The 288358-nt window shown below is 39.7% G+C and overlaps 6 protein-coding genes across 6 annotated transcripts in view; 4 read left to right on the forward strand and 2 right to left on the reverse strand.

Annotated features, from left to right (window-relative positions):
• Positions 1–637: 637 nt before the first annotated feature.
• LOC139732501 (inositol 1,4,5-trisphosphate receptor-like) lies at positions 638–117604 on the reverse strand (the record flags this gene model as incomplete). The annotated part of the gene is made up of 15 exons (XM_071643362.1): positions 117100–117604; positions 97632–97702; positions 75862–75977; positions 70384–70470; positions 56842–57000; positions 54804–54902; positions 34514–34597; positions 22323–22469; positions 14365–14460; positions 13556–13716; positions 9199–9298; positions 3753–3913; positions 2439–2580; positions 1849–2001; positions 638–810 (listed from the first exon to the last, which is right to left on the reverse strand). Coding segments are annotated over exons 1-15 (1841 nt in total), but the record flags the coding sequence as incomplete, so codon positions are not given.
• Positions 117605–120708: 3104 nt separating this feature from the next.
• On the forward strand, positions 120709–135235 carry LOC139732506 (uncharacterized). The gene is made up of 14 exons (XM_071643365.1): positions 120709–120744; positions 121292–121360; positions 121864–121950; positions 124138–124173; positions 124643–124688; positions 124950–125086; positions 126507–126647; positions 127738–127875; positions 129296–129391; positions 129753–129829; positions 130688–130876; positions 132106–132292; positions 132726–132849; positions 135195–135235. The coding sequence occupies exons 1-14, from the start codon at positions 120709–120711 to the stop codon at positions 135233–135235; spliced, it is 1404 nt and encodes a 467-aa protein (XP_071499466.1).
• Positions 135236–143460: 8225 nt separating this feature from the next.
• Positions 143461–163940, forward strand: LOC139732507 (uncharacterized protein MT2135-like). The gene is made up of 12 exons (XM_071643366.1): positions 143461–143505; positions 144238–144324; positions 146166–146201; positions 146580–146625; positions 149874–150010; positions 151052–151192; positions 154350–154487; positions 161122–161217; positions 161850–161929; positions 162314–162502; positions 162857–163043; positions 163743–163940. Exons 1-12 carry the CDS (start codon positions 143461–143463, stop codon positions 163938–163940), a joined length of 1380 nt encoding a protein of 459 aa, XP_071499467.1.
• Positions 163941–170037: 6097 nt separating this feature from the next.
• LOC139732508 (uncharacterized protein MT2135-like) lies at positions 170038–181795 on the forward strand. Its single transcript, XM_071643367.1, has 13 exons — positions 170038–170049; positions 171245–171307; positions 172055–172141; positions 173261–173296; positions 173762–173807; positions 174130–174266; positions 174946–175086; positions 176627–176764; positions 177198–177293; positions 177778–177854; positions 178772–178960; positions 180716–180902; positions 181580–181795. The coding sequence occupies exons 1-13, from the start codon at positions 170038–170040 to the stop codon at positions 181793–181795; spliced, it is 1425 nt and encodes a 474-aa protein (XP_071499468.1).
• A 5417-nt stretch (positions 181796–187212) lies between these two features.
• LOC139732509 (dynein light chain Tctex-type protein 2B-like) lies at positions 187213–188001 on the forward strand. Its single transcript, XM_071643368.1, has one exon. It carries the CDS (start codon positions 187213–187215, stop codon positions 187999–188001), a length of 789 nt encoding a protein of 262 aa, XP_071499469.1.
• Positions 188002–203106: 15105 nt separating this feature from the next.
• LOC139732502 (uncharacterized) overlaps positions 203107–288358 on the reverse strand; it is a 92241-nt gene continuing 6989 nt past the window's right edge. The window contains exons 2-18 of the mRNA XM_071643363.1: positions 284856–284927; positions 260400–260471; positions 254568–254642; positions 237189–237326; positions 233405–233548; positions 213707–214231; positions 213176–213328; positions 212461–212532; positions 211515–211678; positions 208927–209060; positions 208520–208700; positions 207471–208028; positions 206886–207017; positions 206307–206411; positions 205526–205711; positions 204211–204687; positions 203107–203747 (exon numbers count right to left, since the gene is read on the reverse strand). Coding sequence (XP_071499464.1) covers positions 203131–203747; positions 204211–204687; positions 205526–205711; positions 206307–206411; positions 206886–207017; positions 207471–208028; positions 208520–208700; positions 208927–209060; positions 211515–211678; positions 212461–212532; positions 213176–213328; positions 213707–214231; positions 233405–233548; positions 237189–237326; positions 254568–254642; positions 260400–260471; positions 284856–284927 — 3805 coding nt within the window. The 3' untranslated portion in view covers positions 203107–203130. The remainder of the gene's footprint in view (positions 203748–204210; positions 204688–205525; positions 205712–206306; positions 206412–206885; positions 207018–207470; positions 208029–208519; positions 208701–208926; positions 209061–211514; positions 211679–212460; positions 212533–213175; positions 213329–213706; positions 214232–233404; positions 233549–237188; positions 237327–254567; positions 254643–260399; positions 260472–284855; positions 284928–288358) is intronic.

The raw sequence follows: 288358 nt of genomic DNA on the forward strand, positions 1-288358 counted from the left end.
CCTTCTCGCGTTACAGAATTATAGCGCGAAACGTCGAGGAGGGGGGCGGATTCTGCCCCCCGCCCCTTTTAGGGTTAAGGGTAGGGGGTAGATGGGGAGAGAGGGGGGAGAGGAGAGGGATGTGAAGGGGAGGGGGAGATAGAGGGGAGTGAAGAGAGAAAGGGAGAAGAGAGGGGAAGGGGACGGGACAGGAGGGGGAGAGAAAGATTAAAGGGGAAGAGGAGAACGTGGAGAGAGAGAAGGGGAGGAAAGAGGGAGGAGGAGGGGAATGAGGAGAGAGAAAAGGAGGAAGGGGAATAGGAGTAGACCGAGAAAAAAATGGGAAGGGGAAAGCAGAGAGAGAGGGAGGATAGAGAGAATGAGAAAAGAAGAGGAGAGGGAGGTGAAGGGGTAAATGGAGAGAGAAAAAGAGGGATGGGAAATAGAGACAGAAAAGAGGGGAAAGAGGGAAAGGGGGGAAAGAGGGAAAGGGGGAAAAGAGAAGAAGGGAGGGGAGAGAGGAGGTGAGAGATAAAGAGAAAGGGAGAGGAGATAGAGGAAGAAGGGAAGGGGGAAGGGGAGGGTAGATGGGAGAGATGATGTGTAGAGGATAAAGAGAGAGGGGAGGGTGGGGCAGGGTGTGGACAGGATATCCCACCTGCACTCCTTGTTCTTGCGAACCAAGTTGACGAACGTCTCGATCTCGGCGGCCGTGATGTGCTTCTCAAGCAGCTTGCGGTTGTTGTGGAGGAGTGCGGTGATGGTATCCTCCGCTAGCACATCATAGCCGATCTGCTCCTGCATGAAGCTGAAATGCTTTGCAATGTACTCCTGTCACAATATTAAAAACAAAAACAATAATTTTTTTAATACATGTAGGTGAAGCGGAGTACCCTTCCTTTGTGAAAATAAACAAAGTATAGGAAAAGTAGCACTCCAAAGCTTTCTGTAAGAAAGATGAGTTGAATTGGGTCTTCCTTTGGTTTTGTTTCAGTGATTTCTTACAAACAAAATTAATAGGATTTCAAAGAAAAGGATATTTTCTGCAAGTTTAAGGTAATCTAAGCTGTCCTCAACAATCCTGATGAGATAAAGTGTAACACGATAAGATTTTTACAGTTCTATACATGTCTGTGTTGGTAAGAACAAACTATAGATTACATGTACACAGAATGGGAAATCATTCTGTGTCATTCAATCCATCAAACCTCTTCAACAACTGCTTACATGACAAAACTTATCACACACATCTCACTGATGTCCTAGCCATACTCGAACTTTGCTTTCTCTGCATCCATATGTATCATTTTCTCTTGTATTGATGGATATGAATACAATTTGGTGTTGCTTCCAATTCCGTCTGGTGTGCCTGTACCAATGTACAAAATTGTATGTGCTTTACAGACCCAGTAGCGTGAGCATACTATCGAGTGGGAGGGCTGTCCGGCTCAGATGTATTTGAGAATCCCTGTAACAAACTGTGTATAGCTTCATCACTGATCTCTGTGTAAGTCAACACATGGCCAAAGAATCTTGACTGGGGTTCACCGTTACCGATGAGCGTACATTTCGATACACATACCTGCTGACAGTAATACTATCTGAGGTTTTTGAATGTACCCTAGTGGGCTGCAAATGAATCAGGCCACCCTTGAATCCCAAAACTACCGGCTCTTTAATAGTAACCAAAACACTCGACACACTTCTCAAGAGCTCTATAATTCTACTGCTCTTTCCTATGTACAAGTAGCTTTGCTCTGTTTGTATTCCATGAAACCCTTCACGAGATGATTTTTGAGCATGTGAAATCAGCTAAAGAATTATTTGGTACAGTAACTCTCCCAAGACCAGCACCATTTTTCCACTTGCCTGGTTTTTCCTGTATGCCTGCTGGGACAACCTCAGGATCCTGTAGCACAGCCGGCAGATGTGTCGGTAGGGGGCGTGCCTGGGGTCGGCTAGCTCCTCGTATTTCAGCATGGCGTGCTCCCCCTTGAAGGGTGCCCGCAGGATCTTGAAGATCTGTGCAGTGGAGGATTAAGGTCCAGGGGAGAGGGAAATTGGGTGGGAGAAGGGGGTAAGGGTGGTAGGAATGGTGGTCAACAATGGTTATCATATCCTTTTGTGAATCTCAGTTATAGGTGGTTAAAATCGCTGAAACAGATCTACTCCAGTAGAAATGAATAGTGAGCTCAAAGATCAAATCATATCATTGAATTCACTAATGAGGTAACTTGTGCTCTTACAAGCAGTTTAAATGCCTCCTAAATCTGAACAGGATGCTTGACAAACTATTGATCCGTTGCACAATATGTAGGGAAGATTACATACCATGAATACCATTTTCCTACTTTTTGCTTTTGAATGTCTTATCAGCTAATATAATACATATATGTATACAATACAAACCAAAGAGACACATCACTAAAATGAATTCAGCCAATCCCTTAGTCCCATACCTGCTTGAGGATGTCCTGCTCCCTCATCAGTTTTTGTTTGTCTCGGTCTGGATTGGTGATGATCACAGAGAGGGCGTCTCCCCCGTTGTTCTCTTGTAAGGCCACAAAGTACACTAGATCAGTCAGCAGCTGCGTCACTGTCCTGTGGGAGACACAGAGTAGTATTCCATCCTCTTTAAATTCTATGGCACGTTTTCTTGCATTTCTCAACTCTTCCAACTGAATGCATCAATTATCTGGAGCATTATCAACGCATCAGAAAAACTCAATCAAAATTACACAGTGACATAAGAAATTAGTAATCATAGATTACACAGAGAATTCACGTAAGAAGTCTTGATTGATTGGTTCCTTCTGCCATCTAATATCTTGCAGAACGCAGAGAATGCATTTGTCATTTTGACATGATTTGTTTTCTACCAAGTGCCAGGGGAATATCATGACCTGATACAGCACATACAGGTGTATCCTGTGATAAGTTCACTTAAAGGGGATGGCTAGTAACTGATCAGTGGGAATCAGTGGGAATCAGTGGGAATGCTGGAGGATGATTGTTCCAATCCTTGTGGGATTCATTTAAGAGTACACTATATATCTATTCTTGTGTGAAAATTATTTGCTTCAGAATGGTCTCATATTCAAGTAATGTGCAGTTTAATGTTTCCAGGTAAGCGTCCCTGGTCAGTGACGGGGCATTAATCTGCACATTACTTGAATATGAGACCGTTCTGAAGTAAATAATTTTCACACAACAGTAGATATATAATGTACTCTTAAATAAATCCCACAAGGATTGGAACAATCATCCCTCAGCATTCCCACTGATTCCCTCTGATCGGTTACTAGCCATCCCCTTTAAACATGGTTCTTGAAAGGTAGGGGGGGCAAATTACTGTTATCTCCACTATTAAAGTCAATCAGCCACTGCATAGTGCACTGTGTTTAAATATACTGTCCAATTCATGAGCAGACATGAGAAGGAACCTATCTCTACTGGAGCAAAGCCTCCCCAACAAAGGGCTCTGTTCCACTCCCTAGATAACATGCTCAGATGAAAAAAGAAAAGAAAAAAAAAACTTGCTAAGATAGTAATCATTGTTTGGATTGCAATATGACTAATGCTCTTTCACATGATTTTTGGTGTCACAATGGAAAATGGTGCAATAGTTTTCAGCACACTCAAAATCATTGCATCATTTTGGGCAGAGTAAAACCACCACCTACATGTACAGTCTGATAGAGGAAAGTGGCTCAATGGCCATCTTTGACCAACAGAACGTCACTTTTGAAAGCTTTGCACTCATGTCTTCTCACCTTCTCTCGTTCTGTGTGATGGCGCCCTTCTCCAGCTTGGCTGAGATGGTGGAGAGCACCTTGTTGGCGTCATTGGCGAAGTCGAGGTCGCGCACCTCAGCCGGCGGGACGGGGATGATGGCGAAGGCCTCCTTGTCTTCCCGTATCTGGGCTGTGCCAACCTGGTATGGTGGAAGAGTAGATAGTCAGTAACAAGCCTCACACACAGGAGAACACATTCAAGCATCATGTACTCCATATTAATGAATAACTTCATTCTGTTATGCCCCTATTGTCTGTTCAAGAAACATCACTTTAAACTCTCCCTATGGCACAGCCACTGAAATTATCCTCTAGAGCACTTGTCAAATTTCATCCTGCACTCTTTTACACAGCAGCCATAACAACTGTAATGATACTATTGCCATTGTGTTGCTATATCCTTCAATGTATTGCTATATCCTTCAATGTATTCCTTTGTTGTTTGATAAACTTCAATAACGTAATGGTGTACATACTTGTACATTAGTGTCAGTCTTCTCTTTCTTTGAATACGTACGGCACACTTTCATTTGCCTTTATTTCTCCCTTACATACACTGTGTCGAGGAGTGTAGTCTATGAAGTTTCAGCAATATGAGCTTACACATGTGTATGTCTTCTTCATTGCCCTACTTATGCTGCAAAATATTTAACTACACCTGAAGCCCGATATCATTCCCAAGATGACATGAGCACTTCATTTACAGCGTAAAACACTTTACCCATGGTGTACACACTTGTAAGGTCACTGTAATGCAAGTGTTAGTGACCCTCAGGATGCTTTATCATGTGACAATGAATCAACAGGTTCCACAGCACTTACAATATTCAAAGAGGAACTGAGAAACTCATATTGATTTAGTTATTGACTTGGGAATGCCTCCAAAAAAGGGCTGGATTGATTACAAAGTCATAATGATGTCAAGTGGGAGGAGGGAAACATTCAAATATAACTTACAACCTTCTCACATAAAGACTGTTCATGACAACCATGGAGCTTGCCAAAGGTTTCCTCAATGTAATAACAAATAATTGATGCAAACCTACACCAGTACTTCATAGTAAATAATTGGAATTAATGTGTACAGGTGGATTACACAGCCTCCTTATAGGTGCTCAGCAGAAATATCTCCAGAGTAAATTTTCTCATTCAGCAACAGTTTGTAAACCAAGGACAAAACTTCATTTATGAAAGACGACAATAGACAATATAAATCAAGGATGATCAAAGAATATTTATGCTAAAGCACTGATATGATATACATATTGGTTTGAACAAATCAAATTGCCTTATTTACTGAATAAATACTGAAGGTTAAAACATGGACAAAATCTTTGCATTTCCTCTGACGACGAAACAGTGCAGCTGCAGGCGGAAAAGGAATCTTTCACTGAAAGCACCGGGCCATGGAGGTAAAAAGCTGCACAAAAAAAAACACAGAAGAAGGATTGTCACCAAGGATCTGCCAAATATAACCCAGTTATCTGTCACCACATGGAAGAGGTTGCCTTGAAAAACAATTTCCAGAACTCGCTGGATGGCAATCGCATGAAAATGGTGTCACCCAGTACCTGATGAATGGGTGATCCGACATCCTGAGTACCATTTCATAGAACTCTTCATGACAAATTACTAAACTTTCAACGATTACAAAATGAAACTACAAATTGCAGCATGACAGCTGTCAGACTACAAATCAGTTGGTAGTGCGTATAAGTTGTCGCTGCAACAACAGCAATGAATTGCTGGGTTCACACTGAAAAATCTGAAGTTGTAAATTTCAATGATTAGCGATCATTAAGATTAGTCCCAGATGAAAACTAGAAGATTTGTTGAATGCTTTATGCTCCATTTGCCTCCATTATGAACATACTTAATGTAGTGAAAAATTGCATACCTCTCCATGAAATGGGTTCCTGGAATTCACCAGACAAGTAGGATTTGCATCAACTGGGATTACCCACTCTGAGTTGAAGTTTTTTCAGTCGCTCTCACAACATAATTTGTGTTTTGACACATGACAAGGAACACCAGTCCTCCAAAACTAGCTAAACCATGTATGATTCGGATGGCACATTCGCAGGACTCAGGCTGATTCATGTTGAAAACCTGAATCTTCCCCGACAGCTAGCCTGAAAAACAATTGACCTCTCCTTCAAAGGTCATAGATGGCACAAGGAAGTTTATAATTCTTGCACATCAATGAATGAGATATTGATGGGTACAGCACATTCATAAAATAATAATAAGCTCATTAATTACTCGGCACATACAGACACAATAATAAAACAAAACAAAAAAATCCTATGCCTATTCAAAGCATGACTAAGCCAACACCTACATATCATAGTAAGGACTACATGCATCTTACATCTGTGTATACTAGATTAGACTGACGCTCTAAACCCACTGATTTTTTTATATGTATCAAATCTGGGACTCCTGAAACTGTACCAACATCTTTGTCTGTTTTGTTTTGCTTTGTTGTTGTTGGTTTGTATTGTTTTGTTTCATTTTGTTTTTAGATGGGTAAGATGCTATTAACGCTTGTATCAACATTTTGGCCACAAATACGGTGTACATGAATACATCAACATATTATGTGATGACACTCATTTGCACAAAAATATTTCAGGCAGATACTGCGCCTTTAGAATTTCAACAAGCCCTCATGCATAGAATTAATTTTGTTTGAGTCACAAAAATGACACACATATTAAAGCACACGAAGAGCAACCTACAGGAGATAGTCCTGAGGTAGTCCTTTCTATAAATCAACACCCCAAGTTTGATTGAAGTTTGTGAGTGATATTTTCAAGTCATATTAAGAATGGAACTAGTAGGCCTATATTGTATCTTTCCGTGGTTCATTTTGTAGATGTTTCTGAACTCTCTCACTTTCATCGCCTGAGCCCCCCCCCCCTCCTTCCCCTCCCCCTCCCCCCATCCGCAATCCTTTCATCTGTGATCAGTGCCAACGGGCATTTTCAGTCACCGCTGTAGCATTTTTGGGGACACGGTCAAGTAAAACACGTCTTGGAATCAGCAGTCAGTCAGGGGCAAGACCATTGACACTTTGAAAATTGATCCATCAAAAGAGACGCAAATTTCCCCAGGAGATCAGGGTCGGGCTTCAACCAGGAAGGTTATTTTAAGACCATCATATTTTCCTCTTACTCTTCTTCTCTCCATATTTCTCTTTTTTTCTCTCTCTCTCCTTCCTTCTGTCTCGCATACTCAAACTCTCTCTTTAACTATCTATCTATTTATCAATCTTTGGGTCTGACGGGTACCGTGGAATTCCCTCTCAGAGACAGGGGTGGGCTAACGAGCTAAAAATCTGATAGCTCGAATCCCATGCATGGAGATGGCTGGAGATACGGTCGGTCGCCGGGAGTGTGACACATTACGGCTCTTTCACGATGCCGCGGGGGTGCCCGCTTCAATTACGAGCACGGAGTCGTGGGTTATTTCCCCCAGATTTCGGAGAGATACATTACTTTGGCTTTTAATGAAGTTATCAGCCGTGTCACCGGCTGATAAGATGGCTCAAATTTTGTCGATGGTGCCACTCTTGTGTGATGTTGAAGACTAGCCACTACAGGAAGATTGAAGACTGCACATTGCTGGGGGCCAGACTACTAAATTTTGTGATGGATTCACTCGTAAAGGGTCTGCCGAAAAGGGGGTCACTTTTGCTTCCCACATCAAAATAGAATAATTATCGAGATCGAAGAGATATGGCAAGCACCAACACCAAGCACATCCAATGTTGCATCAATATTGAATGGATAGATGATAGGTTTAGCATACAACAATCTTTTATTTGCAAATCATGGGGGGGGGGGAGGGGCTGCATGGGCTGTGAAAACTGGTCTCCACGCAGCTGAGAATGACAACTCACATCACAAAGGAAATGAACTCAGCCTTCGGTTGGTCCGTATGCTTGTTTTACATCTTGGTGATGGTACTATGAACATTCACCTCCTACAGCGGAAGTGAAGTACATCATGCGAGCTGGCATTTACACATGCAATAGACCAGTTTATTAACACATTTCAATTTGATGCAAATGGAGTTTATCCCCAACAACCAGGAAACTTGCCTTCGAAAGGTTTCAACTATTTATACATAAACGATAAAAGCATGACACTTTTAAATAACATGCAGCTGTCTTCCTACTTCCTGTAAGACAATATCTATAAACTGACATACACACAATACTTTGAATTCCAGAGTGATATGATTTATATTTCCTTTCGTTGAATTATGCGTCATCCTTACGCATGAGTGTAATGTTGCCAGCTGCTGCGTTTCGCAATTTCTATAAATTGTTGAGAGGTGACTCTGTGGTAATTTACGGAGAAAAACATTACCAAAATCTGAACCAGGAGAGATTAGCTTATGCAGTACCATCTCAGTAGAGGAATGAGTCAAACACGGCCAAATCAATGCCTGAGTTTCACAACTAATACCGATCACCATGCACATACGGACAATAATACTGGACAAGTGAGCTGATTCAAATTGACAAAATTCTTGTGTTGAGTTATTTCTATTGCAACTGACTGACAAATTGACCTACATGGACACAAACATGCAGCAAAGTAATCAGTGTTTTAGTAGAAGCCATGGAAAAAAAAATCATAGGCATACATACTCAGGCAGGATTTGAACCTACAACCTCCTAATAATCAACAGACAAGCATCTTATCCACTAGGTAGACCACTGAGATTTTGTCCGACATCCAGCGCTGGTTCTAATCCTTAGAGCATGCAGCGGGGAAGATCATGAATAAAGATGCAATAGTGATGACGAGGTTTCTACGGCAGGTATCTATGGGTGCATTTGAGCGCTCTCCTAAAGCGAACTGTACCGGACCGTACCCGCGCCAGAGGAGCGCTCGAACGCTCCTAAAATGTACCGTACCGTACTGTACCGAGCCAAAAATGGACCACTTCCCAATGTGCTCCAAAAGCATACCAAAAGCGTACCAAAAGTTCGCTGTAAAGCGTGCGCGTATCATGCGCATATGTCACAATGCAAAAACATCATTCTCTTTGTTTGGGACAGCTGTAAGTGGTTCATGCGCCAGGTGGATGACATTCTTCCTAAAAAATGTGTGACCTTTTCTAAAAATAACTCGTGAGGTACACTTTCTCGACAGAGTGCTCGAAAGCTTCAAATCTGGCACAGTTCGGTACGGTACGCTTTGGTTCAGTTCACTTTGGTTCGCTTTAGAGCGCTCGAACCCACCCAAAGACAGAGATTACACTTTTGAATTGGGTACCACCTTCTCCCTCCCCCTCCCCCTCCCCCCCCCCAAAAAAAAACAAAAACAAAAACAAAACAAAACAAAAACAAAAACAAGCATGTAGGTTGTACTGATGCTAATGAAGTACAGGAAATCAATGATGTGCATACCTTCAGCATGACTGGCTTCTCCTCCCCTTTATCCAGGGGAATCCCCGTGCTATGGACCCAGGTGTTGGTGCACAGGTGGCGCAGGCGCACGTAGGAATTCCTGCCAGGTGGAAAACAATGGAAAGTACAGTGTATACATGCAAACTGCATAACTCAAACTAATCACAACAGACAGTGGTCTGTTTACTCAATTATCTAAATTTTATGCATACCTTCAAAATAACAGCTGCTCTTGTTTACCAGAAAGCTAGCCAAGGCTTTCATGTGACTTACCTGACATAGCACCAACTACAGTATGAAGAGAGCACTCCAAGTATTGAAGTACATTGAGTATGTACAGGTGGATTGAAAGGCTTGGGGAAAAGTCCTTGGGGGAATTAAAATCTACAAATCTGCAGTCTTTAATAAACTGGCCTATTGCAATGATCTTTCAATAAACACCACTAATTTATTGGGAATCTATCAACTAAACACATGCTAGCAGATACAGTGTTTGAAGTCAGATTTTACCACCATGTAATTCACTGTCACAATCATCAAACTCTATCACATACTATCATACAATGTACATATACATCATACACAGAACTACTACTAGCTGATTTTCTCTGAACATGTAAGCATTCTTCTGATTAGGTTCAACAATGATCACTCCCTGTTTAAAGCATAATCGAAAGTAGAAGTACAAGTATACTCCAATGAGTGTCTCATCTCCACTCAATGAAAAGGAACATTGTAGCAAACTCAGTAGCGCCCTGAAGAAAGCTTGCATCTTTTTGAACGTGACGTAATGCCCTAGAAATACCAAGTGAGATTGGATATGGTTGGCTTGTATTTTGTTTTCATGCAATACATTTGAGAGGAAGAGTATCAATCCATTACTGTTTTAATTTATTTGAGGTTACTAGTATCAGATGCTCTTAATAAACACCTTATCAATCATTACTTGTGACAAAGAGTATTTATTTTTAGAATGAACTGCGAGGAAAGAAACCCTCAAATCAACTGAGTGATATAATCCTACACAGAAATACAGACAGACATAGATTGATACATACACTGTAGATATGATAGATAGACTGATTGATTGATTGATTGATTGATTGATTGATCCATTGATTGATTGATTGATTGATTGATTGATTGATTGATTGATTGATTGATTGATTGATTGATTGATTGATTGATTGATTGATTGATTGATTGATTGATTGATTGATTGATTGATTGATTGATTGATTGATTGATTGATTGATTGGTTGATTGATTGATCGCTCGATACATGTAGCCAGCTAAATAGATATGCCATCTCATTTCTGTTATTGTTTGGCCACATAGTACTGCAAACAAAATATACCGGTACAACATCCCAGCCCAAATTTTGTCAGTTATTGGGTTCTCATTCTGGTGGCTTAGAATATCGACTGGAACCACCGTGAGCTGAGGAAGTTGGAAATAAGACATCTAGCGAAGGTGACAACATGTCACATTGAAGTCACAGGACAGCACGCGTGACGATCCAAGACGACGATTGCCGTGACATTGCGTCACCGACAGAAAGCCAAACCCATCAATAGCAGCATTCAAGGTGTCTTGTGAGCTCTTAAAAGCCATGTTTAGTGCCAAAAGGATGTAGATGGTTAGTGAAGTCTTATGCAGTACCAAGGAAAGCAACGGGGAGGCTTCCGACTGACTTCATCTCTTTTATGCTTTTATCTCTTGATCAACATCACAAGACAAGTTCTGATGGATTGCCTCGTTCCCCGATTGGCACGCTGAAGCCTGTTTTGCTGTTTTGTGTGATTCGCATTTAAAGGGAGTGTACAGTTCTGGTCGAGGTGAGGATTTAGCTTTTAATGTTTTGCGAGATATTCAGAAACCACTCTATGAGATGTCAAAGAGCATGCAAATACTAAGGGGTATCAAAAGTTTATTTGATGAAATCAGTTTTGAAATGGCCGAGATATCCAAAAACAAGGTGAAATAAAGAGATCCTAATAAAAGGTGTGGCCTGTCGCCTTTTATTATTATCACTTTTTTTGATATCTCAGCCATTTGAAAACCAATTATTTTCATCAAATAAACACTGAATCCTTCTTGGAATTACATGCTCTTTCATATTTCAGAGGTTTTTCATTATCTCACTTAGGAATGTTCAAAACATGAATCCCTACCTCAACCAGTACTGTACAGTTCCTTTAACAACCCCTGTGGTATACACCTGGGATTCGTGTGAAAGCATATGGAGGAATGGATCTACCAGTGGCAGATTTTGATTAATTTAGGATGAAAAAAGATCTTGGTGAGACAGTTGCCGCATTGAATAATTTCCTGTAACCAATGACTGCATGGGTATGACTCATGAACATTTGCCAAGGGAATACAGAGTACAAAGGGAGAAATAAACAGAATAAGAGTGACTGAACAATTGAGTATTTAAAGAGAAAAAACACACAAACACACACACACACACACACACACACACACACAAATTTATCAAATATCCACAAATTAATATCTTTAGTGGAGATTTATGAGGAGGTCAGTGAGAGCCTTGTGAGGTCAGGAAACCATCCCTTCAATAAATTTGCATAAACAGCATCTATAAATATCACTTCAGAAATAGCACAACTTTAGATTATGCAATATCTTTAACTTACAACATCAAGCATTGCGATAAAACATATCTATTCCACTCTGCTGGTTTGATTCTTACTCTACTAATCGAAGTAAACTTGAATATTATACGAGAATTGCACTTCTGTCATAACTAATTTGCATAAGCAGAAGATATAATGACTTTTATTTTCAAAGCAGCCTTCCTTCCAATCCAAGTCTGGCTGTTGTACCGGACATCAGATCTTTAAAAATTACAGCTACGGTCATGGAGAGTCATTACGCCCGCTGTGTTTGGACTACCTCTGCTGTGATTGACAGCGTGTTTTTTCTGAGGCTATATCTGCTAGGTACATCTGTAGCCTCACAGCCTCCACCAAAGCCTTTTACTACTTTACAATGGCTGGCTGACGTCAATGTGGATAGCTTTTTTTTCCTTTTTCTTCTTTTCTTTGCGATAATATTCCATTTATGTCACGCCTACATTCCCTCCTACTCTTTCCCGTTGGCAAACTGATATCGCTGGAACAGACTCCTCACTCGTTTCTGATAACCTTTTGTCTCGGTATCGAACTTCATTACACTTTTTTTCAATCACCTCTTTTAAGTGAAATTTAACATTCTATCAGCTCCCTTTCCACGACTGCGAGTGAACTTTTCATGGATAAGCTGCTGGTATGAGCTGTGATAAATGCAAGGAACTGATTCCATTCATTCAGTCTCATGTCCTTTGAAGATTTGCATGGTGATGCAAATGAAGGCAGAGAGGTTTGCAGTTACACCTGACCAGTGGCATTACTGCAAACCACTCTTCCTCGTTAAGCCCATCAGAAATATCGCATAGGATAGATGTCAATCACATGTTAATATTACGATACTGAGAGGGGTAATACCTGTCTACAGAAAGTATTCATTAATTCATTCACAGCAAGGTGAAGGCAAACATTTCCCCTCTCTTCTATCTTTCAGCATGAATTCATCCAATCCCTCAATTTTTCGATCATTTAATCTGTGAATTGAAATCAATGCCTCTTTATACAGACTTTTGTTTTCATTACTAGTTTCTGTGATGTGCCCAATATACACTGTAATTCTGATTTGAATGCCTAGTATGTTTTCTTGGATAGCATGTGCGTAAAGAGACACCATGGTGTGATTGCAATATCCATTTTGTAAATGCAGCATTACTATACACTTGTATTTGTTGCTACACTGTATTTTCACAATCATTATCACCACTATCATGATTATGATTATCATAACTACCATGTACTACCACTACTACTACCACCACCACCACTATCCCTACAACTTCTACCAATGCTACCACTACCACTACCACCACCTCTATCCCTACCACTACCACTCCACCTCCACTACCCCTACAACTACCACCACCACTCCCACTACCACTACCTACCCCTACCACCACTAATACCACCACCATCACTACCACTACCACCACCACTACCACCATCACTACCACTATCACAACCACTACCACTACCACAACCACTACCAAAACTACTACCACTACCATCACCACTACCACTACTACGACTACTACTACCAATACCACTACTTCTACTACTACTAATACCACTACCACTACTTCTACTTCTACTACTGCTACCACTACCACTACCACTACTTCTACTACTACTACAACTAAATGTATTACTACTACTATATCTACTGTTATTGTTACCATCACCATCACAGATCATATTTTCTTGCTTACCGTGGCACCAATGAATCCCCCCGTTGGAGAGTGGTCGGGTCCAGCTCGAAGATGGAAGCAATGTCATTCCCATGATGCATTGGCACGAGGTGGTAAGTGGTCCCGCCATGCGGGCCGCGCAGCTTCTCACGTGTGGGATCCTTGGTCGGGTCATTGTCGGCCTGGGAAGGGTCGGACAAAGGCAAAGTCACAGGATTCAGGGCCTAGGGTTTGGCCATGTGACATCTCTGGATCATGCTTTATCGTGCAAAGCTGTGAGTTATTGCAAAATTAACGTAACCCTTTAATACTGTATTTGCCATTTCAACAGCTAAAAATGCTTTTTGCTGATTGGTTGTCAACCTGCATGAATATATATCAGCTGTAATATTTGTTGCATTTATGGATGTCATGTGATGATTATTGGAAAGGAGTCCATTTCTGACATAACCGTTCAAGCTCATACTGTGAACCAGGAACTTCATCCAGTCACCATGCTATTAAGCTCATTCACACCCTGAAAAATCTATGTGCTCAAAAATCTACACTCCGAAAAATCTCTACTCTTAAAAATCTCTACTCTTAAAAATCTATACTCTTAAAAATCTATACTCTGAAAAATGTGTGCTCTGAAATTACCTACTTTTACACTATTGCGTGTTGTAGTAACAGCTCAGCATTTATGATGTAAGAATGCATCTTATGGTAAAGGTTATTAAAGAGTAAGGTTATAAAAATATGATGCTGAATCCTGTAGATAGATGCTTTGGAGGGTTGTCCACACTCCTCTGAAAAACATGAGGGAGGGTGGATCATGGACAGTATCTCACCTCAGCTGCTAGGTACTGTCCGGTGGCAAGATGCTTGAAGCGAAAGAGGCTGTTCCAATGACCGGCTCCGCCTCTGCAGGGATCGTGTTGCACGACCTGGGCAGGTCAAGGTAGGCAAATAGATGAGAAATATTGGAATAAAGTTTCTACTTGTATATCAATAGAAAAAGAAAACTGTCTTGTCCACTCTGAAATGACAGGTATGTGAGACATAAACTTTATCATTCTTTTTATGTGACAGATACATGTGTATGTCTTAATGGTAATAATGAATTCCTACAGTGATTCATAAACACAGAGTATTCTCTGACATACATTGTAACAACCACATCTGGGTAATTTTTACACTGTGAGCTTCAGCTACAGAAATTGGTCATCTCAACTTTCCTTGGTTACTGATCAAGAGGCTTATTCATACTTGGTAAAGGAAGATGGAAAGAAATAAAAAAACAAAAACAAATATAAATCATATCTAGCAAATGTCCTATTAAACTGTCCACATGCTTCATACTATACAGGTAGTGAGAGTTCTTTGAAAAGTACTTGAGTATGAGATTAAAAAAAGATGACATCCCAATATAGTACGTATGTTTAATCAAATGTTTCTGATGAATGAAACAGGACCTCATTGAATAGCTCAATATATCAAATTGATCACATGATTGATTGTCTTCATATTTCAATGCTATCTGTGCTACCTGTCTCATTAGACTTTTTTCTCAACCATTCCAATTAGATGAGATGAAATGGCTTCTTCCTGGAATAACTTTCCATGGGGTTCATGAAAGGAAAAAAATGGTTTACACCATGACAGCCTTTTCCATTTACTTCCCCTGTTCCACATTCCACAATATACGGGCCTGTCTGAGTCACAATTTGCTAGGTATACAACTGTTGCACATCACAAACCTTCCATGCAGAAATTTTCATTGACATCAGGATATGAGGAAGAGTTCAAGCTCCCCCTCTTTCATACATGTACATCTTTCCTATTTGTTTCTTTTTATTTAATTTTCTACAAACCATATCTGATGTAGTAGGGACACACAATCATCCACTGCATTTTCCTTCTTTGTCTTTTAAGGTTACATTATCAAAACAATGATCATCATAATTCGCATATACTGTGCATAAAAATCTAAAAGCCTCTCCATGCACTTTAAAGAAAAAAAAAACTTTTTAAAGATTTTGCAACTTGATTAGTGTCTGTCTCAGCTCTAAGATAATCTGGTGACCTACTCCACAAAATCAGTGCTGCAGTAGCAGTTATCAGATACTTCATTGCATTCACATGTACCCTTGACAAGTCATTCATCAATTACTTTGTTTCATCTTAATGTGTTCTTCGAACGTGATGCGTCCTAATCACATGCTTGCAGTCACGATTCTCAAGTTGTACAGTTTGTCTTATCTCCCAACACCGTCTGCTGGTCAACAGAATGGTAAAAGATGCTCAGCTTGCGAGTCACATATTTTGTTTAAGCGCTTCGAATGATCATGTGAGACAGGCTATCCCTCCCCCCCCCCCCCCAACACATTGTTACCTTTATCATTCTACATTAATATTATTATCAAGTGTAAAACAAAAGCCTCTAACATCACACACTCCCACTAGCTTGTCTTTAACATCACAGTAAACTTCCAACCACATCAGCCAGTGCCTGCAACCACAAAAGGAATGATGCCAAATGCCAAGCTCATATCTGTGACTATCTTATTTTTTTTCCTGAGAATAAGGATGTTTTCACCAATAATTTCCATGAGCTGGGAGCAGAGGGTGATCCAGTGTTGTGTCACCAAACAGAAACCTTGTATCATTTTCACTTCCATACTCTTCAACCTTTTCCAATGCTTAAAGGGTTCCTTTTACATATTTTAAAGTGTATCAAACTCTCACTCAATCAAAGCAGCAAATTTCATCGAATTCAGCATAAATCTAGATAAATCATGTATTTTATGGTGATTAGATTGCAGAGCAGGATGGTACAGAGATCAAATATAATCCAGGCAAAGAAATTCACACAATTTCACCCAAACATGAATGACAACCCACTTTGATACACAGGCAAACACACACACCACAAAGGCAATGATGTAACATTTTTATACGAAAATCATTTCTTGCCTTATAGACATTACTTTTTTCAATATAAGCAATATGTATTTACACAAGGTACTGAAACTGTCCCTGACAACTGAGAAATGTCTGATTCATATAATACAACAAAGGGACACAAAGGAAATATTTCGACTTCTTGCAGGTAAAAAAAAAAGGAAAGGGGTAATTGGTCTACAGTTCAGCACATGCTGTTCTAATATGAATTGCATTCTGCAACTAATATTTCATCATTAATCTATTTATTCATTTATTTGTCTACATATACCTTTTATTCACATATCTTTACATATATCACTTATCAACTTATTAATCTATAAAAACCTACATGCATAGATTATCTCATTAATTTTATTTTTATTTGTTCATTTATTACTTTATTTACTAAGAACACACACCTGTCTGAAAAATAACTCCCGTAGTTATGGGTAAACTCGGCCGACTTCACCCGCTAGGCCGAGTTTACCTATAACTACGGTATAACAAAATTTACATATTCCCAGACAGTTGGCTGTCTGGCACAGAGAAAAGATGATGTTTAAATTAAATTATCTAAAATTGCCATATCACAGGATTCTTCCTGGAAACCATATTCTCTACTCCACTGGCCTAAATATGAATATATGCAGAACGACTGTAGCATCTAGCAACAGCAGAGAAAATCAATAGGGTCATTTCACATGGAATATAATATACCGCCGGTATGCAAAGAAGACATTGCTTTGATAAGAAGGTGATTTTGAGGTCTGCGCAGATGATACTCATTGAGTGAGGGTATAATGAAGTTCTATCAAAGGAGATATTGATGCTAATAAAGATGCTATCACTATGCTCCAAGCTACGGGTCATCAAAAGGAGATGGCGGTATTCTCTCTTCTGTGTTTATAGTTTGGGAATTTTTTCTTAACAAGGTTTTTTTTTCCACCCTGGGGCAGGTGATTAGCAACATGTCCTTGAGGAATCGATCAAGTTCCAACCAGGTATTTGATATATGCAGACATTGCCAGGGGAATAAGATATGGTAGAAAATGAAATCTTCTCTAGGGTTCTTATACACCTTGCAATGATCAGTGGCTAGAGATTGGCATTCTCTTTTGTGAGGAGATATTTCCTCTCTAAAAGCATTTACCATAAAATTTTCTTCACATTAAGAGGTAAATCTAAAAGGTAAATATTGCCTTACAGACACAAAGGATCTTACTTGTAATGGTAAATCAAATCAAATTTTCAAAGACAAAAAGTATCATCGATCTCCATTCTAAAAATGCCTCAAGTATGATAGGATAATCCTCTCAACACAGAGAAATTTTATGAATTCTCATCATGGGAGACTATGCATGTTGTCTACAAATTTTTGTTCTTTCTTTTCCTTTTTGTTTTAATAACAAGGAATAATTTATTACAATGCTAACCTTGATGACATTAGAAATTAATCATTTCATTTTCAGCATCTAAATGGGTATATGATGTACGTGTATACATCCCAAAAGTTTTAAAAGTGACTTGGAAATATAATGAATTTCTTCTCATGACCAATTCACAATATCAAGGTTAAGCACTTGGTACCTACTGATGATAACGCAAAGTTCTGCACTATGCATCATTCTTCTGATAAACCCTTTCATCACCACAACCTCACAAAGCAGGGGCAGATCCAGGAATTCCATAAAGGGGAGGCGCTTCTTATTTCTTTTTATTTCTTTTGTTTAACAAAAAATAAAGAGGGGGTGCGCGCCTGGTGCACTCCCCTCTAAATCCCCCACTGCAAAGTACCATAAACATTGTACACAGCAATATGTCTGCAATGGTATTACTCAGTCATAGAGCAGTGAAGACCAAGTAGGTTTAAAGATACAGGTCAAAACTGTCAGTCCAATTCACCAAAGACAAATGCATACAAATACACACAAACAAGCATCTAAATTGCTCAAGACAAGCTATGATTCAACAGTGATTATGGAGCATAACACTCCGCAGTTTGGTGCCTTGGGCTGCGCAACGTCAATTAACTTTTGACTCATCAACCGCCCGCACACACACACACACACACACACAAACACAAACACATAAACACACAAACACACAGCTCCATCGAACAGGAGTCCACAACAGCAGTCGAGCACACGCTCAGAACTCGGCCAAGGCCATGGGCAGAGGATGCAATGGAGATATCAAATTAAAAGCTGCCAATTTGATGACATACTTTTGAATGACCAAAATAAATTCATTTGCTATATTGATGGCAACCTATCTCGCCCAGATCGATGAATACAGATTTTGTGGACATACACTGGACATAATCGCAATATATTGAGGTTACCACTCAAAATAATTTCATTATGAAGAAGTACATGCAGATGTGTAAATCACTTTTAGCAAACACCAGTATTGATTTTTGCTGGTAATGCTCATTGTCATTCATAATGCATTTCGATACCAGGTAATAGCTCTTACTGCAATTGTTTTTCCTAACACTGTGCCATTAAACTACTTGTACATGTAGCTGTTTATACACAATAACGACTCGTAAAGGCCCCACCACTCATGGACTGATATTCAAGGAAAAACAATTTTAGCAACTTCTCATGCATTAAAATTTTATCATATCGTAGACGGCCTATGCTACTGGTTTTGCATGCCCTGCCAGCATATTTCTGCTGTGAAATTTCCATCTAAGCTGCCCTTTCACCTACATACCACACTCACAGTTGTTGCTATATAAATATTGAATATCATGTCTATTCCAAACAAAAGATAATGCAGTTCTTGAAGCTACTAGAACTATGATTACAATACATACTCTGCTTTTGATACACATTTAAAAAGATATAATTTGAATCTTCCACGAAGAGACATTGCATCCTTGTTACATGGCCTTCAATAATCACCTTAAAAACATCAACAATGATGTGATGTCAAATCAACAAGAGTCTATGTCCAGTCAAGAGCAGACCAAATCTTACACAGAGAGGGCAATGGGTGTATAATATATTTGTTATCATTTTTTTAAAGAGAGGGTTTCCTTGTATTTTTCTCTACATCCTCAAGCTAGGAGCTTGAAAAATGAGCTGGCCAGACTTGCTCTCTACCACTGCAAGAGTAAAGCGCAGTATCAATAGTCCCATCCATGCTTCCTCAGGTAGGGTTAATTCTCCATCTGATCACACGTTTCCAGCCAAACAAACTCCCTCTTCACATTCTCATTTTTCTGGTTGTTTTGCTCTTTTCCTTAATTTCTTTGAATTTCGACATTTGTTTGTCTGTTTCTTTTGGTATACAGTTGAGTGCAAGCCCAGTGCTCCATTATGACGTGGCTTATCAAATGCAACATATTCTCACTATTAAACATTCAGCAGGCCTCGAATTAACCGACGGCCACCGACGGCCATGGCCGTCGGTGCCCCTCTCGTTGGCCGCAATGCCTTTTGTTTTTTGATCAAAGTTACTGCCAAAAAAAATGTGCCCTTTTTCTTGGGGCCGTGGTGCCCTTTTAGAATGAAAGTTATTATTTATGACGTATGATATGCCCTTTCTCAAAGTCTCTTTAATAAGCTTGAACAACTTTCCTGATCTCAAATATCATACCTTCAGTTCACTCGCGTCCCGATATATCTGATTCAAACTCAAAGTATCTTTCCGAGATACGAGACGACATGTGTACGTGTACGTATATGTACGCCCGACCGGCTTTTACCATCCCGACTGCCTCCGCAGCGCAGCGGCCGCGAGTATGTACTAGCTAGGCAGCGCATATTCAGATAAAGAGTGAACTCCAGTAGAAGTTCACCAAGAAAAAAGAAAAATCCCACGATGCCAAGGTGTGCCAGACTGGGGAATGGGGAGGGGTGGAGAGAGAGAGACCAATCAACAGAAGAAACAGCGCGTACTGGCGCATTCTTGGAGGTCATGAACTGTCTGTCACAGACTAATCATAGCAATCTACACACGCGCGCAAATTCCTTTGCCTTGTGGTTTTGCCAGCCAGCTGTCGGAATGTGCTTTGACGTTTCATGGCAGCCTGGCCTGGCTGGCCTGAGTTTCAATCAATACCTACTGTTGTTTTATTCCTGTTTTAAAAAATGTCGTTTCACCTGATAGAAACGCGGAGATCGGGAATGTGTTACAGCTGTAGGGAAGAGGTTTTTGTTGTGTGTTGCACTTTGTGTGTGTGTGTGTGTGTATGTTTGTTTGTTTGTTTTTCTCGGTTTGTTTTTCTTCTTTCTTTTTTCATAAACACCAAACATGCCCTTTCCAATGTGGCCTTGGTGCCCCTCTGACTGACTTAAGTGCCCTGGCGTCTTGGAAAAAGTGCCCTTTTCTAAATGGCCTTGCCCCTCCAAAATCCTATTTCGAGGCCTGATTCAGTATTCATTTTCAGTATATAATTTAATGAGCTGCAGTAGACCAGTTTGATATCACAATTTACTTATGACATCTCTACCAAGATACTGCTGCTGGCTATGTAACTGGTAATAATTGCCTGGTATACAATACCCTAAAAAGGTATTTCCTCTAAAAATATTTTTTTAAAAACCAGCTACACTTTTGTAGATGTCATCACACCAATGTAAATGCTGAGATATGTTCTGTCTCCCACATATTTTCCATTTCAAAACCTTCCAGGTGTTTGCAGATGAGAGCTGCTCCCTCTTTCCATTAAAATCAAGTAAGTTTAAAAGTGCTAACAATGAGATAACTCTTGTTCTTCCTGTAGTAGTTTGCTCATAAGCACTTCGATGGCCCTACAGTGGTCACATTAAATAAATCCACACAAAGAGAGACTGATATGATTAAACTGCAACTCCAATGTCATGTTAATGTGCAGCAAATACTTTTGTGCAAATTTTAATTCATGGTCTGAAGAAAACCTCCCCCATCCCCCCCCCCTCCCCCCCCCCCCCCGGAATTTTTCCTGTCCTAGCCCATGCACTTCCACCAACCCACCCCTCCCATATCCCTTTCGCCCTGGGGCATTAAAGGGATGGTACAGTATTGGTGGAGATGAGAATTGGGCTTTTAACTTTTTGCGAGATACCAAGAAAACACTTATTATATAGTACAGAACATACCATTTTAAGAGGAATTTAAAGCTTATTTGATGAAAATCGGGTTTGGAATGACTGAAACATCCAAAAACAAAGTAAAACAAAGCGATCGTAATAAAGTGAGGGTCCCACACTTTATTAGAATCGCTCTTTTTTGGATATCTCAGCCATTTCAAAACCAATTTTCATCTAATAAACGTTGAATTCCTCATAGAATTACATGCTCTTTCATATTTCATAGAGGTTTCTCATTATCTCACAAAAAAAATGTTAGAAACCTGAAATTAGGTCTCGACCAAAACTATATCATCCCTTTAAAGACAAAATGCCTGAAATAGCATTTTCATCCACGATGGTGCACTGTGGGTCATGAGGTCATCCGTCATCGTACAGTCTGTTGCACGTGTTGCTAGCTAAAATCACCCTTGGGCGGAGATGTGGCCAAGTTGAAAAAATAATTCATTGTCGGTAATGCCCGACATACAGAACAAGCCATGCATTCAGGGCAGCTTTAAAAACTCTCATTGACCCTAGCTTTAAAGGGAAAGACTCCCTGACACACAAATGTGGATTCAGCTAGAGCAGAAAGATATGGGGGGCAGGGAACACTCAGATTGAGTTTATCCCCCCCCCCCCCATTTGAATATAAAACCAATACCTGCATAATTCATGTGTATGCATACACTGTATAGCAGCTTACGATAACAGTGATCTGTCACCGATTATCATATCTTGTAAAAAAAAAAATGAATCACATGAAAAAAATGGAAACATATCAAAGATGGCGAAAACTTTACCTCAACTTCCCACAGTGCCTTGGAGCTGGTAGCGGCCGCAGCTGATGCCCTCCCAGTGGTTCGCAGAAAGACGTAACTCTTCTTGCGGTACTCGTCGCACGTCAAAAACTTCTCCTGTTCTGCGTGAAATAACCTTGTTACATCACCCTACAGAAGAAACAAAAACAGAATAGCAAAAACAATACAAATGTGATATACTGTACATTTTTGTTACTAATAGCCATCAGGTATTTCATTCCCAAATTGTTACAAACACAGATAATTTCATAAAATAAGGCATTGGAACAGATGAAAAAAAAATTGATATAAAGAATAGGTTTGTTAGCCATCTTCTCTGTTTTATTCTTTTTAACACCTTGTAAAGTATTAAAGGAATATTTGCAAGTAGTTAACTGTATATAAGCCATTTATCACCATATAATGGGAAATTGTACCAAAAATTCTATGAGAGAGGAATGATCTAAAGACATGGCTTTACAGAGCTTAGCTGTAATGCTTTGGAGCTTCTATTACACTGCATACAGCTACATTATCAACTGCAATCTGTTGCATCCTGTAGCAAATAGCTGTAATTTTTCCATTTAAAAAACGAATCAACTTTTCAACAGTTCATTTTGATAGGATATGGCACTAAAGCCATGGTTCGATATGAAGGATTACTCGCAGGAAATCTGTACCTTGTACTACATCCTACCATCCTAACTCCTATTGATGCACAACTCTGATCATCAAATCCCCAAATCCAGAATCAATGCATACAAATGATTCAAAATGCTGTTTGTTCAGGAAAGGTATCTAAATCTCAAGACCAACGATTACGTCGTTTTGAAACATTTCTACACACACTGACAACAACACAAGATAAAGTCCAAGGCTATTCTAAAACACCTCTGCCCATTTTTAGAAAGGGACAAGTGTTAATAACTTGAAATTACTGTTTTTTTATAATGGTTTTCATGCTAAAAAGAAATGAAAACAATCAGATGATAATTGTTGTTTTGACCTTTGTGGTTGTTACTTTAATGTTAATGCAAAATAACATCAACACAAAATTAGGAGAAAACTTAAAATTTTTTATTTTCTAAATGTTGACAATTTCTTAAATAATCAGTCATAGATTGAGGTATCAAGAGGTTTGTTTTTCTTTTAATTTTGGAACTTTATAACAATTACACATATATACATGACTGAAATGAAAGAGGATTTTGTAATCTACTGAATGAAAACACCTAATAGCCACATGGACAGCTGATATTGCTATGGCTGAGTGGCTGTGGCGAAGCTGTTAACCAGTATGACACCAACTACTACAAAAGGTGTGGAACTGTAGCAGATTAAAAACGATTCAAGCAAGAGGACACGAGTAAGATGGAACGGAACACATTCATGATACCCGTAACCTCGAACATGTCTACAGCACTTCCTACTCAAAGGCAAGGTATAGGGACAGGGACTTTTGATTCTTTCTACCAGATATAGCGTGCCGCCAAAGAAATTGATACCATCCACAAGATATTAACTGACCCTACAGGACATAAATACAACCTTGGTTCTTTATACAGTGTCATCATAATGTGCATGTTGTTTAAAGTCACAGATATCGTTACCTGACATGTACTGTGAACTCTACAAAGGGTCATTTTGTGGATCAAAGGAATGAAGGTTTGTTTCGATGATGCATTTGCCAAAATTATGAGACTGCTGTGTCTTTTTTAATCGCCGTTTTATGTCTGTGTGTCGTAACATGTGCACTTGTTGCTGTGGTTATTAGTGGGTGTAATACAATAACTGTGTATAATACCCACATACTGAGCTTCATGTTGTGTGGTTTGCATGGGCCAATACCAGCCACTGCTTAAACAGGAGAAAAACTTGTCTCCCGACCCCTCCCAACGAAGCGGTGACCACTGTAATTTAATGTTTTAGTTTATTGTTGTTGTTTTTTTCCCAAAAAGAAGTGAAGCAATGTCATGTAAGACAATGACTGCACAAGCCACAAGGCTTGTGTCTGCTCTGGTAAGCTATGGAAAAATCTATTCAAGGAACTGTACTGTGATTGTGAGAGACAGTGACATAAAGTTATGCTAAAACTGCATGCGTGTGTAACTACATTATGTGTGTGTATCGTATTACATGTTGCGAGAATTCAAAGGGCAAAGTGTTTTCAGGATACAATGACAACAGGGTAATCAAGGGTATGTTCACAATTACATATATGCTAACTGAGCATACCTAGAATTTGGTACGCAATATAGCAACTGACATTTCATTGACCTGGGGATTAGAAAAAAATCACCTTTAATGCACACAATTTTGTTTCTTTTGCACATGAAAGCATTCACTGCATCATTACGTATTTTGTTCAGTTCATTGGAGATTTTCATCAATGACTCAAAGCAATTCAAAATTGCTCTCTTACCATGCCTTTAAAGGGATAATTCTACACATATGCAATTAAAAATCCTGCCTCCCCCCCCCAAAAAAAAAAGAACCTGATTTTCTGTAATTTACAGAGAAGTACTGACTTTCTTTGTTTTGACCAGCATAGTAACCAACCCATGACAAACGATAAGCAAGACTAAACTAAAAAGAGATACTCTTCTGTAAAATGTGTAGTCATTAACCTTTCACAGGACAACTTAAAACTATGCCATGATTTTTGTGATTTTGTGTCCAGAAAAGCCTACTTTAATTGAAATACCAGTATCAAAATGCAATGTTAGAGGACTTTGCATTCCTACCATTCAACTGGTATATTGACTTTCACGATTCCTCTGAAATTCTTTCTAAGTGATATTGCTTGAACTCACTACTTCTCACTCTTCTTGTAATTGGTTCATTCGACTTAAAGGGGATGGCTAGTAACTGATCAGTGGGAATCAGTGTGAATCAGTGGGAATGCTGAGGGATGATTGTTCCAATCCTTGTGGGATTCATTTAAGAGTACATTATATATCTACTGTTATGTGAAAATTATTTGCTGCAGAACCGTCTCATATTCAAGTAATGTGCAGATTAATGCCCCGTCACTGACCAGGCACGCTAACCTGGAAACATTAAACTGCACATTACTTGAATATGAGACCACTCTGAAGCAAATCATTTTCACACAACAATAGATGTATAATGTACTGTTGAACCTCTCGTATCCGGACAAGTCGGGACCGGGGCTCATCCGGATAAGGGATTTGGCCGGATAAGGGAGACTCAATGCTTTATACATGTACATATACATACACATGTACTGATGTAGCCCATTGTAGTACCACATGTAGTAATGTGTATACTGCAACCTTTTCATTGTTACATTTGGGGATGTTTCGGGATGTTGAAATGTCTGAAGGTAAGCAATTTGGAAGGAAATTTGATGCAATGTATGTTAATCATATTGGAAGTAATATGTAATTCATGTGTGTTTGGGTAGGAGTTCTCAAGGAGTTGGGAATCCCCCTTTCTTCCCGTAATTATTAAAAAAAATCACGGCGAGATTGCGTCCGGATAATAGAGAGATCCGGATAAAGGGAGGCCGGATAATAGAGGTTCAACTGTACTCTTAAATGAATCCCACAAGAACCGGAACAATCATCCTCCAGCATTCCCACTGATTCCCACTGATCAGTTACTAGCCATCCCCTTTAAGATGCTCACTTGCTTTCTAGATATTAGAAAGAAGACTTAGAAATGCATGGAAGGCATATTTGAGAAATATTAGACTTCTTGTGGTTCATTCGGTAGTTGCCCAATATTAAGGTGCTGCCAAGGAAATATTGCAACATTGGAAAAATCAGATAATCATTTGGGTGAAAGTTGCTGGGCAACTGAAGTACAGGTATGTCGAACAACTGGTTCCAAAAAGACACCTTCAACATCACCAGAAAAATCACGGACAGGAGTGCAAATTTTCTAACTTTGCGTGAAGTGATACCTTTTTTTTTTTTTTTAATGAGAACAGTTTAATACCACACACACACATACACTCACACACAAAAAAAAACAACCCCAAATCAACATTTGTCACATGAGTTCTGTATTCTTCCTTAAAAATCACACACACACAATGTACAGCAGGCAGACCAAGCTACTGTAATACACCATAGCAACAGTCATCTTTTACTACCTCGCTAACTGCGCATGCAAATTACAGCGGTAAAAACTTGCGATGTCGCTACACAGTTTTTCATTGCAATGTGAATGGAAAGTGCACAAACATCACAATTTTTTTTAATGAGAATGCACCACATAATTGCACATTGAAATCTAGAGAAGTAAATATATTTTCCAGTGCATCCAATCCTCCTATGCTGGAAGAATGTGGTTGAGTCAGACTGCTGCTTTCAAAATGGAGAATACAAGTCGTATCGCACTGAAGGTCATCAACATCTTTTGCATACCCATCTCCCTATTTTCAACCAGCTACACATGCACGTCTTTTCAGTGTGGCAGATGCCATCAGAAACGCCAAGATATCAAAACTTACGGTGAGACTACATGGGTAGCAGATAGCAAGCATACACAACATGCTCCTATGATTTTCCATCATATCCTTTAACTGTTTAAAGCCACTACTTACCATTTGCAGGTGAAAAAAAAACCTATTGTTCACATTTTAGTGCTTCAAAATAGTTCTAAAATGTGAGTTATGGATGAAAGAACAATGTGCAAATGTTTATCAGTATGTAATAATCAATACTAAATATCAATAGATATAAATAAAAATGTGAAAAACAATTTGATCAAAATTGTTTCTAGAATAAATCGTCCTCAGTTATGGTTAATGTAGAAAATTAGTGATGTCTCCTCACATTTGTGGCTTGATTGCAAAATTGTTATATAGTGGGGTGTTTTGTGATACAACTAAACTATACATATGCATCAAATGTGATAACTCACACATTTATTCAACCACTGCTCCCAATGGTAAACAGTAGCTTGAAGCTACAACATTGTCCATCTGTGCAGCAAATTCCAGCCATTTCAACATGAAAAGCTTACTTTCTCAGATATCATAAATTATGTTACATGGATACTGCAAAGTAAGTATTGTAAGATTGTACAGCCTAAAGGGTTTCACAGCAACGTCAGGCTGTAACATGCTAGTGTTGATAGAAACCAGGCTCCCCCATCCCCACCTACATATATACACACGATGCTTCCTACAAATGAGTTCTTTTAATATCTTAGACAACTTCCCCAGGGTTGCGTAGAACAGTCCTAACCTAAACAGGATACCTGTCTCTCATCATAGCTACTTCACTTCAGACGAATACACACAGATCTTTCCTGCTCAGCTCTGCCCTTCCAAACCTGTCAGCCATTACACGCACTATACAATTTTATACTGGCAAAATCTAACCCTGATGGTGTTTTTACATCAACCCTTCACATTCAAAAGTTTCAACATTTTACATCATTACATCATAATGACAGGTCTTTATACACCTTTTGCTGCAAAAACAACAGCAACAATCTTATATTGGCTGAAATACAGAAAAGTTCATTCACATGACAAAAGGAACTTAAAGGCTGCGTTTATCATCTTTCCCATGTTTGAAACATGTTTCAATACCCAATATCACAATGCATTTATAAAGGCCTTTCGGATCGCGTTTCTTGACTTGTTTAGTTTATCATCTCTATCGTCAGTCAAGAGGGAGGCCTTGTCACTGCACAGTTCCATTGCGCAGTTCGACGCGAGGAGCGGAGATGTGTGACAGTGTAGTTGGCAGTGGTTGGTGTGAGCAGGCCTGAACTATTAATGCATTTTAAAACATCTAGTTGCAAAAAATTTTATCATCTCTACAGAAATGCATTTCTGGCTCAAAAGTTTTTGTGGTCCCACTTTTGTTGGCGCTTCAGAATGATGTTTCTAACCTGATAATCAAAAAATCTTTGCATTTATCAACTGCCTGAAATTCCCTGAAAGTTATTTAGTAACCTTAATTCTGTACCATAAGCGAGATGATGACACCCACAAGTGACACCCAATGATGCACCTGGGATATTCTGGCACCGGAAGGAGGTTTTGTTCATTTAAAATTCAAACCAGAAAACACATAAAGGAGCATAAACTTGATCAAATCTATACATATATTATATGAAGTAAAATATCTCAAAATTACCAATGAAACTAATGAGACAAAAATAAATACAATAGTGGCTGGAACTCAGACTAGTTAAAGAGACTTGGTGGTGTAACTCCAAAAGGCCTGGAATCAGTAGATGGCTCATGTTGTAGGAAATGGGAATTATTTCTGGCCAGCCCCCTTAGGCCATGTGTCATGCGGTCTACCTTGAACTTCAAGAGTCCCACCGACACACACATGTATACAATTGTATGGATACAATTCAAACCTCTTGAACACCTTTACATCAAAAGTGGTCAAAACAAGCGAAGGAAAACAAACAAGTATGTGACAAGCTTCGCCTGGAGAGTGAGAGGTGTGCCTTGAGTTCAAACACAAGGTGCTACACATAAGCACTTGCCTAATGGCCCCGGGCAAGTGAAAATCAAAGTCGGGCAAGTGTTTTGGAAAAATGAGAAAAAGATGCATGCCCAAATTTGGAAAAACAACAAGTTCTGAAGCCGCCTTTTTTCACTTTTTTCCCCTTATACCCATGAAGTCAACCATACAAAAAGCCCATAGATAATGACTGTTTAGTGAGGCACTGTACTTTAATTTCATTTCAGCAATTTTCCAACACTTCCATGAAGAAGCCCCAATGCAATGTAACACCAACACTCCACCAAACCAAGTTTGTTACTCCAATGTGTTTAAGTGTGTGAATCAACGTGTGCTGTTTATTCATATGACTTTGTTTTATTAAGTCCTTGACTTACACGTGATTTTCTATATGATTTATCATATTTTGGGACTTTCTTTACAGGCAACTAATATTCATGTACAGGCAAGTGATCTGCAATAATTTGAAATCTGCTCGCCCAACTGGGCAAGTGGAAAAAAAAAAGTCTTGCAAGCACCCTGAAACATTGCAAATCTTGAAGAGGAAGGAGTAGGCAGTTTGTATCTGCTGTTACTCTCATTCATCTGCACTGATTCACCCCCTTGCTAGCCTTTAGCCCTCTTTGTTCAAGAATGGGGGAGGCATACTGATGGATTTAATTGCATGGTACAAAGTAGATACTATTTTTTGGTAGCCTCTCAAATTCTCTCCCCCCCCCCCCCAAAAAAAAAAAAACAAAACAAAACAAAACAAAACAAAACAAAACAAAACAAAAACAAAAACAAATAAACAAATATTTTGTTAAGTATTATGCAAAATTGATAAGAATATTGAAAATAGAAAAGAAGCTCCAGCCTTATTGGCCGATGCCAAACTTAAAAATAAACTATTAAAAAGTTACATATCTCTAATAAATGTCAATTCTTGACATTTCATCAATTGTGATGCTTATTTCAGGCCATGATTGGTGCATACAGACAGTCACATGATTACGCATTTGTATTTGATACTGTAAATTAATCATATACTTGCAAAGTTTGCTTCTAAAATTAGAATGGCATTAATGATTTTAGAAAAATAGTAATGATAAGAATAATAATCAATCCTCATCATAATTACACAGCTGAAAAGTAACCTAAATGTAAAGTAATAATGGAAGAAGTAGTAATGTCACTATAATTTCCATCATCATTATGTACCTGCAGCCCCTATAACAAGATATTGAATGGGACTATGTTCAGACAACAAATACACTATATGAAACTGTATACATGTAATCATCTGTGTGCAGGGTGACTATTAGACATCTGGGCTAGCAAAAAAAAAGTATGAAGAAGTTCAAAAAGTAATCATTAATTAGAAATTAAAATGAAAGCATTATTACAAATACCCTCTTCACACTGTATTTTTTACTTCATACTAAAGAATACTATGAGTAATACCGCAAACAGCAAGTTATTCCTTCACATCAGTGATTTTTGTATAGCCACCTAAAAAAACCCAACAACAACAAAGAAAGGGGAAACAAAAATCACACCTTCATACAAACTATCCTGCGCTAATCAAAAAATGTCCTTGGATACCTGGTTATGAAATGAAATTCATCCCAAGTCACCTGCTCCTAAATCACATCTCAGCTATCCAGAAGGACTTCCTAGACATCTGACAGGAATTTCACTGACGTCAACATTTGTCTCCAGTCTGGTAAAATTGTCTCTGCAATGTCTTGATATTTAACATATGAAAAAAATGTGTAAGTGTCATACCTCTCAACTTGAATGATGGCGTGGTCATTAAAGTGTGATTAAAATGATGCAAATTGCAAGGGAAGCAAACTCTGTGAGTTAATGGTTGTACACTGACATAAATCATGAAATTTCCATTCCTTTATGACATCACAGAACTGTCATAATGGAAAACAAAAACAGAGATGAGTAAAAAAAAAATGAATAAAAATAATCAGGCCTTTGAGAAAGAGTATATTATGCATGATTGTGTGTGTTTGGAAGTGGAAAAAAAATATGTTATAATCTATATTTGTTCGACTTTATCAAAACATCAAAGCTTGCAACATGGCAATATCATCTACGCATGGCATCTAGTTTGAAACACAGACTGAAATGACATAGATACAAAATGTCACACTCTCTAGTTATGTATTCAATGTAAGCGGCTTGATGAGTTCATGAAAATATGTTTTCAGATAGTGGATAACCACAACACTTGCAGAATTTGGCTAACTCACAAGAGATATCTTGATGTGGGTTTTCACTCTTGAAGACCAATGGCAAGTTAAGAGAAAATTTGGTATAAAGTAGAAAGGACAATATGTTTCCCTGACATCAACAAACTATGTTTTCTGTTCCTATTTATGTTACTAACTTAAAAGTCACATGGCATGATTTTGGAGTGAAGTGTTGCAATACAAATCTCTCCATCAAACACCAATCGGAAGTGCTCAGTTTGTGATTGGCCAATAGAGTCGGGAAGCTCTCTGATCCGAAAGTCTACCAGAGTCACATGATGAGTCCCAGCGGGCAATCCAACAATGAGGGCAGTGCACTCATTTCCAGATTCTCCTCTGTTCCCAATAAAGGAATGAGGTAAGCCGCAAACTTGGCACGATCAGTAACCACAAACTGGGGGAAATCTTGTGGAGTATCTAGTGCACTCCAAAAAACAAGCCAGTATTTACGAGCAATAAAACTCAAAAGAAAAATGTCCCAAATGATAAAAATCATCTATAGATGCCCTAAGGGAATGACACTTATCTGGCAAGATCTGTCTAGTAACAGCTGAAATACATAGAAATTCACATTTTATCACAAAAACTGGTGAAAGGGCATCAAATCTCAACTGGCCTCTAATCCATCAGATCATTGCCAATGTTCTTGGAATTGTAACAAAGCAGCAAGATATGAAAGATGACACCATTACGTGAACATAGGGACAAAAAACAGAAACAAGACCACACGATGCATATTTCAGGCAGGCAGAAATTATGAAATGTAATTCTGAACAACTGGAGAGGGGAAAAAAAGAGGAAAATAGCAGCCATATTGATACCAACTTTCTGCACAGTGATTAGCCCTCCCAGCATCACTCCTCTAAAATACCATTCATAGCAATGCGCAGTATAGTTGTCTATGGAAGTGAAGGAGGTAACCTACAATTTGTAACTCAGGCCCTGGGACATATTGATCATTGTACTGTCATCTACCAAATAATCTACATTCCTGTTAACATGCACGATGTGAATCATTTACCGAGTACTCCGACAGGAAAGGGGAAGATTCAAGAGATACATGGGAATTGTCAGTTACACTGCAGTCATCGACATGATTGGATATGTTTTATTTGTGAACATGGGTGTGTGTGCGTGTGTGTGTGTGTGTTTGCATGTATGCGTATCTATATGTAAATCTGATAGTGTAGATGTGGATTTCTTGGGTCTACAACAAATGAATAGATACAAGAAAGAAAAAAAAATAAGAGATTATGTGTTTCCCATTGTGTACAGCATATTTTTTTCTCTGTACACAAGGAGTAGCACAGAGTAATATGATCACTATTCCTCTTAATTTGATCTCTGGATCCATATCTGTTTACAGTAATTTGATTAAGTTCCTCGTAATTTTTCTTCCATGTATACAAGCTCTCTTCAGGCTGCAAGAGCTGCCTTAAAGAGGAAATCCAGTCCAAATATTAGTTCGTCTGATAAAAGAGAGTAAAAGTTTACGAGTTCAATGTTAAAAATTTGACTGAAATTGGATGAAAAATAGGGAAGTTATGAAATTTTGAAGATTTGATAATTTCTCCCAAACAGTTCTTGTACAGAGGGTATGAATGTGCAAATGAGTGAGCTAACCATGTCATACCCACACAATCTTCCATTGATCGTGTACACAAAAATGACGAAAATTCAATGTTTCTGTCATTGAAGTCTGAAACATGACGTTATTCCTAGTTGAATAACTTCAGAACAGTGATCAGTTAGATATACCAGGATTTGAGCCTTGGGCATAATTGCGTTTGAATGAAAAACTGGAAATTTCAAATTGTATGTACAAACTATATGGTAAGTTGTGAGGGAATGACATGCTCACTTTGCCATTTGCATATTCATATTGACTGTTCAAGGATTGTTTCCCAAAAAAATAGCAAAACTTCGAAATGTCATTACTTCCTTATTTTTCATCCGATTTCGAATGAATTTATGCTGTTGAACTCGTAACATTTTACTTGTTCTTATCAAATTAACTTAGATTTGGACTGGATTTCCCCTTTAATACTACATTCAACGATCAAGAAGAGACTCAGCAGCAGAGGAAAGAGAAAAGAAATGTTCAATATTACAACGAAAAATATCACCAACATTACAGTTTAGGAGGCTAAAACCACCTCTGATATTACTTCCCCATGGTTAGCGAATCTATTCAAAAGCTCCATCAGTCAATTAGGGGCCCAACTTTCGTAATGAAAAGTCATGCACTTTACATATAGTTACATCTCTCAGGGTAAGACTGGTCAAAGAAGCCCAGCCTCAACCAATACATTTTGGGCTGGTAGATAAGGCAAGGGAGGGGTTTTAACCCATCCTTTACTGTGCATTGAATTTCCTGGATTGCCAAATTGATATCAATGACATCAAATTTGAGTGGTGCATTGCAGACCAAAGAATTGTGATAATTACATATCTATTTTGCTTGTTTCTGTTCTCCTCACAGATGTATGTTAAGAAGTGAGTCTCAAGCAATAAATCTCTGTTTTTAAGTGATAAACATTTCATGAATACTTTATCAATGTTAAAGTACTTTTGTTTCATGCCAACTTTCATTTTTTAATGCATTTCGATAGCAAATTTACAGCTTTATCAGAATACAGGTTTTAAATGTCTGCATCATCTATGACTATCTGCTGGTCATTATGAGATCTAACAAAACACTTAGCTGCAGAGGTACTATAAGAATATGGATAAAATATATGCAAGCTAAGTACCATACTTTGAAAGAAAAAAGGGGGGATTTAGTGGGTGACACATCTAAGCCCTGAACAGGAGTGTTGACAATTCAGATTCTTTTTAACGCACTATCAAAGACATACAGGGAAGCTCAGATTATCAATCATGCGTCTGTTTTAATGCATCTGGGCACAATACAATCGATGACAGAACTGAAATATGAATTGTGCTTGTGATTGTGCCAACATCACCATTGGCCAGCATGCAGCTAAGCCAAATAAGGAAGTATTTGGTGAGAAATTGTTTGTTATTGATGGCAGACGAGTGAAGATCTGGGCAATTTCTGCCAACTCTATAAAAAAAAAACCAATTTATAACAAATAGAAAAATAAACACAAAGTAACAGAAATTAACAAAAATTACAAATTGGAGGTTATAAATTTGTAATATGATATAATGTGTTTGCTTTGAGTGATTACTATCCAGGTATTGGTCAGGTATAGAGGGTAAATTCTTTTTAATCCTGAATTTTTTCATTGGAGCTAGTTGGACTGGTATACTACGCACTATAGGTGTACAGGGTAGTTTGCTCAGGAACAAAGAGTGTTTCCAAAGAGAGTTGAATCTCACACCTTTCAGTATGTAGTCAAACTATTTGACCACTGGGCCACATGCTCACACAAAAGCAACCTACAATCACACGAATAGAAGCAAACTATGGTTACGACACAAATTAAAGAGCAGTACTTATATTTGACGGAGAACTCACCCCTTTTAGAACCTCTTCGATGTTCTCCTTGTGTTCCATGAAAAGGGAAACTTTCCAACATGTGTTGCAGTTGACTGCGTTGACCTGGGACAGAATGAAAACATTTAAAAATGCCATGAAAACAATATCACACTGAAACAGGATAATCCACTTAGATGGTGCCATAAAACTATAAATCAAAACCACTAAAAATTTTCAGGAAATTACAGTGATAGGGAATAACGATTTCCTCATAAATTGAACATTAAATGTTCTAGCCACTTTTCTCTAGACCTACATACCCATTATTACAAAGTCGGCAATTTTAACAAATGTCTATGAGTCATGTTAAATCAGTTAATTATCATTTGTGTTGTCATACTGTTTGTTTGTTTGTTGGTGGGTTGGTTGGTTGGTTGGTTGTTTTTGTTGCTGCTTATTTATGGGGGGGGGGCTCACAAGAACACAGCTAAATTGTAGAAGCAGTCACAGATCATGCAGAGACCTGTTGCATAAAACAATGGCAACTTTGCAACTAAAATGGTAACTCTGCAATCGATGGTAACCATCGGTGATTTTTTGGTTTGTTTGGTTGTTTTTTAATTGGCTAAGGGATAGTGTTGCTATGGTAGTTATCACTGATTCCAAGATTACCATTACTGCAGAGTTACCATAGTTTCACACAATGGGACCCAGGAACTAGCGGTGAGATTCTTTACAACACGTGTGTTTAAGACTGTACTAATGCAGTGACATATGAGAGGAATGTATTTTCTGCATTGATATCAACAAAAGTGTCCACAGCAACATCGACATAAACACCAACTTTAAACCAACATGACGTATCAGTTCAAGTGTCAACATTAGTGGTGATATCATCACACATATTGAATGCAGTTTGAATCTTTTGATATTGACACTGACATCTTTATGAATTCGTAACTTTTCTGCTAATTCTTCCTATATTTTTACAGATTGCTCACAGGTTGCTTTCTCATTATTCTTGATGTTCAAATTATACAGGGTGTTGAGACGCAAAATATTTATACTAGAACGGTAAAGCTATACCAAAACGTGCGAGCACGAAAGGTGACCTTGTACCTGTCACTCAATACCATAACAACATGTGCAGTGAGAAACTGCACATCTACACTACGTTTTTCCAGAATGGTCAAAATTAGCATCTGAACGGTCTGTCGGCTATACGATAATTCTTTTTATCTTTTAGTGATGGTGAATTCTGTAATCTCATTGGTCAATCAACCACTGAATATATCCCGTATTACGTGATATGACGTCATGATACTGTATTACACAGCCAGCTGCGCGTGTACCAAAGACGCTTATAGGAAAGTGCGCGCTAATCCTGTACAAAACAAATGGACAGCGCGCGGTCCTCAAGCGTATTGCGCACATAACCTGAGACCACTAGACACTTGATAAACAACAGCAACTTCTATCTATCTGGCTACTGCACTGCAGTATCTTATGGCGTGTACGTGTACGTATTTGTATGCGCGCATACAGTAATCAGCTCGCGAGACGTAGGCCTAAGTCAACATGGTCATGGCTGATAGCCGGCGATTTCAACATCATTCACGAGGGGAAATCAGCGAGAAGAAGGTTAGCACTTACACTTAAAAAGATAAAATCGTTACCCCCTGCTTGTTCTTACGAAATACGGGAAATATCTACGGTCTGGTGCCATATGGCACCAGACCGTAGATATTTGCCCGTATTTCGTGAACAAGCAGGGGGTAACTAATAATACGTTGTTTCTTTATCGAGTTTTGGTATAAACTGGTTTGCATCTGAACAGGGGGACAGTCTTGTTTTCTGGGTCAACTTGCTGCCAAAAAAGACTGTCGCCCCTTCATCTACTGGGTAATTAAAGGACAAGTCCACCTTCGTATACATAAGGATTGAGAGAATGCAGCAATATTAGTAGAACACATCAGTGAAAGTTTGAGGAAAATTGGACAATCCGTTCAAAAGTTACGAATATTTTAAGTATCTGCGCGGTCACTGCTGGAAAAGAAGACTACTACAGTATATGATGTCACATGCGTACAACTATATAAGGAAAATAAAAAGAGAATTTCACAAAACTTTACTTTTTGAATAAAGTGCACAGTTCTTCGACTTGCTACTGACGTATGTTAAGGGTAAAATTATTCCCCCTGCCTTCTGAAAGAGAGAAGTCGAGTATTCTTTTGTTATGCGAGGAAAATGGAAATATGTTGAATTTTCTTTATTCTTTCTTTATATCGTTGTACTCATGTGACATCACAAGCTATAGTAGTCTTTTCATCCAGCAGTGACTGAGCAGAAACTTCAAAAATTCATAACTTTTTAACGGATTGTCCGATTTTGCTCAAACTCTCACTATTGTGTTCCACTAATATTGCTGCATTCACTCAACCCACATGTCTATGAAGGTGAACTTGTCCTTTAACGATGGCCCCTGCCAACAGTGGACAAGCAGTGGGAAATCAGGGAAAGTAGTATAAAGGGATGGACTTGATCACAACCCTGCCCTTTTTCCTCCGACAGGAACAATCAATTGCAAGAGGCAGAGAGGAGTATGACAGAGTGCCGAAAGCAACGCGGCAGCCACAGACATCAAGCCTGGGTATCCATCAAGTGCACGGACAAACATGGTGCACTATGAAATGTGGTTTGGGTCCATGCGATTGGTCAATGTTCCTGTCACATGGTAGTCCAACATAGCATCAGGTGACCTCGCGCTGCAAATAGGTAATGTGCATGTTCCCCACCAGGTAGGTCTATTGAAAAGGGACCACTTACATACAAACATATTGTTATCACAATTGGTCTTTTTAGATTTGATATTCATTGATTGTAGTGTAAAAGAATGAAATATGCCTGGAAAATAATGCTTCATGCACATAAAGGACTAGAAAGGTTGCTTAGGGGTCAGTACGACTTCTGAGAAATGTAGCATTGTCACATCAATCCAAAACTGGAATCCTGAGACAATGTGTGCACTGGGCTGGTTGAAGTGATTTTAATGGGCAAGACTACATTGTAGGTAAGATGACGAGGAGGAGGAGGAGGAGGAAGAAAGAGGCAGAAGGGTCCTTTGGAAATTAGTGTGTGTGTGTGTGTGTGTGTGTGTGTGTGTGTGTGTGTGTGTGTGTGTGTGTGTGTGTGTGTGTGTGTGTGTGTGTGTGTGTGTGTGTGTGTGTGTGGCCTGTGTGTGTCTGTGTGTGTCTGGTGAGAATGAGTGTGTATGGGGTGTATGGGCATAGGGCATGGGACATGGGTGTAAGGAACTATGGGGTGTATTAGGGTACAGGGTATGGGGTGTATGCAATATTGGGTGTATGGGGTACAACCAGTACCATGTATGGGGGTATGGGTAATGGGGTGTATATGGGGGTTTGGGTATGAGGTACAAATTTGTGTATATGGGAGTATGGAGCATAAGGTGTATGGGATATGGAGTATGGGGCCATCAGAGATTATGAGGTGTATAAGAAGATGTGTTAAGTTCAGTTCAGTTCAGTTCAGTTCAGTTTTTATTTCTGCATTTCAAAATCAATACAAATCAACAAATCAACAAAATACTTACATAGTCATTTACACAGCTAATATTCGTAACGTTTGGATCTTACATACATTTTCTTTTTTTTCAAGAACGAATATCATATATGAAAGGAAGCAATAGGAAATGATAAAAATGAAATGCAGGGGACCATCATCATAAGCTAAGCTTGACGAGGAAGATGGCCCCAGGTAAAGAGATACATAAAGAAAATCTTGCCACTCACTGAGTGGGGGGTAATTGTGCAAAAGGCACAACGAAGAGATACATAAAGAAAATCTTGCCACTCACTGAGTGGGAAGTAATTGTGCGAAGGATGGGTCAAGGGATGTACACATTATCAAATTAACAACAAAACATCACCCACAATAAAACAAAAAGCTATAAAAATATAAAAAAATGGCAACTGGATGTTAGTGCCATCCTAATGCTACACTGTTCCGTATGTGTCTGCTTTTCACTCTTTATAGCACTATCTCACTGCACAAACTCTGTGGTAACAATGGTCTTGGTCTTTGAGTTTTACAATCATCATGTTACACCACTTCCAGTTTCATTTCTTCACTGCTACTTCATATCACAAGTATCCAATCATTCTTAGATGACCCGAATGCCTAGCTTCAAATTTGTTTCATTACATCTGTATAAATGTGATGTACAGTCTAAGAGCCATGACTTGTATCATATTGTGGGGTCTGTTCAAGTGTTCTAAAATGGATACTCATGTTCTGACATCACATTTTGGATATAAAGTGTGCCACATGGAGAAGAAAATGTCATTAACTGTCCTATAGTCCCAGACATAGTAATTCTTTGTACATGCTCTTCATGGCATGATTGACTGTTCAGAAGAAACGCAAGACTCTGGACATTATAAATCGGTCTTCAAAACTCCATTCAAAATTAGAGCTCTGAAAAGTCATAAACAACCCCAAATACTATGGATTTGTTGCATCAAGTATTTTACACTCACACACATTACACACATACAGACTCACACACAAACACTGCACATTTAGTGTCTCTTCTATTACTACATTCACCATCTATTTAGCGAGTCTATTTTTTCATGAATCGGGACTTCCCGACAATTTCACAAATGGTTCAATTCAAGATCATGTGGTACACTTACTGTAAGAACAGAGACATGTGCACGCCATATTCATATCTAGATCAGTTAGTAATTTTGTGCATTGCTAAATTTCTGAATAGAACCCAAAATTTGCGAAGATAAAAACCTTGTGAAACACACAACATATAGAGAACATACATGTAAGTACCTGACAACGCACTTAAGCTATCAAATGTCCTTTTTACCAAACAATAAAAGACATACTTGGGTTGAGCACCTTTTTTTCGCATCACATTTCATATATGTATTTGTACACTGTACTGAATGTAGAATATGAGCAACAACAGATAAATGTCAAATGTGGTTGCACAGCAATGATATCACTGGAAAAAAAAAATCTTGATATAAATGTTTACACTCCTGGACTTAACCCTTTCTGCACCAAGCACTTTGGATACTGTGTATGACGCTATGGGGCTTTCTGTGCCAGTCAACATTCAAAAGGACACAAAGGGTTATTTTAAGGATGTACATCGCCAAGAAGAGAAAGATGCTTCAGAATATGCTGAATACATCAGCCGCAACAACACTTCCACTCAGAGGCGGACTGACGTCAGACGCAAGCACTAATCTCTTAACATTTCTCCTCGATGCTTTCAGCCCACGATACCCTCCTTTCAACAGCCCTCCTTGATTTCATTTTTTTTTCCGACCACTTTTGTGTCTGCAGTTGCTTCTTTCTCAATTTCTATCTCTCTTCTCTTAACTCTCTCTTTCCCCTTACTTCCCTTTCTCCCAAAAGACAGCAGTTCTATAAACATCTCGGAGTTAAGTGACCAGAGATTTCATGAAAGAATATTCCCTGCTCTTTGAGTAACAGGAGAAAAAAAAATGGCGACAGTCTATAAAAAGGTGTGTCTCGGAAGAAATTGCATAGCATGCCCACAAATAACTGATATAAAGGGACTCTGGGATCTGAGACACTTTAGTAAACAAACAGTGGCACGCAAACACGAATGTACATTTAGTTCTTGCAATATTGCTTTGAGTGCTATTTTAGATCAAATTTCCATATGACATCGTTCAGGGGTACCCAAGGGAACAACATCATACCAGCATCACACACTGAAATGATGAACATGTTTTGACAAGACTGAGCTGTTTGAATTATATACAATACATGTATAATATATAAAATCTTTTCTGTCCCAGGGACTTTGGACTGTGTGTACAATGCTATGGGATTTTCTGTGCAAATCAGCGCTCAAATTATACAAAGGGTTAAGGCCCTAGTTCATATACTTAATACACTCATGTACGACACTGCTCCATACACTTTAGAATAAAAAGATTGCATATTAAAAGAGATAACACTCTCCCCTGGTTAAAGGGTGTGTACAGTTCTGGTCGAGGTGAGGATTTAGTTTTTAACGTTTTGCGAGATATTCAGAAACCACTCTATGAGATGTCAAAGAGCACGCAATTGTAAGGGGTATCAAAAGTTTATTTGATGAAAATCGGTTTTGAAATGGCTGAGATATCCAAAAACAAGGTGGAACAAAGAGATCCTAATAAAAGGCGTGGCCTGTCGCCTTTTATTATTATCACTTTTTTGGATATCTCAGCCATTTGAAAACCAATGTTCATCAAATAACTGTTGAATCCTTCCTAAAATTACATGCTCTTTCATATTTCATAAGAGGTTTCTCATTATCTCACTTAGGAATGTTCAAAACATGAATCCACACCTCAACCAGTACGGTACAGTCCCTTTAATGTATGTACAATCTTTTAACAAAATGGTGGTATATAATGATTTTTTTTTCTCTCTCTCTCCTGGTTACAGAAAAAATGAATTTTTTTAGATTTAAAGCTTGATCTCGACTTGTGAATATTTCTATATGTTTCTTTCTTTCTTCTGCATCACATGTACCAAAATGAATACAGATAATATATACCCATGCAGTTTTGACTTGCTACATGTATTTATCCTAGACTAGGTAAAAAGGAACTATCTGAAGTTACATTTGAAGGGAAAAAATATACATGTAGTCTGTTCTACAGACAGAAAAGGACAGAGAACAACAAGGGAGGGAACTAAAACTCTACACTAAACTAACATTGATTACTGGTGAAAACCAATGAGGTAAAGTTGTCTCTGAATATTTGGTACGCATATCAGAATCATAACATCTGTGTTTACGTCATTCCTATAATCCCTTTCACAGTATTGCAGATTTCACTCACTCAGTATTTACATGGCCCCAATCTTCCTCACAGATTACCCCACTCATACGGCGTAACGACAAAACAAGAAATTTTGCTGTTGTTTTTTTTTTTTTTTCTAGGGAAGACTTGAACTAATTAGGTCACCTTACATTACATTCATGTGGGAAATATTGTAAACACAATCTTTGACCGAGTCGGCAGCTTTCAACAGAGAGTAGCGCCCTCGGCACAGGGCATCTCCTGGGTGCGAAAAGTTGCGATAACTCTCCCCGCCATGCACTCGGGGACACAAATACCACTCCAAATGCAAAACTCTGAATTCTATCTGGTCTTCAGGAAGCAAATGACATGGCATTTTCCCTGCATCTCCACATCCGCGATGCTACCCACTCGGCAAAGAACGATCCTTTGTCCATCTCCCCTTGCTCCGCTGTGTTTCTCACCTGGCGGAGAATGTCAGCGATATATCTGGCTGATACATATCAAATTACATCTGCTGGGAGATAGCCACATGCCCACAGGGTAACCATTATACTCAAATCATTTCATCAGTCCCTCCAGCCACGCAGTGTATTTATATTTTGTAACACAGGCTTCCCTTAAAGCAAGCAATAGATAAAATCTTGACAACGATACATTTTGATTGCTAATCTCTTCTTCATGTTTGGTGAACATCACTCTCAGCAAATTCATCAAACTCATCATAATCCTTGAATCATGCCATCATCCAAATGCCCATGATCATGACATAAAACAGCCTGCAAAGGAGGTTGTGTAGAATTAAATTGAGTGTTTTAATGACGTAAATCCCTCCACTCTCAGTTTCATATAGGCCTATTTACGATGCTCGAGATTTATCTGAAACATTCTGCATATTTTGTCTTTTCAAAGGATGAAACACAACATACCAAGATAGTACAGTATCAGTCTTGGCTATCAAGAGGCCACGGGTATATTTTACGACCAGTTTTGGTTAATTGAAAAGAAAAAATGCCAAGGAATATCATAAAAGAGAATCATTTACAGAAAATTGCCCCCCTCCCAAAGAAAAAAAAAATCTTGTAGCAGAACTGTGACAACAAACCTTGATAAATTGAGCAAAATCCATGCATTCAAACTGATCCAATGATCAACAGAGTAAGTCTACAAAATCCCAGCAGTGTATTTTTGTGTTTGTCAGTGTTTTACTTAATGTTCAAGGCTTAAATAACAGCACAATGGACCACAGCACTTTTTTTTGTCAAGATTAGAGAATCAAGTACACACATATGTTGTGAAATGTGTTACTTCCTTAAAGGGGATGGCTAGTAACTAACTGATCAGTGGGAATCAGTGGGAATGCTGAGGGATGATTGTTCCAATCCTTGTGGGATTCATTTAAGAGTACATTATATATCTATTCTTGTGTGAAAATTATTTGCTTCAGAATGGTCTCATATTCAAGTAATGTGCAGTATAATGTTTCCAGGTAAGCGTCCCTGGTCAGTGACGGGGCATTAATCTGCACATTACTTAAATATGAGACCGTTCTGAAGCAAATAATTTTCACACAACAGCAGATATATAATGTACTCTTAAATGAATCCCACAAGGATTGGAGCAATCATCCCTCAGCATTCCCACTGATTCCCACTGATCAGTTACTAGCCATCCCCTTTAACATTTCCTGCATCAACCATCAAAACCAGATCAAGGAAAAGACCTCCAAAGAGCAATCCCAAATAGTGTTCAGCAGAGAACTTTATCAAATGGAGCAAATTTAGATGGACTAGATGGTAGAAATGTTACCACAATAACACTTCAAATAAGAAGGCACTGGCAATTAAAGTTTCACACATTTTCAACAACTGTATAGTGACATCGGTTGCAACCATATATTAGTTAATTATGTCACCAGCTGTTGATAATCTAAAACCTAATTCCATTCCCCTTAATGTTATTGCTGCTAATTTACCACAACCAAACAAGCCTTTGAAGTTTTTAGTTTTGAATATGTATCAAAAAAGGGCTGCTTAGTGAAGACTACTGGGTAAACCATTCTACCACATCACCCAATTGAATCTGCATATGTTTTGCTACCAATATCAATCCCCTAAGAAAACAAATGAAATCTATAAAATCCATCACTTATTTAATATTAGAAATTAATATTAATTGTGCTGAAACCTCCACCTTTAATCTATTTAAGCCAACTTTAACATGATGTACTGAATCTCACTTGAAATATTCCTTTAAAGAAAAAAAAAAAGGTAAGGTACATTGTACCTAGGCCCATGACAGAAAATATGCCTGCGATTACCGTCACACATTCTTCGGGCATATCAATCACTTTCACTGCCCTTCTCTGACTGGTTGACATGATCTAGCACTGCCCGCCTCTGCCACGGGGCAGGTCCTGGCACAAATGAGATACCTCTCGTCACGTTGGAAAGCTGACAATATATCATCAACATTGTTTCTCATCAGACGAGATGACGCAAATGTGAGTAAGGCCAGCCCCACAACTCATGGTTGCAAACACAAATCTTCTCCTTTTTCTTCTCCAACTATTTGTTTCCTCTTTTTTTTTTTGTTCTTTATCACCAAAGCAAAACACAAGAAGAAAATTGATGTCACCCAACAGAATGCACTCTCTCATTCCCTTACATATCATGTCTCCCTTACATATCACGCCTCCTATTGCCATGGCAACGCAATAATCAAACATCTCTTCGGCAACTGCAGGGCTTTCCTTCAAACTGAATCATCTAATGTACTGCCCTTTATAATGTAGGCATACTGTACTACAATCCCAGGGGTGTAGATTTTCATCCCGGAATCTCTGCCAAAAGGGATTCAAGGCAAATAGAGTGACCTGTATCACATTCTTTCCAAAGTCAAAGTTCCCCTGAGTGTAAGAAGAATGTCGCTTATGTTTCTTCAGAGCAACTCTAGTCGCGAGTCCATACCATTCCCATTAACCCTGTACACAGCTCAAAAGCCATAGGTCACCTCTGACAATCCATATTGTCTTTGGTACCAGTTATAGATATTAATGTGAGTAATGAGATTCAATGACGATCCTACTGAAATTGGCAGCAGATTTTAAAGGACAAGTTCACCTTCATAGACATGTGGGTTGAGTGAATGCAGCAATAATTAGTAGAACACATCATTGAGAGTTTGAGGAAAATCGGACAATCGGTTCAAAAGTTATGAATTCTTGAAGTTTCAGCTCAGTCACAGCTGGATGAGAAGACTTCTATAGCTTGTGATGTCACATGTGTACAACGATACAAAGAAAGAATAAAGAAAAATCAACATATTTTCACTTTTCTTGCATAACAAAAGAATACTCGACTGCTCTCTTTCAGAAGGCAGGGGAAATAATATTACCCTTAACATACGTCAGTAACAAGTTAAAGAAATGTGCACTTTATTCAAAAAGTGAAGTTTTGTGAAGTTCTCTTTTTATTTTCCTTGTATCGTTGTACGCATGTGACATCATACACTGCAGTAGTCTTCTCATCCAGCAGTGACTGCGCAGATACTTTAAAAATTAATAACTTTTGAACGGATTGTCAGATTTTCCCCAAATTTTTACTGATGTGTTATACTAATATTGTTGCATTCACTCAATCCACATGTATATGAAGGTGAACTTGTCCTTTAAATACAATGCTGTCTCTCGACTAGAATTGCTCTGATTTCTAATCTGTCCACATCTACCGAAGATGTTGACTACACATGACCCACATGATTGTTATTGAACTCATCATCAAAGCTTTTAGGAGTTGAGTTTTCAGCTCTACAATTTTGTATATCATGCAATGTATGTCTATTGCAAACTTTCAAGTCCATTTGCAGAGCCTCAAATTAGATCTCAGTGTGAGTTAACAGGCCTACAGCTGAAACTGCCACTATAGCATTTCATTTAAATGTCTTGTAGTTGAATGGCAAGTACTGGTTGAGAAAGCATCAAGATTCAAGGGGAGGGGGAAGGGGATGGGAGGGGTGGGAGAGAGGGGAGAGGAGAGGGAGAGGAAAATGGGAAGAGAGGGGGAGGGGGAGGAGAGGGGAGGAGTAGAGATGCACGGAAGAAGATACTTGCAAGTATCTATCACAAGAAAAAGAACTCTGAAAGGAAGTAGGGCTGGATAACTATGACTGCCTGTGCACAGCACTATAAATCCAGTTGCCCATGGCAACAAAAACTCAATGCAGTAATGCAAGTAATATGGCAGGACACCTGCCTACTTATTTAAATACAAGCATTGGATGGGAGGAAAATCGTTTGTAATCCATGTTGCATTGTTCAAGAGATGAAAGAGAAATGGAGAGACTCCCACTCTGCATATATGTTTTGCTCATTTCCGGAGTGGGCGTGGACAGCAGTCACAAGGTAACCAGGAATTGTCACGCATACCTAGCATGAATGTAATTCCGAGCTCTAATTTGATTAAAATTTTGTCCCTAGCTGGTGCTTGCAACATGACATTGTTCAGGAAAAAAAGTCACTGCCAGTCATTCTGCCAATAAGGAAATGACATGCTGCTCTACCGCTTTTAGCTTTGACCTCAAACATGACATACATGAGGGTACTGAGGGCTCCTTCCCTCTGTATCAAACTCTGTAATGTTGTCAAACTCTTCATCATTTCCGCATCACAGAATTACAGTGTATTTCTCTCCTTGAACACATCACACCACACACACGTACTTCCTAACTATGACTTGTATTTGATTACTGTGTTGAATGTAGAAAATTGGTATACAGCCCCTAGAAATGTTTATTTCCCCTGATGGCTATATGGCTTGCCACATCAAGGGCAAAAAAACTGGAAATGTACTCTCTAAAAAAAAATCGAGTGAAAATATTCACTCCTGAAGGAGTGAATACAAACAAGAGTGAATTTAGAGTGAAATTGGAGTGAATTTTGAGTGAAAATGTTCATTTGGGAGTGACCTCAAGGATCACTCGAAGATTTTGGAGTGATCCCTCAAATTCACTCCAATTTCACTCTAAATTCACTCTTTTTTGTATTCACTCCTTTAAGAGTGAGTTTTTGAGAGAGAGCACTTTAACAATGCGCTTGTCTTGTTTGAAATTATTCATTTTCCTGAAAACAGCTTTTTGATTCTTAAAACATGAAAAAATACACAGAATATATTTTTCTACATCAACTTATCAATTTCTCAGATCATTTTGTGACCTTCAACTTTAGCAAACTTGCATTGTACATCCCTACAGGAACTGGCACTACACGAACATAAACAGAGACCTCTTTCCTTCCGTACTGTTCAGGACGAGAACAATTTTGGAGGAGATCTTTTTCCTTCCATACTATTTAGGACAAGAACAATTTTGGAGGTACATGCTTCATGGTATTTGCACAAAATTGCACAAAAAGTTCACAACATATTACGAATGCAGACACACATTTGCCATGAGGTCATCATGCATGATGTCCTTTTTCGAAAGTGGAAAAGACTATTATGGACTCAGGTCCTTTTACGACTGACTACACAACCTACTACAGTGTACATATGACCTCTCCACAAATGAGAAAACAGTATAATACACATATTGATAGTTTGATCAATAGATAGATAGATAGATAGATAGATAGATAGATAGATAGATAGATGGATAAACAGATAGACAGATAGATAGATACTGTAAGAGCTGAAATTTTTGCAGTGGTTTTATTTTTGCAAATTTCGCAAATTGCCTTTGAACCGCGAAAATAACAACACGTGAAAATAACAACGCACGAATAACTAAGTTCAGTTAGACCCTCGCAACCTCGAAATTAACAACATGCGAAAATGTCATCCAAGTAGCAATTCGCGAAAATATCTGTTCGCGAAAATTTCAGCTCGTACAGTAGATAGATAGACATAATTTGTAGATAGATCAGTATAGATAGATAGATAGATTGATAGATAGATACATACATACATAGATACATAGATACATAGACATAATTTGTAGATAGATAGATAAATAGATAGATAGATAAATAGATAGATAGATAGATAGATAGATAGATAGATATTTTTAATCTCCATGTTTGAGGTTTGGCAGGGTTGGCAATGAACACTTTTCCATCCTCTTGCACACCCAATGTGCATCAGACAAGCATACAAGCAAGTCATTGGGAGTGGGGCGGGGAGGGGGAGGGGGAGAGACTGTTGTGGTTGTGGCCTTGCTCCCTTCTTCTTTCGCTCTCAAGGGTCACAATATTCCTTGATGTTCTATCCCTTCATGGCCCTATCAAAGCTCCCACCCCTCCTTCCTGAAAATTACTTGGGTAGACATCACACTTCTAGCCTTGGTTGCTTGCCAAAAGTACAAACCCACACCTTCCTTTTCCTCCATCTATCTGAGAATTTCCTTCTGAACGAGTTGAAGGGGGCAGGATAAACATACAACAGCAACAACAAGACAACAACAGCAATCACAAAAACAAAGGTTGAGGCTGTGACTGTTGCCATAGCAACTAACACTGTAGGTGAAGATGGGATCATATCAACCAGGGGTGCTGTTAACTCCGGTGTGTGGGTGCTGTACCCACACACTTCCAAGAGTTCACACACTGAGAGAAGGCATTCAGAGGAATCCTTTTTCTTTTTCTATTTGAATGTTCCTTTTTGGGGGGTGGGGGGTAAGCATGATGTATGCTTTTTGATCTTTTTAGGATGTTTTACTCCAAAACTTCTTTCAATGAACTAGGCCATCACTTTCCAAATTCAAGAAGCAGAATATTTCTTCTACAATCCCTCCTTGAAGGGCATTGCTTTTGCTCAAAACCTGCAGTTGATGGACAATCATTGCATCAAATCTTGGCTATGAACATGAGCTTATGGTTGAGTATTTTGCAATAACAGCTAGTATTCCCTGACTTTCTTCTGTCTTTAACAAACAAACAAACAAACAAATACACACACACACATACTCCTATACATAACAGATTTTCAAGCTTATACATGTTCAGCATTTTTTTTTCTTTCTAAAGAGAGCAAACCTACAACCTTCAGACAGTATCATGTGTTGTCTATGTATAATGAAGCTTGCCTTTAATAATCATGGGTTGTGCAGGGGTAGATATACACATGCATACTAAATCCAAACAATTCACTGAGGAAATTTCCAAGAGTCAGTTTTCTTTTTGTATTTACGTCAAAGAGGAATAATTACTTTTACGGGAGATAGCAGAACAGTTCACCTTTGACATTTTGAGAATTCTTGGAGCCCATGATAAGAGTAAAATATGCTGAATTAAGGCAAGAGCCAATCAAAGAGACATTTGCCAACACATTGTATAAGACAGTGTCGATAGATTACTACCCATACTAGGAAGCCATAGCGACAGGTAATGATAAATACAGTGGCTCCCAGCAAAGACGTATCAATGTATTTTTCACTGACACATCCACGGAGACTTTACCCTGATGAGACTCAAGTGATACAATATGAATAAATCGTGGGAATTTGAGGGGGATAAAAAAAGACTAACAGCAGGAATGTATTCATGACTTTATATGTCCAGGACTGATTCAACCTACAGCTCCTAAAACACGGTGCCTCAAAACAACCACCTTTGATAAAATGCATTAAAAATAACTTAGGCATTGTAGGCATCTCCATCTTCAGTTCTTTGTACACAAAATGTCATGAAGTTCAAATCTTCTCCTTTTTTCAAATAAATTATGTTAACCCTTTGTGTGTTTTGAGCATCATGTGAGCGTCATGTGGTGTCCAGTTATTTGCCTGATTTTTCTCAAATCTACGTGTATGATGATTTGTTGCCTTTTTGCTTGCAATTATGAATTCAAATCAATCAAACACTTTAGGGATGAGGGCTATGTCTAGGTAGGAGTGCAAGAGGTGTAAATGTACTTCCAGAGACTCCAACTCTCCCATTTTCGACGGGAGATCTCCCGCCGAAAACCCATTTTTGCAAAATCTCCCGTTCTCCCGCTTATGATTTGATTTCTCCCGCCCTGGCTCTGAGTCTCCCGTCAGAAAGGATTTCTTACTTTTCTTACAATTGCTATCGTATGTTGAAAAAAAAATAAGCCTTAGATAGCACCAGAGAGCATCTAGAACCCTGGGAATTTCGCGCTTCGCACACATCAACTTGGAATCTCCCGTTTGCTAGGGGTTTCAGGCGGGAGAATCTCCAGATCAGAAGGTGCTTTGGGTTGGAGTCTCTGTACTTCATAGGTAACAAAACTTCCATTCATAGCACATCTTGTCATCTATGTGAAGTCAAAATGAACCTTAATATGAGGTTAAAAGTTGTTGGAGTGAGCTATTGTGAAGAACTTTTAATGCTGCATTTTCCATTTTACGCAGGAAAAGGCATACAATTCTTTAGCCTACTATACAGACTGTACTGTTAACTACAGCTATCTACAATTTAATTTCTCCTTCCCATCAATTGGATTGGAAAGTCAGTGTATTATTTGGTGAGAAAAATTATTGAAATAATTGAGGATTTATTTGTCAATCGTTGCTGGAATCAATAAAGACAGGTCACTATTAAAACCACACAGACATTGTGATTCGCTGCACGTATGTGAATGAATGAACAAATGGAAGGGGAAGACGCGAAAATGGAGTATGCAGCTGAGAAGTGTGATTAGAAAAGTAGCACGTAACTAAGCCTGGGTACTACACGTACTTGCAGCATACAGTAGGTATATTCAGCATCTACTTTTAAACAGCTTTGCCGTAGTATGTATAGAAGAGGCCTATACAGTATACGCCACATATTGTAATAGTGAGTCTACATTTTTACGAATCGTGACTTCCTGACGATCTTGTGAGTGGTTAAATTTATGATCGTGGAGAAGAGTACTGAATGGAGAAATGTAAATGTGCACATCACATTCATATCGCAATCAGAGTCAATATTTTCGCGTTTTTAGATTTGCGAATAGCACCTGACTCTCGAAAAAATAAAAGCCTCTCAAAATATTCAGCATATACAGTATTATATTATTCACAGGCCTTTACTTCCCCTATGCAAAGGGACTCAATGTGCCAAGTACATAAGGAGAGTAGAACCTATACACAATGTTTGTACACGTATATGAACCATGATAAGCAATGAAACTACAAACTCATTGTGTACACCAATTATCCTCTTTCTTCCCATAAAAATGGTGATGTTTGCACTTAGGCACGCTTGCACTGATTGCACCTAGGTGGAAAAAAGTTACAGTTTCTATCATGGGGAAAAATGCATTTAACATCAACCATGCAAATTGACTGGCTAAGTACTAAGAGAGACCCATTCACACGTATGAGTTGCAACTAGCCCATAAATGTGGATAGCAAGATGAGGTGTGTGGTTATTTTCTGCAGTGGCTATTGCAACGGATTATAAACCATTATTCATACTTGATATGGAAGTGGCTCAGCCACATGGAAACTGGTTATGTTTTACCCATTTTATTTTTCATGGAAACACTTGGTATCTTCAAAAAATACCTTCCAAAGTTTGGTGAATTTGTATGGACTTTCAAGATTTGCCGATCACACCCAAATATGGGAAAATACTGAATAGGATCAATTTGGACACACACAGGTTGTTTCCATTTTCTCTTCTTTTTAAGCATTCATTGTTTATTTTCAATCCTATTTTTTACAGGCCTTCATATTCACACAATACTGTAAAAGTGGATATTTTCACGTTTTAAGTAATTTTTCGCACTCATTTGGGTAAGATGAGTTTCGCATGTTTTTGATTCCGCAGAATCAAGACATCAACTAGAGAAATATATGCCATGCAAAAATATTTGCCTGCTTTTACTTTCGCGCTAGTTTTTCATTGCACGGAATGCGCAGAAATTTCAGCACCTCAAAAAATTTCCACTTTTACAGTATCAGAGAATCTGGTAGCATGTATGACAATGCACCTCTGATTTTCAAAGTGGAAAGATTGTTAAACAGTGCCTTTAACATCAACACATGCGATATTTACAAGCCTTCCTTCATTCCCTAGAGTTAGGTTGGATAATATTTTGGTAATCATTTCCACAAATAATATATGGGCACAATTTTTTTTTTTCTTTTACCATGCGGAAAACTATTATGTTACAGGGCAGGAATTAGCAACTCCAGACGGTCAGTCAACGTATGCAAGGTCTAAGATCTGGTGTACAGCTCCAAACTGCATGTCGGAGGCGACCGATGAATCTTTCATAAGCTACACCTACAGCGGTAAACATGATTTCGAAAACCCTGGACGATCTGGGCGAAGGTGGAAATGTGTCGGGTGGCATCAGGTTTGATTTACGGGGCTTAGCATTCCCAACCCCAACTCCACCTCCTCGACTGCAAATAAGCAACTCATATGAATGTCAGATACAAGTATAGCCTTCCAGCCTTGCTGTGTATCACCTTTGGAATAATCAAAGCCAACCTGGCAGTCAGTGTTGTGCATCTCTCAAAGGCCCTGTCCAGACTTGTAATGATGTAATCATGTATTTCAGGTTGCACTGCTGTCTTTAAATACAATTTTGTTCTGAATGAGTGTTATTTCAGGTGGATAAGATTGTCACAAAGTATTGGCTTTGTTGGAAGAGATGAAAGTGGACAGACCTCTACAATTGACCTCATCATGATGGATTTCATTAATACATAACTAGATTTTTCAACATGGCTATTTTGGGGGCTATATTATGCATTATATAGGCTGGAACAGTGTATCAAAAGCAGTGCCCCCCCCCCCCCCCCCTTCCACAGCTTTCTTGCTACATATGTCTTTTCTTAACCCATTGAAGATGAGTCCCGAGAGTACTTGGGAAGGTGTCTATGGGAAATGTGTGTTACAGCAAAATCAGTCTGTCATCAATGGATTAATCTTGAACTGAAGTTGGATGAATGGATGTAACTGTTATAACATCATAATCCTTACTGTACTTTTTTTTTCGTACACTGACACAGATACCTGGAAACGACTTGTCAATGCATAAAGATTACCTAATCTCGCAATTTGCGACACCATGGCCTTCTTAACTTTACAAATCAGTCAAGTTTGGAGGAATTCCTGACTGCTGATGAAAAATCTTGGCAAAGTTCAGCTAGATGCCTGGGCACAAAAAGAATTTAATAATTCATCTCGCAATACATCAATCATATTAATGCTCCACAGTGTCCCCTGTTCTAACACAGTCAGTCATCTCATTCTTTGTTACTACAACTGTATGTGAAGTCATCATCATTACTTATTAACACATGGCTTCAATCACATACTGCGCATACAAAATGATTAATACATCCACTACTCCAGGGAGAGACAAGTTTTAGATGACAGCTAGTGTCATAGATGTCTCCGGAGAAACAGTCAAATCAAAATAATACTAACAGCGATGGCAATTTTTCTTATTGGCTCCTCTGAACCATCAATTAGGCCACGGGAATATCTACACGTATCATAGTGCATTCCTCCCTCAGCTTCTTTTTGTCCTTTTTCAATCCTTGTGTCCTATTGTTCACTTTTGCCTTTCAAGGAAAAATAAATAAATAAATAAAATCACATCCACACTCCCATTTTATGATCAACATCACACCAGGCACTCCACAGAGCTCACTGAGTAATTAACAAACATGGATGATTTCATCTGTCCTTGTATATATGCTGTCTTTTCTTTTATCTTTTTTTTTCCTTTTCCCCTCTCTTTCAATTGCTTGACTGATGTAATTCTGCTCTGCCATCTCTCAAAAGCTATTTCTGTTGTCTAGTGTTTGACAGTCTTCGTCAATGTCATGTAATCGTGTCCATCTCTGTGTTTGCTGTATCTTCCCTCGATGTCGAAACAAGCCTTCAAGTTAAAGGGCTTCTACACTTATTACTTCAACCTTCACACAGACCATCTTGGCACAAGCTCTTTAACACTCTCATCCCCAACTTCAGCCTTTTGCATACAATGTCCATGCCAATTTATGATGGTGGTGTTACCAGGGTTAAAGTCTCAATTTTTCATTAATTCATTCATTCCTTGTGCATTAGTAGATTTCCTTGCTCCCATTCGAGTTTCAGAGTCAATATTGTGAACACAGGGTCCTCAGTGTCACCAACTGTATTCTTTTTTTTTTCCTCCTGTGAGCAATTCATTTCACTGTGGTCGAGTCATACTGAATATGCTTATTAGTATTAATAGCCTTTTACAGCAAACACAATTGTATGATGTAACAAAAACTACAAACAAAGCAGTAGGGTTATTGCAGCACTTGTTCATTCCTGAGCTGCAAGCACTCAGGAGCACTTGATTACTTTCTATATTAACATATGTACAGGGGACATGTACACAGTGGTATGTGATGTGTATTAGCTGTTGATAAAATCAATTTGGCCACCATCTTGTCAATGGTGACTGCTGGTATCAGTCCATCTAGGCCACATTTTGTGTTTCTCTAATGAGTAGTTGCTACACACAAGTTAGACTGAACAAGTGTTCTGTTTCAGGTACACTTTATCTGTATACGCCCACTCGCATAATGTACTCAGATTAGATCCAGGCATCAGGTAGTCATCATGTTTTTCTTTTGATGCAACATTAATTCAAGCTTTTATTTAACGTGCAGGATTGTCAACCCAAAAAGGGGATATTATACTTTCTGTATTCACCATATATTTTGCAAATTTGGGACAAGTGTAGGATAATATCATGATAAGTTGCACTGATTATCAAGAATCATACTGACTGTATGAGAAACATGATCCTTTTTAAGAGAAAATTCAGTGATTCAAAGCTTTGGAGACAATATACAGGGCACTTGTGTCATATTAGCAGCAATATTTTGTGAGGATTTATTCATTTGGCAACATTTCAGTCAACTCGCAAAACTTGCAAACATATGAATAGTAGGAAATACACCATGTACAAAGTACACTTCTGTTCTCTATGGGTTATGGGAAGAATTAGGAGAAAGGATGGCCTGCTAGCACAAAGACCATTGCAAAACGGCAAAAAATATACCCCCTTACACGCTATGTGTGGGCGGGAGTATAATAATGCAGGATTCTCACATAATATACACCACAAGACATAACTTCCTCTTCTCTGGCTCAGATTTCCTCTGATTTCCTTTTATTTGGATTCTTTTTTTTTTCTGTGACCCCACAAGTCGCACTCGAGGAATCACAATGCTGCTGCTGTCAATGACTTAGACAAACCTCCAAGACTCCGTGCCGTCACTATTTGAATAAGTATGATGGTTCTGTTGGCTGAAGTGGTGCAGCGTGACAAGAAATGGCTTTTCGTTGACAATCAAATCTAACTCAGCCTCTTCTGGAACAAGTATTGTGGCCATAATAACGATAACATTGGACGATATGGTCGTATTTACCAACAAAAACCTTTTCATCATAAGTACTCTCCTTGAAGATAGCTCTAGCCTTATCAGAAGACAAGCATGGTCATTTTATATCGGTCAGGGCTACTCACCTCTTTGCATCCGGCGTTGTCCACCAGTTCATAGTTGCTGGCGTGGAGAGGCTGACCAGCATTGACTGGATTCAGGACCACTTTATCCCCGACCACAACCTGTTCAGGAAATATAAAGATAGTTTTCAAGGGAGTATTCTATATTAAAGTTTGTGAGAATTTTGGATGAAAACAATTGACTGGGAAAGAAATTATTGATGAGTTGTTCTGAATTTAAGCTGATCACATTAATATTCTGATTCCATTCTGGGTTTTTTTTTTCTCTCTCTCTTGGATATACACTTTGGATCTGAATGCTGCTTAAAGGATGTGTACAGTTCTGGTCGAGGTGAGGATTTAGCTTTTAATGTTTTGCAAGATATTCAGAAACCACTCTATGAGATGTCAAAGTGCATGCAATTCCAAGGGGGATCAAAAGTTTATTTGATGAAAATCGGTGTTGAAATGGCTGAGATATCCAAAAACAAGGTGAAACAAAGAGATCCTAATAAAAGGCGTGGCCTGTAGTCTTTTATTATTATCACATTTTTGGATATCTCAGCCATTTGATAACCAATTTTCATCAAATAAATGTTGAATCTTTCTTAAAATTACATGCTCTTTCATATTTTATAAGAGGTTTCTCAGTATCTCACTTAGGAATGTTCAAAACATGAATCCCCACCTAAACCAGTACAATACAGTCCCTTTAAGAAGAAGGATGGAACAGGGAGAAGGAGAAGATGAAGGAGATGGAGAAAAAAGGAGAAGAAAAAGAAAAAGAAGAAAAGAAAGAGAAGAGGGAAAGAAAAGAGGCATTGTCGAAATACAAGAGAAAAGAAAGAAGACAAAGAGAGGAAATAAAAGGAGAAGAAAGAAAGAAAGAAGATAAAGAATTGAAAGAGGATATACTGTATAAGTACAAACTGTATATGCCATGATTACAGGTGTATGTGTCACTAATTAAGAGTTATAAGTCAATTTCACAAGTGGTTAAACTTGCTATCAAGATCCACATTAACGGAATAAGAAATAATTACAATATACCATCCCTTATTTGGGAAGAAAAGTCACTGATTCTCACACTTCGAGACAACACACTGTGCATTTGTCTTGCGGGAGACAATATTTTAGCAAATGGATACAATATCAGTCTAGTTTTCTTCAATTTGTCTCCCTCTAGAAACGAACTGAAATCTGCTTGATAATCTCTTGCTTTAGCATCAGTCTACTCACAAAATTTGTGATAAAAACAATGTGAAATATACCAAATGCACGGTACATCAAACATTACAGGTTTTAAAGGGGTGGAATAGTATAGGTGGATGTGAGGTTTGGGCTTATAACTTTTTGCTGGATACCAAAAAATCACTTATGAAATAATACAGAGCATACCATTCCAAGAAGAATTCAACGTTTATCCGATGAAAATCGGTTTTGGAATGGCTGAGACATCCCAAAACAAAGGAAAACAAAGCGATCCTAATAAAAGGTGGGTCCCACCCTTTTATCATGATCGCTCTATTTTGGATATCTCAGCCATATCAAAACCAATTTTCATCAAATAAACATTGAATCCCTCTAGGAATTACATGTTCTTTCATATTTCATGTTAAAGAGGTTTCTCATTATTTCACCATAAAATGTTAGAAACCTGAAGTTAGGGTTCAACCAGAATTATAAAATGGGCTTTAGAATCTCTGCAATCTGATTGGTCAATCATCATGCATTGATTTGTACTGATCCACGTTGAGCCATGCATCCCGTAAAATCTGAACGCATGGCTCAAGTCTTGTATATAGTGTTGTAGGCGTACCGGATGCATGATGGGGAAAATGGTTGTATTTCATGAATTTTATATCAACACAAATGATGCACAGGCCAATTTCGTGGATCAGGGAGAATTGGATGCTCTCGTTTAACTTTGGAACAGTCTAAAACCCACTCACTGCGCTCGTGGGTTTAAACAGTTCCAAAATTAAACTCACCCATCCAATTCTCACCGATCCACTCTGTCCTGTGCATCATTTGTATACCATACGATCCCTTTGATACTCACATTGTCACCCTGGGACCTGAGTTTGTAGAAAGGCACAATGTAGAGCCACGACCCCTCATTGCCATTGGCATCCAGCGTCACCCTCATGGCATTCTTCTCCAGCAGGGCGGGCAGTCGCTTGTTGACCGTCAGGAACTTGTTACTCTTGAGGTGGAGCAGCTGGTCGGAGCGGACAAGAGAAAACGAGAGAGAGAGTGAATGAGGGTAGTGGTAGCGATAGTAAGAATCAAGGAGAAGGAAAAGAAAACTTTCAAGTTTGACACAACAGTTTGACCAGTGGTTGGGCACATATTAGTTTTTAGGTTCAGTGTCACACTATGGAGGTACTAGGCGAGCAGTACCTCCTTGGTCGAATACAAAGTGCTACATATTCACTTAATCTGCTGCTTTGTCTTTCCAAGTCCATCTAATGCCTGTGATTGAGTGTTCTCTCCATGTACAAGATACAATGTACTGCATTGACTAGCTTTGTTTTCCCCTATTTCTCTGCATCTTTGGTCTTTGCTCCACATCTGTAAAACTCCCTTCAAGTCTAAGTTTGAAATTACTAACAACCTTTTGACAACTTCCAATCTGAACCAAAGGCCTACAACTCTTGGATCTTTTCCAGCAACTCTGTAAATACCACACTGTTTGTGACATATTGTGGGAGCCGAGCACCTTTCAATGTTCTTTTAATAGATATAATGCTGGTGTAAATGCTGTTGGTCGTCATCATCATCATCATCGTCATCATCATCACCATCATCATTGTTGTCATCATCATCATCATCGTCATCATCATCACCACCATCATCATCATCACCATCACCACCATCACCACCATCACCACCATCATCATCACCATCATCACCATCACCATCATCAACTCCATCACCACCATCATCATCAACATCATCATCATCGTCATCATCCTACAGAGAGAATCCCTTAAATTAGAGTTAGAACTCTCTCCCACATATATCACACTGAAAGTGAAAGAAGGACACGTTAAAACACAACAAAACAAACTCCAACCAAAATGTATGTAGAGCACAAAACATGGTATCAAGAAATTCCATGACCACGATTCATCACAACATCCCAATGTGCACATTGTCATTAGAATCATGATCAACATGGTCTTCAGTTAGCTTTTGAAATCATTCCCTGCTGTAGTGGTCTTCATAATCTAGGATATCGAGGGGATGTGCATAATCCATCATTCAGAATCAAATATTGCCACTCTCACCACTGATATATTTTTATATCAAGTGATATATCTTTGTCATTTTAAAGTGGCAATATTCTAGAAGCTCAGATAGACATGAACCCAGGTTAGATGGAGGAAGAACACTTGTAGGTAATTTTCACTGCACTGACAGCAGACGTCCATTTACCATTAATTAGCATTAATTGTTTAATATGTTACTAATTGCACACATTGCATGTGAGGCACTCCATACTTTAATTAGAGATGGGCTGACAATATCTCAACTGATGGCTGCTCCATCAGTATATCTAAGGCATCTCATAAAATAAGCAGCATGCCTCAGATTTGCACTATACACTCACTTCTTGATAATCAAACTCACAGTCAACCACTGAAGAACTGGCATTTTTGGCCATACACTGTAAATGAATTTTCTATAGAAAAAGGCTCTACTGAATAAACCCCTAGATTTTTGCAAACCTTACTAATTTTCTGGTGTGTGTGGGCTGTTTTTTTTTTCATTTATTTTGTGAGGAACAAACATTGAAAACAACCTGGTTAATTGATTATTCATTCAGATAATTAACAACACTTGGCAACTAGATATGATTTGATCCACAGAGTCCTGGGGATATTTTGTTGTCAAAAGTGTCTTATTCTGTCATTCAATTGGCAATTCTGAATTCACTGCATACTGGTCCATTATTTCAAGAAGAGTGGACTGCTAAAATGCATTAAAAGTCTTCAGAAAAACAGAAACAGAAAAAACAACACAATATATGCCAATTTGAGAGAAAAATAGGACAATGATCTTTAAAATGTGTTACCAATTCAAAACTCAGTCATAATATTAGGAATTACAGGCTTTTGACAATTCTACAACCAACATGAAAAATCATATATTGTATAAGGAACTTGAATTGGAGAATGATTTTACTACTTTATGTAACACTATCAAGGAATAGTATACAATAATACTATGCCCTGCTTAAGAGTTTCTGGTTAAAATTACTGGTAGAGGTGTCGAAAAAATTGTACCATTCACTGAGGGGTACAGCCCAGAAAAGAACAGTACTTTTCTAGGCATCGAGGCCCATAGTTTAACTAAACCAAAACCTTACCATGGAGTGTCAAACAGGCCAACACTCTTAAAAAGTTTGAAATATAGTATATTCCAGTGAAGCTCCTTCAACCAATCACTACAGTAAAGTTTTGAATCAAACATAATATTAAAAAAATTATAGGATATAGCATAAAAACACAGAAATGCTGTTTTCAGGACATGGCGGATGAACTTGACGTGTAGCTATTTGAGATTGCAAACAATGGACAGTCTCTGTCTAGCCGAGTTGAAGGACATCTTGTCAACTAATGTTATTCATACGACAGTGGTATTACTTTCCCAGGAAGTACATGTAATGCGGATCTCAGTGTACCAAAGCGAACATGTTTTGCAAGTTGAACATTGTGCCAGCATATATACCGAAGGGTTTGCTACAACAGAAACGGAAGTAGACCCTGGCAAAATATTATTATTATCTGAAAATGCCCTGAACAAATGGTCTACAGTACCATGGCTGGCAGAACCGGGGGTGCCAGGGGCTGCCCCCCCCCCCTTTTTGTGCACCATACAAAGGAATACATAAGGTGTCATCACTTTGGCCCCCCCCCCCACTTTTTTTAACGCGGAAGTACGGAAGGGGAGAGATGAGCTAATTACCTTTTTTTTTCTTCTTTTTTGCTTGTCAGCTGAAGAAACCCGGAAGTGAAAGGGGAGAGATGAGCCGATGACCTTTTTTTTTTTTTTTTTTTTGTTAGTTCATGAAACCTGGAAGTGCCCCCCCCCCCCCCCCCCACACACACACACACACACTTTTGAAAATGCTCCGCCGGCCCTGATTATGACTTTGAGATAACAGGCTGTCACAATGTCACAGAAACATCACAATGTTCTGTGCGTGGTGACCATGATACCTTCATGTTCGGGTGTATCCTTTTCATTTATATTTACATTGAGGATTTCCTCAGGTGTTTGAAGAAAAATGTGACATAATTCTGAGAACTCATTCATTCCACCAAGCTTTTTGTATTTTCAAGGGCAGCTTGAGGTAAAACAATGCTATATAGTAGGCCAGCCAAGACGATTTTTTCTACTTTGGACGGCAAAATTTGTTAATGCTAAGTTTTCCAGCTGAAAGTCTTGCAAAAATACTCAAGTTTAGCGTACGGCCGGATGTCAAGCGCGTTTTTGCCGAAAAATGCCTTTTTTAGCACAAAATTTGAAAGAATGTCAAAAATCACGATTTTTATTTTTTTACCGAAATAAGTAATGGTTGATAAGTACCTTTCAAACTAGAAATGTGTTATCTTCCATTTCAAGTTTAGAACCTGACTAATATGCATTTGAATGTAGAATTTTTACACGCACATATATGGCGCAATGAAACATATAAACTTCATTTACTCAAAATTGTACTTTGTAAAATCTACCAATATTTCAAAGTTTTTTTAAACTACCTAAATCAATCTATTCAAAAGTTTTTATTTTTCCGAAATATAATATATATTCTGATATCTTATGCAGCAAAGAAATTACAAGATAAGGCGAAAGATAACTCGTTTTATGTTATCCTAAATGGGACGATGTATTTTTACCGGACGCGCATTTTGAATGAAAAATCGAATGTATAGCATAAGCCCATATATATTGTACATAGTATAGTGCGTGTAGGTATTTATCTTACATAATTGGCGAAGTCAATGGACAGGTTGGATATCTGACTGCAAAACCCTTTGTGGCACCTTGATATGACTGAAATGTGCTTCTTCCCCCCCCCCCCCCCCCGCAAAAAAAAATAAAATCAGCAGTGTTGTTACCATGGCAACTGATCATCATTAGGTCACTCCCTGAAAATTTCAAATATTCATGATTGTAAAACGTACGAAATTGTTGAAACATTTTTTTTTGTGAAAAATGTATCAATCTAACTAATCTATGTTTAACAATGAAACCTAAGAGTTATATATAAATTGCTTACTATGCTCGGAAATGGTTGTCATGGAAACCGTAATAACAAATCACGTGTTACTGGGAATAATTACGATACCAAATCTCCCATCCTGCATACTCACCCCTTCCACCGAGAATGCTTTGGAATTCATAATGCTATATAGTTTGCATTCTCAGGCCCTGAAACGGAGCCCTGCAAGGGATAGGCACGAAATCACTTTTACTTTTGTAATGTTCTAAGGCGAGGTGTTTGCATTTTATTTTGATTTATTCTCCCGCAGAAGACTTATACTAAATGTTTCTTTTATGATGGTTGATTGTTTACATGAACGTTGTTTGGAACGCACACTTATTTGGCGACATAAGAATATTATATATGTATCCCGGATTTGTGTGAAAAAGTAAGGCAAATATCACCCTCAAAAGAGAAAACAAGAAGTAGAAAGGAAGTAGAAGTGAAATGCGTACAATGCAGTAACAGCCTCATTTCCCCTTCCCATCATTAAGTCGGTTATATCATCGAGTCTATATTGCAGATTATATTAATCCTTGGCCAAGTTCTATGTCCTTGGAGCAGACATGTAACAACTTGTTGGTTTGCAATTCGATTTTTTTTTCTACATTATCACAAATTTGTGAAAAAAAAATCATTTCAGTTATCACCAACACTCTAAATTCCCAGTCAACCAACAAAACGTACTACACAATGTGCACACGCCCGCAACCACCGTCTCAAACAGCGTTCACGAATGAAATACAGTAAACAGTATATCTAAAACGAGGCAATTTCTCTTTTTTAAAACAATGATTTGCCATTAGCGTACATTTACTAGAATAGCAGCACTTGACATCTATGTTGCTGGTTACCAAAATGCTGATTAGAATACCATACACAGTAAGAACATGCTTAAATCCTGCAAAAAATTATTTCTCTTCAACAGTATTTCGTTTTGAAAGGTAAAGAACCTCAGTCTCCATTTGTGGACATCTAAAAACAAACAAAAAAATCCATCTGAAAGCAATCTTTTTAAATGACTAAAAGCATCAGAAAAGAATGAGTCCTCAGTAAAAATGTCTTTCATGAACAAATCTGTGACATACATCCAAAGAGTTTGAAAAACAATACAAATTGCGTTGACTACATTAACTGCATTGATAGCCTCAATTTTTTTTTTAATGTGACATATACTATAATGTGTCCAGCATCACAAACGTTAGACCAGTTAGAAAAACAAAATTTTCTCTTTAAGCAGTATTTCAATATCTCTATCTTTTTAACAATTTGTGGTAACATATCCTAGCTAATTATGACTGTACGCTGTTGCATTGAACTTTCGTCAATGTACAACTAAATTAGAATGGTGACTGCCAAATTTTTAAAAATCTACTTTTAGTCTGATATTATTTTTGTGTTCTGCAGACCAGTGTGATAAGATATCTGTACTGAATACTCGTCTCTCAGTGAAGAAAAAAAAATCACCTCTCCAAAATGCATGGGTAGTGTTTCCCTCTAATACTTTCCCTTATTCCAAGTACCAGAATACATTGCTGGGGCCCTGAATAGCTAACATATATTACAGTATTACCAACATCATGACAATTATGGCACATGTGAAAGAAACCTGGCAAAACATACATCTTGAACAGTACATTTTCTTTTCACTACTTCTTGTACTTGGCGTTTGGATTGAAACCTTTTACTTATGTTCATTCCTTTAAGCTACATACTATTCTTTTATATCTTAAACTTGAAAAGAAAAAACATGCTCTATGCTATTTCCCTTCAGATTCACCAACTGTTACTTTGTGAAATTTTTCTTTTTAAGCACTTCAACGTGCAGTTTTCTTTTTTTTTCTGACTAACATGTCAAATATTTTCCTCCATCTGATGAAGAAAGGCAAAGTTCACTTCCCTTTTGTTGCCCCCCCCCCCCATAAAAACAAAAACAAAAGACATTCCTATCTGACAGGATTAAAATGTTGGCGTTTGGGCTTCAAAGGAAATAACAGGATCAATTTCCATGAACTACTAGTATGCGGCTTGTAACTGAGTCTCAAAGGCATGGTATAGTTTTGGTTGAGATGGAGATTCAGACTTTAACTTTTTGCAAGCAAATGAAAACAACTTATGAAATATGAAAGGGCATCAAATTCTTAGAGTAATTTGAAGTATGTTTGATTAAAGTTCTTGGTTTTGAAACGGCCGAGAAATGTTTTAAAAAGTGACACAGAATGATAATAATTAGAAGTGGGTGCCACCTTTTATTAGGACCTCTTTGTTTTTGTACATCTCAGCCTTTTCAAAACCAATTTTTAACGAATAGATTTGGAATTCCTCTTGGTATTGTTTACTCTTTAATATTTCATAACAGGGTTCCCATTATTTTACAAAATCTCCATCTCAGCCCCCCATCTCAACCAAAAGTAGACCATCCCTCATCCCTTTAATGCTGCCGTCAAAATTGGAAGTAAATCTATATCAAATCATATTGTAAATGCTCTTTGCCAAGTAGTGTTGTGCCCTTTTTGATATCAGGCCTTGTTTTACTTCATCACTAAGGAGGAAAAAAAAATTAAAAAAAAGCTTAGAAAAGAAGCATTTAATCTGGATTAGTAGAAATTTCTAATATATACACATGTCTTTTATATATTCAACTTCTATAATAGTTCTGAAAGCACATTGTGATTATATTTGAGAAGTTTAAATGGATGCATTCCACATGTAAGTTCAGGTTCTGATGACATCCTTCATACGGAATCTGGATGCGGACCGGATAGCCTGGCAGGGTTGTTTCTGGAGAGAGACAGAGAGAGAGAGAGAGAAAGAATGGTGTATCTGTCTGTACTTGATGAGGAATGTGACATGGGCGTTTTAATCTTTGGTGAAGACACAGTGACATAATACGCTAATAAAGACATACGGTTACTTGATTTCCTCTATATGTAGTGTTTCCTTGAAACTGTAAAGTATATTATTTTATAGAGTAGACCCTAATTGTAGCAATTTAACCGTGAGTACACGACGAAATATAAAATGTAGGAAACTTTCATGATCCAAATATCCAATTCTTTCCATTAAGCTTTTTATTCCATTCAGAAGAATTTCAAGGTAGTGCTTGCCTGATACAGTGCACTCCCGTTATAACGAAATGCTCGGGACCGACAGTTTTCTTTCGTTATAACGAAATTTCGTTATAACCGAACAAATACAATATATACAGTAAACCTCGCATGAGTCGAAGCTCTCGGGACTGACAAAAATGCGTCGACTTAAGTGAACTTCGACTCTCGCGAGAGTCGATTTTTTTTCGACTCACAGTTATGTACATGTATTATAGTACATTTGCATGCATGTGTGTGTGTGTGTGTGCGTGCGTGTGTGTGTGTTTACATTCAAATTTGTCTGTTCTTGAAGATAATGTTCTTATTTTGTTCTAAATTGAACATGGAATTTGTATCAATACTAGTGTAGTTAAACGTAGTTCTGAGAATGTCTGCGCTAACGTGGCAATGTGCATGTGCTATGTCTATGGTGCAACATAGGTAGCCATCTCTGTCAACCTACCATGAGACAAACACTCTCCCAGGCCCATCCCATCTCCATTGAACAAAACTATACAGCCAGCCGGGCACGCACAAACAAGCTCCGCCCACTTGGCCTGTCACTAAAATATTAAAGCAGCGATTGGTTGACCAAGGAGTTCTGGCTTGACATGGATAAAGTATGGATGTGCTGTGTGTATGGATAAAGTATGGATCGATGTGCTGTGTGTATACATGTATACATGACATGTGTATGTATTCGACATGCGTGCGGAGCGGTACGGTGAGTGTGCATGCTTACCTGCAGCAGGTCAGGGACGGGGTTCTGCGACATGCCGATTTTTTATTCTCCTCTAAATGTAATGAGAATACCAGAGAAATCTTCTTCGGCTCAAGTGATGTAAACTACGTGTATTTTGTACAAAAGGGACTGAATGTTTGACTTCGACACAGCCGAAATTCGACTCTCGTACTTCGGCTTATCCAAATAATTCTTAGAGAAAATACATAGGGAAAAACTGGGACTTTTTATTTTGCTTCGAGTTAAGTGATTTTCGACTCACTCGACGTCGACTTATCCGAGGTTTACTGTATAACGAAAACAAGGAAGCCACGGATATATTATATTCTGTTTGTTGAATACTCATCATACACTGGAAAGCTTTGTGAACAATAAAACAAATAGTTATTCAATTTCAGATTATTGTATTATAATAACGCAAGTTCCCCTCGGAAACTGCGTTACACACGGAGCAAACACAAAGTGATGGGACGCGTTCGCCCATGCAGAGACGCTATAAATGCTTGTTCCGCTACGTATTTTCGGAAGCCATCCACATTTCGTTATAACGAAGCACATTTCTTTTGTTTTTCTTTGTCAGTGGTGCTTGGAAAAGACTTCGTTATAACGAAAATTTCGTTATAACCGTGTTCGTTATAACCGAATTTTTTACCATAGACTTTAATGGCAATAATTTTGGGACCAGAAGTTTTACTTCGTTATAACGAAATTTCGTTATAACCGTGTTCGTTGTAACGGGAGTGCACTGTACTGCAACTGGATACATTCAACACTTTTGTGCATATAATGTCCCCGTGACCTTTCACATCAATACCCTCATAACTAATCAAAGTCAAATTGCTTAGAGGTTATGGTAACTTTGCCATCCGAAGGTAAATACACTGTCATGGTAGCAATGCTCTACAGTCAATAAAAATCAGGGTTTCCCTGTAATTTACAATCAGCAGCAAAATCACAATGACTAAAATGCTACTTGTACAAGGCTCAGCAGGTAATCATCTCTTCTGTATAAAACCAAAGTTGAAGATGATCTGCTGAGTAAATGTTAAGTTATTGCAAGATGAGAATAGGACAGATGTGCGTGTGAATGGATGACTGCAACAACATAAAAACTCCTGCAACCATTTTTGACAGAGGCTAAAAAAAAATAATCAGCGTTAATTCATGTAAATCTTCGTTGTTGGAGTGATTGACTACATGCATATGCTTTACTGCATTCATTTAGCAAAACGTGCGTTAATTTTCTGCCCAATGAACGATCGACAGTCAAAAATTTGGTCAAGATGTCAAAGGCTTGACAAATATTCCAACATATTTGGGGTTTACATTTTACATGTATTATTGCTTACCTCCCATATTTCCTTTCGAAATAGAGTACAGGATGCACAGATTAGAAGTTGGTAGTCAGGACATCTGTCTCTTTCTTTTTTTCTCTCTCTTGTCCGTAGTTGGCTGCGGTTTGCAGGGTACATTTTGTCCACTTTGTGCTAATTCTGGTCGGAAATACAATTAACAAAAACTTAAATAAGTTATCATTTTTATGAGTGAAACAGGATAATCATACTGCAACAAAAACAAACACATTCATCATAAATTAGAATTAATCATCACGATCTCATGAATCCCTTAGTATGAGATTTTGGATCTTCAGATCACTGTCAACATAAAGTTGTCTTACATGTATACTTTAATCATGTCATTGTTATTATCATCTTTGATGCTCTAAAGCCATATCTTACTGAAAATGAATTATATAGGATGGAAGTCATCTTGACACCTGTAATTCCTGTACACAAATATTTGATTGTATCATGCTCTCATTTGTATGTGGATTAGGATATGATTTCCTTGCATAAATCGGTTTGTATTCATGAGATGATATTCCTGATTTTAAATCGTTGACACTTACTTGTGAGCTGGAAAGGGCATTCACGTCGCAGTCAAGACATCTTTCTATCTCCCCCTCACTCTAGTCGATGTGATCTCAAACTCAGCATGTCCATTTGTTGCTGATACCTTGATAAAAATAAAGAACAATACATCACAGCATATCACCCTTACGTCATACTTAACGCAACATAATAACAATGGAAAGTTAATTGATTTGAGACTACAGACGTATTTTCATCTGTGGACACATTAAACACTTCTGCCAATTGACATGATTGAGAAATATTTCATTACATATAATATCTTACTTGATTACATTTATGTTTGATTTTTATATGATCTCATCTTCAGTAGATAGAATACCATTCTTTCATATGATCCTCTACAATAGAACATGCAATGAATTTACAAGAAAACAAGAATACACATTTGATCATAGATTTGCTCCCCTTCTTATATAAATGGAGATACAGTGTATAAGATTATTCTCCTCTCTTTGTTTGCAAAGTACTTGTACACTGCATTGTAATGCAACTGTCAAAGTGAAAACATGCTTGTTACAATTTATTCAAATGGAATAGGAATATTTGATACTCAATGTATTTAGATTTGGCATTATTTTCAACTGGGCGCTAAAGTGATACATTTGATAAACAAACACTTAGTAAGTTAGTATTTAAAAGATATTTCAAATGAGACCGCTATTTAAGACATTTACCGTTTCTTCCCTTCTGGTTGTTCTGCACTTTGTTGCAGGTAGAAAGAGCTCAGTCTTTACAATTAGATTTTGGCAAGTCAGGATAGGCCTATGTCTCTCTCTCTCTCTGGTGAAGTTTGAAGACAAGACTCAGTCTGTCCACTTGTTGGTACATCTAGCTGAAAACAGAAATCAACATGACTCAAATAATTTTTTCATCTTTAAAGCAGAGCATTATAAGCTAACAGTGAACAAAAAATAAAATCAATTTGAAATTTGATTGTTTTGAAAAGGCATCTTGACATTGACATAATTTTCTTTGTTCCCCATGCAAATCAATTATTACTAAAAACATATCTCTTTTATTAAGATGATATTTTTTTTTAGCTTTTTAGAAAGTTAAAAAAGAAGAAGGAAGATATTTAGGTTTCAGTGAGTCGGTATAAATGATCCATTAAAAATGTAATATTTACATTTTTTTCAAATGAACCTTTATTCTTTGAGACATTAACATAAGAACTTGGTACTTATGAGTAAAGACATTTCTAAATACATTGTAGTTCCTCTTTGACTAGATCTATTTGTAAACTAGAAGAGTACATGTAAATGATTCACAGATTAGGAGATGTTGGCAGTCAGGACTGAACACTTTCTCTCTCTGAACTCACAGGTCTACAAATACCAGAAAGAGTGGAATCAACCTTAGATCTCTGCTCTAGAGACTAATATTAGTCTAGCTAATTTACGTTAGAGCTAATGTTCGGATCTTCTAATGTTAGTTCTAACATGAACTTTTTGATCAAAGTTAGCCTACATATATAGTATAATTATTATGGATAGATTTTAGAACCTCTAGATGTCTAAACTTAGGTCTAGCTGGGCCTAGTAAGCTGGGTCTTTACAACAAAACTGCCTAGATATGAGTAGTAGGTTACTAGAAACCTCTAACGTTAGGTAGAATCAGTGGCCCAGATCTTGACTAAGGTTAGACCTAGTATCGATCCTAATTCCAGACGCCAGCTATTTATGCTTCAGACCCCCGGCCCTAGACTTTATATTGTAGGTCTAGTATATTAGACTCTAAACGTTGGTAGATCTACATCTACACCTTCTGTATAGACTACAGCCCCTTGCCCTGGACCTGGCTCTAGCCCTACAAATACATCTAACCAGCGCAGTAACGTTAGTAGTACTGGGCCTGTACTGTCCACGTCATACAACTGCTAATGTGCTAACGTTAGGTGTTAAGTTCATTGTGATTATACTATCATAGGGCCTAGCCCGATTGAATTGTTTTGGCATAATAACAGGCGTAGCCGTACATTCTAACACTAACACTAACGTTAGAGTAACACTACCCCTACTAGCTAGTAATGTCCAACACTAACATTAGTATTAACAGTTAGAGAGAGTGTAACCGTTAGATAGATTAGACCTAACAGTAGACGAGGATTCAGTCCAACTGCATGTGATGAGGCCATAGATTACAAACCTAGATCGACCGAACAAGACACCTAAATCTAGACGTAGACCTAATGTTTGTTAGGCCTCTTTTCGCACCGTGTCAAGACGTGCTTTACGGAATAATCGGTGTTCCACTAACAAGCACCGCCGGCACGGTCGGGTGGCGGCCCGGGGGTTGGTATGGTAGGCATGCCCGCGCCCACGGGATCGGTGCGAAATACATTAATTACAGACATCGGCCTAACGTAGTACTAGCGCTTGAACCTTGATATTAACCAAGTCTCAGATCAAAGTTGTATATCTAACTGTTAGATCAAAACAGTTTTTTAAGTTCCGTTATGCAGTGCAATAAAGAACTATGTATTTATTTACTAAGTTACTTACATTCGAAGGAAATAGTCCCTTTTTCAGTCACCACGTTTCCAACTCAACGACCGAAACATGCAGCTCTCGCGCGAGAGATTTTACCTGTAGCTAGCTCGTAGGTCGTAGGGGTAGACGTACGCACACGTATTAAGTATTCGCACGCACACAAGCTGCGCGGGGCTACTGGAAAATGCTCGAAAATGCATTTTCTGAGTTCCTGCAAGTTCAGAGTTTTGATCAAAAGTAAAGATTTCTTCAAGAAAACTAGAAATAATATTGACACATTCAATTAAAGAAGCACTTGTAGTTTTATAAAACATTAAATTACTTTTGGAAGATCATCTAATTAGCTTGGAAAAACAAACTTTGCAGAACGTTAATTAATCTGTGAATATTATTTCGAGAAAACAACACCCAAACATTTGAGAGCCCCATATATGGCTGTACAAAATGACTTTTTAAATTGCTAAGGAAACACATTTAAATTGCAATTTCATTAAAAGGGACAATTGAAACTCATGATCTTTCAAATATCAATTGAATGCAAGCAAAAAATAAAAATCGTGATTTTTGACATGCTTCTGAATTTTGTGCTAAAAATGACATTTTTCGGCAAAAATGCGCGTGACATCCGGCCGTACGCTATTCCTTAGTATTTTTGCATGACTTTCAGTATGAGAACGGAGCATTAACAAAAAATGCCGTCGAATCCTTATCTAGAGCCTTTTTTGAGGTTTGGCTGGTCTACTAATAAGGAAATATTTAGAACAAAGAGACCGGAGAGACAGAAAATTTTCTTCACTACATTATTCATTTTGGTATATCATTAAATACAAGCAATTAAAAACAGAATGGAAAGAAATCTGTTTCTCTACAACCAGAGGACAGAGTATGCTATGCCTCAGACCCCTTTAAACAAAGTTTCCGCTACACCTAATGTCCTCTTCTCACAAATATTGGAGGAAATTGAGAAGGCCTGCCAAAGATCGCTGCTCGCTTTCAATGCGTGTCAAAGCCTGCGCTTACCACAACAAGCCTGAAAATGCAAATCCTCGATCCAGAGGCTCAAATGCACTCACCTGAATAACACTGCCATATTGGATGACGCTACCCAGGAGCTTCTTGTTCTCGGACTCGTTCTGCTTCTTTTCCAACTCTGCTGCATGCTGGAAGGCGTAAAAAGGGATTAAAAAAACAACCACCACAAGTGTTTTGTCAAAGAGGTTTCTCGAACTCCATACTGTCAAACAAGTTTCTTGAAACTACATTACTTCACAGATTTCATAACTCTGAAAGACTATGATACTCCACATCCCCACAGACAGGAAGAATAATACAGCAAGAAATAGTATAAATACGCAATTAGTCATAATGGAAGTAATTACACTCCAGCCTCAATGTTTTTCTTGGCAATTCTTAAATTAATGATGTACACATCCTCAACGCATGACAGAAAAGAAGATGAAGCACTGTCACAACTGCAGGGTGCTACATACACTAGTAACTTTATTTTACCACTTGCCCGGTCAGGCAAGCAGATTTTCAACTTTGCTGCAAAACACTTGCCCAGAAATTAATTTTACTTGCCCGAAAAGAAAGTCCAGAACAAAAGGAAATAACATAGAAAAGAAAATCAGGCGTTAGTCAAGGGCTTTACAAATCACAATCATTTGAATAAACAGTACACATTGATTCGCATGCCTAAACACGATGAAATTACAAACTTGATTCGATCAAGTGTAGCCGTTGCATTGCATTGGGGCTTCTTCACGTAAATGTCGGAAAGTTGCTGAAATAAACTATAAAGCGCATTATCTTTGGGCTTTTGTATGGTTGACTTTGTAGGCTTGTTGGGAGAATAAGTGAAAAAGGTGGCCTCAAAACTTTTTGCTTGCCCAATTCCGTCAAGCATTTGTTCTCATTTTTCAAAAACACTTGCCTGAATATGATTTTCACTTGCCCTGGCCAATCGGGCAAGTGCTGATGTAGCACCTTGCACAGTTTGTCTTTGCTGTCAATCTACCATGACAGCAAATGTTCTTGATTCAAACAAAAGTTTGATTCATGTACATACTATGTGTAGTAGCAGCCACTTGTCAATCAGTATGCTCTCTTGCATTACAAATGAAAATTATTTGAAATTTGGGTTCATCTAATATTTATTATCTTATTGTTCATGTATTCTTATAGATATATTGCATTAGGGGTCACATTCATTGACCAATTATTTGAAAATATGTTACCAATTATACTAATACCCCCAAAAAAAAACAGTTGTTAATTTTGAATAAAACAGATCTACACACCCCCAACAAAATACCAAGAACAATTTTGTTATTAGAATTATCTACTGTATTCTGTGCATTTTTCAAACTCTGTACCTTTCCAAACCTTTTCGGTCATCAATACTAACTTCTCCTCCCTCATGCCTACAGCCACGTGACTGATCATGAACATGTCAATCAGTGATATCCAATACTACCCTATAGATTACCGCAGCACACAACCAATGCTCAGTTGGTTAAACAAACTGCCATAACCCATCCACTTCAAACAGGGCATGGGACGATGATCAACGCGCTTCGGCGCGACGAGGGGCTGTGCCGTATATTTTCGATTTGTTCAGTTGCAATATCTGACCTGTTGCCCCTTAACACTACAACAATGATGAATGCGTGGGCACGGGCAATTATTTGCTCATTTTCGAGACCAATTCGGTAGCATAACAACCTGCAGATTACAAACAGAGAAGTATTGACACAAACAGTGTGGGGACATCGATTACAAAGCCTGGGATAAAAAGTGAATTGAAGTGGGATGAGCAGAGAGCAATCGCATGACACTTTGTGCACAGTTAAAGGTCTCACACGTTCAAATGTGATGAAACCTTCCCAGCCCCGTCATTGTCACTTAGAACCGATGCGTACAACCACTGTTGTATATGGGTACCTTTATGCAAAAGAATCAAGCAGCAATCGATTACATCCACTGTCATTCACACATGGCCAAAACAACCCATTCCACAGCAAGTGATGTATTCTATAAATGTACATGAATATCTCTGAACTGCCCATGCTTTAACGATGACCGAAGCATGATCCCAGGAAACCTTACCACAAGCACATACAGTATAAATGGATTTGGGGATTAAAATGTTTGCTATTTCATTCATTACACACAATAGGCAAGGAGAAGACAATTATCCCAAGAGTTTACACACAAAACAAAAATATAGATGGACCGACTTTTGCACAGTTATGCAGATCCCTTCAATTGGTAATGTTTTGTGTGTTTTTTTTGTGACACACACAAGAATTATTGTTCTTTGCATTGCTTTCAAAAATCATTTGTTGAAAACTGCTATGGTACTTCAGATGTGTTTGAAAGGGCCTCATGATATCAGCTGGGAATGATATTCTTCAAAACATGGAATGCCATCTTAAAGGAACCAGTCAACTGTCTTTTATGAATACAAATTTGTTTTCAAATTCAACCACAAGGGGTCTGGGCATGCTTTTCTTTAGTACTTACTTGAGGGACTACCATTTATTTTGGCATTTGTAAGATACTCTACACCTGTTATTTCTTCAGGGCTAAAAACCATAATCAACTTTTAAAAACATCTTTAGAAGCAGGGATTGAGCTAAAACCTAAAAATCTCAGGGGTGCAGTATACATGTAACATGTTGTTTCATGTGGTTGAGAAGTATGAAACATATTAAATCTATGTACCATCAGCTTTGCAAACAAAAACAAACTTATAAAACACACATGCCTACCAGAAAACACTTACAGATGTGAAACCTTAAAGGGTAGGATCACAACCATCACTCTGGATTGCATTTACAGCTGTATTTATTTTCATTTTATTTTTTTGTCATGCTAATTACACTTCTGTGCCAACTTGAGACTTGACCTCGAACTATGAAAAGTAAACATATACACGTTGTAGCCCTTATAGGCGAGACTGACATGGGTTTTAGTATTGGTAGGTTACAATACATTTCATATTTGTCATATCAATCTCATCTAGCTCTCTGTGGTATAGATATAATATATTATGATAAGTTTAGTTTACTTTGATTAAAGACTGTCCAGAAACTCCTTTGACTCAGATAATGTTACACATACAATAATGCACTTTTCTTGACGACATGTGATCCCATGGCAAATCTTGCAGCTTTAAGCCGGTGTGTCCTGTTTTTTTAATATGTCAGGATTTTACCATTAGAAACATAAAATGTTACAGAATATTTGGAACAAATATAATTATGTGTGAAAATGTGATTTTCATTCTCATACGTGGTGAGAATTGGACATAGAAAAAAAATATATATTTCCCTAACAACCCCTCCCTCGTCCCAATTAAGAAGTTAATGTATCAGCCTTTACCTCAACTTGTAATTACACTGTATTTCTGTATCACCATCTGCACATATATATACAAAATTTTGCTTCAATCCGCTAGTCCATACAATCCACTGACAGAGAACAGGCATTTGCTTGAGCCTACCACTCAGCTTTACAAACGACACAAAATAAGAAATAAATACACCGTTGCCGTAAAATGACATTTCATTCTGTCAAATGCTTGCAGTACTCTACAACGTCTCATTCATCCTTTTTCCCCAGTATGTATCGTTCATGCCCCTTTTCATTCTCTCCCTCTCTCTCTCCTCAACAAGCCAAGAGAGACTCCAGTTTACTATCTTGTTTACACCACAACCACAGAATTTCAGCCATTTAACTTTCAATCATTTCAATGCTTTTTCCTTTCTTCTCTGTTTTCTTGGACTTTCTTCATCCCCCCCCCCCACATGGAATTGAAAGCACAGTAGACATCGTCATCCTTACACATAATATGTTGGTGTGTTCCTTCCCCCTCCCCCCTTCTTACCTGCCTAACTCTTTGAGGCTAAAAGGGATATTTATGAGGAGAGAGAAAAAATGACAGTAACCAATCTGACTTTTTATTGCCTACCAATTCAAGGATGATACCAATTTCACTGATTGTTATAGTATGGCTCACAGAAGCTGGACATTCAGGGAAATAGAATCAATGGGAGGAGATGGAAGTATATTCTGGACTATGAAAAGACAGAATTTAATATCCTCTAGTTGGCTGGTACCTATTCAGAGGGTCCACACTTCTTTCCATTGATTCTCCAGCTTCCAGATAGCGTCTTTCAGAAATGACATATATATAAGTTCTTCAATTACATATATATAAGTTCTTCAATTACATACTGAGACTTATACAGATAAGATAGAGACTGTGTGTTTGTGTGTGTACATGTACAGTATGTGTGTGGCAGCAATAAAGAAAGCGAGAAAGATAACCATCAATCCAGGCATGGGGGAGGGGGGGAGACAGAAATACTATTACTGTAAAAGTGGATATTTTCGCGCGACTAATTTTTCGCGCTTGGCCGTGTCAGAAGACTTTTGCGTGTTTTTAATTCCGCGGAATCAAGACATCAAGTACTGGAACATACGGCATGCAAAAATATTCGCGTGCTTTTATTTTCGCGCTAGCTTCTCGTTGCGCGAAATGCGCGAAAATTTCTACTTTTACAGTAAAATGCAGTCAGAAATCTATGCAAAGGGGATTGAGGCTGAACTGTTTGAGGATGAGCTCTTAAGTACAATTGCTGCTTCAGTCAATTTTAGTGCCACTGCATCAAAAGTATGGCTGTCTCTGAATGGCAATGCATTAATGACTATTTGAGGTGACAGGGAAATGTAGTTACTGAATTACTGAAAAAATACCCAATTTCTACATGCTGTGCATTTGCCAAGAGTTTTGATGTCATGCCATCATTCACTCATTGAATTCCATGTGATTGCACCAAATATTAATGCTTGGACAGAAAAGCAAGTGATATTCAAGGCCCAAAGTCATAAAGGTAGCTTAAATTTAGCCCATGAATTGTGCAATTTTTTTTTTCTGCATAAACGTGCATGAGAGAGATTGCATGTGCCAACAGACATCCAATACTGTGAATCGAGAAATGTTCGCATACGACATTTTAATTTCGCTAATTTCGCGAGAGCCAAGATTCACAAAATTAAAACGCACGGGAAAGTTCTTGTCTACACCATATGCATTGAATGCCAGTGGCAATTCGTGAAAATTTCATGCCGCGAAAAGGCCTTCGGATCCAATTCACGAAAATTTCATGACTCGAATATATCATGTTTTACAGTATTAGCCACAGGTTGATATATGTGCAGTGAAAGGTACACCTATTCTGTGCTTGCTTTAGTCAATGGACTAAACCTGAACAATGGATGTGACTGAAAGTATGTTTGAGATTTCGGTCCCATCAGTCCAGAATTCTCTCAAGTTAGTTCAAGCTTATAATATGAACAACTATCATTCCGTTTCTTTGAGTTCAATACAGGTAACTCCGGTTATAACAAGGTTCTGGGGATCATGTTCGATATGACGAAAGTGCACTGTATATCTTTACAGTCAACTTGAACATGGAAAAGATTTCAGTTCAAGAACAAATGGATGTCATCTTTCCCCTCCCAAGTTTCTTGAGGTTGCGTACCTGTAATTTCTTGAGCAAGAAGGCATCCGTGGCACTCGAGATGTTTGGCTTGGCGGACTTCCAGAACTGCTTTTGCGCCGTGTACCGGTTCATAGGACAGATCTTGAAGAGGCAGTCTGTTTACCAAATACCATAAATTAGACAGAATGAAAAACAAACACCAATGAATACTTCATAGACAGTTTTCTCTTTTTTTAAACCCCTTGAGGACAGACTAATTTTGCTACAACACGCATTTCCAATAGACACTTGCCCGAGTATGCTTGGGACTCGTCCTCAATGGGTTAAAGGGAATATTTCCCAAAACATGTTAGAAGTGAATCAAATAAGTGCAGAAAGCATACTAAATCACACAGTAGGAGCTATGAAGAAAATGGGACAGCTCATTCATATGATATGAATTTTGAGAGTTTTTTATTCCATGTGTTGCCCTGTCTAAATGGGAATTGCTGTCTATTTGACATCTACGGGAGGACTTGACCAAGCTCTTTCTGAGAGCATGGTAAACGATACTTGTCTGTACATGTCTTGGTAAGAAGTGCAGGCAATGTGTACTTCCATAACAAAAGAAAAGTTTTACAAATTCCTTTTAAACCTCCTTAACCCATTCCATACTAAATTTTGAAACCCCCACTGATTTACTACAGATGCCACCATGTTCCCACATGGAACGGGTTAATATTGTAGTACTATTCTGACACAATAGCTTGCTGCAGAGTTCAAATCTACAGGGGATGGCACATGGAAAATTTACAAATCGCATCTTTCAAAATTTGTAGATTTTGAATGGATTGTCCCAACATTCCATGCATTTCTGTGATGTGTTTTTCTAACATTCTACATTTCATAAATCAACATCATGTATGAGGAAACTTTCCCTTCTAACTGTCCAAATTAGCATGCCTCTGCCAGAATGTTCACAATACTACCCATGCCTCTAGCCTATGTCTTTGCACCATCTCCTCTTTCGCTATTAAAGATCAACACACAATCTTTGAAATCAAGAGAAGATTTCATTTTCTTTCATCAAACTTTAACTGACACCGATGAATCTCTTGATCTTTTCAATTATGTACAGCATCACATTATTGTACTAATGACAGAAGAAAAATACAAAGGACTTAGGCACCACAGAAAAACCTGATAGAGAGATATCTTCGTCGCGACGATGTCGCATTGTGCATGTTTGATGATTTGCATATGAACAGGCGTCACGTGCATATGAATAAGCAACCGTGCATATGAATACACGTACTTTCTATTCATACCTTTGTTTATTCGTCCCGACGATAAGCGACGATAGAGAAAGGATTCCCTTTCACTAATCGTCGCTCTTCGTCCCGACTTACTAGCTATTTTCAAAGTTCGGCTTCTATTGTGCCTTGCGTTTCTTTTTGTTAAAAACGTCGCATATCGTTCCCGACGAATCATTGTTCAACCGTCGGGAAACGTCCTGACTATATGGCTTCGTTTCAATGCCGTTCGTGTTCAAGTTTATGTTTTGTTCAGCTTTACTTGTCACAGCATAAAGCCCGTTATCCGTGTGATCTAAAACGTCGCATATCGTCCCGACGAATTACCATTACTGGCATAACAGGCTGACATTCCGTCTTTTGTGCAAATGGTAGTTACGGCGATGTGAAAGGAGACTTGACCGCAGTCGATAGACATTGAATTTGTATTATCTTGTCTTTACGCGTAGGAAACACGGCGGAGAGATTTTGTCCGGTTTACAAACGAAAACTGACCATCGTTGCAAAACTTATTTGATGGTCGCCGTTCGTTGTCAAACTCCGACAACTTCTGTCATATTTTTTGCTGTAGAATACATTGATTTTTTTTTTGGTATTTGACACAACATTGAATCAAATATTTGTATTTTAACAACGTGTTTACCTATTTATTCTGTTGCGGCATTTACTTCCACTGGTCGTTGGCCTTCGCGTGGTTGTAATCATTGTTAACATTAATATGTCGTCTTGTAAAATTTTAGAGCGGGCGGAGAGATTCTGTCCAGCGTTCAAACGGGAATTCGACTGCAGAACTTGTTTCAGCTGTCAATCCCTGCTGACTGTTCTCATTGTTTGTTATGCTAAAAAAGGGATATTGATTTCATGTTGTCAACATACCAAAAAATGTCAGCTGCATTCGCCTTTTAACCTTACTGTAAAGGCGGATTTTTTTTTTTTCACCCACTTTGCGCAACCAGAAACTAGCGCAAAAAGAAAATTATGCGAATGTTTTCACTTGCCATTATGTTTCAGGAGATGATGTCTTGGTTTCGGTAAAATACGAAACTCTCTTTCTCGGCCGAGTGCGAAGAATTGGTCACTAAGATGGTTGATGGTAGCTACGACGACTTGTAAGGAAACTTGACTGTTATCGAATTAATTGTTAAGCTTCAGGTGGAGAGATTTTGTCCGACTTCCAAACGGGAACTAGACTAACATTCTTATACTTATTTCAGCTGGTTGTCTTTCTTTGATAAACTCCGTTGACTTCTGTCATGTTTGTAGCTGCATAGAATACATTGATTTCTGTGTTCTTTGACACATCATTGAATGAAATCTGTGTATTTTAATACCAGGTTTACCTTTTTACTTTGTTGCGGCATTTACTTCAACTGGTCGTCGGCCTTCGTCATGGTTGCAATATAATTGTTAAAATTTATGTCGTCCTGTAAAATTTTAGAGCGGGAAGAGAGATTCCGTCCAGCTTTCGAACGGGAATTCGACTGAAGAACTTGTTTCAGCTGTCCATCCCGCTTTTGTCGATCCCTGTTAACTGTTCTTATTGTTTGTTATTCTTAGAAAAAGAAACAAAACAAAGAAAAAATTTGATTTCATGTTGTCAACATACCATAGAATGTCATCTGCGTTCGCCTTTTAACTTTACTGTAAAGGCGGATTTTTTTTTTCGCCCACTTTCCGCAACCAGAAACTAGCACCAAAGGAAAATTATGCAAATGTTTTCACTTGCCATTATGTTTCGGGAGATGATGTCTTAATTTCGGGAACACACACACACACATACAAAATAAACCACACACATACACACACACACACACACACACACACACACACACACACACACACACACACGGAACTCTTTTTTTCACGGCCGAGTGCGAAGAATTGGTCGCTATAAGCCCCTTTTACACTTTCACGGATTGCATCACGGATGACCACGGATCGTCGGTCCGAGGTCATCCGTACTATTTCCGGCATGACCGTGTTGACTTCGTGAAGTCATCCGACATCATCCTTGATCATCCGGCATGTCCGCCGAAAAAAAAATGAGCTTGCTTAATTTTTCATCCCGGACATCACGGATGGAAATCAATACAAACTCTTCCTTGTCGGCACCGGCTACTCCGTGTTGCCTCCGTGAAGACATCGGAAAGTCCGTATTAGCATCGGCTCCATCCGGGATGAGAAATTCGTGTATATTTTGCGAATACAAGCTCAGAAAGTCAATGAAATTTGCTCACATCTTCACCCATCAGTACAGCCAATCGACTCCCCTAGTAGGTTTATATCGCATGAGAATCTTCAGTGACCCACACACATCTTCTTGCTGTTTTTTTTTTTGGGGGGGGGGGTTGATTTGTCTTAGTTTGTTTTGCTTTGTTTATGTTGTTATGTTCCCGCAAAATGAGATTTAGCAACAAAGAGATATGCCTTTATGATGTCGACAAGCAGATGCGTATGTAATCTGCTGTAGATTTTCTGGTGTGCTTGTTACATATTACTTAGCTCTGGAAGCATGTCGCCCAAGAATGATAAAGTATCAAAAGAAAAAGCAAATGTAATGTGTCAACTTTTTGGGGATATCCGCGTAAACACCGCGAAGGGACCCAGTTGCATCCGTGCTCTTCCTTGATATCCGTGTTAGCTCCGTATCGTTTTCGCTGTGGTCCGCGTTCATTCCTTGTCTGTCCGTGTAGGCACCGTACTTGTCCTTGTAGCTTCCGTACTTGTCCGTGTAGACAACCAGTTGGGACCGCATTCACACCGGCATTGAAAGGAAAATCGATATTTTGCATGCCGGAACACCACGGATGACGATCCGTGGTCATCCGTGAAGCAATCCGTGAAAGTGTAAAAAGGGGCTTGTGATGATATTAAAAGATGGTAGCTACGAGTTGTAAGGAAACTTGACTGTTATTGATATAATATTGTTTGGCATCAGGTGGTGAGATTTTGTCCGACTTCCAAACGGGAACTAGACTAACATTCTAATACTTATTTCAGCTGGTCGTCGTTCTTTGTCAAACTCCGTTAACTTCTGTCATTTTTGTTGCTGTAGAATACATTGATATTTGTGTTCTTTGACACACCATTGAATCAAATCTTTGTATTTTAACACCGGGTTTACCTTTTTATTCTGTTGCGGCATTTACTTCAACTGGTCGTCGGCCTTCGTGATGGTTGTAATATAATTGCTAAAATCTATGTCGTCCTGTAATACTTAAGAGCTGGAGGAGAGATTCTGTCCAGCTTTCAAACGGGAATTCGACTGCAGAACTTGTTTCAGCTGTCCTTTTCCGGCTGAGTGCGAAGAAATGGTCGCCAAGAAGGTTGATGGTAGCTATGACGAGTTGTAAAGAAACTTGACTGTTATTGATATAACAATACATTGTTAAGCTTCAGGTGGAGAGATTTCTCCGATTTCCAATGGTTTGTTTCATTTAACATATTAAAGATATTTTCTTTCAGTTATTGCATTCTTTCAAATGTTGGGGTAAGTTTACAATTATGAATGAGTATCTTATGCTTTGAATTGCACCATGTGCCCATTTCTATGCAAGAGCCAAATTTTCCTTTTCTTGAACTTGTTGGACACCTCAGTGTCTATATAGAATAGTTATTTCAGGCTAGAGAGGCGCATCAATTTTGAACTTTGTGTTTGATAGGCTATTGTCATCTTAAAGACGACTTATAATGTCGCTCAAATCGACTGAATGGAGCAAGCCCTCTTACGATGCATGCTCGGATCTACAAAGACTTTATGGTCTAGTGCTCCGACATACCCAACAAAGAGACGGGACGAAAAGCATCGGTGTCTGTTTTCTCTGTTCTGTCCTCACCCTTTCCTCTATTCTTCTATCATCCCTCCTCTTCCATGATGTCCTCGCCTATCATATTATAGGCTAACACTAGAGGCGCCTGCCCCCGGGAAAGGCCGAGACCTCACCGGCGTCGGCGGGCGGGTCCTCTACCTGCTTGCCGACGGGAACGGCGTAACCCTGCATGTCGGTGCAGGAGTATAGGCAGGCGATATCTTTTCTTAAAACGTGTATTTCTTTCTCTGTAAATATCTCGTTTGTAAATATTGATACATACATATATATATATATATATAATTATAATAATAATAATAATTATTATTATTATTTTTATTATTATTATTATATTTTGTAAATAATTAGAAGTAGTGTAGGTTTTTATAATTGAATTTAAGTGTATATTTAAATTGAATATATTTTTTGGAGTAAATTGCCCACCCGGCACACCCGGCAGAGAGCTCCACAAAACTAAAAGAACAACAACAACTACATCGGTGGTACACAGGATGTGGTTGCTTAGGCGACGCTTTCTATTGTCGGGATGGGGATGATGATGTAGGCGACGCTTTCTATTGTCCGGATGGGGAAGAAGAAGGTTCTTTTATGACGTGAAACGTTCAGCGTAGCAAACTTAATCTCCTGAAAGTAGATAGCGGCAGTCCATTCAAAAAGAAACTGCCGCGTACTGTTGACGTGCTTGTACATTATACGAAAAAGCTATTCTTGCTTGTTGTGATGACTACACGCTGGCACAGCGGTATTCACACTGTTGCTGATCACTTGATGATCTGACAATTAACCTACATGTTGCATAATATTTCAAATGGGCCATTGGAAGTTTGACGGAAATTTGTATACATTGCTAACCATTCTCCTTTCGTCCGTGTATATGAATTCGTCAACATAGAATGAAATTTGAAGATTTGGCGCCTAATATATTTGAACCGAATTTTGGAATATGCTTCAGGTTCTCTTCCTGCAGATGTTAATCACACAATGTCGATCAAATTATAAGACAGTTAATCTTTCTGAAGCGGTGGACACACAAAATTGTCATGTCAGTGATCATCCTAAGAATGATGTGTAAAGAAGACGAAGTTTAACCTTGCCTTTGGTTTTGTATTGTTTTACCGCTTAAGTTGCAACATGCGAACACAAGGTTTTACTGTAAAACGAGGAATAATTGCTTGCATGATAATTTTGCAAATTTCCCGAGAACCAAGAGATTAGCATGCGAGTGGAAGTTCTTGCCTACACTATATGCATTGAATGCCAGCGACAATAAGCATAATTTATTATTCCACGGATACTTTAATGATATTAAGAATCGCAAATCTTCAGTATTGCAGGGATGAGCCATAAAAATCAAGCATAATCATGACTGTTTTATGCCAAATAACATTGGTTTTTTTTTTTTTTGTTTTTGTTTTTGTTTTTGTTGTTGTTGTTGTTTTTTTTTTTTTGGGGGGGGGGGCGAGGGCGCCGTGGCACGGTGGATATTTAAGCTTCACGACTCCCAGTCGAAGGACCCGAGTTCAATTCCCTCCCCGCAGCGATTACGTCCTATTCCGTCCTATAGCAACTCTATATAGGGCAATAATGTCAGGCGGGCCCTCTGATAGCTAGAGCACTGATAGCATTGAAGAGGCTACTCTAAATAGAGAATACTTTTTTGCAATTATCATCATTATTATCGTTACTGTTATTGTTATGATTATTGCGTGTTTTTTTTTTTTTTTTTTGTGGGGGGGGGGGGGCTACTATTGCTACAATATCATTAGTCTTGCATGAATGCGGTTAGGATATGTTCTACCTCCTATCTCTTTGTAACATTCATCTATCATCTTCACAACAAATTTCAAGACATCATTATGTTTCTGTCATGTACTACTGTAAAAGTTGATATTTTCGCACGACTAATACTTTCGCGTTTGGCCGGGTAAGAAGAGATTCGCGTGTTTTTAATTCCGCGGAATAAAGACATCACGCACAGGAACATACAGCAAGCAAAAAATATTCACGTGCTTTTATTTTCACGCTAGTTTCTGGTTGCGCGAAATTCGCGGAAATTTCAACACAGCGAAAATTTCCACTTTTACAGGTAGTAACTAATTAGTAGGGATATTCATTTCACTTTGAAATACTGCGATAGTAATTGACATAATCAGACAATTATTTTTTTTTTTAGTATGACAGGAAGGGCTCATCGTGAATCCAAAACCCAAAGAGAAGTGCGATTTGAAATGGCTGAGATATAGGTGCCCGCCTTTTACAAGGATCGCTATGTTTCACTTTGTTTCTGGATATCTCTACCATTTCAGAACCGATCTTCACCAAATGAAATTTGATTTCCTGTCAGAATTGTATGCTCTTTAATATTTCTTTCTTTTCAAAGAACGTTGTATCTGTAAAAAGGCTAATAGCTGAATCCTCATCTCAACCAATTATACTATTTCATGCTTAACACCAGTCCTTGAATATACTTCTCTGCCCCTTGAAAAAAAAAATGCGGACAGTTTATCAGCATGTAGCACATTGATTTGATGAAACTGCAATACTGAGGCTGTACTTTTTTACATGTTTAGATTAGTTTCTTTTTGATAGCAGCGGAATAGTGTGCGATGAAAGCCGACTTATGGATGTTATCATAATACGTTATCGAGTCTTATACGATACACTGTTACCTGTAATCTTTAATTATAATTTTGCGATTTTCGTCTTTTACGTTAACTTTCAGTATATATATTATGTATCAAAATGGACATGCGCCATTTTAGATGTTAAATAGAGTTATTCTTGACTTTAGATATTAAATAGAGTTATTCTTGACAACGGTTTGTTACATTAAACATATTCAAAGTGCTTTTTTTTCAGTACCATGCATTCTATCAAATGTCTAGTAAGTTTACAACTAAGAATTAGTATGCTTAGAATTGCACCATTTGCCCATTTTTATGCAAGAGCCAAATTTCCCTCTTTTTTGTACGCGGTGGACACCTCAGTGTCTATATAGAATATGAGAATGATAGTTATTTCAGGCTAGAGGGGCGCATCAATTTTGAACTTTGTGTTTGAAAGGCTATTGTCATCTTAAAGACGACTAATGATGTCGCTCAAATCGACTGGAGCAAGCCCTCTTATGATTCATGCTCGGATCTATAAAGACTTTATGGTCTAGACATTTCCAGTACTATACGCGAAAGAGACGGGACGAAAAGCATCGGTGGTACACAGGATGTGGTTGCTTAGGCGACGCTTTCTATTGTCGGGATGGGGATGAAGAAGGTTCTTTTATTATGTGAAACGTTAAGCGCGTGGCCATCTTAATCTCCTGAAAGTAGCTAGTATTATAATAGGAGTCCATTCAAAAAGAAACTACCGCGTACCATTGAATTGTATATCAGAGAAGCTTACAACCTGTTTCTTTTCTCGGACGAAACGCTATAGCAGTCCTGCTTAGCGACGGCGTTCACGCTCCATCTCACGCACTACCATGAGAAGGAATAGCGATACCACGCATGATACATGAAAACATGTTTAAAAGGCGAGAAAACTAATGAAGTTTAAAGTTGACTTCTCCTTCCTCTTTCAATGAAAACAGAATAATTGAATAGATCTATTGAAGCGGATTGTCACTGCTGCGAACGATCGCCATAGCATCGTTAGTCTTGCGAGCAAATCAAAATCCTAATACTTTTATTTTTGCCTGATAATATGAGTAGTAACCCTTTAAAGGACTCGCAAATTCGACGTTTCAAACAGTATAGTAAAACAATAATATGTATTTCAAAAACATTTGGATGCGTTGGGTGTTAGCATTTAATAGCATCCATCTGCATTTTATTTTCCATCCGTATTGCACACAGAAACGCAAGCAAACATTATACTGTGAATACGCTGTAAAGCATCGTATCATGATTAAAAGTGTATTCATTCTTCTTTTATTTTCAGCCTGCTTGAAGTAGTAGTCAAACCATGTGATCAGTCAGGCAGCCAATGTATAAAGATAGTCGTTACTCAATATTCGTTTGATTTGTTACTGTGTGGTTACGATTACGAACGTTGGTTATGAGTCCGAAACACTCGTTCATATTGAACTACATGTATAAAGGTCAAAGCTGTTTCGATAGTATAGCTCGGTACGAGTTCAAAACGCAATCGAAATCATCAGAATGCTATCATAGGCGGAAATTATAGCTGTGGAAAACTTGTATTAAATATAGGTCAATAAAGATTGCCATATCCAATCTCCGTAAAAAGTTTTGATTCATGCCATCTTCTGAGCATTTTGAGATATTTTGCTTGTGTTTTGATTATGTTACGATTTAGGTTTGAACTATGAAAATTGAAAGGTGTGGTTACCTCAACGATGTCGCAGTTCCATTAACCATGATGGGTAAAGGGAACTCATGACTTTATAAGACTAATCCTTGCTAAATTGAAGATCAATTCTTTAAACCATCACTTATGTCTTGTAAATATATACGTCTGTAATCATAACCAAAATGCCTTAGGAGACAAAAATCATCAAACGTTTATAAGCGTCATCCGACAAATTTACAATTGACAATGCGAATGTATGATTGCCCCATTTGCATGTAGCTGTAAGCCATCTTTAAGTTGAAGTTAACTTCCCACCTTGAGAAAAAGAAAAAAAAAAGTCGGGTTTTCGCTAGAGGTACTTATTAGGAAACGGTATAAAAACAATTGTCTACTATACATCAAGAGATAACCTATACAAACATGAAACACACGCATATTCTGTTCGTTATATGCATGGATCTGTTTATTGGTTTGTTTGGTCATTATTTTAATGCCATTGATCTTGTTTTTCTTAATGGCATCGGTCTTGGTCGGGGGAAAAGATAACAAAAAAAAACACACAAACGTATCACTCTGTTATCAGATCAGGATGATTGCGAGAAGGGTGTACATGTATTCCCGCCATTTTTTATACAGGCAAACAATAAAAGCTTTGTATGCTATTATAAAAGCCTGGAGGCAAAAGGCAGTTTCAACGTTCAACTTATAGTAACCATAGTTTATCCAGGGCTCGACACTAACGGTGGCCCGGTGGCCCGGGGCCACCAAAAACGCACATCGGGCCACCAAAATTTCAGAAATGAAGACTTTGGTGGCGTGATCGGGCCACCAAAAAAGGACGGATGTTTGCCTTTGGGCCACCAAAAATAAAAGTTAGTGTGGAGCCCTGGTTTATAGGACATAAAGTAAGTTAGCGTCTCACTGACTGTGGTTCTTTTGTTTTGGCAAAACATGAACACAAAGGGGGTCTGAAATTTTTTTGTACATAGTACTTGTAGCAGACATTTATGCCGATTCTCCAACAGCATCGCTCCATTACGTCACTTCCTGCTATCAATGGCGAAGAAAGGATGATGGCTGCTTGATTATCCATTCCTTGAGATTGCAGGAAGCTCACCTTTCTTGCGTGTGTGTTTCGTTGTGTGTGGTTCTGTGGTACTCAGTTACAAGGAGTGAAGGTCCGAGTCTTTTCATTCTGATCACACATTTCAATACAGGCAACTGATTCGAGTTTCGCAAAGCTGTTGAGGCAAATTCTTTGCACACTTGATCTCTGAACTGTCAGGTACACGTATATACTACACGAAAAACATTCTTATTGAACAAACACATTTTGTGTAGCGACAAAGCTTTCTGTCATTTTCTCAAATAGGCCCTATACTTCTAAAAGTGCTCAGATGAAGAGATTTCACAAAGAGAACACGAGTTAAAAATGGGCATCAGTTATTGTTCCGATTTCTCTCCCTGCCGGCAATAATTTATTCAATAAGTCTTTGGACTGGGAAAAGTACACATATTCATTTGGCGAATCAGCGAATGAATTATTACACGAATTGTCTTTGCGAAAAGGAAATTAACCTTGTATATCTCCAAAGATAAACTTTGAACAGCCTGTCACATAGTAGGGAACAGCTGATTATTATCATTATTTGAATGAATTATCTATTGATGAAGCCAATAACCTTTGTAAATGTACACACGGAGAGTTGTCGTAAGTTCGCTATTTTGTGTTTTAGCTGTTATAAAATATCTCACATTATATGTATATAAAGTACGATATATATATACTGAGTATATATATATATATATATATATATATATATATATATAATTATATATATATACATATCGTACTTTGTGTCTACACTTTTCGAACGCCATTGTGCGTCATGCCAATCACCACTTCATGAAATGTGGTGCGTGTATATCGCCGATCAGAGTCTTGCTCAGCTCATCAGTATTGCGCAATTCTAAAGCCCTCGCCGCCGCACGCTCTATGCCTTTTGTCTTCAATGGGGTCAAGAGCAATGCTCATTAGCATCTTATGCTCTACAACGGAAGCGGAGCCTCGATCGGGCTAACCTTTTGTCAAGGCCCTCTCGCTGTATGGTGAAGAAAGCCCAAATGTAGCTGAGTGGGGTTGCGCGCTGGCGCGGTCGGCTGGGCTCGCTTCGCTTGCCCATTACAGCTAGAGGGCCTTGACAAAAGGCTACGATCGGGCAAGAACAATAGGTGCAAAGCGCACCGTAAAGTCGATGGTTGGAAAAAAAAAATTGTAACGGAAAAAAAAAAAAAAAAAAAAATGTCTCAAAGCAACCGTGATTTGGGACACTTTTACTAATTTTTTCACACTGAAATTTTCCGAACAGATAAATAAAACACCAAGGAATCATTATCCGTCATAAAATAACTTCCCTATTATTTTGACCCCCCCCCCTTCATTTGGCTCATTACAGGAAAACTCCACGTGCGACATAGTACTCATTTTGAGAGAGCGCCATGTGCACCGCATAGACGTCACCTACTAGGTTGCAGCGTGAAAAGCTTAAACTTCTTTAGACGAGTATGGGATCATTTTCTTTCTTTCTTTCGTTCTTTCTCTACATATGTAAAATAACAGAGAATATGTGCGGAATCAAACACAAAATCCTTACGTTTTGTTTTCCCGTTACCCGACTATTACAATAATGTCGAAAGATAACTTTTCAACGAGAAATGACAGTGTTTGAGACAGAAAAAACAACAACAATAAACGGGAAATAAAGATTTGTTGGATTTTTTTTTTCATCACTGGGTACTGTTCCGCAGAATCTTTGGTTAGAGGGATTTAGCATTGCGTGCTGGCCAACGCGGCTCTAGCTGAAAGTCAGGGGATCGCGGTGATCGAACAGCAATTACTCGTTTACCTTCCTGTATATCAAACCATCCTTTGAACTACTGCGTATTGAAAGTAACTTGTAAAGGATGGAGAAAAAGACAGTTTGTTTTGAACAAAACAAGCACAAGTGTGATGATGGCACAATACCAATATACACACTGCATGTCTCGAATAAAGAGAATCAGGCGCTAGTGTGGGGCCTATCTTTCATACCCATGGGGACTTATCAAATTAAACAATGTACCAACTTGCACCAAAATAACGAGAACGCTAAATATAGAATTTCCGATCACCTTCGTAAATTTGAACCGAACCCGTTATCGCGAATTACGGCAATTTGCATGGAATCGATCAAAACAACTCGTGACTAGCTGTTCGATCTGAAATTGAAATTAGCCTCCTACACTCTTAAAAAGAAAAGGGTAAATCAACATTTAAAAGGGCTGAGGAGTGACAGCGTTTTTAAGGTAATGTTGCATTCACCCTATCTATCCAGCTGAATCCAACGTTAGATGTGCTAGATACAGCTAGAAAAAGGGTGAATACAACATTTTGAAAACGCTGTCACTCCTCGCCCCTTTTAAAACGCTGTTTTATACCCTTTTCTTTTTAAGAGCGTAATGCTACGTATTTTGGTTGAGCAACCGCCTCGACAGACCAACGGACATTATGCGCAATATGTAATCATACAGCCAACTTCACTTTCAGATTGTGTACGTGGCGGTCGTCGCAAAGCGAATAACTTTGGAGCTGTATTTGTTTATTTATTTATCTATCTTTTTATGGCATTCAGTTACATATATAAACCATCCATTCAATCCTAGATTGGAACTACTTTCTCGATGTTTTCCTCTCTATCTGTCTTTCGGTATATGCAATGCTGAATTTCGTGTAGGATATTATTTTCTGCTATTACTTTTCGAACAAGAATCCGCCTTAGGGCTGGGTTCCACTGCCGATCAAATCTGCTTGTTATGATCTATAGTCCGACAGAGTGTTAAAAAATATCGTGTATAGGAGGAAGCCAAAACCAATGTCGATCAAGGGAGATCGATCACATCCAGATCGATTCCGATCGCGTCCTTGTCGAGAGAGATTTGATTGGCAGTGGAAATCCATCGTTTCCATACTTGACTTCATGTATAGTGGCTATTACAGGGCCTACAGTTCGGGACCTGGAGTCAAACTTTCGTTTTATAGGCCTATACTGATGGTGTTACGCGTGCATTGATACATAATAAAAGCATTTCCTTCCTTTGTACGTTAGCGTGGGGACGATTAGTGAAGTTCACCACGATAATAATGAAAGGCTTGACCGTCAAAAGAAAGATGACCCTTTCCCAGGAACAATGAAAGCAGTGACCAGCTGTCTTGAAAGACACCATCCTGGCGGAACAATACAAGAAGAATCGAATAAGACACGCTGATTCAACACCACACACAACGAGACATGTTTTAGACACAGCTCGCAGAGGGTGCGCTCGCTTGTGAGTTGGGGTATCCCTCTTGCCAACTAGCTAAGAAATCATGTAAGCCATTTTAATAGTGTAAAATTTGTATGAATTTTACATACTAATTTTGGTGCAAACACCACACATCACGGACAGCTTCTTAGTGTAACTGATTAGGCCTATGATAACACAAGCAGTTGTATGGGCATAGTATTCGCGCCGTTACGTCACTGATAGGTAATCACGGGACGGAGACACTGATTTGGTCTATCAACAAACATCAATAAGAAAAGCTATCTTTTTCGATTCTCTGATTAGATAGAATGATGTGGAATCGGGTTCTTTAGTGTGATCACTGTAAAGGTAACATGCCTAACTAAGACTTGACTCTTTTCAAAAGAGCGCGTACCCTATTATGTGATCCCCAAAATTCATAAAGAAAGGGGGAATGGAGTAGGGGATATAATAGGCTTTACCAAACATGCCAAATGGAGCAGCATCGCGCTGTCGACGATGCTTTTAACACATGTCCGAAATCATTGATTTTCCTTCAAAATATATGCAGCTGAGAGTGATCAATTTCACTAACATAAAAGTCTTAATCTCATTTCGTTCTGTCCCTTCTTTTTCATTAATAGAAACCATAATGATGAACGAGGATTCAAATCCTTAGGTTGTGGCATTTCTATTGCGTTTGACGGTTAAATTGCGGTATTGTGAAGGTTTCCAATTGGTGGGACATATAATTCGCTGTAATTTAGATCAGCTGTAGAACGCGGGCATCCAATATTGATCATTATTTTAAGAAATATTTGTGAAAGATCGTGAAGATATCTTACGATACTCAAATTTACATAATCATACTACCAAATACCCAACGTCGAAGAGCTCTGCAAACTTCATAGTTGTGTTGATGATATTAAGCGATGGTCTCGCGATAATCATTTGAAATTGAAATTGAATTCTGTTAAATCAGAATTGTCAGGCGGGCTAGTTTTCTCACAAAAATTTATCTCCCAGTCCGTCAGAGATCTAGGAGTTATGGTAGATAAGCATCTGAACTAAAAAAAAAAAATAAAAAAAACCGAACAAATAGAATAACACACACATTAAGAACTCATGTCGTTCTGCTGCTTCAGGGGTATTTGTAAAAAATAAATTATTAATATCCGTAAGTTATCGGAGCAGTCTTCCACCGAACGTCTAATTCACGCATTTGTTACTTCTCATCTTGACTACTGCAATTTCCTTCTTGTTGGTCTCCCTGCTTCGAGTATTGCACCAAATTCAAAATTCAAAATACAGCTGCAAGGCTTGTAACCCTGACAAAAACATCTGACCAAATCACTCCAGTTATCCAATCCCTCCACTGGCTCCCCATACATCAACTATCACCTTTAAAATCGTCCTTATTGTTTACAATATAAATATTATGGATTAATCCTACCTCCCTTCCGCTCCTCCACTTCAGCCTGTTCTCTCTCTTCTCTCCAATTATCACGTGGTCCCGCACATACCCGCTATGGTGATATAGGACCTTTTCTGTATTTCCCCACCCCTTTGGAATAAACTCCCTCTCTATATTCGTATAGCTGAAAGTGTTGATAAATTATGTTCAAATCATTGTTGAAAACTTGTCTGCTTACTCAATCCTAATTTTGTTGTTGTTGTTGTTGTTGCTGTTATGTACATAATGCTGTATCTTAATTATACCTCAATATTTTTAATGTATATATCGGGCATCCTTTCTCTTTATAAGATTATTGGTGCTGTTCGTTATTCCCAGGTTCGCTATTCCGAAGGGTCATTAATCTGAAACACACAAATTTCCTATACCGAGGTTCGTTAATCCGAAAATGAAAAAGGGTTCGTTAATCCAAACATTGTGGCGTTATTCCGACGGTTCGTTATTCCGGAGATTCGTTAATTCGAAAATGAAATTCGGAATAACGAAGCTTCGGAAAAACGAATCTTCGGACTAAAGAGTCTTGTGAATAACGAACCTTCGGAATAACGAGCTGTTACCAAGATTATTGGACATTGGCAGGCTATTATGTGCGATGCGTTGTAATGTGCTGGATTGTAAGCAAGAGTAAATATGTTAATTTTTCTTAATTGAACAACTTCACGTACATTAAAGTGTAGAGAGTTATATATGCCTACGCATGATCATCTTGATCTCAGTGGCCTCAAAATATAATTTAGAAGACATCCCAGTGCATCTGTACCAAATCTGTTAATCCAAAAATTACAAGAAGGTTCGTCATTCAAAAAGGCGAATTATCTATTTATGCCGAAAAATAAACGTATGGCTCATCCTGCATGATTTAGAAAATGAAATAAAGTCTCATCCACAGTTACAAAATAAGGAGATGTAGTTGAAAAATAAACAAAATGACCGGATTTTACAGCACACTCACCCGAAAGAGGAATACGTATCACACACGAAACGCTTTCATCAATATTGGAGCATTGTACTATACATGCGTGAATGTATGCTTTGCGTGAATCCAGTTTCCGAACACAAAAGCTATACTCTTGATAGCTTAGTCAGGGGAGCACAATTGACTGAAAAAAAAAAAATCATATCAATGAGATACTTCAACAGACTAAATAGAGAAATCACAGGCCTGCTTCTTAAAGAGTTAGTATTGATACTATACGCTCGATTTATTTAGTGCTCCACTGTGAATCGAGCGTAAAATACAGTTTTGGTTATTGCTGAAAGCAAAACAGAAGAACACTTCGAATCGCAGCGTTTATTATTATATCATTATGCTTTACTTTAATGTAGCTTGTAGATACATGCATAGTACTTCCCGTGTCCGAGGCACTCGGATAGAGGTCATGAACTTCATGTCCAGTGTTATCATTTTTAGTATGTCGGTGTAGATCATTCTTTTAATGCTAGATTTCATCAGCCCCCCCCCCCCCATGCTGAGTCTGATATATCAATACCCGCCTTCACATGTGCAAAATAGCGCGTTATTGAACATGCTCCAATACTCGAGGTTTTTTTCCAACTTCTCAGACAAAAGAGCGTAAACGCGAGGATTGTACACTTTTTGGTTCAGACGCTCCAGCCACCCTCGGAAACTTGAGTTTTGTTTTGTGTTGGTTTTTTTTTGCAACCGTTCACACGTACAGAAAATAACCCGCTAATTGTCAATCGATGAAACTATTGTTCTTGTGCCTCACAGTGGTGTGGAGAGCACGCTGTTGTTAATGATGGGAATAAAGAAAGAACTCAATCAAGTTTCTAAACCCGACCGTTCAAGTACTGCCGGGGCAAATACCGCGCTCATTCAGAAATATCAGCAAGATTTCTGAGGTTATGCATCGCGCTACTGGTTCGCACTAATTTTCTGTTGTGTGTGTGTGTGTGTGTGTGTGTGTGTGTGTGTGTGTGTGTGTGTGTCCACATGTGCAAAAGACTGGAGTTTGCTAAAGGGTAACAAAAATTGAGTTCTGTAACATGCTAATTTGTGTACGTGTGAACCCCCTATTACAGGTATGTTGTAAGACTTTTGTTGGACTTTCCTACAAAAGGAGGTTTGATTCTAGCCTGCTCGCTTGCTGTGTTCTATCATTTATTTTGCAGTAACGTGTCTGTTTGTATTGCTGGTATGCCATACGGAATATTGTACCATGAATCCACCTTCCTGGGGACCGTTTCATGAAACTTTATGTCAGTGATTTACACTGACAACTGTTAAAAGCTACTGAAATCCTTGCGTCTGATTGGCTGATATCAAATTTGTCGGTGAAAACCTCCGACGAACTCGTTATGAAACGCCCCCCCCCCCCCGGTTGATCTACTTTGCGATTCGTTTGCTTTGTATACGCCCTTGAACGGGTGGCGTTTTTTTTCCTCTCTCTCTCTCTCTCTCTCTCTCTCTCTCTCTCTCATGTCATGATGATGATAGTCGTGTATTGAATGTTATAGGATATGACTAAAACTGATCTGAATAGCAATGGTGATGACAATTACTACTGCTGGCATAAGTGACAGCTAAATGAACAGATGTTTCCTTGTTCTGATTTCACCTCTCCCTCATTTCTCACTCTTGTTTGCCCCCTCCTATGAATGATAAAAAAAAACAACAACAACAGACTTAACCGCACAACAAGTCAGATAAATGCGTGCTAGCAACCAATAGACCTACGTGACACGTATCTTTTAGGTTGAAACTAGGCCACGACAAATCATATCAGAGGAAATAATGGCAGAAGAAAAAAAGCTGACAACCTTTCTAGTGTAAATTTCTGCGAAAACAGGTGGCAAAAAAAAAAAAAAATGCGCGCACTGCAACTATTTCAGGTTATAAGCAGTCTGTAAACCGACCGAACGGCATAATTCTATCAAAATGTCGCCTTATCTTGGCTTCTTTAACAGTAAAAAAAAACCCACACGTTGAACAGTATTGGTGTATTACACTTTAATGTTAACACTAAAACAAAACAAAGGGGTTATTCGTCGCTTCATACTTACAATCGAATCACGTGTCAAAAAAAAAATAATGATAATATAAAAAAGGTCCCGAATGCCGAAGAAAATATCGCTTTCCTAGATGCCGCTGCAACAAGCCGAAGTTTATAGTGTAAGAGCTATACCTACCCAATTACACAACAGTAGGCTTACATAATATCATGGCAACATTATTGAAACTTCTTTCGATCTCACACTCATAAAATCTGCGTACCACTGCGTGTGAAAATTAGAATGAACATAACGGACATATCAACTGAGAAGTTCCTCTAGATACTTCTTCCCGACTTGGCGATCATCATACAGTAAAAGACGTGACTATTAAATTTATTTGTATCGAATGTAAACTGTTTACTGTAAACGAAAACACTATACGGAGTGCCTCCTCCGTTTATTGTCTTTGCCGTAACCAGGGAGGTGTCTTCCACCTCCCTGCCGTAACCATGGAGCTACTACGAAACCAAACAAGAAGCACGCATGGACGGCGCGTTTCATTGAACTTGATAACCACGTGTTTCGCACTTCGGCACATATTGCACTGCGCGAAACGTAGCGATTACCGTACTTGTGGCGGACTTACTGACTTTGGTCAAGGAATGAAAATGGAATACATTAAGAAAAATATTATGATATTGAAATACCGACATCATGAAAATGTTTGGAAACAACGAATGATTATGGAGTATAGAAATGAAAATGCCAAACAAAGATTTTCATTCGCTCATAGGGAAGCTCTCTAGAAGAGATGAAAGCATCTCCCCTCGTATGGCAGTATAAGTTTCCCCAACAAGCTGAGGTTAGTGAGGTATACACCAGGGCTCGACACTAACGGTGGCTCGGTGGACCGGGGCCACCAAAAACGCACGTCGGGCCACCAAAAAAAGTCGGATGTTTGCCTTTACTTTTGGAAATGGACAGCGGTAACAGTCGACTCCGTATAAGATGCTAAAATAAATGTCAGATGTTGTTTTTATTTTTGGAAATGAATAACGGTAATATTCGACTCCGTACGGTACTAAAATAAATGTCGGATGTTTGCTTATACCAAGGATGCTTATACTTTTGGATTTGAATAACGGTAAGATTCAGCTCCATACGGTGCTAAAATTAATGTCAGAAATTCGATTTTGCGTTCGGAAATGAATAACAGTAATATTCGACTCCGTACGGTGATTAAATAAATATCGCATGTTTGCTTTGACGTTCGAAAATGACTACTAATGATATACAACTCCGTACGATGATCTAAATGCCGGATATTTGCTTATGCGTTCGAAAGTAAATAGCAATAACATTCAGCTCTGAAAGATGTTAATAATTATAAGTGTCAGAAATTTGCTTTGACGTTCGGAAATGAATAACAATGATATTCAACTCCGTACGATGATGAAATAAATGCCGGATGTTTTCTTTCAAGCTCTGGACTTGTAAAAAGATAATAATGTACGTTCATCACTTTTTTTTTCATGATTCATTCAAGAATTTCGGGAGTCTGACAGCCATCGGATCTCGTTACGATGTTTTTGTATTGTCTACAGACAAGTATGGCAAACATAAGAGCAAGGCTTCATAGAAGATGAATTACCCTGGTGGCAATCATTGAACGACAATTTCAATTCAATGGGCAATCGTCGGGACCACTCGCGATGTTAGAAAAAATAAACACCTCAGCATCGAGCAATTTCTATTATTGAATGAGCAATCGTCGGGACGATGTGCGACGTTTCAAACTCATACCAAACGGTGATTTAAGTTCAATGGGCAAGCCTAGGGACGATGCGCGACGCTTTAACAATTACTAAACGCGTCTCTGACCAGTGATTCAAGTTGAATGGACAATCGTCGGGACGATAAGTGCGACGTTTGAACAATTATGGATTAACAAACTCGCCACGGAACGGTGATTTAAATTCAATGGTCAATCGTCGGGACGATGAGCGACGCGAAACCATCACCAAAACCTTTACAAAACGGTTAGTCAAGTTGAATACGCAGTCGTCGGGGACGATGTGCGACGTTTGAACAATCACTGAAACGCTTCGCCGATCGACAAAAGACCTCCTTAATTGATTAGTCGCGACGAAAAGAGACGACTTCGTTCCGACTCGTCGGAACCATCTTTTGTTGATATTTATAATGAGCCAAAAATAGCGCAGTAATGAGCACATGAGGCCCAAAATTTGGATCGTCGGGGACGATTGGCGACGATCTTTTGTCTCATATCGTCGCGACGAAGATATCTCCCTAACACAGTTTTTCTCTTGTGCCTTAGAGAGAAGCTTTCAAAAGCTTGATCTTCAACAGCATTGTAAGTAGGTTTCCCCTATTGTATGTATAATTTGGGAAACTGGACAAATGAGACCCAAACTGCTAACTACAACTCATCCGCTACCGTGTTGCAGCATCTATTGCCTGAGAATTTAACATACATTCAAACATTGTCACGATGCTGGCCTCACAAATATCATCAATGTGCAACACATTAAGCAATCATCAATGGTCCATGTAAAATGAGTGTGTGTGCACAGCTGGTGTTTACTCAGGAACTCACGAGATCCGCTGTCGCATCCAACACTTGCCTGCCCACAAACTTCCCATCTGTGATATATACCCTCAACATTACACTACAAAGTTTACTCTCAGCAAAGTGAGCTATCCATCCATTTGTCTTCTTTTAACACACCGATACCAAGATACACTGCCCCCCTCCCCCCCCCCCCCCCCCCCGTAAACTGTAGAGTTAATTACATAATGATTCCAGTTCGTAAGGCTGAGTTGAATTTTGTAGTTTTTCTTCACCTCGTACTATGAGGGGCAAAGTTTGGCGGTATACATCCTCAGCTCATTTAGATACAACAGTGTAGATATAGATAGAGGTAAATGGACAAACGGACAGGCAAAAAAATAGATAAATAAATACACAATAAAAAGACAGGCAAGTAGGTAGATACACTTTGAACATGTAAACTGTACATTGCATTTACCTTGTAGATATACAAAAATACAGTTAGATAGCAGGTAGATAGAAAGATAAACATACATATAGATAGATAGATAGATAGATAGATAGATGGATGGAGAGGTAGGTGGATTGATAGATAGAAAGATAGACAGATGGATGGATAGATGGAGAGATAGATAGACAGATAGACAGATATATAAATAGATGGATAAACAGATATATTATAGATAGATAGACAGATAGGTAGACAGATAGTTGAGATAGATAGACAGATAGATAGATAGACAGATAGATAGAAAGATAGACAGACAGATAAATACATAGATAGATAGATAGATAGATAGACAGATAAAAAGATAGATAGATAGATAGATAGATAGATGGATAGATAGATAGATAGATAGACAGACAGACAGATAGATAGATAGACAGACAGATAGATAGATGGATAGATAGATAAATAGAAAGATAGACAGATAGATAGATAGACAGGCAGTTATAGATAGACAGTAGATATCTAATAGATAGATGGATGGAAAGATGGAGAGAAGATGACCATAATCAAGTTTAACAACCAGTTTATGATGTTAACAGCTTACCTCGGAATTTTTTAGGAGGGTTTGACAAGTCCCCTGCTTCTGGCTGCACCACGCACCGGTCATCAACCAAGCTGGAATGTGAAAAGGAAAAGACGCAGTTCATTAGAACCTTAAGTTCATAATGTGTACGTAAATTTTAAATTTTTGAAGTCATTCTACTTGTGTGTACTTGTATGTGGTGGGGAGAAACCACACACAATGCAAACACTCTTACGTCTTATCACATTATCAAAATATTACTCAAATAAATAAGTATCTATCAATATAGCAAGATAACATTGTGCTCACATGGATGTATGGGCTCAATGTACGCAAGTCATTGTGTTGTATTCAAGAAGGAATTGAACTATCAACATCTCCAGTATTGAACATTGCCCTAAATTGATACAATCCATTTTAATTAACACATGAATAGACCAAGCTCATTTTCTACAGTCATTTCACAGCAGAACTGTATGTATATCATTTCCCCTCAGCTATTTCAGTTGTCATGACAAACATCTGAAACAAATAAAAGTCCAATATGCATTCTCATGTACGCAATGAAGAACGAAAGTATCAATTTTACAGACACAGAATCAAGATTACTTGGAGAAATCAATAGCCAATGTGTTATCTCCAACTACTCCATAACAGAAAAAAAAGGAAACATTTATTTCGGAATATCTGCAGGAGTTCAATCAAAGTTTGTCACCTGCAATTCCTTGATTTCACAAGTTTAATTCAATACCACTTTCTCAGTAAACTCTCTTCAGGTACTAACAGCTGATCAAAGCTGATCTGACAAGTCACCTTAGAGCAGCTGTCATACGTGCACTTTGAGAAATGATCAATATTAACAGGTATTGGGAGCATCAAATTCGTAATCATGATCGCTTTCAAATGGAAAATATTTGTAAAACTAATTGCTGCAATTCTGTTCCAACCTGGATACAATATACTGTTTACAATTTACATATGTAGGCAAGACATGATGGCTACCATATTCCTGAAAAGATATCGCTAGCTATCAGCAAGATTCACGCTGAAGCAAATTGGCAGGATACAAATCTCCAAATTAGCATGGCAATCTAAATCTTGAGATATTTACCTGTGTGGGCATACAGTAAGAATCCCAATGAACAGCGCAATCAGCATGGGAATCCAAATCCCAAGAAATCTTGCATTTTTTTTCAGTATTATCGCTATTATTTGAAGAATTGTGCAATGCAATGTAGTTTGCACCATGGTGAGTACACTGTACATGCATGTGCATACTCAAGGCAAAAAATCTCAAGATTTTTTATCTAAATTTGTGTTTGGAAGAAAAATAACAGACAAACATGTCAAAACAAATGCTTCATTTATATTCTACACACAACAGTTATCACTTAATTTAGAACCATGATTTTATCAGTTTGGTCTCCGATTAAACAAAACTTTTAATTTCTTGGTTCATCAACGAATATAATTAAGGGTTAAGATGTCAATTGGTGTCATTAATAAGGTTTATGTTCCCTTCAATAGAACCATTTACTATAATTCTGAAATTGACTTGAAGAATTAAAGCCATGGATTAAACATATACTATAATGATATCCATTAAACACTACTGTAAGAATTCCAAAGGCATAATATGCTACAATATGTATACATTCCACACAGTTACAGGAGCTTAAATCCCCAAGCAGTACTTTGGGTTTAGACTTGGTTTCAGTTGATAATACATGTAAGCAGGTTTTAATACACAGGTGCCACAATTTATCCTGTTACACTGTATGTTGTAGGCTATAAAGTTACTACAGGTCAAGAGCTCACATGGGTACAGTTGGGGGGGGGGTGTATGCCTGCAATAAACAGAAAACAAAAAATATTGCCAAAAGCAAGTAATGATAGTGAATAGCTATAGTACAGGGCACAAATCAACTGCATTTTTGTTTCTCCCAATCATACTCAGTATATCTAATTTAATGCAAATTGCCAGTGATTTTGTATACTGAATACTGAAAGAGACTGAAACATGCACATGTATGTGGATTGAGTGAAAGCAGAAATCTTATTAGAATACATATCAGCGAAGTTAGATGAAAATCACACAATCCATTCAAAAGTAATGGAAGTTTAAGAGTTTCAGTAGCACCATTAATGGATAAGAAGACTAATGGCAATTTGTGATGTCATACTTGGGCATAAAGAACGTCTGAAAATTTTGAGTAGTTACTAAAAATGTGGAGGGTCAAACAAAGTGGTTGCGTTGCCATGGTGACGGTGACGACTTTTCCCCGCAACTTCTAATTTCATAATGACATAACACCCCTGGGGGAGGGGTGTACTAATTACAGTTTTTAAATATGATATGCATCATAGTCCCATACAGTGGTCTAAAAAGAGTGGCTGATATTTACTCATGATGCTATATAAAGAGATTCATTGGTATTCATCAGAGCAGATTTAACAGTTGACGTAAACCAGACAAATCACGGTTTCTACACCGAACTCATCCATGCCTTGCTGGTCATGGCAAGATCATGCATCCTAAGTGTTGGAAGTAGATTAAAGTCAATGAGAATTTCTTGCAAATTTGCTGAACAATAACAAATTTGCAAGAAGGCAACTTTTTTTTTTCTTTCATGCTACCATTAAAAAAAAAAAAATTAAAGAGGAAATAAAAGAGGGAAAATATACAATATGGTATAATGTGCATCGCAGCTACAAAATGTGCATCAAAAATTATGTTTTCCATTCTTTTATTTTATAGCAAATGGCATTTACAATTGTACCTTAATTTCTCTTTACTCTACTTTACACCTGACCGACTTTGTCTTTGTACAAATAGGTTCACTATGTTAATGGTTTTGCATCATGCTCTAGTTCATTTTCTGTGTATCATCTATGTACCTGCAGAATATTAAAAGGAATGCACAACGTACACAGCGTAGCTATAATGATTGGTTGTACACTTGTACATGCTACTAGTATGTGCTACTGATAGTAAGTTTCTATTTGGTCACATAATGTGATTTCATTGATAAACTACTAATCAGGAACATTTATCAATATGCATGTCCTGTATCTCTATCACCTCACATACATTGTACACATACATTTCCTGTTGATAAGTGTCATTCATTCTTATCATGTGTCAGTACTGGCTTCCGCATGAGAAAAATGAAGCATTAGTTGTATCAATTTACAACAATAGTCAGCACAGGGGCATGGAACATGATATACAGGCTGTAAAACGTACATCCCTGACAAAGGAAAAGGCTACATGTGACCCGTTTGACTGTGGACTAGCTCTAACAGCCCCAGAGGTTTTTGATTTCACACACACACTCTTTCCATAAGTTCAGCTTAATTTCATTGGCTTGGCATTCTTCTACAAAACCTGTAGGGTACAGCACAAACAACAAGACTGTGTGTGTTGATTTTGAGGCTACAGATATCAAATTTGGAGCCTTTCCAAATGATCCAACCCCACCCCCCCCCCAAAAAAAAAAACACACACACAAACAAAACAAAACAAAACAAAACACCAAAACAAGAACATATGTGTGAGATAAAACAAAGAAATGAGTGCAATGACCCTTATGAAGGTAGAGTTTGCATCTGAAGGCAAAGGAGTTTCCATAGCCGCTTTTTTCGCATCATCAGAACTGTCTCCACAAAGAGTTATTGCTCAATTTTTGGTACATGCGCAAAGTAAATGGTGGTACTCCGGAGGTAGCTCGACTTTGGAACTGGTTTGCTGATGACACAGAACCCACCAGCTTTGCTCTGCTGATGTGTAATTGCATTTTTAAAGGAAAAGTTCACCTTCCTATAAATGTGGATTGAAGAAATGCAACAATATTAGTAGAACGCATCAGTGAAAGTTTGGGGAAAATCTGACAATCCGTTCAAAGGTTATGAATTTTTAAAGTACAGTGTATCTGCGTAATCACTGCTGGATGAGGAAACTACTACAGTGTATGATGTCACATGCGTACAACGATATAAGGAAAATAACAAGAGAATTTCACAAAACTTGACTTTTTGAATAAAGCGCACATTTCTTCGACTTGTTACTGACGTATGTTAGGGGTAATATTATTCCCCCTGACTTCTGAAAGAGAGAAGTCGAGTGTTCTTTTATTATGTGAGAAAAGTGAGAATATCTTGAATTTTCTTTATACTTTCTTTATATCGTTGTGACACACATATGACATCACAGGCTATAGTAGCGTTCTTATCCAGCCGTGACTGAGCAGAAACTTCAAAAATTCATAACTTAAATACAAGATGTACACCTTAACATGCAGACGTACATCATCCATTGTGTCTGCATTGCATATAATGGATGTACAAGCATATTTTGTGCATGAACGCATGTTGAGAAGTGCTGGATTGATGGACAGTTCACGGAGTTCGTGGCACGCTGTTACTAGGCAACGTCATTTGCAGTTTTTGCACTCTGCATGGGGAGTCTTTCCTTTGTCAATACGACTCCTCGCAGCACATGTGATTTTGGAACGTGTTTCACAAACGAGATTATAATCGAGATGTTTTTCGCATCCAGCAGACTTAAGGGATGATGGGATTCGTGAGGGGAATTGCATCGTTGTATTTACTTTCTTTCTTTCTTTCTATAAATACCAAATCAAGCTGTTCAGAAGAAGTGGAGTCAGTCACAGAAATGGTTCGTTTCAAGATATCTTACAGCCCCAAATATGTTATGTGGAATGAAAAATATTAGTAAAACACATGAGTAAAGTTAACTGAAAAGTGAACAATCAGTTCAAAAGTTATGAATTTTTGAAGATATTAAAAGATGGCATGATCAACTATCCGCACAATTTCTTATCCTACAACCATTGTTATCATCACGGTATAATCACACTTGTGTGTACATCATTACATCTTTTCTGAAACATTCATATTGCATCACATTTCTACCATCATTAGCATATAGTCAACATCATTGACAAGATATAATTTCAAGTACAATATCTCTATGTGAATGTTACCATTAACCACTATAATCATCACTATCAAAATCATCAACATCATCAATACCTTAGTCATCATCATCTTCACTCTGACTGTTGTTTAAATCAAGATCACTTCTTTAGAGCTCAAATACCTCACTCTTACTTTTCATTAAATGCTTGTCCCTGATTTCCCCTCCCATTCCCCCCCCCCCAAAAAAAAAAAAACTTCTCTTCTCCCCTTTTCCCCATTCTCTGGCAATATGAAGTGCACCATTACAACACCGCGGCGACGAGATTTTGGCACGTTTATCTAAAGATTTTCTGAGGTAGAATCATGATTATAAACATGTTTGAGGCATTTTCAGGGGTTAGATAAAAGCAACGTGTTTTCAAACGCGTTTAGAAATGCCGTTTGAAACGTGATTTTAGACCACGATCGCCTTTCTGCAAGTAGATAAACGCAATGCCGTTTTGAAGCACGTTTATATCTTAAGGTCGACTCCCAGCTGTTTCTGGTTGTGTTTTCTAACCATTATTTGTGTGTGACTGATGAGGCCCATATGGTGGCATGCAGTTGTCCTTTACTTCCTGGGTCGAACTGCGCAAAGCAGCTGCACAAAGACTACACCGAAACGTGATTTTATGATGGATAGATACAACTTGTAAATGCTGCACCCCAAGAATTGAGTTTCAAACCACGTTTGCAAACACCATTCCAAACATGTTACGAAACGTGATTCCCTTTCTCAAGTTAGATACTGTAAAACACAATATTTTTGCAGCATTAAATTTTCACTTATTGGAGGCGACGGCTATTTTTGCGGCATGAAATTTTTGAGCGTTGTCTCTAACATTCAATGCATAGTGTAGACAAGAACTTTCATATGCATTTTAATGTCACAAATCTTGGCTCTTGTGAAATTCACAAAATGAAAATGCACGCGAACATTCCTCGTTTTACAGTAAATGCAGCTACAGACACCATGGCGACGAGATTTAATAGCAAAGGCAGGGAGAGGGATGCCTGTCACATCACGGGAGCAGAGCAGCTCTCTCAAGAGGACTCCTCGGAGGACACCCGCACTCTCACAGGTACAGCACAGATTTCCTGCAAGGTACAGTTGTAAATCTCTGTGTGTCATCAGTCATGATTGCCTTCGACTGATATTGTCACCCTGCCATGCCATGACAACATGCCACTTATACTACTGCCACAGTCATAAAAGGATAGGAGGTGGGGGGGGGAGCAATCTATGACTTATTGGGACTGTAGCCTCTTTAGAACAAGAAGGGCACAAGTGCAAGGCACAATTTTATGACTCAGACTGCACCAGACATTGATGACTTTTGTTCACACTTGCAATCCATTGGCATCCATCTCACCCTACACAGCTGTTTTGGTAAATTAAACTTTGCTGAACTCATGACAACAAGAAGAAAGAAAACCTCTTGAGACGATCCTTGGCTTTTATGTCACTACTTCAAAGTACTGACAACCTCTCCCAACAGTCCATGAACCTTGCCCTGGATCACCTGTCAATAACTATTGACCTTTAACCCTTTACCTTGCTTTTCTCCTTTTCTTTTCTTTTTTTTGACCTGGCTCAAATCATTTTCACACTGATAGAGAAATGTAATTATAATGCTAAATTACAAATATGACTGCAATTAGGATTCGAATAATCGTCTGTTCACATGGGTGAGGAAGGCTTAACAGATTCTGGTGTTTTGAATTTCAGAGCATGGAGGAAAGGTGTGACTTCTTTCTGAGTTTCCATCAATCATTCTAGAGCAGTATTAGTAGCGTACACTTTGACTGCTTTGCTGTTCGACCAATCATCAAATTCGCTTGACTCTCCTGTAGTGTACTTCAGTGGGACATGTGATCACACAGGTATTTTTAGTAGCTTAGTGAGCATTTGAGCAGCACAGTTTTTCTGCAGAAGTGGTTAAAAGTTCACTGTATAAGCTCAGCCCCTAAAAACATGACTGGAGGTTGATCCATACACACAATCAGTTTGTTTCGTAATTCTGGCGAATCGTGATTTGAAAACACAATCAGACCGTCACTGAAACACAACTGGAATTACAATGCAAATCGTCCTCCACGATTCCAGTTTGCATTCGCACGGCAAAAAATGCGTAATTTGAATCATGACTGTAAGTGATGCGTCATTATAATCGTATTTCAACGTGCTGTACGTACTCTCAATGCATGCGAATGCAGTCTCAAATGTCTAGAAACGAACTGGTCAAAGAATAGGGATTACCTACATGTACATGTACATGACAAAGTAATCTTCTAATAACTATTGAGTCACTGTGACCTTCCTGTTGGACTTTAGGCACATTACTACAGTACCTCTTAGTGGGCTAATCTCCAACTTGTAGGTCAAGAAGGTATTATAGATCAGTTGCTGGATGCTGATGAGTAAGTTTGGCAGGTTGAAAAGCTAAGGGCCAGTCAGATAATGGGTCTATATGTAAATTGGGATGCTACCCTTATTCACAAATGAAGCTCTATCATTGAAACTCTACCATACAATGTATATTTGTTTCATGTGCACTCATCAATCATAGAGAAAATGCTCTGTTATAACCTTCAGGGCGAAATCATGGCAATGAATACAGTGCCTGGTTTTTGCTGAAACACGCAACAGCTGGAGCTGTAAAATATGCATTTCTACTGGTATGAATTTATGCACAATACCACGGATGGCACTGGGAACTACAAATTGTGAAATGAGAACTACAAGCACCATTTAAACACATGAAGTGAAGATGTATTTTCTAGCTTTAGTGAGCACTTTGTTCTTCCATCTTTGACAATGAGGCATATGTCAATAGTACTCATGATTATGCATCCCATAAACCAATCTATTACCCCTTTCATAAACTCAATAATGCGGATAATATCCGCATCATTTGGTCATAAAATCGGAGCGGGGGGGGGGGGGGGGGAGAATAATCCGCTTTTTTTCGACCCTTCTATTATCCGCATATATGTAATAGCAGCATCGGTACCAGATTTGGAGTTTATGAACGCAAACCCAAATAATGCGGATAATTGCTGGGGTGCGGTCAAACATCACCTGTCTTTCCCGCAGGAGGGACGTGTGCAGTCACCATGACGATTATCCGCCTTTTTCAGGACAGGCGCTCATAAAAATAATGCGGATAATTTTCAGAGTTTGTGAACGCATTTTTTATTGAAATGTCCGCATTATTCTTAGGCGGATAATTGGAGGGTGAGTTTACGAAAGGGGTATATGATATGAATAGGCTAATTAAAATCTCTGCACACATCAAGATGGGGAGTATACACTACACGTACTGTACATCTACAATGAATTATCTCTTAATCCTACTAAGAGATGGTAGCCTACATTGTATATTTGTTCGTTTTTTACATGATCCTTATTAATTCTTAAAAACTGATTAGTTTCTCCAGCTACATGTACATGAATAACTGCAAAATACTCTATCTCTCAATCCTTCTGAACTATTTTCTACAAATGTAGTTCCACTGTACACAAATGTCCAGAATCAAGCTATAAAAGTTATGCCCTTGGCGTATATTGGTGCATTGTAGTATACTACTTGCTGTCAGTATTAGCAATTCATCAAAGGTATTAATCAACCAATACAATTGCATTAACAACTAGGGAAAGTATTGGCAGCCATACAGCATAACTACATAATCATGCAATTCATATTATCATAATGGTACATTGTACCTTAGACATTGTGTTATGATATTCAATCGGAAAACTGTTTATATTTCTCTTTAAAAGTGATGATACATGTAACTTCTTTCTCATTCCATCAATATGGTTCTAGATCACAAATTCAAGCACTCTTGTTAAAGATTACAGTTGGTAGTGCAAGTTCAAATTTGTATAATCTGAAATGCCAGAATACAGTCAAACCCGTCTATAGCAGCCTACCAAGGGAGGCAAAAAAAGGGGTCATTACAGACAGGTGTCCGCTATAGACAGGTTCTTTACCCATTGAGGATGGACTAATTTTGCTATCACACACATTTTGCATAGACACCTGCCCAAGTATTCTCGGGATTTGTCTTCAACGGCTTAACATACTTTTTCTCTCAGAGGGAATTGTTTCTAGTGTCCATATGCAGCAGGTGGCCACTATAGACAGGTGGTCGCTAAGACAGGTTAGATTGTGACAATTTGTTTGCACTTGGACAAAATAGATAAAACAGAAGGTAATCAGTCTATGGGATGTTTTATGTGGAGGCACTTGTTTCTTTCAACTTGTACATTTTATCAATATCACAGAGATTGAAGAACAGAGAAATTATCAAAATCACATACATGTACAGTAGATCAAAGAATAGAAAAAAAAACTTTTGGGGGACATCATTCACATATTACAACAAATTTCAAAATCCGGTTTGTTTCAACTATACTGTACTTTGAATATACAGAAGGCCCTGTACATTTATACAATTAATGCATTGTAGTATTATGTGTGTTTAATATCTTTGGATTCCTTTATGGTTTACTCAGTCACAATGGATCATTGAAGGGAACAAAGTTATAATTCTCAAGAGGATTAGGAACTTGGATTAGCAAACAGACATCCATGTAGGATTATAATAGGCCTTGTAGTTGATGTTTGTTGTGTACTATCATCATTATCATCATCACCACCACTGACTATAAACTTCAAACAATTTCTGGCAACAAGGAACCTGCCTCCCTTTGTTCACCTTTAACCTTGATCTTTTCATGGAATAAAGACCTTAGGGAAAACACACCTACCACCAGAAAAATATTTCCAAGAACTTTGAGACAGATAACTCAGCTATTGTACATTTAGTACAATGTAGACATCAATATCACACAACAGTGTACAGACAAACTTGTACATGTTAATACGGTGATTTCAATATACATTTCTGTACAATGCTATGGCAAGTAATGGATGATAAATGTACATGATGTCATAGCACTACATATGTTACATTAAATCCACTTTCCACATGAATGACACCAGTAGGCCTATTAAAGGTCCTGTTTACCTTTTGGAACAGTGATTTAGAAAATTTTCAAGATATGACATTTAATGCATAGTATACAACATGTAGATGTGTAGGTCTTTTGTACCACAAAACACCCCATCATACACAATTTTCGCGATAAAGCCTAAAATATTAAATGGATAAGGAGATATCAGTATTTTTCTCAATAAATCTTAACTGTACATGGTTTAGTATGGAAACAATTTCATTAATTATTGTTCACATTTTACTGATTCAAATCTTTACAGTGGTTGTTTTATCCCTATATGTAACTCACATTTTAGAACTATTTTAAAGCACTAATGCAGGGTTCTTGTTTCATCTGCAAATAGTAAATTACAGTACGCCTTTAAATCCTAATATACAAACTGTATAACCTTACAAGCAGGAAAGGACTGCCCAAACCTGAATGATACAACACAGGGTTTGCATATTAGTCAGCAGGAATACACTGTGTGCATGTGATGTACAACTGTGATAGTGTGCTAAAACTAAGAAAAATTAAATGCATATATTATACCTTGATTTTTTAAATTTGCTAATAATATTGTAAATCAGTGAAAATCAAAACAATTCATATCATATGCATGTAATTTTTACCTAATATCATAAATATAAAATTTAAAATTCCAAAAAGCTTAATACTCATATTTAATTTTTTTCTTACAAATATTTGTCATATTTCAATAAATGCTATCATTATTGTGATCATTTAAAAATCCACATCACTCAATCTAAAAGCTTGAGCTTGAATGAAAGTGAGATGACATGAAAGAAAACTCCTCTCAAGCACTGTAGAACAGTTTCCTAAAGTTTCTTTGCAGTTCTGCAGAAATCAATTCAACCTCTGGAACAGCAAAGAGACCAATCCAGACGCTAACTAGGATCACTATGTTGACATCCTGTAACTGAGGGGAGACACGAGGCGGAAATTCCCTGAAGCTGGGGGCATCAGCTAATGGGGCTGGGGCGCAACGTGCACCGCTTGCTGCCTAGCAACCAGAGAAAACAACCCTCCCACACAGTAAATCTTCATCCAAAGACAGACAAAAGGTCTTGGATATGAATACTCTTCACTATGCATTAATTGGGATGTCCAGCTGTTTGATCACACCAGGGTCATACTATAGAGTGTAGTGATATCATTCAGCGAGATGACCAATTTTCCATGTGCTTGTTTCTTACATAAACTTGACCCTTTCTGTGCCAGGCACTTTGGAAAGTGTGCACGTACAATGCTACGGAGTTTTCAATGTCAATTACATGTGTATAACTGTGTAGTACTCAAAACATGCAAAGAAGAAAGTTCCTATAACATAAAAGAACCATAAATGTTCATTGGTACAGGACCTGATACAATGTACATGTAGGCCTGTTCATAAAATGGATTTATACTGCAAATGTTGTCATTGAAGTAGAAGAAATATTTGCAGCAATACATTGTGTATCTGAAGAATGTGACATAATTCACCTATTCTGTATGATGCATGAATTTTACACAATGTTATACAGAATACATTCAAGTTGACACTAATGGTACATATAATGCATACTGTAATTTCTTGAATAATGGATGCAGAGACAATAACTGTAGTTCAAGCAGAAGTTTCTTCTTTTTTTTTTTCAAAATGTTCCCCTGGAAAGTTACTTCTACATTTCACTTTTTTTTCCTTCTTCATGTAAAACATTATTTCGCTTTTTTTTTCTATTACATTTGTACACCTGTTCAGGGACCATGAAAATGACAAAATTCAACACTTTAAAAGAAGAAGTGAAAGGACACAGCGCTTGCTCAACAAAAAATGTACAAACTACACTGTACCTACATGTACAATGTATCTACAAGTACAATGTACACTGCACAGCAGATAATACAATGATAAAATGTGCTAATTCTAAACTGAAGCGTTTGAGTTACACTTTTTTTAGGTAAAGAAAAATAGAATACCACATGAGTAAACTTGTCGGAAATAAATAATGCTTGTATTCCTAATGGTGATCATGGTGTCATACACCGAGAATCATTCAGATACATTGTAGATATGATTTTTGCAATATCTGGCTTTCATTTGGCTTTATGCCCTTTCATATACCGGTACTGAACTTGTCATTGTACAGCACTTTATGCATGTTCAGCACAGCTTGCAAAGTACGTTGTACCCCATGCTCCCTTTAAAGCACAAAGGGAGGCAGGCCAATGGTATCCTCATTGCTCTACTTTCCTTTAACCCTAATCAGGCTGGGGGGGGGGGGGGGGCGGAATCCGCCCCCCTCGACGTTTCGCGCAATATCTTCGCAGCGCGATAAGCTCCCGCCGCGATGATTCATGACTTTTTTCTTTCAAGTGTCGCGCAACTTTTGAGACCAAAATTGTTGTGCCCGCACGTACCGTTTTGACGCGATGCCCGTTCAAAAAAAATTTGTCAACCCCAAAATTGTTCCAAAACGTGATTTTGTGTACAAATCCAATGCAAATTGTGTTTTTTTCAATTAATTCACATAAAAATTCATATCTTGACTTAGAATGGACGAAATTAATTTATTTTAGCGTAATAAAGCTTCGAAAAATGTCTGTGACAAATTTTGGCCAAAAAACAAACAAAAACAAAAGGTCGAAAAACAAAGAAATACATAAGAAATTCAAAAAACAATCAAATATATAAGAAATTAATTTCGATACAGATTTTTTTTTATCCTATGTCTCAGGAGAATGATACAAGAAACATTTTAAAAAAGAAACTAGAGATTGTAATTTGTCATCACTGACAAATTAAGGTGATCCGATTTTTTTTATCAATGATTCGAGTCCTGATACTGCAAAGTCTCAGCTACAACATATCAAAATCTGAGAGAAATTCACCGAAGCATAAGTAAGATAGTGCTCGATAAAGAGAGTCATGTCAATTTTCACATCTAAAAAATTCCCTCCCATAGAGATAACACGTCATAGCGAACATAGAAAAAGAAGTACATATGACCTTTGACCCCACTTTGCACAGACAAGATGGCATCTGAGCAAAAAGTGGTTATTTTATGAAATGATCCCTGTAACATGGATTTTACGTGTGCAAAATATGGGAAAGATAGGTCATGTATTCACCAAGATACAGGATGAAACATTTATGACCTTTGACCCTAATTTACATACCCAAGATGGCGTCTGATCAAGTAGTTGTTATTTTATGAAATAATGTTCGTGACATGAACTAAACATGTGCAAAATATGGTGGTGATAGGGTATGTTTTTCTTGAGTTATTGCACATAAAGTTGCAAAAAGAAAGGAATATCTCAATACATCGAAGATAAACTTTAATTTCAACCAAGTTTTTTCACGTGATCCCGACAACGTATGAAAAAACAAAGGGCACACTTACGATAGCCCTACGTCTCAGCTACAACATATTAAAACCTTAGAGAAATTCACTAAAGCATAAGTGAGCTAGTGCTCGATAAAGATAGTCATGTCAATTTTCATTTCCATAAAAATTGCACTCCCATAGAGATTACACGTAAACTGGTCAAATTTGACAAGGTTACCTTCAATCCATTTTTTCGAGGTGATGTCGTCATCTAATGAAAATCAAGTATTTAATTTATGAAAGAGCATTTCATAAGCTACAACATATTGAAATTTGGGTGAAAATTGGCAAAGGATAAGTGAGATACGCTCGAGTAAACTTGAAATTTGATGACGTCATTTTGAAAATTTACTTTTTTTACTTTATTAAGAAATTTGATATCTTTTAATCATTTTTTCAGCATCGCCAACCCATGAAATGACATATACAACTCATCAGCTTTCAGAATATGTAAAGGAAATGGGGGGTCACCGTCCATCCTGACGAGTAAAATCGGATTTAAGATTTGCGGTTTTTTGGCATAGTTGCACTGTCTATCGCCATTGACGCGCGCGCGGAATTTCAACTTTGACGGGCCCGTATGACGTCATATTGAGTCGGATTGACTTGAAACTTGGTAGAAATATTCCTTCACATTTCAGACATCTGATCACAGTGAAAAAAATGGGAAATTTCTATTGCATATGAGCTGTGCGTGCGTATATGCGCGCGCGCGTACGCGTCCGTCCGATTTTTTCATTTTTTCAAAAAATGCTCTAAATGGTCTGAAACGTGTGCAAAAAAATTTTGGGCTTGATTGGAGCATACAAATATTTCAACGCGCGCGTACGCGCACGTTTTAAGAGAAAATATAAATTTTGACAATATGAATAGAATTCGCTTGACTTGAAATATATGTGACGTAAATTTCATTTAAAAATTCCATCCCATTAATGAGATATGATTGAGAATGTGTTTTCATATAATGACGTCATAGTGACGTCACGGTCAACTGATCACAATGATTTTACTTGATCTGTCGTCTTTGGGACACGATACATACATGGTATAAGTTTGAACTTGATAGGCATAGCACTTTCTGAGCTAACCTCTGCACAACTTTTGAGGAGAAATAAAGAAAGAAACAAAGAAAGAAGAATAAAGAATCAGTACAGATACAGAAGGTGATCCGAGAGGATACTCGGATCACCTAATTAGCTTAATTAGAGCATTAATAAGTGATTTAGAGCCCCAAACTGATTTTATGCATAAATTACAATAATTAATTAATATAAAATATAAGAAAAATTTTTCGGAGAAAGCAACCATACATTTTGATAGTATACGTCGCGGGCGTCGCGTGTGATGATTTTCGGCGCGATCACGCGTTCCATAGGCGAGATCTGAAGGGGGGGCGGAATCCCCCCCCCGATATAGCATAGCCAAAAAAGCCCAGCCTGATTAGGGTTAAATGATTTATAATCAACCCATTGAAGACTTATCCTAAATATACTCGGCAGGTGTCTATGGAAAATGCATGCTATAGCACAATCAGCTAGTCCTCAACAGGTTTAATAGTCCATGGGCCAGGCCAGATATTGGTACCATCTGAGGTGGCAAAACCTTTTTGGTGTCATTTTGTTTGTCGGGCATAGATATGCTTATCAAGCTATGATAGCATTTCCAAATGAGTAGCTTAGTCATAGTAAATGAATTTTTAACCAATTTGGTCTCGTTGTTATATCCCTTTACTTCTGAATCGAAACTAACCGCCATACAAAGAAGAGCACTGTCTTCTGTATGTTCCATAGAGCTGTAAAATGCAGCTCTATGGTATGTTCACAGGTGTTCTGTTGTAAACGCGGTGCGCTTAGTCTTTATTCAAGGCAGTGAAGGGAATATCCAAAGGTTATGATGTCCACAGCGCTTAGTCTTTATTCTAGACGGTGAAGGGAATATCCAAAGCGTATGATACAGTGTATATCCTTTTATCTAAAAACAACAACAACAACAAAAGCAATTCCTAGTGAATTTTACCGTATTTTTCAATCATTTATCATTTTCCGGTGAAAACGCTACGGTGAAAATGCTGATACCACGCCAATGTCGCTTTATTTCCCTCCAACAATATAAGATAATGCAAAAACAATGTAACGGTACACTACGATACATTATAATGAATGATATTGTAAATGAACAGAGTGATTTTTGTTTTAAACTGATGTATTTGTTGATAGGATAGTATAAAAACAGTATGGATAATCCCTTTTATGAGGAACTTTAGATATGATAACGGTACATTGGTCTAGATAAAGAACTAAGCACACCGCGTGACAGCTGTGGACATCATAACCCTTTGGATATTCCCTTCGCTGCCTTGAATAAAGACTAAGCGCACCGCGTTTACAACAGAACACCTGTGGACATACAGTAGCCAGTGCTCTTCTTTGTATAGCAGTTTAGTTTCGATTCAGAAGTATAGGGATATAAATACGAGACCAAATTGGTTAAAAATTCATTTATTAAGGTATGCTATCATAGCTTGATAAGCATATGTTATATCTATGCCCGACAAACAAACTGACACCAAAAAGGTTGTGCCACCTCAGATGGTACCAACAATCCATTTTTCGGGTCTTGGCCCATGGACTATAAAGTTCCCTGGCAAGAGGCTGCCCTGTGTGTACAAACACGATCTACATTATACCAGCTGGCCAGCCAGCTAAATCTGCAAGGGCTATCATTCCACAGGTGCATGCATTGTATTTATTACATGAGTAGAGTTCAGTAGCCAAAATTGAAATTTCATGCCTGGAGGAGGGAAGTAAGTTGGCTCTATTTCCTGTGTGCCTTCCAAATGTTTCAGTCAAGTTAAAAGGCACACGCTGAAGTAACACTAACTACCATTCAAGTCTACTCTCTGATTGTTGTTGTTGTTGTTGTTAATGTTATAATTTTCCACATTTATAATGAATACAATTGTAAAAATTAACTTCTTATGTTTTAAAGATAATAAAAAGTTTTGGTACCTCAAAAGTTTCCCTGAATTTGCTTGTCTTGGTTTGTGTTTCACGTTAAAGTACGTTGTCTGTGAGAATTACTCGCCCCAAAGTGCTCTCATGTCTTAGTAATCATGCAATAATGGTTTCGTACCAGAGCAGTCGCCGTACAGTGTCGATAAATATTGTACGAAACCACTGACTGCGACCAGCAGCGTGCAGCCCATTGTACGCATAGCTAACTGCGACCAGCAGCCCCATACGCATAGCGTAATGGGGCTTCGCATTGTAGCATTCAGGATCATGACAGAATTAGTATCGCGGGTAAATGTCAACTTAAAATCCAAAAATTTCTTCGATTTGAAGACTTACCAATTAAGTTGAAGTATTGAAAACAGGCTTCGAACAACGTTTGGTTCTGCCAATAGTCGAATTTTTCGAATTGATGACTGAATGTGACTCGGTCGAGAGGACCTTGGGAGAGCTACATACACTGACTACTACGGCCAGCGCATGCGCACAGAAACATCTTATCCGTTGATGGATTTGAAATTTGTGCGCATGTGATGTGTTCGCATGCACTGGCTGTAGTATTCAGTGTATGTAGCTCTCCCAAGGTCCTCTCGACCGAGTCACATTCAGTCATCAATTCGAACAGAAAGGGACTATAGGCAGAACCAAACGTTGCCCCGAAGCCTGTTTTCAATACTTCACCTTAATTGGTAAGTCTTCAAATTGAAGAATTTTTGGGATTTTAAGTTGACATTTATCCTGCGATACTAAATCTGTCATGATCCTGAATGCTACAATGCGAAGCCCGATTACGCTATGCGTATGGGACTGCTGGTCGCTATGCGTATGGGGCTGCTGGCCGCAGTTAACTGCATGATTACTAAGACATGAGAGCATTTTGGGGCGAGTAATTCTCACAGTGTTAGTTACATGAAAGGTACTTTAACCTGAAACACAAACTAAGACAAGGAAATTCAAGGAAACTTTTGAGGTACCGGTACCAAAACTTTTTATTGTCTTTAAAATACAGTGTAAGCCAGCAATTAAAGGCTGAGAAGTGTCCTCAAACTACATACACGTAGGTAAGATAAATGTGTGCTCTTTACAAATGGTGTCAATTTTAAATGAGCACAACTGTCAAGGATTTTTTTTTTATAGATATGATTTTGATTTCATTGAAAAGCTAATATTCACTACATTGTCAATTCAATGTGATCTACTAAAAAATAGCTCATTATGTAGAGAACAAGAACCCCTGTCTAGGAAAAATGGAGGGTCTGTTTATCAGACATCCAATAAATTCCATTTTGTTTCACCCTGGAATACCCCAGTACCAATGTTTGGGTAGCATGTGTACTTAATGTAGGCCTATTTATTGACATTGCTGTATGAGACCGGGCATTTTCCTTGAGTATTACCTGCGTAGCATCAATAATCAAACTATTTGATCACAATTACCATTACGTACCTCTGCCAAAGAAGGAGGAGGAGATTCCTGACAATCACTGTTGGTTTGTTTGGTTTGTTTGTTTGCAAAATAACTGCTCAAAGAGTTGTGAACGAATTTGAATGAAACTTGCAGGAAAAGTTAAAAATGACACAAGCAACACTTCAGTTTTGGCAATGATCTTGGAATTTTCATGGACTTTTATAGGATTTTTTTCATCTCTTGGCAGATAGGGTCAATGAACTTGGGAGTTCAAGCTGCATGAATTCGAGGTTTGCATGTAATACACGCTCTAAATTAGTAAAATGCATTGTTCTGTTCAGGCAAGGTGCCACATGCCGCATAGCTGGAAGCTGATGATGTAAACAAAAGGCTTCTATGTGGAAGTTGGGCAATTTTCAGCATGCATAGTATGATGGGAGATGAGCTGCATGGCAGAGGTCTGCCCTCTGCAAGTGCTTTTCTAGTTTCAGAGGCAAATATTTCTGATTTCAACAAACACAAATATTTTCTATTCGTGCACACTGGTTTCACATGCTATCACCTGACATGCAACTTGCGATACATGTACAATGTATGATTTAGACTGTTTCTACACTGTTTTCAAAAGTCCCTTTTCTGCATGTAAGCCACCTATCAAGAGTAAGACAGACAGCAGTCTCACACAAAATAATGCTACTCTAGGATGGTCAGGTACAATTGTACCAGTGTCGTACCAGTCCACTTTCCATTAACCCCCCCCCCCCCTTACAAAACATTCCACAGTCTAGTGCACATTTTCAAAGTACTACAATGTACTGTATGTACTGGTGCATTTAGTGACTGACATCATGACAGGCACTTATTTGTTTGAGGCATTCAGCAATTGTCCAAAGCCTGAAGTTGCTTGAATATAGTTTTAAATGTCTAGCAACATTGCAACAACAAAAGTAAATTGGGCACATGCCTACATAAAATATGCTAATTTTTTAACTGTAATTTTATAGTTTGTACAGACTTTTGTCTAGTTAGTTCAGACGGTATGCAACTACATGTCCTTATAACTAGGCAGAAGACTCATTCATCTTTTAACATAGTCACACTTTAGGTTCTCTAGACATCTACATTCAAATAGATCTATTTGAAGCAAAAAAAATCATGCCTCGATTATTTATTATTTGTGTGATCATGTCGTCATCAGCTCAGTTGGCATATTGACTATTGTGCGGTGTGTTATGTAGTTAGTAGTAGTACAAGTTATCTTAATAAATTACTCATTAGTCTGTATCAAGAGAGGAGTGCCAATTCATAAAGTGGAGAAATTGTAAGTGTAGTTGTAGAGAGCAAAATCCGTCTGTCCGGAGCGGAGGAGTCTTTTATTTTTTTTACTTTATCAGCTCTCCTCTGTAGCCTATACAGGAGCAGATCCAAGGGAGGCGCCTTTAAAATTACAAAATTTAAGGGGGTGCACACGCCCCCATTTTTTTTTTCTTTTGTTTAAACAAAAGAATAAAGAGGGGGTGTGCGCCTGGTGTGCCCTCGGGCCCCCCTCTGGATCCGCCACTGGTATAGGAGGGGATTCCGTGAAGCCAGACGCAGTCTCCACGGAACATATCCCCGACGACTAGATACAGACCGATCTTTCGGTCAAGTTGTATTGAAGGTGTATGTGTAGTCAAGTGCAGACTCTACCTACCCGAGGGTGCTGATGAATCCGTTCACACTTCCCTCGGCGAAGAGAGACACGATGTCGCCATATTGCAGGAAACTGGCCGCCATCTCTCCCATTTTTGTCGTGATATCGAAATCCAACCTCTCCCTCCCTGGCCCTGTTGGTCCTCCTGTCACACAACACAACAAACCCAACAACGCCTCGCCAGGCTGCCTTCGCACGGGAACGACGTGCTCAGTCCACTAACGTCACTCCCACTCTACGGGGGCTTGGCGGGGCAGCAACATGTAGCACAATCCGGAAGCAAGCCGCAGACCCGCGGCGATGTCTTTCAGTTTCACCACCAATATCAGACCACCTGTTGGAAAGTGCTCAATAGGTGCCGTCTTCGCTAACAATGCACTTCACATTAAGTCCACAATGTAAGGTTGAGCCTACAAAACGATCAAATGGATAGAACCTGCAACCCACTGTCCTGGGTGTAAGTATTAGCCTTAGAGGTCCGTATTTCGCAAGAAGTTATCCTCCATTTTCCTGTCTGATTATATTCGCTTTATGTCGTGTGTGGAACTACACCTGCATAACACACGTACACACACACACAAATACATAGACACATTCGTAGAATTCTCGTAACGTCCGCATACAGCCCTTGCTCGAACTCTCAAGCCGCTACCACATATGCATACACCACAGTGCCTGGTACGTTGTGCACTCGAGCACACCGTGGACGAAACCTGTTGATTCACTACCAAGTGATGGCGTACTTGATGATACTGTTATGCATCCTACAACAGTACCAGTATGTTGAAAGCACAGAAATAAATGAACATCAGGATTCTGTGCTATGGTTGAATTAATATTGCCGGTATGCTATCCAAAATGTGGTACTAAAACGCTATGGTAAAATTACTAGTAACTGAAATGAATAAAGAGTAAACACATTAAAAGAAATTATGATTCAAGTTCTATTTCTACCCAAGAACGCTAAGGGTCGGAGCAACTTGCTTAGCTCACTGCCTCTCTTCATCAAAGTGATGCAGCGACCTGCAGGCTCCCATATGACTACGAAATTATGATTTAGATACATTGGATTGGGTTTTACCCAATTTGCAATTACTGTAGGCCTACGTATAACATTACATTGCTATGTTCGCCTATCACCACTTTTATTTTTTGCATGTTGTGACACTCGTTCCGATGGCTCACTTCACGTATCCTCCCAATCTTATTCTCTGTGTGAGCTGCCAAAAGAATGACTTCATCAAAACCAAAGTATCAAGGTATCTGTTAGTGTCACATGTTCAACCCCCCTCCCCAAAAAAAGAGATATGTAGGTCACAATCGTATTTCATTCAACGTTACTATGGCATCAATTCCAAACAGGCTAAGCTTATCTCCAATTTTGGTATGTGAGGACATTGTGTCATTAAAATCAGTTCAACCCATTGGACCTGACATTCATCAGTTCGGATTATCCAAACACAGTTGATTGTTTGATTGATTGTTTGATTGATTGATTGATTGATTGATTGATTGGTTGATTGATTGATTGATTGATTGATTGATTGATTGATTGATTGATTGATTGATTGATTGATTGATTGATTGATTGATTTTATTTTACTTCTTAATTTCTTTTTCATACATTAATGAAATACAAAGTCAATTGAACGAACTAATATAATGAGCGCAGTATAATTTTAATCTGACATTTAAAACAGATATATGATTAATTCAAATATTCAAATAGTCAAATCTATATAACCACAAAAAGAGGAAAGTAGGCCTGAAGAGAAAAATCGATGCAACGGCTTAGATTTTTTGTTTTTGTTTCTCAAGAGTTCTGATGTAGAGAGGGCAACAGATGGAATAAACCACAAAAACTTTAGACAACCTAGCAGATATCGATTTTCACATCATCGGCTTGTATATCAAACTATTCAATTTAAAAAGTGCCGTTCAAGAGAGATATAAAAAAAGGTATAAAGTAAAGTAAACCAATTGTAAATATAAAAATAAGGTTTTAATTGAAAAAGTCGCCAAATTCAATTGGGTTAATTGGTGTGTCTCCACTAGAATATTATCCTTAAATATGATGCGCTAACATCATCAGACATAATTATCATATCAGGTAAAAAGAATTATGCTACAACTTTGCCTGATTTCTGGCTTTGTAATCTATTTAATTAATTATGAGATGGCGTTGGCATAACCGAACGAAAAAAAAAAAAACCCACATTTTGTGAAATAACGTGAATGACGGTGATTACCATGCTTGATAGGTCACGAGTAACTTTATCGTGAATCTATCAACAGCGCCATCATTAGTTGAGAGCCACAAGTCCGCATTATTCTGGTATAATAAACGCTCTCTTTGCTTTTGATATTCTTTCGAGTTCATTTGACAACCAAGAAAATACACTGTTATTATTGACAACGTATTAGTCTTCAACGTTCCATACATCACCAGTGCCGAAGTAGGGCCTACCGTAATTATTGATGATGGTGGTGATGTTGGTGATGATGATGATGATAATGATAAAAGAGCATTGATTAAGCGATTTCACAAAATTCCTTCGACATATCCCGAAAGGGGATTTCGCAAATATAATCTTCGTTATGAACGTATAACCCCTTTCAGTGTTTGCCCCACGTTGGTGAACGTTAATGAAGTTGCATTTATATCACATAGGTGTAATTTCATCACGAGTTACAATGAACAAATTTCTCATTTTAATGACAATGGGAATGTACACAGTTTATTGTTATCTTGCTGTAGTCATGGTAACCACAATATCCATGGTTGCAGCTGCTACAATGTTTTCTCTTCTTCTTCTTCTTCTTCTTCTTCTTCTTCTTCTTCTTCTTTAGTTAAACAAGAGTCCGATTTCGATATTTGTGACTTTGATTAAAGACGTAATTTTGTCAAATCATTTGATATTATTTTACTCTGTGAACATCACAAACATGATAGAAAAAGAAATAAAAAATCAGGGGAGAAAGGAATAACATGCAATCGCTGTGTATCTTCCAAATACAATGCACTACAATAAAGGAAGAGTCGACTACGATTTCCTGTTATGCTTTGAGTATGTTCGTAATGTAATCACGCAATGACACGAGATTGAAAGACACAACGCAACGCTTTGAATGATTTCTCACATTGATAATGTCAAAACTAAAACTCTACTTGGTCTGAAACGTCCAATCAAGAAACTGGCTCACGTACAAGAGGGCGCTCTGCACAAATTACAATCAGTGCCGTATATCTATACGACACTGATTACAATAATACACACAACTCGTAGATAAGTTATCCTTATAGATCTTATAGCTACATACCCGATGCTACGCAATAATCTACTAATTTGCCTAACGAGCTGCGTAATTATTGCTGCTTATCAATTTATATACTCGCATGAGTCATGAATGGGATCAGGGCTGGGTCAAAGAACATTTCGGCGAAGATAAATTATTCGACAAATATGCTAGGTCGAAGACAAATACAGATATCTTCTCAATTCGTCTCGTGAACAGAAAACAAGCGTCAAAATTGAAGTAGCAATTCAGGAGTACAGTAACGTCTGTGTCTCGGTCTCCCCACATTGGGCTATTGATTCCATTGTCAACATGCGTCTACTGTTTGTTGTATATGCCGCAGTCCAAGTAAGACAATACAATTATTATTCCTGTAGGGGGTTTATCGGCCAAAATGACATTCACAAACGTTGAAATTGATGTGTGTTGGATCTACTTCGAGGTCATTTCTGATTCCAATCATTACATGCTAAACTGGTGTATACGGGTTCATATTATCCTCCCGATTACACATTCCTTTAAATTAAGTCAAAATGTTTGCTCCATCAATGTTTCACACTTCATAATTTCCATCAACCATTCGTTAATTGTCACACGTTTTCCCCGTCTCATGGCTTCATATCAATAATATTATCGAAAACCATATTTTTGGGATCTTATTATCGTGATTATCTTGTGTACTTTGTGTTTGAATAGAGACTGAGAATTTCATTATCTGCATTGTTTGAGTTGTTATGATACTTTACTGATTTCAGCAGGCTATAACGTCATTGTTAATATTTCTGTGATTGTCAATCAATATTTCTCCCCTTTAAACACACCCACACCCACCCACACACACACACACATTCCCTCTCTCTGTATGTCATTTCTGTCTCTCCTTGTATATTTTAAGATCATTTCAGCGGTGACTGGATCTCTAGCAAACGAATGTCGTGGACTGAGTACAGAGGTGCCATGCCAGGTTAGTGTCAGGAAGTATAATACCTCGCCATTGCTGAACCTTATAGAAATTCACCATTGCTTCAATTGATTTCTTGGTGCATCTTTAAAATATAGTAGGCCTACCTATCATTAGGCTCTGCTGCGTCAAGAGGCTGGAATTAAAGGCATGTGTTATATACACACTCTTTAGCAGAGACTCAGCATAATTGTGTTGAAGGGATACACCACTACAGGAAAAGCAACAACAAACGAACAACAGAAAATTCCCTCTCTGAAAAGTCGAAATTAGCTTAACCTGACAGTGGTTCAAGAGATACAAAGCTTATAAAACCTGGGGTAGGCTTTTACGGTCATAACTAAAAATCATACTGTTCTCAACCAAAGTTTGCCAGACGTGCACAAAATCCTTATACACTGTACTTGATGTCTGATAAATGAATCAGACCAAACATTCGTCGATATATAGATTTTTTTTTTTCACACTAAATAAGTATAGTTGAATATCGTGTTCCGTTCCTCTAGTGTGACGACAAGGGGCGGTGCAGGAAAGGGACTGTCGAAGTCCAGCCATGGTTACAGTTCGCCCTCAAAACACAACGGGAATTGCAGGTAAGACACCAAACGAAATCACAAACAGCATGTTTAGATACAGCCGTCCTCGTTCCCCGCCGGGCCCGTCGCCAGAGAGAAACCAAAGAGCACCAACCTCGATAATGGTTGGCTGTGACTTTTCCAACTTTTCGCGTGATCTGCAGAATGATAAAATCCTTTAAAATACCACAGAGCATTTTTTTTTCCTCGTAAAGAAGAGCATTTTCAATGTGCTTATTTCCACTTGCAAGTAAAGGGCTGAAAGCAACTATATTTGGCCCCATTCCTTTCGAGTTTTCATGAAATTCTTTGGTGCCATAGATTACTATACATACGAAAACGTGACAAAACACGTTGTCAAACTGTGTCTGGTGTTGCACATACAAAATGTTTAGATCACTTTGATTTCGTCCTTACATACATCATATCAACATAAGCCATGAAGCCTTGGCCTTATGCTGACTCTAAGTCCGGCCGCCAAGTTTTGACAACACTGTCCAAGTTTATTAATAGAACTAATTTCTAAACCCTGTTGCAGAGTATCGAAAATGAAATTAATCTGAGTGAATTAATCTTTGATTCTAGTGCTATAGTACCTTGATCGTGAATTCATCTAGCTCCTTCGTATTTAGACACCTTAAAGGTTCAGGTTTTAACTTTTTGCGAGATAATTAGAAACCACTTATATGAAGTATTGAAAAACATCATTCTTACAGGAGATAAAAGTTTATTTGATGCAAAATTAGTTTTGAAATGACTGAGATAACCAAAAACGAAGTAAAACAAAGTGGTCATTATAAAAGGTGGGACCCACCTTTTATCATATGACCACTTTGCCTTGGGATATCTCAGCCATTTCAAAACCGATTTTCATCAACAAAAAACTTTTATCCCCTCTTAGAATTTTAATAATGGTATACGATTTTCAATATTTCATATAAGTAGTTTCTAATTATCTCGCAAAAAGTTAAACCTGAATATCCATTTCAACCAGAACTATATCAACCCTTTAAAACAGATCCAATCTCAACAGAGACAATCCGTCAATGAGCGTGAAGAAGAAATCATGTTTGTAATAAGTGGGATGAAAATGAAAGTGTGTGCATGCACTCACTTGTCGCTGTATTGTTTCCTGAGTAGTAAAATGTTTCCTTAGTCTCATATGTACCGTACGTGAGCGAGGTGTCCGTGTCATCGGATATTTCCTGTCACACAGGTTTCACATCTGTAATACTGAATGACTATACTGTACTCACTGCTATTATTATTATTATTATTATTATTATTATCATTATTATTATTATTACTATTACTATTATTATTATTATTATTATTATTATTATTATTATCATTATTATTATTATTATTTGGTTACTTTTTGCTGTAGTCGGTAGTTAGATGAACGAGTAACTAATTGTCCTCTCATCTAAGCCTATACAGCGTGAAGCTTTGATCAGGGAAGAAATAGAGGTAATCTTCTAAATTTTATTCTGTAACTTGGCCTATCATTATTGTGTTATTTTCATTATTATTATTATCATTATTATTATCATTATTATTATTATTATCATTATCAATATTGTTGTTGTTGTTGTTGTTGTCATTATTATTATTATGCCTTTGACAATTCAACATAAAAAAAAAAATCACATTACATGACACAAAGACTGTGGTGATTCCAGGTGCATGCCGCTGGTTGCCAGGGGAGGAAAAGGCAAACTTAATCACGAACAGTGCATGCACACAGAATCAGCTATATCAGTGTAATACAATGTTATGATATGATCATGTTCTCTTATGACAAATCATTGACAAACTGAAAGTTTGCGACGAATACATAACTATATAGACAGACACTTAGACAAGCAAACAGTAACTTCCTACGAAACTTGCACTCTGAAAGCTGTCAACAACATTGTATCTTTGAGGATTGCCGGTGAGGCACTAGAAAAACAACATTTAATTCCCATGAATTCAGTTCAGTTCATTTTTTTTTAAAATGAAATAATATATAACAATAAATCTCACTTTCTTCAGTAAAAAAAAATGAAGTATGTAAATTTATAAACGAAAACAATAATTAAAAACTTACAGTAAGGATACATTACAATGGTTGGTAAAGTAACGAAAGAAGTTGTCAATATGATTGTGTGAAATAAAAATCTTTTAGCGGACCTTTTTTTTCTGTGCTGAAATTCTCTACAGATAAATTTTCGTGTTGATCAGATGCAAGTATTCGACGTGAGTATACCAAACTTTCTTATAATTACGCTTGCAACATCTGTCTATATGATATATGCAGTCTATGTTCAACATTAATATCGGCATCAATTCTGACAGATACAAAGTTCATCATAAGGATAGCTGCTTGAAGTTTGAATAGGATGGTTACCGTTATGCTTGTGTTTTACATGTATATACATTTTCGTGGTTTTACCGTATATTTGCAAAAGAAGACGGGTGAATACTTCACGTTTCTTTTGTTTTCAGAAATACAATAAAAGCAACTTCAATGACTTACTAAGTTATGCATACTTTTTTCTTTCGTAATAGTAATTCAATATTCATCACAATAACACACCTGTAAAATTGATTCTTGTGTTGTCAAACCATGCAAAGAGGTAATAGTGCCTCCTTGCAAGGTAAAACCAGGCTTTAGCTAACATTCTTCGAATTATGACTGAAATTTAACCTTCATTTTCGTACGCAGGCTCACAATGCATTCAATAACAGAGCGTATGGACTCGCATATGGAGGTAAGCTTCTGCAAAGTTTGATTTTTCTTTTTCAGGAGGAGATACAAAAAATAAAGAAATAAAAATAACGACTCGAATCGCGATGGAAACCCATTCTCTTTGCTAAAAGTTTTCACTATTTATCATTCGTTTCTGGTCAGTTTTCCCTTTGTTTATTTTCATTACGTTTATATATATATATATATATATATATATATATATATATATATAATGTTTTACTGGATATTGTTTCCCTATGACTTCATAATTTACATCTCCTAGCCAACGATACATGTCAATGGCCCCCTCCCTATGACAACGTTTGCATCGGTATCGCCAACCACGAGTTCAGCATCGTCGACATGCTGAACATGGGCATCCGCAGCGTCGAACTCGACATCTGGTGGTGCTTCGATGCCGTGAGATTTTTGTTCTCAGTTTGTTGTTGTTGCTGTTGTTTTGTCGTTTTTTAAATCATTAATATTGTACATGAATAACAACTCATTCTTCATCTCTTACATGATAATGAAATTAGGAAATTGCAAAGATAATAACAAAATACTTAGATGAAAATGAACAAATTTAAGGGGTATGGAAACATTTGTGTTGATTAAGAATAATAGTATAACGAGAAGATGAATGACCCAACAAGGAAAAAAGGAATAGCAATAATGATCATAGCCATAATCAAAGCGCTGATTGCTTGTGTTTCATCCCGGTGCCCCATTCTTTCTTCTATACTTCATTTTCGGAAGGAGTCATATTTGCTTCTAACAAAAATGTGCTTGCGAGGAGAAAGAAGGCAAATTACGATGAATAACGCTGGTGAGATCAGATAGCTTTCAAAATATTGAAATATTTATTGCCGAAGATGAATTGAACAACTCGAAAAACCTTTAAGGCCCCGTCACACTACCGCGAATGCCCAACGAATGCCAAGCGAAAGTCCAACGAATTTGAAAATGTGAAGACAGTTTGCATGCCCGACGTTCTTTGAATTCATTATCTATTCTTAGGGATTCGGAGAGATACGCTGGAGATTTTGGACATGTTTAAAAAATAAAATCTGCTTCAGCGTATCTCTGCGTATCCCGACGAATAGCTAATGAATACAAAGAACGCCAAGCATGTTACGAACTATTCTAGTATTACCAATGGACGTTAGCTATCTTCAAATTTTCAAATTTATTGGACATACGTTGGGCATTCGTTGGGCATTCGCTGTAATGTGACGGGGCCTTTAAAGGTGATGGCTATCAGTAACTGATCAGTGGGAATCAGTGGGAATGCTGGAGGATGATTGTTCCAATCCTTGTGGGATTCATTTAAGAGTACATAATACATCTATTGTTGTGTGAAAATTATTTGCTTCAGAATGGTCTCATATTCAAGTAATGTGCAGTTTAATGTTTCCAGGTTAGCGTGCCTGGTCAGTGACGGGGCATTAATCTGCTCATGACCGTTCTGAAGCAAATAATTTTCACACAACAGTAGATATATAATGTACTCTTACATGAATCCCACAAGGATTGGAACAATCATCCCTAAGCATTCCCACTGATTCCCACTGATCGGTTACTAGTCTTCCCCTTTAAAATTCATGACAGCTCTGCATCCTTATGACATCTCATTCTTCCATCCTCTTATTTCTATGTGCCTTCTCTCTGTGTTTGAACGAAAACTGAAAAAAAAAATGATGAAGTGGTCTACACAAGTGACCGTCGCTTGATGATCGAACTGCCCTCTTTTAAATTGATGTACATCTGATTATACATCTGATCTACTACACATACGGATAAGAGTTACGTTACGAATCAGATGTGATCGTATTCTCGTCAGATGCGCGTGGCACACCTCGGCACCCGCTTCGCTCTCGGCTGTGGAGAGTTCAACGTGCCGCTGGCCGACGTCATCGCTGACATCGGAGATTGGCTAGACCAAACCGAGAACGAGGACGAGTTCGTGAGGATTTACTTCAATGTAAGATAACAAAGAAGTAGCTAATGTATTTTATTGTGTGTAGTCTTAAAATTCATTCGTTCGAAAGAAGTTCCCAACATGCTATGAGGAATACATGTAGTTGAAACTTCTACCTCCTCCAGGGTGGGCATCAGGGTGATTTTTTTTTTCTACCTGCACTGCTCCTAATTCTCTGTGGAAGCATTTTTTTTTCTTCCTGTCAATCTCTTTTTAGTGGACTTGAAAAAAAAAGAAATGATAAAACCAATAGCTTCATATTGTGTTGGAAATGCACTTCTCTGTAAAAAAAAAAAAATCAAAATGTATATCATACACAATAGTGCGTTCTTATAGATACTTCCGCTTGTGACACTTTTCTGCATTTATCATTGTTTGTTTATTTGTTTGTTTGTTGGTTCATTTTCCCTCTGAGAAGATGGCTGGATAGCCCATATTCAGCTATGCTAAGCTGATCTTCCATGGGGTCCAGTTGGATGTGAGGCTGGGCCACTTCACCGGGTTAAACGCCCTGCTCTTTGCGATGAATGAATGAAGCGGGATCTTTTGCGTGCATGAATTGTGACTCTCTCTCACACTGGGACCTCCATTTTATAAATTTAATGTCCTATCCGAGGGACAGAGTGTTTTGCCTCTTGCTAGAGGGGGCGGTATGATTACACATAACATTGCTCAGTGACAATCGGGTATCAAACCCGCGTCGCTCGGGTCGAAGACAGATGCGCAACCGACTGAGCCAACTCACCACCCTGAGCCAATGTAATTCTTTCCATTTTCCATGTGATCCTATAATGAAAGATGTCGTGGTTGGAGAGTACATTTTTTCTAGGAGTTGTGTAGACGTTTTCTCAGGTGATTTATTTCATTTTATTTCATTTTTTTTTGGGGGGGGGGGGTGGGTGGGTTCGCAAATAGGACTATTGAAGGCAAATATTTATATTGTCAATTGAAAGGAGAAAATAATTTGCTTAGCACAATGTCTTTAGAGATATACCAAAATATTTGCATGTCATCTCATAAAGATGATTTTTAATAGTTATTCACAGAGCCAGATATCATTCAAACTCCCCCTTTTTATGCTGTGAAATGCAAGGAAGGATATGATCAGGGTCACGACGCCGATGTGAACGGTCCTCTGGAGAGATACCTGGGTCATGATCGCATCTTGAGTCCCGCAGATCTCCGGGATACTTACGGAGGAGTCTGGCCGACGCTACGGAGGATGAGAGAGGTACATCTACTCATTTGTTTATATATCCATTTGTATAATCCATTGTCTCGTAATATATGGTCCTCAAACGTTTAATTGACCTCAACAATAATGCCCCTCCATCACAATGCAACTACATTTATATACACCGACCTAATCATCATCACAATCGCTTCATCAACATCAAAGTGGTTGTCGGTGATGTTGCTATCTTCACCTGCATCACCCACATCCATGACTATGTTGCCTCCATTACCAACATCACCACTTCCACCAGTAGCACCTCTAGCGTCATTAAAGAGGAAATCCACTCCAAATATAAGTCAATCTGATAAAAAAGAGTAAAATCTTACGAGTTCAACGGTAAAAATTTGACTGAAATCGGCTGAAAAATGAGGAAGTTATTTTGAAAGTTTGCTACCTTCTGCAAAACAGTTCTTGTACAGTGGATATGAATATGTTTTTAATGAGTGAGCTAACCATGTCATACCCTCGCAATTTTGCACTGATCGTGTAGAAAAAAAGATAACGAAAATTCAATGTCTCTTCCATTGAAGTCTGAAACATGATGTTATTCCTTGTTGAATAACTTCAGAATAGTTATCAGTTAGATATACAAGGATATGAGCCTTTGGCATAATTACGGTTGAATGAAAAACTGGAAATTTCATTTTTATTTTGTATAGACTATTATGGTAAGTTGTGAGGGAATGACATGCTCCCTTTGCCATTTGGATATTCATATTGACTGTTCCCCCCTCCATAGCAAAATATTTTTCGTCTGATTTCGATCAGAATTATACCACTGAACTGGAAATATTTTACTCTATCTTATTAGACTTACTTATTATTGAACTTGATTTTCCCCTCTAATAAAAACTGGCTCCAAACCAACGACCATCAGAACATCAGTAACCTGCCCCATCGAGCATCAACTCTTCCCGTACACATTATTCTAAATCTTACAGCTTGTTCTATAATAGAGATATTGATTTCATGGAATGAATGAATGAATGAATGAATGAATGAATAGATAAATGAATACATAAATAAATAAATAAATAAATAAATAAATAAATAAATAAATAAATAAATAAATAAATGAATGAATAAATAAATAAATAAATAAATAAATAAATAAATAAATAAATAAGTAAATGAGGGGAATAGCCGCGAACCAGGTGAACACCACATCATGATGTATGAAGCTATACAGGCTTGCCGTTTTCAGGTAAGCTCTTTCACTCTTTCTCTCAAAATTATCATTCTATCGATCTATCTATCTACCTATCAATCTACTTATGTATGTATGTATGTATGTATGTATGTATGTATGTATGTATGTATTTATCTATCTATCTATCTATCTATCTATTTATTTATCTAGTTATCTTTCCATTTATTTCTCTATTTCCTTGTTCCCTATAATGTATCGCCGTAGGACGGGAAGCGTGTGGTGGTCGTAGCGGATGGTGACAATGTTCATCAAGGAAAGTACCTCCACACAACACGGTATCAAGGCTTTCACGCGGATGAGGTAAGTACACATGCTGATTTGTAAGACCTCTGCAGAATCCCATCCACTTGTTTTCTTTTGTTAACACTATAGATTGACAAGAAAGAGAGAAGATGTTAGAAAGTCAGGTAAGGAGAAGAAGACGCCTATTCTACAGTTTTATTATTGATAACGAGCCACATGACTCCCAGTTCAGGTCACTTAAACTTTCGCCATATAGATCCTCTATCTTTTTTTTTTTTTTATTCATCTATTACTTCTTTAGCTTTAAACAATATGGTGAAATAAAACTAAAACATAATGATGCATTATAGTCACGACAGGCAAAGAAGGTTTACTTATATGTTTACGTATGTTTATATCTCCTCCAACCTCTATCCAGTTCACGAATTATCCTCAGTGCGGAGGTAAGAACGATACCAACCGCTTGAGGTTTTACGGTGACTCTACACACTATGGGTACGTTGTCATGAATATAATATATACTTGTGAGCATTTAGTAATATATATTTCATTTGACCTCAAGGGTTATAACAAGCTCAATTAAGACATCATATCCTTGCAAACCTTATGGTATCAGGTTTACCATTCCAATATCATACTAACTTGCTTTCTAGAAAAGGAGAGGAAGAGTAGAAAAGAGGAAAGTCGACCAGTGTTTTCATTGAAGAAAAAAGAAATAAATGTGATGAAAGAAAAGGATTTCTTTTTTACGTTGCATCATAAAGTGATGCGTTGTTTATTTTACATCGCTCTTCCAAAAAAAAAAAAGTACTGTCGGTTGACTTTTTCTATGCTATGCTATACGTAGCTACCTGCATGTAATAACTGTGTAGGCCTAATTGTATTCAAGAGAACTTTGGATCTCGACGTCCGTTACACAGCATATGCATGATATATATCACAGCATCATTATCGCTCATTATTATGTAATTTTAAAGTCATATCCGTTTTACGATTCTAAGTTGTAGAAATGTTGTTCCGGCATACTTAACTAAAGACACTATTGTAAATGATACAATTAAAATGTTAATGTTACAATTGAATGTTAAAATAAACTCTTCATACCCATGTAATTATTATTCTTCTTCGGGTTAATGGCCTTACTATAAGAATCGAATTTATCTCTCACATGTGAATTAGAGGGATGATTGCACATAAGTATCTGATTTTGTTTACTAACGCAAATAGTTCACCTTTGGAGAATTTTAATCCTTTGAGTATCAGCTTGCTTGTTTGACGAAGTGGACATTGTTTGAAGAAATCAAACATATTCAGCTCGGTTTTACCGGACATATTTGTATCATTCTATGAAAGATTCAACATCATTTACGATGGGCCGTCTGTGGCTGGAGTGACCACTGACCTCTCCGAGATGGTCAAGTGTCGCATCACCTACCCTGCAGTGGACATGGTCACACCGCAGCTGATGGCCACGGCTGTTTTCACATGGGCGCCCGGAGAACCCTCCCTAGACCTGGACGAGACGACATGCGTCCTGCTGAAGTAAGATAGTATATTTTGCAGGAATTATCGGCCTCGAGTTCTGACCAGTTTGTACTTGATACATTAACAAGTATCAAAGAATTTGACAGGATATATATTAGGCATAGAATAAGATTAACGTTTAACCGATTTTTGTAGTTGTTGTTGTTGTTGTTGTTGTTGTGATGACAGGGATGTGATGGGGATATAATTCGATATGATAAAATGTATGGTCAATATCAAGCAAGGTAATATCTATGATTTCCTGTGCACTTGACGTTTTTGGTGCATGGCTCAAAAATGAACATGTCTTAAACAACATTTGAATTCTTATATTCTGAATTATGGAATTTTTTTTTTGGAACCTACTTTCGCTTCTACTTTATTTTTAATAGTTTATACCTGGCTTTATCTTATTTTATTTCCATAAGTTTTTTATTCAACAAAGGAAAAGGACTTTCATTCAAATCATTCATTTCATTCTTCTCTTTTCTTCCAAGAGAACATAACACAGTACAAGTTAGGAAATATATAACAAACGTACACATACAACTTTGCAAATGATATCAAATGACACAAATAAAGTTACATATATGCATGTATAATACTTGCAGAAATAATACAAGGTTATGTTTCAGTTGAGAGAAAAAAAGAATTGAGAGGTCAAGAATTGAGAGGTCCTCTAAGAAGCAAGCTTGTAGATTGTGAACCACTCATTGAGGACTTTATGGTCCTCATTTCAAAGTACCCTTATCTGATCTGAGTAGTTCAGTTTCGGTGCTAGGTAAGCATCTGTTGAGGGTATGAAAAGTAAATATGTTTTTCATGTCATTACCGTTCTCTTCCTGAGTGCAATGGTGGATGAGTAGTCTGTCAAAGCATGACTGATATTCCTATTAATACATTTTGAACATACCTATCACATTCCTCATCATTTTAATCCGCATTAGTACTTATTTGTATACTGAATTTAATCCAACCCTAGAGCAATAAAGAAATGCAAGAAAATATCAAAAATACATAGTGGGCTCGTGTGCACACGTACAGTACAAACCGATGTGAAATTTTATGCAACTTTTACTTTAACACTTGTGAGGTTTGCATTCTGTAATCTCACTTTCGCCGTTACATCTAGGACAATGCGACTCGCTCTTAAGAATGTTGAGAATATGTTCAGACTTTGGTCAATCTTGATGAGCTCCATTTTCTGCGTTGTAATAAGAATGTTCTGAAATTTTCATCTTTTGTAGTAATGAGGACAGCCGTTGGTATACACCACGTGACTGTGGACAGTCGCTCAGCTACGCCTGTCAGAGTGCGTCAAACCCAGAAGACTGGAAGATCAGCGAGACAACGGGGTCATATGACGTCACAACTAACCTGTGCCCTATTGGTTACAAGTTTAGTGTGCCGCACAATGGCTACCGACAGCAGAAGGTAAGTGTTGTAGCCTATGTAAAAAGAAACTACTAAAAGTAAACCCCCACCCCCTTCCACCCTCCCCCCCCCCAAAAAAAAAAAAAGGAAAGGGAAACAAGGGGGGGGGGGGGTCGAGTGGATCCAATAGCTGGAACCATTTATCAATAGTATTTTGAAAGAGGATTTGATATCAAAAACCGTAACAAGAGAACGCCTTTGTTTTGTTAGAAGATACCGAATATGATGTGTTACATGTGTGTTTTCTTACTGTTTTTAAAATTGAATTAATTCCAGCAAATGACAGCATGAAAGAAGTTTGGAATTGAAATAACATTTCTCCCCTCTTCCCTCTTAGCCCCAAATAATTATATATGTATATATATATATATATATATATATATATATATATATATTCATTCATTTATTATCTATTAATATAATTATTATGCAGTTAATCGAAGCCATGCGAGGAGCACCTGTGTGGCTCAACTTCTCCCCCTGGCTCACCGGGAGCTTCCCGACTACAATCACGCCATCGACTACCACAGCTTCCACAGAAGGTCTCCACGCCTCGGGTGCACTGACCGCCGTTGCAATTTTATTTAGTGTATACTCGTTAAAAGTTTCGCATCTTTTTTATGATTTTGACATGTTACTATACTCAATGTAAGGTCTACACTCTAACATGACGGCATGAAATAAAAGGGGGAAGTGTGATATTATGTGTAATGAAAAGAACGATTGTTTCTGATACTAAGCAAATGAAACCATAGAGTATAAACTGGTCTATCATATCATTTCTTTGCTGTTCTATCTAACTAGACCATTATCATAATATGCTACCGAGTTAGTCATGAAAATTGGGTTTCAAAACTTTCAAAACTATGGTACGGTCATTGTTTGTGTTTTTGTTGTGTTTTGTCTTTCGTATAATACGGTACGTATACAGTACTTCCGATACATTCCCAAAGACAAATTAATTGTAATTTTAAAACTTTATTTATCTATTTATTTTTTACAGAGAGTGATGACTCCATATTATGTTGAATTAAATTTATCAGCTTCCCTTCCTAAAGCGGATTCGAGCACCCGATGCATATCATATAACAATGCAATGCAAGCTGAACGGTGTGAGGCTATCTAAGTTCGTATCTATTAATAGCCAATAGTACGTTGTCGATGTTACTCGATAATATTTTCTTGCAAGTAATAAATTGTTGTCCACAATGACAAGTTCTGCTTTTTAGTGAACTACTCATTTTTTTTCTTTTCTTTTCTAAGAGCATGGGTAATGTAACATGTAACAAGGTTGATTTATAACTATGTATACATGCTTTTTCAATTCATTATTACCTCTATATTAGTCAACTCTAATGTACTCAGTATCATTTGTGATTTTTTTTTTTGCGTATATCATATTATGTTCTGTGGAAGAAGGAATTAAGTTAATTGAAATAAATTAAAGTCACTAAATTTGAAAGTCCCCATGTTTTCATGAGACTGTGATAGAAGTGTAGTTTGGGACAAATTCCTCTACGAAATTTATTTTTTAAAGGCTGTACACGCTGTCTTTTAAATCCAGGTGAACTATAATTGTTTTGGCACAGAGTTCAGAGAACACGTGTAATTTATGACAAGTAAAACAGTTTGGTCTTCCTTCAGGGCCCTCTGAGCGGAGTTTGAAGTGAAAACTTCACCTTGCATATTTCAGAAGTAAAGGGAAACAAGTTGGTTTAGCAGATGTGATGCACGCGAAAGACATCGATTCTTTTGTGTATTGTATATCTTATTTGCTATTTTTTAAACGAAGTACCCGTACCAGATAATTATTTACAAGTATGAGTCCTACAGTAACAGTTAAAGGGGGGCAAGCCCCGATGACGTAATTCGTGTAACGTAAGAGATAGGAATGCAATAGCTACAAACACAGAGAGGAAGTCAATCCACGTACTATTGAGAGACAAGCACTCAGCGAGAGATGCCTTGAAAGAGGCTAAGGCTGATGAGTTGGACACAAAATTAAAAACGTACCCGCGCTGATTGACTTTTTAAATCAAAATAACAACAACAAAATTTGATATGCTACAGAAAACAGTACTGTCCCGAGTGACCGCAATTATTGTCTGGTTTCCAGTCCCTTTGCCAACTGTACTCCCGTCCTCTATATTAAAGGACAAGTTCACCTTCATAGACATGTGGGTTGAGTGAATGCAGCAATATTAGTAAAACACATCAGTGAGAGTTTGAGCAAAATCGGACAATCCGTTAAAAAGTAATGAATTTTTTAAGTTTCTGCTCAGTCACGGCTGGATGAAAAGACTACTATAGCTTGTGATGTCACATGAGTGCAACGATATAAAGAAAGAATAAAGAAAATTCAACATATTTCCATTTTTCTCGCACAACAAAAGAACACTCGACTTCTCTCTTTCAGAAGGCAGGGGGAATAATATCACCTTTAACATACGTCAGTAGCAAGTCGAAGAACTGTGCACTTTATTCAAAAAGTAAAGTTTTGTGAAATTCTCTTTTTATTTTCCTTATATAGTTGTACGCATGTGACATCATACACTGTAGTAGTCTTCTCTTCCAGCAGTGACTGCGCAGATACTTAAAATATTCGTATATAACTTTTGAACGGATTGTCCAATTTTCCTCAAACTTTCACTGATGTGTTCTATTGATATTGCTGCACTCTCTCAATCCTTATGTATATGAAGGTGGACTTGTCCTTTAATTACACCTCTGCCGACAAATAAAAGTCAAAGTCGTTAGTATTATGGAAAGGAAAAGTGGTACAATCAGAGGGTTATGGAAGCCAGACTATGTAATCAATGAGGTAACCCTTTTGTTCTATAGTTGTACCTCTTAGGCAGTGTTGATATTTTCGTTTCTTGTGGATTTTTCCCTTTCGCAATAGGGCGATATACGATTCGTGCATCCAGTGGTTTGATAGAGTGATCCCAAGAACCTGTATTTGTCGGGAAAATTTTTCGGGATCCCGCCATCACACCTCTTAAAACATGTAGTGTGTCTCGCGCTGTTATACCAAGGAGGTACTAGGCGAGCTCGCCTAGTACCTCCTTGGTTATACGGAGGGGAATCTAGTCCGGAATCTAGACTATGACTACGATTCAAGGCTCAAGGTTCAAGGTTCAAATCTATTTCCATTATATAAACAGCGAAAATTAGATACAATGCTTAAGCAGAACATATTAGTATTTGTAATAATTTCAAAAATGTAAATTAACTAAATACATGTGATGAGTAACAACATAATTGTATTTTAACGTATATATGCATAGTACACATTAAAGGGGGGTATCTCACCGGGCTTGAAACTAGTTCGCGACTCCAGATTTTGCTAGTTGCAGAGACGTCTCCGCGACGTCTCCGAGACATCTTCAGAAAATTAAAGAGTCTCCAAGAAATTTAAACATGTTAGACTTTTTCCAGTTTCCGCGAAGTCTCCGCGACGTCTCCGAGACGTCTCTATCAGTTGCTGAGACGTCGCGGAGACTAATTATATCCGCGACTGCTACGTGATGTCTCAGCGATGTCTCCGAGACGTCTCCGAGACGTCTCCGCGACCTCTCACCAGTTTTTTTCTGGTTTCCATCAGGTCTCGGCGACGTCTCGGAGACATCGCGGAGACGTCTTAGCAGTCGCGGATATTAGTCTCCACGACGTCTCCTTCCTTCTCGATAAGAAAATATGTTTGAAGGGCAGCCCCTACCTATACATGTGAGTTTATAGTTGAATTCCATACACATTCATTTGCGTTACAATAAATAATTTGAGTGAAATACAGTATCCTTTAAAGAAAAGTATAGTTATATGCATTCAATTTTATGTGTTACTGTATATTTCAATAAAATGTATAAATTCAACAAAATCCATTTATGTAATAGGGTCAATAAATGTGAGCGTGCATCTCAAAACCAACCAAAAAGCGCCAGACATGATTTTTAGTTAATATCAAATTCCAAGAGGAGATTTTTAGCTTTAAAATGGTTAGGTTCAGCGAACACGGGAAGAGACCCAAGCTTTCTATTCGTTCAAAGAACTTCCTGCTTGAGACGTCTAGAGACTCTTGGTGAGACCGCAAGCCTTTTTCATTTTGGAGACGTCTCCGCTACTGCTGCGACTGATAAGATGGAGACGTCGCGGAGACGTCTCCGTTGGTGAGATGCGTGGGAATGGAAATGGAGAAGCAAAGCTTGTACGGTATTTGACCCTCAGAACACTAGAGAACAAAATAATTTTGTCACGGCGATATTTGGGAGGAAAATTACGAAACCAAAAGACGAGCAAGACAATAGGCCGTGCCAAATTAAAATTTTCACGAACAGGTGTCCCCTGGTGCCATGATTTACTGCATCAGGAAACGCGGTACAACTTTGCGTCCTTTCTAAGTTGTCGACATGTGATACTCGTAAAATACGCTCTGCGACTCGAATTCGAATTGGATGCATGTTTCGTTGCCTTTGTGATTACCGAAGTATTGTACACAAAGCATGTCCTAGCTTGGCGTGCTCGTGGAAAGTACAGACACGTGCACTAGCTCAAACCTTGTCTGACTCTCTCAGGAGTGGAGGTCTGAAACGAAAGGCTTTTCGACAATAACGACTTAATGAAACTACAGCAGATATACTTCGAATTCTTGAAATTCTTCCGCCGAGGTGTTTTTATTGCAACTGATTGACAAATTGCCCCCAAATTGACGTAAATAAGCACTGAATTGATCAGTGTTTTAGTAGTAGCCATGATAAAAAAAAATCATGGGCGTACGTACTCGAGCAGGTTTCGAACCTACGACCTCCTGATCTCCGGACAGGCGTCATCTCCACTATAGACCACCGCGCTACCTCGCGACAGCAAGTGTTGGTTCTAATCCTTATACTAAGTATCATAGCCTGCAGCGAGTACTGCGTATTCAAATTCTTTGATCGATGTAGGGCAATTTGTTAATCAGCAGATATACTCTCTTTAAAAAAAAATCGAGTGAAAATATTCACTCTTGAAGGAGCGAATAACAAAAAAAGAGTGAATATAGAGTGAAATTGGAGTGAATTTTCAGCTGAAATGTTAATTTTCACTCATTTTGGAGTGACCTCAGGGATCACTCGAAGATTTTGGAGTGATCTCTGAGGTCACTCCAAAATGAGTGAAAATGAATATTTTCACTCAAAATTCACTCCAATTTCACTCTGAAATCACTCTTTTCTGTTATTTATACTCCTTCAAGAGTGAACATTTTTCACTCGATTTTTGTTTAGAGAGTAAATAATAGTGACTTAATGAAACTACAGCAGATATACTTCAAATTCTTGAATATAAAGCAAAATGAAAGTAACCAATGTCAACTGACATAAAATCAAATTAGGAAGGAAAGAGAGAGAGAGAAAAAAAAGAAAAGAATGAAACTACAACCCGCGCCATGATTTCCATGATGTAAGAGTAATGATAAGACGCACCCTGGATAGAAGAATTGTGTACACGGATATACAAGTAAGAATGCAGAAGATCGGACAAAAAAGGAGTGAGGAATGGTAGCTCCATACAAACAACATTGTTTCGAAATACAGTGTACTATGAATATTAGAAACATGCGCTCATGCAAAGATAAAATTAATGCTTCATTGTGGTTGCCGAGTGCAAAATTGTAAACCATAGCCATCTCGCGACGATCATAAACAGTCGCTAACGGCGGGGGGGGGGGGGGGGGGGGGGCAAGCCCCGATGATGTATGCAAGTTAGTTTGCAGGCACAAACCCTTGTTGGTCGTAAAGGAGTCTGCGCCAAGACTACTATATGCACCACTTCGGCAATATAGGCCCTGTGTTGTATATCTTCTCCCAACAAGGCTTGTCAAAGTTGTTGGGGGAGGCTGCAGTGGTGCCAGAGTGTGCTCTGAGTGGTGCGTGTATTAGTCTTGGCACATGCAGACTCCTAATGCGACCAACAAGGGTTTGTGCCTGCAAACTATATACGTGAAGGCAGACAACGTAAAATCAGGAGACTCTGCACAGTTGGTCTAGTCGTAGCCCCTAGACAGTTTTGATATTAAACATTTCGCTTATTGTTGGATTCCCCCACCATTATTGCAATAGGGCGATACACGCTCCGTGCGTATAGTGCAGTATGATAGAGCAATTACAAAACCTTTGTTTGTCGGGGAAAATTGTCGGGATCATGCCATAACACCTCTTGACACATGTAGGGCGTGTTGCCCTATAATAGGGAGGAGAAGACAGTCCGAAATCTAGACTATTGCGAATGCACCGGTGCATTTACGCACAGGCGTTGCATTTGACCACTGAGTAAAATTTCTCGGGTGGCATTCTGGTTGTTTTCGCGCGGCCACTGCTTGCACTTCCCTGCTTCCAGCACTTCCTGAGACCAGGGAGATTGGAAGAGACAGAAGTATTTCTACTCCATTGTATTAAAGACACTCAGTCGTGGCGAGTGGTTTGTGCGGCACGGAGACGAACGCAACACGCTGCCTCCCCCATTCTGTATCAAATGTAGTGACCCCCGAATGAGAATAGCGCTGGCTCAATGGGTCAGCGAAAATACGGTAGGCTACAAGAGAGCTCCCTGTGCTTATCTCCTAATAACCCAAAATGGCTGTCCCGAGAGCTTCCGAATGGACGCACACTCTCAGTGCGCATGCGCATGAAGAGAGGCCAAAAGAGCCACGCGTCTTCTGGCCTCTCTCCTCCAATCACCGCAGCTCGCGGTGACAATATTTGTGTATGATGCGTACACACACACGCACACACACACACACACACACACACACGCCGCAGCGTCTTCTGGCCTCTCTCCTCCAATCACCGCAGCTCGCGGTGACAATGTTTGTGTATGATGCGTACACACACACGCACACACACACACTTGTCTCAGTGGTAGCATTGTCCCACACGTTTATGGATATAGCACCGAGTCTGCCATTGCGCAATTGCACGCACAAACTTCGGTCGTTCGGAGTTTACGTACCATTAGGGATGGCGATCGGCTGCCTTTAAATGTCACTCTCCAAGAGGCAAAATCTATCATTCATGCTAACCATCTTGCAACGATGTACTGCCGTGCCACTCTGATTTTTTTGATCCTGGTGAGTAAACTGATAATTAAATCCACGTTGTGTTGTTTACTAAGGGAGTAAACGGTGATTACAAATCAATGGCCAGAGAAGGTCGATGACCTTGTAATGATACATACGTTCATACCTACTCACATATCAAACGAACATTATAATACAATTTTTGTATGTTCGTTTGATATGTACAGTATATCATACTATAGTACCTGACTGTTATTAATCTCTTGTGTGTGTGCGTTTGTGTGTTCCACTACAATGTATTATGATCCTTTATGGTTCTATTGAGTTAGCACTAAACAGCAGAAAAATGTGGAGGTATGCATGGTGCAAAAGGCACATTTACTGTACTGTGACCGGAAGATATAGAAGTCTCTGTAAGTCGTACTAGTTACATTCAAACCTTTATTTTTTGGCATATTCATTCATTCATTCATTCATTCATTTTTCTGTCCCCAACAGAATCATGCAAATGTAATGATCTTTACAGATAAATAAGTACAGAATACTTTTCATTCTTTCATGAGCGTAGATGTTAATGGGTCGAAACAGGGAGGTGAGCACCTCCCTTGTAGTAAGGAACTCACGATTCCATTTCCTTGCATGTGATAGCATCTGTTGAATAATCTCACACCTGTTAATAAAATGAGCCAGTCCATTCACAGACACGAGAAGAAAAAAAAAAATCTTCGTAAATTTCGCATCAAATAAGCCATGCCATCAGCTTGACAATAACTAATTAGATATGATAGATTCGGGCAAATTCCTCTTCGAGACAGCACCATATAGAGCGTTGTCACGAACATGATTCATTTTGGCTTTTGGGAGTTGAAAGCGTAGTCTTCCTTTACGGACTAAAGTGACAGTAACATTTAGCATTATAGAGGGGTCAGCCCAATGACAATTCTCGAAACGAGTGGAGTCCCCTCCACCATAGCGTCTGTATAAGGTCAGCCTAGTAGCTCAACCTAGTGTTCGTCCTCTCGTTATAGAAGGCGTGATGGAAAGGAACGCTGGCAAGGAGGTACGGAGATCACGTGAACACATAGTCTAGTTTCTAGCCGTTTTTGTTTCGTCTTTATTTCTCCGAGTTGTAGTCGATTGTGTACGTGCTGTACCCACAGAACTCTTACACACGCTGTATTGCGCTAGGCCGAGTGAGGGCGCATACCCAGTGATTGCGACGCCCGAAAAAAACAAACAAACAAAAACGTCTAGTCGGTTTGTTGAGCGGGGTCAAAGTTCACGTGCAAATTGTGGCAGAACCCTATGAATATTCGCGTCGCACCGAGCTCATCGACGTGTGTATGCAAATACACCGTAATCACGACTGTACATGTTTACAGCGACACGTGCAGCACATGGATTGTGCTGTGAATTTTCAGTGTCAGTGCAGTGTGCGGCGATGGCATGATCAGCTGGTTAACATTTAGCCCGACCAGACGCTGTTACGCTATGCGAACGACGTACCATATACAGCGACTGGGCTGTGTATAGTTAGTTAACATTGTACTTTTGTAGTGTATGGTTACTGTTGTGTTATGATGCACGCAGTTGTTTGCCGATCATGGCGAGCGTGGAGAGAAGTCAGCAAGGAGGAAGATGGTGCATGATATGCAATGTCCAGCTATTAACATGCAAATCGTACAAAAGACTAAACTCCAGTAAATTCATCAGGTTAGGACTGAAAAAGTACATGGTGCGAAAAAGTACATATTGATACACTACGTTTATACATACTGTACATACCGAACGAACACTGAACTATAACTGATCGTCATGCCTCTGTGCATGGTAAATCCTACACGGTGCCAGCACATTTACTGTACTGTGATATCTATGTAAATCGCATTTGTTACTTTTAAAACTCTATTTTGCTTCGGTACAGTCATTCATTCACTCACCCATTTTTATCTTTTCTCCAACAAAAACAGAAAGTATTATGATCTTTGCAGAAAATAAATACGTAATACTATGCTCATTCTTTATGAGCTGATTACAATTTGAAAATACGATGGTCAATCGGAGTTACATGAATGGTCGGGATTCATGAAGACTCATATCATACTTGCATGAAGTATGACTATAATAACTCTTCTCCTTCTCGATGTTCATTCATTCATTCATTCATTCATTCATTCATTAATAGATTGATATATATTCGAATAATACTTTGTTTTAACAAAGAGAGAATTTTGTAAGATTGTTGTAAGATCATTCAAAACTGCAAAGAGAAACACTGCGTCAGAGATCCTCAGACAATGAGTTCCAAACATCTGGTCCAGTATGTCCTTTGTTTGTTGTTGTGTTTTGTGCTGTAATACTTTTTGGATTTTTCAGATGATAGCTGCATTACGGGTAGGAAATTGAATGCTGGAGTTTGAGATAAATGTATCTTTAAAACACTGCAGGGAGGTGGCCATAGGTGTATTTTAGATATATATATATATATATATATATATATATATATATATAATTATATATATATACATGTATATGTATATATATACATGTATATATATATATATATATATATATATATATATAGCAGTTTGCCATTATTATGTGTAACTCGGTGATTTTGAGAGTCTTCAAATCATGGAACAGTGAATCAGTGTGTGCTAAATAGTGAGAACCAGTGATAATTCGTACTGCATGCACACGTTTCTGTAAAAGCAAAAGGGTATTGATTTTGGTAGAACCACAGTCTCCCAAAACAGTATCACAATGTGAGTAAATAGCAAAGCGTCATAAAGAATTAACAGTGTGTTCTTGGTAAGATATTCTCTGAGTTTCCGGAGAATCCCGATATTTCTTGATATTGTTGAGTGGATGTTTCGTATGTGATAGGACCGTTGTAAGTGAGCATCAATGGTTATTCACAAAAACTTCAAAGATTTTTGTTCCAGTTTTTGTCCGTCTATTTATTATCAATGACAATATTAGTAGGCTCTACTGGTGTATAATCAGTTTAGACACAATAATTTGCCTTATCAATATTAAGAGACAGTTTATCGACCCTGAATCATGTTGATACTTTAAATGATTCTAAATTATTGATTAACATAATCAATGTATGTAAACAAGAAAATGCTCGCATCATCTGCAAACATAATGAAATGGAGCAACGGCAATGAATATTCAATATTATTTACATATATCAAAAGCAATAGAGGTCCTAAAGTCGATCCTTGCAGGGCTTCACAAAGGATGTTTTGTGTATAGTGGATTCTTAGTTATTGAATGATAAAATACTCACTTTTTCTGTTGTGCAGATAATTTTTAAACCTCCTTATTTAGAGCTTGGCTTCGAATGCCATATTTTTCCATCTTATATAGTAAAGTAAAGTGATCAATGGTATCCAACGCCTTACTCAGGTCCATGAAAGTGTCAATGCAATTTTCCGTGATGGTAAAAGACTCGGTATTATTGTCTTGTCTTATATACTGTGCTGTACAATAGCATAATCGGTCGAATGCCTTTTCTTAAACCAATTGCTTAGAAACGAAAATTGTATCATACTTTAAAAATCCACAAAGTCTTTTGTAAACAGTCTTTTTGCAATGAATAAGCAAGAACATACAAATATGATTTTCTTTTACAGAAAATAATTGCATTAGAATGTAGGCCTACAATTAAAGAAATTTAAAAGTATATGCAGTTAATACAGAAGGAGGAAATTCTCGTATAGCATATCATACATACGATTAAACCTCTTTACATCATAATGCACTTACGATTTTGAAGCTGATTACTTTTTGAAGATACGATGGTCAATCGGAGTTATTTATCAGTGGCGGATCCAGGGGGAGCGCACCGGGCGGCGCCCCTTTTATTTTTGTTAAGACAAAAGAAATAAAATGGAAAAAAATGGGGGGGGGGGGGCGTGCGCCCCTCCCCCCTTTAATTTCGTATAGAGGTGCCCCCTCTGTTCGGAGTTCCAGGATCCGTCCCTGTTTATGACCTGTCGAAATTCACCAAGACTCATATCTAACTCGCATGAAGCATGATTATTTTCATTTTTTAAAGTAATGGCAGCACTTTGCATTACTCTTTCAAAAGACGTCGATCCAGCGATGTATGGGAGCCGTATGTCGTGGATTGAGTGCAGATGTCGATTGCGAGGTGAGCCCCTCCCCCTCTTTCATTTCTTCTTTTTTACCACGCAATTGCCTTCGATCTGTTCAGGTGAAAAGGATTATTATATCATACCTTTTTATATCTGCCGAGATGGACCTTGTCATTGTTGTTGTCATTTTATGTTGCTGATTGATAGCAAGAATGCAGTCATGTTTTTCACGAAGGTAAGTTTCGCAGTAGAAGTAGTAGTAGTAGGAGGCGGAGGTGGAGTAAAAGTATATATAATATGTATGCTCGATAGCATCAATGATGATAATGAGTGATAATGGTGGCAATAACAAACTTGGTAAATATACGATAGTAACGGTAATAGGAAAAGGCGTCGTTTTCATTATCGACATCTCCATCGTAGTAGATAATAGAAAGTTAGATTGTTATCATAATCATTATACCAATATTGGTTAAAAAAGTCATAAACTAGCATGTGTTATTAGGTTTTCGAACTAATATGCTTGTGTAAAAACGAGGAGAAATTATTTATTTGTTTGTTTGTTTTTAGCGCCATTGTATGCATATTCTTCTAAATCGCAAGCGTCTTGTGGAAAAGAAACAAAGAACATGGTTTTTGTTATCATGAAGAAAAATAAGCAAGATAGTAACTCTATCGGCTCATAATTATATTCGTTTTCGAACTCTTAAATATTTTTGAAAGGTAACTTCACCTTTTATCAATAACTGCGTAGGCCCTACTTCTTTATTTAAACCTCCCAAACATAGTGTGACGACTACCGGCGATGCGTGAGAGGTACACTTCAGATTGACACTTGGCTGCAGTTCGCTTTGAAAACACAACGAGAACTGCAGGTGGGTATACTCCCCCCCCCCCCCTCCTCCATAACAGGGGGGAGAGGGGAGTCGTGATGGTGCGTCAATGGAGGATTCCGCATGTCTTCAAACTTGGTGTTACAGCATGGTTTTAACCCTATTAAGCCTAAGCTATTTTGACCCCTCGCAGGCCCAAGGGGGGCACATTGTGCCCCCCCCTATATAACTTTTTTATTATTTGATGTATCATCGTCATATTTGGCACGTGGGTAGAGTAACTCATACTCTCCATGACCGTACATTCTAATTTTCACAAGGTCACCCATGGAGGGCGCTATTTACAAAAATATAAAGAAATACATAGGAAATATGCTAAAAACATGATTTTTCGGTATAATTTCTTTATCCCCATTATATATGTCTTATTATAGACCAATTATTTTCATATTTGTCACAAATGATAAGCAAGTACAATCTTATTATTTGTTACGTTTGAAATTTCTCAAGGTCACCACATGGGGGTGCTATTCATATCAACATAGTGATACATTATGAGACCTGAGATGAAATGTTTGGGATGTGTACATGTATAGTTATGACATTTCATATTTGCATAATCCTGGAATTTTGAGATTGCAAATTGATAATATGATAAACTGATGATATTAGAGGCATAACTTGGGTGAAGAAATCAAAATAACTCAAAATATAAAGGCAATTTGTAGAAAATTGTTTTCAATTATCTCTATTATATCTATTGTTTTATGCCTTTGTCACATAAAAACAAAGGAAATAAAAAGAAAAACTTTCCAGGACCATAATTACTTCAAATTTTGCTTCTTCAACAAATTTCAGCCAAGAAACATCCATTTCATACACTGTAATGCTGTTAAATGAAATGGGAACAGAAAAAAAGATGCAAAATCTGACTGACATGATTGTCAGTTTATGGTTGCCATGGCAACCAGCAACATCAAATATAGCTAAATCATATACCAAAATGTTCGCAATAAGATTTTAGGAAAAGTCACCGAATTTGGTTGAAATCGGATTAAGGACGGAGGAGTGGCAAACGAAAATCTGGTAGGGGGGGGGGAACATTGTGCCCCCCCCCCCCCTTCTTGGGCTTTATAGGGTTAAAGGTCTGGCCTTGGACCTACTAAATGGTGTGGCATGCGATGACACTGGTACTTGGTACTGACGTACTATCATGAGATTCGCGCCATCAATTGGCAGGTAGTCAAAGAATGAAATACAACAATGGCAAAATTACTGCTGGAGTGCACATTGCGTCGTGCAATGTTGAAGAAGAATAATTATTTGAAAACTGAAGAAGAACGCCCCAAAGTTGAATTATGAAATACGGTAGTACCACTGTCGTGAAGTAGATACTGTGGACTGGTGGTGTATCAGACTTTTGTTGTGTGTATACAAAGTGTCTAATTGAGGGGACTGAACACGATGAGATGATGTCTTTCTTAAAACATTACGGTAGACACTGATGGTGGTATACTTTTCATTGTTGGCTATTCGGAGTTACGAGGATATCGGTGATAGCACCTGGGTCCCTTGGAGAAAATTCAACGTGTGTGTATTTGTGTGCGTTTGTGAGTATGTGTGTGTGTGTGTGTGTGTGTGTGTGTGTGATATTTTCCGAGGGTTATCCGTTTGTGGGGGAATAATTCTGATTTCACATTCTGTTATCCCTCAGTAATCTATATTTTTGTCTCAATCCTTCAAAATTGCCTCACTTGACTCTCATCTCCAGTCCAAAGTATTTGTTGTGCTTTGTGATCAGCACGATTATGCTCTCATTGTCTAATGAAATGCACAAGGTTAAATGCACCTTTCTGTCTTTTATTTCTATTTTATTACTACAGGTCGATATGTCGATCGCAAACATACAAATATTTGAGGTAAGTGATGTACATTACAATTGATATTCACTCAAGTATTACATGGATAGTGTTGGGAGAAACGACTCTAAAGATGGTAATTAAGGCTAAAAAATAGTATCACAACAATGACGTCATGTCGCGTAATATCAATTTAATGAAAGAGTTCTTACTTCCTCTGCGTATTTTTTCTTCACGCCACCATGAACGTCCACTGTGTTGGTGTTGAAGTGGCTGAATGCCTTTTAATGACCTTTAGCCATTTACGATGCAGTATACGATGGTTTGTTTTTTTTTTTCACGTCATTCTCTCTCTCTCTCTCTCTCTCTTATCTGGTTGTAGATGAATAACACATGTCCCATTTGACTTTCGATTTTCTGTTTTTCTTCTTTGTTAAGGCGCACAACGCCTTCAACAACAGGGCGTATGGGTCAGTGTACGGAGGTAAGAAAAGAGTATTGTTTAACCCTATAAAGCCCAAGCTATTTTGACCCCTTCCGGGCCCAAAGGGAGGGGGGGGGGGGGGACACATTGTGCCCCCCCCCCTACATAATTTCTTTATCATAATATGATGTATGACCGTCATATTTGGCACATGGGTAGAGCAACTCATACTCTACATGGCCCAACATTTGAAATTTCTCAAGGTCATCCACTGAGGGCTCTATTTACCAAAATATAAAGAAATACATAGGAAATACGCTAGAATTATGTGTTTTCTTTTTACTTCTTTATCCCCAGTATATATATATTTTTTCTCATATTAATCATTTTTTTTATATTTACCCCAAAGGAAAAGCAAATCAACCTCCACTATTTGTTAAGGTTGAAATTCCACAAGGTCAACATATGGGGGTGCTATTCATTACATTATAAAGAAATATATAAAACCTATGATGTATTGCTCGGAATGTATACATATATTGGTATCGCATTTCATATTTCCAAATATTGAAATTTTGAGTTTTCAGATTGATGATATGATAAACAAATGATATTACAGGAAAAGCTTGTGTGAAGATAGCACAAAATGAAAGGGTAGTCTTTGGAAAATGCTGTATTTTCGATTATCTCTATAGGTTTTCCCATTCATTTTCAAACTTTTTTCATTCAATTTCACAAATTTTTACTTCAATTTCGTCGCAAGATGTCGGGAATAGGCTAATCTTACTTTCAAATTCGTCTTTCGTCGTTCATTTTCAAATAAAGTCCATTCAATTTAGTCATTTGGCATACATTTTCGTCATTTACAGTTCAAATTCGTCAGTCTCACTTGCAGTACTCAAAACAGCAGGATCGATTTCGTCTTTTGTTAATCATTTTCATTAAATTTTCATTCATATTCGTCTCATATCTCTATCCGGTGTGATTTTCCAGTCATTCATGTATTTTTTTTTCTGTAACCGTTCATATTTTACATTCAGGAGTTAACATATATACACATGCCCCCCCCCCCCACACGCACACACACACAGAACCACAGATACAGACACACGTCTCGCAAACGAAAACACTGACAAACGATTTCTAGGCAAACATTATTAAAGACAAAATTTAAGTGTAGAATCGTCGCCTATTTAATGTCAAAGAATGGATAACATAATTATGTTTGCTGATTTCCAGGGTACAAAATTTAAAGTTTGCTTCATGCATTATGATGCAAAAACCTGAACATAACGAGTTAAAGTTCAAAATGTGACACTGACATACTGTCCTGGGTTATGACTTTTGACTGTCGTTATATCCTTCAATCAATTTTGGTTGGCAGTCATGTTTTTCGTGTGTATTGTCTAAGCAAATTGTGTAGGGAATAATGTGTAACGATGCAATTTACCAGAGAAAGTAAAAAACATGTCAGCTTAAAGCTGGTTCACCATCAAAATAAAAAATCGACAACATCTGACTAATTTGAATGAAAAATTCATGAAATTGTGTGAACAAAGACGAATTTGATCTTCACATTCTGCGATCCGTCAGCGGGAGGGACGAATTTGAATGACAATTGACGATTCTGAATGCTTTGTCTTCGAAAATGTTTGACGAAAAACGAATTACAATGACAATTGACGAAATTGAAGTTAGATTTGCGTTCCACGTGCTTCTCGGGACGAAATTGAATAATAATTCTTTGAAATTGAATGACAAAAGTGCGAAAATGGATGGGAAAACCTATATTATATCTTTTGTTTGATGCGTATGACATATAGAAAATGAAGGAAATAATAAGAAGACCATTTCAGGGTAGTTCACAACCATAATTACTTCACCCTTTGGTCCTTCAGCAAATTACAGCCAAGAACACTCCCATTTCATCCATTATTATATTGTTAACTGAAATTGGAACAGAAAATCATGTAAAATCTGATGAACATGGTTGTCAGTTCATGGTTGCCATGGCAGCCAGCAATATCGAACATAGCTGAATTATACATCAAAATGTGCGCAATAAGATTTTAGGGAAAGTCACCAAATTTGTTTGGAATCGAGTAAAGGATGTAGGAGTGGCAAACGAAAATAGGGTGGGGGGCACAATGTGCTCACCTTGGGCTTTATAGGGTTAAGACACTTGTACATGTATGTATCAGTGAAATAATTCATCATTTCAGCTGTCAAACAAATCACTACAACTTAATCATGACAGCAAAGCTTTCAAAAGTAGTTTGCAACTGAAAACAGCTTCTAAAAGAGAAGACTTCGTCGGGAGTTTTCGTTCAGTCCATTTGACATCTAAATGAGGAATTAAGTTGTACACTGATAAATTGGGAGATGTTTTCACTATCACGGGTATGCTAATATTAAAATGAGGCAAGATGATAATGTCAGCACGTCATAAGTCTCCGAGTGATGTGCATGCATGTCTTCACTGAGTTGACTTATACAATTATATAGGTAGATTTAAGAAGAAAGTGACTTTCCTAGAGTTATCCTAAATTTTTGATGGTATGCTCTGGTGACTTCTGTCGACAAAGGAGGACCTATACCTCCTAGTTTATAGACCCAAAATAGTTTTTAGAATAAATGTACAAACCAAGCAAAAGTTGTGAGGCGATGATGTCATTACCATGTCTCATTTGCATATATGACTGTGTTTGCCAAATGTCTTAAAGATACATGAGGAACTCTTAATTACTAAACTTTTGTATCACTGTATTTCTTTGTTTTAATCCGACTGTATGAAACTTTCACTGTTCTTTGTATTTAGATTTACTTCTTTTGATCAATTATGATTTTTTGGTCATCTTGAATATTAAAGGGATGGTGCAGTATTGGTGCAGATGTGAATTAAGCTCTTAAAGTTTTGCGAGATACCAAGAAAACACTTATAAAATAGTACAGAGCATACCATTTTAAGAGGAATTCAAAGTTTATTTGATGAAAATCGGGTTTTGAATGACTGAAACATCCAAAAAAGTAAAGCAAAGCGATCGTAATAAACTGTGGGTCCCACACTTATTAGAATCACTCTGTTTTGGATATCTTAGTCATTTCAAAACCAATTTTCATCAAGTAAAATGTTGAATTCCTCATGGAATTACATGCTCTTCCATATTTCATAAAAGGCTTCTCATTATCTCACCAAAAAATGCTGGAAACTTGAAATTAGGTCTCAACCAAAACTATACGATCCCTTCAACGATTGTTAGGGAAGTTTTTCTTTAATCTTAATTGCATTGTGTCGTGAAAATCTACAGCAGAGGACACATGTCACTGGCCCCCGCCTTACAACGATCAGTGCCTGGGGTTAGCTAATCACGAATTCAGTATCATCGACATGTTGAACATGGGCGTGAGGGCGGTATCCATCGATATTTGGTGGTGCGCAGACGCTGTAAGTATGAACACTTTCCATGTGCCCCTTCGTATTGCATGTCATAACCCTTCGGTTTACACGATTTGGAAATCTTGACTCATTGTATATATTAAAATGATTTACACTCTCTACATATGTTGCACATTACACTTTCTGGGATAGGGTTTGTGTATGAGTATTTTAGTGGGGCTATCAGGAGCATACAGTTGTATATTCATAAATGCACATTAGATCTATTAATAGCGTCGTGCACATTCTACGCAGAATACACATTACCCGCATTTTCACTTACAAGTATTCATTTTACACCAGTGCCCATGTATACACATATTGGTGTTTATCTCTCTTGTGATTAACCTGCAATTCGATTCGACGATATATTGCATTGAAGAAACATAATTAGTCCGTCATATTTTTTTTTCCTGTATAATATGTATCCTTCAATGTAATTATCTGTTATATTTGTTTGTTTGTTTGCTTTTATTTCTGCATTCAATCAGATGCAATTTGAATGCAAACTTCAAAAAGTACAAAGACAAAGAATAACAAGTGCAGTGAAATAAATTGATAACAGTACATAAATAGATACACATAGGTAATTGCATTGAGCAATGTAGATACACAGAAACATAAAATAAGATATACAGTATTTTTCAGTAAACAACAGAGATCATTGAATGCAGGAGACCACCATCATAAGCGATTAAGCTTGAAATGGATGGAGGCCTCATAAAATGACTATCCAACGACATAACTCTCTTGGAGGAAGGTGATCAGGTGAGTGCAGTGCAGTTGCAGGTGAGAGTGCAATTATCTGTTACATCAAATGCATAACAACTATACAGGGTACAAGCTTTAGCACGATGTATCAGGTGATTCGTATATTAAATTTGAAAATCACAAACATTCCTGACAGTTACATGATGTGATTTTTGAAGTTTATATACCCACATGTTATACGCTTCTGGTGAAATTTCTAAAAATGTAATTTTAGCTGGTTATGGTATACATCGCATGCGGAATTGCATATCATGTCATTGTTTGGGGTAATTCCTGTAGATGAGGGCCGCTTATCTGGTTACCCAGTTCTCTATTGGCTGCGGACAGACCAACGTCCTCTTCTCTGACGTCATAGCTGAGATCGGGCAGTGGCTGGACCAACCCGGGCATGGAGGAGAGTTGGTCAAGATTCAAGTGGACGTAAGTGGAAATACACAAAAAGAACTAAATCAAATGAAAATTAAGTTTACAGGTTTTTGGCTACAAACCGAGACAAAATGTGATTATCTGGAAGTTGGATGATTTAGAATTTTTCATCGGTGATGCGAGAAAACGATTATCTTCGTAGAAACCATTGATTGGATTTGAATTTGTCGTACAAATGTAAACTTATGTTGTTTTGTCATGAAATGTGATTATCAGACAGTTGCCTTCTTAAGCTGCCTCGCAGATGGCATTCTACCTTCGAAAGTGTTGATGCAAAGTCTAAAAGTGACTGTGGTTGATGCATAGGCGCCGGAAGCGGGGGGGGGGGCAAAACGCATTTTTGCCCCCCCCCCCAAAAAGCCCCCCCCCCCCGAAAAAATAAAAAATAAATAAATAAATAGATAAAAATAAATAGAATTATATATATATATATATATATATATATATGTATATGTATATATATATATATATATACATATATATACATATACATATATATATAGATATATATATATATATGTATATATATATATATATATATATATACATATGAAATACAAATAGGGAAATTTATTAGCTAAGACTAGTAATTCTAACTCTCATAAATGTTTAGACATTCATTTTTCGTTGCGCGTGAGCAGATTATCCTAACCGCATTCAACGGTAACCGTTGCAGTTTTTAGAGGCCTTTGGCTATGGAAAAATCGTATAAATATCAAAATGTTAGCTTTAAGCACTGGCGGATTTAGAGGCGGGCACAACTGGCCCATGCCAACCCTCCTTTTGAAGCAACTTTTTTTACAAATTCTTCTTTGTTTTGAAATTTTATACGTGTGCCCCTCCCCCCCCCCCCCCCATCCTCTTGAGAAAAAAAAATCTTCCATACGTCCCTCTTCCACCGCTAGTTGTTACTAACGTGACACCTGACGTAGGTAGCGCTCCCGGAAAATAGTTTTAACCCCCGCCCGCACCGCCCACCCCCCCCCCCCTTCTTAATTTCCAAAGCGAAAAAATATAGCTACAAACGGCAGTTTTGGGACTGTAAAATGTCAAAATTTTCAAGCTCGTTCGCTGCGCTCGCTCGCATTCAATCGCTGTGCCATTCTCCTGATGTTGCTGCCAGTAATTGCCAGCAGTTGCGCCCGGTGCGTCCCCCCCCCCCCCTTAATTTCCACAGCGAAAAAAAGTATAGCTACAAACGGCAGTTTTTATACTGTAAAATGTCAAAATTTTCAAGCTCGCTCGCATTTAATCGTTATGCCATTGTAAAAGAGAATGTTACTGCCAGTAATTGCCAGCAGTTGCGCCTGGGCCGCCCCCCTCCCCGCCCCCCCCCACCCTTAATTTCCAAAGCAAAAAAAAAAAAAAAATAGCTACAAACGGCAGTTTGGGGACTGTAAAATGTCAAAATTTTCAAGCTCGCTCGCATTAATCGTTATGCCATTCTCCTAACGTTGCTGCCAGTAATTGCCAGCAGTTGAGCCCGGTGCGCCTCCCCCTTAATTTCCAAAGCGAAAAACATAGCTACAAACGGCAGTTTTTGGACTGTAGAATGTCAAAATTTTCAAGCTCGCTCACTTCGCTCGCTCGCATTGAATTGTTATGCCATTCTCCTAATGTTGCTGCCAGTAATTGCCAGCAGTTGCGCCCGGTGCGCCCCCCTTAATTTCCAAAGCGAAAGATATAGCTACAAACGGCAGTTTTTGGACTGTAGAATGTCAAAATTTTCAAGCTCGCTCACTTCGCTCGCTCGCATTGAATTGTTATGCAATTCTCCTGATGTTGCTGACAGTGCTTGTCGTTTCACACCGTCATTCCATAATCCATGTAAGGAAAACTTACAATGTTGCTCAATGACTGCGTTGTTGAATGTATCACATTCCGTAATGTATTGTAGTCCCATTAAGTTTGCAGACTGACAGCGCACGCACACACGCACAAGCATACACACCCTCAAAATTGCTCTTCCACAAGGTGCCCCCCCCCCTGTCTCGACCCACGGTACGCCATTGTACACACACATATATATATATATATATATATATATATATATATATATATATGTGTGTGTGTGTGTACAATGGCGTATATATATATATATATATATATGTGTGTGTGTGTGTGTGTGTGTGTGTGTATGTGTATATTGTGTAACATATGTATGGTCTATCGTGAGCCCCCTCCAATATCCCCCCCCCCCCCCCCCCAATCCAAAACTGCTTCCGGCGCGCCTGGGTTGATGTAAGTAGTTTTAAATGTTGCGTACGTTCATTATATTGCCCGTGATTACTGCGCCTCAAGACTGCAACGATAAGCAAATTAGGTGCATTATTTTGATGAGCATAATAACCATATACTTTCAATGATCATAATATTATTGAAAATGTTAGATCAATCACATTGGGTTGACAATTAGACTGGTATATAATCATGTGAAATCCATTCTATAAAGTACAATGCTTTCAGTATAAACTTTTTGAAGAGATGCCAGCACTCAAATGTATATTACAAGTTGATGGCTATAGACAAATAAAAAAAAAATACAGATTGGCCTATCAGCACACATGTGATCATGATAATTATCATATACATGTCAGCTGTCATGCACAACAGTCCTCAACAGCGTTGCGTGTTGTGTGTTTGTCTGATGGGTGTTTCATAGGGGGGGGGGGGGCATGTTACGAGTCCGACATCCACAAGTCATGCAGCCCACGAGTCATACATTCCATGAGGCCGACACTATATACCATAGGCAGAGAAGACCCACGAGTCCCACACTAGGAAAAAAAAACCCACCCAAACAAACCACGAGCTATATTGTCCACCAGCTCGACACTAAGCAAAAATGGCCATTAGTCCGACAGTGTCGGTCTCGTGGGCCTTAATTTTGCGTAGTGTAGAGCTCACGTCGGGCTGTATGACTCGTGGGCTGCAAGACTCATGGACCTTTTTTCAATGTCGAGCTCGTTGACCGTATGACTCGTGGGTGTCGGGCTCGTGGGATGACATTTTTTTTTCATGTGATTGTGTGTGTGTGTATGTTCCTGTATTGTGTTTTGTGTATTGTGTTTGCGTACTGCCGTTTGCTTTCATAGCTTAAATACGTAACTAAAGCCAAAGTTATGTCCTTCTCACCGCTCCATGTACGCAGGAGAAGTACGATCAGGGTCACGACGCTGAGGTGAACGGTCCTTTGGAGACATATCTTGGTTATGATCGTATCTTGAGTCCCGCAGATCTCCGGGAACTCTACGGAGGTGTCTGGCCGACACTACGGAGGATGAGAGAGGTACATCTGCTCGATCGTATTAAACCAACAAACAAATAAACGTGTATAGGCCTGATACGAAAAACGAGTGTATCAGACGATCTTCTTTCTAACTAGCAGCACCCGTGGAAATCCACGGGTCTGAGGGGTTTAATTTTTTTTTCTCATAATACGATTTTGCACATTTTTATTGAAGAAATAAAAAGAAAAGTCTTCTCATTCTTTCGTTAATTGTGCTGTCTTCTAAATGACTACCCTTCCCAGAAATTTTATAATACATTTTTGTAGTATATGCCAGGCGATCCGGTCCATTGGTAGGGATCATTCCCGCCACTACTTGCTTTTATTATAGAACTTGAGTTTCGAGGGGTTATTTGCACCCGTTGAAGTCCAACAGTTGTCTTGTTGCCCCTCACCCCTCCCCCCCCCCCCCCCTCACGCACACACACATTTCCACCTCCGCAGGGCAAAAAACAAAAACATTCAGGGAAAAATTACCAAAAACGCAAATGAGATTCCCCGAAAGTTCTGCCCACAGGTTGTTCCCGTCGAAACGGGAAGATATTAACACTATGACTTTGATTACCCCCTGCTCTTGCATCCACGCGGGCACCCGCGGGAATCCACGGCTGGTCTCAAGGCCTCGGATTGTTTTGTGGTTTTTTTTTTTCATGTTTCTTTTCCCCACGTTATGAGAGAAAAATAAGATATATCTTCATAATTTTGCTCCCTCCTTTTTGTTTTTAATCACCAAAACTTGGCTTGATATATCATATTAATATAGAACTACATCTGCTTCAGATTGTACATTATCATAATTAATATTAGGCCTACAATTATTGCTCCTATTATTGTTATTATTATATCATTATTATCATTATCCTTATCATTATTATTATTATTATTATTATCATCATTGTTATTATTTGGGGAGGGGGAGATCATAGTCATCAGGTTTAATAGGCACCCGTGTGAGTAGGTTCTCACGACCTCGTATTTTTTTTCTTTAATATTTTTCCCATGTTATGGAAGAAAGAAGAATATATACATCACTGCATTCGTCTTCATTTGCTCCCTCTTTTTTTGTCACCAAAACTTGGTTTGATAGACCATAGAACCACACATTCTATTTCCACTTGCAATTTTAAAAATAGGCGGTCGGCAAAGCGAGGTTTTCCTCTACGTCCGCTCATCTTATGAATATGTATGATTACGGCAGCTCTGCAGTAAACGAATGGACACACAGCTGCGCGTGTAATCTGATATGTAAGGGTACGATCGGCAAATATATTTAGCCGCGTCCTAAACAGTCTGCGTACAATGACATCGGACTTGAGAGCAAACGGCGAGCAAACTAAATGACGTACCTGAGCTGCATATAGTATTCTGCAGTTGTGCAAAATACAATTACATAACCAACGTTCGTTGTTTTCATTTGGGGACGCCAATAATGGCGAACTGTACGTAAATGCCCTTGTAGTCCATATCACGCACACACAGATTCGTGTAACCATCGTCAATACATTCAGTACACGTAACAGGCGGAGGCAAAGGTACATCACAGAACTATATACACACAGTGTAGAGTGTGTATAGAGTTCTGCGAGGTACATTGTGTGTGTGCGTGCGCGTCCGCCGGAAGATGTCAGAGATTTCGCTGCACCATCATCTAGTATCCCCCAGTGTCTCTGCAAGCTAAAAGATGGAAGATCGAGAAAGCAGGAGGCCAGCGCAGGTTCCGTGAATATTGAAACGCTCGGCTCTTTCGTCACGCACAAAAATGCATTATGCATGTAGCTAATTAATTTTTCTTTTTCGTCCTCGACGTCGACACGGAGGCGGAGAGGGGACGAAACCCACACCATTCGATGTAGGATACTCTCCTGCGGCCGACGGCACCGGTCGCAACTGCCCGGAGCCGACGGCTCGGGAGGAGATAGAGAAACCAGCAACGCCGAAATAAAACAGGAAATACATAAGGCCGCGACAACAACAACAACTTCGAGTATTCTAGTATAGGACTAGCAGCACCCGTGGAAATCCACGGGTCTGAGGGGTTTTATTTTTTTTTCTCATAATACGATTTTGCACATTTTTATTGAAGAAATAAAAAGAAAAGTCTTCTCATTCTTTCGTTAATTGTGCTGTCTTCTCAATGACCACCCTTCCCAGAAATTTTATAATGCATTTTTGTAGTATATGCCCGGCGATACGGTCCATTGGTAGGGATCATTCCCGCCACTACTTGCTTTTATTATAGAACTTGAGTTTCGAGGGGTTATTTGCACCCGTTGAAGTCCAACAGTTGTCTTGTTGCCCCTCACCCATCCCCCCCCCCCCACGCACACACACATTTCCACCTCCGCAGGGCAAAAAACAAAAACATTCAGGGAAAAATTACCAAAAACGCAAATGAGATTCCCCGAAAGTTCTGCCCACAGGTTGTTCCCGTCGAAACGGGAAGATATTAACACTATGACTTTGATTACCCCCTGCTCTTGCATCCACGCGGGCACCCGCGGGAATCCACGGCTGGTCTCAAGGCCTCGGTTTGTTTTGTGTTTTTTTTTATGTTTCTTATCCCCACGTTATGAGAGAAAAATAAGATATTTTCGTCTTCATAATTTTGCTCCCTCCTTTTTGTTTTTAATCAGCAAAACTTGGCTTGATATATCATATAGAACTACATCTGCTTCAGACTGTACATTATCATAATCAATATTAGGCCTACAATTATTGCTCCTATTACAGTTACTATTATATTATTATTATCATTATCATTATTATTATTATTATTATTATTATTATTATTATTATTATTGTTATTATTTGGGGAGGGGGAGATCATAGTCATCAGGTCTAATAGCCACCCGTGGGAGTAGGGTCTCACGACCTCGTATTTTTTTTCTTTAATATTTTTCCCATGTTATGGAAGAAAGAAGAATATATACATCACTGCATTCGTCTTCATTTGCTCCCTCTTTTTTTTTGTCACCAAAACTTGGTTTGATAGACCATAGAACCACACATTCTATTTCCACTTGCAATTTTAAAAATAGGCGGTCGGCAAAGCGAGGTTTTCCTCTACGTCCGCTCATCTTATGAATATGTATGATTACAGCAGCTCTGCAGTAAACGAATGGACACAGCTGCGAGTGTAATCTGATAAGGAAGGGTACGATCAGCAAATATATTTAGCCGCGTCCTAAACAGTCTGCGTACAATGACATCGGACTTGAGAGCAAACGGCGAGCAAACTAAATGACGTACCTGAGCTGCATATAGTATTCTGCAGTTGTGCAAAATACAATTACATAACAACGTTCGTTGTTTTCATTTGGGGACGCCAATAATGGTGAACTGTACGTAAATGCCCTTGTAGTCCATATCATCACGCACACACAGATTCGTGTAACCATCGTCAATACATTCAGTACACGTAACAGGCGGAGGCAAAGGTACATCACAGAACTATACACACAGTGTAGAGTGTGTAGAGTTCTGCGAGGTACATTGTGTGTGTGCGTGCGCGTCCGCCGGAAGATGTCAGCGATTTCGCTGCACCATCATCTTTAGTATCTCCCAGTGTCTCTGCAAGCTAAAAGATGGAAGATCGAGAAAGCAGGAGGCCAGCGCAGGTACCGTGAATATTGAAACGCTCGGCTCTTTCGTCACGCACAAAAATGCATTATGCATATTGCTAATTAATTTTTCTTTTTCGTCCTCGACGTCGACACGGAGGCGGAGAGGGGACGAAACCCGCGCCATTCGATGTAGGATACTCTCCTGCGGCCGACGGCACCGGTCGCAGCTGCCCGGAGCCCACGGCTCGGGAGGAGATAGACAAACCAGCAACGCCGAAATAAAACAGGAAATACATAAGGCCGCGACAACAACAACAACTTCGAGTATTATAGTATAGGACTAGCAGCACCCGTGGAAATCCACGGGTCTGAGGGGTTTTATTTTTTTTTCTCATAATACGATTTTGCACATTTTTATTGAAGAAATAAAAAGAAAAGTCTACTCATTCTTTCGTTAATTGTGCTGTCTTCTAAATGACCACCCTTCCCAGAAATTTTATAATACATTTTTGTAGTATATGCCAGGCGATCCGGTCCATTGGTAGGGATCATTCCCGCCACTACTTGCTTTTATTATAGAACTTGAGTTTCGAGGGGTTATTTGCACCCGTTGAAGTCCAACAGTTGTCTTGTTGCCCCTCATCCCTCCCCCCCCCTCACGCACACACACATTTCCACCTCCGCAGGGCAAAAAACAAAAACATTCAGGGAAAAATTACCAAAAACGCAAATGAGATTCCCCGAAAGTTCTGCCCACAGGTTGTTCCCGTTGAAACGGGAAGATATTAACACTATGACTTTGATTACCCCCTGCTCTTGCATCCACGCGGGCACCCGCGGGAATCCACGGCTGGTCTCAAGGCCTCGGTTTGTTTTGTGTTTTTTTTTTTTCATGTTTCTTTTCCCCACGTTATGAGAGAAAAATAAGATATTTTCGTCTTCATAATTTTGCTCCCTCCTTGTTGTTTTTAATCACCAAAACTTGGCTTGATATATCATATTAATATAGAACTACATCTGCTTCAGATTGTACATTATCATAATTAATATTAGGCCTACAATTATTGCTCCTATTATTGTTATTATTATATCATTATTATCATTATCCTAAATCATTATTATTATTATTATTATTATTATTATTATTATCATTGTTATTATTTGTGGAGAGGGTGATCATAGTCATCAGGTTTAATAGGCACCCGTGGGAGTAGGTTCTCACGACCTCGTATTTTTTTTCTTTAATATTTTTCCCATGTTATGGAAGAAAGAAGAATATATACATCACTGCATTCGTCTTCATTTGCTCCCTCTTTTTTTTGTCACCAAAACTTGGTTTGATAGACCATAGAACCACACATTCTATTTCCACTTGCAATTTTAAAAATAGGCGGTCGGCAAAGCGAGGTTTTCCTCTACGTCCGCTCATCTTATGAATATGTATGATTACAGCAGCTCTGCAGTAAACGAATGGACACAGCTGCGCGTGTAATCTGATATGTAAGGGTACGATCGGCAAATATATTTAGCCGCGTCCTAAACAGTCTGCGTACAATGACACCGGACTTGAGAGCAAACGGCGAGCAAACTAAATGACGTACCTGAGCTGCATATAGTATTCTGCAGTTGTGCAAAATACAATTACATAACCAACGTTCGTTGTTTTCATTTGGGGACGCCAATAATGGCGAACTGTACGTAAATGCCCTTGTAGTCCATATCACGTGTACGCACACACAGATTCGTGTAACCATCGTCAACACATTCAGTACACGCAACAGGCGGAGGCAAAGGTACATCACAGAACTATACACACAGTGTAGAGTGTGTATAGAGTTCTGCGAGGTACATTGTGTGTGTGCGTGCGCGTCCGCCGGAAGATGTCAGAGATTTCGCTGCATCATCATCTTTAGTATCCCCCAGTGTCTCTGCAAGCTAAAAGATGGAAGATCGAGAAAGCAGGAGGCCAGCGCAGGTACCGTGAATATTGAAAAGCTCGGCTCTTTCGTCACGCACAAAAATGCATTATGCATGTAGCTAATTAATTTTTCTTTTTCGTCCTCGACGTCGACACGGAGGCGGAGAGGGGACGAAACCCACGTCATTCGATGTAGGATACTCTCCTGCGGCCGACGGCACCGGTCGCAACTGCCCGGAGCCGACGGCTCGGGAGGAGATAGAGAAACCAGCAACGCCGAAATAAAACAGGAAATACATAAGGCCGCGACAACAACAACAACTTCGAGTATTATAGTATAGGATAATGATGGAAATGTATGAACACAGTCCAAAGCACGATAGAATATGCAACTGATGGTGTGGACCACGACAACGAATCCTCGTTTCTTCAAATTTTGTTCACTTTGATGACGTCACTCTTTCGAATAGATTTATTGTCCGCATTTACAATTTCCATTCGAACGGTAAATGATTATGTGCTGAAGGACATTTAATGAATGATTGCGCTTCTCTCAGGATTAGTCATGACCTGGCGCTATACTTCCATCCAGGACGGTCAAGTTTTGTATTGAAATTGTGTTGTCTTGCATTATAGTATACATTTCAAGTGCATGTCTACTCTATATATCTCACAAAGAAAGGCAGAAACTTAAAATGAAAACAGGAAATTTAGGTCCTTCACAGTTCGGCAGCATTTCGTTATCCAATAATTTAACCCGGGGGGGGGGGGGGGGGGGGAGTGCTAACCTGAAAACCTAACTGGAGTATAAAATGATAAGAAATTTCACCCTTATTTGTCTATGGGAAACATGTGTTGTACAAATAGAAAAAAAAAAACCTCGCAGTCGATACATGCAAGAAAAAAAGAGGCAATGTAACCCATCACTTTATGTGGCGTTGAATACACACGTGGATGGTGATGTATATAGTTATACTTATAGGTGGCAGCACAAATTGATTCTTTTTTTTTTCGTTTATTTGTTTGTTTGACCTATATCATGTGAGACCGAGATACATGTAAATAAAATCACGCTTTAACGGTTTGGAATATCAGTAAGAAAACCACTTTGTCGAGGTGACTTGGATTTACCGTATTGATTTAATTTCAACAGGATGGAAAACAGGTAGTAGTTGTCGGGAATCCTCACAGGACTCACCAGGGAAAATACATCCACGTTAGTCGATGTCAGTCGGCCGGTGTGAATAAGGTAAAGCATTGCCACTTTTCTTTTTTATGAGAAATTAGTTTGAAATAAAGAAGGATTGACAATTTCTTCAAAATGCAAGCTTTTGCAATGCTGGAGATAGGAGAGATTTAGGTAGACTTAGCGTGAAAACCGATACAGAATAAGCATCATGTACCGTTCAGTGTTCAGCACGAAATGACAGCATAAAAAAAGAAGAAATATTAACTGGCCTTGAAGTGGAGCCGGATATTTGTTGCCCAAGCAATAATCAAAGACAGGGTGATAGCAACTCATCTTTTGAACTGGTCGTCAGATTTTATTTTTTTCCAAACTTCACTGCTGTGTTGCACGAATAGGTCTATTTCTGCCTTCCGTAAATTCATATGACTTGGGATAAATTCTTCTTCCAGAGTGAATGAATTTCAAATTTTCAGGATAAATATATATATATATATATATATATATATATATATATACATACATATATATATATATATACATGTATATATACATGTATATATCAATTTGTTCAAGAAAATTCAGACTTTAATGAAATGACTGAAGACTTTACAGTTTGCGTAACCGATAAATGGGTAATTAAACAATTTTATATTCAAAATGTCTTCTCACAAACACTGTCTGCTCGTTTGCAGTTTACCTCGTACCCACATTGTGGCGGGAAGAACAGCACAAACTGCCGCCGCTTTCTCAGCGACGCCACGCACTTTAACATGTAAGTTTCGTTGATGAAAAAGAAACAATAATCATATTAAAGAATTGCGATATTAAGGTAGCGGTGATGGAGACGATAATGGATTTTGTTTCACAGAAACAAAATTATAAAACAAAAAATTGGAGTTAAGTTGTGTGCAGCTAATAAGGAGGTTTTTGAGAGGAGGAAACCTTATGTGCATATTGATGGGTCAGTGTTGGGTGAAAACTTAGAAAACTTTAATACCTCGAAACGTTGTCATGTTGTGTCTTGTTTTGATTGAAATTCTACCAGTCTTCGTCTGCTTCTCCTCTTAGGGTAACGATTGCTTTGAATCACAATTTTATTGTATATTTTAAAGGGAATTTTCCGTAAAAAAAGAGAGACCTTTACCTCATTGTTTAGATTCTATGCCTACTACGACGGACCCACGAGAGTTGGAGTGATCAAGGATCTTTCGGAGATGGTGAAATGTCGCATCAACCTGCCGGCTATTGACATGGTCAGCCCACAACTCATGGAGACCGCTGTCTTCACCTGGGCCAAGGGGGAACCGAGACTGGAGCTAGATGGAGACTCCTGTATCATGCTCAGGTAAATGTTACCCATCAAAAAATATCATCATGTTGTATGAATCGGCATGTAATCACAGAAAGAGAGAGAGACGTTACAAAGCATGAAGAATATCAGCGCCACTAATGAAGCGTTTATCTTTTCAACACCCTTGTCTTTAACATAAGGGTCACCGACTACATACAGTCATGTACGTCAGATATGTGTTTAGATTCGTATGCGTGATGAACAACTAAAACAAAATGATCATATCAATTTACACATACACTATTCATCTATACCACTATGTAAAAAATAGCAACGAATATCACACGTTGGTGTTTATTTTTCTATCCCACACTGATAACTTTATAACGTTCAAACATGATTTTGCAGCCACGCCGACCATCGTTGGTATATTTCGCCAGACTGCACTCGCTCGCTCAACTACGCTTGCGAGAGTTTGTCAAACCCAGAGGAATGGACGGTCAGCGAGAGAACGGGCCCATATGACGTAACGCAGGACCTCTGTCCCATTGGCTACAAGTTCAGCGTGCCGCATAACGGATACCAACAACAAAAGGTGCCTCCGTGATCAGTTTAGCGATACAAATATATCTTTGATGCCTTTTTCCATCAACATGTACTATAAGCTACAGTTATAATGCCTATAGGGATTTAGAAAATATTGTTAGCATTGTTACAATAGAGAATAGAGAATATTTGTGTTATTGACAACTACTCTAAAAAAATCGAGTGAAAATATTCACTCTTAAAAGAGTGAATACATAAAAGAGTGATTTTAGAGTGAAAATAATTGTATTCACTCGTTTTGGAGTGACCTCAGGGATCACTCCCAAATCTTCGAGTGATCCTTGAGGTCACTCTAAAATGAGTGAAAATGAACATTTCCACTCATAATTCACTCCAATTTCACTCTAAATTCACTCTTTTTCGTATTCACTCTTTTAAGAGTGAATATTTTCACTCGATTTTTTTTAGAGAGTACGCTTTGCAGCACTGAATTAAATGAGCTTACTACTAGTATACAGATTATAATGTGATATACGAGGGTTTTATCAACTGAATACCAGACAAATGGAATGAATAATCTAATTCTTTTCTTTAAGAAGTAATGAGAGAGACATGAAACTTACAATTCCATCACTTTGAATCGGGATAGCATGAATCGAAAGCATCTTTGAATTTTCTATCTTTGTCAGATGGAATAATTTTCGGCAATGTTTACTCATGATATCGTGTTTTCTTTGTATCCACGCAGTTGATCGAAGCAATGGCTGCGACTGGCTCAGTGTGGTTGAACTATTCGCCTTGGCTCCCCGCTCGACTCCCCACCGAGGCCGCTACTCCTCTGCTCACCAACAGTTCAGCACGCACCCTGGCCGCTCCTCACTCAGTGATGTTGCTGGTGATAACGGTGATGACGACGACGATGATGATGACGTCAGGCAGTTTTTGATTTACAGTCACTCCCACATGTCGTCGTGACGAGTGACTTGTGCCATTCCAGCTTATGCACACACTTGCTGCTTGAAGGGAACTCCGATCTATGATTCATTTCAAATATATGATACTTGGCGAAGCGGATATGGTGGGAACCAAATACTCAGAGCTTTCTATTTAGTTTAGTTTTTCAGGCGAAATTTAGATGATTTTTTTTTCGTATGTTTGTTTCCCTGGGCACTGTTTATCAAAGTCAACTTGGCCAGGCGACTGTCTCGCGTGGGTCTGTGCCTGCACTGTCGTGGGTACTCTAAGAGCGCCACCAGCGTCAAAAAGGTGGCAATCTAACTTACCTCACTACCTGTAGATGATACGGACCAGCCAGAGCCCCAACACTTCGTCTTTTCAAAGACACAACATGATAATGATAAGAATGACAATACCAAAAAACAAAAATAAAAATCGCTAAAAACATTTTATTCAAAAAAATACCACCTTGGTCAGAACAAATAAGCTGCTGTTGATAAGGGTGCATCTTTTTACAAAATAATATTATGTTCATTTCCAGTCTGATTACTTTTTAAACTAATTGGAATGACTACATTCAGAAAAAAAATAAAATCTGCAACTTTTGAGTGAGAAACGGTATAGCCTTCTTTATAGGACCTCTGAATGGGAAAAATGCAAATTTCAAGACTGAGATGAAGCATGTAAGTATACTTAAGTGCGAAATACGAATAACAAGGAATTCTTCATGCCCTACATAATAATATCTTTATGAAATGTTTAGTTGTGTCCGTAGAGAGTTGTTTAAAGTTTACAGATGTGAGACCTTCATGCATGGTCTATAACAATCATATCAGCGCCAGTTATTCTTGAGATCAGAGATCTCTTATATCATTTGCAACAGCAAGTCATTAAAGGCCTTGTGAAATGAAAAGAAAATGCCAAATAAATACATCGTCCTGATTTCAACCGAGGAAGAAACACAAGAGCCGTATCTGTATATTATATTTTCATTTTAACAGACCTTAGATTGAGAGTCATTTCGTCGCTGTCGACGCCCTTTGAGTTGTAATACGTTGAGTGTATGCATTCATACCATAGCCTATTTTCAACGATAAATGCTGAGTTTTTAGAAGGGTCGTGTGCATACTTATGAAGGCAGTATGGAATGGCGTACGTACAAGCTGAAATGAATAAGTTACGAGAACAATATTGGAAAAAATAAGAAGGTGTTAATAATTTGCAACTTCGCAGTTGACAAATGATGTCAAAAGAAATGCAAGTGAGAGTGAAACAAGAGATACTAAGAGGAATGCCAGCATGAAATAGTACACGTTGTATTATAATCTCAGCAATACATGTATGTAATTCTGAATGAAATAAGAACCTGAAATATTTAAGTGACAGATGAAGATGAATGTGGATGTGCATTTCGGAAGTTGTGAATTTCTTATGTATATAATTGCTTGATATGAATACGATGAATCGATTCATTGGTCTTTCTTTTAAGGACAGTACTCACGTTTGTATAATGTATGTGAATGTATGTCGGGCAAGGAAACTTTCTGACGTATAAATGAATATCATGCAGTCTCCTTTATGAGAGACGTAACAAGCTTCTCCGGTTTTTTGACATAAGTCTGCACAGGGCTTTGTCTGTTTGCATTTTCTCGGTACTCTGTAGTGATCGTGGATAATTTTCTTCTGTTCATTTGTATACTTCTACAGCAATGATTGATTGCATAAAGCCTAAACTAACTTAGTATGGGTTTGTTTTCGTGTGTGTGTGCTTTTATATTGTTTATATAATGTTATTGTGTAAGGGATAGGCAGGCTTTAGTAATCTACGACTACGCAAATGACAAATGTAAAAAAAAAATGCATGGTGAAGTGTCGAAAATAACAGGAATATCATGAGGAAAGACAGATTGAATTGACATGTAATTATGTATGAAATTGCTTACATGAAGAAGGTTAATTACAATGAGAATTTCTATATTATTTTGCGAATATACATGTATGGGTAGTGTCATGTATGGGTTGATGCTGAGATGATGAATCGATTAATTTCTGTTTCTTTCAAAGGTGATATTCCTATATGTTACATAATCCTAATGTATAAGCCTTGTCAGAGCAAGGAAACTTTTTGACGTAATGACTGGTTAATATTGCTACATCTCTTTGTTCTAGTTCTCCATTGAAACGATGACATAGTTCTGTATCATCCGTCAAGACGAATCAAGAATTCTTACGTCATTTCTTATTTCTGTAAAAATACGAATTGTTTGTGTGTTACCATGCAATCTCCTCTGTGAGAGGCAAACAGCTTCTCCCTTGGTTTTGTGCCTACTAATATTTGTCTTTTCTAAGCACTTTGCAATAATGTTGGGTCAATTTTTTCACTACATTCGTATACTTTTCTATAAACAGCTAATTTCATGAAGCCTATATACAGACTTGTTATGGAATTGTTTCGTTATTTGTTTGTTTGTTCGTTGTTGTTGTTTTTTGCCCTTTTTTAGTTGTTGATACAATGTTAATGAATTCTAACGTTGATGGACAGTAAATTAAGAAAAAGCAGCCTTATCATAACAACTTCAAAAGCACAGCGGAAAACGATGATCTCAATACATCTTTCACACGTTTGTTTAAGTTATACTCATCCCAATCCAAAGGAACATAAATCGTATTCAACAGTGCATGACAAGAGAGAGAGAGGGAGAGAGGGACAAGAATTGCTCATACACAAAACAGAGAATATTCTGAGCTCTGTTAACAATTCTCAGTTTATACTTAGATAAATATTTAAGTATAAAACGAGGATTAAAAAAACAAACTTTGAAATACCCTCTCAACGAGGTTGAATTAACTTTCCGTTTACAGTATGTGCCAAAAAAAAATAATTAGACTGTCTAAATGCTACTTCAGCCTCTAAAAATATAACATCTCACCTATATTTTGCAGAAAACCATGTTCAATTTGGTTAAGTGGTAACAGAGTAATGTGAGTCGTTGTGAAGTATGTCATAGGCCTGTTTCTTCCAAGTTTAGCACTTGGATGCTCTTGGACCTGCAAATTAACAACAGTTGATTAATATGTGAACACAATGGACAGAACTTGGAGGAAAGATATTCGTGACATGCTTTACAAAGATCCTCATTAAGTCTGTTGAGAATGAGAAGGGCGTTGAGTGGTCTTGAACACTGGGTTTAGTGGCAACTTAACACCCTTTATCATTCTCAACCGTTACTCTCTTTGACCACCGAAGCAAATGGGATGAGGTTTGCGGAATATAGGATGTGGGTAATAAGTTATAGTTTCATATACCACCCTGAAACAATTTGGATTGATTCAATAATTTTAAAGTTATCGTTGTGGAGGGTCCCGTTATATTTTATCCTCTTTTTTTTTTTTTGGGGGGGGGGGGGGGGGGTATACGGTATAACAGGCCAGAGGGACCCTTTCCATTCCTGGAGCGTCAGATCTTCGAATAGAAAAAAAGAGTAATATAGAAAAAACACAAAAGAAACCAAACGGCGTTTCAATGCAACATATCACACTATTTTTTTAACGATCTATATTCATTATTCAACCTATACAAATATGATGTTATAAGTCGATGGCACTGTACAAAGTAGCAAAATGGTCGCACATTTTTGACACAAATAACGAGAGTGTTTAAATCTATCCTGCCTGGGTATAGTGCTTATTCGTCATAGAAAATGGAAATTAAAACTTGATATCAAACACCTAGCATTCAAGTCATTAAAAGAAATGATTGAAATTAAAGATTGAAAAGAAACAAACCCTAATTGTACAGCGAACAATGGCACACACACTCACATACATACAGACCCACATACACTTACAGAAAAAGGGCAAGAAAGGGATGGGATGAGAGGGAGAAATAGATAAGAATGTTTGGATCAAATGCGAGATATACAGTAATATCAGGGAGATGGGAAGAGATACTATCTGATAAACTTCAAACGTTATACACATAATCTACAAGAATCATACTCTAAATAATGAAATGTTTGGAGATTAGGAAATCAACTGTTTAAAGCACGCAGTAGAAATAAAAGCCATTCATATGCAACACAAACTATCAAGAGGTATAATGATCTATTGGTCGAGAGAGTTAGATTGCATGAGTTAAAGCACAGGGGATAAAAAGAAACGAGTGATGAAGGAGCGAGGGTGAAGGTACGGGTGAGGACGGTAACGGATACATTAGAGATATTGAGAAACTCAAGAAAGATAGAAAGAAGAAGATGGTTTTAACATAATTATGTTTGGATAAGGTGTTTGTTTGTTTGTTTGTTTGCTTTTATTTCTGCATTCAATCAGATGCAATTTGAATGCAAACTTCAAAAAGTACAAAGACAAAGAATAACAAGTGCAGTGAAATAAATCGATAACAGTACATAAATAGATTCACATAGGTGATTGCATTGAGCAATGTAGATACACAGAAACATAAAATAAAATATACAGTATTTTTCAGTAAACAACAGAGATAATTGAATGCAGGAGACCACCATCATAAGCAATTAAGCTTGAAATGGATGGAGGCCTCATAAAATGACTATCCAACGACATAACTCTCTTGGAGGAAGGTGATCAGGTGAGTGCAGTGCAGTTGCAGGTGAGAGTGCAAGATGCAGTTGAAGGAAGAAAATTGAGATTGACAATAAGATGACAATCTATACTATAAATATTTGTTAGCTCAATTGGTTTGGAGAATATAATTGTATCAAATATCGTTTAAGTGAAGCTTTCAAAGAATAAATACTTGAACAAGACTTTATATTATCCGGGAGATTATTCCAAATATCCGGACCCGAATGTCTTATAGATTTATGTGTCACTAATAATTTGGGATTCAAAAGGTGGAAATTTCTACATATACGAGTAGGGTACGAATGGACAGAAGTATTGAACCTAAACATGTTATCAAACGATGATGGAAGTTGATGATGTATATATTTGAACATAATTACTGCTACTTGAATAATATTCAAATCAAAAACCTTCAATGTTTTAAGCTCATGAAATAAAGAATCAGTATGAGCCAGAAAATGCGATCCTGTACAAATACGTATAACTTTCTTTTGTAATTTAAATATAGAATTTATTTTGGTAGAGCCGCAAGTACCCCATACAACATTGCAATATAACTTATATATGGAAGAATTAAGGAATTATATAATAGAAATAAAGTTGAACGAGGAAGAAAGAACTTCAGCTTGGAAATTATCCCTATATTTCTAGAAATACACGTTGTAACATGATGTAAATGCTCATTCCAAGTCAAACTTTCATCTATATATACTCCTAGAAATTTTGAATTCATTTTCTTTTCTAATGGGATATCATCAATGTTAATTGATGATATTGTTTGAGGGGTAGCTGTAAGCAAAAGTAAAGAAATTCAAAACAGCCTTGTGTGTTTTGTAGTTTTGCGCATGAAAGAATTAATGATGAATGAATATGATTGTATTTTTTTTTTCATACGACGTTGCAGTCAACATGCGCTGTTCTTTACCACATAGGAACTTGGGAGGGGGTTACAATAAGAATGCATGCGAGAGACATGTACAGACAGACAAAGACTGACAGACAGACAGACAGACACACACACACACACACACACTCTCTCTCTCTCTCTCTCTCTCTCTCTCTCTCTCTCTCTCACTCAAGGGGAAATACAAACAATACACACAGAACAAAGTACAAAGAATACTTCTGCTGAACTGTATATACTGAAGCCACTATAGAAGAGGTAGATAAAGCTTTTTGGAGATAATGACCGGTTAAGTCGCGCACTTCCACACTGCACGCCGTTGTAACTAATCTATCACTGATTACATCCAAATACAAATCTGGCCATCATTTGACTGGATAACTATTTACAAAAAGCCGTGTGTCAAAAATTAGCGCCTAGTCCCTGCCGTTTAGGCGAGTATCGCATTTCCCTCGAAATAATTCGTCTCGTCAAAATCCTTGCAACGATGTACTGGCGGTCGACCCTAATATCGACATTTCTAATGCTGGTGAGTGTTCCGACTATCAACTTTTGTAGAGCACATGCTGTGGTTTCAGCCATGGGGCTGGAAGTGAGGAATAATGATGATATAATGTATAAGGTCTGAATTAGTGACAAATATATGACTTCATGACTTCGTGTTTTGGCAAAAAGGTGTATGTCTGCCGTTTTACAGCAACTACAAAGCCGAGAAAATCGACTTAAAAGTTTTGGCAGTTTCCTTGATCGTAGAAGCCATCTAAACTGTGCAGCGCTCGGATTTGATTCCAGGATTTAGTATACACTTCTAATTTCATTTCCTGATAATTTTCTTGCATCAAACTTTAAAAAATACTTCAGAAATTAGCACTTTTAGAGACATACACCTTTTTTTTGCCAAACCACGTTTTCGGGGACTGCAACCCACGCTATTTTGGCAAAAAGGTGTATTTTCACATACACCGTGAGAAATCGTGCATTTAAGTTGGCAAAAAGGTGTATGTATAGAGATACACCTTTTTGCCAAATCAAAAGCAGGAAAACTGATAAAATGATACAGAGATAGTCCCAAATATCTCGGAAACAAAGGCTCGATGACTTACGAAAGTTTGTCACATGAAAATTTCGGCATCGAAAACCCCCCAAATGGTAAAAACCCAAAACATGATATTTTTCTGACATGCACCTTTTTGCCAAATTACGACCAAGTGACCAACTCCTCTTTATAAAAGAGCTGCAAAAGCTTTGATATTTTGACGCGAAACTTTTACGCTGCGTAGATAATACAATGCCTGACGTCAGATGTAACGCATTATACAGCACTCAAAGATCTCCACTAGACAAGGTGTCTGAATAAGTGACTGTGAGCTAACAAAAAATAATTCCAAACCGCTTTGTGTATTATATATTTTATGCATGAATGAATGATGATGACTTAATATAAGTGTCTTTTATAATACCGATTTTGCAGTGAACACATTATTTTCTCATCCTATATCTGGCCTTACTATAATGGAGTTGAAGTATACATAAATGGGGTTATAAACACAAAGAACTTCAGGGTATACTGATATTATACTGATATTATATATTATATTATACTGATACTGAATTATGATACTCTCATGATAATATAAAGGTTATAGTAATGTCAGTTTGAAGATGTAATGATCAATGTAAATTAGACGACCGGCTGAGGCTCACCAAGAGATATTTAGTTCCATGAAGCATGATTATTCTTTATTCCTACAAGAAGTCCCAGCAATTTTCACATTTTTTTTTTAAAGACGTCGATCCAACGATGCACGGGAGCTGGTTGTCGTGGATTGAGTGCAGATGTCGACTGTGAGGTGAGACTTTTTTTGCGTGTGATTCGTAACATTAACCTTTGAGCTGTTAAGGTGAACAGGATTATTCATTAAATCCCCGTCTTGTATATGCCTAGGTTGACCCTGTCCTTGTCATTGTCATTTTCTCTTATCGATCCGCACTCATGCTTTTCATGAAGGAAGGTTTCTTTAAGAATAATGCTAATGGTGGCAATGTTAATGATGAGCATCTTCTTATCTATCAATCATTACCACCATCTCTTATGATTACCATCATCTTATCTTATCTAATCTTCGTTACCTATCGTAAATATCTTCTTTGATTATTGACATGATAATGGAACCGATATTGGTAGGCCAAAGTCGTGAACTTACTTTAGATAATGTTCTTTAGCAGTACTAGTGAATAATTATGATAGTAAGGGTTATGTAAAGGTGAAAGTTAAACACTCACATTTTGCTTACATGCGCCGGTGTATATACACTATAATATGATCTTATACGTAATGTTTCAGTGTCTGGTGTAAAAGAGATGAAGATCAGTTTTGGAAATCCAGACAGAATAATGGGCAAGATAGTTTAATACTCTAACGCCTCATCGGGCTTTCTGATTATTTGCTCACAATCAACTAAGACGTCATAAATATTTACTTTATTTTTGTTGTTTGTTTGGCTTGAGAATACAATAAAGTTCTGGTTGAGAGGTAGCTTCACGTTTGATTACAGGACTGATTAATACATATTGCTTTGTTTTCACCTCCCAAATAGTGTGATGACTACGGGAGATGCGGAAAAGGCACACTAAAGATTGACACATGGCTGCAATTCGCTTTGAAAACACAGCGAGAATTACAGGTAAGCGTGTTTCATAATACTCTCCCTTTACATTTTTTTTTTTTGGGGGGGGGGTGGTGCTTTGTTGTGTGTGTCTGCCGGTCTGTTTGTTTGTTTTTTGTGTATGTTTTTATCAACTTCTAAGGTTTAATTGCCTGCTCCCATCGGGCACATAGGCGTTGTTGTTGTTGTTGTTGTTGTTGTTGTTGTTGTTGGTTGAAATTTACGGCGTTTATCATTAACAGTTGGAGGACAATGGCACCAAAATCAAATACTCTGTGTACTTGATGTTCACACATCTTTCACGTCGAGAATTCTTCTGTTTGTTATCACTTTAAATTTTGTGTGATCCATAGTGTACCAAATTCTTTGCCAAAGCACCTGCCACCGTAGTGGTTTCAAGACGAGCAAGAAGATGTAGGTCGAATACGAGGCTCTGCATGTTTCCGACTGCCAGGGTTGACAACAAAACTATATGCATGAGGGTCTTGTCTTTGATATAGGCCTAAACAATGTATAGTAACTATTTACTTTGGCTCTGGAAGTGGTCGGTCTTGTTTTTGTGAGTGTGTGTGTGTGTGTGTGTGTGTGTGTGTATGTGTGTGTGAAACTCAGGGAATTTCAGTATAGATTATTACATGGAGTTGTTTATACAAAGGAAAATCTTTTTGAGTTTGGTTTCGTTGCAAATAGCCGGTGTTCTTTTTGTGAGCAATCGGTAGAAACATAAAAACATTTATTTTGGGATTATGTGTATGTTAAGAATTTGTGGCAGAAAGTGATAGATAGGTTTGAGATGGCAGATCTTGGAAATCTAGAGTGGAGAGATGTACATTTCGGTGTTATGGGAGGGGATCCAAAAATGAAATTTTATAAAAAAAGTGTGTGTGTGTGTGTGTGTGTGTGTGTGTGATCCTGAGGAGAATATCATATGTTTGTATACACACACAAAAAAAGTGACTTTAATTTATTATGCATTTTTGTTTTCTTTCTGATTTACATTTTGTTTTAATGCTTCAAAATCCCTTCACTTGTCTTCCTGTCAGTCCCAGTGTGTTTGTGAACTGGAGGATGTATGGTCAATAATGCGAGTCCACCGAGGTACAATAGACTAGTGCTTTTTTTCTTTCATTTCAATAGGTGGATATGCCGATTCCCGACATGCAAATATTTGATGTAAGTGATTTACGTTACATTTGAATTTTTACTCGAACATCACTATCATCATGATCATGCTGGGATGGGCCGTGTTGGTGTAAAGGACTCTAAATACGGGTTCGGACGGGGGATAGCAGTTCATTCCAAGTACATTGTATCGTGATTCTACTCAGTGTGACATAGTTACGCAGGTATTTAATGGCAAAGAATATGTTAAATTCATTATGCCAACAAATATCTGTATGATACTTCCTGTAAGTGCATAATATATCGTATAATACTAGCACTGTGTGTATATTAAGGTGGCTAAACGTTTTTCGTGACCAAACAGCAGTGCTTTTAGCTAAAATTTACGATCCACTAAATGGTGATTCGAGTGAGCATCTTTATTCAATTCATTCTCTTTCACATCTTACTGTAGATAAAATAAACATGACTTTAAGATGTGATATTTAGTGTTTTGTTTGTCTTCTTTTTCTTTAGTCGCACAACGCTTTCAACAACAGGGCGTATGGGCCTGCTTACGGAGGTAATAGGAAATATTGCCCAAGTGGACCATGTACAATATCTTAACTTGCTGGTTAATATGCCAGAAAGATTACAGAACTTAAACCTTTACAAACTAATTACAGTGTATTTATGAGGCAATGATATTATCACTATATTTGCGTAGGCCCTGCGTGATCTGAATGTTATCTGTTTTAAAGAATATACGAAAATGATTTCTTAACTTTGTAGATCAGATCATAATGAAACTTTGTTTTCACTGTTCCATTTTGAGCAAGGTCAAAGTTAACATTTATTGGAATATTTATCAAATCGTACTTGCGTCTTGTTTTAAAAATCTACAGCGCTCGACACGTGTCACTGGCCCCCGCCTTACGACGAGCTGTGTCTTGGGTTAGCCAATCACGAGTTCAGTATCGTCGACATATTGAATATGGGCGTGAGGGCGGTATCCATCGATATATGGTGGTGCGCAGACGCAGTAAGTGACAACTTTTTTTTTTCCAGCATGTTATGTACCTTTGAATCATTCACCATTACCCTTTGATGTGGATAGAAGCTTGCCACGTTTCAACACTAGAAAATATGAGTAAATGAAGGGAAGACACAAATCGTACATGCTCTGTACGGTGCACATGAATACATTTTGCACATTATAATGCATAACTATTTCACACTTCGGTATTCAAAGGTTGATTTCAAACTGGGTAATATAGGACTTACTGAGATTAATCACAAACATCATTTACATCGTTCCAATTTAACACAATGTCATGTTAATTCCCTTTCAGTCATACTAACTCAACACGTTTTAATTTTATTGGTGTTGGAGATTCTGCTCCATCCTTTCGAATAAAAAGGAAATCCAGAATTTTTGTGGTTTTTTTTCCCTCACGGTAGTCAACTTGAGTGACAGGAGTTAAACTGTCTAGCATTAGTTTGTTTTTTGTTTTTGTTTTATCTCATGTAACGCTTCATTCGGCCTTTACGCTCGGGATGCAAGCGAAGAAAAAATCAACAACTTCTCATTCAATGCAGACAAAATAAAAAAAATAAAAAAAAACATCCATTGTGATTTCAAGCGTCTAGCGAGCGTCGCAATCACTGGCAATATTGTCCATTGTGTGACATGCCGTCATTTTGGGGGAATTCCCGTATAGATGCGGATCGCTCATCTGGGTACACCGTTGGCCATTGGGTGCGGAGAGTTCAATGTTCTCTTCTCTGACGTCATAGCTGACATCGGGCAATGGCTCGACCAGCCAGGGAATGAAGAAGAATTCGTCAAGATTCGATTAGACGTAAGAGAAATCAAGTAACAAAAAAAAAAACCAACAACAACAAATAAAACAAAACAAAACAATAAACGAGAGAGAGAAAAAAAAAAGACCCGAAACGATGTGTAGAGGTGATAGACTATTATGTAGAATGAATATATAAGGACATTGGATTTTTTTTTTTTCATGTTGCAGTTTTTATGTGAAAAAGTAATGAAATTCATTTCCTTACTCTCTAAAAACAATCGAGTGAAAATATTCACTCTTAAAGGAGTGAATACAAAAAAGAGTGAATTTAGAGTGAAATTGGAGTGAATTTTGAGTGAAAATTTTCATTTTCACTCATTTTGGAGTGACCTCAAGGATCACTCGAAGATTTTGGAGTGATCCCTGAGGTCACTCTAAAACGAGTGAAAATGAACATTTTCAATCGAAATTCACTTTAATTTCACTCTAAATTCACTTTTTTGTGTATTCACTTCTTTAAGAGTGAATATTTTCACTCGACATTTTTTAGAGAGTACTGTAGATGTCTAGTTTAGAGAATTACCGACTTATTTTTCAGGCTTACTGTTATTCAGTAGTCTTTTTACCTGCTATGAAGTATTATATAGGTGACACGCATATTCAAACATGTTTATACATAACATAACTGTGCAATAGGCATCTAAAATGATTATGGGTCATTAAACTTTTTACCTGCTTTGGGAAATTAATTCTTTGTATGTATAGTATATATTCTATGGGAGTATAATCCGTGATCACTGAACCTATACAAGACTACACTTTTCTGTAACTATAACAGTATGATAAGCAAGTGTGGTTCAGAACTTTAATGAATGAAATAAAGGAATTTTCGAAGATCGTATTACTGAATTCAGTCATAAATCTGCGCCTCATTATTGTAGAATGGCTTTTGACACGGGGGGGGGGGGAGGACTGTGGCAATATCTAACATTCGCCCCCCCCCCCCCTATTAAAAAAAAGTAGGTCTATCACTTTGGCTGTACAGTGACACTAACAACATTCAAACGAAAGCCATTCTATTATCCAAAACAACGCTTTCAATAAAATTCTTCGAAGAGGTGGAAGAGGTTCCAGCAGTTAAAGTACAGCAGAAGTTTGTGGCTTTAAACTTGTTATAAGGCCTATGGGTAAACTCTAAAAATCCAAGTATCAACACTTCAATGCAAACTCTACCAGTTTGCACGTCAACATATTAAAACTGTCGACTTTTATGCGTGACAACCCGCAGTCACACGAGTTTGGTTACATAAATTTAGATTTTAGTGCGTGTGTGTGTGTGTAGGTGTGTGTGTGCGCGCGTGCATCAAAGTCTCTTCTTACGTGAGTGTTCAGTGTAACGTGTGCCTATTTTTTTTTCTGAGTGTGTACACGTGACAACTCTTCAGTATGAAGAAGTGTCCAATTCATGTGGAACTATACATTATTAGGCAATATTAATATTGTTATGCCAAGGCTGTCGTGTGATTAAATAACTTATTAGGGCTTATGCCTAAGATGAAGCCAAATGTGTTTTCTTGTCATCGCTCCCGATACGCAGGAGAAGTTCGATCAGGGTCATGACGCCGAGGTGAACGGTCCTCTGGAGAGATATCTGGGTCATGATCGTATCTTGAGTCCCGCCGATCTCCGGGATACTTATGGAGGAGTCTGGCCGACACTACGGAGGATGAGAGAGGTAAAACAAACCAGGGAGGTGAGCCTCCCTGAACAAACAGACCAAACAACAAAGAAACACGTATGCGTGGCAATCTGTCTTCTAAAATGCTGAATATGATACACTGAACACTGTCCAACATTACAACATGAGTGTGCCGCTTAAAGTGTTGGTTGCAATGTGAAGTTTTGGATTCGTAGGCCCCTTTTTATGATGACGTCATCGACTATAAAAGTAATGAAGGAAAGTTTGAATATAGTTGCGGGTAAAATTCATGGCAGTTGATACGATCACCAAAAAGATGATCAATGTGATTCTTTCGGGACCATCTTCTACTACCTTAATATTTTACATTGAACTGAGCGCCATTGCAGATTTTATTACTGACAAATTGAACTTTCATCACATGCTGCATGGTATACTTTGATTGACCTCATTGATTTCTTTTCTCCAGGATGGAAAAAGGGTGGTTGTTGTCGGGAATCCCGATATGACCCACCAGGGAAAATACCTGCACGTCAAAGGCTGCCAGTCGGCCGGGGCGAAAGAAGTAAGTAGATTAAGCCAACTCATATATTTATCTTTTAATTACAATAGTTTTTCCATTTCTATTGGGTCTTCTTTTCTTTAAAAGAAGTCAGGTGTAAAGCATTTGTCATAAAGCAGGGATGAAATTTCGATAAACGTGACACTGACGCTTTCAAAGTTATTAAGAAAATGCATAAAATATATAATGCCCTTGATCAAAGATTTCTAACAGCACTTCGAAACCAATACAAAATGATAAACATGGTATGTAAAATTAGTCACACGGAGACAGCATAATCATGAAATAGTGGCTGGCTTCAGAGGGAGGGGGATAACTTGATGATATTCCGTCTGCCAGTTACAAAAAGAGAGAAAATAGAGAGGTTGGGTTATTAAGAATTCGGTAGGAATTAAAAAAAAAAGAATTCGGTAGGACACGAATTTCATAATCGAAATGTTGCTACTAGATATATGTTTGTTCATAAACACTGTCTGCTCGTTTGCAGTTTACGTCGTACCCACAGTGTGGCGGGAAGAACAGCACAAACTGCCGCCGCTTTCGCAGCGACGCCACGCACTACGTGTAAGTTTTGAGGGGGAAACCCCCAGAAGATAGAAATCATGATAAGATTGTAACAATGATGATCATGATGATAACAGATAAAGACGTAACATTCAAGACTGATGATCATATTGACAGTGATAATAACAATGATAATCATGAGTATTCATCATCTTCTTTATCTTATTCTCCTCCTTCTTATCATTATCAAGTATTGTTATCGTTATCATCATTATTATTATCAAAATCATCATCATCATCATTATTATCATTACCATCATAAACAACGTTAATAGCATAATAATCATCGCTTTCACCTTGATCGTAGGTGGTCATCGTTTTGTAGTATAATAAGGAGTAAGAGTTCGTTGATAATGACCAATGACAAACAGGAAAGCGTAAGTAGATTTGGCTTTTTTGGAAGAGACAGAGATTCTCCTTTCACAGATATGCGTTAAGTCAAGAATTCTGCAATTTTAAATTCATTTCTTGTTGTAGACATCATTGTCAGGTTGGAGCAACACAACATTAATAATCGATGTGAAAAATGTCTCTAAACATTTTCATGTTTGAAAACAAAAACATAGAGTGAAGGTTTTTGTGCAGGTCATTTGGGAAACTTATAAAGCGATGATGACAGCACCTTGTCTAATTTGGAAATCATGTGATTATGACATACAGTATTTAATATCGGATCCAGGAATTCTGTGAAGGGAAGACGCCTTATCAAAATTAAAGGGGGCACACGCGCCCCCTTGTTTTTTATTCATTTTGTTTCAACAAAAAATAAAGAGGGGCACGCAGCCGGCCCGCCCCCCGGCCCGCCCCCCCCCCCCCCCCCACTCCTCGATCCGCCACTGCACTGAAAATTGTATTTTAAGGTTATTTAAAGATATAATAGACTGCAAACTTTTACTTTACTACCTTCCTACTTTTAGACTGGATGCCATCTACGACGGACCTACGAGAGTCGGAGTGATCACGGATCTTTCGGAGATGGTGAAATGTCGAATCAACCTGCCGGCCACTGACATGGTCAGCCCACAACTCATGGAGACCGCTGTCTTCACCTGGGCCAAGGGGGAACCAAGTCTGGAGCTCGATGAAGACTCCTGTATCATGCTCAGGTGAATATAATGCAGGAAATGAGATCATGCTGTATGAATTGAAAAGTGTGTGTGTATATGTGTATGGGTGGGTGGGTATGTATGTGGATGTGTGTTCTTCTTTGTGCTTCTGTTAATATTATAGTTGTTTAACGCAGTAGATGTAATGTCAGTGTCGATAGTAATATGAATAGTAATATCATTAGTAGTAGCAGTTGTATAGTAGTTGTAGTAGTAGTATACAAATGATGCACAGGATAGAGCACGAAATAATCCTGTGCATCATTTGTTTTATAAAATGGGTCGAAAATTCGAAAACTAACATCATTTTGAGCGTTTTTGACGTACCTTTGTGGGTCAAGACGTCCGAAGATGTTCGTCCCAAACTTTTACGCACGTCGCACTCGCGGAAGTCCCGCACATACAGTATAAGTATAATGGGGGGTTGGGTTTCCGGACACCCGCATGAAAACTTACTTATTTTACATAGAATATGCACCCTTTACCTTAAAGACTTGATATAGACTCCTCATATAGGCCTACTAGACAACATACTCTGAAAACGGCGTGAGAATTAACCTGCTAAATCGTTGGATTTGCTCTTCAAAGTGACTCCATGTACGCGTCCGGTCCCATAACGCTTGGTCTACTGTACTGTACAAAGTGTACGTATAGTACAGTATACGTACGTACGCCACATACAGTATGTTATGCACAAGGGAAGACAGGCCGGCCGGCCGGCAGCCCGAACTAGAAGTTGTTTACAGGATTGACAGCGCGTACGCGTATGCATGCAATTCATCAAAGGAGCCGCCGCGCGCACAGACGATCGGCAATCTACCATAGGATTACAGGCAGTGCAGTTGTACTGAAGTAAAGGAAGGAGGTGTGTCTCATTTCAGCGCTTCCTATTGGCTACATTCTTGAACCCATTTTATAATATATAGTAGTAGTAATAGTTGTAGTAGTAGTAGTAGTAGTAGTAGTAGAAAGAGTAGGAGTAGTAGAAGTAGTGGTAAAAGTAGTTGTACATAATAGTAGTTGCAAAGCGGAACACAGCAATTATAATGCAGTTAATAATTTGCCCCACGCAGCAGAAAAGTGCCACTGGTATCGCACTTTTCCCACACCTTTATAGCTGTTGTTCGAAACTAAGGATCACTCGCTACATCCACGTACGTTGTCAGATATGATGTTCAATTATTATTTACATAGAAATATGATTATATCACTTTACACATATCACATATCATACAAATAATGAATGTTTATGAGTGCAATGGACAGAATATTTCATGAGGTGAAAGATGAAATGATCCATTCAACTCGGCTGCGCCTCGTTGAATGGATCAAACATTTCATCTTTCACCGAATGAAATATTCTGTCCATTACACGAATGAAAAACATTTATTATTTGTTTTACATAACGCCTATAATAGATCCTCGTCATTTGATGTTTTATTAATTTAGAAACAGGAGAAAATCTGAGATCGCGAGAGTGCTCAATGAGCGTTTTACGCTATAGCGCGCTGTCGCATACACACACTGCAAACGCAAGCGCGTAACCCGCGTAGTGTCCCCGGGCTCTCAACTAGCGAGCATGCAATGGAGCAAAAATCGTATCGATCCAAAATTGCACGGATGATGACGTCATAGTGAAATGGGCCGAATGATCAATGTCAAACAACCGATCAAATGACAAGGATCTCTTCTGGCGTGACATAATCCTATATATTGGTGTTGAACTTAAACTGTCATAAAATGTCATCATGCAGCCACGTCGACCATCGATGGTATACCTCGCCAGACTGCGTACGCTCGCTCAGCTACGCCTGCGAAAGTTCGTCGAACCCGGAGGAATGGACGGTCAGCGAGAGAACGTGGCCGTATGACGTCAGACAGCCCTTGTGTCCGATTGGCTACAAGTTCAGCGTGCCGCATAACGGATACCAACAGCAAAAGGTGGCTCCTTGACACATATAGGTTGATGTTCATGCTTTTTCTGTCTACTATGTCAATTTTAAAGGGAATTATCAGAAAATATTGATAGTGATACTTTTAAGTAAAAGGATGGTGATGGTGATGGTAATATTAATAATGAAGATGATGCTAAAGATGATAGTAATAATGTTAATAATGATAATGTTTATAATGATAGTAATAGTAACTGAAAAAGAAAAAAGTTGATGATGATGATAACAAAGATTCATTCATTCATTCATTCATTCATTCATTTTTCATTTCCAACAAAAACATAGATAATGAAAAGGAGAAACGATGCGAAATGAGATTAGAGAAATAGAGTGATAACAGGGAATAATTTCTAACAATAATCATGGAGTACAGATTTTAAGTGAACATATTTATACAGGCTATAATGTTATGTGTTTGTGTTTCCTTTCCGTGAAACCAGACATAGAATAAATATTCCGATAATTTGAAGGGAAGAAAGAGAGAGAAAGTAATGTAACATAGTAGAAGTAATATACCTTAAAATATTCAATACGAAAGGCCCATGAAACTAATTAATAACGCTCTGCATCTTCGAAATTGTATTTATCTCTGTGTTTTGTCTGTGAATGTTATTATATTATGACAGTTTTGACTAGTGATGTCGCGGTTTCTTTCCATCCACGCAGTTGATCGAAGCCATGAGTACGACTGGCTCAGTATGGTTGAACTACTCGCCTTGGCTCACCGGTCGATTCCCCACCGAGGCCGCTCCTCCTCCGCTCCCCACCGGGTCAGCACGTATCCTGGTAGCTCCTCACACAGTGATGCTGCTGATGATAACGGTGATGGTGATAATGATGATTATGACGTCATCAGTCTTTGACCCTTTCTTTCTCACGTGACGTCGTGACGAGTGAAGTGTATCATGCCCACCGAACTGTGTTTTTAGTTCGGTGGTCATGCCTTGTTATAAAAATTGCTTTAGAATCTCTGCAATCTGATTGGTCAATCGTCATGCATTGATTTTTAACTGATCCACATTGAGTCATGCGCCCGGTAAAATCCGAACGCATGGCTGAAGTCTTGTATAGTGTTGTAGGTGTACCGGAAGCATGATGGAGAAAATGGTTGTATTTCATGAATTTACGGGGCCATTTTATAACACAAATGACGCACAGGCCCATTTCGTAGATCAGTGAGAATCGGATGCTCTCAATTAACTTTGGAAGCTGTCTAGAACCCACTCGCTGCGCTCGTGGGTTTAAACAGCTCCAAAGTTTGAATATACTCGCGCATGCAATAATAATTTCACTGATCCACTCTGTCCAGTGCATCATTAAATTGTGCGCACACTTATAGCTGCAGGTAGGTGCCATATCCCCGCTTATAGGGGTGACCGATTCGGGTTCGTTGAGGGCAGCAGACATTTTACGGCACAGGGCGCAGCCATGGTGTGTATCAGTCGACCCCCCCCCCCCCCCCCCCCCCTGCTCTCCCCCACCCCGGGGCAACATGTTTATCACGCACTTGTAACAAAGGTTCGCGCACTAAGCAAGCATTCGCGCACTCAGTACGAGACGCCCATTGGCTAAAGCAGTTTTTCATTCTGCGCGCGTGCTAATGTAGGGAGAGGGGTGGGGGAGTGCGGAGGGGGGGGGGGGTCTGCTGATACACCCAGTATGGCTGCGCCTATGCTAAAAATACACATAGCGCGTCACAGAATCGGTCAATAGGGGACTCCGCTCTATCATCCAGTTTGACTTCTTTTTTTTTACACACACACACACAAAATAGAAAGGTGAAAGTTCCACTATGGATGGATAAATATCAAGAATGTCATGAAATAAGATGCCCAACACACCAAAATATTAGTATCTGTTGAGATTATACTATGCGGGGGAAAAAATGAAGAAATGTGCCATTACTCTACATTTGGCTTGTACGTAGTGAGATACACATCTTTACATTTGAACTAGTGGTATCAACTGCAAGTCCAAAGTTACGAATCATCATTGCTAAATCATGATGTCTGTATAACAAGTTGATGCACAGGTTAAAATATATCATGCTGGAATTCCTTTAAAACAAAGAACAACAACAACAACAACAAAACTTGGTGAAGATGTGGTTGGCAGGCCACAGTTTGTGAGCTTTCCGTTTTCTTTTGTTTTCCTGACCCAATCTTCAGGAAAGCGTTTTCATCGTTTTTTTTTTTCATAATTTTTGTTTGTTTTCCTTGACACTGATTATCAGAGTCAACTTCCCTTTGAAGTGGAGGTGATCTAGTGTGAAGTGGATATTTAAAGAGCGCCACCAGCGACAAAAAGGTGGCAATCTTATTAACTGTCCTCAAACCACTGAAAAGTGCCTCGAAAAGTCTTGTAGATAAATGGACAAGCCCGATCCCGAGCCTGAGTCCCGTAACTTTTCGTTTGAATGATGTATCTATCGGGGGAAATTTCTTGAAAATAAGCCATACAAGTTTGTATTCATGTTTTTTTGCAATATTACAAATATGTTTTGCTTATATATTGTATATAATTTCTCTGTTGATGGAAATGAAAATAAATTTGAATCTTGAATCTTGAATGTATTTACACAATGTATACATAACGGGTTGATACACTGTAAAAACATCGGTGTTAGATTTAACACCACGGGTGTTAAATCTAACACCGCTCAAACTTCAATAAAGGACCACACCCACAGGTGTTAAAAATGCACTGTGATGGTGTTGAAAAGTGTTCACCTGACACTTCGTGGTGTTAATTTGACACTGTACCTGGTGTTATTTTGACACTGTACTGGTGTTAATTCAAAAATGACACCACATGGTGTTGATTTGATATTTGTTGGTGTTAATATCAATGGTTTAACACCCGTCCAGCTTCAATAAGGGACCACACCAGCTGGTGTTACTTTGGTGTAAATTTATTTTCACATTTTTTCAAAAATCTAGTATTTTAATGTAAAATTCTTGATCGTCTTGTTTAAATTAAAAATCAACAAGAAGTGCAGTTACTAAGAAACTCTTAAAAAAAAACAGTTTAAAATTTGGAAATGACACCCGGAGGTGTTAATTTAACACCATAAATGAGCACCGAAAATTTAACACCAGATCGGTGTTCACTATTTAACACCGGACTTTTTGCAGTGTATGAGCATGTGTAGGTCCATTATATGAGCATGTTATTGATAACTGATTTCTGTTTCTATTAAAGTCAGTACTCTTTCTGTCCATTCGTGTATGTTAGTCCGGCGATGGAAACTTTCAGAAATAAGAACTATACTTGAATATTGCTGCATCTCTTAGTTTGAACTGTCCATTTGAACGATGAGTCGGTTCTGTATCATGCGTCAAGACAAATAAAGAATTCTTACATCATATCTTATTTCTGGCCAATTACTCATTGTTTGTGGTCATTATGCAGTCTCCTTTATATAAGAGGCAAACTAGCTTGTCCCTTGGTTGGGACATGAACCCATAGAGTGTGTTTATTCGACCTGTCTAAATACTATGTTCAGTTCACTTCAGTTCAGTTCAGCTTAGTTCCAATCCAATCATAAGCATAATAGTTACATTACAAACTATGACAATCAATGGTAATCAACAAACTTATAAAGATATGCACACATTCTGGAATTTCAAAGTTATGTACTTCACATAATCTATAATACTTTTTTCTTAGTTTTATTCATCCTAATCAAAAGAAACATAAACCATATTCACTTAATATGTACGATACAAAAATTAATCTATACCCAAAATACAGAAATCTTAACTAAAAACATATCAACATTTCTCAGTTTACACTTAAAAGTATATCATGAGGATGAAAAACGATTTGATGAAACCATTTCCATTTCTTGAGCTTTAGATTTTTGGATTAAAAAAGAAGAAACTAAGAAATCACTAAAAGAATTAACCCTAATCAGGCTGGGGGGCGGAATCCGCCCCCCCCCCCCCCCCCCCCCGACGTTTCGCGCAATATCTTCGCAACGCGATAAGCTCCCACCGCGATGTTTCATGACTTTTTTCTTTCAAGTATCGCGCAACTTTTGAGACCCAAATTGTTGCGCCCGCACGTACCGTTTTGACGCGACGCCCGTTCGAAAAAAATTTGTCAACCCCAAAATTGCTCCAAAACGTGATTTTGTGTACAAATCCAATGCAAATTGTGTTTTTTCAATTAATTCACATAAATATTCATATCTTCACTTAGAATGGCCGAAATTAATTTATTTTAGCATAATAATGCTTCGAAAAATGTCTGTGACAAATTTTGGCCAAAAAACTAACAAAAACAAAAGGTCAAAAAACAAAGAAATACATAAGAAATTAAAAAAACAATATAATACATAAGAAATTTATTTCGATACAGATTTTTTTTATCCTATGTCTCAGAAGAATGATACAAGAAACATTTTTAAAAAGAAATTAGCTTAATTGGAGCATTAATAAGTGATTTAGAGCCCAAAACTGATTTTATGCATAAATTACAATAATTAATTAATATAAAATATAAGAAAATATTTTCGGAGAAAGCAACCATACATTTTGATAGAATACGTCGCGGGCGTCGCGTGTGCCTATTTTCGGCGCGATCGCGCGTTCCATAGGCGAGATCTGAAGGGGGGGGGGGGGCGGAATCCGCCCCCCCCCCCCCCAGATATAGCATAGCCAAAAAAGCCCAGCCTGATTAGGGTTAAACAGTGACTCAATGCAACAGCTAGCACACACATACACGTTTACAGAAAAGAGCCAGAAAGGGAGATAGAGAGAAGTAGATAAGAATGTTAATTATAAATCAAATGAAAGAGATAGAGAGAGAAATACTAAAATAAACTTGGGATGAAAGATTTGATACGCTGAACAACATATTTATTTTCCAAACTTTCCGCATGATAGTCTGCGAGGACATCGACGGAGGCACGTGCTTATACACTGAAATTGTCGAATTTTTTTTAACATTTAAAAAGCTTAGTTACTTGAAAAGGTGATACTTGAGATGCGACTAATTCATAATTCCTGTGAAATGTTCTTTATCACTTATGACTTTTTGCTGACACCTGCGAAAGTTTTGTTGCGCGTTAATTCATTACTCATATACAGTTGTGCTTAGGTTGTTGCATAAAATCTGAATAATATAACGGGACTCCTCTACTGCCAGTTTTCACCTATTCCTTCCTGAACAATAGAGGGAGCACTGTCTGTAGGTACCACTTGTCTGGTAAGTACGCACAAATTCGAATGCCTCGTAAAAGACCCACGTTTGTTAATAATTACCCTGTCAGCCTGTCGTGCATGCCGTAGGTTTGTCGAAAGTCGTTTGGTCAAATGAAAACTGAACCGGGATCCAATGGGTAACGGAGTTCAAACGTGGGTCGTATTCTTTGGTTGATCAGAAGTAAATTAATTGTTTTCCCTTTAACGAATGCCTCCAAGAATGCAACAAAATTGTAAAATCCCTGTAGAATGCAGAAACATATGAATGATGTGACACCAAAAATACCTGCAACTATGCACAAAGTCAATATTGACCTAATGAGCAGACGACATCAATGGACAGTGCATACAAAACCGTTCAAATTTCATTTATTAATGGAGGGCCTCGACGCTGGACCAACTTCCTTTCTGACATGTAGACTAACCGGATCGGTGTCGTATCGCGATCGCAAACACTTCAAAGAGAAGAACGCTGCCTGCTTTGCTTACGTGTGTATAAAAGGGTTTCCCAATTCGTGTTTGGACTTACAAAAGATAATCACCGTGAATTCATGCGCGGAAACGTAACGAATCGGTTTCCAGGTCGTACGCGAAGTGGCTCATTAAGCATTCCGCTCGCTACAGTCAATCAAAGATTTATTTATTTTTCCCCCTCGAACATGTTAGTGTTGACACAGAACTCCCCTGCATACATGCAACACTGGTGGCTAGTCGAAGAGGTTCTTTGTTCCCGCATTCTTCTCCTGTTGATGGACAGAGCCAAGTAGCACTACGTTCTGATATTGTAATGCAGCAAACTTGAAACCTTCTTAACTAAGAATTTTCCTCTCAGACATGAATGTTACACCTGCGTTTTCCTGAATTCATACGGATTTTACTGCAGAGATATTATGTGCTTGTTTATTCTGAACAGACCACGAAATGTATGCTATTTTGTGTTTTGGATGTGAATGATTTCCCCCTCTAATTCGGAGTGCTTCTCTCGCTGTACTCATTAGTCTTAACACCTTCTTCTCCAAATGGCAAACGGAAAATCGCTGAAGAAAAGGTAACCAAGGCGACCTGTTTAAGAGTTGAAGTTTTTTGAGAAGCATGGATGGATTTCAACATCGTTTGGACGCAATAGCCAGTGAAAGCCAACGCAAAATACCTTTGTTGCGTGCAAGGCAAAGCATCCCCACCGGCCAGGAATCTCGAGAGGGGAGGATCAGTCTCGACAATCGACGTCAGATGGATCGTCTTCTGAAGCCAGCCGCATCGACGTCGAAGGGGCGCTCGGTCACGTTCAGTGATGTGGCCAGCGAGAGCGACGCTAATTCGGTCGCGACATCGACAAATCGGCGGGCACCGGCGGCGCAGGCGGGGCTCGTTCGGGAACGCGCTGGGAGTCAGCTGAACATGAAACGTGGTTCGACGCTGTACTTCGGAAAGGACATCACCACGTCCATGTGGTGGAAATGTCGACAAATCTACGATGGTGTCGGCGCTTTGCGCGGGAAACCGGAGACCTGCGGAGAGACTGAAAATTCCTATCGTCTGGAGCCGAGATTTGGCCACAAGTTTGCGCCTGGAAAGGTGGAGGAATGCATACGACAAGTGTTGGATTCCCTCTTCGTGAAAGAGACCTACAATCCAAAGACCGCAGCAGTGCTGGCAGAGGCCATCTCCGACACCGTCAAACAGAGGGTGAAATCGCTGTCGACCTTCGAGCGATATCGCTTCGTCGTCAACGTGGACATCGGATCGCGGATGCCTGGTCAGGAGATCGTCTTCGCCAGCCGCTATTTGTGGAATACCGACACGGACGGGTTCGCTACGGTCACTGATCAAAACAAAACAATGTACGTGATCGTGACTGTCTATGGAATATATCTAGACTGAAGACCAGATTAACGTGTCAGTCACTGTCATCAAATCTGTGATTATGTTGTATTGGTGTGTTAAAGAAAGAGTTGTTGAAGAAAGGAAATGATGCATACATGCAAAATGGACACACTTTTATCCGAAGTGACTCCAAGCCGTCAATTGATTGCAATACAGTCAGTTGAAGATGACTGCCTATGCATGTCACCTGCCTAAAAACTTTTGTAGTTCCCATTATACCAATATCATGAGGGACGTTATTCATTTCATTTACACCGGGGAAACAATTGCCATGTGAACTGACACCACTTACCTCCGTGAAGATGGCATTGTTGTCAACGAAAGTATGTTCGTGTGAGGGCCAATTTTAGTGATCCATCAATGCTAACTCCCTTACGCTATTTTATGTATTTCGATGTTTTATAGAAATAAAAGGCTAGGTCACTATTGTATTAACAAACCTTTAGGCCTTCACAGTTTCCCTAAGGACTTAATAATGAACTTTTCAATTCTCTCGTTATTCTTCTATTAATTTCAGTACGTGGAATCCAGTTTGCATCCTCTAGTTGTCGCTATGTCGGGCAATCCTCAGGCAAGTGTGCCGTGACTCTCAGGACCAACATTTGTTATACCAGGCATTCATGAAATCTGAATGTTTTATAAAAACGGTTTATTTGCCCGCGTGAGTCCAGTCAACAAAGTTACAAATAGCACCAGTGTATGGATGCACTTTTGAAATCTAAAACTTTTTTTTTCATGCTCCCCCCCCCCCCCATTGTCAATCGCACAACTTATCACGTTGCGTGAGCTAACCTCAAAGACATTGAGTTTGAGGAGAATGCAGTGTTGCCATAGAAATTTACTCTTTCTCAGGACTTCAATTTAAAAGCAAAGAAAAAAGACAAAGGCAAATATAATAGTAATTACTAATGAAAGGTGGGATCTCAAACTATTTGTACACCCGTTAACGTTTAGTCGTAAAATTTCCTAAATATAAATTCAACTCAGTTAAACCAACCGTTTCCAAGCTCTGGCTACCTTATGTCTTTCCGAGGAACAAAGCCATAATGACCAGCTGCTTCTTTAACACACACAAACATTCCCACGCTTGAAATTCAGTTTTCACGCATTACTTGTAGCTGTTTCGGGCAAGAACTCCAGTCAACTTTCTTATTATCTGTTCTTCTGTTCCACTCTTTGTCATAAACGTATCCATTAAACTTAAGGGATTGGTATAGTATCAGTTGAGGTAAGAATTCAGCTTTCAACTTTTTGCGAGACGTAATAAGCCACTGTATGAAATGGCAAAGAGCACACACTTATTAGAGGAATTTAAAGTTTATTTGATGAAAATCAGTTTCGAAATAGCTGAAATATCCAAAAACAAAGAAAAAGAGGCAATTCTACTAAAAGATGGGTCCCACCTTTTATTAGGATCGTTTAGATTTGGATATCTCAGCCATTTCAAAACTATTTTTTTTTTCAACTAGACTTTGATGAATTCTCTGAAATTACATGCTCTTTCAAAATTTTTAGAGGGTATCATTATATAAAAAAATTATCATAAAAAGCGAAGGAAATCTGAAGCCACATCTCATAAACTGTACCATCCCTTTAATAAATTCGTTGCTTTTTTGTGGTATTGACGCAATGTCGAAGTGTATAGTAACTCTTTTGTTCTCCTCTCCCTGTTTCTTGGTAATGTATACATTATCAACTCTGCGCTACTGAGATAATGAAGCTGTGTAATATCAAATGAACGTGAGCTCCCTCGTCTTGTGAATGTTAATGGATTAGACAAACATCTCTTTAAGTGGAGCGCATCGTTGTTACAAAAGGGTGGTTAATAACGGTTTTGATATTACGTAACGGAACTTGGTATCCATGGCTGCGTAGTCATGGTAACGTGATTAAACGCTACAACCTATCTGTGTCGCAGTATAATGCCTCAGTTCTTTGGTCACACCACCGCATGTATACGCCCATCATATTATACACCTGATAATAACTCCACTACACATAGAAGTCAAATGGTATAAAAGTGTTAAGTGGAGTTGCACACATTGGCATGATATGAAGTCTGACATGAGGGTTATCGTGGCATTGCGACATGGTGGTAACACATTGTTCCTTTCTATTCCTGTAGTAGTCACAATTATGTTATGACGTAATTACATTGGTATAGAATAGACCAAATGACCTCACAACAGATGACTGAAATGCAGTGTGCCACATTGATTACTTATTAATAGGTTTGTGTGCAAAATTTGTGCACATCAGTTGACACATTGGCCCAGAATGGGTTAAAGAATTCGAAATGTTATCCATATGCAATATCAATTATTGATTAGTTTGAAGCGTTTGGTAAACCTTTACATATTCTTCTAATACAGACTTCAGATTAAACCTGGAAGAATACACACGCAGAGTAGACAACTGTAAATGTGAAAAGAATATCCACAGTGTCAGTGTGGTGTAAGCAGCAGCATGATAATTCTCCCTTTATAATTCAATCAATGATAATGATATCTTTTAAAATGAATTGTTATCAGTATGGATTTTTTTTAACTTTTGTAAATTGCACGTTCATTTCTTGAATATGATGTAGATGACGAAAATGGTGTATCATTGGTACTGTAGTAAAAGTGATAAGATTTTCAAAAATATATAGCACTGTAGTAGATAGTAAAGTGTCTGATAAAATGATGATTAGTGATTCATAATGAAAAACTGACGATTATCATATGCTGCTAGATTACCCATGCCTAACTAACAAGTAATCAAGATGAAAGAAACATATTATTTAGAGGGGTGAAGGTTCAGGTGCGAGTTTTCTTCACTTTGTCTCCCTCTATTTTATTTATTTACAGATCAGCAATTGCGATCTTAACAAATTCAATTTGTAGAGGGAGACAAAGTGAAGGAAACTCGCACCTGAGGTAATCAAGATGTTACTTATAATGAAAGATTTTGATATTATGAATATGCTTTCTGTTTTCTTTGTCTGTAAGATGTTTCATTGCCATCCGTCCCTCTAGAACTGTAACGGTAAAACTGTTTGTTTTGAAATAGTGAAATTTCTACAACGACATCATAAGTGAGTACCCACATTCCAGCGTATTCTTAATTGACCTACAAAGTAGTTATTCTATGTGATATGGAAATAATTTGACACATGAGTATGTGTAAATAAGTATTCCGTGCTCTCAGCGTACTCCCGCAGACGTGAATGTACTGGCAAGGGGCGATTTCTCTTCAAGAAAATAGAGTTCTGTTACAGAAATTGCAGTTGAAAACATTTATGTCATTTACAGCAGCTTTTCCAGCAATATTTCGATTTAAATTGTGCTTGCATACATTAATGGTGTTTGTATACGTCTCCTTTCATAACATGTGAATGACTACATAGAAGTAGCATATTTCTGGCGGTTCCAAAACATTCATATTTGGGCTGAGGGAGAATAAAATGATTGCTAAATAAACAAATTGTTTGAAGATTATGATATTTTCAGAGGAGAAAACTTCCACCAAGTTTCACCAAGAACTATCGAAGTAAGTGTATACAATATTTCAACAATGATAATAACGTACAAACCTATACGCGTTTCGTCGTTAAAAGGATGTCACGTATGTAGTCTTTGCAACCGATGTGTGAAAAACGGGTGTCAAAATACACACATTAAAATGATATTGAGCTATCAAAACAACGCGTGCGATAATTTTCCTATTCATTAACTGTGATTAATGATTATTCACACGCCGTGATATGACTTTGGAACTTGAATGGACGTTATCAAAGCGCACTTATACATGCAAGAAAATACGTTGTTTAATGGCAGCAGAGACGTGAGTTCGTTCAAAATTTCCGAGCACGTAATTCTTGTTGACTTAGATATGAAAGGAAGATGAAGAACAGGAAAAGACCTAGCCTGTGACAAAAAGTTGTATGTATACATGCAAGTAGATTACACTTTTTTACGATTTTGCCTTTGCTTAAAAAAACAAACAAACAGAGAACCTTTCCGATGGTTCTTCTTACTGACCCGACCATCATGTGAGAAAACATAAAGATGTCATTCTTACAGTAACAGTGTACATTATAGATTTGGAAAGGTACAAAATATCACGAGTTCCACCCCCTTGCCCAGTGCTGATTATCTCTTGTTGAGGGTTTGGTCAAGTCAAATTTATCATAATACACACAGTAGTTTACAAGGATCACAACATAAACAAACCAGTGTGTGGAGATGATAATGATAGATTAGGACGGAGGATCATGTCTGTAATTATTTATCTACTGTACTGTCCTTTGTCTTTGCCTTGTGTCTCCTATTAATCCAGGAGGCCACCTAGGCTTTTCATGTCACATTGTTTATTCATATGATAAAGAATGTTGAGCAACAAAATTTTAATGAACGAAAATTGCACGTTTTATAGCGAAATAGTCACGCTAGTGCACCCGTACACCAACACAAAATTATACTTGTATGTACCACCGACAACACTGTCACAAACCCCTATATACACTACCAGCGACGCCACCACAAACTAAATCACCATGAACACCTCAACCTACACCATTACCATCAGAAGTATCCTTGCCCAAATCTCAACTATAAGCACGATTACGTAGCCTGCAAACCACTTATATCTCTCTATTGTGAGAAATGTTACCACAACCACCTTCAACAACAACCATTGCCAGTGACAACCATCTTATACTGCCACTTCCATTTCATGACCACAAATTCCTTTGACACGCTGTCAGTTCAGTTAGTGTCATCAATGGACCTACGTTGTAGGTCCATGATGTCTTTTAAGTATAATGTGGTGGAACGACATTTGCTCCTGCGACAATATATTATTGCTCCGATGTTATTTTCTCCAGGTCCTGTTACCTTTGGGAACAGTAATTATTTTTTTTTCTCGAGATATAACATTTAATGCACATGTGTAGGTCTGTTGTACCACAAAACATACTTTCATACAAAATTTTAGTGATAAAGCCTAAGATATAAGGAGATATCTGTATTTTGCTCAATAAAACGTAACTGTAGACAGTTTAGTCTGGAAACATTCTTATTCTAAATATTGTTCACATGTTGTATTTTTAACTATACTTAATATCGATTTTACTGATTCAAATTTTTACAGTGGTTGTATTTATCTCTAACTCATAATCAAGAACTATTTTAAAGCACTAATGATGGGTTTTTGTTTCATCTGCAAATGGTAAATTATGCCTTTGAAGGGTTAGGGTTGTAAAGGGTTTTAGCTTTAGTTTGATGTGAGGATTAGGATTAGGGTTAGGGTAATGTTTGTAGGTAGAATGTATACTAAGTATTTGGCAGATATTTCATAGTATAGGGCAATTGTCGCGGGAGCAAATGTCATGGAACCGTATGCATGATCATCTTCCTTCGCTTCATTTCATTATTTCTCCTCCTCCTCCTCCTCCTCCTACTCCTCAAATCCTTCATCACCATTTTCTGTCATCATCATCATCATCATCATCATCATCATATCTGTCATTCCCACCCATGTGTAGCATAGTCTCATGATACTCCTTGCGCACAATCACATGCTGACTACGGTAGATCTCGGTCAGATGGCGGACGTTGGAACATCGCTTATCGGGCAGCAACGCAAGGGTGCAGGGGTCTTGCTATCTCCACAGCGAGTCGCCATGGCGAGCTACCGCTAATCAAAAAATATTTGCCTGCATGACGGGGGAACAAGCACACAATCTGCCAAACCTTGGAAACGTTGTAAATCTAATCTAAATGACCCTTGTCTTCAGATACGCGCCGATGTTTCTATCGGCGTCTAGCCCCTTTAATGTCACAGATAAACGAACCAGAAAATAAATACACCAACAAATATAGCGGGGATTCATTCATGACAAGAATTTAAATTGTACTTAAATAGTCCATCATGATTCAAATCGTCATTTATTTCCTATCAATGTTCTGGGAGTGCGATTACATGATTGCGTGTTGTATTGCAGTATCCCTTATTTAAATACAATTATGTGGAGTGGAGACTGCACCAAAAAAAAAAAAAAACAATTTTGAATTAAAGAACTTCACATTTCACACACACACACACACACGCACACATAAAGACGAGGAAGATCTTAAAAAGTAAAGCAAAAGGTGCACGTCACAAGCTCGATACCCACGAGTCACACAGCCCACGAGCTAGGCACTAAGTGAACCAGGCCCCCGAGCTATACGGTCTACGAGCTACACGCTATAAAACAAATAAGGCCCACGAGCTCGAAATTACATATCGGTTCCTATCGTGTTGTATGTAGTATCGAGCTTGTGGGCCTCATTTGTATAATGTCGAGCTCAGGGGCCATATTTGCATAGTGCCTATCTCAGGAGCCTGTTTTACTTATTGTCTAGCAAGTGGGCTGTATGACTCGTGGACCTTTTTTTTCAACGTCATAGCTCGTAAATCGTATGACTCGTAGTTGGAGAGCTCGTTGGATGATCCGTCGAAAAAAAGAAAAAAGAACAGCATCTCCAAACGCAACGTGGTTTATCACCGGCACAATGAAGATTGTTTGTGGTGGCATCCGATTGTAATTCAGTGATCAAGAAACACTAATGAATGATTAACCAAGGACAGATCCTCGACTATTAAGGAAATAGTCACTGCATGGTAGATTTTATGCTTTTTCCGGCGAAGCAAAGGGGACAAATGAATAAATAAAACCACTAGCCAGATTTTTCCCTTCACGCAATGTCTTCCCGTCCAGCCGAAACGCCACTGGTCACACAAAAGCTGAGGTTATAAATGAGGACTCGGCGTATTTCGTCATGTGATCGTAATCGTTTCGTCGGCGCCCAAAAGGGGTGCTGCGATCTTAAAAAGACAATCAATGGTCGAAGACGTAGTAAAAGATCTAGCGATTTATATTCTCAATGTAATGATTTACGTCTCTTAAAAAATCCATCATCGTTATGTTTATTGCATATGAGTACGAGATAACGGATTGCGCATTATGCGTTGTTTGGGCTACTGTAGTTTGCTTGTGACAACGAACGAATTGGCCATTTACAGCCGATACGGCCGATGCCGACCCAAATTGCTGGTCAAATTTATTGCTGCCCCATTGTAGTACAGGACACGGGTAGTTTAACGGGTCATGGAAAAAACTGTGGCACGTACTCCTTGCTTCAGTGACGTGGGAAAGCGAGAACGAACTCAATGACTGCTGTTATTGGTATGTGTTAGTGCTTCTTTAAAGGACAAGTTCACCTTCATAAACAGTCATATGTGTACAACAGTATAAAGAAAATGTAAAAGAAAATTCAACATATTTTCACTTTTTTTCGCATAATAAAAGAGCACTTGACTTGCCTCTTTCTAAAGGCAGGGGGAATAATATTACCCATAACATTTGTCGGTAACGAGTCAGGGGAATGTGTACTTTTTTAAAAAGATGGAATTTTGTGAAATTCTCTTTATATTTTCCTTATATTGTTGTACGCATGTAACATCTAAGTTATTCATACACTGCAGTAGTCTTCTCATCCAGCGGGTACTGAACAAAAACTTCAAAAATTCATAACTTTCGAACGGATTGTCTGATTTTCCTCAAACTTTCAATGATGTGTTCTACTAATATTGCTACATTCTCTCAATCCTTATGTTTATGAAGGTGAACTTGTCCTTTAACGTGATTACCTATTTTCCTCAACCCTTTAACAAGAATATATATATATATATATATATATATATATATATATATATATACAGGGCGTATCAAAAAAAAGTTAAACTTTTGAAGAAAAAAATTGTCTAAATTACATTTCAAAATATATGGAAGATTTTTTCATATTTATGGATGCCCAATAGTCTCATCTATCAAGTGCAATCAACAAAACAAATTTTTGTTCACGCTTGACTGAACACTGACGCTCATTGTCCAGAGTCTGAAAAATGACTTGCGCCAAATTGAAAGAAGATGGAAAATTCAGCCAGCAGTCCAAATAAGTGCTCCCATTCAAACTAATAGCGTACATAAATTTGGATCCCGTGCTCTGTGTGAAGGTGTTTTGGAGACAGATTTAAACACCTGTGGTATACTGATGCAACAAGGTACTCCTTTGTTCATTTTCGTTTTAACATCCCCCCCCCCCCCCCACACACACACACCCAATGCGCTTTGGAACAGATCATAATGTACCCATTCTTGTATGTTTCTTTTTAACCAGACATTGCCAGGTACGGTACAAGGGGCACCTGTCAATACTGGGGTATAGTTGCTACACAATGATAATTATCGCCACAGTAACAATCACAACGCCAACAACTTCACCCTCACAAACTCACATAAAACAACTTCTCTCTCACAAACTTACATCAACCTTCTCCCTCACAAACTCACATCATGGACCGTACAGGATTTTGTGGTAGGGTCAGTGCTCACATCAACCAACGTTTCTCTCACAAACTCATACTAACCAACAACTTATCCCTCACAAACTCGCATCAACCCAACAACTTGACCTGCAGAGCTATGAATTAACGGATCATTCTCAGACTGAGTTCTGCTGGCAACACTTTGAGGAATAACAACCAATGGAACGCACATTCCACTACAAGGCCACACTATTTACTCCTCACACTTTCAAGCACAGATCGAGACAAAACGCTTATCGATAACACCAGGTTCACGCAGAGCAAAGGTTCAATTTACTCTTTTCTTGCATTTAATAATGATAGCATCTTTTCCATATACACAAAACTGTACAAATAATATCTAGCAAGAACAGGATTTAAATGTATCTTAGTATGTTCATCTTTTGTCTTCACCTCCACTTCATTCAAACAATAACAATAACAATGACAAAACGACATGTTTTAAAAAAATTGACATGACTGTGATCGAGAAGACGAGGGGAGGTAAATAGAGTTCTGCCAACAAACAGAATGACTGCGACAAACAGCAACAACCAACGGAGACCTTGCAAAAAAAAGGAAAAAAAAGACTGTCTTTATGACCATTTCACAGAAATGAACACATGAGCGAGTCTGTCGCATGTTTGGGATTAACAGGAGTGGAAAATATTAGACAGATGGAAGCAAAAAATAGAGGAGGAGAGCATATAGCAATACCCTTCCCCACTACAAGCTGCTTTCAAATGAAATAATGCCTTGGTTTTGAAAGGGTGCAGTATATCCTCCATTTTTTTTTTTCACTTCCCCTTGCTTGCCACAAAGTATATTTTGCAGCCATCTTTCTTTGATTCTACTTTTGTTGTTGTTGTTGTTCTGTTTGTTCTGTTGATCTCTGCTTAATGGCATATCAGGTAGGAGGGGAGGGCAGAAAGGGGGAAGGGGGAAGGGGGAAAGGGGCAGGGGGCGGGTTTCAGGCAAGGCACAGTGGCTGCTGCAGCAACAGTGACGTACCCTTCCACTTCATTACTAAGAGGGGGCACAACACAAACAGCAACCGCCAACTCTATCTCCACATTCTCCGTCCCGTACAGCTGTCGAAATATATTAAATAAATACTAGAAACCAACCTATTTCTTACCATATACCATATCTGATTGTCATGCACAAATGAAATCTACTTTTAACAGAACGTACAGTGCTCCTGAAAGTAGTCCCTACTCATACAAGTTTGAAACGGAAGAATAAAATCAAACAAGTTTTTGTGACACTAATGCAGTTACTTGTCTCATACCTACACTTGCATGGAGATGACCAGAGAAATAAACGGAAGTAGAAGCAGGCACCAATTTTGTTTTGTTTTCGTGTATGTTTCCTATAACACTTTGAACATACATGGGGGAAAAAAAGCATGCAAAGAAATAAACAGCATGTATGGTTTGCGCCTGCGGAAACTGGACCAGGAATAGAGGTTCACATAGACAGGTTCTACTCTTGTTCGTAACCATTTTTTGTTCATAACCACACAACTGGCACAGTTCTCGATTAGAGCACACATTAATTTGTGATGGCCAATACTCCAAAAATTGTGACAATGCAAAAAAACAACAACAACAAACTCCAACTCTCGCCAACAGGCAAAAAATATTGTTATCCCAATTGCATAATAACCGAAGCAGAAGCAGGCTTCAAAGAACCATTAATCACCCTGCGTTTTTGAAAGATCAACCCTTCCTTTAAAAAAAAAGTCAAAGTTTATGCAATATTTGTTCATAAAAACCATATTATATCCATTACATTTCGTCAAACTTTAGCTGGGAGGAATGGGGATATTTAGCAACGACATATGAGGGTACTTTTGAATTTCCTTTACTCAAGGAATTTTCTTAGAATACAAGCTACATCTTGAACATGCTACAAGAAAAAAAAATCATTTCCATGACCACATATGGAATATTGTGACATTATGATTTCCACAGTCTTTCAGTTAAAATTACATTTGAGTGATGTCTGCATAACAGTATAAGCACTGTTTTTGTTTCCATCTTTCTATTTTTTCAAACAGGGACTGCTGGTGTTCAACAGGGAAAAACATATCATTTCTGTTTGAAGGAAATCTTAAAGACATTGAGGTGCAAATTCACAAAGGTATTTTCAATCAAATGCGTGCTTTGGATATCGTCCACGGACTAGAATAAGCAAGAAATATGCATACCTTGTGCAGGCATGTCTTCCCATGCATACAGCATTTAGTATAGGATGTTTGTTGGCGCGACGTGTGACACACATTTGCACATTCAAAATTTATACAACCACACACAAAAATCAAACTATTTTTGTGAATTCTGGCATAAAGACATCCCTTTGCAGTGTCTGAAAAGCAAAAAGATGTCCATTCGTGGGAGACTATTTTGTCGAAAGTAGAGAAATACCTCAACATAATTTTGGTGGCAGGAAAACTGGGCTGGCTACGTTTCTCATCGTGCACTTGCAACCCACAATATAGATCTCTGGGACTAATGTGAAATGCACACAACCTTGTATGTCTGGGCATCGTACCTTAAAATACGTATCCGGGCAATTACCCCCAGAGGGCAATTACCCCCCGGCTAAATACTGGTTAGTGGTAAGCTTAGAGTAAAGATTAGGGTTAGGGTTAGGGTTAGGGTTAGGAGTTTGAGTTAGGGATAGGATTAGGTTCAGGATTAGGATTATGATTAGGGCCAGGGGAAGGGTGCGGGGTAATTGCCCAGGGGGTAATTGCCCTAGACCCCTTAAAATATGCCATAAAATGCTCCTAAACCAGCTTAACACCAGAAAGAAAATACCGTGCTTCCATCATTTGATCTTCAACTTTAGGCAAACTCCGAGGACTAGCATTAAGGCAAAGGACTGTGAGTAAAACAACCAAATCAGCTCTTTTGATCAAAAAACATGTTCACAACATTTACACTTTTGGGGGATATATTAAAGGCAAGTTTGCAATCTACCAATGCAATCTTGACAAAGGTTAAACAGGCGCTAGGCTCTGTTACTTTACTCTGGAGATTTTATTTTCATTCCCTCCTACAAAGGCTGAATTAGTTAATCCACCGGACAGCTTGGAATTTCTAGTGACAAACTTTTAAAACAACAGTCAAGTTACACATACGAGTTAGCAATTCACACGGGGGTTGGCACTTATATTATTTGGCAGAAGAATCAAATGAGCAAATTAACAATTTTCTATTTTGTGTTTTTGGCAAAACATCTTGCGATTTCTGACAAAAATTCATACATTACCGCCACGGGACAGTTCGAGACAATTACGATAAAGCGGCACTTTTACAAAACAGGAACAACGACGTGACAAGACCTCCACATTAAATCAAGCTTGAGACTTTGCAGACTTACATGTATTTTCTTTTCGAGTGTTTTCGATGGATAATGGTGGGATTTCTCAGAGCTTTTGCAAAATAATATGCAGAACAAAATACTCTCTTTGCTCTGCAATGCAATGGTTTAGTTAGCACAAGAAGACAGCATATGGTGTGTGTGAACAGAAGACAAAAAATTCTCTGCAGAAAAAAATTTAAAAAAAGAATAAAATGGCCCTGAAATGTACATTCAATAACAACAAAAAAATCCAGCAAGAATAAATAATGAATAAAACAGTACATTATCTCCCGTCATAATTCACTATCTTATTTCACACAATGCTTTGGTAATAGTAGCCATACATTACTTTTTGTAAATTTCTTCTCCTTTCCTATTCTACACATATTGACATTGAGACATAAGCTTGTTTTTCAGTGCCTGGTTGACATGGCAACCCATCGCGCCACACACAGCAGCACGCGGATACACGCTTTCAAAACTTACACGTACAGAGGTAGAATAATGATAACACGAAAAAACGGCGATAGACTCTCCACTGACCCAATGCGAATCGTCATGAACTTATGTACGACCAGACGGCATCGGATTGTAGCTACACAATACTCTTTCCACATCATTCACTTTTCACTTTCTTTCTTTCTTGGACTCTCCATTCTTTCAAAGAAGACAAGATGACAAGAAGAAGAAGAAGAAGAAGAAAAACAATCTCTCTATGTACATATTACATGCAAACACTACCATGGCTGTCAACAGTTGCTTTGGAACATTCTGGGCTCACAACCTTTGGTGAGGATGGCTTGAGGACCCAATCTGACGTGCTGACTACAGTTTGGACTGTAGCGGTAAAATCTATGGAACAAAAATGGCACTTGTAGGTCAATTGACCACATTACAACCCAAGCATCCTTCTATCTTTGTCGCAATCCGTCCATTTTTCTCACTTCTGTCATCCAAAGAGTTATAAACTTTCCAAATAATATGGGCAAGTGCAATGCTACATGTACTTGACACAAAGGCCATAGAAACACTGATGCACATCCCCCCCCCCCCAATAAAATCCTACCCCAAACCAAAAATGTGGTTACTTGACTCAGATTGGCAATCTTCAGACGGAAAATTTAAATGCCAAGAGCTTGAGCCCTGTATGAAGATCTGCCATTATATCCTGAATAGCCCGTTTATTCCAAATGCAGATCCAAACCCAACAGGGGAGCCCAGAATGCTATAAGCCGTTTCATTTCTGCAAGAAAGGCGTGGCATGAAAAGGAAGTCAAACTGCCCGCGACGCACGTCTTTTTGCCACCATGCCATCAAATCCTGACACATCATTAAAAATTTCACTTTATTTCACGTTTTTTTTTCTGTAAAACCCGTCTACTCTTCCACTCCCTGCTCAGTCACTTCTTCCCGAAAAACTACGAAAAAAAAAATCCATGCAATAAACGCTCTTACGTTTCAACCAAAAAAAAAGGAAGAAAGAATAATAACGATAATCACAGACTTTGATAACCTTAGGAAGTCGGCAGCAGTTTTCACACAGAATGGCAACATGCATGCAAATAAAACATTTTTCGTCAACCTTTCAAAAATAGAAATCAGAACACAAAATACGGTGGGAAGAACAAGAACTGCACCACTTTGCATAAATATCGTTTCTCTCTCAAATCAAATAGCGTCTCTGCCTCAAACAAACCAACCAACCGACAAAAAAAAAAAAAAAAAAATGAAATAGATTAGATCGAGAAGAGCACTCTCAAACACACATCTACTGATCAGCACAGTGAAATTACAACAACAAAAAATGAAAAAAAAAAAGTTACAGAAAAAATATGACTTTTTTGGTCATCATTGCACTTCAGATAAAACACGTTTTCAAAACAAATGACAACATTCAAAGTTTTAAAGCTTTCGTTCACATCACCTGACAAAGAACATGACAACATCTTTGCAAAACCCGAAGAGAACAGACAGAAAAAAAAAGAAGCAATGTGAGACATGCTAGCTTCGTAACACTAATCGTACACATATTAGGAGCAATCCTTTGGTGGTGTGAGTGGGGTTTCAGTCCAGACACTGTGTTCCACCCAATCGATTGTTCTACATGAATTAAACTGTTACACTTTCCCTCCCCTGTAAGTTCCCTCTTGGTTACTCTCTACAAGACTTAGTTTTCAAGAATGCTTCCCCCCTCCCACTGAAGGAGTTGTGGGAAAGGAAAGACCTTGGACAGGATTCAACTGACGAGCAGTCATGACACATAATCGGTTTATGATTAATGCATTTACGTTGTCACGGCAGATTGAATTCCTGGTCTCAAGAATCTGACTCGACAAGATTTTCATTTTCGGATAAAGTCCCAAACGAAATATTCTCTTTGTAGAAAAAATGTAAGTGTGTGTTGTCAGAATCAAACTGTGGGGGGTGGGGTTAAGATTGAATGAATCACTCTCTCTTTCGACTTTGAGCTAAATGCGCACCAGTATGTAGAAAATGTTTTATAGGTACAAGATGAGCCTTGTATGGCATGTGCTTAAGATGATTCCAAAAACCAAACATTTTTGCTATCATAGGCCCCTTATGTTTACATCACAATGTCAAGGGCTAGTATCACAAAGGAATCCCTTAACAAAAAGACGGGGCGAACAGATCACTTACACACAAGGACAGCACAAGATGCCACCGCAATAATTGGCCTTGCAAACGAGGGAAGATCAGTAACGGTATAACGTACAGACAGACATACTTATAGCACTTACGAGATATTTCAGATCCTATACAGATGTGACAGTATATCAAACTTAGCGTTAAAATGAAAAAGGAACAACGCAGAAAAGCTCAACTTGTGACAGTTCTCTCATTGCCCAGCACTCAATCCTTCCTCTTTTTAATAGTTTCACTGATATCCTCTAAATGGCAATTGCATCACGTTAAGGTGGATATCCATTGCGATAAGGTAAGACGAAGTTGCGTGAGGACGTTGTTAAGCGCTAAAATCCTGTGCTCCTACAACAGGCACAGGAAGCAATATTCGGTGGTGCTGCAAAGATCTGGCGCCGAAGCGGTGTAACCGACAAAAGAACGAAAAAATTGTGCTGCTCTCTCTCGAAGCATGGGGATCTTTCACAAGTGAGAAGGAAGAATAAATCCACTATTTCCTTTTTTTTTCTTGTTTGCATCCATAGTGTTGAAAATAATGAGTATAATAGCAACCATGTTCACATCATATATTTAGCTTTAGACATCTCTGGTTGTTGCACACACACACAAAAAGCATTTGGCTGTCATTTCAGAATTTGCAGGGGGCCACATCTCCACATTTGGAATTTGGAAAAAAAAAGAAGAAAAAAAAAGGTCTCGTCAGACCTCCGCTGGGGATGTTAATGTTGGCGACGTCACACGATTTGAGGCATGTGCCGGATGCGCCTTCGACGCCGGCAGGTACGAAGTTCGTGGGATCGATTGGCCCCCTTTCTTCTCGGAGCGGTGCCGCTCGTGGCGCGAGTGTCGCTGGTTCTGGCGGGGATACTTGCCGTTGCAGTGATGTTGCTGCTGCTGCGGCGGCTGGTTGCGGTGGGGGAAGTGGTGGAGATGTTGGTGGCCGCCCAGCGTGGGCGACAGGTGGGCTGTGGGCGACAGCGGGGCCACGATGCCCGGCGACATGTCGCCACCGGTGGAAGCTATTGCAGAGGGAATGCTGTGCGACTGTCTGACAGTCGGGCTGGCGGGTGCCACGTGGCAGTGGTTGTTGTTGCTGTTGTTGTTGATATTCACCCCGCCGCCACTCACATTGCTTGCACTATTTACATGATTGTGGCTCCGGCACAGATGGTGGCCGGAGATCAAGTCTCTATCTTGATTGTGGACGCCTGTCGTCGGGTTCTCGTACAGGTGCATGGTAGGGATCCTCCCGTTGCACGGCAACGATGAAGATGACATGGTCATCGCTGGGCAGAGGTCTCTGCTCTGTTCATGTTCTGCCAGGATAGAGGACAAAGAGATCCAAACAGCTCCATCAGTCAGACTCACAATCTCATATCATCCACTCACAATGCAACAGGTTGCTTACTCGATATCAACAGCATAACTGATAATAGCTAATTTTCTATACCGAATTTGGGAGGTCACTAACACTTTGCTGCATATCAACAGACAAAAATTGTCAATATAAATTCATGAGGGCATTATTAACACTTTGTAAAGTTCATAGAAACACTTTGTGCTCTCAACCAAGTGACCTTGGCTTTAGGTCAGCGGGAGTACTCTCCAGGTCTTGCTATATCATTGCTTAAGAACACTGCTGCACAGACTACGTCAAAGCAAGTACGTCTTGTAACTGACCTTTAGTGTCAAATCTGCACTAAATCATATTTTTGCATTTTTGGTTAGACTGAGCAGATGAAATCAAATAGGACCTGCAGAAACCTGGTCCGTACTCACCATGAGGTATTTTAAAGCTGCTTGGTGAGGTGCACCGACCGTTGGGCGACGACACTGAGGTATAGGAATGACAGCACTGCGGCGAAGGGTGGTGGCGGTGGTGGTTCTGCCGGTTGACCGGCGAGGCGGTCTGGCTGCCCAGCCCCTCATCCGAGTTGGTCAGCAGCCGCTCCCGCTGCAACCGGTCCCTGGTCGCCTCGTCCTGGAAAACATCTTCATCGTCCTCCTCCTCCTCCTCGATCTCCGCATCCTCCCCGTCGCTGCGGGCGCGGTCCGGGTGAGTCATCCGCCCCCCGCGGCCCCCCACCCCATGGTGGAGGTACGGGTGCTTGTTGATTGCACTGTCCAGCGAGCGCCCGGCAAGGCCGCAGCAGGGTGGGGCGATGAGCTGACCCCGCCTTTCCAAAGTGTTGTGGTCTGCCTCGCTTACGGAGTCTGTCAGGCAGTATCGGTCTAAGCTGCTGCGGTGGGTGTTATCTGATAAAGAAAAATTCCTGGGTCATCAAATCTGTTCTAAAAAATCACGACTATAACCCAAGAAATTTTTGTTGATCTCAACAAAAACATAATGATTTACTACATAACAAACCATCATTGAATACCACACTTTTCTCTGTGTCATTATAACCTCACTCCTATTTAATCTTTTTTAACACTCTGCATGGCACATTATATTACCCGCTCATGGGTTTTTGTGCGAAATTTGTGCACATATTGCCAAGAAATGATTAGGGACATCAACTTCAACACAAACTCGTTAAAACATAGACATGGCAGCATTCACTCTATGACAAAACAACATGTTACATCTGCTTCAGTGGAATATATCTGATAAATACAAAAAGCATTCTACATATTTTGCTTTGAGATGCTTTACTTAAGGAAATGCATTCAAATCTAGGACAAGCTCTGATATTGTTCCATGTATGCACAATTTCATATACTAATTAGTTGTGCCATAATGATGATAACTTTTGTAACTTACACATTACACTAGAATTACCGCACAGTTCAAAAACTTTGACTAGTGCAATTTGCTAACAGACAAAAACAAAAACAAAACAAAACAAAACAAAGACAAAAAAACTGCTGAAAACAAATGCTGCATGCATTTTATGTTCATTGCGTGTATTCTATGGCAGAATCTGTTACTGCAGACATAATATGGGGCTGTCTGAAAGCAAATTAACAGCTACACACTGTGTATGCTATGGGGCTTTAGCACACTGGTGTCTGCTGCCCTCTGTTGGCAAGAGATTGCACAGGGACCCCATGTGGGTAATGATCTGTGCTGAATGTGGCTAGTCTGCCTCACCGGTCATGCTACAGCGGTGCTTGGGTCCGCACATGTCCAGCTCCGGTGGGTCCTGCATCTGAGTCTCGCTGGGGAAAATGGCCGCCATGCGCACCCGGCTGGGAAACTTGAAGGTGCTGAGCTTGCCCAGCGGTCCGTCCAGGGAGTCGCAGTCGCTGACGTTGTCCCCTTGGTACTTGTCGGTTGCTGTGAGATGGCGGGGGGGAAAAAAAAATCAATCAAGGTTGGGGGATACGATTCAAAAGGGAAAAATAAAAGCAGCAAATTTCTGCAGGACTTTCCATGGCTGGCATACACCTGCGTTACAAAGGAAGTCTGTCTATTGCAAATCCCAAATGGCAGTACATGTCAAAAATGAGATGTTTAACTCACACTGCACACCAACCACAAAAAAAAATTCATCGATGCAAGCATTGGCCATCGCATACTGCAAATCACCCTTGGATCTCCTAGAAACAAGACATATCCCATCAGCCAGCACTAAAAAGCATTGTGGTCCCCTGAGTATTTTCATGTTAGCAGGTCCCACTCTAGTATTTTCATGTTTGGGATGTCTATGAAACATGTCACTTGCCGCACATTTGGGCCTGTATGCATGACGACCGCATGTTTCTGCCCGAGGAACACTATGTATGCGAGGATAATACCAAGGCCTCCATGGTCTTACTTAGGGTTATTTTGTGAATGTACTGAGAAATAAGGTTTAATGCAATGATTTGGGTGTTATCACATTTGCTCCTATAGCGCAATTTTATTCGGTGGCGGGACAAGAGGGACTCACCTGCGCTGGATACACCACTGCTTGTTTCTTGGTGAATGGTGCCCTCCGACGAGCCATTCAGAGTGGAGCTGGGGATCTCTGCCGGAACAACATGGGTCTCTGCAACTAGAGAAGGCAGACGGGGGAGGAAAACCAGCACATAGAATGCACATTAATACCTGATGGTATTGTTATCATAACTGGATTGCTACATACACATCACAAACAGATCTTGGCAAACACTAACTACCATGCTTGCCACAGAGAGGTTTTCAATCTGAGTTTGGATTCAGGACTCTCGATTTTCTTCCAATCACTTTTGAATGCTCATATGTGTTTTCATATCACATCGAGCATTGTGGAGGGACCCAAAGCCACGCTCACTGTCAATCAGAAGTGGAAGAAACTGCTTTGCTCCATTAGGCTTCACTTTGCCTCTTGAAGAGGGACGATTCTCAGTTCTCATTCTGTTCTTGTGGGTTCCTGAACATGTAAAATGACAAAGATTCACACTTGATCTTGGTGGGCCTCAAAAAAATTAGGAGCCACAGTTGTGATTTATCGAGAGCAAAAGGGAGATTGATTCCTCGCCCCGCTCACCTCGAAATCTCTTGGGCCGCCTTCGGGTCTGGTAGATGATGACCACCCAGATGAGCGAAGTCCCCATCACACAGCAGATGACTACCACAATGATGATAGTGGTGGTGGTCATGTTCCAGATCGTCTGAGTGTCTACGTTGGAGAGAAGGAGCGATATAGTGACTGCATCTCAACATTGACCTTAAATAGCAAGTGTTTTGCTACGGTATACTGACTAGAAGCTGTATTAGAATATACCTGATAAGGTCAGTTAGCTGCAAGAAAACTCTGTGATGAAATTAAGCTAAACACAGTCAACTCATGAAAAGAAATGCAATGATTCTATTTACAATTATTAAATACAAAAAGCAATATTCAGAATGGATGCCATAGGTTGGATTCATTAAGGTCTTAGTCTCACAAACTACTATGGATTCTTTTTAGTAATTTTAGTGCCTCTATAAAATGGCTAAAATGGTGACTGTTGAATGCAGTTGGTGAAACGCAAAAACAAAACAAAACAAAACACCATTTCTCAAGAGTCACCGAGCAGAAATTAAATGACTACGTCAAGAAGTGTATGATTGCAGCTCCTTGTAGACTTACTCTTTCTGACGGTCAGTTTAGCACCATCGGTCTGAATTCCAAGCATGTTGGATGCCTCGCAGACATAGCTGCCACTGTCGGAACTCTCGGCGTTCATGATGATCAGGTACCGGTCAAAGTCAGTCAGGTGCGTCCCCTCGCCCGGCACAAACGCAACCCCATCTTTGAACCACCGAATGTTGGGGCGCGGACTTCCCTCTGCGTTGCACTCCAGCACCGCTGGCTCACCAACAGTGACGCTCAAATCCTTCATCTGCCGGGTGAAGAATGGCTGCTCCAGCACCGTCAGGCTGGCGTTGGTGCTGATGGTGCCAGCGGCGTTGTGGGCGGTGCAGGTGTAGACGCCGGTGTCGATCATCTGCACGTCGTCGATGTAGAACCGCTCCAGCTTCTCGTTGAGCTTGAAGCGGCGCTGCCGGGCGGCGGGGAAGTTGATGCCGCCGTCCTTCTGCCAGGCGATCTTTGGAGTCGGGTGACCCACTGCGGCACACGGGAGATTGGCAACGCCCCCCACTTGGACATTGATGTTAATCGGTGTGCTGGTGAATGATGGGAAGACTAGACAGGAAGCAAAGGCAAAGAGAAACAGATTAATCAAATAGTACATTATAAAAATCACATGATACTTTCAAGACCGCTCTCTGATTTCAATAAAAACTTTCCAAGCAAACATTGTTTAAAATAAGAGATTTTGTGCATCTATCCGTTTCATGACCTCATAAAGCTCCCAATTACCCCATGCTCTATTTTTCCCCCCAATGCCAACATTAACAAATATCTAAAAAAATCAAGGTCTTGAACATACAAAAAGCTAGACAAAAGCAAAATCAAGGTCTTGAAAATAAAAAATGCTCCACAAAAACGATGTTATACTTCCCGGCACATGTAAAATTCTGACAAACTGCAATGAGCAAATGATATTAGGATAAAGAATGAATCAAGAGGCAGAGAGGGAGATGGGAGTCACTGAGGTAGAGGCAAGGGGTAGGGGCGGGGGAGAGGATTGCCCCCCTCCCCCCCCCCCCCCCCCCACACATGCAAAAACTCACTGTGCACGGTGACCTTGGCCTTCTTGGAGTAGGTGGAGCCAAACTCATTGGAGATGATGCACTGGTAGCGCCCCTCCTCCTCCTCTCGGATGTGGGGAAGGCTCAGCACCGACGTGTACTCATTGACGCGGTTCGGGTTCAGCCGCTCGTAGTAGATGGTGTTGGCAGCCTCCAGGATGGTCTGGATTTTGGGGGTGGGTCAAGATCAGCAACAATAATAATTGAGGATGAAATCCTTGTTGTGTGCACATTGGTGCTTCTGACAACAATATTTATCCTTGACTATCTCTAATCAAACCATAGCACGGTTTATTGTTACACATCACCATTGAAAAAAAAAATATTGGTAAATATTGTTTCCGAATGAAGCTGGTGAATGACAGTAAATCTTCACAAAAACCACCCACCCTGTCTTTCTTCCACACAAACTTGACTGGCGTGTCACTCGTGCTTCCAGCGGTACAGATCAAGGAAACGTTGTCCCCTCTCAGTGACGTCACCACATCTGGCTCTCGGATGATAAATGGTTTCAGACGATCATCTGCAACACGAACAAAAGATGGAATGAGTCAGAAACAAAAATCATTCAAACACACAAAAAAAATAATCAGGGATAATGAGAGACTGTCCTAAAAAGATTCTGGAGAAAAGTCAGAAGCCTGAGACAAAACAGAGATTTAGATGGACAATGAGAGCTAAGGAAGAATTGTATCTGAATAGCTGTTGATGCTTAACAAAGGAGAGTGCAATCTAAAAAATGAGGTACTGAGATAAATAACACCGCCAAGATGACAATTTCCAATCTTCAAACACTCAAAGTGAGCATATCAAATATCCAACCACAACAGTGAATCTTGTCAGGAGTGATTACCAACAAAAGACTGTCTAGCGAGTCTAAGGATGCAGAAAACATCCAAAGTATTGAAGATGGAATGGATGAAAAAACAAACAAACAAACACATGATAAATCTTGAGGAGCAGAGGGATGACTATGTACTTGGATGACAACATGTTTCAAGCTCACTAGCAATAAAAAAAGAGACAGAGGAGGAGGGGACATTATTAAAGATGATAAAGACAAAGATTAAAGAATTAGGAAAGTTTGACCCAAGTGCTGAGGGGTGAATTCACACATCATTTCTTGTCTGTTATTGACATAAATAGAGGTCATAAAAACAGGTCTGATTTAACTACGTCCCAAAACATCTTGAATACATGGTACATAATCTCATCATATTCTTATTTAACTACCTCCTAGAACATCTTGACTACAAAGTCTTGCACAATGACGCATAGTCTTGAAACTATCCCTCAATTTGGTTACTCTTTCAATGAGAATGACCCTTTCATTTCATGCAATTATTCTCGAAGAATCCCAAGCATGTCCACTTCAATAATCACTTTCTAATCGACAATGGTGAGCAAAACTAACCAAGTGCTCAAGTGACCACTCTACTTCATGCAGGCAACAAAGAAAGAAATAATGAATCCTCAGCTCCAGCCCTCCCTTTTTTGTTGTTGACATTTTTCTCTTTTTTTGTGGATGTGTTTTCAACACAAAACTCAAGCACACTCAAAGACGTTGTTCCTTTGCCATTTAGGCGCGACAATTTTGATTTCGACTTGGGCGAGGAAAAGCAGTAAACACTCAATAAGCAAGCATCATCTGGTGCTTCAAGGATCATCCTCGGCATCAGCATTACTTCAACTTTATCCCCCCACTTCTTTTTCTCCTCAAATGACAATTCCCTGAGACAACAGCTTCACTGGGAACCATGGAAGCACAGGAAAAGGAGAGAAGAGAGAGAGGGGGAAAAAATGAGGGAAAGGGGGGGGGGGGGCAAGAGAAAAAGGAAGTAGCAGAAAGACATGGGACAAGGCTGTGAAAAGATGAACACAGAGATAGGCGAGAAAAAAGCGATATAAAGATCTGAATTGCAAGTGACGCACAAGAAGAAAACAGAAGAAGACGACGAGTATAGCGTTTGAAAACCAAGAGCAAGAAGGAGACAGCAGAGTTGCTGAAATTTGCGCAGCCTGTCAATTTTCGCTGATCTTTTTTTCCCCCCTTTTTATTTCTCGGAGACTGAGCCGGAAAATGAGGTTAAGTGGACAGAACAAGGACAGGCTGCGGAGAGGAAAAGCAGACAGATATAGGACACATGCCATGTGAGATAGAGCTCGGGTCAGTAGAGGGATAGAAGGGTTGGGAGGGGTGGGGGGGGGGGGGCAGGGGGAGGGGAAGATGATCCACCCTTCAGTCGGGAGCCAAAAATGTGTTCTACCTTTAGCAGTGATTGGATCATCGTCGGATCAACCCTCCTCACCGCTTGGTGGGATGGGGTGGGGGAGGGGAAGGGTTTGGGGAGAGAGACCAAGAGTGCTACTCCATTCTGGAATTCTTTCTTGATTCTTTGTGAACAAAAAAATGGCGATATCTCCACCCCCCCCCCCCCCCCCCCCACCCCACAGGGCTTTTGCACATGTGGTGTCATGACCAATTTTGTCACCACCATCCAAGGTATACGACATCTACATCTGCATGACATCTACATACATCCACATGACCAATGTCCACATGTGACGGTTAATAGAAGTCTACCTTTACCACACAATTCTTTATCAAAAGCAAACCAAAATGATTCAGCAGCATTTCCAAAGTTTGACTAACTTCAGAAAATGACAACTTGGTGTAACAGGTATTTTGAAAATGCCAGCACAGCTGTGCATGGCAAGCAGATCCTAGCCTCTTTTCATTTCTTCCTTTTACAAGCCTATCACATCAAAATTACACGCGCCTCATTGGATAGTAAAACACCAAAATGGCATAGTAGTCCATACAATAGGTCCCTCACTGCTCGAAAAATGTTGCATGAAACTGGCAAAGTTGTTGGCAACATTTCTGACAAAATAGGGAGCCTTGATACAACAGAAAACAAAATCTCCCCCCTCCCCCCCCCCCCAAAAAAAGCTGCAGCTTGGGATGACAGCTCACCACAAGTGAAGTCCTCTGCGGCGACGCTGAAGATGTTGGAACCGTGCAGGACGGCCGGATGGTCGCATCGACCGTCCACGCCCGCCTCCAGATTCTGCGCCTGCAGCCAGGTGGGGAACCATGAGATCTGACAGTCACACACCATGCTGGAACTGTTCACCAGTCTGTGAAAAGAAGAAAGACAGATGAAGAAATAATTAAAGATAAATTAATTCTCTATTGTTGTTGCTTTTGTTCTGTTTTTGTTTTTCCAGAATTGGGCTCCCACGGGGGCATTTCACGAAGCGTTTTGTCGGACATTTTTTTCTCACAAACTGTTTTAAGCTACTGAAATCCTTGATCCTGATTGACTGAGAGCAAATTTGTCAGAAGAAAAAAATCTGAGAAAACGCTTGATGAAATGCCTCCCAGATGACATGCAAGGGTCATGGAACTATTACAATAAATGCTCAATTCTGGTGAACCAATGTTTAAACATTCCAAAGAGACATTCATTGCGGCAGAATACAGTAAGTGTAACACCAGAAATTTCCTTAGCATGAAACTTTCGCAAATTGGAGCCGACAACCTTTTTCGTGGCACGAAACTTTTGCTGATTGCCGATCATGATGGTGTATAGCATTGTACTGGTATTAACTGCATTACTTTGACAAAAACTTTCTCATGTATTTTACTCTTGTGAATCCTGGCTCCTTGCAAAATTCATGAAAGTTTCATGCAAGCAAAAATTTCTGGTTTACAGTAACCAGATTTTGTCATACTCCAAGGCAAGTAATGATGAAGCCATTGGTAGTCAAAACAACCCTTCATCAAATTATACATACATCAAGGTGAAAGTTACCGTTTGTAAGGCAACAAAACAAAATAGTGTGAGAGGTCAATATCTGTCCCACACTACAATGCAACAGTCCCATTCATTCAATTCTATGTGAGCAAAACTACTTACAGCTGACTCAGCTCTGGCATGCCCTCAAAGACGTTATTCTCCACGGTGGTAATTGGATTTCCAGCCAGATCCCTGGAAGACAAATACAACAAGAGGAAAAAGAGCATGCTGTGAACAAAAAACATTACAACTCAACATGCTCCTCCATTTCTTACACTACATATATCACTACTACAATACGACAGTGCCAATATGCAATCTCTATTCTTGCTCGAATAAAGGAGGTCAGCAGAAACAACTTCTAGGACTAACAACACTATCATTCTTGGCACTTATTTCAACATGCTTACAGTTTGTTGACATGTTGCCATGGCAATATCACAGTCACTTGTGGATGATTAACACACAAATTTACTGGGATCTAAACTCTTTCTCTCACATCAACTCATCACTACCATCCTCCTGATATTCATCATCATCATCATCATCATCATCATCATCACCATCACCATTATCATCATCATCATCGTCGTCGTCGTCGTCGTCAGATTTATCATCACCATGGTCCAATCCATTATTATCCTCTTGGTCATTACCATTACCATGACTACCATATCATCCTCAATTTCATCATCACCATCCTCAATGTCATCCTAATTCACACCACCACCACCACCACACCAACCATCATGATGGATTCATCATCACTTTCCACATCATCAGTCAACCCCATCCTTGGAGCTAGCGACACTCCTGACAGTGACCGAGTACTCACAGCGACTGGAGGTTGGCCAGTCCATTGAAGGCTCTCCTGGCAATGGAGTTGATCTGGTTGTTGGCCAGCCCCAGTCTCTGCAGGGATTCCAGGCCGTCAAAGGCACCCGTCATGTCCTCCACGGTCCAGGCAATGTCATTGTCACTCAGATCACTGTGGGAAGAGGAAAGAAAAACACAACACAATGAGATCCCAGTGTTTTCCTCCCTGTTCATCTAATGTGTGCTTGCAATTACACCTAACACTAACACTCACAGCAATGCCTTACACTAACACTTACGACAATGCCTTACACTAACACTTACGACGATGCCTTACACTTATATCTACAGCATCACAAGAGCCATGCACACAAATAACCAAAACTCATGTTTCAATGAACACAGATTTTATTCTACACACAACACAAGAGAAAGAGGGAGGGGAAGAGAGCAAGGAAGAGAGGTTTATTGAAGGGAATTTATGGATATCACCTGTCAAGTCACAAGATAACAAACTACCAAGTTATCAAGTCCTACGATAACCACTTACAGGACTTGCAGCATATTGAGCTGGACAAAGGCTCTGTCGGCCACCTGGGTGATGCGGTTGTGGTTGATGTACAGCTCCCGTAGCAGGGGTGGCCAGGGAGCCACCCCCGACGTCTCCCCCATCCTGTTGCCGGCGTTGGGACCACCGGCCCCGGTCCCGCCCTCCAGGCCCCGCTCTCCGCCCTCCTCCTCCTCTTCTTCTGCCTCCAGACTGGTCAGCCTGTTGTAGGCCAGGTTCAGGTACTCCAGCTGGGGGCAGAAGTCCCAGCCCAGGGCCTTGGTCTCGTTGATGCGGTTGTGGGCCACGGAGAGGTGGAGCAGGGACTCGAGACCGAAGAGCCAGCGACGGCTGATGGATGTCAGCTCGTTGCCGTCCAGGTCCAGTTGCTGGATGGAGTTGAGGCCGTAGAAGGCACCGTCCATCAGCTCGGCCAGGTGGTTGCGTTCAAGGTTCAGCTCCTCCAGAGAGTCCAGGCCACTGAAGACCAGACTGTCCACTGTGGTCAGCTCATTGCGACTCAGCTCTCTGTATAGAAAGCAAAACAGAGAAAGGATGAGTCGTTTGATCTCTGCTGCTTGTGATGTCATATTATAATTTGCATATAATCATTTTGATATGCTGGACATCAGTTTGTCAGTCCTGTTTCACATCACCAGAAATATTTAAGATTCTAAACAGTTTTTGTGTTTTGCTTTATCTGGAGAATCAATGCAGATCACAAGAAAGAATACCAGAGGTGGGGGGGGGGGGGGGCCAAAAATGAAAAAGGCACAAAAGATATTTGAGTCATGCCATAAGAGAGAAAACTGTCCTCTATCACTGGAAGTTCCAACCCTTCTGACCTGTCTTTTATACAACGAAAAATTAAAAAGGTGGGCTGCTGAATAGCTAAAATCATGATGGGTCACTGCCTAAATCTGTGGACAGGATGAGGGGTGCTCTGAAGAAGATCACTGCTAGCTTGCCAGCTGCCCAGCGGAGCTACCTTAACCTTGGGAGGAGGAGAGGGAGAGGAAACATGCCAGGCGATGACAGACAAAAATTGAGAGGCTGAAATTGTACAGGTATGGATGAAAATTGCAGATTCCACGCCTTGTGACACCAACATCTGGCGAGGAAGGTGGTTCGTTCCGCATCATCAGCATCCAAGGATTATCGCCAAAGTCCGGGGATCAGCCCCCAACCGAGGGATCCAGAAACTCCGAAGCAACAACATCCACAACCGAGTTCAAAAGCCATGAATCTTTTCCTGTTTATTCCCGCTTCAAAAGGTGATTTAAATTTAAAAAAAAAAAGAGTTTTGCAGTCACCCTACATCATCCCTATTCCTTCCCAAACCAAAACTCCAGGACACACACACACACACACACACTGTCTCAAACTGCAATAGGTGTTGTGAAACGTTAGCATCATTTCAACCAAATGAAAAACAAATTAAAAAAAAGGATTTCGAGTCAAGGATATTTATCACATATATAAAGTTTTACAGTCGAATGCTTATGCAACAATAGGAAATTGAATGAAGCACGCAAATGAAGAGCAAACATTGCTTGCATTCCAATGTGAGGTGACAAGTTGCACAATACACAGAAATATTAGGCTCTACTTCATAAAGACAGCCAAACCATTTAAAGTTCCGATTTTTAACTTTCCAATTAAAGTTCCAATTTTTAACCTGAAAGCAGCCCTGCAGACAAGAAGAGGGTCAATCTATTTCTGGTCTTACTGACAAGGCAGCCTTGACCAATCCAAACTCAATTATTTTCACGGGATTCAGATGCCCGACATGCGACACCTGTAGCTGAATGCAGTCATGACCAAAGCAGGCAAACTCACTGCTTGAAAAGAAAAAAGGAACATAAGGAACGAACGATACAGTTGTATCAGACACATTAGAATGTGACAGAGGGCTTGGGAATCGGTCAGTGTCTGCGGCTTCTTTGCTCCCAGCTAATTCTAATCATTGGTTTGTGGCTTTACAAGGGGTTTTGTGGGGGAAAGAGAGAGCAATGGCCGCTATCCTCAGATCACACAGACTCTGTACATTAGCCCACGACATCCGTGATGGAACGAATGAGCAGGAAGCATGTGGGAGCCTTCAATGGCACAATCACCAGGTTGGAAACTCGCAGCAGAGTTGATGGAAAAAAATGGCTAACATCGAAAAAAGAAGAAGAAGGAATACTAGGACAAAAAAAACCCCAAGAGGTATAAATTCAAGCTCCAGGCAATCACATGACATTCTGTGAATTCTATACAGAGATACCACTAGTCACAAAAAGATAAATGTAGTCAGTTATGATGGGCAAATTAGCTTGCCTCTCTTTTTGTCTTTTTGGTCTTTCCTCCTAATAATGAATAAAGGTGAGGGCATGAAAATTTGTCAGACGTATCTGAATGTGGGTGGGAATGTCTAACATGGTACGCCAGCGAGTTTAAGACAAGAGTTCAATATAGCACGCATCGTCGTGCTTTGGTGGATCTTTTGTCCTTATGTGATCGCTAGAATGCGCTAGCGCCTCTCACCTCTGTCACGCAGGTTTTTCAAAAAGAAAGGCACGATCACAAGGCGTATCGGCAGTTTGATGGAAGTGCAAACACGAGGGTGTGAAAATATGCAAAAAAAACATCGAACCCCCATTCTCTTTGCCCAAGGACGGAACGCACCTTTGATGAGGTTCGCACACGGATCTCCTTTCGGGATTACATCGCGGAACGCCGCTGCGGTTAATGAAAGAGGTGGGCACAGGTTCTGGCTGAGAGTTCTGTGGGAATGTGTTTCCTATTTTCTGACACTTTGTATTTCCTAAGTTCAGTGCTGGCCTCTTCCCAAGTCTGGAAAAAAATTAACTATTATATGGAGTATAAAAAGCTGGAAAATCCAAGTGATGGGGTTGCAACAAGAAGGGGGGGGGGGTTGGAGGTCTAAAATCAAAGTGGAAGGATTGAAAAAATTGAGGGAAAGATCAGAAAATCAGAGGGAAAAATGGCAGACAAGCCCTATGGAATGGGTGGCCATGAGTTGTCGACATTTCACATGAAATTGGAGTTGATATTTCAAAACCAACCAGATTTACAAGATACATAGATGACATTAGGGAGCTTTAGATTTTAGACGCGCGGACGTTCAAAGGAAAAAAACATGTTCTGAGCTTGCGCAGTAGCGCGCGTAAAGTCAATCTATTTTTAGCTTGCGTCGCCTGAGTTGTTTACTACGCGTACTGGGCTATTTTCACGTCCGCACAGTTTGCGACGTAGAGAGCTTCTTCATGCACTGATCATATGGGGGCGCGATTTTATTTTTTATACGTTGCGTCCCAGCGTAATCTAAAGCTACCTTTCCACACGACGCAGGGAGAGGAGAACGTCCAGCGCAAGCGTCGGCTCAAACGTCCGCGCGTCAAAATCTAAAGCTCCCTATTGAGTAAATGGCACTGTATCCCTTCGCATTTACGATTATAATATCATCATCTTATTCTTTACTTTTTGTTCTTTCTTTCTATTCCTTTTTTTTTCCGGGGGGGGGGGGTGGGGGAGCATGAACTGTACAACCAATTACATTTAACGTAGTCAAGCATGGCTGGTGTAGCATGCAGGTGCTGCCATTGAGAATTAGCAGCATTTACTCTGCGTGTGAAAGAGGATTAAATGAACAACCAAAAGAAAAAAAAGACGAGGGAGAGAGAGCATAGACATAAGCTTCTTGTACAACACAATGCGGGATTATTCGATACTATCGGTAAAACATTGTGCAGTGCATATTTCACATACCTCTGCACAGCTGCTCCCTTCCAAACCTCATCCACCCAATGCAACCCTCCCCCCCCCCCAAAAAAAAAGGAGCATCAATACTGTTTTGTTTCCTTTTGTATGACCACTTTCAGTAATATCGTCCAATTGGCCCTCGTCAGAAACTCCAAAGTGAGAGCACTACCAGCATGTGGCATTAAATACAATCTAAGGTGTCAGTACCGACAGTCAAGAGGGTTGACCTAGCATGGAAATGTGAGTCTAGATGCAGGTGTAACAATAGCACGGTACTGTGCCAGCAAGCAGTTTAACATCCGTCATTGTTGCCGTTAATAAGATCGGCTATACAGATTGCTTGTTCTTTGGACAGTATAAGGAGTTGGGGCATATTCATATCCTCGTGTACTGCTTATAGGGAAGCCCACTAGTATCTTTCAAATCATCATGTAAACTGCATGCTACCCCTCTCAGTTCCTTTTCTTGGACAAGTTTATGATGCTCTTTTTTATTCATTGATGTACAAAATTTATCAATGCTGCATTGTGGGCGATGACTTGCAAACACACATATCATTATACTGCCGTGGATGAGAAATGCATTCGCCTGCATCTTTGCACCCCAACACGATTCTGTCGGAGGAAGTATCCCAATGAATCCATCCCTTCCAATCTCGGAGTATGTTCGAGTGACATCGCATCAAATCACTGCTACCTCACAGATCTTTAACCAAGAAAAAAAGAAATGGGGGGGGGGGTTAGGGTAGGGGTTGATGGAGAAGAGGGAATGGGGTGAAAACCAGCCAATCTCCTCCATGGGTGCTGAAGAGGGTTAGCTCCTCTTCCTTCCCCTCATCTCCAGATCGCCTTATCTCGGCGAAACCTGATAAATGGGTCATCTACGCTAATCATCTATTAGTCACCAGCGAGGATGAAGAGCTAGTGGCCGGGTCTGGTTTCGCACGCCAGCTCTTTGCTCCCCTTCTTTCTCTCGCCTTTATGAAAGTGTTGCCAGATAGAGGGGGCAAAATTGGCCCAAGAGAGGCGCTGCTGGGATGGGGGGGGGGGGGGGGAGGGGGGTGGTGGTTGTGTGAGGAGCACTGGATTCTAGATGGATCTAGCAAGCTTTGATGATGATTGATGTCAATACATCATTGGAGACAACCAACAAAACACACACACATACACACACACATACAACTCCACATTAACAGTTGACATCTATTACGCACCAGATTCTTCTGCAGGAAAAAAAACAATTCCTGTTCAGGTATTCGCGGCAGAAACACTCATATGCACGTCATAGTGTATGACATTTTCTCTCCCGATGAAAATCAGTGCATTCGTTCACCATCAGCGTGAGTAAATCTTGTGTGAATGTCGTGCATGAGGCGTTGTCCATTTTGACTAACTTGAGTGACTTGTATGTTGGCAATGACCCTTGAAGAGTCCCTTGGCGATCAACAGAGTTGCATCGGAGCACAGCCGTTCTTCATGAATTTTCAATGTGTTGGGTTTTTTTTTTGGGGGGGGGGTAGAGGAAGGGTTGGGATACAATGTCAATGAACTGCCAACATGATGTAATTACAGAGGTTATACATGTAAGCAGCATGTTGCAGTTTAGGGATGGTTTGATCGATTGAGATCCACTTTAGAATGTGAATGATAATCCGTACTAATCCTGGATACTCCATGAATATTCCGCCACTGAAACACACAGGTGTGCTGGAAAAACAACATTCTCCTACAGGTCCCCCTCCCAACCCACCCCCCCCCCCCAAAAAAAAAAAGAACTTAAGTGGAAGTGATTTAATAAGAAAAACGGATAGAAGGCAGGTACGGGAAAGAAGGATAAGTACAAAGATGCGTGTGACAGAAAAGGATGAGAAAATGCCATAGAAGTTGGGACAATGGATGGAGAAATGAACGAAGGAGGAGTAGAGAGACAGGACAGTGAGAGAGAGAAAAAAAAAAAAAAAAAAAAAAAAGGGGGGGGGGGAAGTAAAGTGGACAGCAGCAGTGGGACCGTCGAGGGAATGTAACCAAACCGGGGCGATGGCTGAGTCACACCCAGCACAGGGCCGCGGAGCTGCTGCATAATCGAAATCAAACCTGGAGAAGCGCGGCCAGAAAACTTGTCAGCTTGATAGGGACATCAGCGCCCGGATGCTGTTAGTTTTGAGAGCCCAGACCCCGTCCTTGGAACAACCTCCCCCCCCCCCCCCCCCCCCAACATGAATGCATTCATCACTCCATAAAACCAAACCTACGTTTGCGGCACCGTTAATGAAAGGGGTTCAGCGCTGAACATTTTGTCATTAATAGCAAAGTGGACGAGCGTACAGTCATTTCCGTTTGCACGTCGAGAATGAGACGACTCTATAACCATTATCTGGCACTCTGCCGAAAGCTACTGGTTGGCTGGCTCTCTTCGTTTATAATTTCAACCCTCAACAATGCAACTGTCTTCACAGTGAATCCTTGCAAACTGAACTCTAAAGGTAAGCAATGTCACTATGTCCCACTCCTTTGCAGCTGCACGCAAGGCAAGGCTCCTTTCCATCGGAGTTACCCCCTAAATGAATGGAACACAAGCAAGCTAGGGCCTGGATAGGAGACTAGCATGAAAGCAGAACTCCTGAGTGTACTGTGAGCTGCCATGCAGTCGAGGGGGGAATACAAATAGGCATAGGGGAATACATGAATGGGAAGGGAATATATTTTATGCAATGCTTGCCAGTCGCGGATCTCTTCTTGTGTGCACCATCCTCCGCTCTCTCTCCCTCTCTCTCTCCCTCTCTCTTCATCTCTCTCTTTCTTTCCTTCTCTCTCCCCATCCCTCCCCAGGCAGGGGTCAGTTGGAGAATAGAATGTCACACGTTTTAAATGTCCTCACGTAAGTACCCCCCACTGACTATGGCATGATGTATGTACATCGGGTACAAGATGTGCTGTTCAAAGTGTTGGCTGTTTAACCAAATGCACCTTACTCTGGGAGGTACCTCTGTTGGTTACTAAAAATGTAAGTGTTTCAACAACAAAAAAGAAAAGAAAAGATCAGCAAAATTTGAGTAAGTAGCCATTACGATTTTGACTCACATTTTATGTGTCTGAAATATTCCAATTGGTTCAATGTGACTATGCAGTATCTCTTTTGCAATATTTACAAATTTTGAAGAAAAAGGGAGAAAACAGCATCCCCCGAAATCGGCATCTAAACAATGTGGAGAGAAATGACCATAACAAGAAATGATCACATTTTGAAAAACTGAACATTTAGCAAAGAGAAAATTGGGGTGCTTTGTATTTTCAATACTGATGTAAACGAGTAGGCCGACACAAAGACTGACCAACAAACGACCTTACTACGATACGATCGAGATACCAGTTTATCCTTGCTTGAACATCTACATGACTTGTAAAAAAATAGAATTAATAATTAAATAAATCTCACAAATGCTCTCTAGTTTCAGGGAATGTAGCTTTCTGGCCACACATTCTTGTATTTGAAAGAAAAAATAAACATGCAACTACTACACAGTCACAATAACAACACGACCTTGTGACGTAGGTGTGAACACTTCAGTATCAAAAGGCCTGAAAAGAACTGATCATGCCAGCTTACCCTGGGAAATTACACATTCCTCTCCTAATTACGTCTGCACAGCCATACTGTGAGTCAGCCTGTCCCCTCTCTGATTACATGTAAACAATGTGTTTATCTGTTTATTTCATAAAAATGCCAAAAAACAAGTAACCTATAGCAAACTGTGAATAAGTCACCCCTCCCTCCCCCCCCCCCCCCCCAAAAAAAAAAAGGAGGAAGAGATTTTCACTAAAATGTCTCTCCCTACCCATCCCTGGCCTAGGCCATTTTGGCAGATAATGGGCTCATTGTAAAGCAGCCTTGGACTTGAGATTCTTGGCTTGAGTGATCACACTGATTCCAGAACTTCTAAAAAATACTGCTATGGAGAGGGCAGTCTTACTTGCTGTCTGCCCATTCACACGCAAAGTTCTGAGCAAGGCAACAGGTAGTTACAAACAGAATTGACTTTCTTCTTAATCTGCCATTCACCCCCAATACAAGAATATAAGGTTGAATGCTTGTCGATCATTGAACAAGTTCTTCAGTTGGCACGTATCGGGTGGTTATCTTGCCTTATGAATATCATTCTTTGGTCCTGTGTGGGGAAATGTTATGAATTTCATACTTTCTTGAAGACATACAGGTGGTACATGTATCCCCTGAAGCTTAAACCATAAACAAATATATAGAATACACAACGTTATCACACAGCCTATAACCAAGGAAGCATTAGCAACATCAACAAAACAGGCTTCACTACACATTCAAGATTTAAATCATTTGTTTGTTTGTTTTTTGGTCTTGGGTGGAGGCACCAAGAAGAAGGATTTCTCCTACGGTCAACAACATAGTCACAAAATTGCCCACACTACACAATGACAGATATCCCAACATCCACTCTACCTGTCAACAACTTCTTCACATGTGTTCAGTGTTCACTCTATCTTCAAATCATCTGTTTCTTTTTAATATGGCATCAAAAAATGGAGGGCAGGGGAGGGAACCTCTTTGACATTACGAATCCCCCTTTAAATCTCGATAGCAGGATCTGCACGCTGCCCTCACTTCCCCGGTGTTTCACACAAAAAGACAAGACAGGTATTTGGCTGACGGGAGGTCTAGCACTTCGAAACCGGTCAAAGTCGGTGAAGGAAGAGGAAATTATCACCTGGAGGTCGGGAACGAGGAACATGAGAGAACGGCCGACAGATCGTGTGAGAACATGTGACAGATGAAAATTAGAATAAAGAACAGGAGACCGTTTCATGAAACTTTTTGTCAGTGATTTACACTGACAACTGTTAAAAGCTACTGAAATCCTTGCGTCTGATTGGCCGATAGCAAATTTGTTGGTGAAAACCTCCGACGAACTCGTTGATGAAACGCCCCCCAGGAGGGCATTTCATGAAGGAACTTGTCGGATAAAATATCTGACAAGTCAATAACATCCGGCAAGTTCAGAGAAATCAGCCAATCAGACTAAAGAATTTCTCAAAACTTGTCGGATATAATTGACTTGTCAGATATTTTATCCGACAAGTTCCTTCATGAAATGCCCCCCTGGAGGAGGGGAAGATGAAGATGGCAAAAAAAACAAAACAAAAAACAAAACACTGACATAACTGGGAGCTGGTGACAGCTTAACTGTGGATCCTCTGCCATTGATTGGACAAAAAAGAGCAACAACTTACGAATATTAATAGGACTTGAACTGACCTACAATCCTAGCTTACACCACTCTCTTCAGGCAGATGGAGAAGAAAAACACAACCACAAATTGCAGACTTCAAATGTCATGGTTCACCAAAATTTGTCTCCATACATGTAAATGATTGATCACTTTTGTCAGGGATTGATTTTTAAGTTTCAAAATGCGAGTATAAAAATCTACCTAAAGCACGGAGGATCAATCACTAAATTCACATGTCTTTTTCTTTTTCCATTTTTTTTTTTTCTGGGGGGTAGGGAGAAAGTGGGAAGGTTAGTCAAAGTTGAATTCAAGAGGGAACATGTATGACTCAAAATGTCAGACCTTGTAATAAAGGTTTATTTTAAGCCTGTCAAGATTCACTCGCATGTAACACTGCCTTCCTCATTCATAAAATAGAGATAAAGTCATTAGAGTTGATGCAGAGTGCAACAGAAGTGCGTGCGTGTGTGTGTGTGGGGGGGGGGGGATAGAATATAACATACTTGGGTAATCAAGCACCAAGGGGGTTGATGGGGGAGGGGTGGCAATGGTTGCAGAAACCACAAGTAATCCTGTACCAGGGATGGGAGAGAACGGATGATTAAAGCTTGAGGGAAACCACAGGTAAATTCAGGGATGATGTTACTGGAAAACAGGGGGAGGGGGAGATTTAAAGCAAGGTAACCATAGGTAATCAAACAAGTTATCTGGTAATGACGATGATGATGATGAGGGTGGAATAAGGAGTTGGAGGAGGGGGAGGGGAAGTGGTGATGATGGTATGGGGAATCAAAGGTCACTGCTGGAAACTGAATAAGAATGAAAGGAAGGGGGGGGGGAGCAGTGGGACTTAATCAAAGGAACCACAGGTAATCAAACACAGGGGATGTTGGGGAGGTAAAAGAAATGACGATGCTTCCTAGTGGCTTCACTTCCTCACAGGACGTTTGCTATTTGGACAGGTTGGTGGCCCCAACAGTATGATGATACACACAGGTAACAAGAAAAAACAAAATAACAACACACACAAACACACAATGAAACGAAATGAATATAGCACAGACACCCTTGTGTTCAGACGTTACGTGAACCAGATATACTGGTCAATCTATCTCTGTCCAGCTTACATTTTCAAGCGTAAATACAACATTCAATAGGCCTATACATTAAACAAAAAAAACACACACACAGACCAAATGCCACAACAGAGAGATAGACAGACAGACAGACAGAAACTGACAAACAAACAGAGAGGCAAGAAAGAAGAAAGTCAATCTATCTGGCATGAATACATAGTTACATTTTAATCTTCCAAATCGCAATCTCTCAGCACCGATTAGACATCTCGAAGTAACGTTTCGAGAAAGTTTTTGAGCAGCCTAACGAGCAATAATGTGTACATTATAGTCCCTTACAGTGAGACACTTAATACATCATGTGCATTCAGTTAGCATGGTCCAGTGGTTGTGCACTAGTGGACTTGCCAACAACCATTGCTCAATGAACACCCCCGGCCTGCTGAGCCGCAGCACGCTGATGACATGTGCCAAAATGTGTCTATTACCACAACAGACACCTTCTCATGTCATCCTTGAGTGATCAGCCGACAATGATTTCATCTTTCCAGAAAGCTGTCCAAAAAATAGAACAAAAAAATGATACTTTTTTCCCCTCTTCCTCTACTTCCTCCTCTCGTCACGTCTCTTCGTTTCCTTTTCTGGCTGTCTCGTTCGACGTTTTTCAGTCTTTAGCGAGAGAGACTGCATCTCAGAAACCTGCGATAGAGCCTTCAAAAGAATCACCTGCTTTGTCACCTATTGGCACGGGAGCCGCAGCCAATAAAACCCTCGTTGTGACAGACGAGGTTGGAGAAGTGAGAAATGCAAGTTGCCGACAGCTAATCTGATAATTAACCCCCCTATTCTCTGGTGATTATTGGAACGGGTGATAATGGGGACTGACCCCTTTGCAGGCTCTTCTTCCATCTTCCCTTTCATGTCCTCGTTTTTGTTTTTGTTTTGTTTTTTTGTCTTTCACTTTTCCTCTGATTCAGATCTTTCAACAGCTCGGTTATCTGTTCTGATGATTCACATTGCGGATGCCGTCACTGCCTCTCTGATACCGTGTCTCCAAATATCAATTATTTTTAGTACAAATATGCCAAGTTGCTGCCTTAAGCGTATCTAAAGTCCCCCAAATAAAACAAAGAAATAAACAAGAAGACCAAAAAAAACTAACAACACACATACTCAGAGAAAGCTAAAGCTCCATACAGATTTAGCAATGAGGAGTAAGAATTGCTTTACCTCTTTTTCTTGTATACCTAAACTTTTGACACAGTTCTGCCAGTATCACAAGACCAAATTTTCCACCCAAACATGACCAAAATAAAGTCTTCACCAGCAAAAGGCACAATAAAGGTTAAAAGTCATATATGTACAACTATGCCATAAATGGTCACCACACGTCATTTGTAACCAGCAGTGACTGAGGCATTTTTTTACCGTAACTTACGGACCTAAAATCATATTTTACTTCACACATCATGTTTTTCATTTGTGGCAAATGCTCACTGTGTTACGGTTAACATCTTTCTTTTTTTGGGGGGGGGGGGGGGGGCAGAGGGATTTCAAGCAAAGTCAACATCATCCAGAAATCCATCAACTGAGGTGGTGGGCTGGAATTACAGAATCTCTTGACACATGTAACAAGTTCTGATACAGCATCAACCACACAGCATCTAATGCTAGGTCGCTATTGCCCCATGACTAGCACAATGTCAATTGCACAGTTTATTTTCCCATTGCGGCAAGAGACAATTTGAGCATTTCAATGGACGAACTGTATACCAAACACCTGCCTTTCCTTCGCTGTTCGAAAATTCTGATGTTTTGTGCCAGAAATCTGAAGTGCAATTCAATCACAAAGATCAGGATATGTCTGACGGAAAATGCTAATTGAACTTGATGTCGCTGCATAAATAGGGAAAGGGTAGAGACTCCCTGTCACAATGATTCTCTTACGCTAAGGCATCATAGAATATTCACGAATATGTCCGTATAAGCTGTTTATAATCCTTGCATGCCCAACGACTGCCCCTGCCTTTTTGTGCATCTGCGGCCACGTCTTCCATCGGCAGTGGTTCCCCGCTCGGGCTGCGCCTCCCAATTGACCTAATAGCACAGATAATTTGTGGTAATAACACACGGCCGATCGATGCCGTTACCCCAACGCCAAACGGCCGGGACACAAGTGTGGGCATGGTGACTAATTCGAGCTCTGTCAAAATAGAAATTAACACATTACGTATGCATGCAGCCGGTTGTGGCTTCTGCCCTCTTTCATTCAATTCTCTTCCATCTTTTATATTAGCCCTTCTTCCATCCCTCACCCCCCCCCCCCAAAAAAAAAAGCATTATGTGCTATAAACTACCAGATTTGATAGGTGCTGGGAAAAAAAAAAAGAGAGAAAAGAGAAGACCAGGGACAGTAACAACCCGGGGGCACAAAAACAGGGACAAACAAAATCTATAGAGGTATTAAAAATGAACACTACCAAGGCAGTGATAACATAAGCTAAAGCACTAAAGGTCTTAGGGTGTGGCTTGTTAAACCATATACCAAGTTATTGCTTGGGCTTGTATGACCAAGGAGGTACTAGGAAAGCTTAATTAGTAACTTCTTGGTATGACCATCTCCCTCCACTGTGCATTTCATTTCACTTGCTATGCACTACAATCAGAGAACATAACTATTAAAGTCATTAGACTTTCACAGTAGTCATTTGGTTAGAGAATAAAGTCTAGCAGATAATTGCCTCTTTGGAGTCCGCGGCAATTTCAATCTCACGATGCTATGTAACATAGATCCAAGCTCATTTGACAAAACAGAAACAAAACACTTCACGGTGGTTAATCGCTGACTTTTGTGGTTCACAGAGGCCGGTCAATGGCACCGTGAACATAGCAGCTTGTAGCTTACGCGCTTTCCCTGTCAAATTGAACACATCTAATACTCTTGCATGAGGCTACCCCCAACATGACCACAAAGTACAACATCCAATACCACTACCAGGGATATCAGCAACGATTGCAACAAAAACAAAAACAAACCTTCCCTTGCAATTAAATGTTGACGATTCCGTAAGACAGCTCGATAACTCATGCAAATGCACTATAGGGAGCTAGCAGAGAGGTATTTCATGCTTTATATCGCAGGTAGCAGATTATACAACCAAGAACAGCTGAAAAACTTTCTGGGAATCTCAACATATTATTCCCCATTGGCAATATTCTCAATATGAATATGATTTACAATGCGAGAAGCACTTGAACATGCAAGAACAGTGTGAAATGGATTGAGGCATTTTTCGCTACATCAACATCAGCCAGTGGTTGATGGTGAAGAGGGGGGGGGGGGGGAGGGAGGGTTAAAAAAAAAGGGGGTAGACAGGGTTAGAACAAGAGAGAGAAAGAGAGCTGAGAGAAAGAAAACATGAAAGATCATTGCATCATTAATGCTGTAGAAACAGAGCTGGTGTACTGATGACACACCCGATACATCTGTCCACTTTGTGCATATATATGCTTGTGTGCATGTGTTTGTATGTGAGTGTGTACATATATATGAATGCGTGTATTTGTGTGTATGTGTGTGTCGGTCTGTATGTCTGTGTGATAAAGAAAGAAGAGAATAGAAATGTGGCATACACCACAGGAGTAGAGTGAAAACAACACAGAAGCTACAGGTGCCCAGAAGACTTCAAGGGACCACTATGCAATGTTCCGTCCTGTGTGACACTCGCAGCACAAGAATCAATCACCGATGTTTTCCAGTCTGGGGCAATGCACACTATCATGCAGGTTGGATATCTTCTTTAGAAGACATGAAGACACATTATTAGAACAAGAGACCCGCGGGTCTAGCGCTCACCTGAGTATCGCAAGTTCACCTTTCACGCAGTCACTAATCTAAATTAAAATTTGACCAGGCATTCTCAAGTAGAAGATGAAAATGTACAATAAGGGCCCAATTTTTTAAAGATTCCTTAATTTGGGGGGATTGGGGCCCCCTGGGGCCCTCTGGGTGGGGCATGGTGCCCATTTTGATAAATTGAGATCCTGACCCCCTAGGGATGCTACCTACCTCCATCATGAGGTTTTCAGGAAGAAGATGAAAATGTACAATTCAGGCCCCCATTTGGACCCTTCCAACCACCCCCCCCCCCCCTACCCAAGAGGGGCACCCCTGGATCTCCTATGAACAAACTTCAAACTACAGTCATTAATGTACTCACTCATAATATTATCTCAGCTCTATAACTTCTGATTCTAGAGAAGATTTATAAAGATTCCTTCATTTGGGGGGTTTGGGACCCCTGGGGGCCCCCTGGGTTGGGCATGGTGCCCATTTTAACAAATTGAGATCCTAACCCCCTAGGGATGCTACCTGCCAAGTTTGGTGAAAATGGGTCATGGGGTTTTCAAGAATAAGATAAAAATGTACAATTTAGGCCCCATTAGGACCCCTCCTCACCCCCTCCCCTGGGTCCCAAGGGGGGCACCCCTGATTCTGCCATGAACAAACTTGAAACTACAGTCATCAATGTACTAACTCATAGTATTAACTTAGCTCTATCACTTCTGGTTCTAGAGAAGAAGATTTTTGCGGATTCCTTAATTTTGGGGGGTTTGGGCCCCCTGGGGGCCCCCTAGGTGGGGCATGGTGCCCATTTTAATAAATTGAGTTCCTAACCCCCTAGGAATGCTACCTGCCAAGTTTGGTGAAAATGGGTCATGGGGTTCTCAAGAAGAAGATGAAAATGTACAATTTAGGCCCCATTAGAACCCTTCTCCACCCCCCTCCCCTGGGTCCCAAGGGGGGCACCCCTGATTCTGCCATGAACAAACTTGAAACTACAGTCATCAATGTACTAACTCATAGTATTAACTTAGCTCTATCACTTCTGGTTCTAGAGAAGAAGATTTTTACAGATTCCTTAATTTTGGGGGGTTTGGGCCCCCCTGGGGGCCCCCTGGGTGGGGCATGGTGCCCATTTTAACAAATTGAGTTCCTAACCCCCTAGGGATGCTACCTGCCAAGTTTGATGAAAATCGGTCTTGGGGTTTTCAAGAAGAAGATGAAAATGTAAAAAGTTTACGCACGACGCACGACGGACGACGCACGACGGACGACGGACGACGGACGACGGACGACGGACGACGGACGACGGACGACGCACGACGCACGACGCACGACGGACGCCGGACGAAGGGCGATCGCAATAGCTCACTTGAGCCTTTGGCTCAGGTGAGCTAAAAATGTAAAAAGATCAGAAACTTAAAAAAGGAAATCTTCATAGGCATTCTGTACTTTGATATTGATAATCTGACCGCTCTGGATAGCATGTTTTTTGTCTGGTGTCAGTAAACCTGACTAACCTGAAGCACTGGACATTTATGTGAGAAGGGGGGGGGTGTCAGTAAACCTGACTAACCTGAAGCACTGGACATTTATGTGAGAAGGGGGGGGGGAGTGTCCTCCTATTCTTTTTTGATCTTCTGTTGATATAAGAAACTTTTTTGGTACAGAATTGGCAAATTGATGTAAGGGGAAGACATAGGGATTGTTGTTGTTGCTATTTCTGAGATCATCAAACTTTCACTTCTTGAAAACGTTGGTAGGTACACACGACTGTCCCGCACTTTGTGTCTCATCCATGCATTCAAAGCCCTACCAAAATATTGACAGAAAGTGTCGTGACAGATCCAGGATACTGGATGTTTGCTGTCTGTTCTGAAGTTTTCTTTTGCGCTCTGGAGTTTCGTTTTCGTTTCGCACCTGGAGGACAGCTGAAAGGAACTCACGTGCCTACATAATATCGAACTTTTACCAGCTGCTTCTAGATAGAGCCCAATCCATGGACTTTCCTCCACAAGCTGAGCCCAACAGCAGAGCTCAGTCATAACATGACACTACTGTGCTCACCATTTTGTTCGCTCTCTTCCACTCGTTTAAGGGATAGCATGTATACAGGAGGAGGATCGCGCATCCAGGGTCCTCTAGTACACCAGGCGCAGACGATGGATATTGTTATCTTGTTATCAATTTCGCTGCAGTGTCATAACAAGTTGCTGACGGGAGAACCCACGGCTCTCGGGCGGGATGTCGCCAAAACAAGAGTTCACTCTCGGGGTGTGCTCCTCCTTCCCTCCTCCCTCCCCCTCCTCTTCAGCCACAACCCTCCCATCCCCACTTCCAGCCTTCCTCCTGGTCATCTCGGCAATATTGGCCGCATCACTTTGCAAAACACTCCCGGGAGATGGCTGGGTATAGCCTTACAAAATAAGTCAACACGTACCGGGACGTACATTCACTTGTATGAAAAATAAAAAAAAGAGAAGATATAGCGAGAGAGAGAGAGGAAAGAAAAAGAAGAAGGGCAAAAGAAAAAAACAACAACACCAGGACAACCAAGAAACTTGCAGACATGTTGGATAGCTGTGACATTTAGGACAGACGTCATGGCACCCCCGCACCAGAAGTGTTCTTCTTGTTTGTCCTAGTCAATGCTCCCATCTTCTACTGTGCATTTCCCTTTCTACATATTATATATGCCCTAATTTCTGTGATTGGAGGTGAGAGGGCCTAGAGGTGTTAGTCCCCCCCCCCCCCCCCCCCCCCCCACTGCTTGAATAATCATACAAAAGATAAAGCATCGATTGGAGTTAATGATGTAGGGGGATAGAGAAGAGATGGGGCAGTTCTCTAGTCTCATGATGAAAAGGACAAACTTGTCCCAAATCCTGTCAAGCATCACTACACTATTTCTTCCACCTCCCTTTGCTTCTAGTGAAACCCAGACATATACTCTGTATGTGCATAAGTGCAGACTTTGTAGTATTTGCATACTGACTGATCTTTTAGCCATGTTGTATGCAGCCCTGATATCTGACGAGAAATTGCTTGACATCACTCCCAAACATCTGACCAGTGATCGGTACTGCACGCAGCAGAGGAACTTTGTAAGTTATGTGGTTAGCAGCACTCGTTAAGCTGTGTCGACTCAATACAACAAATTTACTTTTTCAGGACTGACTATGCCAGGGCAGCGGCTTGAACCGAAAATTGATTTGTGCAATCTTCATTTGCCAACTGTCCTCTTGCACACGGCTCTCCCAGGAAATCCAGAAGGACTCTGAGGGAAGGCTACCAACAACTACCTTTTGGCAGCAATATCCTGATGAAGGTCCTGTGGATGGGAGGAACAGGACGGCCAACCCTTGTGACACGATGCTATCAACGGGAGTCGCCACGCGTGTCATTACGATGAGTAGACACTAAGGCACTTCCTGGGGTTATGTAATGCAGTTATCTCAGGGGAGACAACGCCCGCATCCCTCCCCGCCTTCAGAAACGGTGGCAGAGGGAGGACTCCACGCTATCACCTGTCAAGCGATGACCGGTGGCACTAAACCTTTCCCCCCCGACAAGACGCCGTCCCTCGCAAACACACTGGACAAGGCCGAATTACCTTTTCTACAAATTACTTTGACATTTGTGACAGCACGTCCGAGCAGCACCCCTCCCCCACTCCAAATCCTTACTCACATAGCGAGCTTTTAGATGAGGAATCAACAAACTCTGCCACGCCGTGATCAAACACAAGGCCGGTATTGGATGATTACCAAAATCCATGAGACATACATGTACCGGTACTCAAACTTGCTGTCGTAAATGCATGCAACACAAAAGGGGGTATGACGGACAATCAATCCCATGTTCCCTTCCTTCCTGGTAAGAAAAAGGATGTCAGTGAAAGTGGATAAAGTATAAATTCCCTGTCTAAGCCTCTACCTGAACAGAGTAATATATCTGAAATCTTCTTTTTTTTTAAAGAGAATCTGATGAAAATAAAAGACATAGCTTGGCTTTTGTGGGTTTCTTTTTAAATGTAAACTGGAATACGGATGCAAACTAACTGAAACCGCAAAACACGTCTGTGGTCTCTGATGTCCTATTATACCATCATCCTGTTCACAATCCATTCATCCTCTTCTGTGTGTGCAGTTATTCTTCACTTGAACACATAGTTAGACAAAGACACACAACACTATCTTCTGTACTGTGTGTCTGCCAGGAGAAAAACAACAACAACAAACAAACAAAATATAAACAGACAAAGAAGAAAATGAAAATGAAGTCTCAGAGACATTTTGGCTCATTCTCAATTTCTCTCGCTCAGCCATTCCTCTGACATCAGGTGCCAAGCCGAAAATGGCCATTTCCGGCCTTGAGGAAAAGGGGTAGCAAAATAAAGACACCTTTTTGCCCACAGCACACCTGGATTGCCTCCTTCCATTTACCATTCCCCTATATCCATTTCTAGGTACTATCAAAACGACAACAACAACAACAACAAATAGAAATCCTGAGAAAAACAGAACAAGACAGAAATATAAAAAAGAGAAATGCCAAATCATAGGATAACGAGGGGCCTCGTAATCAGATGCTTCCTGCAATTAAGACTGACAGGGCTGCAACAACTGCTCAGAGACGGGCAGCCTTCTCTCTCTTTCTCATTGTGTACACTTTGTGTCATGGAGAACAAGGGAATCTTGTTTCCTCTACATCAACAAGCAGTTGGCACAGGAACCTGAGGGTTAATTTTAAAAAAAAGAAGAGAAAGACCCAGAAAGAGAGGACAAGAAAAAGCACATGTTTCTTTGGAGTGAATTGGCACTTTCATGGAAAACACCTGATGCACTGGTATCACACATTTGTTTGGCAACTTGCTGCGGCTGTCCTGTTCTTGCACAACACGTGGATAGAAGACTATATGAGCAAATGAATAGAAGATCATCGCTGTGGAACTGGACAAAGAAAAAACAAAATTGGTTTAGCACCCCAAGAGGTGAATATTCTTATGAAATCTGCCAGAATTTCCGAGGGAGCTTTTGGTTCTTGCTCCCTACATGGACACAGATTGGTAAGTAAGCTTTAATCTGACGCACTGTCCAGAATTCTGTTATTATATGCCATATTGAAGCACAGATATGGCACCATCCTACAAACCATCTAGAAATGCAGCAATGAGCCCAGTCCAGCAGAAGAAGTGAATAAAAATCAAAGCAACACACAGAACTTTGGATCAGAACTTCATGGCGGACCAACATTTCTCACTCCTCCAACTACAAATATGGGGGCGACTGTTATCGCAGGTTGTAGCATCAGTCTCATACATATGCATTATTACTTTTACAAATTTATGCATATTCATGACATAGAATAGCTCTTGGTGGTTTCCTCTGTGCACACTAACACTCCCAGGGCTACCATGCCAATATACCAATGACTTTGTACACAAGGAAGTTCGGATATGATAATAACATGCACACACACACACACACACACACACACACACACAAACAAACAAATACACAAAAAGTAAAACAAGCAGTAGGAAAAGAACAGGAATCACTCATGTTTACTTCCAATCTCACACAGGAGACGGCCGTATGGCAAAGGTCGCGATAAAAATAATGGATGAACAGAGCAATATGATCTCTTCAAGAAATATCTTATGATCATGAAATCTTCTGAAGAACAAGACAGGGGGAAAGGGGGAGGGGGGAAGGGAAGGGTTTACACAGCATGCAAAATGTAGTACTCACAGTAGTCGCAGGCTCTCGAGGTGGGTGAAGAGATCGCGGGGTAGGGAAGCGATGCGGTTGCGGTTGAGCTTGAGGACCTCCAAAGATCGCAGGTAGTCCAGACTCCTCTCCTGCAGGCTGCTTATACGGTTGTTCTCCAAATATCTGGCGACGTTTTGAAGACGAGATACAAAAGAAGGAAGGAGGAATAAGAGGGGGAATTAAGAGGGGAGGTAAGGGGGAGGGAAGGGGGAGAAGGCACCCAGAGAAGGAAATTGGAGATAAAGAAAGAAGGACATGGAAAACAACAAGAGAAAAGAGAATTCATATATTACATTATTGTCAACCCATGTCATAGGCCATGAAAATATTGTTAAGACATGCCTGACATTGGTACATATTCAAATCAAGCAAACGACAAAAAGCAGAATCATTGCATTTGTGGCACATAGGATGATTACTCTGCCCTAAAACCGTCCTAAATCATTTCAGAACAGAAAGGAGACAGCAGAATGAACAATATGGCACCAACAATTTCCTGACTGAAAGAAACACTTCATTGTGATTATGTTACATTGTTTTGGAGATAAATTCTTCTTTTCTGAAACACACTTGCCATTCTGCATATCGGAGTTCCTTTCTCTCTCTTTCTAAGACCTGACTTGAGCCCACTACCGCTCACTCCTGCTAAACAGGAGCGGCAAAGGATGCTGCAACAACCGACCATCTTTGGCAACGGACACGTGTCACCTTCGGCTTCTTTTACCGCCCCCCATAAAACGTCACTGCTTCATTTGCCATCTTTGTCCGCCCTGCCCATCACAACCACTTCAATTAGTCTCAGGGACCAGTCTTCAATCACCGACCGGCAGGGATCGGATCTATGGCAGTTAAACTGCCCCCACCATTTCCCGTGACAGGTGTTGATCGCTGCGATCGCATCAACTTGACTGCCAACCACTTAGGCACATCACCCCGCATTAACCCCTCTACCACCGTGTCCACCTTCCCTGGAAAGCCAATCGAGGTAGAGTCAATATCTGAAGGGGCGCCATCAATTTCTTGCCAATACTTTGATTTGAAGATACTCAAGAGGATGAATTTAACCAAGAGAAATGTTTTTAGGTAGAAAATACACCCAACTTGGGTATACATTAAGTGAGATGTAGAACCGTCAATGGCTACTTCTACAGAGTTCATTCATCCCTCTTTGTGCCGAATCCAAGAATATATGTGAGGAGACGGATCATTGCAAACAGAACTTGCATACCATTCAATGCATGAGATACAATATGTCTTGCCTGAGTTTTTCCTTAACTGCACAATATACTGCATGAGTATCATAATCAGTACGACTCTTATCATAGCCTAGAAAGAAATATTGGTGGGGGGGGGGGGGGGGAGGAGGAAAAATGAATCATTAAGGAGTGCTGTTGAATCCCAAAACAATGCCTGTCATTATCCCTAAGTAACAATTCATCACGGAGTCTCAGCCGTCGGCAAGCCTGAAAGGAATTCTTCATCAACAGCAAATTCAACGTAAGCATTTCATGAGTGAATTTCTCTTTGGTATGCACAGCGCGCTGCACACTCGGCCTAATGGGGACTCGCTGGGAATGGCGCTCAGTGTTTGATGTGAGCGGGCTGTGCCGACAAGACAACACATTGGGGGTCTTGTCAAAATGCTACGGCACTATTCAACGGCTTTGCTTAAGCAGTCTTAATCGAGGGGGAACTCGCTTTCTTCCTACGGCATACTTTCAAAAGAGATTTTCCTTCTTTTATTTCCTTTTTTTTTAATTGAGTGAGAGGATGCACAGATGAGGCTGATGACAGCTTCACTGTCATTCACTGCATGGCTGGCTGAAAGATGACTAGTCCTTGGTTGCCATGGAAACTGGCTACCTGTCTGCCACATCTCATCAATCTGACATGTGCCTCCTTAACTCATCAATTACAGGTATGGCTGTTCCCAACTCCTTCCCTCCCCCCTCCCCCCCCCCCCCAAAAAAAAAGAAATGTATTCTCCCTTGTCTAGATAATGAATTTGTCCTGCAACCAGAGGGGTTAGGATCACCAGAAGATATTACCGACAGTAAAGAAATGGGGGGGTGAAGGAATATCAATGGAACGGGTCATGCAGAAAAGAGGCATGCCATGCATCAGCCGAGAACTGGGAAGACTCTCTGCTGAAACAGGGACATTACCATTAGTTCTAGCGAACCCAAGGCATCCGATTGTAATCATACGGACAAAAATAAGAAAATTGTGGCATTTTTAGAAAGTAATTCTCATTTTTTCTGAAGTATATGACTAAATTAATCTGTGTTCCACTTTCAGCCTCTTTCCTGGGTGTTTTGGTTTCATCTTCTTTCTCTTTCTAGAACTTTTTCCTCCTCTTTTTGTTTGTTTTTTTTTGCGTATAGCTCTTTTGCAGATATCGGTGCACCGCACATTCCACAAATAATGTTAGCAATCAGGTCGGGATTGTGAGTCATATATTCAGCAATGATTGAAATGGGTCATACATCTCAGAAACTCCTCCGTGGTGGGAGTTTTCAGCGTCGGCAGCGTGCACTGCCTCACCTGCCTCCAGGCAAATGGACTCCAGTGGAAGGAGGTAAAAAAAAATAATGAAGAGAAAAAAAAAATAAAGCAAGGAAAAAGGTGGAGAAGCGAGTGAATGCGCGAGGTGTGGTTGCGTGTCCATGTCGTGCATTAGCTTAATTGCCAGACCTGGTTGTACTGTTACCCATCTCCCTTCCCCCTCCCACACCATAACTTCCCCTCCTGTGACTTTCTCCATAATGCTCCCTTTTAGTTAGATATGGGGGGGGGGGCGGCCTTTATTTGTGGCATTATCTGTCCCTTCTTACTATCTTGCTTTTTGTTATTGTTTCTCTCCTTGTTTTCAAAGCACTGGATGACTTAATGCTCAGGTGACCAATCGTGATACTAAGACAAACAGTTGCAGAGCTAAGCGTTTTAATCCATCACCGCCGGGGACTGGCTGATGCGATCCTCCCGTGTTTTGCATCCAACATCCCCCTTCCTACCCTTCGCACCCCCCCCCCCCCCTTTTTGCCTCCGGCCCTTATACTACAATCCCTTCCCACCTCTTTTGCCCAGAGATGCTCTAAAAACAGCACTTCAATTTAGGAGATTGCAAGAAGGTGAGCCTGCCCCGAAATGGGATTGTGCAAATAAAAATGGATTGGAAAATGGAAAAGGGACGTCCGCCCTAAGCTGGCTGGGGACCACTCTGCCGTGTTGATGGAAATATTTGACGGAGAACTTGGTGGAGTGGAGTGCCTTCAGTAACAAAAGCCGTATTATTGACACAGGCCCTCCTGTTGAAAGTTGACCCGTGCCCCAATCTGGGGCCACACACAAACTACAACAACTCTTGTTTCGGACGCTTGCATTAACCAGCTCCGTCTCCAAACTTTAAATTGTGTTGGACGATCATTTCGTGGAGCAAAATATTTGTAGCATGATTGCTCAGTTCCTATGGAGTACTTCAACCAACATTCAAATTTGTAACATAGTGCAAGATTTTGGTTAAAGCGACCCACAACCTTGCAATGTCAGAGTTCTGATGATTTGCAAAAGACGATATAGTGATAAAGAATTACCACAGGGATTACTTCAGTGACAGTCACTGTAATAGTTTCTGCTTCAGTAGTACAGTCACTGTTTGTCTGCCCATATAGATCTTACTGCACCGTTTTGCTTTGTTTATTTTGTTTTGGTTTTTCCTCGCACTTTTCAACATCTAATTCAGTGGTGGTGATGGAATACTTACAAGAGATGAAGCCGGTTGTCCGGTGGAAATGTGCCCGCTCTGAACTGTCCTATGCGATTGTAGCTTAGGTCCAGCATGTGTAATGACGTCAAGCCGCGTAGTGCCGCCGGACTGATGCTTGTGATTCGATTATGATGCCTGAAAGACGTAAGCACATGAAGAAAAACAAAAGAAGTCAATTTTGAGATTCACACTTGAATGTTATACATCAACAATGTGTGCCGACTAGCACGTAGGCAAAATGCATATTTACACTACTACATGGCATTCAATCTTTTTCTCTTTCATACTCCTTGTTCAGCCTTTCAATAACAGAAATATCAGCAAATGCATACAACCTGAAAGTAAAAGAAACGATGAACACCAAAAAATGGTTACCAAAACAAGAAAAAAAAAGAGGAATAGTTACATCACTTTCTGCACAAGAGGATGCATGTGCAGTTGTGCATGTTTTTGTGTGTCGCTATGTGTGTGTCTACATGAGTGTGCCTGTCTGCGCAAGTGAGCACAGTTGTGTGGAATCAGAGATTAGCGAAAATGTGGTGTGTTCGGAGCTCAAAACTTGGGATTTGCGTAAATTCCCCCTCAGCCTCCCTTTCCCCCAAACCTAAATCCTCCCCTACTTTGGCTCAAAATCATATCTGGCAGATGCATATCGCAGAGAAATTATTTCATGAGCGCCCGTCAGCAGTCATGTGGGACTACTTAGCGTGGACAAACTGGAGTTAATCAAGAGAGGTACTAACTAAGCCGTGATTAGAGTCTCTCTAAATCTGGACATGTCTCAACAATCTCCTCCCCTCATCCCTATCTTGACATGACAAGATGATTTTTTTTTTTCCCTCTCTCTCTTCTCTGGATACATGCAAAGAATCAAATTTTGTGTCATCTCTCTCTCTCTCCCTTGTTTTCTCTTTAGATGACACATGAATGCCATCTCTTTTTTTATCTTTGTTTAATCCTTTAAAGAGGAAAATGGACTGTTTGCTTCGTCATCAGAATGCTGTGCACGATTAGTTTGTGTTTGTCATCTCTCTGTTTTTCGGGGGGGGGGGGGGGGGGTGGGATGCCAAAGATGGACTACCGAGGACTATGGAACATGGCTGTATACTCTTTACAGAATCACAAACCTATTGGCTCTGCATTTAAGTGAGCAAAGAAATGGCAAAGTACGAAGCATGAGGAGAAACGAAAAAAAAGGGGGGGGGGGTCCTACAAAACTAGGCAGCATCCTCATCTCGCCCCGTTTATTGATGTAAACAAAGTGACGACAACCAGATCTGACTAAGCTTCCTCGTATTTAGCTCAAGCCCCGCTCCTCTTCATTGATAACAAGTTTGCCAAGTCGAGGGCGCTGCAGCGGAGCGGCCGGCCAGCCGGGGCGGCAAAGTGCATTCCCCCTCGCAAAGTGTCTCTGAAGATTTCCCCCCTTTCACTCCTTATCTCCATTCATATCTTGACAGTTCTCTTCCCATCACACGGGGAATTCTTCTCTTTCCCATACTACAGGTCGGACTAAGGACCTTTTTTTTCCTTTATGCAAATATCCCTTTGGAAGACAGCGAAGATTACAGAAAAAATATGAAGGTCACAATGATAGTGCCTTCATAATAAAAGACATCCTTGGCTGAATGAGCCCATTCATGTACAGTATCTAACAACCATGCTCTTGCTGCTTTGAACAAAAGGTGGGGGGCGCACGAGTCCCCCCCCCCCCCCCCCCCCCAATGAATTTACAATTCTCACGTAAAGCAAAATTCACACCTTGAAAAACCTGAGATTAATCAAACCCATATTAAAGCACACCACGCTCAGTCATCCCTCATGCTCGTTTTTTCCCTTTGCGACTGTAGAATGCAGAGAATGGTATTTTCCCGAAATCGGTGAGCATGCTTAAGATTCATGGTACCTGTTTTGTCAATGAATGAAATTATCACAATTTCCCTGATAGAGAGTGATGGAAGGATGAGGACAAATAGAAAGATATGTACTTACAATCATCACATATCAAATTTTGTTCACGTTTTCCCTTCATGAAACTCAACATCAGCCACACCAAAAAAAAAAAACAAAACAAAACAAATACAAAAACAACTGAATGAATAAAAAAATACATGTATACTACAACATGATTCTTAACACATTGTTTAAAAGAACCAGGTCTGTTAAGAACAAATCTACCAGCACGGTATAAGCTCAAAGAGAAGATGGGTTATTGAGGAGGATGTAAGTTAATATTTCTTTTTGATCTACTCTTCACACCCAATTGACTTTAGCCCTTTACACCACAAAAACACTATGGGTACCAACATGCACTATGTGGGCATGTTTCGCCTGCCAGCATGTATGAAGAGCACAAGATGCTATTAAATATTGCATTTCACACTCTATACCTCTGTGAAGAGCTACATCCTGAAACTTGATAATTACAGAGGGGGCTTAGAAAAAATAAACATCAAGGGAAATGAAATATGGAAAGTGAAAGAGAACAACATATGTACAGACAGACATTAAATACCGAGGCGGGGAAATGAAAGAAAGAAAGATGAGAGAGAAATATGATGATAAGTGATCATTTCACTTTGTCATGTCCTCCAAAAGGAGGGCATTTCCTCTTTCAGGTCATAGCCCCGGCATGGTGATGGCGATTTCATTAACGAGAGCAAGCCTTTGAGACAGTGCTGCGGTATCAAGTCTTAAACGCATTGTGAAGATAAATACTTAATGCAACCTTATACTCTGCACTGTAAAACAAACCTATCATCAATATTATCTTTTAGCAACAATGAAAACTATACGTGAGGGGGTGGTAGGGGGTAAAAAAACAAACAAGAAAACTATAATTTGTATGACAAAGCAACAGAAAGGCACAAGTGAGAACTAATTAAAGTGCGGATGAGAAATTCCACGGAAAGGGAGATGCCTCATTTACCCTCCGTGCACTTGGGATCCTGAATAAGGTTCTGTGTGCCCCTTTGCATGCCACACCAACCTGTGGCATCACAGGATTTGAATGCCCCGACACGACAAGAAATCTGGCAATCTCGGGCAGTCACACTTAACCGGGGAGCCGTTCACACTGACAATGACAGATTATGATTGAACAGAGCTGGCCACATTGCAGTATATGTGAGGCAGAGCCACCTGAAACACCACCACAAAACAACACTGGAGTGGCATTTTTCTTTGTGCAAGTTTTGTTGTTAGGATTTTTTACAAGCGATGACCCTTCACTGCAAAAAAAATTGACAATTTTCAATTCCTCTGTAATATTTGGATTACTCCATGTAGCCATGCATAAAACGCTATTCGCAGCCTGCTGGCAAGGCTTTCCATTGTGTAACATTTACAGTTACGTGCAGCCTTCTTTGCCAATCATGTTCCCGAGCAAAAAATCTATTCTCAAGTGCAGTAACATTGCAGGTTTTTGGTCAGTATTCATGAAATAACAAGTAGACTGTAGGTCATATGTAGAGGATGGATCTGGAATGCCTATTATCCAGTGTGAACAGGCCTTGAATTTGACATCCTGTGTCCACCATGAATGCCCCCCCCCCCTCCTTATGTTGGGCACTGCTCACGGCTTTCATGCACATAAAACAGGCATGAGTCTCTTTGAGATATGGCATAGGGACCCAGCTGAGATGAGAGAGAAAGATGGAGAGGGAGAGAATTAAAGTAAAACACATGACATCAATTTCACAGCACGATTCTTTATTTTGTTTCTTCAAGATGAATCAAAGAAAATATTGCAACCTGTCATCTAATCATTTAAAATCATATTTCTCTAGAATTGACTCATTAAAGGCAGAGTATGGATGCTAAATTTAACCATGCCTATTTTAAGTAAAAAACCAACAGGAGAGTAGTCAGACCGTGACATCATGGGGTCACAGAATTTCCATAAAATGATCGGTGTTTTGCGAAAATATGTCAATTAGTGAAATTCCATAACTTTCCTATTTCACATCGCATTTCAGGTTCTAAACTTCACTGTTTTAAAATGACTCCTACAACGTCTACCCAAAAGTCAACAAAGTTAGACTGAAGTTTTCCTTTAAGCAGATGCTATCGAGTAAAGTGGTGCAATGCCCAAGACGACACACACACACACACACACACACACGTAAAAAAAAGCTTCCACAAGAAAAACCAGGAAGCGTGAGTCACAGGGCTCAACAAGGCCTGATACGGCTCCGCTGCTGCCGAAGGAATTCCAGTGAGAGACTTCCATTAAACCCTTTCACCGCTACGGGAAGTCCCCTCGTTCCCTGGCGAACTCCCGAACAAAGCAGTCAACTAAATGCAGGGTCCCAACGGAACATGGCGGTCTTCATTCATACATCGCCAAGACACCTGTGCCGAACACTACTAATTCCATAGTGAATTTTGTTCTAATTGACTTATACTGTGTGCCTGAAAGATGACCAATGAAGAACTCGCAATATAGACAATCCTCAAAAAGGCCTATCCCTACACAATCATCTAACAATTGTGATTATAACAAATACATCCTACGTATGTATGTATGTATGTATGTATGTATGTATAGGTTTATATTTTTCTCTATCCCAAACGTACATCTCATCTCATACAGCTCTGAATCACATCTGTGAATTCAACCCACTACAGACTCTACATTGAAGAAGTACAGTATGCTTGTGTAAGTGAGGGTTTTGTTGTTGTTGTTGTTGTGGTTGGTTAAATTTTGTTTTTGCGCAAAGGTGAGTCTCTCTTTTACTTTTTTTCCCTCTTTTTTGAATCTCCTCCTCTCCCTTTCTAATCAATTGCGGGCAGTAAGAGTGAATCACTTATCTGAGCTCTACTATGACTGCCCCCCCCCCTCCAAATGAATGCACCAACACTGCAGACAAAATCAAAGAGGTGAAAGAAGGAAGAAGACCGAGGCAGAGGCAGGGAGGAGGGCGAGAAAGAAGGGGAGAGAGGGAGGGAGGTGGAGATGAAATATACCTCCTTGGGATCTGTCACTTCAGATGAAGATCACTCATCGCAATCAACAACTGCAAATAAGGGAAAGGTCCGGCTAAAAGCTGGGTCAAGGCGGTACAAGAAATGAGGGAGAAAACGGGAGAGGACTGCTAAGTGAAACCTCCCCCCTAAACCCAGAATGTGGATCAAATAATGGGGGGAGGAATGAACGGGAGTTGAAACCCCCAAGACTCATAAGGAAAGAAAGAAAGAAACGAGAGAGAGAGAGAGGTATATTGAGAGATTGAAGAGAGGGAGAGAGAAAGGACCACTATTGAGGAGAGGATGTGGAGAAAATAGAAATGAAACGAGATGGGGATGAAAAAGAAATTGGGGCAGTTTTACAATGAACTGTAGACAACGTAGGCATAGTGGCCCGTGATAGAGCCAATATTGAATTGGACTGGATGATGGTGGGGGGGTGGGGAGGAGAGAGTTACTATGAGAGTGAGGAGAGGACACCAGCTCCAACAGAGGTCATACGATTGGCTACGTTCGTTCGTTGGCAGGTAGGAGTTTATCGAATGCACGCATCATCATCATCTCCGTCGGATACTGGGATGTACAGTATTCAGCCCGTAGTATCTTTATGGTAAGAGGCGTTTCTTCTATGAGAAACTGATTTCATTTCATGAAGCAGTGAAAGATAAGTGCACAATCATTGGGTGACCTGAATGGATTCTGGCAATGACCATCTGAATGTAAAGTGCTGCAGCTGGTTATGACGTACAACAGGCGTCATAAAAATAAATAGCTGTTCCCGCCACATGACTATGATGTCACTTTGAATGACGCTTCTCTGCAGTTCTGCGCTGACAGCGTAAGTCCTCAAAACGTTTGCCTCTCGATACTGTTCCTGAGAAACTGGAGTTACCCCATCTATCATAGTACGCGAGGGGCAAGATGAAGAAAAATCTGGTCCTATGTGTGGACATGGGAATAAAAGAGGAAAATATTCATTCACGATCGTACATGGCATGCAGTTTAGGCATTATCATAGCAAAACAGCAGGAGGACAGAAAGAAGTTTTCCAAAAGAGGCACAAGTTTTTGTTTTGTTTCGGTTTTTTTTTTGTTTTTTTTGTTTTTTTTGGGGGGGGGGGTTTAAAGATCTATGGATAAGGATTTGGAAAAAGGGTATCAACATGAAACTGAGCATGGGATGGGGGTGGGTATAAAATGGGGTGGGATCTGAAGATATATTGGTGTTAGATACACAGCTGTCTCCAAGATGACAGCCATTCTTCTCCCCAGTGGAAGGAGGTGGAATTCAGCGCCAATAGCCATGTCTGCCCGAGCAGACTCGCTGGTGTGACCTGTAAAATAGCTTGTGGCACTCTTAATTTGTACACCAATATCCATCTCATTTACAGAAGCTGAGAAATGACAGAGTGATAGAGATTTTTTTTTTTGGGGGGGGGAGATAGAGAGGGAAGGAAAAGGGCTGCGGAAATGCACAAGACGACAAATAATTCACTAGGTAATTTGTTTGAATTGCTATCCTCTTTCTCTCAATATTCAGAGAGAAGAGTTTGTACCACAGAAGATAGGAATACATTTCCCCCACACACAAGGTGTGTTCTTCTAGTTGATTACAATGAAATGGTTGCCATACACCAATACACTCAAAGGCAGAAATAACTCGTACTTAAACCATTCATACACAGAGCCTCATTCACATTGTTCTGTTTTTAAGTCTCATGACCAATCAATTTTGACAGGTTCTTTTTGTACCAACATTGAGTCCTCCCATCAAAGGAGTTATGGATGCTTGGCAATACAATCTGATTCAGGCCAATCACAAAACAACTGCAATGCGTCGCGCGAGAAGGAGTACTTTAAGTGAACTGAGGGTTGCATCTATAGAGATTCTTGAGTCTGCAGAATGAAACATTCACAACCAGAGGATACACAAATTCACAAAGATCTGATATGAAATGGCCTAAGATAAGAGCTATGGGCAGAGAGTCCACAGTGTAGGAGCAAGAAAAGAGAGGGGAAGGTGGGGGAGAGGGATAACACTTTTTCTTTTTTTTAAACAAGTGAAGTCTTACAGATGAAAAACAGAATGAAGTGTAGAAAAGGATAAGGCACCGGTCCACTTGTGTTTGCCCATATCTAATGGAGCTCCTGTTATTGTTTTATTCATGCTCCTCCAGATTCTTCCCCCGAATCTCTCCTGCCTCACTCAAAGGCGACCCTCCCGTGCGCCCGTGCCCAGCTGCCCCCTTGCATGGAGAGAGCTGGGCAACACTGTGTCGTTCACACGCACACACACGACGCACATACCACTCACACACAGACACACACGGAGTGCCCCTGCATTACATACATGTCGTTTGAAAGTCAATGAGACAAATTGCTCCAAGGACTGAATAATGATGTCATCATAAAGGGGGGAAAAAAAATCTCTGAAAGTTCCAGCGGTCCTGAACACCAAGCCCTTGTATCTCTTCAAAGGGGTAGGCACACATTACAGCACACATACACCTCGTATCTTCTAGTGTTCTGCAATGCCACAGCACGCACCTCTTTTTAGAGGAGTAGACATGCAAACACACAAATAACTACTTATCATGTTCCACAACACCCTTACAGCAGCACACACAAAGAAGACAATAAGGAAAAAAGGGGGTGAGGGAGAGAGGATAAATAGAAACTGGAAGATTCTCCAGGAAAGGATAAGCAGAAAGGTCATTCCTCGTTTGTTATGATCGACCCCCTTTGCCTACCGCGCGAGGGCATAATTCAGCCTGCCACATTCACACCTCCATTACAAAGCCCAGAGAGCAAATTGTTCTTTGTGCTTTTCATAGGTCCTTTCCCTCCAATTGGCCAATTGGCCTATACAAAGGTCGGAAGGTTATGGGGGGGGGGGGGGACCAGTACTGTTCCCTTCCGAGGCACTCATGCATTATTCAATCCCGAGCTCTGAATGACACACTCCAAACAGGCCACTCAAAAGGAGAAAACTCCAGTGCCAAAGTGAATGACCGGAGGGTGGTCACTTCCAGAGAGAGGGAGAGGATGAAAGTCTTTTTTTTTTTGAGGGGAGGGAGACTCGCGGGGAGGAATGCGCTCGGAGATCTGGATGGCCTGGGCAGGTCATGTCGAGCCTCCCAAGCTTCCTGTTTCTGAACAGTACACCTCCCCTCTCCTTCTCCGCATCTCCAATTCCAAGCACTGCTGTATTCTAACGTTACTTCCATTACACATAGCTCGCCAAACTTTAATCACCCCGGCAGTTCAACATGGCAATCAAATACCGGTACAACACATACCATTTGATTATTCTGGTCAAAATGCAGAGTCCCTTTTGCACCCCCCCCCCCCCCAGATCCAATCAAACAGAACAAGGGAGCCATGGATGGCTAGGAACATACCTTCTACGGATCAAAGTAATCCCACTTACAATGTGTAGGAAAACAGAAACACCGCCCTCTGGGAGTTGCACTGCAGTGAAGAAGAGGAGATGGTAACAACCCCACAAATCCCTATGGCATGGGACTAAAGACAAAAGAATTGCATGTCTCCCATAATACCAAGGGCACTCCTAATAGAAACAGAATATGGGAGTTTTTGAGAGAGAGAGAGTCCCCCCCCCCCCCCCCATCACCACACAGGGTTATGTCAGGTCAGTGACTACCTCAGAGTCGTGATCCAGACTCTTCCTTTGCATCCAATAAAGTACAAACTTTCACCAATGTAGGTTCTACACAACAAGCAAAGAGGAACGATTTGAGACTGTTTTCATCTCAAACGGTGCTGAGAACAAGATATATAGTGCATTACCCGTCCACTGCACTATACTGGAAATAAGGCATAAAACAGACATGTTATGCACACACGCAAAACAAGGAACAAACCACAACGACCAAGCCTTCCACTGATTATGGGTCTCTGACGATGAGACTAGGACAGGGGTGACTGGCAGCCACACTACATCCACCCAAGCTTCCTGGCCAAACATGGACAATGTTGACTTCATGTGGCATCCATTATCCAACATCTTTTTTTCTTGTTTTTTTTCTATTCTTGGGGGGGGGGGGGAGGGGTTCTTGTTGCATCTGCGTTCAAACCTTTGATCAGGCAACACAATGGGGAAGCGGTATGATAGCCTTTGTGTGCAGGTGACAGCTACTGAGACATATACGATGACACTGGCATTTTATTGGACACATGAATCGTCTGGATGCGCTGACACGATGATTTGATTTGACGAGAACTGACGGAGAAAAGGAATGAGACTGCTACTTTTCTTGCATCCTAACCATGACTCGCTTTTGAGGAGAGCAGAACCTCCCAAAATCAAAAAAAAAGTTGATGGCTGCAGTTCGTATGCTACGTTTTGAGTTCCATGCTGTGGGTTTGAGATGAGATTTGTGAATGAATACATGTACAGAAGACACAATACAGAAATCACTGGCCAACACTAGTTGAAACAATGTGGAATAACAATCACGCCAGATGACTAGGGGTAGGTAGGCCTACTACATGAAGAGTTCGCAGGTTGGCTACTTCTTTCTTTCCACCTTTTTCTATGAAAACAGTGTTTAAGCTTTCGTTCATGTCTGTCAAAAGTTGGAAGCTTCAAAACAAAACTTTATGGAGCATTTGCAGCAGTTTAGAACCTGATAAGTTCTTCTCATGTATACCTGCAATAGATTTTCAACACATCTTTGTGCACGACCAGGTGAGCAAATTATCCACATGGCACTTTGATTTGTTGAAAGGAAGGAAATTATTTTTAGGTGAATTTTTGGTGAATTTTTTGGTGGTTTTAGCGGCAGACAGTCCCACAACATCTTCTTTTTATCAGATGCTCACAGTCAGCGGGGATTTAGATGCACTCGCCGGGCGTCAACCGTGGGTGCCATTTGCGTCTGTGTGGATGTGCATGTGTTTGTGTGAATGCACGTGTGGATGGGTACATTACGGACAGGATGAAATGCTCCGGGGTGGAGAAGCATGCACTTCGAGAAAGAAGAACTACAAAAGATAGAAAGACAGAAAGATTGGGAGGGGGGGGGGTATGAAAGCAAAAAAAAAGAGAGAGTGTCAATGAGGGTGAGAGTGAGTAAAAGGGGGGTGGGGTGGGGGTGAGGGGAGGGAGATGCGGGCTGAGGGAGAACAACCAAGTTCAACTGGCATTCCACAGAATTAGCATCTCTGGGATAGTCCTCGCCTGATGAGGATACCAGGCAGTGATCAGCTCAGGTGTTCCTCCACAAGATGGTAGAGCCGTTGATGATGATGATGATGCTGCTGCCCCTACTGCAGGAGCAGATCAAAGAAGGTGCTGACTTTTACCGGGACCGCCAGCGACGGCTGGGATTGGATTTCCTTTCGGGGCACACAGATGGAATGTTCTCTCGCCCCGCCAGCCAGACAGCGCACCTTTCACTTCTTAGACACTGAGAGGTCATTCACTCCCCCCTAATTAAGTCGATACACTTTTGGGGCATCTTTGCAGCCAAGTGTGAATTTGGGGGTGTGTGCTGCAGCGGGCAGCATCAGAGGACAGTTTGGGGTTGTTATTCTTTGCTCTGCAAACCCCATCGACCATTCCAGACTGGGTTCCAGCAGGCCTAATTTAGGCACACAATTTGGTGATTTGTATCAAAATTATGATTATAGCTATTACAGCTACACTAATTGCAAGAACACAAGCAATAATGCATACCATTACCTAATAAGAAGCACATTTATATTACCCTTACCCCCAACCCAGGCCCCCACCCCCCACCCCCCTCCCCTAACATAAGCTCGCATCATCTGGTTGCTTGGTACACAAATTTACAATGTATATTACAGGGCCTATGCAGAGTGGTTGATATTGTGCTTTTAAACTGTAGCTGCTCTGGCCAACACAGGGAAAGATTGGTTATGTTGGACTGGATTGGGCAGTGGAGGTTTATAGAAGTACATACTTCCTGCTTTCTTTCTTTTTTTTTTTTTTTTTTTTTTTTGGGGGGGGGTCGGGTGCGAGAGGGGCAGGGTTGAAGAGAAAGGTGAGACTATATCAACAGTATGATACATATGAACTGAGTGTGGTAGGTCAAGAGACAAGTTCATACCCATGGCCAGGTCAACTTGAAGGCAGCTTCCAGAGATTGTTTCTCCAAATATCACACTCCGTGTTTCTCCAAATCTCACACTCCTGCTCTTCACTTCTCTTTCTCCCTAGGTGATATCCATTTCCCCTGGTCAGATTTCAATCTTCCTCTTGATATTTTTCCTTTCTTTTTCAAACATTTTATTCAATGTCTACCACAAATGTGTTCATACTCAAGCTCTCTCTCTTCCTGCCTAGTCCAAACAATTACCTCCATGGTCCAAACATGCTCTCGATACGGTCAAGCCATTTGCGGACAAGTCTCAGGACCAGGGGCGCTACCCTCGAGCACCGTTTTAATTGACGGTCAAACGAGGGAGCTCCCCCACATGAATTACATGTTGGTCTGGAATGTCCTTGCTTGCACTACATGTGCAGCAAACGTGAAGTGGGTAACATTACCATATCAATCTATGCTAAAGTGCATTTTGTGCCTTCCCCCACCCAAACAGGCCTATTAAAAAAAAAATCAAATCAAATCTGTATAGAAATGCAAATATCCATGACAAGTTATACAAATTTTGTCATCCATATCTTGAAGTGTAATCAATATGTATTGCAAATGTCTTCATTTAACTAACTCTTTTTGAGAGGAAGGATACACACACTCACACAAACATACACAGACACACAAAAACACATATCATATGCACATATATATACACACTATATGCTTCTTTCTAGAAATAATGAATATTTCTAGCACATCTGTCCTTGTCAACGGCCGAATGCTTGTGTGGAATACAACAGCCACTTTTGAAATAATGGTCTTTATAGGGGGGGGGGGGGGATGAGCGAAGATGCTGATTGGTCCCTACAAAGATTTCTGCTGGACATTCAAATCACCATGTTTATACCCTACTGAACATTTCCGCCCCTTCACATAACTGTCGTCGATCCGTGCAAGTTACAATTCGTGCGATTTCCAGTCGATTTTCGACTGGCATTTGTGACAGACGACACGAAGAGGCTGACTGCAAAATGGTAAAGATTGCCCCCCTGCCACAAGCATCAATCAACGCCGTCTGCAGATAATCTGGCGTTTACAAGGATGGGGCGAGAAGGGAGATAGGAAAGTAAGACAGTAAGCTGCTGAGGAGGAATGAGGCGAGATCCTCTGTTTCTCTTGTCAATCTGCTTGTCAATTTCACTGAAGCGAGTATCAATTACCACGGTCAAGGACGCACAGTTTTCATTTGTCAGAAAGTAGTTAGAGAAAAGAATGGAGGTGATAAAACCATGGGTGCCCAGAGCTATTCATGACATGGACCTCAGAGACAAGAGATGTACATACTCTCTGCCTTTTCTCTCCCCAAAATAGTTCCTGTGTGACTCATATGAATGACATTTTGTGTTAACAGCACAGTTATTATACTCCACGCCTTATTTTCACTGATGTGTGGGGAAACTCTCGGCACATGATGGCAACATGTAGCAAAAACTCCATGACATTGTGGATGCGTCTCATGTCCTTTCCAGTAAACTTCACCAGGCCAAATTCAAATTTCAACAGCAGTGGCGCTCACTTCTTCAAGCCAACTTCATTTAACATGAGCAAAATCAAACCAAGAGAATGGGAGACATTTTAATTCAATTAGACATGAAATGGTCAAGTTGCTCGATTGCTAGATTTTTCATGTTTTCATTTTTCTCAGAGCAGTGATAATGTTGAAGGCACATATGCTATGCAACTTACATGTGACAATGTCATCACCTCACAGTTCTAATAGTGATTTATCTTTTAACGATATCATGAAATTCAAATTCTTGGTTGATAGTCTCAACAACTACAACCCCTCTCTCCTAAAAGTCGTTACTGTTAGGTTACAACAGCAATAGCTTGATCTGAATTCTACAAGCAGTTTTGTTTTTCAATTCTTTTTGATCTTACATCACAATCGGAAATCTTGTGAAGAATTATGTGCAGGTTAAATGAGTGACTTGTTCAGTAATTACACCATCATCTTATCTAATTTGAATAGATGTGTTCGGAAAGATTTTCACTGCTTTGTGAGCGTTGAAAGACCCATGGTATGTTATCTCATGTCCAATGCTTTACGAGGTTTCAGTCATTTATTTCAAGGATTAAAGCCAACTCGAACATAGAATGGGAACTGTACAAATGTTTTCTGCTGGTGTTTTCACCATACCAAGCCTGGATTATTTTTCATAATAACTATCACAAATAGACTTGTTTTTGCTATACTTCGCAAAAAAAAAATTGCCAGACTGTCTATCGCTGGCATTTCCTATGAAGAGACAGCACAAACTCTAGACAGGAAGGCAGAAACCTGCTCGATGAAGGTCAGGGTGAACTGTGAAATTAATAGTTAACTGCTCTTTACCAAATTTGTCAAAAATCTGATGAACAGCCAAAATTTATTATGTGTCAGTTAGATCACAGGGGAAACTTCCTGCTGCACTGTAAAGCTGTTTGCCAATCCCCTATATAGTTTTTAAAACGCAACCAGATTTTGCAATTATGTAAAGTAGTCACTTTCTTGTTCAAATCATTATTATTATCATTGCAGGTGTCACACTTTTGATTATTGATTATAATCCTACTGTTGACTCCAAAGAGAGGTAGCATGTCAGTTTCTAATCAAGACAGCAATAATAAATCTTCAGACTTCTCTCTGCTGGATTTATGATACTGCACTGGCCAACAACACTGGACAGGACACGACAAGTGTAGGGCAAAGAGAAACTGTGACCTACGAGATTAAATTATTAAATCATTCCGTAATGAGAAGAGCAACATTCGGGTCACACGCCATTGCAATGCGCATTTGTTCCCCCGAATTCGATACCGCCGAATCTCGCCATCGGTCGATCTTGAGGAAAAGCCCCCGCCACTGGAGCGACGAGATATCTGCAACCCGCATCACGCGTCGTAATTGAAATTCATAGCACCACTAATTTACCCGCAAATAGAGTATGGGGACCTATTCTCACTCTCTCTCTCTCTCATTCTTTTTCTCTCTTCTCCTTTGCCTTTCCCTATGCATTTTCATGAGGGTTCATACATCATTAAAGATATTGTGCATGAAATTGCGAGGCATATGTGCCTCACGCATGCCAAATCGAACCCAGGGAGGCTTGTCCCCGAGAATACTCATGCAGTTTTAAGTAAAGAATTAGGAGGAAGAAAAAAAAAAGGGGGTGACAAATACAACAACGTCAATAAAAACAATTGAGAAAACAAAGGGGAGGAAAGAAAATGATCAGCTGCAGCATGAATGAAGTGGTGAGCACGTTGATGAATGGATGAGCGTCTTGGGACTGGGTCAACCGATAAAAGACAAATGATGGTCGCCTGATTTGCCAGATGATTAATAGGTTGCCTCGTTTTCATTCATGGGATGTAGAAAGGAAAGGGGGGAGGGGAGAGGAGAGAGAGAGGGGTGGAAATGGGGAAGAATAATAGTGCCACTTGCCTTTGTGAGATGGGTTTGCATCCATCTTCAAATATCAGCTCTCAAAAGCGCTAGTGGTGACACTTCTACCCTTTGCTCAATGTCAAGGTTTGATGATGTGATCTTTCTTTTTGCCCATGTGAAATGTGCAAGAATGTAGAAATTTATCTACTCTGCGCTACTGACAAATCCTAGGCTCTATGCAAACTATCAATACCCTCTCTTATTTTTAAAGACATTTTTAAATAGACACATGTTTGATGATTCTATCGGTACTTGTGTTTCAAGTGTACTCTTTTTTGTTCTATGTTAAAGTCAATTTTTACATGTACTCGTTTCTATTCTCTGTGAAAGATAATAAAGAAGGGTGTTTATATAATGATAAGTGCGATGGTGAAAGTTCGATCCGTATCACCGAACTTCCTTCCTTGTACATAGTGTGTTTTGTGAAACTAGTGGCACCATAAAAAGAAATAGAATTGCACTTTTCAGATGCTACATACTGGCCGCAAACCATTCTTTCCTTTTTCCTGTTTCTTTCAATTAAACCTTGCTAGCAAGAATAACACGGGCCTCCCGAAATATCCTGAGTGTGTCTACATAAACAGCAATTGTTTTCATTTCGGTAGATTTTCAATAACAGATAACATCATAACCCATATTTGCATTACGTTTGTGCGGATGCTGCGCGAGGGGATTTTTGTCTTGCAACCAAAGCAGGACCTCAACAAAGGTGACGCGTACTCTTGTCTTTGTGGCATAGATAATTACAGTACAGATGAAGCCATTGGCAAACTTATCACCAAACCAGTCATAAAATCAATCACAGAAATTGATTTATCCCATACAGCTGCATTTTTTTTTCTCTCTCTCTACTGTTTTTTTTTTCCTCATACACATCACATGGAGTGGGGGCAAAGGGGAAATACATTAGTATGAAATATTAATCTCACTGTAAGGTTGATCACATGTAATTCTCAATGTATTGACATTAGGGCTCATGTATACGCTGCGCTTACACTGGCAAAGTCTGTTCAAGGTCAGAGGGTAGCCTTTCTTCCCCCCCCCCCCACCCACTGCCTAATTCCCTCCAAAGTTCATTTGAAGATTGGATTTGGCTTCAGAGCAGTGAGTGCCGCGTAATCCTCTTGCAGAAACTTGAAAGCGCACTGCGCACGCATAAGGAAAATGAGCGTTCTGCGATTAAGTGCAGTCAGGGTCTTTGCAAAGATTCAGCGTAGCGAGGTCGAATCTGTTTGTTGGATTATTAACCCTTTCCATTTCATCAGCTCAAAACGAGGCTGACGTCACATGACAAAAAGTCTTCAGTGACAGCAACAAGACTTCTGTTGGTGGCATTAAAAGACAAGTTCATCTTTACACATGTCAGTTGAGATAATGCAGCAATATTAAAACACATCAGTGAAAGTTTGACAAAAATCGGACAATTAGTTCAAAAGTTATGAAGTTTTTAGTTTCAATGCTGCTGCCATCAATGGATGAGAAGACTACTTACTACAGGTTGTGATGTCACAGTGTACGATGACTTAAAGAAAATACAAAGCAAATTCAACCGATTTTCACTTTTCTCGCATAATAAAAGAGTACTCAACTTGCCTCTTTCAGAAAGTAGGGGATTAATATTAACCCTTAACATGCATCAGTAACATGGCGAAGAAATGTGCACCTTTTTTTTCAAACATTTTTTTTTTTTTGCGGGATTCTCTTTATGCTTTCCTTATAATCATTCTACACATTTAGACATCATACACTGAAGTAGTCTTTCTCATCCAGCAGTGACTATACAGAAACTTAAAGAAGTCATAACTTGCAAACAGATTGTCCTCCTTTCTTCGTACTTTCACTGATGTATTTTACTAATATTTGCTGATATCTCAATCCATATGAATATCAAGGTGAACTCGTTCTTTAAGCACGGTAATTGCAGCGATATGTGACACACGATGAAGAAGACACTGAGCCCGATGGAGGTTGACATGGCCACGATGTGTCTCAAACAAAAGAGGACAAGTGCCAATCATGGAGGGAAGAGATCATGTGTTCTGTCTCATTCTGCCCAACAAACAGCATACGCCCACTGTCTGCAATGCTCTGTATACCCCCCCCCCAAAAAAAAAAAAAAAAACCAAACAAACAAAACAACAACAACAACAACAACGAACGAAGAAACAGACTTTGCCCGTGTCTGGTATGGAACTGCCAAGATATCCATCTTGTAGTCATTCCTTTGATCTAAAAAAGAATGTGCCCTATGTGCAAACAACATTAAGATATCTATGTTAGGAAAGTCAAAAGAAACAAAAAATCTTAACAAAATGGAGATTACTCTTTCAAGGAAAAATTCATGTTCTCTAACATGTTATATTTGTTGTCATTGCTTCAAAGCAAGGTTACCAACTATCTCTCAGTTACATTGTATGAAGTATTGGGGTACAAAGTAAAATGTCCCATTCAGGCACGCTGATTGCATATCTTCTCAAAAGATGACTGGCAGTTTGCGCTGCCCAAGCATACTCTACAAAGAGAATGAGGAGGACATCCGTGTAACGTCTAGAAACAAAAGTCACTGCCCAACCCCGGATGGCTTCAGTTAACATGGGGCAGATCATTCTCCTTTTTCCCAATCCCCCTGGCCAACTTACAAACACGAGAATACATGTGTATCATGTTTGGCATGAAATTTGGTGGAAATTGCGAGGGTTTGCTTGGGAGGACTGCTATGATCCATGAGTGATTCCTATCTCTAAACCCTCATCCTCCCACTATTTTTCTCTCTCTCCCTAGCCCTCTCGGGTTCGAACTCAGGAATGATTCCGAGGTTAGTCACTGAAATACTCACAGTATCAGCTGGGTCAGATTTCTGGCCGATTGTCCAAGGACTGGTAGGGATGTCAGTTTGTTGGATGCCAATTTTCTGCAGACAAGAAAAGATACCAAAACAAAAGAAGGTTTAAAACAAAGGGAAAAGAGGAACATTATCACATCATCATTAATGTCACAGCACACAACGGAATTAGTAGACCATCCCGTACAGTCATAATCATTTGAGATTGATATCACAGAGGCAGTAAAAATGGTTGCAAATAATGATAAGATTATTTGCATTTCTGTCACTGAGTGATTAGTAAAAGTTCTCCTCATGAACTTGAAGACTCACTAGCACAGAATCCCTTGAAAAATGTCGCACCTGCAGTGCTCCGCTTCTTCATACATGTAGCCTATTCACAGCAGTGACAATTACGGTTACGGTTATGTTTACGGTTACGGTTACGGTTACGGTTACGGTTACGGTTACAGTTACAGTTACTGCATGACTGGTAAAATTTGGCACTAAGGCCTGAGTGAGAATTTTTAAATGAAAGCCAGTGGGTCTGGTGAGGGTATATGATCCCCCGCTCAGCAGATCCATCTTCTGACATCAGTGTTTCTATTTTGTTTCCTACAACACAGTAGTCAAATTGGCAACATTGAGTCAGGGTCTCTCTCTCATGATGCCTAGCTTCAGCATGTTCTGAAGTCATGACCCATTCCCAGAGCACCCAACCCCCTCACTTTCTCTCATGCATCTAGAGGGCTTTTTACACTTATGTTTCTTAACCCCGGACTTTCTCTGACCCAGGACTATCGTTAGTCCCGTACCAATTTTTTCAGCTTTTTACACTCGCCAATTAGTCCCGTACTATCTCTTGTCCGGGGCTAAGGAGAAAACTGACCTTTTTACACTCGTATTTCTTAGCCCCGGACTTTCCAAACCACATGAATATTCATAATTACGCTGTGTACTGTACACGTACACGCACGCACCGGCAGCACTTGATTACCTCGTTTCTGATTGGTCAGTGAGGGTCGGACTTCGTCTCCGTCGTTTAGCCCAGGATTATTTTTTCGTTCTGTTTACACTCACTTGCTTGGCACCGCAATTGCGGTGCTAGCACCGCAATAACGGAGCTAACCCCTGCTATTTTGCAGGGCCATATAGTACCGTACTATCGGTGGGGCTAGCCCACTTTGGCAAAAACGAGTGTAAACAGAAAGTGGGCTAAGGATAGTCCCGTACCAACGGTGGGGCTAAAGCCCCCCCTTAGCCCCACCGTTGGTCCGGGGCTAAGCAAAAATTTACAAGTGTAAAAAGCCCTTAGGGGATCTAATTTCTTACACCTTGGACCCATGAGAGAAATCTGAGAGTGCATAGCACAAGAGTGAGAGGTGGCCAGCACTCTGTTCTTATTTCAAGATGAGTATCAGTCGACGAGCCCTATCTCTTCTGGGGTCAAAAGGCCAGACAAGCTACATTTGTCAACAGTATGAAATCACAAAATGTGTTCACGTTCATTTCTCCAGAGCTAATGATAAGAAAACAGTGTCCTATGAAAACGGGCATTTACCCCCACAATATATTTGTATGTGGATTCAGTGAATGACGTAGAAATATTAGTAGTGCACATAAATACATTTACACGAAAATCGAACAATCCATTTAAAAGTGATGAATTTTTAAAGTTTTGGTTAAATTATGTGCTGTTATTGGTGGTTATAGAGCATGATAGAGCACTACCCTCACAAGTTATTTTTCTTGTATCACACTGAAGAGAAATGAATGTTATAAAAAGATATCTCAACACAGTTTCTCCCAAGAACTACACCTGCAACAGCAAATGTAACAAACCTAAGTATATTGTGGCAGTCTTAGGGAAAGACAGAAAAACAGACAGATCTATTTCAAATCCTTGAACAAATTAGAATTTGCCCACATGAAGTCCATAGTTTTTGAAGGAAAGCAGACTGGTGAAGACAAGTGCTACATCTGACAATAATGCAAGTCACATGACCGGTAGATGGTCATATGACATGGATCTTGAAAAGTCACATCACTGACATAAATAAGCATGAACAATAAAAAACAAAAACAAAGACAAAGATCACTACCTAACGAACATCATAACGGCTTAAATGGAGGACAATGTGCTCGCTGACTAGCTGATTTTAAAGTATAGTCAGCATGTTCAACATTTGCATCCGATGTCACATAATTCACGCAAATCTTAGTTGTATTGCTGCATTAGTGTATATCAGTTTCCCCTCAAAATGACTTGCTTTGGAGTAGATTCTTGCATCCGTACCGAAAACCCTTGTAGCAGCCTCCCGATGTGGGGAAGATGCTCAGGGAATGTCAATGCTGCTATTCTGTGCTTATTTTTACAAGGGGGATTACTCACACCTTCAAAAATTCAATAGTCAAGTGAGAGAGCGAAGAGAGAAAAAAAAATGGAAAATTCCAGCAGAGAGTAATCCAAGGTTAGGGGAGTGAATGGATAAAAATAAAGCAAAACCCAACACATACACATCCACCCTCACACACACACAGAGCATACACACAACCCCACTGTGGCTCATACAATGGACTATGAATACCAGCTGCGGGGTGGGACATCGTAAACCTTGCCCAATTTTAACGGCTTCGTTTTATTAATTTGTGTCGTGCCCTTCCCATCCCTCACAGGCCCAGCTTGTAAATGTGGCATGACCCGTTTTTTTTTTTTCTTCTTCTCCTTCTCCTTCTTCTTTTTAAAGGACTTGGAAAGCATTCTGTGTGCAACTGAGTGAAATTCTCAACTTGCTTCCCTTCTTCTTCTAGAACTTTTTCTGTGCTCCATTACCCTTGTTTGTTTCTGTTAGCCGTTTCGTGTCTGTGTATGTGTGAAAGACATTAGTCCTCGTAACCCCCCTAAGGCAACCCGAGTGAGAATCTCTATGCGGTAATTCTCCACTGCTGAATACGGGAAGACATCCCGAATAGGACCCAGTGTATTTGTTTTCATTCCTATCAGTTATTCTTGGTCGTTTAACCCCTGAACAAGACAGATTGTCAGCGGTTCCTCGACAAGGATTCAAGCATTAACCCCACCCCCTTCTCTGCTCCTACCCCCCTCCCAATAAATGCAGACATACATACACACACAAACACACACACACACACACACACACCTAACACTGTCATTTGTCGAGATGGAGCAATAAAGTAAAGATATGCGAGCACAGGGAGAGATGGTGAGGGCATCAGCCCAGGCTGCCCCAATACAAACACGACAGATATGTGATCAGGACCACTGAGTGACATGCGAGCGAGCGGGTGAAAGTAAGAGACAGCCAGGGTAGAGAGACGAGCGGGAGGGGAGAGGAGGGGAGGGGAGGGGGAGGGGAAGCGGAGAGCGCACGGCATTGTACGCAAGCCCAACAACGAGAGAAAGAATTGGGAGAGAGTGAACGAGGGGGTGGCGTGCTGGCTGGCTTTGTTGTACGACACGACCGCACGGGTCAAATGCTACAATTCATCATCCGGCAAAGGAAAATGTTGAATTATCTGAAGCTGGAGCCTCATATGATAATAAACAATATAAATATTGTTACAGTTTCCTGCAGTATTTAGGTGTACATCCTGCCATCTTCCTGCAATGTCTCCCTCTCTCTCTCTTTCTCCTCCAGTACGAGCTGTCTCGAGTCAAATTCGCACACGAGAATGATGACTTCTGTAGCCATTGCGACGGCAAAGAAAACAAGGTAGTTTACCCTTCGCACTCTCTTTACTCCCGTGCGCGCGTGATTTATGCGCTTCCCCCTGCTGACGCCAATCTAAAACCCTGCAATCGAATGGGTGATGGCTCGTGGCGCAAGATACACAAACTTCTCCACAGAAACCATGACCTCTGACCATGCTGGTTAACGCAAAATCACAAGTAAAAGTTTTTTTTTTTTTTTTTTTGGAAAAGAGAAAGATTTATCAGTAGGATTGGACAAGCTTTCAATTGCCTCCATTTGTGTGTGCGTGTACATGTCTCTACTAAAGAATGTCTCTATGCTTTGCAAATAATATTCTATAGAACCCATATTCTGCACATGTTGGTGGGGGTGACAAGACCTTGCGATCTCAAATTTTGGTGAAAATCACTTATTTTGATGAATTGTCAGATAATCAGTGAAGTGATGTCCTGTCCAAATCCTAGCTGTCTTACCACAAAAAAATGAAGCCACCATGGCATGTCACAGGAAAGGCAATTCCATAATGTTTTAGCTCTTTCAGGTGCCATGTTTTTTTGCTCTCCTGACCATCTGACGTTTGTGAGATACGAGGTTGTATCGCCCCGACAGCGATATATATCTTGAATAATCATCCTCAATATGATGAAACACATTGATATCTCACACTGTGTCTACAGGAGAGATCACGCGGCACATACTGTCCACACCGTATGTTTCGCTATGTTTATGTTCGTGAATTTCCCGAGTCAACTGATATTCACGAAAGACAACACCTCGCGAAAAGATTGCCTCCTGTGACAGAAATGCAATGTACTGTAAACCATGTACTGTAAACCAAAAACATTCGCTGCATGAAACTTTTGTGAACTGGAGCCAACAGCCTTTTTCGGGGCATGAAACTTTTGTGAATTGCCACTGGCATTCAATGCACTGAGAAGAAAAAAACTTTCATGTGCATTTTACTTAAAGGACAAGTCCACCTTCATAAACATAAGGATTGAGAGAATGTAGCAATATTAGTAGAACACATCATTGAAAGTTTGAGGAAAATCAGACAATCCGTTCAAAAGTTATGAATTTTTGAAGTTTTTGTGCAGTACCCGCTGGATGAGAAGACTACTGCAGTGTATGAATAACTTAGATGTCACATGCGTACAACAATATAAGGAAAATATAAAGAGAATTTCACAAAATTCCATCTTTTGAAAAAAGTACACATTCCCCTGACTCGTTACCGATAAATGATATGGGTAATATTATTCCCCCTGCCTTTAGAAAGAGGCAAGTCAATTGCTCTTTTATTATGCGAAAAAAGTGAAAATATGTTGAATTTTCTTTTGTATTTTCTTTATACTGTTGTACGCATATGACTCACAAGCTGTAGTAGTCTCCTTATCCAGCGGTTCCAACACAAAAATTTAAAAAATTCATAACTTTTGAACGGATTGTCTGATTTTCCTCAAACTTTCACTGATGTGTTCTACTAATATTGTTGCATTTTCTCAATCCTTATGTTTATGAAGGTGAACTTGTCCTTTAACTGCAAATCTTGGCTCCTCACAAAATTTGCGCCCCGCATGTTGTCACCATCTATACCTCTTTCATTTTGTGTTATGTAGTACGGTGTATCCGTTTGTAATGTTCACTCTAGTTTTTGTTTAATGTCTGTAGTGCTTTTAATGATATGCTCTTTTATTTGGTTGAATATATATTGATAATAATAAAAATATTAATGTTTGTATTTGATCGCTCATACTAGAACTTCGTCCAGGCAATCAGCTACCAGTATTTCTGTTCTACCAGGCCTTTACTTCTCAATTCTAATGTGGTGGACATACAAATGTGACAACTGCAGATTTTTGTCTTCCCCTCTTTATGATTGTTTTTTTCCAAATTATCAACCATCACTGCCTGAGGTATGCATCTTGTTCCCAGAACAAAAATACATTGGATTTTAAAAAAAAAAAAATTTTGCTGTGTTAAATTCATGTTTGCGACAGACGCTATGAACATGGAATGACGCTCAACCACAAGAACAGTAATCATACTTTGATTTATTCACATCAGGATGTCTAGCTGGCTATTAAAAAGCGTGTGCATCAATACCTAAAATAATCTGTAATGTTTTACTTACAACTGTTGGAGTCTGGTCAGCCCACTGAAAACGGTGGAATTTAGGCGCCTCAGTTTGTTGTAGCTCAAATCCCTGCAACGACACAAAGAAAAGGTAAGAAATGATCATTAATGGACATATGATTTGCATTAAAAACATTCACTGATCTTCACACAATCATTCTGTGCAAACCTGGTTAATAATAAGGGGGGATATCACAAGCGTTAGAGGATTTAGATAAGAAAACTTGGAAGCATGATAAAGGAGGTTGTGTAATCGGACATCAACACAGCCATCTAAACTTATCAGCAGTCAAAAATAAAAATAGTCAATATGCCTGTGTACAAAGTCTACAGTGCTACCATCTTACTTAATTCAATCACTATGGTACACAAATAGACGCTTAGATTCTTAATGATAGATAGTGCAGGATTCAACAAAATTAAGATGGATATGACATGAAATAAACGGGCAAAATGACCCCGTAATTTCAAAGTAAGTGTGCAATTTCAATTGTGTCATCAATAGCACTGCATAAGTAAGCATTCAATATAGTAAATATCTCACTGATTCTCAGGCAACCTTTTGCATTTTACATTATCAGACAATTTGAACCTATTTTGCTAAACTGTCAGTCACTTGACCTCAAGAACTTGACTAAATCTTAAGAGTGAAGGGTGATACTTTTTATACTCAAATGGCAAAGACACGATTCTACCTCATCTTCATGTTTTCTACCGGTTTCTACTGATATCAGTTTTGTTTGGTTACTGTACTTTCAATAGGAATTATGAGCAGCTTCCTGAGAGTATAATGTACACTCTCCTTTGAATGAATAAGAACCATTCAAGAGAGATAACAAATGACCTGCATGCTGGCTGCAGAATTACAATATGATTGATTTGCTCTGCTGATCTCTTCCTTTCATCTATCTAGGTTTATAGCTGTCCTTTAAAAATGCAGATTGACATGAATGTTGTAATGAGTGGACTGAAGCCATGACTCAACATGTGTGATCTGTTCTCACTCATATATAAAGGGCAAACAAATGCTTACGAAATGGAGGAACAGGATTCAAATGGTCACCTTTGCATATTAAAGTTCTCAGAATCTGAACAATAGCATAGACTACAGTGAAATGTGCAAAGGAACACACACCTAAAATCTTTACAACTAGCATTCCGTTGGTTGGTTATGCCTTTCCTCTGTATAGTTTTAGGACCCCCCCCCCCAACAGGTGAGAAGACTTCTTAATTGTAATCATTGCCGCCATATCAGCACGTCCTTCCCATCCGTACACGATTATTTAAATGGTGATAATTGAGAATTGAACTGGGCTATACAATCAGCCATATTGAGATAAGATCATGGCCTCGTGCACCTATCTATCCACAGTTTTATCTCCCCCCCCCCCCTTCAACCCAATATGTAAGTAATGAAGTATTATCAAAAGATTGTCTTCCCTGGTCACATGACTTGCCGAGCAAACACAAAGCGACTGTTCAAACAGCCGTTAATCTGATTGTGTTTTTCAAAAACAGACCTTTGTTTCGTCTTACGGGGAGGTGACACCCAACACACGATTTTCACACTTTTTTATCGCCCTCGCACACACCGACTCCATAGCTAGGGGAACGTCAAACAGAGGAAGGCTGGGGTCACACACATGTATTATATACATATCTGATTCATTCTAGATGTGAGTAAACACGGGAAGGCTCTCGTTCGGCACACCTGACTAAATAAACCCACAGCACCAGGAAACTGCTCCAGTGCTCTTTTCATTCACTGGCTTTGCCCGTTCAAGACAGTGCATGGCCACAAAATAAAACAACAACATTGCCACAATTCATCAAATCACAAGTTTGAACCATTTTTTTTTCTTTGATAAGTAACATATTAATCACTTATTGGAACAGGAACACTTTGAATCTATTTGACATTCAGAAATGATCAATTAAAGTGGTTACATTTAGCACACAGGACGAGTAAGTCTACACTTCAAGCGAATTAAGGAAATGAATAAAGCAAATTCACCTTGTTTTCTTCCCCCGAATTAAACATTATCATTGAATTTAAGGCAATCCAACAAGATGAATCTTTTACAGCTCTGAGATCGTGCTGCAAATGTGCTTGCAGGTTTGAACCCAAGATCCTAGAGAAATAATCAGGGAAACTGCTACGGTTTGGGCTTGCTCCATTGCTTTGCCTGTGTCCCCTTTTAGATCACATTTTACCCTTTATTTTTTCTGTTTTTCGGAGGGGAAATGAGAGGGGGGAGGAAGGTTTTTTTTTTTTTTTTCTTCCTCACTTTTCTTTTTGTCTGAATCTTTGTCTACCACATAATGTAGTGATTATGAAAGGGAAGGGATTTGTACGTTGGCATGGCTGGCATGTCAGGTCTGGCTAGCAAAGATTCGTCCTAGCCAATCACAAGGCAGTAATACCTTGCTTCTATGATTTCTCTTCCCTGTCCTTCTCTCTCGCTCTTTCCCTCTTTCTCTCCCGGCCTTAACCCTGTAACTTCTCTCATAGGTCTGCAGTGTGGGAATCCAGTCGGCGTCGTCGGCACCTTGCCATTATTTTTCTTCTCCCCCCTAGTTCAGGGTCGAGCAGAATCCCTCCTAATCTCCGCCAACTTAATCTGCGCTTTGCACTTCTAAACCAGCGCCACAGCCCCTTGCTGGCGTACCCGTCATCACCCCCGTTTCTGAAAACATGCCCCGCTAATCCCCCGCGCCTGTGCCACGTTGGAAATCCTATCCCCGGCTGAACCTGGTTATCGCACACCCTACCGTACCCCGAATTTCTGACCCTGCCCCTTTGCCTATATTCCTGTACCCACGCACTCCACCTTTAAAAAAGAGAAAAAAAAGCCTTCGATAACACTGTACTCGCCCATTGTCTTTGGACACATAAGAAGCAGTTCCCCTCATGCAGGAGCCCAACTCACAACTGATTTCCATAAAATTCATCTGTAGCACCCGTCGCAGCCAGCACCCATCGCAGTCTGACTGCCATTGCTTTGTTACATATAAAATCTGTTATACGAAATCTGCCTCACTTCTGCAACTTCTCTGATAAATGCACCGCAAAAATATCTCGTGTAATCACTGACCACTGGTGGTACATTATGATGTCCAGTGTCATCATCTTAATAGCTGGCCACACATTTCTTCACAAAAAGAACCAAAAATCTTGATAATGCTGACCAAATAAGGCCTACTGCTGCCTTGAGATATGATAGGCAATGTTCAAAACGAGATGTACTAGTATCCTCTCTTTCCATCTTTCAGCCATAACTAGTCAAAAGAGATATGGAAGGGTAATGTAAGGGGGCCCATAAATGCACCCCTCCAAGAAAGGGGGGGGGGGGGGGTTGAGGGGGCAAGAAAATGAGCTGCATGTAAGCAGAGGTGTCGTGCAAAGAGTCTTGGGTACAAATCGGAAACAGAACCGAGTGCAATTCCGCAGGGATCACATTTCGCATGCACCTCCCGGCCAGCTTTAGTCCACTTTCGCCCGCTGACTGACACAGAGTAATACCTCTACCTCTCTACTTAGCGATTTACCTTTCTTCTCCCCTCTTGTCTCTTCGCATCCATCTTCCCATCTCTCTTTCTCTTTTATTCCTATCTCCCCCTCTCTCTTCTTCTCCTCCTCCTCCTCCTCTCGTGCCAAGTGCAGAGGCAGATTAATAAGAGGCAACGGGACAGGTGCGAAATACACCCCGGGAAACGGCGAGAAGAAGAAAAATAAGATGCTCCCCCATCACGGCGTGAACTTTAATCAGCATTAGCCCACTAACTAGATTGGTGCATATCGAATGCCTGCGTATAGGCCTAGTCTGCCTTGGCTCAATACGGGCATAATTTGGCGAGCAAGCTGCATACCCAGATTTCAAACAGCCCGAGGAAGAAAACAGATATTATGGATTTTTCTCTGTCTGTCTCTCCCTTCTTCCTCTCTTTTTTTATCACCATCTCTCTGTCTTTTTCCGTGCTACCTCCCTCATCCCCCCCCCCCCTTCACGGATGGTACACTACAGAAATGTGCTGGCTACATAATAGGATGCTAGCTCTCTCTGCGTCTCTCGCTGAATGTAAAAACGCGCGAGTATAAATGCCAAATACACTCCTATACGCTGCGCCAGGCAACAGCTCCAATTCAGGCAAGAACAAGAGGAACACACGGCGACGAGACACAAATCGTTGCTACCTCTCCTCTGCGCTGCTGCACTACCGAGGTGGCTGGATCACGGCAGTGTGTGATGCCTATGTCTATGCATGAAATGAATCCCGTTCTAAGGAATCGGCATCCATAATACCTAATGAATTCAGGAGTACAGCAGATCCGAAGGCAAAAGGTGAAGGTCACGTGTTAGAGTCATGTATTTGTATCACAGTGAAGAGTCACAGAGTGGCTTATTAGTGAAGAGGATGAGCAAAAATTAAGGTAGCAATTTTGTCATGCCACTTTAATACTCAGATGGATGGGCGAGTTCTCATTTCAAAAGCTGTCATTTTTTTTTTTTTTGTGAGCTGCATAAGAGAGATTGATATTCAAAGCTCTACACCCCCCCCCCCCCCTCCCCAACACAGACATACACATAAACAGCCTATTAGAAGTGAAATCTAATTGCAGGATTTGACAAATGTTGGCAGAAAATAATGATGCCCCTTGAGTAGATTACAGTTCTCATCATCCAGCGCTGTTTGAACCAATGTACCATTAAACAAGACTGTACTTAGTTATAGCACTATTGACATTTTGGCTGTACCTGTACAACTGTTATACTAGGGAGGTGGTCTTCCCACCTCCCTGGTTATGCTTATACCGAGAGGTCTTAAAATGGAGTGAAAACCAAAGAAAGTGTCGTGATGTTGCCGTTCACAGTAAAACAAGATGTTGCCGTCACTTGACTGCAACATCACTTGCATAATATTCCTCACTCATTTTAAAATGATGAAATGGAATTTATAAATTAAATATCATTATTGCTATTTCTTTTTATACTACAGAAGAAGATTGTGAAATATTATTGTTATTCTTTTCTACTACAGTACAGAGGAAGATTGAACCGTGAAATCAATTTCTGCAAGAAATCATATTTGGTCTTGTCTGTGTACAGAACAGAGGGACATTTAATTAGAAATGTGAATTTTACTGCTCTTAGTCTGATTAGGTTTGAAATCTTGTTGTGTGACGGGCTCAATTGTCATTTCAGATTATAAAGCACCTTTGATCTGCTTCAAGGCACTCAACATTTTGCCTGCATTTTTATATAGTATAGGCCTATAGTATATGATACATAGGCTTATATCCACGTCACTGACAATTTTTTTTTTTTTTACTGAAGTCTGAAATGGTTGTGGCATGACTGGGCCAAAGATCATGAATGGGGAGAAAGGGTGATTCCTCCTAATTAATCACACCTCTCCCTCTCTCTTGAACACTGGCTTGGCAAAGGGCAAAGGAATAGCACCAGTAGGGGGAGAAAAAGGGGGGGGGTGCTCGACTGTGAACGTCATCCATGCCTGAGTACCCGGATCCTGACACACAGCTGCAGTTCCCTGTCCACAGTGGCCTAGGCTATTGTCCTTCCCTAATCTACTGCACAATTGATTTCCCAACCATCCTGAGTTTTCTCCAATTCCCCCTCTCTCCCCCACCCCCTCTTTTGAAATGCTTCATTACTCTAAGCACCAACTCATTCCTCACTCAGCTCTCCTTGTACTACCACTAGTTCTATTCCTTCCTCAGTTCACCCTCTTTTGCCCTTCCATTATCTCCTCCCCCCCCCCCATTTTTTTTCTTCTTCTTGGGCATTCCATCAGAGTAGAGACAGAGTGCTTGTTAACAATGAGGGCAGACCCCCTTTTCACAACACCCATTGTGGACGGCACTAAAGGGCTCCTTTCATGGCCAACAGCCCAACAAAGGTGGGCTCAGCTGAGGGGTGCGAAAGACGATCAAACGGCACAAAGGGCTCCCCCCTGAGGGAGAATGCGCAATAAACTGGCTTCACACAATGGGGCTTTACACTCCTCCATAGAGGAACGAACACAGGAAGAGATGGGACATTGGTAGGTAAAGGCGAAAGGGGGGGGGGGGGGGGGGTTGGTGTAATGAAGTGGGGTTAAGTCTGTGTGAATTGATTTCAGTGGAAAGCACATTATGAAGTACATGTACATGGTATTGTCTGGGATAGCATAGAATAGGGGATTGGCAAGAGAAGGATGAAAAAAAAGCAACAACTAGAATGTATGGAAGGGGCACTGTTTTGGTTGCATCTGTGAATCAGATGTTGTCATTAGCCTAATAAAATCATCTAATCTACACTTGCATCTGCGTCACTGTCACGTTGATCCAATCGTGTAACAAATATATCTACATCCAGGAAGAAGGTATAATCTCTTGTATAGGTCCTACACAGTAATATCATCTTCACATCAATATTTCATGGTGTTTGAACCTAAAAACTACACACTCAAATCACATCATATGCAGTGGCACTGATGGCATTATAAACAATGCATTTTTTTAGAGCCATTGACAATAACATGGTGACCACTCTGTGTCCATCATTTCATGACACTACGATATAGGCATACTCCTTAAATTATTTAACAGGTTTTTCCAAGCCTAGTCTTCACACAGATCTCCAGTTCTGGTGGTTTATGTATAGACCTATTAAGTGTTTATTATATCAATTATCATGACACTGTTTTTTACACTTTGATACTGCCATTTCGTTCGCTTTTTGTTTTGTCTTGTTTTGTTTATCCTTGCACAACCGACAACAAAGCAAAACTTTCGTCTGGTTGCAATGAATGACTCAAGGCTGCATGCAAGTGCAGCTCTGGGGCCCGTTGCATAAAACTTACCGTTGAATTTCAATGGTATCTACCGTCAAAATTAGGCATCACAGCCAATCAGCATCAAGGATTATAATATATACCGCTAATTTGAAGACTTACCGCTAGAAAGGAGCGGTAAGTCCAGCAGTAAGGGTTTTATGCAACAGGGCCCTGGTCTGTCACATACTTTCATTCTTGTCGTCATTGTTATCATCACATCGTTCTGTTCATCTCCCAGAAACTTCTCCTTTTTGTTGTTGTGCTTTTTTTTCCCCCTCCAGCCTACTTGGGAGATGTGTGCATCACTTCTCCCCCAAGGCACATTTCACATGGCTGCCATGCACCAGCACCTAGAGAGGATGTGAAGCAGAGATGCACCGGCCCCAAAAAAACAGAGCGCGGTGACTGCACCGACGCGGCGGGGAAGGAGCTGTGCCGTAGAGCCACCCGCTGGACGGCGTGGGTCCCTCATAATCACTTTCCTGGCATTCGGCAAATTGAATTTGACGACAGTTGTGCGCGGGCGCTCTCCCCTCTCTCTCCCCGACACTTGCCAAAATCATATTAAGCGAGGATGGATTACGGCACGGTGTTTGTGCAACCCCCGCCATGATGTGTGTGGGCCGACCCCTTAACACACAGCACCTCGGCGGGACAGGGGGATGGGCAGACACATACGGACCGGTGCTACCACAAACAGGGAGGAAAGAAATTGGATGGATTAGACATTGTTTTTGCGAAGCTGCCCCCCTCCAAACCTGAAAGCTAAGAAGGGGGAAGGTGGTAGAGAGGAATATGATTATAATTGGTGGATGTGAAGTTGGTGCCTGGCGCGACATGAAAACACAAAAGGTGTCTATGATGACAGCTTTTGGAAGAGTTTAGCACAGGTGCAGATGATCCTGGAGGGTCCTCCACTCTAAAGAACCCAAGCCTGGGAAGATGCAGCGCTGGAGCGGTGGGCTAGCTGGCAAGTGATGAGGAATTGCGGCCAAAAATAGTGGCCGCCCTGGTACGCGAAACGCATGCAGGGGAACGAGTACAGTCCCCAGCACATTATGCAGCACATAGTCGACATTGACAGGGCCCGACATGCATTCCACAGCTCTGGCACTGGCACAAAGAACTCCCCATAGCTGGAAAGCCTCCTCCGTGGCTAATAGCCATCCAATGTCAGGGATATATCAATGAGTGATGGATAGCACTAGAGACAACTCCCATGACAGGCTGTCCAAAGTGACAAGTCCGAGGCGAGTAATGATCACACATATCACCCAACATCTATCAACTCAGTCAAACATTCATACAGTAAATGTATCAATATCCAACTTAATAAATGACAGATCTCACTTGCCCAGCGAACGACATCCTTTCTTAGTATTACAAATTGCCTTGATTTCCCACCACTATTATCATAAAGATGATTAACTCCTTCCCTTCCTCCCCAATATTTAAAAAAACAAACACATACTGTACAATACAATACATACAATACTACTATGTAACTTACAGCAGCATAACAGTAGTGAGCCCTGCCCTGCCATACAAATAAGCATGAGATGATAGAAAACTGATGATTCTAGGTAGAAAACAATATCTCACAAATACTGCAAACAGTCCAATCAGTGAAACACTTTCTCATGACTAAAAGACAGTTAAATTCTCTCAAATTGTATTTCATTTTTTTTCTTAAGCCAGATTCTTGGACCAAATTTACATAACCTGATGTGGTTATCCTTCTTGTTTTCATACTATAGATCACGAGGATCGTATCACATGTACAGTTCTTGCTTTTTTCGCTCACAAAAAGTCAATGCATCGGCACAAAGTTTTGTTGTGGCATCAAATGCAACTACCCATTTCAAACCCTGCCTCTTGGCATGAGATACTTGAGTTCAGGAAGACTATTTCTTTTTCTTTTGTCCTTCGTCTGCTTCTCTCACCTCGCTGAATGAGATAAACATTTCCGTTCTTCCCTTGGAAAATTGAGAATGAAACTTGTGCCATGCCCCTGGCTGGACACTTCTGGAAAGTTTGCCAATGTCTGAGGGGAATGTAAAAATGCGATTGGTGTACTTTCCCCAAAGGTGAACAAAGACTGCTGACAAATTCCGACAGGAAAATTTGCCAAAATCCTGTTACAAATGTGCGAAGAATGAAGTGACCTTGCATTGTGAATGTAGCAAAAGCCCCTGGATCATCCATCCTATTCAGGAAATCTGGCGAGATGAAGCAAAGTTGTGATTTGGCAACTGAGCACAAAAGTCTAAATGAGCTCGCCGTGATTATGATAAATGCTGGACGACTGCCTTCGCAGAAGCAACACTTCAACAGAATCTCCTTGGGAGTTATTGTGTTTCCATTTGAGTTACATCCTCCATTGTACTTTTGCGCTAATCAGAAATGTGCGACTTGTTTTGATGTGCAAACAAGTGACATATGTGCACTGTGAATGTGCATCTCACACACTATCACAGACATAGAACAAGCACACATTCCCTTACTGTCCTTGGCAACTAATTATTAAGTTGCAATTCTGATGACACCATGCATAGCCTTGAGTATTTAAATGTGACATACTGGCCCCATTTTATCTAAAGAAGTCACCCTCAGAATTCAATTCAAAGCAACCTTACATACATGTAGCAGACTGCTTACAAACTGCAACATCCATGAATGCAACAGAGCCATGTAAACATGGAAGAACATTACCAGCTACTCTACTGTTTTAATACTGCCACTACAGGATGTCCTACAATGTTTTTCTTTCACTTTCAAGAGATTACATGCAGTTCACTGGTGGTTAATCACTGCCACAGTGCAGGAATCAAACTGCATGATGCCCTCACACGTGCACCGCATGCAAAATGGTGTTTCAGGAATACAGCCTCCTCATACGGTAGCAATCCAAACTCCCTTTGATGTTGGTTCACGGCTACTGCCATTGCCAATCATCTGAGAACCAATCAAGGATGACAATGATATGATGGATGGGCTGCCTAGCAACTGATCTCATCGCGCATGTGAGTGTGGCCTGCCACGAGTGATGCCCAACTCAACACTCACCACTCAAAACTGATGCAGACAACATTTGACACTGAGGAAGGGCTCTGGTTACCTAGCAACTAACGTCAGACACACCAGCAGAGTAGACTAACAAGACATCACCTTCAAAAAATAAAAATCACAGAGAGAAACTATGCCAGACACAGAAGGAATGAGGGCCAACGAAATGGCATCACACTTCACAGGTTACCTAGCGACCTAAAAACCCTGGACCGCAGTTCAAATGAGAACAAACACAATGATTTCGCACCAAGCAAGTTTGCTAACCAGCTGATTGAGACATGTCTGGAACAAAGACTACAACTCATTCTCGTGCATGAACTTAATGAAAGTGGAGAGTGTCATTAATTAGACAAAAACTGAAGACAGTCTCTCCTCTGCCCCCATTCAAAGATAAAAATTAACCCTCACTTCCTCCAACTTTCTAGGAGACAAAGCCCTGCCTGTGTACACTTGTCTTGTGTATGCAGGATTTGAACCATGGCCACACCCTCAATTGCCTCATATTCATCTTATATGCCATTCAGAATAACTATGATGGAATTCTAAGGGTTAAAAATCATCATCAAATTTCAACTTAATTTTAAATTACACTGCAAATATAAAACCATTGCCAAAACCTTTGGAAGAAATCACAATTGTTTTGGACTGAAAAACAAAGCACAGTTAAACACGCATCAATTGCATACCCATACAGTGTGTGTGTTTTTTTAAACTGAGGTGCAGATATCAACATCTCATTTTCATCAATTTCTATATTATAGATGTGTTGGCTGAAAAACGATAACTCCACTCATCTCAAGAATTAGACGACCTACCAGGAGAGAGGTTGCCTGCTTACGGAGACCCCAGGTGTGAACTATGCCGCCTCGCTGCCGCATACCAACCCTGTAACACAACACCCCTCCCTACTGCGCACGCACAACGCTACCCACCAAATTTTCACCTCCGCACCAGCCCCCAACTACAGATCAAAACTCAATTTCAGACACACATGATGTGCTGCTGCTTCACTTATTAGCTGGCATACATAGCCCAGATTGTACCAATCTATTTCTTTTTCCGTTTTCTTTGTTTTGCCCTGGAATGGTATAGAGGCATGGAGTTGTCAACAACACCCTCTGGCCATACAGAGAAGAGAGTGGGGAAAAAGATAATGAAGCTAAATGAAAACGTAAAAATGGGAATAAACCCAGCGTGCCAGAAAATTTGGGAATAAACTAAGGCACGAGAAATAATTTTTGCACATTAGGCAGCCTGCTCGCCTGTATAAATACCGGCCATGATGTTTGCCCACTGCGACTCGCACCAACGTACGCGTTCCCGTACGCGGTCGCAAGCGGCCAACCGGGCACAGGAGTAATTCGGAGCATTATGCATCGATCATTAGACTTGCCACTCCTGATAAGGGAAGGGATCACAGAAGAAGGAAGCGTCCAGATGATGCGCTCCGTCACCATCAGCCACTGGTTCTCATTTTGGCCGAGAGGAAGTTTTTCGGCACAGACAGAGAGGCAGGCTGAGAAAGCCCCAAGCACATAGAAGCAAGCAGCAGAGCATAATTTGCTTGGAGCAGGAAAAGGTACTTGGAATTTGAGACCCAGTTTGATGGCTGGCAATAAATTTTATATTGCAGAAGATTATAGTCCGAAGATCATGGCTCAACAAATGGCTTATTTATAACTGGCTAAGGACAAATTTTCTGCACTGTGCGCATCGAATCGCATCTGTGAGCACAAATTTACAATCTATGCAAGGACTCTGCATCAATAAATTTATGTGATAACTTTCCTGAGCTGAGCATGGGGGGGGGGGGGGGGGGGGTGGGCAAAATTTGGCAAATGCCTAGATACACAGGTTGGTTTTACTTTTGAATGTTTTTTTTTTTCATTTGTGCAGTTCTACTTTCAATCAGCCACACATTTATTTGGTGGGGAAAAAAAGGCTGGGAACGATTTGCTCACTGTATTTGACAAAAATGAAAACAAGGACTTATAAATATAATGTCAGCCGGGCACATTCTTAGGTAACTAAGGACATTCATACTCGCAAATCTCGAACCAAGTCTTTCTGGAGCACCAGGATTCTTTCTCCCCTCTAACTTCCAACAATGATGCCTCAAGCGCACGTCTTCCTTTGGTGTGCTGAGTTAAGCTTGCCCCACATTCGATCCCCGAGGTGAATCTGAACGAAATCTCCCGCAAATCGATTTTGCTGCTGGTTCCAGAATGTAATTCAAACCCCCCAATCCAATAAAGGTACCTAGAAATATTTGGGTTATATACGGAGGATAGCAACTATTTATATTCCATACATGCTAAAAGACCCCCAATGGACCCCATCACCCTTATGAATTAAGAGGAAGGTATGATGTAACCAGCACTAGCTCACGTGCCGATCCCTATTGCGTTTATGACACATAAGCCCTCAATCCTTTCCGAGCCCTACTCTGCCTGTACGTAGAAGTGTCGCTTCTCCTCCCAACACATTTCTTAATTGGCACTAATCACAGCACATCAGTTTTACGGGGATTATCCCTTTACTCCGCCCTTCTTTAATCTAATTAGAGTTGTTTTCCCTGCCCCTGATCCCCTTCGACTGGCAGCACGCCATGTGCACATTCAAACTACTTGACTGACTGACGAGCAGACAAAACTTGGGGGGGGGGGGGGTAATGCTCTGCCTCGTGCTATGTCTGGGCAAGTTAAAAAAGAAAACAAACAAAAACAGCTTCACATCGAATCGAGGCGCTGGAAAGAGCACTGACCTTTTCTAGCAATGTTCAACATGACAATCTGACTCAACTTCTCTTTCCCATGTCTTTTTTCCGATGCAGACTGTGATAACTGTAGTAGTTTTTAGCAAAGACACTGTAATGTCTTTCAGACATTTAAGGCTATGCATTGTGGTTTTATCTGGTGATCTGAAAATTAGGTTTTTGGCAGAAGAAAAGTGAGCATGTAATGGTGGGGGGGGGGGGGATGGGGGCAGCAGAGATCACATTTGTTACCAGGCCTAACACTGACACAGAGAGCTATGAGAAAACACATGAAAAGGTGCATGTCACTTCTTAGGTTATGCTGACCATCTTTCTTTTCCCTTGACTGACACATACACCAAGAGGGCTAAATGACAATGGGGGGGGGGGGGGGGGGAGGGTTACTAGCATAAAAATGACCCTTTGAACTGACCACATAAATGATAAGAGAGTACAAGTACATATAAATGTTGAATATGTTGATAGAGTTAGATTACCAGCTTGACTATCTTTTCCCAAAGAGATGAATAGACAAATAAATATTAATAATGGGAGTGTCTTTTTCACTATTCCACATCTCCTACCAGGTCCCCCCCCCCTTTCCTCCTCTTCTTCCTATTCTTCTAAAATGTTGTTTATTTGGGCAATAAAATTGTTTACTTGCCATGCTTGTAAGTGGGTAAACAGTGCTCTCAAATTGCTTTGCTTTTAGATCCTGATGCTGTTTTAAAAAGCCTTATAAGGAACAACTTCCTAAAAATAAAGACTTTGAGAGCTGTTTGGTGGATCGATCCGAATGGTGGCGATTAGATGTCTAAAAAAAGAAAAAACAAACCTGTTATACGATAGGATATTAGCATCTTGAAAACTGCAGCATGACTTGGGATTTATTCTCTGTTTTGGCATAGCCATTAAACAACAGTTCGGGTAGTCATTCATTAGAGAACAAGAACTTCATTTCAATACTCCAATGTAGTCCAGTAATTTTCAAACATTCACACACAAACATAAACACAGCTTTTGCAAGGAATCTTCTCTTTAGGTGGTTTGAATAATGCAACCGAGAATGCCGCACTGGAAAATTGTGATTAGCAATAAACATTGCAAACTCTTCTTGGGGCTAGTGTACAAAAATAGCTTTTTAAACCTGTTATCTCTCTGGCGTAGCATCTTCTTCGTTTTGTCAGCTTTTATGGGGGGGGGGGGCAGTGGCTGGGGAACAGAGGGGTGAGATGGGGGTGTTGTTTGTGAAGAGAAAAGGAGAAAAAGGCCTATTCATGCCTCATATTTGACATCTGGCACTGATCAAAGCCTTGCTTTAATTACGACTGCGCTCTCCTTCAATGGGCGGATTGACAGGGCTCACTCATTTGCCATTCATTAAAGGCAACTACCCCTCCGTCCGTCTTGTGTACACAGCCCTGCTTTGCTTTGCCTCCTCTCGGAGCAGCTCCTGCATGAAAGGGGGGAGGCCAGAGACGAAGATAAGACGATGAGCAAGGAGAGAGCACGGCAGGACAAAAATAAAAGGCTGTACTTCAAACACCTCTTCCTTGCTTGCCAATAGAAGTAGCGATGTTTGCACACTTCCAAATGTTACTTTCCAACCAAGTGCTACGATGCTTCATGCTTGCGAACAATGCTCTTTCTCTCATCTTTCCCTCGCGCCATAAATAGTCCTGCATCCTCTCTCTGCCACCGTGTTTTCCCTTCAAATTTTTATCCAATCGTTCTTGAGTGAGCTCCCCCCGTCTGCCCCCTCTTCCCACTCCCGGATCCATCTCCTTTATGCTGAGTAATTCAGACAAGTGGGAAGAGACAGCCTTGCCCACACGACAAACTCACGAGTTCTTCTGTGTGAGTTTCGCATCGAAAGTTGCACCTCGGCGAAGGGGGCGGCCAGAACTGCAAGCGAGGAACGGAACGATGAACCATGACAGTACACACCGAAGCGTGATCTTCGCCCGATTCCCGAGTTTGTACTCACTCCCGCACTGTTTGCCTCCAACCCAGTGGCAGCAAACACTGTATGGATGAAATTTCAGATGTGATCCCTACCCCATCCCCCCATCCCTCCCCCAACGCCTTCTTCATTTTTCTGTTTTTACTACTGCAGGAGTTATAGTGTATGGACACAGCATTTTGTTCTGAACTGTCCATTCATTTTATACTGAAGCGCTACTTTAATACTTGTAACCTCAACTGAAAATGTGGCGAGAAGTAACAAAATTGGTTGTATATCAATACAATACTGTATGTTAAGTTATTACAGCCCTCTATGACATAAATGTCCACTATATCTACCACATGATCTCTATTTTTTATAACTTGAATAAGTTTATGCATGTTAATACTATCAACAAGAGCTTACAAATTACCCCAATAATGTGATCTGCAGAGGAAAAAAAAAATGACAGAAACCATAATTTGCCATACCTCAAAAGAGACCTTCATCATCCAAAGCAAGATTTCCCCATTTTTCATGAACTGTTTGGGGTAAGCCTACATGGTTAAATCTGCTTTACGGCCAGGCTGTAATCTGCGCATGGGACCCAATGCATCCCACACCAATGTCTCTAGCTCAAAAGATCAGCAGAGTAACAACTAGGTGCAGAGATACCTGATATTATAGCTAATATCTGGCAGAGCAACCTCTTTCCTTTGGTCTCAATGGAACAAATTCCTCTGTTATCTTTTTTTTCAGGTTGTTTTTTCTTTTTGCTACTGATATGTCAAGGTATCTGATGGGTATAAGCAAAATATGCAAATCCCAGGGTCCCTCTTCATAATAACTTTCCTCAGTATTCCCTACTTCCAATACTACAGTTTACGTTTTACTACAACAGATCATCATCCTTGCAAAAGGTCTTCACAACAGACCCTGTCTCCTTCACAATTTTCATGGCAGGATACTGGCTGTTGAATGCCAGTGTGTCGCTAAAACAATCAGCTTCATCACATCAGCAACGATAGCACACTTGTTGTGACTCCATCTCACAGACTTCGTCGTAAGGGCTTTTTACACTTGTGTTTCTTAACCCCGGACTTTCTCTGACCCAGGACTATCGTTAGTCCCGTACCAATTTTTTCAGCTTTTTACACTCGCCAATTAGTCCCGTACTATCTCTTGTCCGGGGCTAAGGAGAAAACTGACCTTTTTACACTCGTATTTCTTAGCCCCGGACTTTCCAAACCACATGAATATTCATAATTACGCTGTGTACTGTACACATACACGCACGCACCGGCAGCACTTGATTACCTCGTTTCTGATTGGTCAGTGAGGGTCGGACTTCGTCTCCGTCGCTTAGCCCAGGATTATTTTTTCGTTCTGTTTACACTCACTTGCTTGGCACCGCAATTGCGGTGCTAACCCCTGCTATTTTGCAGGGCCAGATAGTACCGTACTATCGGTGGGGCTAGCCCACTTTGGCAAAAACGAGTGTAAACAGAAAGTGGGCTAAGGATAGCCCCGTACCAACGGTGGGGCTAAGGCCCCCCCTTAGCCCCACCGTTGGTCCGGGGCTAAGCAAAATTTTACAAGTGTAAAAAGCCCTATAGAGTGCTTATCCCAGAGAACATTGAAAAAAAAAGAAAAAGAAGTTATTCCTCCATTCACATGCCACACACACAATCACATAGGTGCCTATACATAGAATTCTCTTTCTGACACCGGACTATAAAACTGCCAATAAAAATGAAGGAGAGGAAGAGGAAACATTAGTTATCATAAAAGAGGGATGATAAAAACACACACACACACACACACACACACACATACACCAGAGCAGGAGAATTTTGAGGAAGGTCATAATGTTGATGTTAGGGGAGTTATTGGAGTGTGAAATTTGTGTACACTTATTCCACAATGCCCCAGTCTCAACGGTCCTAAACAGATTGCATTGTGTCCATCAATGGAACAAAAACTGCAAAAATTCCTCCCTCTTCACAGCCACAAAAGTTAGCTCCGCCGTCAATGGTCCAACAATAGCCGCAGCTTCGGAACTGACAAAAAATTATCTCGGCGGCGCAGCTGGTGGTATAAACAGCAGGAAACGATGGCTGAGAAAAATGACATTGTTTTCTGCTCCTTTCCCCGCTCATTGGGAAAGTCACGGAGGCGTGGAGGAATATTAATCTCCACTTTTTGTTTCGCCCGATATGCAATTTACGGACGATAACTCCCATTACGATGCCGTGATTTATTTCCGGTTGTTGATGTATTCCTGTTGTGGTTTGACCACCCAAGCGACACTCTTGTTTTATCCATCATAAATTCCGCTCGGCTCTTCCTACGGTTGTACACATATGATGGGCAACATTACTTGTAAACAAACAACGCACAGGTGGAAAAAGCTTTCTTTTGTTTTCATGTGAAATGACTTCTTTACCCTCCTGCTATGAGCACTGCCCATTACATTTGTGTTCTCAAACAAATGTTAATCAAATCTAGGTGTTTATTCTATTTGGTAATTGCAGGACACTGTGACCAGGTTGCTGTCCTCAGTGAAAATAAGACAAGACAGAAAACCATGTTTTCGCACACATCACTTTTTCCTGTCCAAGTCCCACAAAACGATCAAAATGAACTGGTCAGAGAAAAGATCCTATCTTCGTCGATATCCAATTTTTCAGGCTGATGTGAACCTAGTAACATCAGAAAATGGAGTAAGGGCAGGAATGCTTACTCCAGGCTTATGCCTCCTGCTAAAAAAAAAAACAATAAAATGCTTCAATTCCTTATAAGAACAAATACACCAAAAACACCAAGGCCCCTTTCCCCATGTCAAAAATATTCTATCAAATTTTACTGGCAAAATGGAGTATGCTGATAATTCTACACTTCAAGTCCTGTGACAAGAAGAGCCATCGAATGACCTGAAAAGCCGTTTTCTGATGCCTGATTCTTTGTCACCGTTTTGTTTTTCAGAGCAAACGAAGAGAAGTACTGCAAGATACGAGTACAGCATGGTATGGGCCGGGCAAAGCATAAATGATACGTAGAACAGGAGAGGGAGAGAGAATGAGGGGGGAGAGAGAGATACTTAATATCTAAAGTAGTACTGAAGCCTGCATTAAATGGCCACGAACACACTGCGAACGTGACCCAACCTGGTGCAGCCAGCATACAGGCATGGAGCTGCCGGGAGGCAAGGCTGCGCTCAGCGGGGTGTAAGCCTATTTAGCACTTCTCAGCTGTGAAAAATGCAGGGAGGAGAGGTGAGTTGCTCCAATTTTTGGCCAGCACCCATACATGCCGCCTTTGTTGGGAAGTGTTGGGGCTGCGCATTGATTACGTCGATCAAGACTGCGATAACCTTGGCCACAGCAGAATGGGACGAAAAAAGGGAGGGAATTACTCTTCTACAGCAGAAAAGAGGCGGTGAGATAGAGAGAGAGAGAGAGAGGGAGAGGTAAGCACATCACGAAAGTCAATCCACAATATAGCCCCTTTTTTTCTTGTTCAGGGGGAGGTGGGGAACTGCAAAATTTACGACCACATACATACATAATTGAGTGACGTTTGGATCTCCCGATTACACATACACAATTGTCAATGTCACAAGCATAGGGAATGAGCCAACACAACCTAGCATCCAGCCAGACATGCATTTGTTCTGCTCATATTTGCTGGATATATTGCTTGCGTATAGCATGCTTCAAGGTGCTCCAACAGCCCCTGCCCCCCCCCCCCCCAGCATCTCTCTTTTGCTCTCCCCCCTTCTCTCTCTCATTCTCTCTCCCCCACTCCACCTCTCTATATCTCGATCTCATGTTTGGCACAAAATGTGGAAGTACTCTGCGAAGCACACCATTCCTTACTTAGTACAAGACACATTTATGTCTAACTTGGAATGATAACAATTGTACATCTTGCACACATTTCTCTACCCCCTCTCGCCAAGCGCTGGCCCTAAGCGCCTGCTAGGTCGCAATATCACACCTACACGGCCCGCACACACACACACACACACACACACACACACACACACACACAGACACATGCAGACCGTGCATATCTCCCAATCCGCGCATTTTTTGCGGCGGTAACGCAGACAAATGTTCTCACTCTCCCTCCCGCGCATAATCAATTCGATCTTGCCACATTTGTCAGGGCAAAGCTATCAATTTCCACTGATGGAAGCCTTTCGCCCGGGACTGGGTAGCGATGAGCTCCTTTTCTGCCTGCATTCCCCCCACAGCACTGAATTCTCCCACGCAAGACATTTCTTCGCTCTCCTTTCTCCCTATCTATCTCTCCCTAGCTGTCTCTCTCTCTCCCTCTTGCTTTTCCTTCCTTGTTCGTAACATTTTGTCTGCGCTCCCCTCCTAGCCCCATTCGGTAATGTCAGACTGTGGATATGGATGACAGGCCTGCATACAGGGAGGGAAGACATGACTACAAGCTGCCACCATTGTTTCCGTGCCACCACATGACCGCAAAAGGTGACATCAATTGTTATCCAACACCCCAGATCAAAAAGAAAAAAAATGTAGCTTGGTAAATTATTGTACACACATAACATCTCCATATGCTTTCGATGAAAGGATGAAGCAGTTCTTAAGTATTTCAGTTGTTTCCAAAGGTAAGCAAATCAAAGCAAATAGCTTCTTTTTATTTTTATTTTTGAATGCATAATTTCATTTCTTGAAATATCCACTTTGGATAGTTTACCTCAGATTTTCCTGAACTCAGATAGCTTCAACATTGATTTATGACTTATCTTAGAATCATATCATTGATTAAATTTTGAATAGCCCAATTTTGCCTGATAGTCATTTAGTAGAGGACTGAAATTGTATACATCCCAAATAATGTGCTGGAACCAATGTGTCATACATTTGTAACAATGATCCCTACCCATTAGTCTGCGTGGGAATTCGGAGGAGACATTTGTGATAAGAAAGATGGCCAACTTCCGTCAGAGGAAGGGAGCTTTGGGATCTAGTGATGCATGCGTGTATCAGAAACAGGATATTTTGTCTCAACGCCTACAAGGCGCTCTTTCCACTTCAGAGATAAAAGTCTCCAAAATAACCCTCACACCCCATGTGTGCAATGTCATTGTGGCAATGTAACCCTGCACCTACTTTCGAGATCAAACCGCAGAATGTGTGAACATGGTAATAATGCCAGAATGCATTAGAATCAGTCTCTCTATGATTTCATTATGAGAGGGTATGATGAATTTATGATCCCCTTGATTTTCTCTCCAGCGCTGTCTTCACTAATATCTCTTTCAACCTCAGACAATTATATAGATATTGTGAATGATTACTGATCACATTATTACAAGGTTTGCACCTTTGACAATGGCATATGCCTACTTCCTGTTGTATCTACGATTTAAAAAAAGCCAAATATCACAATAACCAATATTGGTGTCATCATTCGTCATGATCAGCCAGCTTTATATAATCAACAGCATGATAAATAGCAATCACAATATTGGTAACAATAATTCCTGCTGTGACTATCAATGATGTCAGCATGATATTCAGTACTGACACAATGAATTCATATCTTGTATATCCCACTCACACACACACACACACACACACACACACACACACACACACACATACACTGTACACATTCACACTAAGCATGAGTGCCAGCAACCCCCCCCTCCTTACAAATGCACACTCCCTCTCTCCTTTCCTTCCTCCTTCGCTCCCCCCTGCGCTTTTGTTCGTTCCTTCTCTTCTCTCTCGCTGCTCGCTCATCCACACTGGCTGAGCTGACAGGCCTGCCAGTCTCACAGTCAATAATAAATTGATTGCAACCAGAGCTTTTGCACCTGACCCTATAGTGGCCTGTGATGTGCAGATAAAAATATTACGTCCATTGATCAGCCCGTGCGTGTAAAAACAATCACAACACAAGGCTAAGATGGGACCCCCAAAGAGGATCATTATCATGTGGTGTGAGTGGGGTTTTATGACATGCATGCATGTACACGTACTCGCTGGGTTGCATTTGGGAGGGACAGCAAAGACGGATGAAATAAAACTCTTCAAAAACCCGCTGCACAATCATAAAGAAACAACTTTCATCTGTTAACTGTTGACATTTCATGTATAATCCTATCAAGTCAAGTTTATTAAAAAGTATTAAAAAACAGATAATTCTAAAGATGGAAGATAGCTAGACACAGCAGATCAGGTTACTAGGCAGCGACTCCACAGCAACATGACAGACTTAGCATACACACACAAAAAAAAAAAAAAAAAAAAAAACAACAGACGAACGGGAAAAGACAGATAACAATAAAGGGGATTAATCAATTACGGTTCTCTCATTTCGTCTTGTCTGACGCTGTCTCTGCGCATGACATCAGAGTTGGTGCGATTTTCACGGAGTCCTAAGAGAGCGAGTCCAAGGCTGGTTAAGACATGACAGATTGCACCGACACTTGTTTGTTCATAATGAATGAAGCTAATCAAGAAGCACTTGTCTCCTCAAGTCTACTCAAATAATCAAAACACATGGAGTGGCTGAACTTAAAAAATAAAAAGGAACAAAATCAGTTTCGAAAACTGTGGGGCAGTTCAATAGCACTTAAATTGAAATACTATGCCAAGGTGCTCTATGAACACAGGTGTATATTATACACACAAGCTGTGAATTTAGTTTTTAATAGTGAGACTATTGTGCACAAGTCAATACTACTCGAGCATTTTTTTTTTTTTTTTGGGGGGGGGGGGTGCATTAGCCTTCACTTTCTGTCCAAGTGTCTAAAACCTGCTGAAGTTCACCACCTTGGTTTACCTGTGGCAAGGAATGCTCAAAACTGTCTACCCACTCACAACACCATTGTTACCGACTGTACCCAACTTGAGCATATCACTGACACCAGTGAGTGTATGGAAAAGAATACCAAGTCTTGTTTGGACCAAATTGTATATCACAGAGGCAGAAAACAAGTGAAAGCACATGATATACATATCATAGGTCCATTCATTTCCCAAACCTGCCTGTGGTATGAATGCACAATCCTCATTGCGTCTCTGCTGTGCATGCATAACCCACGTTTGCCACCTCAAAGCGGCACGATCCAGCGCCTAAGTCATTACAAGGCACTTAGCACCCGAAGTTCATCTGGGGAGATCATAATTAGCGCTACCAATTAGGTCTTCGAGACATCACAGGAATTAGGACCATTTATCACACTCGCTGAGTCATTAGTCTGCGGTCAAGGCAATTTATCACCAGAATTGGCGATTTGGGTGATGTTCCCCACAGACACGCATATACACATTAAAGGCAACATGAGTTGCGGCTTCCCCCGGATAAAAGGAATCCTGCCGAAACTGACGATGTCAAAGACGAAAACACCAAACACCATCCTCTACCTGGCCGTGAAAATACAAACAAATGGTACATTTCACTGCACATTCCCCATTATGTGGTAGTGAGATACTGGCAGATCATCTCAATACATCATATTAATTTCTCTGTGTGTCTGTGTTTTACATCATGAGATGAGGTACCTCCGGTGAGCTTGATTCTGCAAGTCGCATCGGCAGATTCCCTTCAGAAATGTTGCGATTCATTTCCATGGCTACAACTGTACATAGTACACTTTGGCACATGGATTGCATAGGATGTTTGCTGAAGAAAACATACACAGCAAACACATTTTCATCAGATTGTGCAAAAATCTTAAAAAAAACACCAGTGGAAAAGCATAAATCAGAACACTTCACATACATACACTGTATAGTGTTCCATTGACAGTATGCCTCTACCAGACTTATTTGTTGTGACAGTTTTTATGCAAGGAAACAGAAAAACAACATGTAACTGCACGACACTATGGGTACGAAGACAAAATATCACAATCTCTCTATTTTCCCTGCTGTCCATCCCCCCCACCTTGTGTAAAATTCCTTGCAGTCAAGAGGAACGTAACGTCATCAGTTAAGGAATGCACGAGCAATTGAAAAGACAGATTAGAGCTATGTCAAAACACCAAAACAACGGCTAATCTCTCTATACCAAATTAATCCCTCACTGCTTTTACCTTTTTTCTCTGACATGTGGTACGCACACTCACACACAAATCCAGCCCGAATTCCTTTCTGAGAAAAGCACCATGACAGTTTTCCTGTAAGCCACCCTACATCAGTGTGATTAATCATACAAAATGTACCTCCATAATGAGCAATCTGCCAGCGTTCTAGCTAGAGATTGAAAAAAAAAAAATAAACCTAACCAAAAATCGGAAATGGACAGAAACACACCAATTGTCCATCTAAAAAGGCAGCATTCACCATTTCCAATACCGAGCATTGACCCCAAAATGTACTTTCCCTCAGCAAGCCCCCCCCCCCTTCCTGTACACAGCTTTGCCCCCATGCAACACACGTAATTAGCTAGCAATCAAAGACCCTTAACCAGGAAATGATAGAGCATTCGCCAATCATTTAATTTCCAAATCCGCGCTACACCGGTGTCGCCGATCAATACCCAACGATCCACTGTGGCGGGTGCACCTAACTAATGCAGGAGAAATGTGCTAATTGGATTGGGAGGAAATAAGCACTTTGCGTGCTGCCTTTCGGATTGTCAGTCACGCAGTGTGATGGGTGGAAGCAAAGTGGTCGTGTGCGCACCTCGCTTTTTTACCGGCAACACAAATTCGCGCATCAATTAACAAGGACTGCCTAATGCCGTCAGGAGAACATTCTGCAATAACTGCGATGCAAAGTAATGAGAGAGTAACATATGGGGCCATCTTGCCATGAAAACAGGGGGAATTAGATAGTTGTTTTTAGATACCAATGTCAAACCAAGAATATACCTTTATAAAAATCGTAACAGAAGTGATCAAACCGTATTCTTCTCTAAAGTTTACTTGATATGAGGAATCATCCATGCAAGCAAAGCTTTGATACAAAAATTTATATCCTGTAACTGAATGCCGATATATCATGATTTGATCCATCAAACACAAAAATTTATCTCTTATAAATAAAATCCCACATCCATATTTCCTGTTCACGTGGTTGAAGCAAGTTCTCATACACTCTTCACAGGATTTTCAGATTCATGCAATCATATTAAAGTGTACAATATGAAAATTAGCATCTCATATTCAACCCTTTGAAGAAAAATTATTCACTTAAATTATAAGTTCACTATTCCCAGGAAAACATTGTTACCAAAATTCTATAATACATGGGCTTACGAAAGGCTACCAAATCAGATGAATGCACTAGCTATCTTCCAAGATAATTCTTATTTATGTAGATAAAATCTTCAGCTTTCACTTATAAATGTCAAACTGTTACATTACTGAATTACTGAGACTGCGTACAGGAAGTGAACATGCTTCAAATTGTGTTCGTGCTTGCATTCATCGCGTTCAATACCAGAGGACTTTGTGGAGATTTAATACAAGATTACATTGCATCATTGGGCCACTATTGATTTACATCCCAAGGGTACATTACATGCCAATCTATTCATGCAAAAAAAAAATATATATAAGATAATTTACTACGTTATGAGACTAAGCAATGCCACAATGTTTGTGCATTTGAAAGGCAGTTTCAAAGTTTACAGCAACTGAGAACATTCATTATGTATGTTTAATATTATCCATCATGCAGAAAATGTAATCTTGCAAGTTTGGAGGGCCAACACGCTACACACACAACTCAGCACGCGTGTCATGCAATCTAAATTAAATGTGAATCCTCACCGTGAATCCTCTTCGTATTATCAGCAAATTTGGTCATTTGATTGAAAAAAAAAATAATGTTACAGTACATGGTTAAACTTACAGTTGTTCTAGATGTAGTAAGCCGTCAAAGGTGCCATCCGGAATGCTAGAAATGCGGTTAGACTGCAACTCCCTGTATGCACAGAAAATAGGAGGGTGAGGATGTGCTTGGTTAGAAATACAGTAAGATATGAAAAGCCTGGCTCCAAAGACTACACCGAGTTGTTTCTTGAAGGAGACAGGTGAAAAATTGTTAACAAGAAAAAGAAGGAAAATGTATGTACATGTAGGTCTATACTAGATTACAGAAAATCTTGTACTTCAATCGTAACAGTATGCAAAATGATTTTAATCTTTGTTTTTATATAAATGATTTAAGATACAGGGCCTATTCACAAAAATTCAAGTTCCAAAATTACAAGGAATATCCTCAATGAGGTGTTGTGATGATTAATAACCCATCTTCACTATAAATCTACATCCTTTAAAAACTTGAAATTCCTAAATTCACTTAAAGCTTCTGGCATGAGAGCATATGAAGACATGATAAATTCCAAAAATTCTGGCAATAGTCACATGCACTGTATCTACAATTGAGCTAAACAACAACAAATCTCATCTAGAAAATGTTGTATTAAAGGAAGGGATCAATACCTTATGACTGAAAAAAAAAAAAGAAAATGATAATGATTAACAAAAATGAGCGAGAGAGAAAGGATTAATCTCATTTTAGTTACAAAAGACTTGATAATTAATATACTGCGTTAATTTTATATATAATACATTTTTTGCCCTGACTATTCAACATCAACAAGATTTATATCTTGAACATATTCAAACGGAATATGCATACTCTAGCTGGGCAGTGTTATTTACGCACTTGTGTACCAATTCATAATCTAGCTGCCAATGCATATGTTACACATCATTAGTTTGACTCTTGGTACAGAGCACCCCTATTGAACCATGATGCCTTTCTCCTATTGATCTGTGTAGCCCTGCATTCATTTCCATGAACTGTGTGACAACTACATTGGAACATCCCCCATTTCCTCTTCCGAGTTATTTTCTCCAAAACCACTGGAATGGGGGAGGGGGGGGGGTGGGAGAGGAGAGAGAACAGAGAAGAAAAACCACAAACTGGGCAAATCCCAAACTAGCTGAGCGCACTAAGTACAAAACACAGGTGCAAGCTTGTAATGTAAAAGATAAGGATAGGGAGAAAATAGAAAAAGAGAGGTAGATAGAGAAAGAGAGGGAGAAAGAGAAGGAGAGAGAAGGCATTGAATTGGAAGGGCAGGGGTATTCAGCCCGTGCAAAAGGGAACAAGAGCGGTAAGCAGGGGCAATTATTGTCCAATCTGAAAGCCGTCATCATAAGTGGCACAATCTATTTTGTAGTGGCCTGTTTTTATGGCGGGGGACTCCGCAGAGAGCCCTCGCAGGCCGCTGGATGATCAATCATTCGCACACCTCCACAGTCACACTCGTGTGCCAAGGGGGGCTGACTGACATGTACGGCTAGCTAGAGCCGTGGGTACGGGTAGAAGCTTGAAAAGCCCACTGCACCACACAGTGTGCAGGAGGCTATGCAGCATGTATCAAAGCATAGAACTGCTAGCTCCATAGTGTAAGCTTTCGACACTAAACCCTCTGTACAATAACACACCAATTCATCCAGCGCATGGAATGTGTACATGTACACAATTCAAAATGTAGGTTGTTCATTCACAGGGTTGACATCTAGTCTGCTGTGATGTTTTTTGTATAATAACTATCCATCAATCCTTCTACCATATCAAAGAGAGGAAATACATGCATTACATTTACAGTAAGTAGTATTGTTCATGTTGAAGGGCAGCTTGAAGCAGGTTAGAGAGGCATAATTTACAATTCGCAGATGAAACAAAAACCCAGCTTTAGTGCTTCAAAATAATTCTGAAATGTGAGTTTGGGACAGAAACAACCAATTTCAAAATTTTGATAATGTTCAATACACAAAATGTGAACAATAGTTACAAGATTATTTCTACACTAAACCATCTACAGTTATGGTTTAGTGAGAAAAATGGTGATATCTCCTTATATTTTAGACTTTATTGCAAAATTTTTATACGCCAGGATGTTTTATGATACAACTGACCTACGCATACTTGTACATATGCATCAAATGTGATAACTCGCACATTTTTTTAAATTACTGCTCCCAATGGTAAACAATACCTTTAAAGCAGACTCACTCAATATTACCAGTTCAAATCAAAGTGGAATTCTGACTACAGTATATTGTTCATTCTAAGATCCATCAATTATGCGCGATACAATGCACAATATTTTTTTTTTAATGTTTTGATACTGTACCCACCTTTTTTTCTTTTTCTTTTTCTTTTTTCCTCTTTTTCCCCCTCCTTTTACAGTATTATTATGGAATATTGTGATTTCTAATCGTATCTATTTCTGTTATGTAGGGCCTACCTGTTATACCTGTATTTCCTCTCTTTAATGTGGTAGAATGATTGATGGATAGTTACACAAAAAAAAACATCAAAGCAGACTAGATGTCAATAAAGACATAAATGAGAAAAAAAAGGAAAAATTTATAGGCTTACAATTGTATACTAGTAGTTATGGAATGCAGTATGGAGGCACAAAAAACAAGTTGTTGCTACAATGTCTGGCAAATCTACATCAAGTTCCCTGGTTATTCAAGTATGCATGTTGACAAAAAAATTAAACATTAATCTGGAGTGGAAGATGATTTTAAACTTTATTCTCGATAACATAAGGCTTATGATAGCAAACATTATGACTTTTATGGTGATAATCTTTTCTCATTTTTTTTTTCTTTTTTGGTGGTGGTGGTGGTGGTGGCATTCACTACATGTCCGAAGTTGTAGTATATTAATGTAGACTGACATACAAATTTGCGGAAGCATGCACCCACGAAATACCGTTTTGAATTTGAAAGAGAGAGAGAGGGAGAAAGAATTGTGATAAGTACAATGACACAACAATCCTACACTTCCTCTACACAGGTCATTCTTGCCAAGGTTCATGGAGGAAGATCAAGCGTCCATTTCGTGCCCTTGCCACTTCCGACTAACACTAGAAAATCAGTTTCCTCTTGTTGAACTCGGAGTGCAGCCTTTAGTTATATGAATACTTGTGTACTATGAACAAATATTAATGTACATATTATCAATATTTTGTTTTAGTATCTGCAGATCTTGAACTCTTGAAGATACTGCCTCTTGCAGTTATTGTAAGAAATGTAACTCCAAGAAAATGATATTGTAAAAATGTCTTAGAAATAAAAAATTGACTTAGAAATACTGAAAATCAAAACTACAATGAAATCATATTTTGCACAAATATTTAATAAGAGGTTGGTACATTTTGTCCTTTTTTTTCCCTGTAGAGCAAAACTTGCAAATCTGACCAAGCAAAACTTGCAAATCTGACCAAGCAAACAAATCTGTGTTTATTAAATCCTAACACATAAAAATATTTGGCACATAAAAGTTATAGCTGTGCATAAAGTCCCGACGTCACTTATAATGTACTT

The sequence above is a fragment of the Diadema antillarum genome, unplaced genomic scaffold, assembly GCF_040938485.1.
Source record: "Diadema antillarum isolate AM-2024a unplaced genomic scaffold, OU_Dant_1.0 seq00000429_RagTag, whole genome shotgun sequence".
Taxonomy (NCBI): domain Eukaryota; kingdom Metazoa; phylum Echinodermata; class Echinoidea; order Diadematoida; family Diadematidae; genus Diadema; species Diadema antillarum.

Coding starts and splice junctions, on each gene's coding strand:
- LOC139732508 (XM_071643367.1), top strand. Junction 173,808..174,129: donor GTATGGGCCTGCTTACGGAG/GTAATAGGAAAT, acceptor AAAAATCTACAG/CGCTCGACACGTGTCACTGG. Junction 174,267..174,945: donor TATGGTGGTGCGCAGACGCA/GTAAGTGACAAC, acceptor ATTCCCGTATAG/ATGCGGATCGCTCATCTGGG.
- LOC139732509 (XM_071643368.1), top strand. CDS start 187,213: ATGGATGGATTTCAACATCGTTTGGACGCAATAGCCAGTGAAAGCCAA.
- LOC139732506 (XM_071643365.1), top strand. CDS start 120,709: ATGCGTCTACTGTTTGTTGTATATGCCGCAGTCCAA. Junction 121,361..121,863: donor GTACAGAGGTGCCATGCCAG/GTTAGTGTCAGG, acceptor CCGTTCCTCTAG/TGTGACGACAAGGGGCGGTG. Junction 130,877..132,105: donor ACGACATGCGTCCTGCTGAA/GTAAGATAGTAT, acceptor CATCTTTTGTAG/TAATGAGGACAGCCGTTGGT.
- LOC139732507 (XM_071643366.1), top strand. CDS start 143,461: ATGGGAGCCGTATGTCGTGGATTGAGTGCAGATGTCGATTGCGAG. Junction 143,506..144,237: donor GTGCAGATGTCGATTGCGAG/GTGAGCCCCTCC, acceptor TCCCAAACATAG/TGTGACGACTACCGGCGATG. Junction 151,193..154,349: donor TGGTCAAGATTCAAGTGGAC/GTAAGTGGAAAT, acceptor CCATGTACGCAG/GAGAAGTACGATCAGGGTCA.